Here is a 288358-nt window from a genome sequence, read left to right on the forward strand (position 1 = left end):
ATTTTAAAGCAAACCATCGTGCTGCAGTAAGTAATAGGTCATGCTACCAATAAATAAGCTACCTGTTTGGTGCAACCACATAAATGTCAATTAAGGAATCTTAATATTGTATTTGATGTAAGTCTGTTAGGAAAAGTAAGTTGTATGGGAGAGTGTACGAAGAAAAAAAATATACATACAAGTCTTATTTGGGAAAATAAAAGAACGGGAGTGTCGTGAAATACATTTATATGTAAAGAAATGGTACTGATCCTGTTATCTGGGGTCCCAAAAACAAAGAACAGTTTGCATAGACGTGTTGATGAGTTCCTGGAGGTAAAACAGCTGGTCAGTGTAGGAACTGTCAAGACACCCATAAAAAGAGCAAAGACATCTGGTCATGTGTTTCAAAATAAGACAAAGTTGTTTGTCTTTTTTTTTTAGATCTTAAGTAAAGAGGGTTTTCTCATAATGCAGTTTAAACTGAGGCCGAAAGTTAAATAAAAATGTTTTTTTTTCGCATCTGAAAGCAAATTTCTAACTCGCGGGCCTGGCAGTCTATCACGACTCTTTAGTGCTACTGGTATGCCATTATTGTGAAAAGCCACTTCCTTCCAAAGCTTGTCGCACCGTGTTAAACTTTACAAAACCGCTGCACTGGACAGGTTTGCTTTTTTGCCGTGGCTGCCAGTCTCAAGCCATCTGTTTCTGCCGTTGCCGGGCACCGACGAGCACCGGGAAACTCGGAAACGAAACGGGACCGGTAAGGCAAAGCGACTTCGTTTCTGAGTGTAGACATGTGAAGAAGACTGCCGAGTGCAAAAAGTTTTCACGGGACTGAACTGACTTAATGATGCGGGATTTTCAGGTGCGTGGATGCGCCGGTTTCAGACAGAGTGGAGTAAAGGGCTCATTTAGTGCATGTAAAGTTTTATTTTCTCAGTCGCTGGAGGATTAGGAGGGTTTGGCGAAAGACTGTGAATTTTTGAGGTTATGCGTAATTGCGCATCAGCAGCAGCCGCCGAATAATCCTCTTTCTTATCACTTGTTTCGTATGGAAAATGCATTTAACTGATTTGTTCTCTGAAAATAATATTAGCAAACTAATCTCCCGAATAGGCTTAATAAAATGAAAAAAGAGATTGAGACATAATTTAAAAACTAACGAAAGAGAAGGTATCTAAAAGATATATGTAAGATTCATTTGTTGGTATACATTCAACTGTGGGTCATGCACCCCTCACCCCTTTATATGACTTAACAAGATACCCTTTGTCAGTAAAAACATGAAGTTATTCTAGAGCACTTTTGCCTTCACGTTACATACAGAGGCTTCACGCACTGCAAGCTTTCTAATACTTAATACTTAAATACCTAATTAAATTACATTTGCAATCAAATAAGACTTATCGCCCTTGATAGTGTTGAGGAGACTCCTTTAGTTTTAGCTTTACGTGTTCATCTTGTCTTATTGCTATGTAACCTGTGCAAAAGGCACATATTACATCGTACTACACTCTCCAGAATTTTTTGCTTATGAAGTAGGTAAAACTGGCTTTGCATGCAATCTCTTGTGACACATGGGACCTATTTTTACTATTCGATTAACCGCAATTCTGTCACATATGGTCTAGTGGGAGCAGTAATAACAGACGTTTGCTCATGGAGGATTTCTGGACTTTTAAAGATTTATTTTTTATCAGTGCTTTTATGAACTATCAAAAACAGGGGTACTATGGGAGGAGGGCATGTTTGTTGGCATATTGTTGGAATCATCTCCAGCTTTCTTTAGCAAGTGGTTTCTGACTCTCCTTTGGCACTTTTGATGGATTTTCAGCGAAATGCCTCTTTTGTTGTATTCTTACTGCCCAGTAGTTGCTGCAATGAATAAATAAAGTGAAATATCACAAGGCCGATTTTGGAGTGCTTCACAAAGTGCAGCGGATCTATACGGAGGTTATTTATGGTGAGAACCTCTGAGAGAAGGCTTCTCCTGCTGAATTACTCTGATGATGAATGTTGTAATTTGTCTTGCCACCTCTTTTTCTTTTGGAGGAGAAAGTCTGACATTGTACAGCTTGTGCCAACAGGAGATAGTGTGTAACGATACATTTGCCATGAGGCCACAAGCCATTTATTACAGTACAGGCTTTCAGCATTACAGTACAGTAATGGCAGTGTTTGTGGACATGTGTGCAAAGTGCAAGTTCCATCTGGAAAAGGCATTGCCAGTAGTTGCCTGTTACCTAAACTATACTGTTAGGTCAAGCTACATTTTTATGATGAAGAGATGAATTCTAAAGAAAAAAGAAAAAACTCACTTTGTTTGATTTCTAATTAACAGGATAGCAATTCAAACAAATAGTTTCCCCCTTGCTTCAGAGTAAAGTTCTGGAGTCTTGCTCTTTTACCTCATATGTGCACACCATGAAGTTGAATAAATATGGACATGTAAAACACAATTTTTATATTATACATATACATCCCATGTTTCAAAAACAGTTAATTTCCGTGGCTTTTCTGAGTGCAGTGCAGTCATGAATTGCATTACTTGACAGGGATTTTTGTGTTTTTGAGCATGCAGTGATGTCTGCTACAGTGTTATGTATTATCTATAATACACTGGCTGAGGTCACAGCCATTTAGTATCAGTTTTTAATGTTTTTTCTACATTCTCTGTATATTTGTTTTAATCTTGTTATGAAGATGATGAAATTCCCAAATCCTTTGCCATTTTTACATTGAGAAAATAAATTCTTTAAATTGCTGAACAATTTGCTCACAAAGTTGTTAAACCATGTTTACTTCTGAAGACTCAGCCTTATTGCGGTGTTTTTTTTTTCTACACAGTCTGTTATTTATTAATCCAATTATCCTTGCAGCCCATCAGGTGTTTTGTTTTATCATTACACAACTTTCTAAGTTTTCCTGTTCCCTCAGTTTTGAAGTATGTTTATGAAACTTAATTCCAAACCACATTACATTTTACTTAATGTTGCCACCTGCAATTGTTTACTTGCTTTCTGAGCATATAAATGATCTGTAGAAAGAGAACTTTTAAGTAAAGTTTGCCTCGCACTACTTCAAACCTCCTTAAGAATTGTTGATCTAACCTAATTTTTCACTCCCTTTTGCTCACAGAACCCCTTCATTCTTTGTTCAATAGATCCAGCAAGGTGCTGGAATCATTCCTCAGAGATTTTGAATCACATTGATATGATAACATCATGCAGTTGCTGAAGATTTGTTGTCTGCACATCCGTGATGTGAATCTTCTATTTCACCACATTGCATCGATGCTCTGTTGGATTGAGATCTGGTGAATTTTGACTTCAGGAAACTCATTGTAGTGTTCAAGAAACCAGCCTGAAATAATCTGAGTTTTGGGACACAGTGTGTTTTCCTGCTGGATACAGTCACCAGGGGTTGGATACTCTGTGGTCATAAAGGGATGGACATTGTCTGCAGCTTGCACTTAGGCATTTTAAGGTGGCATTTAAATGATGCTCAGGCCCAAAGTGTCCCAACAAAATATCCCTCACGCCATTACACCACTACTGTACCCTGAGCCATTGATGCAAGAAAGGATGGATCTATGCTTTCATGTTGTTTACAGCAGTTGTTTCTGCCCTATCATCCAAATGCTGAGGCAGAAATCAAGACTTTTTAGATTAGGCTACGTTTTTCCAATCCTCTGTTTGATGAGCCTGTGCAATTTGCAGCCTCAGCTTCCTGTTCTTAGCTGATAGAAGAAAGATGAAACCTGGTGTTCTCCTCTGTTGGTGTAGCCCATCTACTTAAGGATTTGTTGTGTTGTTTGTTCAGAGTTGCTCCACTGTATATTTTGCTTGTAACGAGTGGTTTGCTTTACTGTTACCTTCCTATCAGCTCAAAGTATTCTGTTTTCTCTATAAACATTAGATATGGTTGTGTGGGAAAATCCCAATAGATCAACAGTTTCAGAAACACTCTGACCAGCCTGTTCTTCAACAAGAATGTCACATTCAAAGTTACTTAAATCACATTTCTTCCCATTTCTGATGCTTGGGTTGAACTTCAGCAGGTCATCTTGCATACATGGCTGAATACATTTAGTTTCTGCCATGTGATTATATTAATTAGATTAGACTGATTAGAAAATTGTATTAGTAAGTTGTTGAACAGGTGTACCTAACAAAGTGGCCAGTGAGTGTATTTAGCTTGAGAATAACAAGAAAAAGTTATTATTCAAACAAATGATTAGCAGATATTTAACAGCGCTTGCTCGTAGGAGGTGATCTGATGTTGGGTTCTTTACCCTGCAGTATAAAGAACCTACAGCCAACAGTTCTAATTTCACACCATATAAATAAACTTGAATTGAACTGAATTGAATAGATATCTGTATCTGAATTATAGCTGACAAAATAACTGGCAGCCACATTCAGCACAGCACTGATTCATGTTTTGATAATGTTTCATTATCTCACCTAAAGCTCTCGTTTAGCCCAATAGCAGTTGACCTACACCTACATCATCCTGCGTGGATGTGGGTAGAAGTGCATGCACAGCAGAGCAGGTTCAATGTAAGAAATTGTTTTTAAATGAGTCACTTGGACATTTCAGGTAAAACACGTAATATTGCTCTAACGCTTATGAAAGGATGCTAGAAGTTTTTAAATTGGATGAAAAATAATGTGGCTTTTTTTTTCTCTTAACTGAACAGTAGACCTACTACAAACTATGGCATATAGTTTAGGGTGGAGATGGGGTGTGCGTGAGTGACTGATGCATTGCTTAGGTTTTGTTGTTGCCATTGATGGTAAAGAGAAGACGTCAAAAAACAGCCTGTCTTGTTAGCTGTGGTTACTAGTTTTTTACCTCCACTTTGGCAGCCAGCGGTGAAACGTGTCTCAGCAAAATGCTTTAAAGTGCCTTTATACTCATTGTAGGGTTCAGGGCTGAAAAGCCTTGTTCATCTCACAGGGGTCATTTTGGAGGAAGCATTAGCGGTAGATTTGAGAGGGTTCCCTCTGTGTCTGCACTACATTTCATCTACTTGGGGGCTTGAAAAGATCTTTTCTTCTATGGGCATTGTTTGTGAGATTGTAGATGTTACTTTGTGGGGAAGATGGCACCTTACATGAAAGAAGAAATGTAATTATTTACTCCACAGGTCTGCAGAGACATCTGGTGAGACTATAAATAGAATACAACAAAAAAATGAGGAGAAAAGTGTTAAAAATGGTATGATATGAGCAAAGTAAAAGTGAGAGAGACAGCATTATATGGGAGCTCGAATTTTCTGATATCGGTAATTATAAATATTTTCTGACAGGCTGTGTGTGAGTATTTAAAGATGTAAAGCCACTTAGGCTTACAGTGACATTCTCATAACGGCCACAGCATCTCCCTCTTTTTGATTTGATGGTCCTCAGGTTATCTTCTCTTTTGCTTGGACAAGAGACCAGCTTGAAGCTTGAAGGCTTTTAAACAGAACGCTAAGCATACACACAGATGAATACGAATACTGCCATGGTACTCCTGCTACCACTATGTCAAGACTTTATGGATATATTTATACTTTTCAATGTGTGCATTTGAAAAAGATTTTCTGTGATCCACATGCATTTATATTGCTGAGTGTAATTTTCTGTTTGGTTTCACTCGTATGCTGTTCAGCTGCCCACTAGCTTATTTACTTTGACTTTTTTAATGATCATCTTCCTTGTTACTGTTACGTGGTATCGTCACCTGCTGAGCGAAGGTGACCAGTGTGCTCAAGCTGAGGAGCCGACACAGTTGGAGCCTGCAAGGTCCAAGACTGAATCTACACATGTGTGGGTAGATTGTTGACCTTTCTGGTTCAGTCTTTATCCCTCTCTCTGTGTGACTGATACCCTTGATTTCAACCTGTGCTGTAAAACCAATCAGAGCAGTACCGTGACCTTCAGTTGGACTGTCTGAAAAGTTTTGTGCTAAAATTGTGACGCACATGTTGTCACATTTCTGTCTGCCAGAACAAACACACAGCTAAATTCAACCTTGCTGGGGGTAGCCTGGCACTGGAGGACATCACTGTTCTGTCATGGAAAAGTAGATGTGCTATCATATTCAACACAATCTTGAAATTTGTACAAGGCATTTCATCACAAGTCACAGCTAAGGTGTCGTCAGAAGAATTTATTCAGTTAAAAAAAGCTCTTCAAGGAGAATGGATTAACACATAAGGTTCATAAATTATGAATTTCTTCCACACACTGAGGGGATTAGGTGCACAGCAGGTGGGCAAGTAACTAGCTGTGCATGGCTTTGGTTGATGGGTGCAATGAAAAGTTTATATTTATTTTAAAAGGCATGTAAACCTGACCTTCATGCCATGCTGTCTAGTTGGAGTAGTGGTATGTGTCTACCCCAGAGCCTTTAGCTGGCCTGGGTTGTTGCTCTGTGTGAGACTAGATGTGACAGAAAGGTGGCGGTGGACTTGGTAGGGGTCAGGGATTCTGACAGCTGCACACAGAGCTGCGTAGATCTCGAGACTTGCCTTCTGTCCATTTCCCATTGTTAGAGCCTTCCTCTCTCAACTCTCCTGACTGGCATGCCTGACCAAAGGTGCTTATCCCAAGATGTGACACAACTGAACCCATTACTGTCTCTTGGCATCCCTCTGTAGACCCCTTTTCTATCCCCTCATGACACCTGAATCCCCCTTCTGAGCCCTGTGCCCAAACAGAAATGGATCTGGCACAGTGAAGTTGGAAGACAAATGGGAATAATAGATGGGAGGGGAATCACAATTTTCAACACCTACAATAACATGAGAAGGCAGAACCTCTTCAGTAGCACTTTCAGCATCTGTGTTGAGCTTCATTTGATCTAATTTTGATTTGTTGTAAAATCATTATGTTCATTAACAGAAAGCAGCAGAAGTCTGCCTCGCTGCCATCAACCTTAGATGCCTACACGCACACATTCACAGATGTGTAATGACTCACACTCACAGTGGCTCCAGTGTTAGAATGGCACACTCACTTACACAAACAGATGCACATACACAGAGGTGCATTTATGCCGCTGAGCTGCTGCTGAATGGCGGTGCTCTGGGGCTGAACACTGGCTCAGTGTTCGGGGCCAGGTACACCACCTCAACCACTCCAAACAACAACAAACCTTAAAAAGGTTGCTTGTTTAGGTCCAACTGAACTTCTCAGGTAGGGTAGCAGCTAAATCACTTGATCAGAGCCTTCATAATGAGCAGCATTCATGAATATGCAAATATTTTCTTGACTTTTCTCTTTTTTTTGTAGGTGTGCTTTTTTTCAGTAACACCCTGCTTCACATACAGTCACTTACTCACGTTCACATCTGTTAGCTGCTAAACACAACTACAGCCTTTCAGAGGAGATCTGTGGGACCTGCGTATTACATAAAGGCAAAACAGTCATCATTATTGACAGAAGTAAGAGTATTACTCATTTGCTTTCACGGCATCAGGATTATTTATAACTGAGATGACTAGTTTCCCAATCTGGATAGCGTGTTGAGTCTTTGTCCCTTATCACTTTCCGGGCTTTTGAATGTCAGGATTATTGGAGCAATATTCATGTTCACTTTTTTTGTAGCAAGGTTTGGGAATTTACTGTTAAATCCAAGGCAAGGAAGCAGTGAAAAATAAAGCCCACCCCCTCACTGCAAGCTATTTTTATTTGGTTGCTTTTAATAAATGAAAGGCATTAGTTTAAGTAATAATATTTGGGTGCAATGGATTTATCTGAGGCAAAATCTTTAGAGTAACCACTCTCTATAAAAGCTTTTTAGTTGAATTGTAGGACAGTTTGCCCTCACCTTGCTTCAACCTTGGTTGACATATTATTTAGTATTTTTCTAGTGAAAAAAGGGAAGTTAATTATGATATAAGCCATTGCTGAGAGTGTGAATAAGAATGATTCTTTTCATAGCCAAACATGCGCCCACTGTTTGCTCTACCATATAAAATAGTAGGTGGATTTAGCTGTAATTCAAAAGATAAAGCTTGGAATAAAAATGAAAAGCCCTGCTGTCTGTAGCATAAATGTTTGAGCAGTGGGGATATCTTTGGAGAAAATATCAACATCCCAAAAGACAATTTCAGAACAGCAGGTGAAAGATGTTTTTTTTCTGTTGCATGTGTCACCCAAATGTCAGATAGTAACAAATAATGAATATGCAGCTCTAACAGCCATCAAGTTAGACGGGCACCTCACAGTGTTTTGGATCTGCTCTATATCATCTACTTTACATTCATCTGCTGGGGGCTTAGGTTGAACTGACTGTACCTGTAAGATTTGTTGTTCCATCACAGTAGCATTTTTCTTCCAGTGAGCTTTCCTTTTTTTTTTTTTTTTTTTTTTTTTTTTTGGCCTGTCCCGTTTGGCTCTTTTGCCATCAGAATTGTTGTCTAAAGGCAAAGAAAGATGCCCAACGGATTTACTTTACCAAACTGACCATCCCAGCCTTGCCGTAATGGTCCATTTGATTCACCTTTTATTGTTTATTTTATTTTCACTTACTGAATACGGGACAGACTTGACTGGGGGAAAGAAGGGGAGAAAGAAAGAGGGAAAGAGAAACAGCTGAGAAGAGGGACGGGGGAGAAGGGCAAAAGACAAAAACCAACAGAACGGGCAGAGAAAAAAAAAATGCATATATCAATCACCTGGATCACCTGCTGAGAAAGAAAAAAGAAAGAAAGCAGAAGAGAACAAGAGTAATAGAATAAACAACATCACAATGATATATGGGAATATGACAGTAAATACTAAATGTTAAACATTATTGTGCAGCACATAAGATCAACAGAACACAGTGTGCTTTGAGGTAGGAGCCAAAAAGGGTGTAGTTTGTGGGTGTGATCACCCGTGTGTACACCTGTGAGCATGGACGCGCTTGTTTTTTGTTTTTTAAAAGGTTCCTTCATGTAATAATCTGCTAGAGGGTGTGGGGGGGCCACAGCCCCGTCCTCCAGGGCGTGAAGCAGGTGTGGAGGTGATCAAAACTCCAGACATCCAGAGGCCCCCAGAACACAAGAGACCAAGGAAGACCAACAGAGGGGCAGCTGCGCCACTGTCCCGGAAAGAGCTGAGGAGAGTCCCAGATGAGGGCTCACTCAGCAGCCGCGGAGCAGAAGCCAGGGGGAGTTGCAGTGACGCGCCCGTGAGCTCCGCCGGCAGCCAGCCGCGCCTGAGTGACCGAGCCCCAGGCCGAGAGGCCGGGGGCACCCCACCTCCGAAGTGGCCCGAGCGAGCCCCAGGCTCCAGGCCCCGATAAGCGGCCGCCAAGGAGTGAGCCGGTGTGTACCTGGACGCCCATCCCCGGACACAAAGAACCACCAACGCACCGATGTCTGAGGGGGTCCGCCACTGGCAGGGGAAGTGGTGGTAGGGGGAGATAGGCCTCCAAACCTTGGAGGGCCTGAGATGTCCCCAGAGAGGTGGCGCCTGACACCCAACCTGACATATAGACACAGACATACAGGCACACACAGATACAAACATCCATTCCCACCCTCATGCTCTCATATGCACTTACTCCACACTCAACCAACGTGGAGACAGACATAAAGAGACGTTGTACACACGATCACACTCCCCAAGCGTACTCTACAAACCGGGTCTAGGTGCCCCCGCCCCTGGAGGGGGGAACTGCACCCAGACCCAGGTGGTGTTTCCCTTTTCCCTGCGGTGGGGGGAGGCAGACCGCCCCGACTCCGCAGCAGCAGGAAGGCTCCACACTCCAGACCGCAGTCGGACGGCCAACTCCTCCTCCTAGTCCTAGCCCCCCTGCTCCAGCAGGTCGCAGAGAATGGGGGTGAGAGAAGACTCCAAACCTCCCTCCACCCGCTCATTGTAATGTTGATGCATGTGTGTTCTAAGGTGCATTTAAAACCCAGGAGGGCTTGGAGCTACCTGCCAGAGAGCAGCAGGTAAGCGCATGGTCCCTCCTGCTAGCCCTCAATGTCTATGTGTATTTAAAATTGAGAGGTGGGCAACGATGCCAGGGGTGGGGTGTACACCCTGATGGTACTTTGGACTCCGTGTATCGTGCCCACCCCCAAGATCCTATATGTATGTGTAATGAGAGTGTGAGTAATGTGAATGTCTAAGTTGTGGGATAAAATTGAGGCAGAGGCAGCCAGAAGGGGACAGAGGGGGGGGGGGGGGTAGCCTCCTCTGCACCCTGGTGACATACCCCTACTCCAAGGCCCTGCATGTGTGGGTGGTTGTGGTGGAGCGGGAAGAGGGAGGCAGCTGGAGATGGGGAGGGAAGGAAGGGAGGGGCAAGTGACCCCTCCCTGGGGCCAGCTCCCCCGCTGACCCCAGTAGGCACCCCCATACTCCGCGACCCGCCAGGGAAAGGGGGCCCAGGCCCATCCAGACCGGGCCCAGTGCAGCAGCGCCGCCCGGCCCCACAGAGCCCGGGACAGTCCACCCAACCCCACCACAGAGAAAACTGCACCCACCCCACCATCCACTCATCTTCCAGACTACATAAGACAATAAACACCCAGGCTGAGATCTTCCTCCACCTCTCCTGTATCTCCCCCTCCTGCAGAGGGAGCTCCTGAGGAGAGGAAAGCTCCTGCAAGATGTGACAATCTCCCCCACCAGTTGAAGAGCCCCCCAGGTGGCTCGACGCACCGGCGGCACCCTGCTCCAGGGCTGGGCCCCCATGCACCCACCCACCCACAACCCCGGCAACACACCAACCAGGACCCAAGCCCCCGAGGCCCGGTCCGGGTCCCAGCCCAGAGACGGAGCGCCCCCAGAACCTCACGCCCATCCCGGACCCACCCAGGGGCAGCCAGGCTACCAGGTCAGTAACCCACGTCCGTCAGCACAGACCCTCCCCTAGCCCCGCTGCACGCAGCCGCGAGGAAACAGTCACCTGAGAGCCAACAGAGCCCCTAACCGGACATGACCGCTACCCCGGGTTGAGCCCCCCAAGGAAGATGCCTCCGGGGAACCCCCCGACGCCCTAAGCCTGTCCCTACCCCCACACCAATCACAACAGTGAAGGCGGGACCAAACTATGACCCCCCACCCCCACTAGGTGATGGAGCTGATCAAAGGAGCCCAGAGCAATTGATCTGATGTGGTGGCAGAGGCTGTATCAAGACTAATGTAATCTAATAGATAATTTCTATATTGGTTAGAATTAAGATTATTTTTATTTTTCCAGTTCATGAGGACTGTTTTCTTGGCTATGCATAGGGCAGTGAAAACCATATGGGCGATATTCTTTTCTGAAGTGACATTATCTAAGCTGCCCAACAAACACACTAAGGGGGAAGTTGGAATGTTACATTTCAGACACTTCGATAAGTCTTCACATATCTCGCGCCAAAACTTCTGAACTGGTGGACAGAACCAAAGAGCGTGGATATAATTGTCCGGTGAATTGGTTTGGCAGTGTGAGCAGTTGTTGGTAGACGAAAAGCCCATCTTGAACATCCGATGACCTGTATAGTGCACTCTATGTAATATTTTGTATTGAATTAATTGAAGACTGGGATTTCTAATTAGATGAAAGGTTTTTAAGCAAATCTGAGACCAGAAGTTTAGGTCTAAGTTAACTGATAAATCCGCTTCCCATTTTGCAATAGGAAGTGATATTGATTCATCTGTTTTAGAAAGCATTCTGTATATTTTGGATAGTAATTTGGGGGGTTTAAGAGTAAGAAATTGAGCTTTCCTTATGGAAAATTATTGACAATGAAAACTATCACGGTCCTGAGTTTTTGTGTAGTATTTACTGAGTTTGTCAATAATCTAAACAAACCAATCTTTCTTGTTTTTGTGGTTTCCAGAATTTTCCCGAGTTTGCCTCCCTCTGTTTGGTCTGTGTGCTAATCGCTTTATCTCATTTCAACTTCCTGTTATACATTGGGAATTACACTGGCTCTTGATCCATCGGATTCTTGTTTCCATGTATGTCTGGTTTTTCTCCTTGTCATTATCTTCCACACCCCCGCTGGTTTTACCTGTGTCTACCTTGATTTAGACTTCTGTGGTGAATCATTGTTTAGCCTACAATGCAGTCTATGTAACTGGCTGATATTGTTTCCGGGACTTATCCTTGTGCTGGTGCTTTATGTGTTAATTACCTTGTGGTTATGTCCTGTTATATATGTTTTATATGCGGTGCCAGCCAATAGAAACAAATAAAATGTTGAGACCTCTTTCCCTCCTAGGTCTCCAGTCTTTGTTGTGGTCAAATATTTGTCCCTCACTTCATTGTATATTCCTTCAATCCCATTCTAGTTGTTTTAGCAATCTTCCCTTAGGATTTTTTGAGCATTTGTGATTATATATATTGATTTTTGATGAGTAGTGACATTGTAAAGCGCTTTGGGTGCCTTGAAAAGCGCTTTATAAATCCAATCCATTATTATGTTTAGGTGATGGTCATTTTCCCACTGATAAATTCAAAGACTATGGTGAAAAAACAGCCAAAATGCACAGGAGGAACTGAATGTACTGAACAGGCCAATCATAATAACTGTGGGGTGCATCAACGTGATGCTGTTACATTTCTGGGGCAGTGAATGGAGCTGGATAGTGTAGTGGTAAGACTACACACCTTTGGAGCGGGAGTTGCAAGTTTGATTCCCACCCGGTGTCCAGTAAGGGTCCTGGCTAGACCCCCATGCTAAAACAAGCCCTGGAATGGCCTGGCTACGTCCGCAGCTTGGACACAAGCATTTCACTACATGTTGTACCCTGTATGACTGTGTATGTGACAAATAAATATTGTTTGAATGTCAGGTTTTGTTGTAGGGTTTCACAGGGCTTTGCAGTTTTGAGATTGTCAGCCTGAACCTACAGCAGCATAACTAATATGATGAAAGGTATTGTTATCCTTACAATAAAATGAACATTTTAAACCTGATCTTTAGTCCATAATTTCCCCCCAGGGCAAACTGGGAGCTGGCTCTAAAGGAAATGAACCGGATAGGTTAACGATCCACCTTACTGCACTTTTCAAAATGCTCGACATGTAGCAAGTGGGTAAACCTGCACAAATGATCTTTTGGGATAAAATAGTACCATGAAGTCTTTAAGATATGATGGGGCCTGATTATTCAGCACTGTGTATGTTGATGAGAAGGACTATAAATTATGAGTTTAACAAGGAGCCACTGAAACCAGTATGAGAGGAATATTGTCACTGTTTTTGTTCGCTGTTAGTACATTTTACTCATGCCTGTCAGCTATTTGTGTAATGTTTGTGCTTATTGTTAACAGTGTGCCTAAACGAGATAGTGTTTTTGTGGATTGTGTGTTTTCAGTTTGCTTTCATATGTAATTCCTATGAAAACAATCATCTGTTTTATATCCAGCACAGCAAACAGCTCTTCTCCTGCCCCCAACAGCTATCAGAGTCATTACAGCCTGCAGGAGGTGGTACCAAAGCTTCCTCCACCCCACCAAGCCACCAACCCCTGCCTCTATCTCTCATTGATCAGGGTGGAAAGACATGTAATCCATGCTGATCACAGTAACCTCCACCATCTGGAGGGCTGACTCTGAGGCACACACTCTTGTTTTACTGTGTCTCTTATTGAACCATGCAGGCTGTGATGAGGGTGGGGGGCTGGATATTGATGGGTGAGGCTCAGGTCACCACAGATAGCCTCATAGCACTTCTGGTACCGAAGATGAGCCTGTGATGCCACTATTGACGTAGCAGCTGACTCAGAATTGCTCATATCATTCAACTGCCCTCTTTGATCTACGTCTACCATATCCTCACAATGAACCAGGGCTTAGCAAACCTATCAGTGGGGGCCTGGTCTTGGATTAGAAGTCAGATTATCAGGCTCTTACCATATGAAGCCTTAGCCGCTCTAGAAAATCGAGATTGTTTATTCTTTCCACAGTCTCAGTATGCTTTCACACTGTTTACTTTGTGTCGTCAGTGTGTGCACTTTTTCCAGCGGTATCTGTCTCTATCCATTTTCTCATTTACAGCTGAGGTGATTTTCATTTCTGCGTTGCAGGAGTGTGTGGGTGATGTGCGTTTGCACTCTGCTGGAGGCCCCTTATCCTCCATGTCAAACTGGTGGGCCACGAGTGGATGAAGAAAGCAAGGCCAGCTCTCTGCTCTTTGAGATTCCTTATTAACTCCACTTCCTCCGGTTCAAAATCCCTCTTAGCCCTGCAGCAGCAGCCGAGACATCAACTCTTAACTCGCGCAGCTGACGCACATATCGACTCGCTGATCCACTAAATCACTTCTGTTAACAGAATTGATTCACTGTCTTTCTCTCCATTTCTTACCTGTTTGGCAAGTTCCTGCATCTATAGTACTTCTGACATATCCTGACTTGAGCCGTACATATTAAAAGACTCATTCTACTAATGATTCAGTGTGTATGTTAAGTCAGTGAGGAGGCAAAAGCTGAGGGTACAGGGAGCTCCACTTGTACTATATTACTCATCAGCTTGGCTTTGTCTCCCACCAGTTCAATTTAAGCCATCCCAAACTCACGCTAGCCTGATAGACCCTATAATTGAACTATATATTTCTTCCTTTCAGTAAAAAGAAGAATGGGAATCTTTCAGTGCTCTGCTCCTGGGAGCATTTTTGCTGACAAAACAGGGTCTACTGGGGTTGGGCTAACAATTGCAAAGACACTGCTGTCACAGAGTGTGCACAACACAAGATAAAGAGAGCGGAGGAATGCATGCACTTGCTCTCTGAAAAGCCACATACAGTCCTTTTCAAGCCAAAGCAAGGAAAAAGATACCTGAAAGTACAGATACGACTTAATAACTCCAAAAGATTGTAGATAGCTGATGTCAACAGACGCTAACATCTAAATAAAGCTTATATATAACCCTTTTATTTTAAACAGTTTAACTACAGGTTGTTTCACTACACAAACTCCAGCTGTACTTTCTCACTCTTTCCTTTGATTGTGTCCACACAAACTGCTGTGTTCACATAGTCCCCCCTCTTCTCATTCACTCCACTACCTCATCACCATTTTGCAGTCTGTTTACTGTTATAAATATTCAAAAATGTTATCCCGTCAATATGGCAATTTCTTGTTGTGACATCAGATTCGGCATCAAAAAATCGCCAATGTAGAAGTTAGAAATTCTGATATCAAAACAAAACCGTTCTCTTTTTGACCAACGGTCATTTGCAATACTGAAAAAAGCTCAGAGGTTCCTGAGGGTCTTCATTCTCTCAGTGAAGTGAGCAGGGTGCTACAAGATCTGCAACCCAGGGATGCCTCAGTGACTGTCTTTGAAGAATCAAAACAGTGCACTGTTCTTCTTCAGACAAATTGAACCCCCAAGTCCGCAGGAAATCAATAGCTAGGAAACTGAGGTGAAAGCGAAAACAGTGTAGATCTGCTGTTTTTCACGGCAAACTAGGAGAGGAAACATGAGTATATCTGAAGCTGTGAACCTGAGGACATCTGATCCCTTTCCGTGCACTTCTAAACAAGTATGTTGACAGTGAATGCACATAAACCCCAACTTCGACAAACATGGCTCGCACAAATCAACATCACAGTAGCAGCAGCTTAGTTTTCATCTCTGGACAGCAGCAAACCTTTTCCCCCACCTACACTGAGGTGGCAAAAATATCCATGTCAGTCTCATTATGGAAATTTCTGCAGTCCTTTATTAAAGGCTATGTGGCTGTTACTGAGTGAGCACAGATCTATTCTAGGACAGATCCCTGACAAGTAATCAAAGGTGATTAACCACAGGTGTGGCAAACCCATTACACCTCAATCAGTTTATTCAGTATCTTAAGTAGCTTCTGAAATGCAAATTGACAATCGGCTGTACCAGGACTGTCCAGGTGCCAAAACTGGTTCATCAGAAGCTTCACTTTGGTCCACTCAATGGTTTTGTCTAAGTGGGAAAATTGCAGTGAAGTCATTTATTTGTTTATTTTAGAAATATATTAGTATATATAGTGTGCCAACAAGATGCCAGCGTTACTAAAGAGGAGTCATGTATATCAAGGAATGAAGAAAGCCTGTGTGCAAGTAATCTCTAAAGGTGAAAAGGTTAGGGTTCAGACTCTTCTAAAGTCTGCATTTGAGACTTTTTTTCTAGTCCTGGCTCTGCATGATGTCATTGAAATGAAATTTATTGGTCATCTGAGGCACACAGCTCTGTGAACTCAGAAACCCCACGCCAAGTTCAAGTTCCAGTACAAGATAAATAAATACTTTTTGAACCATTAATTACACAAAACTACTCCAGTGGAGCCCTAGAATAAAATGAAACAGAGTAGAACAGGTTCACTTTAAATGAAGTACAAAGAATTGGAGGTGAAAAGCAGCAATAAAAATTCATATCGTTGTCGCTGAGTTAAGGGCACAGGCTTAATTATACAATATTATTATATCCTCCCCAACTCAAGCTATATTAAACCTATAGTGCTTTACAAAAAAGGGATCTAAAATATGTCTGAATCTGAAATATCTCTCAATTGAATCCAGGATAATTGACTATGAACTTGAACCTTCAAGCCTTTTCAGACTAAATGAAATATGCTAAAATACCTAAAATGACATCAACTTTTAGACAACCTTTTACTTTTACCTGAATGATTTTGCTCTGAAAGCAGGATAGAACTTGTTAAATGTTTACAACAGTGTGCTCAGTCATTGCCTGAGATGGATCTCGACAGCCTTCCCACATCACAGCTTGTACCAAGGCACTCCTCCTTCATGGTAAACTTTACTGTGGCACATGAACACACAGCTCGCATATTTAACCCCAAAAACCTACTCCAAAAACCTGCTTGTATGGGAAACTAACCCCTCACAAGGCAGCAAGAACATAGAGAACACCCTTGTTCCCATACTGGCTCAGGACAGAGAGGTTCTGGAGCCTTCAGAGAGTTTAAAGTTGAAGGACGGGATTGGTAGGAAAAACATACACTGGAGCTCTGTATTTCTGTAACTTCCTCCTCCACCTTCCTCTGGAACAACCCTCACTCCTGCTTCGTCTTGTTCCTGCTGTCCACTTACAGTAGAGACAAGTATCCCTGGTATCCCTGTTTTGTTTTTTCTTTTTCTTTTGCTTGTTTCTCAAGTCTATTCCAGACTCCTAAGCCACTGTGCATGAGCCAAGTTCATCACACTTTGCAACAGTGAGCTCAAGTCTTTCTAACAGTGTGGAAATAAATCTTTAAACCAGGAAAAACAGTGAGTGAAAAGTGAGATGAAGCCTGTCTTTAAAAGAGAGGAGCAATGGGCCCTGAGGGCACTTCTCAGCTTGCATGTAAACCTGCTAGCCCTTGCTTTTCAACATGCCAAAAGAGGTGTTACATAAATGACAGAACATTCTCAATGGCTACTTTTTGTATGCTAAAAGCCTTCTCCCAGGTTGGTGTTTATGTTAATGATTTTTGTCAGGGTTTTGAAGTGCCTGAATGACGAGCAGCTAGCCTAGAAACGAAGGAGCAGCTCTGACCTTGGCCCACTTCAGGGATTCGCTCTGGTTTCTGACTAATAGAGTACGCACTATTCTTTCTCCCACAACATGCACTCAAAATAGCTCTGGCATGCTCCATTAAGCAACATTTTAATTGTTAACATGGCATACTCTGTCCTTGGCACACATTAACTACTTCATTTAAATGTCAATCCCCATTAAAGAAGGAGTGAGGAGATAATTGTTTTAACTGGGAACAAGTATCTATTAGCATCTCAGGGAGTTAAAGTGCAACCACCCTCTAACGGCTGTCAGAACTCCTCCTACTGTAGTAAAAGACAAGTCCAACAAATGTATCCATTAAGATATATTCAGTTGTCAATTAAGAAATGGCAAGATTTTGGCACAAAGCCTATGTAACTAAGTTTGAAAGACTTGCATATTCACCATGGATGTATAGCTTAAAGCTGAGTTATTTAAAAAAAAAAAAAAAAAAGAAAGAAAGGAAAAAAGAGATTGTCCAGCTGAATGTGACATTTATCGTGTTGTACTTTGACTTTATTTAATGTTCAAGTTAAATGGTTTATAAATTCTTTGAGATGCACTGTTTCTCTCAGGGGCTCCCTTGATCTTATCCAACAGGCGATACCGTTAAATTGCTCAATCAGTTGTCACCATCCCAGCATCAAAGAGTTGGTCACAAATTATTTTGCAGAATAACAAGCACCTTACATAAACAGCCAGAGATAAGCCAACATTACACATGCACTGTAGCACAGGGGCCTCATTTATAAAACAGATTTACAAAGAGTTTTGATCTCAGGTTTAGTTTGAGCAGGAAGCAGTGTACAAGTACTCATGAAACCTTCCTTTCACTTGGAATTTATAATGCAAGGGGCTTTCTTGCCAGTTATGTGGTGAAGTTTTATATACATCCAAGCAAATGGTGCATTCACTGCAATGGTGATACACTACCCACCTGCATGTTTTACTCTGTTTGTTAACCCACGATTTTTGTCTACCGAACAGAACATGTTTTGCTTGAATTTACTCTCATCTATGATTTTTTGTCCGTGGTTATTCTTGACTAATCTTAAATGGACAAATGACAAATTTGCTACTTCCTCATTTGCAACATGGCAAACACAGCAAACAGCTAATAGAGCAGAGCTGGGCAGTGTGTGAATGAGTAAAGAAAAAACTAATTATAACAAATGTTAATGAAGTCTATTGAATTTGTTTATGTGCCTAAAAGAAGAATATTGGTCTATATATCAGAATTTGGGGCTGTAGTATTAAAAACCCTATATCTGTCAAGTTTATCTGTTCTGATAAACTTGAACTTGTCTTGACATTGCTCAGCACAGTTGTATGTGAAGTCACTTGTCCTAGTCTGTCAGATTAGGCTTTTAATGGACTTTACCTTGCCAGCACCCTAGCACAAATTCTCTGTGATGTCTGAGCTCATGTGAAAATAGAGCAAATAACTGCCTGGAGAATTCATAGTGGTTGAGTGGATGTCATGCATCTTGCCTTTTGCATGCTTTACCCAGCTACCACCGTTTGCCTAAACCAAACAGTTTACTTCCAGTAATGAGATTGTGTGTTTGTCATCTGACCATGTTCTGTTGTGTGCTAAAAGTGAGACAAATGCAACTACCGCACCAGAATTTTTCAATATAGTTCATGTATAAATATGATAAGGAATAAGGAACTCTCTTTCAAGAGAAAAAACAAATCCAGTTGACATGGCCCTGACCTCTATGTTATCAAGTCAGTTTCTTCTATCTCTTTTATGTAATCTCAGACTGAGCCTAAATCCTGTGAAAAATATTGTCAGGGTGTCCAGCATGCTTGTAACAACCAGTAAGTTGAAAATGTGTATGCAAGTATATTATTATTATTAAAGCATGTAGTGTTAGTGCCTAAAACCTTTGCATGCAGTTCTATAATATGTACTGGAAAATAAGTAGTTGAATGAAACATTTAAATCCTTCATATATATATATATTTTTTTACCTCTGCCCCATGCTAGCATAAAGTGTTTTTGTATACAGGATGTCAGATTTGTAAAGACAAGGAATTTGGGGCGTGTCCAAAGCTATTTGATCATCTGAGAAACACTTTGTTTGTAATGTACTGGCCGCTTTAGGAAGTAACGTATTGAGAACTGAAAAGAAACACGTCTCAAAATCCACTGGAGTAAATGTGGTTTCATTAATATCATTATTTAGTTTTTGTGCAGCTGGAAAGCTTGGCTATTGGAATGAAGGTGATCACATTCATTATAATGTAGTGACAAAACAGAAGCTTGTGGCGGATGTTTGTTTCCAAGTGTGTACAGTTCCTCCCTTCCTTCCCCTAACTGTCGCCCTAGGCATTACCCTGAGTAAAAACTTCCACGGTTGGCTACTCCCTCTTTCATCCCTCCTGGCATACCCTTCATATCCCCCCCCCCCCCCCCCGACTTCCCCCTCTCTCTTCAGCTTGTAGCCTGCTCAGCTGTGTGGGGACACAAACCTCATTCCCCCTGGAGAACAATAACGCTAGCATTAGGTTTTGCACAGAGTGGTGCCAGCCCAGGGGTCTGGCACGCAGTCGTCCACTGCTGCAAACAGAGGCACACATACATTGAATCCATTCCCAGCAGTGCAGTACCAGATGGATGGCAAACAGGGATGCTTCCAGGTCCAAATCACCTCCTGCAGCTGGATGATAGAGTCCCACAACAGGGAGTAGTGGCAGTCAGGGACTGGGACCTGTTTTTGTGTTTCCTTCATTCCCATTAGCTGGCATGTAGGTCTTTGAACAGACTAAATTATATTGTATTTCATGAGGCTTTTTTAATTGTTTTGTTTGTTGTGCATATTTTTCTGGAGATCTAGCTGTTTATTATGCACATCTGATAATGGGTAATGCATCGGTGGCTGGCTGCCTAATGACTTAGATAGGTAGAGGTGCTCATATTGGCAAGCGAGCATAGTGTTGTCATGGGGATGATGTGTGGGCCTCTCCTCCTGTACTGGAGTGAACCAGTGAGCAGTGCTTGACTGCCCACCACCAAAAGGCACACATACACCACACACATACATGCTTGCACACACACACATATAGGACCAACAACATTGCAGTACTAGCAGAGTGGATGAATCAGCGAGCTTTCGAGCATCTCAAAGAGGAGGTGGAGAGGAGGTTGTCTAGGTTGATCTTGTCACTGAGCGCAAGCAACAATGAATCAGTGTTACCTCTGTTTTAATCAACACACTTGGGCTACAAATGACTCACACATGAAAATGCGCATCATTTGCATTGCTGGTTGTTTGCCATTTTAATGCTAATATGTCTTTCAGTGTGCACCAACCTACTTGAGCACCCTTCATCATCCAGCGTTTCTTTTTATAGCATCTCTTTTTCTCCATCTGTCTATCTCTTGCTTTCTCAACCCCTCCACCCACCTATCTATTACTCTTCAGCCCCCATTTCTGCTTGCTGCCAGGCTCCCATGTCTCCCATTAGGAAAGGAAATGAGGCGAGGTACTGATGCAAATATCTTGGACCCCTTGCTGCTCCCTGACTCATCACCCAGAGACAGAAACAAGGAGAGAGGGAGCGGCAAGGAGAGGAGGAAACGGGTAAAGGGTGGAAGGGCACAGCAATTAGACAGAAAACAGACATATGTACACAAAACATGCTGTTAAATGGTACACAGTGGAAAAAGTGTAAAAAGACTGTTCCTCTCTGTGAAGTTTATTATAATGCTGAAAGCTTTCTACAGCAAAGCTGAACAGTAAAGACACAAACGAGAAGATTCAGTGCATTACTTCTCTATCTCACTCTCAATCTTTCTTTTTTTGTGGAGTAGCTGTGCAATCATTCAGCCTGCAGTGCTATTTCAGCAGTTCTGAGGGGTCATTCTTTTTCTCTGCCTCCCTGCCTTTTCTATCACTACCTCACTCGATTGTTTTGTAGATTATATTGCAAAGTGCTCAGCAATGCAGGCTGCTATTCATTATTATCCATTGCTATGTGCTTTCGTGGCTAGCGAGGATCTGAAGAGAGTAGATTTGGGTTTATAGCGGCGCTACTGCAGTGCACTGTACGTGTAATTGTGCACACGTTTTTCTTTTACTGTGTAGTCTGTGTGTTAGAGGCAAGCAAGATGAAAGATTTTAATGAATTAGTCAAAAGATTGCAAAACATAAAAATGTATTAGGCATCTGGCAGCCTCCACATACTTAGTAAAGCACTGTCAGGCAACCAGCTGTAGGTGAAACACCAGTCAGCACATTCACTGTGTGATTATCAGAAGCTGTTATTGCTATAATATTCAGTCCAAAAAAATTTTAATGTTCAGCTCAGGGATGTTACCTGTCGCTTTCCTTATCTGAAGGATTATGGAAATGAGGGGGAGCGTTGCCGTGTCACAGAAACATCCAAAATAGTGACAGTAGAGATAACTAAGTTTTTAGTTGCCCCAAATAAATACGTGTACTTTCACTACAATGAATTAAACATTTAAACTGGAAGCTGTCCCTGTTTTTAGTGTTTGATCTCAGGGCATTATCTGGATGCAGGCAGAAGATAAAGGATCTTATAAAAACCCTGAAATTAAAGCTGTTGGCAGGTAGCATGAGCATTTAGATAATCACACAGGTTATAAGCAAATCCATTCAAAATTATCTTGATTTTTTTTTCCAGCACTGAAATAAAAGTGAGGCACCTAAAGGTTTCGTTCTGTGGACTACTGAATGAAATCAGCTCAGCTACATTTTCTCTCTAGCTAGCTCTCGAGATAGGATGCGACATCTCATCATTGGAAACAAAGTAAAGCCTAAAATTAAACAAGACTAAAAAGGATGCTAGTAGCTCTGTTTTATTGTGTTTTAGTTGGGTTGAGGAATTGTGTATTAAATGTTACTGTACACTGACTGGTCTAATAGTTTTTATATTTTAGACCAAGGTCATAGACTTCAGGGTTGTGCCCAGATATTCAAATATTCATTCACTGGACTTACAGTGGGGCAAAAAAGTATTTAGTCAGCCACCGATTGTGCAAGTTCCCCCACCTAAAATGATGACAGAGGTCAGTAATTTGCACCAGAGGTACACTTCAACTGTGAGAGACAGAATGTGAAAAAAAAATCCATGAATTCACATGGTAGGATTTGTAAAGAATTTATTCATAAATTAGGGTGGAAAATAAGTATTTGGTCACCTCAAACAAGGAAAATCTCTGGCTCTCACAGACCTGTAACGTCTTCTGTAAGAAGCTTTTCTGTCCCCCACTTGTTACCTGTATGAATGGCACCTGTTTGAACTCATCATCTGTATAAAATACACCCGTCCACAGCCTCAAACAGTCAGACTCCAAACTCCGCCATGGCCAAGACCAAAGAGCTTTCGAAGGACACCAGGAAAAGTATTGTAGACCTGCACCAGACTGGGAAGAGTGAATCTACAATAGGCAAGCAGCTTGGTGTGAAAAAATCAACTGTGGGAGCAATCATCAGAAAATGGAAGACGTACAAGACCACTGATAATCTCCCTCGATCTGGGGCTCCACGCAAGATCTCATCCCGTGGGGTCAAAATGATCATGAGAACGGTGAGCAAAGATCCCAGAACCACACGGGGGGACCTGGTGAATGACCTGCAGAGAGCTGGGACCAAAGTAACAAAGGTCACCATCAGTAACACACTACAACGGCAGGGAATCAAATCCCGCAGTGCCAGACGTGTTCCGCTGCTGAAGCCAGTGCATGTCCAGGCCCGTCTGAAGTTTGCCAGAGAGCACATGGATGATACAGCAGAGGATTGGGAGAATGTCATGTGGTCAGATGAAACCAAAGTAGAACTTTTTGGTATAAACTCAACTCTTCGTGTTTGGAGGAAGAAGAATACTGAGTTGCATCCCAAGAACACCATACCTACTGTGAAGCATGGGGGTGGAAACATCATGCTATGGGGCTGTTTTTCTGCCAAGGGGACAGGACGACTGATCCGTGTTAAGGACAGAATGAATGGGGCCATGTATCGTGAGATTTTGAGCCAAAACCTCCTTCCATCAGTGAGAACTTTGAAGATGAAACGAGGCTGGGTCTTCCAACATGACAATGATCCAAAACACACCGCCCGGGCAACAAAGGAGTGGCTCCGTAAGAAGCATTTGAAAGTCCTGGAGTGGCCTAGCCAGTCTCCAGACCTCAACCCCATAGAAAATCTGTGGCGGGAGTTGAAAGTCCGTGTTGCTCGGCGACAGCCCCAAAACATCACTGCTCTCGAGAAGATCTGCATGGAGGAATGGGCCAAAATACCAGCTACTGTGTGTGCAAACCTGGTAAAGACCTATAGTAAACGTCTGTGAAGGTTCTCAGTCATCCAGGTCATCGTAGTCAAAGGAGCTTGGAAAGAAAAGCGTCTGGACTTCTTTAAGTTACTTGAAGACGTTTCACCTCTCATCCGAGAAGCTTCTTCAGTTCTAAGGTCAAATGGTGGAGAGTCCCAGATATAAACCTAGTGGGAGTAACCCCCCACAGAGGGACAAAAGGACCCCCCGATGATCCTCTAATCGCCTGAGCCAAGGTGTGAAACTGGGCGTGGGTCCCAATCAGCCAGAGTTTCGGGTGTGTTCATTGTGAAACCTGGCCCCACCTTATCATGCGAATTCCTGAGGTCAGATGGCCCAGGATGTGAGTGGGCGTTAAGGCCTCTGGGAAGGGATCTCAAAACTGGATTATAGATGGCAGACAGTTGGTGTCGTAAACCCCCGCCTCTGTTCAAAGATGGTCGCTCACAGTGGACATAGATGGCTTCTTTCACTCCTCTTTCGAACCATCTGTCCTCTCTGTCCAAAATGTGAACATTGGCATCCTCGAAAGAGTGTCCTTTATCCTTAAGATGCAGATGGACTGCTGAGTCTTGTCCTGTGGAGGTGGCTCTTCTGTGTTGTGCCATGCGCTTGTGAAGTGGCTGTTTGGTCTCTCCAATGTAGAGGTCTGAGCATTCCTCCCTGCACTGTACAGCATACACCACATTGTTAAGTTTGTGTTTTGGCGTTTTGTCTTTCGGGTGAACCAGTTTCTGTCTGAGCGTGTTGCTGGGTCTGAAATACACTGGGATGTCATGCTTGGAGAAAACTCTCCTGAGTTTCTCTGATACACTGGCTACATAGGGGATGACAATGTTGTTGCGTCTGTCCTTCTTATCCTCCCTCGGTGGTGTCTGGTCTTCTTTTCTGTGCCTCTTTGCTGACTTTAAGAACGCCCATTTAGGATAGCCGCACGTTTTGAGTGCTTCCTTTACATGTGTGTGTTCCTTCTTTTTACCTTCAGGCTTAGAGGGAACACGTTCTGCCCGGTGGTGTAGGGTCCTAATTACTCCAAGTTTGTGTTCCAAAGGGTGATGGGAGTCAAAGAGGAGGTACTGGTCCGTGTGTGTGGGCTTCCGGTAAATTTCGATGTTGAGTTTGCCGTTCTCTTCAATGTGCACGGCGCAGTCCAGGAAAGGCAAACAGTTGCCCTTTGTGTCTTCCCTGGTGAACTTGATGTTTTTATCCACAGCGTTAATGTGCGCAGTGAAGGATTCCACTTCTTGTGTCTTGATTTTGACCCAGGTGTCGTCCACATATCTGTACCAGTGGCTGGGTACTCTTCCTTTGAAAGAGCCAAGAGCCTTCCTTTCCACTTCCTCCATGTAAAGGTTGGCTACAATAGGTGACACGGGGGAGCCCATGGCACAGCCATGTTTTTGTCTGTAAAAGCCTTCGTTGTACTTGAAATATGTAGCGGTGAGGCAGCGGTCTAACAGTGTGCAGATCTGATCGGGTGTGAAGTTGGTCCTGTCCTCCAAGGAGCTGTCTTCTTGTAGTCGTTTTCTGACAGTCTCCACGGCCTCCGTGGTGGGTATGCAAGTGAAAAGAGAGACTACATCAAAGGACACCATGGTTTCATCTGGATCCAGGGTAAGTTTCTGGACCTTGTCGGTGAAGTCGGTGGAGTTCTTGATGTGGTGTGGGGTGTTCCCCACGAGAGGCGCAAGGATGGTAGCAAGGTGTTTAGCAATGTTGTAAGTGGCTGAGTTTATGCTACTGACTATGGGTCTGAGTGGGACAGCTTCCTTGTGGATCTTGGGAAGTCCATAGATGCAGGGTATGGCATCCCCTGGGTAAAGGCGGTGATATGTAAGGCGGTCAATAATTATGTCCTTTTCAAAGTCTTGAAGGCAAGACCATCTTTGAACAGAGGCGGGGGTTTACGACACCAACTGTCTGCCATTTATAATCCAGTTTTGAGATCCCTTCCCAGAGGCCTTAACGCCCACTCACATCCTGGGCCATCTGACCTCAGGAATTCGCATGATAAGGTGGGGCCAGGTTTCACAATGAACACACCCGAAACTCTGGCTGATTGGGACCTATAGTAAACGTTTGACCTCTGTTATTGCCAACAAAGGTTATGTTACAAAGTATTGAGTTGTATTTTTGTTATTGACCAAATACTTATTTTCCACCCTGATTTACGAATAAATTCTTTACAAATCCTACCATGTGGATTCATGGATTTTTTTTTTCACATTCTGTCTCTCACCGTTGAAGTGTACCTCTGGTGCAAATTACTGACCTCTGTCATCATTTTAGGTGGGGGAACTTGCACAATCGGTGGCTGACTAAATACTTTTTTGCCCCACTGTATATACCACGTCAGCTGACTGTTGTCTTTAAGGACAGTTACACTTGCAGAGATATGCAAACTGAAAACTACTTTTTTATTTTGAGTTGCAAACAATTAAGGTGGGCTCTACGAACATCTTTTATTGTGTTTTAGTCTATCGCCCTCCTGGCCCTGCTATTGAGTTCTTAAAGGATTTTATGGACTTCTTATCTTCTATTATCAAGCTGGAGAAAGTTTCAATTCTTGGGGATTTTAACATTCATATTGATGATGCCTCATCTAACTCTGCAGCTGAACTTTTATATCTGAGTCTTTTAACTTTGTCCAACATGTCTCTGGTCCAACCCATTTAAAAGGCCATACCTTGGACCTTGTCTTGTCCTTGGGCCTCAACATTGTCAATGTGTTTGCTGAGGATGTACACTTGAGTGATCATAATTGTATCTTTGTTTAATTTAATTTTAGCTCGAAACAAACACCTGTGTAGTTAACTCATAGACGCATAATAACTGGGACTACTGCTGAGAGGTTCTCCATTATGTTTGACAGTTCTCTATTTTTTATCGGAAACGATGTAAATACTCTTATTTGGTCCTTTAACAGGGAATGCACACCCATCTTGGATCAAGTGACACCTATTAAAACAAGCTCGGCCTTACAAAAGAAGACATGCCCCTGGATAAATGATTCGATCTTAAACTTAAGGAGAATATGCCGCAAAACGGAACGACTGTGGAAGAAAACCAAACTTGAAGTACACAGGCTCCATCTTCGAGATCTCATGCTCTCCTTAAATGATACAGTGAAAACTGTTAGATCAGAATATTTTTCCCGACTCATATCAAAAAATAAGAGAAATCCCAAGTTTCTTTTTGATAAAATCAGTGCTATTGTATCCCCAGATGTGAGACCTTTAGATGTACACTCTAAAGTAGATAGTAATAAACTACTCCTATTTTTTTTTTTGGATAAGATTAAAGAAGTCAGTGCTAAAATCTCCCCAATGCTTTCTTGTTCTCCAAGTGAGGCACTCGCTTTGTACTCCTGGTCAACTTTTACAACTGTAACATATGATGAAAAAGCAGCCCTGGTGGACAAAATGAAGCTGTCCTCAAGCCCCTCAGATATTATCCCCACTAAGCTTTTCATCAGTGCTTTTGACACCATTGGTCGGGTTGTGAACCTTTTTAATGTTTCTCTTCAGACTGGGGTGTTCCCCAGCTTTGTTAAACATACCATTGTGGAACCAAGGCTCAAAAAACCCAACCTGGACCCAACACTACTTCAGCATATAAGACCTATCTCCAAACTCCTATTTATGTCAAAACTCCTTGAGAAGGCAGTCGCTGTCCACCTTACAGCATACTTGGAGAAATATAACACCTATGACTGTTTTCAATCTGGGTTCCGTAAATTGCATTCCACTGAGACAGCACTACTGAAAGTCACTAATGATATTATGATGTCCGGAGATCACACAGTGCTAGTCTTGTTAGACCTCACCTCAGCCTTAGATACAGTCAATCATACCATCCTGATAAGCAGACTGAGCGACCTGGTTGGGATGTCTGGCTCTTTTCTAGACTGGTTTTCATCATATATATCTGAAAGGAGCTTTAGTGTGTCTGCAAACCACATCATGTTGGAATCTACAGAGTTGTTGTGTGGAGTTCCTCAGGGCTCTGTACTGGGACCTATTTTGTTTTTAATATACATTCTTCCTTTAAGCCAGATAATACAGCAGTTTCCTGAAGTATCTTATCATTTTTTTTGCTGACGATATTCAGCTATATTATTCATTTAAGCCTGCTCACGCTCATAATCTCTCCGATCTGATTGACTGTTTAGCCAACATTAAACAATGGTTGAACAATAATTGCTTACAGCTAAACCTAGCTAAAACAGAAACTTTGATTATTGCACCAGACAGTGCAATACCTGATATTAAACGGCGACTGGGTGACTTAGGTTCCTCACAGAAACACAACCTGAAGAAACCTGGGTGTTATTTTTGATGAAGCTTTTTCTTTGGAGGGACATTTAAATCAGATAGTAAGAACCTGCTTTTTTCACTTGAGGAACATTTCAAAACTTAGATCCATCGTGTCAACAAGTGAACTCGAGATGATAATACATACTTTTGTCTATACAAGACTTGACAACTGTAACAGCCTGTTTACTTGTCTAAACAAGAACGGGCTAGCTCGTCAACAGGTTGTTCAAAACTCTGCAGCGAGGCTAATGACCCACTTGAACAAGGGAGCTCATATGACCCCTGTATTAAAGTTGCTGCACTGGCTACCAATCAGATTTAGGTTCCATTTTAAAATTCTAGTTTTAACTTTTAGAGCATTACAGGGACACCAATCCCCAAAATGCTATCGGTAATGATCCTACAGACCAGCCTCTGAATCCTCAGCTTCTGCCTGAGCACTTGACCCTCATCAGCTTATGAACCAATTCCCTGGCCCTCCATTACTTTGTAGCTGATGTTTAGTCACTGGTGGAGACACCAGGTTCTGGTTGCTTTGGCAAACCTCTGATGTATTTCCTACTCCTTCGTATCTTAAGCTAGTTTCTACAGGTATCTGCCAACTTCACTTATAGGCTTCTGGTGTAGCGAGCAGACATCCCAGCTAAAATGCACTGTTCTGTGCTCTGGTCACAATAGCAGATAAAGATAATGAAAACCTAAATTGCCACAAAATGAAAGCTATTGATTTCAGTTTGCAGTCTGCATGTGACTGAAGCTTTGTCAGACTATTGACCAGTTATTTGTCAATAGTGTTGGGACTACAAGCTGACTAGCTACATATTTATGTAGCTAGTCTACATATTTGTATGCAGATACACTTACAGTTATGAGCAAAACATACACACTTGCCTCTTACAGAAAATTCTGTTGATCTGTCATTAAAAGGGCAATGCACCTCTATGTAAATACATTTGTGCCAGCGTGGTTACTGGACCACTGTGCTTAAACATGCCTCCTGCATGACAGTTTGGGTTTAATTGTGTGAGGTGGCCAAACAATTGAGGAGAGCACAGTGCATTCCTGTATAATGATTATCTCTGTGGCTGCCTGATCTATTTGCCTGCTGGACTCTGGCTTTGCTGGATCTCCTGTGTCATTCATGCTGTTTGAAAAGCATTTTTATAAACAGCACGGCACATTTTTTGTCATCAAAGGGAAAATACTGGATGTATCATTTACAGTAGAGTTTTTCTCTGCAGTGCCTCATGGGAGCCCAACCTATGTGTATTTGTGTGTTTATAGCACATGTTATGTACACTATGCTATATGTCATGAGCAGTGTTGGAGTCTGTACTGCCATGCATTATAATGTAATTACTGAGTTTGGTACAATAACACACTACATTACTGTGTTAGTGAAAAACAGTGTGATTACAATAACATGTAATTTTGGACCATACATCAGCAGAGTTGCTGTCTAGGAACACATTTGCTGTGAATATTAGTTGAGTCTAATTGCTGTCTTGAATGCTAACTAAAAAGCTAATTAGCCCTGTGATTTCTAGTTAAGCAGGAAGGATGGGAAGACAGAATTGTTACAGTAATAGGCTCCACACCTTCTGGACTCCCAGGGCCATGCCAATGCTCTGCTTGACTCATTAACTCCTCCTACTAAAATACTGAAATACTGGCTGCACTTAAGCAGTTAATAATAATTTACAAAGAAAATTAGTATTTGGTAGATTGCTCTAGAGAGATTTGTGGAGGATTGTTTCCTTAAACATGTGCCATATATGCAGTCAAGTTTCACATTCACTTTACAAACAGTATTTTATAGTTTCCAAACAAATTCTAGGAAAACGTGTATAGTGTCGTGAATATGATATACATTCCTTTCTTTCCTTCACCGAATATTCTCTGAGCTCCTCCCTGTGTTTTTGAGGACAGGCACTATGAACAAATTAAGACCTAGCTTATTAAACAACTGAGCCTTTAAATTACAACAGACTGGCCTTGCATGCATGGGTGACTGTAAGACTCTGTCCACCTCCAGCAAGAAAACAAACAACACAGGGAGGGGCTCCACTTTGCTCTCCTTTATGTTATGTCCGTTCTCAGAAAGTGGCCTGAACCAGTGCCAGTGTTTAAGTGTAAAGCTGATTCAATATGACTTTGTTGTGCTGAATAATTTGTGTTATCTTTTTGTCTTTTTCTCTATTAAGAAGAGGATAATGAAGCCAAATGGTAATGTTATTCCGAAAGCCTGCCTACGCGCAAGGAAAAGTTTACGCGTGACTTGATTAGGTTTGAATACTGACAAACATCGCCCTTGTTTTTGTCTTTTCCAAGTTGCTGATTGCTGTTGATGCTCTCAACATTTATTGTGTCTTGGCTTTTGTGTGCTGGAAGAAGATTGTGTTGCCTGATAGAAAATGTTTTATCTTGCAACAGCAGACTCAGAGGATGTTTTCATTGTTACAGGTTTTTACTTTGTTGGAAGTATTGAATTGGTTTAGTAATGCTGTGACTTCCAGCAGGATAGCGATATATCTCTTGGCCACAAGGTCACAAACCAGTGGATTGTACAGGATTTTCTAAAGTCTTGTCTCTCTCTAAGTTAATTGATTTGGATCTTTATGGTTCCAAAACCTTTTTTTAAACTGCAATATTTATGCTGACTGTTTGGATTTTTACAAAGCACATCAATAAAAATCTGTAAGATTTGTGAATTTCATCCTAATCCTATTGGGCATATGATGTGCATGGGTTTTGCAGCAATTTGCAGCTCTTTTTATAGTGGAGTCTTAGTTAATTTGGTTGATTGTTTCTGTCTAACTGTAAAATGATCAGGGGGCTTGCGAAGAAAATTAGTGTAGAATTGTCAATAGGTTTTGGGTTTGCTTCCCATGGCCTGAAACCAGAATTGTGAGAATGTGTGGGCATCTCCCAGCTTTGTAACGATGTTCTCCAACACACCATTCATTATGCTCTCTGTAAAATATTTACTGTGAACAAAATAAAGACATCAGACAAAAACTGGTTCACCCGAAAGACAAAACGCCAAAACACAAACTTAACAATGTGGTGTATGCTGTACAGTGCAGGGAGGAATGCTCAGACCTCTACATTGGAGAGACCAAACAGCCACTTCACAAGCACATGGCACAACATAGAAGAGCCACCTCCACAGGACAAGACTCAGCAGTCCATCTGCATCTTAAGGATAAAGGACACTCTTTCGAGGATGCCAATGTTCACATTTTGGACAGAGAAGACAGATGGTTTGAAAGAGGAGTGAAAGAAGCCATCTATGTCCACTGTGAGCGACCATCTTTGAACAGAGGCGGTGGTTTACGACACCAACTGTCTGCCATCTATAATCCAGTTTTGAGATCCCTTCCCAGACGCCTTAACGCCCACTCACATCCTGGGCCATCTGATCTCAGGAATTCGCATGATAAGGTGGGGCCAGGTTTCACAATGAACTCACCCAAAACTCTGGCTGATTGGGACCCACACCCAGTTTCACACCTTGGCTCAGGCGATTAGAGGATCATCGGGGGGTCCTTTTGTCCCTCTGTGGGGGGTTACTCCCACTAGGTTTATATCTGGGACTCTCCACCATTTGACCTTAGAACTGAAGAAGCTTCTCGGATGAGAGGTGAAACGTCTTCAAGTAACTTAAAGAAGTCCAGACGCTTTTCTTTGCAAGCTCCTTTGACTACGATGACCTGGATGACTGAGAACCTTCACAGACATATGAACAAAATAAAGGTTTCACTTAAATTAGGTTCCACATTGGATCATGCTTTTACAGGGGCTTAATTAGAGATGCACTGATCAACCAGCCAGGGATTGAAATCGTCTGATTATGTACCAGTCTGTTTCATGCCTGCAAAAAATGGAACGGTGGACAAATTCATAACCAATCTGAAACTCAAAGTTTCACATAGAATTCCAAGCTTGAATTAGTCTGTCCTTGATATAAGCCCTAAATACACAGAGAAAAACAAATCTCTCTGTGTTTTGCTCATAAAATATAGATGCACTCCAGTTTATGTGGTTCCAAATTGTTCCTTTTTACTTTTTTTGGTGTTTAGAGTGATTAATTTAGATCAAACCTCACTATTTTTTCTTTTACATAAGGACAAGAAATGTCAAAAATTCACATTTAATATCTTTTATTTTTCTGCCTTCTTGGAACAGGTCTTCAGCCTGTGGTGTGTGTGAGACGTAGCAAGCTTCTTTCATCACTTAAGGAGAAAAACAAACAAACAGGGAGAGTACACTGAATGTGCAAGCAGATTGTCCACAATGAGGCTGTGTATTTGACACATGTTTGACTCAGATCATTTCAGCAGTAGAGACCGTGTCAACGCACATTTAGAAATGCCTGTTTTGATTTTAGCCAGCCTTAATGTGAACATGGTTTGTTCCCTTGCATTTGTAAGGTCAGATGTTATTTCAATAGCTATAAAATGTTTCGTATTGGTTAGTCAGTTGGCTGTTCGCTCTTAGAACACAAGCAAAATGCAGGCATACAGTATACAGTATGTCTGAACATTTTGTGACAATATATAGAAATGCACAATAAAAAAATGTTATTGTTAAAAGCCTAATAACACAATAAAAGCCCTATAAAAGCCAGCAAAAGTCACAGGAATTAAATCACTATTTCATTACCAACAGCTTTTAACCTTATTTGAATTGCTTGTATAGTCTACTTTGTGCTGAATAGAAGCACCACTGAACAGCTTGGACTCAATAATGAATGTACTACTGAACAAAGGACAGTCTAAATCAGTGCTGAACAGCAGAAGCTGTATAAACTGATGTGTTCACTTGCTGTTCTACATACTGAAGTAGCTTCAGAGTATGCTAAATAGTGTTTTTGCTTAGGTGTGTACTCACATACAGTGCATACCTAAACAAAGTGTAGTGATTTCATGCATTTTGTTTTTATTTTACACATTGTTCCAACTTTATTCTAAATAAAGTTGGACAGTATCCAAGCATGTTAATCTAGACATTTGTATTTACTGAAATAAGTATATTAAAAAAGGCACACCGTGCCATTTTACTTACTATCCCATACATATCCAACACATTTATGTCAAGTGAAGTATGTAGCAGTGCCAATCCAGATGTGTACTGTAATATAACCAATTGCTTTTTGACCTTTTCTGTTGTGAAATGTTGTGAAAGTCTTGTGAGCTGGGGTCATGCAGCTCTAGCTGAAGCCCTAAGCCTTCACACTGAAGATGAAAAGAAAAATGAACCTGAATTAAATAGTTCTGGAGTAGTGTCAGTCTGGTAAGCTGTGACCAGTTCCCCAGAAAGTCTTTCCCATGTATGAAAGATAATCACTGACTCGACTCTGTAAGTATATATTTAGAGGCCATTCATTTAATAAAACAGGCAAAGCAGTATCCTAAAATACATACAGGCTCATCCAGGAATGTCATTAGAATGACATCAAATTAAGCTACCACATCATACTCTGTGAGCCTCCTAAGTATGAAAAAGATTGGAGTGACGCACTTCTTTTTAAATCCTTTGTTTGTTTGTGTGTGTGTGTGTGTGTGTGTGTGTGTGTGTGTGTGTGTGTGTGTGTGTGTGTGTGTGTGTGTGTGTGTGTGTGTGTGTGTGTGTGTTTGTGTGTATGTAATCGTTTACGCCATAAAATGTTTTGCTGCAGGGCTGTTTGCATTGACAGCGAATAGGAGTGGATCATCCATGAAACATAGATATTATTTTTGGGATCCACGTGTGAATAAATGCTGAGTACTTTGTCTTCAATAGATGCATGATTGTTAGTCAATTATTAGTCTGCATGTTCTGTGCATTAAAAGCTATTATGTGATGAAGAGTCTGAAACACCATTTGTAAGCAAAAATTTATCACACGACCAAAATGATGCCATAAGTCAATCTACTTTCATTTATACCTGTATATGTGTCACTGTTTGTCTCTGATCAGCACTAATACAGCAGGTGCTGTCCCCACTGACTGACATGTTAATCAGGTGGGATTTGGCCTCTAGTCAGTATAAATGTGATGGAAAATGGTTTGAATTACATGCTAAGCCTTTACTGGCCTGTAATCCGCTGCCCTTCACTTGGAAGAGTCATCCATGGGGTAAAGTGTGTGTGCATGTTTTCTGCAAACGTGTGCCTTAGTGTGAGTCCCACATGCTCTCCAAAATCATAAACTCACAGACACTTCAAACACCATAAGAGTTTCAGTGATTTCATCTGCTTATTTGGACTCTCCCGAGTAGGCACATTAGTTAAGTCATTGCATTTGGAGGGATGGAGGCAGCATGAAAAGAGGGAAGAGAAGGAAGCAGTGATGATGAGACACACTCAAAGCATCCCTTGCTGTTTTCTGAGCGACATCTAATCAACGTGTCTGCCCCCCTTGAGCCACAGATGGCCTAGATGAACATGGTCTCGCCAACAAACCAATAGATCAGTATCTCAAGGGCAGTGTACCCCTACACCCATCACTGAGTAAATAGAGCACTGCCTACGGGGCAGTCATTTTTACGCTTTTTCATTTCACTCAGTTCTTATATCACCTCTTAACCCTCTCTAACGCTGTGTGTATAAAAATCCCTCTGACCCTTCCCCCCTCATTGCTTATTGCCTTTATGCCAGGTGGTTGAGGTTACATTATCTTCATGATTAACAGATGGTGTATAATCTGCACAAAGATAAAGAGGACTAAAATTTCCTTCAGTGGGTAAGGGAAAGGTGAAATCCTTTAAATATAGCCCAAATGGAGAAGTGGGTTTTTGCCTGGAACAAATGAGCAGTGCTGAGTGAATGATAATTTAGCTTTTACTTAGCGTTTATTTATTTTATGTTTATTTATTCTATCCTGTTATTCTATTATTAATTTAGGCTTTACCTAATATTTATTGATTTTATTCTTATTCATTTTTTAATCTTCTTACTCTATTTATATTTATATTTATATTGTATCCTGTTCTTATTTATTTTATCATTTTACCCTGTATATATCCTATTGTGTCATATCTCCAGTGTTTCCTCAGAGGGCGCTCTCTGCACCGGGGCTGTGATCGACTGTGGCTGCTGGGTCTCTGGGGGTCCTCTCAGCCTGGCTGGGGGGCTCCTTGGCCTCCCTCCTGCTGTGTGCCCAGCCTGGAGGCTGCGGTCTGTGACCGGCTCCCGGTGCAGACGGCTCCCTGTTATAGTGTTTCCTCACTTGGCTCATGCGAGCCCAGCCCAATTTTTACTCTTTAAGTGTGCGCGTGTGTGTGTGTGTGTGTGTGTGTGTGTGTGTGTGGGGGGGGGTGTGTATGTGTGTATTCACATCATTTATGTTAATGAGAGTGTGGGGAGTGAGTTGGAGGGTGGGGTGGGCTGCTTTTAACTATGTAAAGCACTTTGTGCTACATTGTTTTTTGTATGAAAAGTGCTTTATAAATAAAGATTGATTGATTGATTGATAATAAAAATCCATAACTGCCCCAAAAAGGGGTAGCTGACAGCAAAACATTGTTTGTACTTTGTTGGATGATTGTAAGATCTGAAGCACAGCTGTGTGAAGCAATCAGAAATCAAAAATCAGTTGATGATTATAGCAGATTTGGCAGTGTTTGGCAGCTTACGTTGGGGACCTGAAATAATTTGAAAAGTACAAAAGTACAGCTGCCAAAGATGCATCATCATGCAGGATACTGTGACAGATTCACCAGGGAATTGTTTCATAAGAGGTTAGATGCTAAAAACCATCATAAAAAAGCAAAGCAAGGTAGACAAAGGAAGAGAAGGAATATGCAGTGCAGCAGGAGAATATGTATAGATTGTTTAAGCTGCCAAAAAAGCTCTGTTACTTCAGGGAATGAACTTGGGACATTGGAGGATGTCTTCTGATGTTAAGTAAGAGGACAGTGGTAGTGAATCCTCTGGGTTCTGTAGATCACAGTGTGGGTCCTCCATGGATTGGGCTTGTTTCAGCGCATCCTGCTGATGTTTGATCTGATAGGAGTTTGATGACAATCCCACACCATGGTCTTGATGCCATACTCTTTGTACCAGTCCTGATGTGTTTTTGTCATATGGCAGGGAACAATGCCCCCCGGAAGAGGCCACTGCCATCAAAGTGTGCTCTTCTCATGTTAAAGTACACATGTTAAAGTAACAGCCACATAAATGACTCAAGGTTTCGCAGCAGAATGCTGCATTTTATTGAGATAATCAGTGCCATAAATATTAGCTCTAAGCTATTTTTATGTTGTAACCGTTTAGATTACCCGGGGCTCACCCATCACTTCACTGGGTCCACATGATCATCTACTTGTTAACACATTCTAATCAGCCAATCACATGATAGCAACTCAGTATATTTAGTCAAATAGTAATAGACAAGATGACTTATTGGGAAAAACATACTGGGGAAAAATATGATTTAAGTGACCTTAGAGGATTGTTAGTACTGACTTCAATATTCCAGAATCCACTGCTCTACTGGGATTTTCTTGTACAACCATCTCTAAGGTTTAAAGAATGTTCTGAAAGAGAAAATATCCAGTGAGCAGCAGTTCTCCGGTCAGAGATCAGAAGTGAATAAGAAGTTAAGAGTGATAAGAGGGCAACAGTGTCTTGAATGACAACTCATTACAACCGAGGTATGAGAGAGCAGCAGAAGCAGAAGACCACATCAGGAGCACGCTAGTCAGCTAAGAGCAGGAAAATTAGGCTACAGTTTGCATGGGATCCAAACTGCACAATAGAAGACTTCCTGCTCTGATAAATTTAGATTTGAATGGTAGGGCCAGATATGTATCAGTCATTCACGCTGCTAGCTGTGGTGTAAGGGTGTAGGGGATAGTCTGTTGAATGAAGTAAATTGATTCCTTATTACCAGTTTAGCATCATTTACATGCCACAGCTTACCTGAGTATTGTTGCTGGTCTCTATGATTATCAGACCTCACTCCCAATAAAACATTTTAGACTGTGGTGCAGTGGGAGTTTGTCGTAATGGATGTGCAGCTGAAAAATCTATAGCAGCATGTCTGATGCTGACATGTGAATGTGGATCAAAATATCTAAGAAATGTTCCCAGCACCTTGTTGAATCTATGCCATGATGAATCAAGGCAGTTCTGATAGCCAAAGTACCTGCAACAAAGTGTCTGGTGAGTGTATATAAACATGAATAAATGCCAGTAGAAATGCTGTCTGTTAAATTATTAATAATTTTAACCCCACAAATCAAATGCCATTCACCTTTGTTTCAGTGGAGTGTGGGCAGCTGTCTCTGTGACAGAAAATTCTGTGCATGCCTGTAGGTATAAAAATGAAAGGCATGCTGGCTTGTGAAGAATACACATCGTTTCAATAGGAATTTGTAAGTATACAGAAATGGAGCAGTGAGTTGGTGGATGAGAGAATTTGTTCACAGTTGTCTTTTCTTAGCTAAATAAACACTGAAGAGATTTATTTTCACAAACCAAGATACAGATCTCTGCATTTTCTTTCAAAGTAAGAAAAGTGTGTGTCTGCATGTATGTGTATTTGTATATGTGGAGACTTCAATTTGCTGGTCACCCTGAAGCAGGGCAGACACGAGCCCACAGAGACTCACGCACACACACACATACATACACCTCATGAATAGATGGTAAGGTCATTTAGAATAAGTATTGTCCATGCAAAAAGCAGAGTGACTGTCCTCTGTAGAGGAGAGGGGTACTTCTCTTCTATGCATCATTAGCTCTCGTCATTTCCTTGTGTGTATATGTGCTCACCATCTGCTGCACCCAATCAGAGCTGCTCATCAGTCGTGGACCACTTCAGGTTCACATCTCTGTACAATGGCATCTCATTTCTGTCTCTCTCTAACTCTGAGTCGAGAGCAGCGCTCGTTCCTACATTTTTCTCTCCCTCTTTATGTTGTTCTCTTTTCGTCTTCCTCATTTCCTTTTTCTTGCGGTGATAGAGAGACACAATCAAGCTCACTGCTGCTTTTTTAACTGTCTGTCCATTTGGTGCTGGAAGAGTGATTTTCATCTCTCTCCTGTCATTCAGTAACCTCCACTGCCGTTATCATTTGTAGTCAAAAATAGGCCATAATGACTGCATATTGGCATTCTCTTACTTGGGAATAATGAATTCAGTGGATTCATGATTAATGTGGTGATAAAGGCATAATTAGTTGAAGAATTAACACGTGCTCCCTGTCTACACACTGATTGCTTGTGAGACAGTTGAGCATGTGGAAATCTTTTCACTTCCATGTGGCTCTAGGGGTGGTGCCAAGAGTAGCTGTTTTGTTGCATTCATATCTGTCAGTATTATTTTTCTTAGCCATTTATCCTCAAAATCAATAGTTTTTCAGTAATTTGAGCAAGGACACAAATAGTTTGTGGTCTCTGTGACCTATAAACTGTAATTCTATCGGTCACCATGACTAAATCTTACGGCTAATAAGTGATAATGGAATAAAGTTTGTGAGCCACCTCAGGGATACACCAGTCATGCATAATATTGTGACTGCTGACAGGTGAAGTGAGTAACGCTGATTATGTAATCATCATGCCACCTGTTAGTGGATGAGATAGATTAGGCAGCAAGTGAACATTTTGTTCTCAGTGTTGATGTGTTAGATGCAGGACAAATGGGAAAGTATAAGGAAATGAGTGAGTTTCAAGGGCCAAATTGTCAAACTTGGACATAGCATCTCTAAAACTGCAGCTCTCGTGTTCCCAGTCTGTAGTGGTTAGTGTCTAACAAAAGTGGTCCAAGAACAGTGGTGAACCAGTGACAGGGTCATGTTTAGCCAAGCTCACTGATGCACACGGAGAGCGAAAGCTGCCCCGTGTGGTCCGATCCAGTAAAGTTAATGCTTATAGAAAGAAAGATCTCTGAATAAACAGTGCAGTTTGTTGTGTATGTGGCTACACAGACCATTAAGGGTACCCACGCTGAATCTTGTCAACAATGGGAACGTGAGCATCAGAAGTGGATCCCGGAGCTATGGAAGAAAGTGGACTAGTCTGATTAATCACATTTTCATTAGCAGCACTTGGCATTAGGTTGCACTATGGGGGGAAGGCAAGCGGGCAGAAGCAGTGTGATGCTTTGGACAATGTCCTGCTGGGAAATCTTGGTTCCAGCTACCACTTACCTAAGTATTGTTGCAGAAAAGCATAAATGGTTCAAAAATGGTTTGAGAAGCATGACAAGTTTGAAATGTTGACTTGGCTTCCAAATTCCCCAGATCTCAACCCAATCGAGCCTTTATGAGATGTTCTGGGAAAGAACATCTGATCCATAGAGGCCACAGCTTGCAACTTGGAGAAATTAAAGGATCTGTAGCTAACCTGTTGGCGCCAGATACCACACCACATCTTCAGTGGTCTAGTGGAGTCAATGCCTTGATGGGTCAGGGCTGTTTTAGCAGCAAAAGGGGGGAGTATGAGACAGGTGGATAAAATATGTGTTGGACGCATACGAACTCCAGTAATCCACACCAGAGGAGTGGATTACTGTGGGAGCACTTAAAATAATTTCTGAGGATGTCAGACTTTATTCTTGAATTCTATTGTAAGTGTCACATACTGTCAGAGTAAGTTAATTAAAAAGGAAAGAACTCTCATCCGCTTTTCCATTTCTGTTTGAGCATATGTCACTGGTGCTTGCTGTGTGGAATGACCAGGTCGATGACAAGCATACATATTCTCATAGTCATATAATCTTTTATAATGAATTTCCTTAATGAACTGGATCTTAAAGACCAGTTTAAAGTTTTAAGAAAAGTCTCCAAATCACTATCAAATCACTGTAAATGTCCCATCTCTGTCTCTGCATTGCTTATAAAGTTTATTCGTGATTAAAACTCGAAGCCTGTTGTTTACAGCAAAAAATTGTCAAGCCTCTTGGAATCTTTGAGAGAGTCAGAGACAGTAATTGGTTCTTAGACGCATTTTTCACTACATCTTTATGTTGTCACTGCGCCTACAACTGCTGCCCTAGATATGGAAATGGGCCATGGCTAAAAAGAATCCACCCATGCCGCTGAATAGCCTTAGGTTGTTAGCTTGAATATCGTTGCTGATGAAGTCGATGTAGAAGCTCATTAAAAAGAAAGCTGTACAGCAGGTGGATAAATCATTGGATCCCTTTTAATCTGGACTAGCAGAGGGGTGGAGGATGCTGTCATATCCTACTGAATATCCTGTATAAACATCTGGAGGGCCAAAAGACTCATGCTAGACTTAATTATCTTAACTTTTTATTGGCTTTCAAAACTATCATCCCACACATACTCACTGATAAGATGCTGCCATATTTCACTCAACAGACATCTTGTGGGATGAAAGATAAGGACATTATGACTAATTAATCCCAACATGCAGGGATGGGCAGCTTCGCACCTCCACAGGTTTTCAAGTATTGGTCTTTGCGCTTTTCTTTTCTTGTCTTACACCAGCTTTAGCACACCAGTGTGATATTAAATAAAGTGCAATCATATATCAATGTAATATATATGTGATATTGTGCCTAAGCTATGAAGCCGGGAGGGTTTAAGTTTTAGGGTTTGCTCTTATTCCAGAAAGAGACTGAGCTCAGTGGCAGCAAAGCAAGCTTGAAACCTCCGTTTCTCACTTTCTTATCTCTTTCTGTGGTGTTTTTGTCTCTGTTTGCCCATCAAGTCTGTTAAAATTAGATAAGGCAACTGGATTTCTTACCGGGCAAAACCAAAAAGTTGATCAAAACAAACTGGACGGCTGTAATAACAGACACCCAGCAGAAGGCCAGAAGTCAGTCTGAGTTTAGCTGCGGCTGCTGTTGATTTCAAAGTGGCAGTCTTCAGTGATTTGAGTAAGAGCGGTAAGCCGAGGCCAACTTTCAGAGTGGCTGTGCAGTATAGCGACATATCACATAGTACCTAAGGATAGTACTGTTGTAGCACCCTCTGACATTCTCACTTGTCACCACTATATCCATTGATCCATCACACTATTCTAAGAGTGTATCCTGTATAACAGCAACTTATCATTGTGTCACACTAAGTGTTAAACTGCTGGTTGCTGGCCAGGCTGGAGAGATTGCTCTGAAGGTGTATTACATTACAACTGATTATTATTCTCATGGGCTATACTGCCAAATGTGTAACTTAAAGTAGTCAGTGGGATTACTTATATCACGTTATTATTCTGATCATAGGGCTGTGTTCAGTTACAGTACATTAGCAGCTCACTGTATGATTTTCTTTTTTACAGAAGTAAATCTCAATACAAAGAACTAAAACTTTCTTTATACTAATTTGTATTCCTTTTGAGTGTTTTGTCTTTTTTTTGTCTGTGAGAGAAGGATTTATATATAGCCATCTAGAGTACTACTATCCTCTAGATATATAGTTGCAGTCAACACTGTCTTATAGAAGCCCGTTTCCGCCCAAAAAACGTATCCATAACTTAAAATTTCGAGTTATTTTCTTGAAATTTCGAGAAAAGTAACTCAAAATTTTGACTTACTTTTCTCAGAATTTTGAGTTAATAACTTGAAATTATTGCTGTTAGTGCTGCCAATCAGTAATCTAGGTGGAATGTGCACTCAAAACCGGATCGCAACAAATTGGCGCTTTCGAGAGTACGTTTGCTGATAGTAACGCCATGTGATTCAGCTAATAACACAAGGATTTCATCATTTGTGAAGCCACGCTGAAAATAATCAGCAATTTGTGCATTGATGACTGGCTACAATACTGGTAGCTTCAGCATTTATAGCCGAGGGCTTCAATTTCCGGGTAACAAGGAAACGACGTCATTCACATACATTACTGATTAGCAACGCTAACTTGAAATTTCGAGTTGTTAACTCAAAATTTTGAGAAATGTAAGTCAAAATTTCTAGTTAATAAGTCGCAGTTTTCTATTTCTATTAACTATTTTTTTTAGTGGCGGAAGCGGGCTTCCATACTGTCTCGCAATTAGGCTAAAAAAGCAGATTTTTTAAACCTCTTCTCATCTTGTGGCCATTCTAAAGCCGTGTTGACATCATACAGTTAGATCAGTAAGTGTTGGAACAAAGATACACAGATACACTGTTTCTGTAATTTTGCCTCCATCACACCACAGTGAATTTTAATCAAACAGTCGGGGTGTGATTTAAGTGCAGAATTTCAGGTTGAAGGTTTAAGTAGGTTTAACAAAAGTATTGCTTTAAGTCGTTAGGAATTCAAATCATTTTTATACATTGTCCCCCATTTTCAGAGACTTGCATGTTCTGTTCCTTCAATATGTCGTGATAAATTAAGTGGATAAAAGATCTAGAGTAATTCCACGTGCTGAACTAGCTTTTCACTGGAGTTCTCAATTTGAGGTCAATATAGATGTTGATTTAAGTGAAGGAGGATATTATGGATATTATAGGCTGAAAACCTTAAATAAACCTGTTGCATGTCACAACTCATTTCATAAAAACTTTAGGAGTGGCCACATGTATAGTTTGGTTTCTTCTTAAAAAGGAGAATTAGACTTCATCAGATAGCCGGCACAGTTCTGGAAAGTAGTCTTTGGACAGGTGAAACCAAGATTACCTTGTACCATAATGAATGGAAGAAAAAAGTATAGCAAAGGACAAAAATACCTCATGATCTGAAACATACCACATCATCTGTCAAACATGATGGAGTGTTATGGCATGGACATCTACGACTGCCAGTGGAACACTTGTGTGTATTGATGATGTGAAAATGTACATGGCTATACTCTCTGTTCAGATTCAGCCAAATGCTGCAAAACTAATCAGATGGCAGTTGAATAATGACCCAAAACATGCTAAGAGTTTTTCAAGGCAAAGAAATAAGACATTCTTCAGTCACTCAGTCAGTCACCTGATCACAACCCAACAGAGCATTTCAGTTACTGAAGGCAAAACTGCAGCCACAGGGACACACAAGCAACGACTGAAGGTGGCTGCAGTAAAGGCCTGGCAGAGCAATTCAAGGGAGGAAATGCAGCATTTAGTCATTCTAGACTTCAGGCAGTCACTGACTGCAGAGTCAATTCCCGATTCTCTAAAAATTGCTTTATTTCTTAAATAGTTAATGCAATACTTTTGTTAATCTAATTGAATTAAAGCTGAAAGTTTGCACTTATATCACACCTTGATTGGTTGATTTAAAATCCACTGTCATGGTTTATGAAGCATATCATTTATCCTTCAGGAGAAAGTATTCTTCACTTTCATATAGGTGCTTTGAGTTGATTTGAATATGTAAGATTTAAGATTAGTGTTCAGTTAGTTACTGATAAGCCACGCTTATCACCCACCCACAGTGTCAAGCATCAAAGAAAACAAAGTCATTGTGGTATATTTTCCGATGTTATGGCCTATAGTTTAAGTTTGCATTTATTAAAATAGAAGCGTCCTATTAAGATATAAGTTAAAAAAATGTTTGTTTCTATTTCAAGTAAATAGCAGATGCAATTCTGGTTATCTAGTAAATTTACTGAGAAGACATCTGTCATTTGACACGCTATCTGTGGTTTTTGTCTGAGCTTTAGTTTATTTCTGATTAAAATAACTGTCACTTACTTTAACTCTTTAACTTAAAGTCTTCAATTACCTGTCGCCAAAAGCCTAATATCACCACTTTCCTTATCTGTAAACAATCTCATAAATAGTAGCCTCTGCGTGTGCCTTCTTATTCTTGCCAATCAAATCCTCCTGGGCTTTTCTAAGCAACTTGGTCCTCCTGCTTTTAAAAGGCTGTCAGTATGTTGATTTCTCTATAGAGGTTTAGCATGTGATTGATGAGCAGCAGTTGTCTTAGTCACTGACACTAAGACAGTGATGGAGAGGGCGCTTGATCCTCACCATTATCCCAAAATACATTAGGAAACAGATATATAACCAGCAGTGAAATGTCTGTGCAGCCATAAAGAGCATGCAAATTCTGTTTACTAACGAGGGCTGAATAATTGATATGGTGATAAGACTATTTTCCTAGTGGACTCATTCCAGCAGTTAAGGCTGTTGTGGAGGTAACAGCAGCATGTTTTGTTATTAATAGTCCCGTAATTATGAGTGGCAACCTGATTGATTCACTTCACTTCCTGTGAGAGCATTTGACGAGGCGCGCACATCATCGAACATCATACACAATTGTGCAGTTGCGCTTTCTCACGCGCACATTTCGTCATTTTATTTTAGGCAACCTCCCTCTTGCTCGGCGTTGAAAGTGTCAGCTACATAATTACCCTAGTTTAACAGTGTTAATAGGTTCCTGGGGGTCTTTTACATGCTGATAGAAAAGGGGAAGATGTGCCAGCAAGTGCAAGGAGGGAGGGGGGAAGGATGTGTGTGCTATTGCATGTAGGTGTGTGTTATGTAGAAATACAGGTGGTACTTTTAGCACTACATTGTTTCATTACAGTCATACATGCCAGAAAGTTTTTCCTCATGAGCCTTTTCCTCCCTTAACCTTCACACTTAAGACAGGAAACTGGCTACATGCCCAAAGGCACAACCAGGCCCCAAAAGCAGTCACGTGTGCTGTGCTAAGTGAAAGGCACAAGACGTGATGCTTGGCTTTTCGCAGACAGCTTCGGTCATAGAGCAGCGAGGAATTTTAAGGGGCAACTTAATTGGCTCGCGGAGTTCGAAGGTTGCAGTCGTTTATCTTTTTTGTCAGCAGTGCAGTTTAATTTTCTTTTGCTTTTTCCAAACGGGCTAAAACACAGTGTCAAGTACAAACTGTCTAAGTGTTTGCACAGAAGTGTGTGCATGCAATTGCAATGCATCAGCCACGGCATAACCACAGTAGCTACCCATGATCTTGGCTGTAAAAGACTGTCTGTGATCCAGGTACCACGCAGAGGTTACTAATAGCTGATTTACAGATTTACGATGGTGAATGTGTCTATTTATCTGTTTGGCTGTTCATCATCTCTGCCTGTACTTATGGACTTGTTTGGAAAGACTCCAAGCATAGATTACAGTATGTGTGTAGTCTTTCTGTAGGTGCCTGAAGGTTAACAAAGCCAATACACTTCCCTATAAAAGTTTTGGCATGGATAATACTTGCATTACAGGAGCGCGCGCAGTGTCATGCACCCTCCACCCGCACTCCTGCAGCGCTTCATCTCTGCTTTGGCTTTTGGAGTGCAGGGGCAGCAGAGTACGGCCTCTGTCTGATTGCTCACAGCAAGGATGCCACATTGTGAACACAGGCTCTACCACTTGCTCACATGCAATAGACGCATAGTCTTGATTAGAATTTCTGGCTTATTTATGCAGTATATGCACAGGGCAGCATATGAACACAGGAAACTGTGCAAATGTTAGCATATGTGGATGGATTTGTTCTTTTTTTTGTCACTGCAGTTCTCAGATAAAATGGACAATGGGTCTTGATGCATTCTCAATCATCCACATAAGTAAATCTCCAAAAGTTTATTCTGTTCATCTGGATGTAGCGTTTTGTGGGAGAAACGTTTCGTCACTCATAATAATAATGGATTGCATTTATATAGCGCTTTTCGGGGCCCTCAAAGCGCTTTACAATACCACTATTCATTCACTCTCACATTCACACACTGGTGAAGGCAGCTACAGTTGTAGCCACAGCTGCCCTGGGGCAGACTGACAGAGGTGAGGCTGCTATATCGCGCCATCGGCCCCTCTGGCCTCTGGCTATCACCAGTAGGCGGTAGGTGAAGTGTCTTGCCCAAGGACACAACGACCGAGACTGTCCGAGCCGGGGTTCGAACCGGCAACCTTCTGATTACAAGACAAACACCCAACTCCTGAGCCACGATCGCCCCTCATCCAAGGGACTTCTTCAGTCTCAGCTGACTGCAGGTTTCCCCAATCTTATAAACAGTACATTTGCATAATGACTGAAACCAGCCCACTGAAGAAACAATGGGCTGGGAGGTCAGTTCCTCTCTAATTATGCAAATTCTCATGACCATTGATCAACAACCACTGATCAAAGCCCACTGATCAATGGCCATGAGTACCATTCACAGAGACTTGGGGAATGGCTGCAATCACAGCATTGTAAGATGGTGACAGATGTACCCTTAGGCCCCTCCTTGATTCAGAGATGGTCTTTCCCAATGGACATAATGATGTTATAATAGATTACTGCTTGCAAATGTGTTAAAGTTACATGATCAAAGAGATGTAACAGAGGCAAGTGTAAGCTATAAGAGACAAACTGCTATGAGTGAGTATTGACAAGGATGTAAATATTGTATCAAAGCCATTCGTGATATTTTTTGACAGAGAGATGTGTTTCATTGGAGCTCTATAGCTGTGTTAATGTGTTTAAACATTCCTTTGAACCTAGAAGTATTCAGTATTTTTAATCAATTGCTCACCTCTTACTTATTATTCTCTGCCCTGGCTATATACTGCTGAAAGGAAAGTCAAGAAACTCAAGAAACTAATGTATAAAATGATTGAGCTGTATTTATTTTCATTAAATGTTAACCACTGCAAAGCTAACTTGTTAAATTATTAAGTCTCAAGGTAAAGCCAAAGATGTGAATGAGTGAGGCCTATTTTAAGAGGTCAGTCTTATGTTTTCAGATTTATTATTAAAATAAAGTCAAAAAGGAAACCACAATTCTAGGTTTATTTGCAGCATTGACCCTTATAGGATGAGTATGTGGAGAGAAGTGTGAATTCTAAAAGAAGGCCCCAGCCACGCAGGCCTAGAGATCATTCAGCCCCCCTGATGGTGACTGGGTGTTAAGGAAAAATGTGTATTCCCTGATCAGTTGCCAAGAGGCTGTTGACTGTTGCTAGGTGAAATTTGTCAAAAAGAGGTATACAGTGCTCTGCCAACAATTTCCTGCTTGCTTTGGTTGCTACCAGGTTACCACTGAAGAAGTTGACTTCAGAGACAATTTGCCTTTAAAATAAAACTTGTGGCTTACTGCTGGTACAGACACATTTCAAAAGACAGAACTTTATTTTGAAGGCTAATGTTCTGTTTCTCGCGTTTCACTATCGCTGAGCCAGTACTTGGCAAATGCTTTCACACAAGTGTTGGCAGACTCTGATAGTTTGGCACTTGCCCAGCACCACACAGTACGCAGATAGTGGTGGTTAGCGGGTGAACACAGCGAGGCTGCTAGATGTGACCTTGCATTTAAGAGGTGTCTACTATAAAGAAATATTTGCTCCAACAAATCTATAATAATATAACCTGGTTATTGGTTTGTCTGTTTCGCTAGTTTGTTTGCAGGATTACTCCAAAAATTATGGATGACAGTGAATGAAAATGAAAAAATTTAGACTTGGACCAAACTACAGGCAGATTATGCTCATTGTCATTGCACTTTGGTGTTGTTTTCACATCATCCAGCTCCCATCCATCTCTGTATTCTGGTACACTGCCAAGCTAGAGGCATGTGTATGAGAGGTTTGGTTTCTACATGCATGGGGCATAAAAATCTGTACGGAGGGATATTATTGAACCAGAAGAAAACTTTGTAGAAAACTGTAAACCAACCACAATTGCTTTGTTTCCTATTCTGACTTCTTTTATTCCTTGTATTCCAGGACATCTATTGTTTAGAAGTAGCGAATCAATTTTAAATATATAATTTACAGGACTATGTATATGTCATAGTTCATTTTTTAACATACATTCATCGATGTATATTAAATGTAAATAACAAATATTAAAAGATATAATCCTGGTCTTGTGAAAAAATAATTGACTTAATAATTTCAGCCTTAGCAAAGGTGAGTTTTCCAAAGTTTTCCATGCATTTTTCAGAATTTGTGACAATTCTGGCTACTAAAAGTTAAAGTTAGTGTTCTACGGGCATCAAACCATCTGCTACCAGACTCCTTGCCCTTCTGTACTGTATGTATCGCCTCTAATAATCTCTGTCTTTGTGTGTCCCCTTGAGTAACATGGCAACATAAATAACAAGTGCTCTTAGTTCTAGGTATGTAATCCTGGGAGTGCCACAGTGACGGATGGATGCAGGAGTAGCTCATTGGCAAGGACAACTTGCACGCCAGCATCAACACCATGGCTGATCCCTGGATAATACAGTTGGATAGTCTTGAATACCACACACACACACACACACACACACACACACACACACACACACACACACACACACACACACACACACACACACACACAGAGAGATAGACATGTGCAGCTGAATCAGTCTCACTTACCACATGCTGAAACAGCATGTCAAACTGAAGTAGCAGTGGCCTTTATCTCCCTTTATCAGGACACCTTTGCATTTCTTCTATCTTCAGAAACCCCTTCCTGTTGCACTGATGTGTCTGTATGTGTCCATTCAGACATATGTGGAAAAGTGGAAATGTTTAGTTTTATGTGGTCCACCTCATTTGAAATAACAGAACTTCTGTTATTTCTTAGGGTGGATTCTGCATCGGAACAAATACCTGTTTCCTGTATAACTTTTAAAAGCATAAAATAGTCAAAAGCATCACTAAATTAGATTTGTTTACATCAGAGAAGGCAGTTTTGTCAGTGTTTCTCCCTACATGTGAGGAAACCTAACTCAGCTCTCTTGCTTCTAATGAATGTCCTCCTACAGAACTAATGTCATTAACAACAGGTAGGGATGAGGCTAATGCAATCAAATCCTCTCAGTGATTACAACTACCATCAGCCAGCCCCGCATCACACCAATGAGAAGAAGCGGCTCATTAGGAATGCTTGTAAACAATACACCACGGGCTTCAAAGAAGCCTCCTCCCTAAAAGCTATCAGCAAAAAGAGGCAGCAATAAAAAATAGAGAGGAATATGAGATGGTTTTAATCCAGCAGTTTAAAGTCTAGTTCTTCTTGTTGTTTGCTTATTTTGTTTATTACTTTCTAATTTTGAAAGCATTTCTACAGTGGAAAAGTGGCTGCGGAGGGATGAGACTCAGGTTTCAACTGCGTCTGTACACTGCTCGCTGGGGAAACAGGTTGGCAGGTTTGATGCATGATGTTTGTATATGCTGTAGGTGTGGCCACTAAAGGTAACATATAGAGATTCTCATGACAATTGATAATGAAGAAAAATGAAATTTATAGAAAACATTGTGTCAAAATCACCTGTTTTTTCAGTTACATATTATATGGTTTGGATTATTAACCTTAATCTGTTATGAGTAAATTAAAGTAAATGTCTTAATTTTTAATAACTAATAACACACCTTCATGATTAACAGTCGCAAGGCTACATTCATATGAGAAATATTTGGATTTAAACATCCCTTTTGTTTTATCATAAGTTTGATTCATGAGCTTAAATCAAAGCATCACTTAGTTTTTAAACAGACACCACGCCTGTATTTAGCTGGATTGATTATCTTTTTCCCTATTAATATATACAAACATAAATTAGATAGGAACGTCTTGTTCAGGTAAAGGAAAAGAAGTTTACATTTGAACAACTCTCAGACGTTTGTGGTTACATAACATCAAAATAATCAAAACGTGTTCAACCAGCGTAATTCAAATAATATTTCAGGGTTCAGCACCTTTTTTACACCTTTATAAAAATGTGTTTAAACTTGATGACAGATGAAAGCTTGTGTGGAGCTGCAGCAAAAGATGAACATGATCCCTTTAATACGTTGCCAACAGGAGCCTGTAACAGCCTTCCTCTTTCTCTGCCAGCTAAGTCTGAATCTGTTCAGGTCATTCTTGTCTAAAAACTGTGTGGTCAAAATACCATGGATTCCTTAATTATACATAACACTGTGAGAGAACGTCTGCTCCACATAGTTTCTTTCGCTCTTAAAGAGAAACAGATCAGAGGCCATCCCTAGCCACAACTGCCTTCTGATTCACTTTTTTTTAAAGAGCTTACAATCATCTACCCACTTTAAAAATATATTAGTGGAATAACAAGTTTACACAGATGGAGGACTGTGTGTTTGCGTATTTGTTTTTGTGGGTGCAGGAATGTGCAGGCATAAAAAGGAAGTTAAAAAGGCTGTACTTAATTTCAGCTGCATGCAGTAGAGTGATGAACTGCACCTGTGCCCAACTTGCACCCTTCTTCCTTCTCTCCTATGTCCTAAAGGCAGTCTTTTTCCTCCCATTCATCAGTCATGCTATCTGGGCTAGAAATGCTTCCCTGCTTCCCCCTCTATGTGAAAAACTCTGTAAACTATCTGGGGAATTGCATGTTTTTCTTTGAAAATGTGAGAGTTTGGCATTTAAGTATCGGAACATATTAGCTGATAATTGCATTAGTGTCTTGAGAAAGTCATACAGGGCACATCATCCTTACTTGCAGGATTAGAGTTTCTTATCTGAAAGCAAAAATCCATACACTCTCTCTGCAAAATCTGTGGCCTGTCAGATCTGAATAAATCCATTTCCCCAGACATCTGTCAGAGCACACAGCATTATCTGAATCTTGCTGGTTGTGGATTGCTGGTAAAGCAGATGGTTGTACATTTTTGTAATTATTAGTTAGAATGAGTGAAAAAAGGACAGTCAAAATTTTCCCTTTTAGAGGGTGGACTGCTTTTTCTGGCATAATTTGCAGTGAAAGTGAGTGAAGGGGAAGCCAGCACCAGTCAGTACTAATAAATCTGAGTGATTCTCTCAGTCATGCATGTTCAAGCCAGCGGTGGCAAATGTCCTTGATGTTATTTTTAAATCTGGTCATCAGAATACCTCTGCAGATACGCCAAACACCACAGGCATGGCTCACAAACCGCCAGCGTTTTGTGTCGCACCTCAGCCAACAGATGCCCTGTGGGATGAAGATGACTAGCCATTAAGAAATTAATTAGATTTATTCCTGGCTGGAAATTACTTCAGCAGTGCCTCTCCCAAATATTGCTGTTGCTTTCACAACGGCTCATAACTGTCAGGGGATTGTGTTGTTTAGCTCTTACAGATTGTGTTAGATGTTTGCTGAAGCACACAGACACAAACTGACAAGAGGTTGGTGGCACGAGCCAAAGCAGATTGTAAAATAATCACCTCTTAGATAGGAGGTGAACAAAGTCACATCTTAAATCTGGACTCCAGGAGAGTTAAGTTTGTGTCTCCCCATCTGCATTTCTGTGGATTTGTGCATCTGGTTGATTGAGCAGTGTGTGTGTAAGTGTGTGCATATGTTGTAACTGTGGCTGAGTCTGGGTTTGTCCATGTCTAAGTATATCTAGTGTTGTATGGAAACTTTCCCAGTGTCTGTGTTTACTCCTGCTGGGCAGTTCCCCAGCTGAGTTTGTGGTCAAATGTGAATAAGGCGAATATGCGCCTGTTTTCCTGCATCGGCTAACTTTGGAACACTTGAGGTAGACGGATGTTTGAACAGTAGTGTAAAAACTGGACTGGTCTGTTTTTTTGCGGTCGAGAAATAAATGGGCCACACTAGATGGAGTCAGCGTATTCAGTGCGGTGGTTGTGTGCCTTTTGAAAACTGTAAAAGCTGGTGTTTGGCATCAGTTTCACCTGCTATGCTTGACCGAGTGCATGACAGTAACTCTGGAAGGGAACTGTGTCATTGAATAATAAGAGTTGAAAAGCACAAGGCACAGAACTTGTTCTTGCGAGGTAATAAATACAAGGCAAAACTCGGTGGAAAAGAAGCGAGTGAACAATCGTACAATGCAAAATCTTTATTTGTCAGGGTTGTAACAGATGAGTATCTGATGCTTTATAGCTGCACAAATCAAAAATACCAAGTTGCATCCTTTATTGAACTTTAACAGTTTTCAAAACAGCAGTGTGCATACAGCTGCAAACTGGTGAGCAGATGTTTCTTCTCATCCTTTGATCGACGTGGAACTAAATAACTCCTACATGCTCATCTTTACGGCTCCATTCATTCCACCTTTTCTACGTTCCTCTCTCAAGCACCATTTTGAAGTACTAACATTTCTGAGTGAAATCTCAATGAAAGGATTAAATTCCACTTGAGCTCTGTTAGGAAAAGCTGTAGATTACCCTCTCCATTGTGTAGTTTTCTTTTTTGTTTAATAGTGCACACAATTCACGTTTATTTCCACTGTGACTTAATGCATCTGGCTTATTCGGCGCGCATAATTTAACGAAAGGGGGGTAACAATCCATATAGGATGTCACGCTCATATAGTCTTTTTGACATGTTGCTATAAAATCCCCCCAAAGCACGAAAAGAGAAAACTGACTTTTTCTTACATCCTAAAACAATACGAAAGTCATCCATCACTGTACATCCAAAAACATAAATTTTAATTTTGCTCATGTCCCTGTAAGCTTGAACACAGTCTGATTCAACAAACAAGGATGAGAATGTGTATTTCACATAACTTGAAACCATCCGGCACATATTAATAGCTGCTTCCTGGGGGATGTGTCTTTGAGATGCAGAAAGAGAAAAGTTAAGACAAAGATTGACTGACTGTTTGAAAGATAAAACCATGTAAAGTAAAACAGAATAAGAGATAAAAAGAAAAAAAGGAAACTCCAGTTTTTGTTGGTTGCTATAAAGTTTGCATATTACTGTTTGAAACTTCTGTTTATGCTACAAAAAAGAGGTGCTTCTGTGGTTACCAAAGAGTACATGGAAATGTTGTGAAGTAGATGAGGTAACACAACGAAAAGGAAATCCTAATTTGGCAAGATGTGTATTTGTCATGGCCCTGGGTCGTGCGACCCAGTGTTTTGTGTTTAGTCTATTTTGATGTTTATTGATTGTTTAGGTTCATTAAGTTAGTCCAGCCATCTGTATATACCACCCTTGCATTACGTCTCCCTTGCCCTTCGTGTGTTCATGTCTGTGTGTCTTGTACTGTCAAGTTCATGCTGTCAGTTATGTCACCTCCCCCTGTACTACGTCTCCCCGGTTCATGTCTCATGTTTCCTGTTTTACTTTGAAGGCCTGCATTCACTGTCAGTGTATTCAGTTTCACTCCTCCTGTCCTGTCGTTAAGTTCATGTGTGTCAGCTGCGTTCCCATGTGTGGCCACTTCCCCTGATCATTCCTCATGTGTATTTAGTCTCTGTGTTTCATGTAGTCTGCGTCGCGTCGTCTGTGTTCCCACCCTCCATGTTTCCATGCCCGGTCTGTTGTATTCATAGCCTTACCTTAGTTCATTCCCAGTTTAGGTTTCTGTTTAGTTATTGCTTTTGAGCTGCCCTTATTCTTGTTTGTTTCTCTTGCGTTACCAGCCACAATAAAAGGCTCGCTTTTGTTTAAAGTTTACTCCCGTGTCACTCGTGTCTGCACCTGAGTCCTCCACGCACTCTCCACACGGTCTGCCCCGGCGGTCCGTGACAGTATTAGGATATTTGCTTAAGTCTCATAAAACAAGACTGAAATAACTAGTGTTATGCAGATCCTTATTTTTAATGAAACAACCAGCTCCTTAGACCAGACACAGACTTGTGTCATTTGTAACACATGAATGCAAATTTGAAACTTTGGGTTTTCTCACTTTGCTTATCTCTCTCCCACCAGCCGCTTACAGGAAATTGTTTGTTTTTTTCATACTGTTGACAAGCGCTTGAGCACAGAGGCTCACCGGATTGTTGCGGTAGGTTGTTTACACTGCAATAGAAATGGTCTGCTTTGAAAAACTTTTAAAAGCAAGCAAATGTACAAGCGGTTTAATTTACAAGACGGTTCAAATGACAAGAAGTAAACATGATAATTGGTCTTTATGAAGTTCTGCTCGGTGGAGATACATCACAAGAAAGCTTGTAAACTGTTACCACATCCCATATCTTTCACAAAGGCTATGACAGACATGATATGTCTTAGCTTGTCATTTTGGATATCTTATAATATAAATATCTTTAATGCTGTTAACCTCATGTAACCGCATGTAAACCTTGTAGGTTTTAATAAGAAATCAGATTTTGTCCTGTCCAAGTTCTCTTTTGAGGTGTAACTGATCCCCCACTGATGGGATCAGCGTGATGCTGTATAAATAATTATACATATAATATAATAAATTTCCCCTGTTTTTTTTCTTTTTTGCAAACAAACACACATTCATTGCCAAACAAACACACACACACAAACAGAGTGAACAAATGCCCTCCCTGTGCGCTCCCAAAGAACTGCTGCAAACAGAGATTAGAGAAAACACATCAATTCATGTGCCAGTGCTCTTTATTTACTCTCGGGCTTGGGTTTGGGGTGATAGGGACTGCAAACACTCTGTCCTAGCTTTCGACTACTGAACTAGCCATACAACAGTTGAGGTTTCTTTCTCAGTAAGCACTGCACTGATTCCTGTATAATTACACTCATTAGAGGACCGCAGCCTGGACTTTACATAATCAACATTGATGTGCTGGGCACAAAGACATGGACCTCAGGCCCGTTCTGTAGTTGCAGTAATGACAATACAGTCATCGTGACAGTAATGATACTTTGATGATGCCAATTACTGGAGAAAATAACCCCCCTCTTAATTCATCCTGACCAAACTGGTTTCATAAAAGGTAGGCACTCATCAACAAATACACGTAGATTACTTAATTTGATAGACTACTCATACAGTAAAAACCTAGAAACTACAATATTCTCTTTAGACGCAGAAAAAGCATTTGACAGAGTTAACTGGAAATTTCTATTTGCAACTTTACACAAATTTGGTTTTGGATCCTCTTTCATAAACTGGTTAAAAATATTATATAATTCCCCAACAGCTTGTGTTAGAACAAATGACCAGACATCCTCCAGCTTCTGTCTCTTGAGGGGCACCAGGCAGGGATGCCCACTCTCCCCTTCACTATTTGCAATTTTTATTGAACCACTAGCAGCAGCAATTAGACAGAATTCAGTAATTAAGGGCATAAAATGCAAGAACGTGGAACATAAAATCAGCCTTTATGCGGATGATGTGTTACTCTTTCTCCAAAATTCACAAACCAATATCTCTGGGGTGATTGAATTGATAAACTCTTTTGCAAGAATATCAGATTACTCAATTAACTGGTCAAAATCTACAGTCCTACCGATTAATTGCTCCTTCCATAATTCCTCTTCTACACCACTGCAATCGGGAAATATAAAATATTTAGGTATTAATGTTTCTCCCAAGCTTGCAGATCTAACTAAATTAAACCATATCCCACTTTTAAAGAAGGTAGAAGATGATCTGGCTAGATGGAAATGTCTACCCATATCACTCATGGGAAGGGTTGCCGCTATAAAAATGATGGTCTTACCAAAAATAAATTATTTATTCTCAATGATCCCAACTAAACCGCCACAAGATTGGTTCAGATCTCTAGATTCATGTATGTCCAAATTCCTTTGGAAAAATAAACCCCCACGTATAAGCTTAAAAACACTACAAAAGACCAAGGATAAAGGAGGACTAGAACTGCCTAACTTTCAGCACTACTTCTTAGCCAACAGGCTTCAGTTTATCTCAGGATGGCTAAAACACACCCTCTTAGATGAACCTTGGCTAGATGTAGAACAAGCACTCTGCAATAATCTAGAGATCTCAGACCTACCATTTATCAGCTCAAACATCCAACGACATGAATGCTTTAAAAGCATCAACATCAGCTCTTCTCTGACAGCATGGTGGGAGTTTCTAAAATTGACGGCGTCTTCATTAATCCCATGCAAACGTACACCTATCTGGAACAACCCTGACATATTACAAAACAATAATATGATAAACTTTTCAGATTGGAGTGATAAAGGAATCAAATATTTAGAACATATACTAGAAGGAACAGAATTTATTTCATTTGACGGACTAGTTACACAATATGGGATCAACAAGAAAAGATTTTTAGAATATCAACAAATTAAATCCATAGTAAAAAAGAAATTTAAACCGGGTCAAGTTGAACTACAAACACCACCAAGTGTGGTTCAATTTCTTACTCTTAAACCCCCCAAATTACTATCCAAAATATACAGAATGCTTTCTAAAACAGATGAATCAATATCACTTCCTATTGCAAAATGGGAAGCGGATTTATCAGTTAACTTAGACCAAAACTTCTGGTCTCAGATTTGCTTAAAAACCTTTCATCTAATTAGAAATCTCAGTCTTCAATTAATTCAATACAAAATATTACATAGAGTGCACTATACAGGTCATCGGATGTTCAAGATGGGCTTTTCGTCTACCAACAACTGCTCACACTGCCAAACCAATTCACCGGACAATTATATCCACGCTCTTTGGTTCTGTCCACCAGTTCAGAAGTTTTGGCGCGAGATATGTGAAGACTTATCGAAGTGTCTGAAATGTAACATTTCAACTTCCCCCTTAGTGTGTTTGTTGGGCAGCTTAGATAATGTCACTTCAGAAAAGAATATCGCCCATATGGTTTTCACTGCCCTATGCATAGCCAAGAAAACAGTCCTCATGAACTGGAAAAATAAAAATAATCTTAATTCTAACCAATATAGAAATTATCTATTAGATTACATTAGTCTTGATACAGCCTCTGCCACCACATCAGATCAATTGCTCTGGGCTCCTTTGATCAGCTCCATCACCTAGTGGGGGTGGGGGGTCATAGTTTGGTCCCGCCTTCACTGTTGTGATTGGTGTGGGGGTAGGGACAGGCTTAGGGCGTCGGGGGGTTCCCCGGAGGCATCTTCCTTGGGGGGCTCAACCCGGGGTAGCGGTCATGTCCGGTTAGGGGCTCTGTTGGCTCTCAGGTGACTGTTTCCTCGCGGCTGCGTGCAGCGGGGCTAGGGGAGGGTCTGTGCTGACGGACGTGGGTTACTGACCTGGTAGCCTGGCTGCCCCTGGGTGGGTCCGGGATGGGCGTGAGGTTCTGGGGGCGCTCCGTCTCTGGGCTGGGACCCGGACCGGGCCTCGGGGGCTTGGGTCCTGGTTGGTGTGTTGCCGGGGTTGTGGGCGGGTGGGTGCATGGGGGCCCAGCCCTGGAGCAGGGTGCCGCCGGTGCGTCGAGCCACCTGGGGGGCTCTTCAACTGGTGGGGGAGATTGTCACATCTTGCAGGAGCTTTCCTCTCCTCAGGAGCTCCCTCTGCAGGAGGGGGAGATACAGGAGAGGTGGAGGAAGATCTCAGCCTGGGTGTTTATTGTCTTATGTAGTCTGGAAGATGAGTGGATGGTGGGGTGGGTGCAGTTTTCTCTGTGGTGGGGTTGGGTGGACTGTCCCGGGCTCTGTGGGGCCGGGCGGCGCTGCTGCACTGGGCCCGGTCTGGATGGGCCTGGGCCCCCTTTCCCTGGCGGGTCGCGGAGTATGGGGGTGCCTACTGGGGGTCACTTGCCCCTCCCTTCCTCCCTCCCCATCTCCAGCTGCCTCCCTCTTCCTGCTCCACCACAACCACCCACACATGCAGGGCCTTGGAGTAGGGGTATGTCACCAGGGTGCAGAGGAGGCTACCCCCCCCCCCCCTCTGTCCCCCCTCTGTCCCCTTCTGGCTGCCTCTGCCTCAATTTTATCCCACAACTTAGACATTCACATTACTCACACTCTCATTACACATACATATAGGATCTTGGGGGTGGGCACGATACACGGAGTCCAAAGTACCATCAGGGTGTACACCCCACCCCTGGCATCGTTGCCCACCTCTCAATTTTAAATACACGTAGACATTGAGGGCTAGCAGGAGGGACCATGCGCTTACCTGCTGCTCTCTGGCAGGTAGCTCCAAGCCCTCCTGGGTTTTAAATGCACCTTAGAACACACATGCATCAACATTACAATGAGCGGGTGGAGGGAGGTTTGGAGTCTTCTCTCACCCCCGTTCTCTGCGACCTGCTGGAGCAGGGGGGCTAGGAGGAGGAGTTGGCCGTCCGACTGCGGTCTGGAGTGTGGAGCCTTCCTGCTGCTGCGGAGTCGGGGCGGTCTGCCTCCCCCCACCGCAGGGAAAAGGGAAACACCACCTGGGTCTGGGTGCAGTTCCCCCCTCCAGGGGCGGGGGCACCTAGACCCGGTTTGTAGAGTACGCTTGGGGAGTGTGATCGTGTGTACAACGTCTCTTTATGTCTGTCTCCACGTTGGTTGAGTGTGGAGTAAGTGCATATGAGAGCATGAGGGTGGGAATGGATGTTTGTATCTGTGTGTGCCTGTATGTCTGTGTCTATATGTCAGGTTGGGTGTCAGGCGCCACCTCTCTGGGGACATCTCAGGCCCTCCAAGGTTTGGAGGCCTATCTCCCCCTACCACCACTTCCCCTGCCAGTGGCGGACCCCCTCAGACATCGGTGCGTTGGTGGTTCTTTGTGTCCGGGGATGGGCGTCCAGGTACACACCGGCTCACTCCTTGGCGGCCGCTTATCGGGGCCTGGAGCCTGGGGCTTGCTCGGGCCACTTCGGAGGTGGGGTGCCCCCGGCCTCTCGGCCTGGGGCTCGGTCACTCAGGCGCAGCTGGCTGCCGGCGGAGCTCACGGGCGCGTCACTGCAACTCCCCCTGGCTTCTGCTCCGCGGCTGCTGAGTGAGCCCTCATCTGGGACTCTCCTCAGCTCTTTCCGGGACAGTGGCACGGCTGCCCCTCTGTTGGTCTTCCTTGGTCTCTTGTGTTCTGGGGGCCTCTGGATGTCTGGAGTTTTGATCTCCTCCACACCTGCTTCACGCCCTGGAGGACGGGGCTGTGGCCCCCCCACACCCTCTAGCAGATTATTACATGAAGGAACCTTTTAAAAAACAAAAAACAAGCGCGTCCATGCTCACAGGTGTACACACGGGTGATCACACCCACAAACTACACCCTTTTTGGCTCCTACCTCAAAGCACACTGTGTTCTGTTGATCTTATGTGCTGCACAATAATGTTTAACATTTAGTATTTACTGTCATATTCCCATATATCATTGTGATGTTGTTTATTCTATTACTCTTGTTCTCTTCTGCTTGCTTTCTTTTTTCTTTCTCAGCAGGTGATCCAGGTGATTGATATATACATTTTTTTTTCTCTGCCCGTTCTGTTGGTTTTTGTCTTTTGCCCTTCTCCCCCGTCCCTCTTCTCAGCTGTTTCTCTTTCCCTCTTTCTTTCTCCCCTTCTTTCCCCCAGTCAAGTCTGTCCCGTATTCAGTAAGTGAAAATAAAATAAACAATAAAAGGTGAATCAAATGGACCATTACGGCAAGGCTGGGATGGTCAGTTTGGTAAAGTAAATCCGTTGGGCATCTTTCTTTGCCTTTAGACAACAATTCTGATGGCAAAAGAGCCAAACGGGACAGGCCAAAAAAAAAAAAAAAGATGATGCCAATTATACAAGAGACTTTGTTCTGTCTTTACCAATCTCTCCTCACTCTTTCCATGTGTTTCTTTCTGCCTCCCTGGCACCACTGACCTCTATAATAAATGCTCTGTGCTTTAGTTGATTGTCAGGAGGATTTTGATCCTTCCCCATCTGAAATGCATCAGACAGGGAAATAGATTATCCCCTTCTGCAGTCATTTTGCTTACAGTCCTTGCTGTCAGGATTGCTTTATGCAAGAAATCTGGGCTATTGATATTTTGTATCCAATTATTTAGACAGGAGTCTTTTTCTTCTACTTCATTTCCTTTTATTTTTTTAATCTCCTCTTACCCAGTGAATGCACGACATCTCCGCATATGTGTGTGTGTGTTGTAGCTGCTTTAATGCTTGTTAGCTTGATTAGATTATTTTCATTTTTTTTTCAGTTGTGTTTGTTGCGTTGCTAAGATGAGTCCATGTGGTTTTGACAGCAGATTCAATATATATTTTATAAATTTTAAATGCTTGTGTTTAGTTTGCAATTTCTGCATGTTTGATGAATTGCTGCCCTTTACTAAAAAAAAAAAACTGAGGTCAGCATATGTTTGTGTTTGTGTGTGCAACTGTACACATGCATGGTTTGTGTATAGCCATGCCTGTACACATGCATGTCTGTCTCATGGCAGTTTGAACTGGATGTGGAACATGTAACTTGCATGCAAATCTCTGCTTCCAATTGGCTTCACTTGTTGTCAGTATTCCCCTCTCATCAGGGTGATTTAAGAGCTGCTAACTGCCATGCAGTATTTGCGCCGGTCCATCTGGAAGCCAGTTTCTGCCTGAACCAGAATGCCCCCATGCCAACTGTGGCCACAGAGGATGGGTGGGGGAGCTGTCTGAGGTGGGCCAGTGGTTAGGGCTGGTTTAAGCTGGGGAAAGTGCAACAGTATTTCAGGATCAGCGAGCAGCGGACGTAAGATCGTAAATAGAGTTTTTATTGCTGAGCTGCTATGCTGGGTGAGCCTCAGTCTTTCAGCAAGATCGTAGCAGTGATTGATGTTTCCAATGTGCCGAGGGAGGAGGCTGTGCAGCGTGGGGGTGCATCAGACAGCGGAAACGGCGGACATGGCAAGGCTGGCAGAGCCTCCTGCCCTCCCTCATTTCCCCTGGGTTACCCCCTGACAATCTCCTGTCCTGTGTCAGCCTACAGATCTCTGTGTGGACACGGCATGGACTCTTGTCTCACACAGCTTCTACCTTGAGCTGGAAGTGTCTTTAAAGTCACTGCAGGATATTCAGTACAAACAGACTCACATACTCACTGTTGAAAAAGCTGGAGAAACCTTTTGGTCCTGGTGCTGCTGTTCATGAAAGTAGCTGGTTCTGTCCATTGTCCTGTATCATAACATTGACAGAGAAGTAAGGGACACCGGTGAGTGTTGTTAGAAGTGAATTCCTTGAACAACCCTGTATGTACTTAAAAGCACGAGACAATCTGCAGCCCTGTTTTTCCAAATATAGATGCACTGAAAAGCTTAAGAGCATGCAGCCTAGAGATTCCGGGTTTCTTCTTCTATTTTAGTAACACAACAAAGCTGACTGAATTAGCTGTGAAAATCTGTGTAAGATCAAAATTACACAGTTAAATGAAAATCTCACTTTTATAACATACACAGAGAATTTCAAATATTTCTAAATAAAAAAAACTGTCTTACGTACATCAGTCTTACGTGTGTCAAATCCCTATATAAAGGTTTTCTTCATAGCTGTATAACCAGATGACTCATGTTCAAAATGTAGATAGTGTAGCAGGTAGAAATACGTTCCTTCTGTGAGCTTGGCCATTTTTATGTGTCATGCTACATACATTTCCACTGAAGCTCTAAAGTTAACTTTATTCACATAAAATTAAAAATAATTTTTAACATACAGATCTGTGCTACACTGGTCTCTATGGTAACAGTCATGCCTGCATGATCTGAAAGCATGGTCTGCATAAGGTCACAATCTACCTTTGCAGAATTGTCCGGCTGAAAAAAAATAAATGTATATATGAATGTTAGGATTCTTTAATGGTCTGTAAGGAAATATCTTTTGCAAGGGTGCAATATGCTCTCTATGTGTTCTGCATGTCTTCACTAAGGTTCTTGTTTTTACAACCTTGCTAATTTAGGGTGACTAGTTGAGTTGTCTGGCAGGAGTGAGAAGGTTGCGTGGTTAAGGACTACAGAGATTTTTTTTCATTCAGTGCCAGAGAGCAGCATTGCTCAAAGCTTTTGAGAAAACATCTGATGGAGCCTCTTGAGTGCTCCCAGATTGGCAATGTGAATAGCAGCTTTCATGGAGGCTGCTTGCTCTAATGTGTTTTTGAGTACTGTGTGTGTGTGTGTGTGTTTGCTCACATTTGTGTGTCCTTGTGTGAGCATTTTCTCTTAATGCTTGTATGTACGTATGTGTCATAGGTTCAACTTTACTCTTTGCGTATGTGTGTTTGGTGCATGTGTTTGAGCAGTTTGGTTGTTTACATAAATAACTTGAGGCGGAGGCAAAAAAGCCAGCAGCAGAAATGCACAGCTGGGTGTGTTTCAGGGACATTTTACAGTGGTGATGGCTCAATCCTTCACAGAGCTACAGTAGAGCTACCTTTTCATTTATTTATGTGGAGTGGATGCATATGAAACAAATAGCTCTTATTTTCAACTGCTTTCTTCGGAGAATCTTAATTGTCTCTTTCAATATTTTTGGCCTGCTTATCTTCAGCAGACACATTTACAGAAGTCTCTTTATCCATTTGTACATAGTTCTGGTAAATAAAGTGTTTAATATCCCATATACTTCTATATTTCCTAAAGCTGCTGATGTTGAAGAAATACTGTAGGTTGTATAGTTTATAGTTTTTTTCCCCCTATATGCACCTGTTTGTTCCATGCACAGTTACTTGAAGATCCTGCATAGAGGCAGCATGGTTTCCACTGCAGCATTTTGGCTTGCAGGGGGGGACAGATAGCACTCTGCCATGGAGTCATCCTAAGTGAAATAGCTTGACATAGGAGCCTTACTGTTCCTCTGAGAGTCACACTGCAGCACTCTGTCTCCCCCAAGTGGTACTTCCTTGCACCCCGGACCTCCACCATATGAACAACAGCTGACAGTGTGATCATGCTTGCACTTGTGCCCAGCATTTCTTTTCACACTTTCCTAATCTCTTCATAAATGTCCAAATAAACATCCAGATGAACAGCATCATCTTTTTGGGCTCTTCATAAATGTTTTTTGTTTTTATACACGTGTCACTGTTCAGAGGGTATTTGATTCCACACACTCCTTGACACTTTAGGAATCAAGGGTATTTTTGCAGTTGTCCTCTGCAGCTATCAGGTTTTAAGAGGGTTTTCCTTGCTGGATGGGCCAGGCCAGACCAGACTGTGATAAGTTATTCCATAATGTTTTACACATCTTCTCTAGCCTTCCTCAGAAAGAAAAGGAGGATCCAATGTTTCCTTGGGTTTTGTGTGTATGTAATTGCTAGCCTCTAAGGGTACTTTCTTCCAGTTTGTATTAAACATCTTCTCCATCTTGCTCTTTTCTTCTACCACAGGTATGAAACGTCCGTTCAGCCCGTCGTTGCTGCCAACAATCGAGCTGGACAAAAGGACGGGCAGCACTGAGCTGGTAGTGCAAATGGACAGCGAGCTTTCCTGCAGCATAGGGGATGAGGGCGTACGACCAGATGAGCAATCACCAGGGGGCGCCTTGCATTCTACGCTCTGCAGACCAAAAAGGGAGAGGAAGCAACGAAGCTACACATTGTGTGATGTGTGCAACATACAGCTGAATTCAGCTGCACAGGCCCAGATTCACTACAATGGCAAATCCCACCAAAAGAGACTCAAGCAAGTCAGCAATGGCAAGATACCAAACAACGCAGGTAGGTCTTAAGCGCTGCTTGACTGACCATTTGTTTAAAGTTGCAAAATAAGATATACATGCAGAAAAGTGGATAAAGTCTTTAACTGGATTTTTATAACAGTGTCCAGCACAAGGGTCATGCAGCTTAACAGAATCCCACACACTGTTCATAGCACACTGTCACAAGTTCCTCGTGCCATTCCTCTGTATTTGTGTTGAATAGAAGTTAAACAAATTGGATTCTATTTGGTGAAATGTGTTCAGACACAGCCTTGGGCTGAAGACACAAACACACGCACGGACACAGTAGCATACAAGTAGAGCAGAGCTGAGTGAAGTTAGAAAACAAGAAGCTAATTAAGTGCTGCTTGTGTTTGATGGTTGTGTTCCTGGAAGTGAGTCGGCTGGAGTGAAGTTGGACATTTTTTCATTCTAGTCACAGTCTTGTTTAGAGCTCTGCTGCAGGGAAATCAGTCTCTCAGTTAAATTTGACGTGTTCACACTTTCATTCGCTTCTTTGCTCTGTCTCCAGCCTCGGCAAAAGACGTACATGCGACCAAAACATGTATGCAGACTCATTTATCTCAATAAAAAGAAAATACACAGGGCATTGTGCAAAAGTCTGTCACCTTCGTTTCTTTATAATTTGCCAGGAAAATAGGAAATAGGTTTATTTATTTATTAAAAACATGGAAATAAGAATGGAAATGCAGTATTAATGTGGAAAAAAAAGAGTTGGTACAATGCTTAGAGACTTGAACATCAATATTTGGTATGAGTACATTTATTCTTCAATACAAGCCGAACTCTCTTAGGAAAGGTTTCTTTTAATTTCTTTAAGTAATCTCCAGGAATAGTTCTCCAGGATCCATGGGATGAAATTAGATTCATATTTACTTTTGACAAGATCCCCATCATCATTCGCTGAAACGAAGCCCCGCATTATGACAGAGCCTCTACTGTGCAGATGGCTGTAGATGCTCTTGTGTAATTTGGCATACCTCAGTCTTTTCTCCCAGTGTCCTTTCCTTAAGAATGACTTCTTGACAGACACACTTACACTGAGGCTGTTTCTGATCAGACTTCAGCAAACAGTAGATGAATCAACTAAAGGGCCAAGTGCATCTCTCCGATCCTCTTTCAGCTGATCTTTACTTAACTATGTTTAAGGAAAGGACTTTCAGATACTGTTTTATCAGCTATAGATAGTTTTTTTTTAACCCTTCACTTGTCCAGTTTACTCAAATTCCTTAAGGATACACTGTTCACCATGCCAAGATATGGAAGGTTTTTGACTCTCTTTGCAAATCACCTTGTTAGTGCAAAATTACAATTTTATCTTAGTCAAACTGTGTTATCTTTGGCATTTTTCATAGATTCAGTCTAAAAAAACAAGAACAAGTTATGTATTTTTGCAAAAGGTTCCTACGAACAAAGTGCCTATAGATCTAATTCAAAATTGTGAATTTGCTAAGTTGGCTATTATGTCCGATGAATCCCTTGAATTAGGTGCCCTTTTTATGCTAGAATAATAGGTCTAAGGGGCCAAATGAGTAGAGTTAAAAGTACTGAAAAATCCGCCAATGTCAAAAGAAAAACTTTATAAGATCACTTGGAAGAAAAATGTAAAGAACAGAGGGGTGACTCAAAACTTTTTCTTAGTACTATGAGTTTAACAAAGTTTTGAAACCCAGTTCAAACACAGACTGGCACATCCTTTAGGTGGTTTACATGTAGCAACATGTTAATCATATGAGACAGAAGTCACATTTGTATTCGTGTTGCAAACAGGGAGAACGTTGTGATTATACTTGAGCAAAGCTGGTTTCTGTGCTGGAAGTCTGTCACTGTCCTCAAACAGGTGCAATAGATGATGTGTTTAGATGTGTTTGCATTTGAGCAGGTGTGATTTTGTCACACAAATCAGCATTTGCAAAATTAAGATATGATTACGGTTAGATTTTTCTGAGGAGGAAGAGTAACCTTATCCGAAGAGAGCTCTTTAACAGGTTAAATGTCAAACCCTGAAATGACTCAAGGGGTGTTAAACAGTTTAATCTCCAAGACAGCTGAGGGGCTGTATGCAAATTGCAGATATTCTCAGATGAGACACTGCTCCACCAATAGACCAAAGTGTCATAGCGTCTATTTTTAAACATCTCCCTTCATTACAGCTAAATCATTCTTAAAAATGTTCTGCAAAAGAAAGAAAGAAAGAAAGAAAACGGGATGCCATTAAGCATTTTTTTCCTGCTTAAGCACCCCTTAGCTGATGTTTGAAAGAGCTATCTGTAAAACCCATTAGTGCTCAGCGATGGGAATAACGGCGTTACTAACGGCGTTACTTTTTTCAGTAACGAGTAATCTAACTAATTACTATTTCTATCATTACAACGCAGTTGCCATTACTAACAAGAAAAAGCGGTGCGGTCGCGCTACTATTTTTCAACAAACAGACGGTTGAAGCTGTCTTCACCTTACCGCACATAAGTAATCTGGGTGCTACAGCTTTAAGCAGCTTCGCGCGCTCCCGTGGACACTTTCTGGCAGATGATCACTTTTTGGCACAACACCTGGAGCTAAGAAGGCAAAACAATCACATGAGTGCTGCTGTTTAACTGAGGAAGGATAAAGTAGTCGTGGTAAGCCAATCACATGACCACTTAAAGACAAAGCAACAAGGTGATATATACCAGTGAAAATTGTGTTGATAGGCCACGTAAAACCAGAGTCATGATAAACAATATATACGTGTGTTTTTTCCTGAATAGTTTTGTCACGTTTACTGTCTAAGGACAGCGCTAGCAAGCGCTCTCTGCTTATGACTAAAAAATTTAAAAAACAAAACAAAAAAACAGCCATTTCGTGTTGGTGGAAAAATGCACCATGTCGACCAATCAAAAAAATGATATGGCGACATGACCTTTGGTTGTTTAAGAAGAGGGGGAAGCTTTAGAAGTGATGGCGAGAGAGAGAGAGAGAGAGAGAAAGAAAGACAGCAGAAAAAGAGAGAGAGTTTTGAGATATGAGAGATTTGTGACGTTTAGCATGTTTGGAGTGTGTGTTGTCTTGTGTAGTTAGTGTGCAGTGTTGTGGATAGTTTTGTGTTGTGTGTCAGAACAATGAGGCGACTGCTGTCTCCAGGTAGAAACAGGAGTGATACACCTGCTGTCAGACCTGCAGGTATTAGGCTGTGATGTTCTCCTTTATAGTGGACAGAAATTATTTTTTTTATTTTGGAGTGACACAAATAATTTGTGTGGCATCATATTGAATGCAGAACAGCTGATTGTTCTGTAAATAGTTTGAAATGGTTATTTAAAAAATCAAGGTAAAAGGTAAATGGATGCAAATAACTTTGTTGTTTGCAAAACTTGTGCATAGGATTTTAAAATTAACAATTTATATTTGCACTTAAAGTTATGAAATATGATTCAAAAAACATGTTTGTGGTTGTTACAGTAAAAAATATAACTTTTTCTAATCGGATTTTATGTTTTTGCCTGATTTTAGATCAATTGTGTTAATACAGTATGTCAAAATGAAAACATAACTGTAAATTCAGACACGTGAGGTTGTGCTGAAAAGGATGATACTAAACAAGGCAAAGTAAATAGTTTTTAAAGGTGAAATGTGGAGGGAAAATCAAAAGTAGTTAAAAATGGCCAATTATACCCTGGACCCCAGAGGGTTAAACTTTTGTTTTTTAAAGTAACGCAATAGTTACTTTTCAAGTAATTAATTACTTTTAGAATCTTGTAACTCAGTTACTAACTCAGTTATTTTTTTGAAGAAGTAACTAGTAACTATAATTAATTACTTTTTCAAAGTAACTTGCCCAACACTGTCAGTGCTACACTGGAACCCTTGCAAAATAAAATGTGCGTAAGTTGAAATAATAAGTAAAAGTAATCAACATTAAATCATAGCAATCATAGCAAAAAAATCCAATATGACAGTGGGTTTCCCCAAATTAATCAGCCTTTATCTTTTAGAAAACAATCTGTATATTTCGGTATTTAATGATAAAGTAGCTTCTTAAAATAACATTTAACGTAATTGTTTTCTTTTTTAAGGCAGTAGAGATGGACAGGAAATGAGTGCAGGGGAATAATATGCAGCAAAGGTCCAGCCAGCTGAGAGCTGAACCAAGCACTCAGCTGCTAAGGGCCCATGCGCCATCCTAAACTGTCTGATCAAAAAAGCGTACATAATTTTGGTATTACTTTTCTACAGAGAGGAAGAAACTTTAATTTGGGAATAGTCTGACATTATTTGAGGCTATTTTATTACCTCTGATTATTACTGCACTTTGTTTTTTAATCGGTTTAAGAAATTGGAAAGTACACAGTTAATATGCAAGGTGACTTGAATAATTACACATTTTCTCTTTTTTTTGTAACTAATGTGAAAAGTAAAATCTTTCAAACCCAGAAAATATTTCACTGTTCTTTTTTTTTTTTTTGTTAATAATCACACTCTATCTTAAAGCCTTATGCTGGCTAACCAGTAGCCCTGAGTCTTCAGAGCTTCATGTAGAAGTCCTTGTAAAAGATAAATGACTCATACACTTCCAGAGATATTGATTAGATTAGATTAGATTAGATTAGATTAGATTAGATTAGATTAGATTAGATAGAACTTTATTAATCCCTCGGGTGGGTTCCTCTGGGAAATTCGATTTTCAAAAAAGCACAGCACTGACAGAAGTTACAGAGCTACAGAATATTATATATATATATATATATATATATATATATATATATATATATATATATACATATACACACACACACACACACACACACACACACACACACACACACACATATATATATATAAATACAGAGACAATATAAATAAAATATACGAAGGGGATAAATAGAATAAATAGGAATAAAAAATAAAAATACAAGTGAATTGCACATGAATTGCACATTTCAAGTATGAATTTGCAGTATTGAACTGCAGTTCAAGTAACCACACCATAATTCAGCGATCACATAATATCCTTCAGGGATTTTTCCAAACATGTTTTAAAATTGTATCCAGTTTAATGTAAAATAGTTCTTCATAAATACTGCGTATGAATCAGATTTGGTTTAACCGAGTCAGTTCCACGTTGCTGCAAATACGTCTGGAGACTGAAGCTAATTTGTAGTCATGTGTTGTTTTTGAAGCTCTAAAATATATTTACACAAAGCAGCACTTAATTGCCCTAAATGGCTAAAAAGCTTGCAGGAAATATAAAAAAAAGTTGGTATAGGTGCAAAATCATACTTTAATTTTTGTTCATAAAAGTTTGCCATCTCAGAACTAATTGTTTTAATAGCAAGCCATAAAAAGCCATATTACAAACTGGTTTTTGTCCTCTGGGCTTTAGAAAAGTGTGATCTTCTGTCTTATTATCAGCACACATTTACCAAGGCAGAATCAGTGATTGTATGGAGGGGTGTCGGGGGGCAACATATGGTGCTATCCAGACTACGTCTTTTCCGCATGCATAAGAACAGCACGGCTCTGTCTAGGCTCTAAACCAGCATACCTGGAGCCTGGACTCACATATCAAAATAATTTAACAAATTTTGAAATAATCAACCAAGAGTCGGAGAACAGATGTACAAATGTGAGGAATAAAATAAACGAAAACTTTTTTGACAGTTACTTTACAGATAAATGTGTGTCTTTAGTTTGGATCTATTTTTATTAAAAGGGGATACATTCTCCCTTACATGAACAACAGACTGCAAGTCACATGTCAGCTGTCAGCTTAGGTCTTTGCTGTGCGCTGAAGTGCAACTTTTATCATAAGACATGCTGTAATGCAAAGTGTTTGATCATTTGGTCTTTGATGCCACCAGCTTTTTAAGGTTAGAGACAGCTGTCCAGCAAGCATCGAGCACACCTGATAAATTCTACAGTAGTATGCACCCAACACTTTATCGTACACACAAGAAGCTACATGTTGTTTACTTTAAATTCCCAGTTTTGGTACACTGGTGCATGTGATTCATACACACACACACACATATATAGTTTGTGACTCTGTGGCTGTGTGTTTATGTGTTGTTTTAGGTGTTGTGTGTATTAGTCAAACAGCACGCTGAATTGTTGTGGTGTGCAGATTCTCTCTGACATGCAGTCACAATCACGCAGCCTTATCTCTGCTCACCTTCTGCTGACTCCCCGAGGCAGCCAGCTCTGCTGCGTCCTCAGCTCCAGCACAGCTATGCTGCGTTTCTGTGTGTCTGTGTATGTATGTGCACATCCTCCTCATCTAGTTCAGATATTTTTAGATTTCTTAAATGTTACACAGTCTGTAACTCAGAGTGTGGAAATATAAAAAAGAGGCTTTGACGCTCCTGATTCTGTCAGTCTGCATATGTACAGTATCTGTGTTTGGTGTAGATGTTTATAGGTTTATTGCATAGATAAAGAATATAATATTTAAATAAGAGTGTATGTAAGTGTGTGTGTCTTTGTCTGTGTGTTACTTGCAGCGAATCTTCTCCATGTCGGCGTGTATTTCCCTCCCTCCATGCTTCACTGAGCTGACATGAGTCCAAGCTCTCTTTTTTCTCCTTCCTGTCTCCCCTCCTACCTCTTTTTTCTTCCTCTCCCTTTCTCTGGCATGGATGCTGGACATGTGGGGCAGCTAGTCATACTGAAAGATGAATGTGCCAGTGATTAAGAGAGTCCTCTCTGTTATCATGGGCAATAATATGTAGAGAAGCTTGCTGACAGGGCTGAATGAAGAGAAATAGTCCAGATGTTTGGGTGACAATGGGAGTTCAGGTGCAAATTTATGCGCTTTAGTGTTCATTTTTATGGAAATGTTCCATAATGATATTAAAAATTCATAGCGAATACTCATGTGTTTGTTTTGAGATTGAAGAATTACTTTACTGAAGATGAAATAAAGTAAACAGCTCAACAAGAAGTGAACTTTTTAAACTCAATATTTTTTAGATGTCATGGCTCTTTTATGACTCCTAATGCTGGCTATATTTCATTCTGTCTATAGAGAAAAACGGCTACAATGCTTGCAATATTTCAATGCCACAGAGAGTTTTTTAGTCAAAAGTACTCTTGGTGGATACATATTTTACACATATTGATGCATGTATGGAAAATATTACTACTACTACAACTAAGGCTGCATTTCTAAGTCAAGCAAGGTGAAGCTTGTTTCATCATTTCAAGAAAATTTAGCCAGATTGTCACGTAAGCCAAATCTTTTTTAAAAGTAAAAGTACAAGACAAAAGTCCAGCTAACAAATGTAACACATATTCTTTACATCAAATCACGTTAAATATTTAAGGTGCAGATGTGTAGGAGGTTTACCTCTGCTTGATCCATATCATATGCTTGCTATGAACCTGTATTGAGTGCATATATGTGTAGAAAGAAGCTTGTTGACAATAACCTGTTAAAAATATAATTATGACCTCTAACTTTTCCTACATCCCTTCCTTTACAAGTCTATACTATAACTGTATTTTTTGTTTGCTTATGAATTTGCTATTGCAACAATTCCCTGTTATACGCCTCAACGCTTTGACAATAAAGGCTCAGACAGCATATCATGTTGCAGAAATTAAAGTTGCAACAAAACATAATCTGGTCAACACAACATTAGTAGTCCAAACTAGCTTTACGCTTCTATTTAAATTGAATAGCAATAGTTTTGTGAAGTCAATAAAAACAAATGAAGTTGAATGTTTTGTAAAGGCCAAACAAAAGCTATTGCAAATCTTCATAATTCTCCCACAATCTGAAGTTACTGCAGAACCAGTTATAAGTCCATCGGGTCTTTGACTGCTGAGATGACTGGCATGAAAACAATATAGAATTATGACTTTTATCTTTTCAGGGTTTGGTTAATAGTATTTTAATATGGGGTTTAACGTTCAATGCAGTAGTCTAATAATTAAATATCGGTGAAATGTCTGGCTTGATTAGTGACTACCATCAATCCAGATGTCAGGTTTGCAGCTTTAATTACTGCTTAAACTGGAATAGTGTTTATGTTTGCTGCTGACAACCATGACTGTGTATGATCTATTTTATTACAGGCCTCAGTGATGCATGTAAATGTGTTTTTTTAACTTCAATGTTTTGTTGCATGTGTGTATGTTAGCATGCATAACCATGTGTGCATGCATGTATAAAGCAAATTTCTACTTTGTTTCTCCTCTACTGCTAAGTAGGGAGGCCTCAGATCAACCAGTCCTTAGAGGGAGAAAGGTCCTTAATCCTTTATGCTGTAATTAGTATTGGTATTAATTTCGGCCAAGGACATGCATCAATGTAAGGAGTCAGTCAATTAAAACTTACCCCGCCCCCAAACTTAACTCATTCACTGCCAGCCATTGGCAGTGAATGAGTTAAACCCATTGACTCATTCACTGCCATTGACGGCTATAGACGTCAATGGCAGTGAATGAGTTAAATGCTTCACGCGCATGCACACACACATACTTCCTTGTACTCCCTCGTTTACTTGCAGACCCCCCTCTTTTTCCAGAGCGAATGATGAAATCCTGTTAGAAGGGTCCAGAGGGGGGGATCAGGACTGTGGACAGCACCCTGTCCTGATGTGACCTAGCAAAGCCTGTGGATCCGAAAATCATTCTGACAACACGATGTTCGGCTGTGTGTGGTTGTTTGTGTTTTCTGTTAATCTTCCTTAGCATTGTGAGGCAGCATGAATGTGTCCTACGGATACATCCTCCATGAGACAGAAACCACGCATGATAGAATTAGCATTTGTGTGTGCGTGTGCCTGTGTGTGTATGTGAGGGTTTTTTTTTCTAGTTGTCCTTATCTTATTTGCTTTGATATGTGAACATTTTTGCAGTGTGTGTGTGCGTGTTAGTTTATGTTTGTGTTAGTGTGAGCCTCCTTTTCATGGTTAGACTCTTCATCGCGGTCTCTGTCTGACTCTATCTCTCCGGCTCTGTTTTTAAAAAGCGTGAGGAATTGGATTAAAGGCAAGGATTTTCTGCATGAATGCATTTGCACATCTGCATTTTATTTTTGCGCTGCCTTGCAATTTCGCTATTTTTTCCCCCCTCAACAGACTAAAATTACTTCACTCTCTTTATACATGCCTTTGGACATACATGTACAGACGTTGTTGGTGTGTGGTGTTTATGTAGGGACCGCAGTGTCTACTCTGATCCTTGTACATGGTTGATGTTGCTGCTGGGTTGTTTCTGTGTCTAATTCCAGGAAGCACTTGCTTCAGCTAATGTCATTTCACAGTTCAAGCAAACATTAAAACCTCTCCAGAGAGTATTGTCTGTAACAAAACAAAAAATTATTTGAATAAACAAGAATATCCATCCATCCATCCATGCACTGAAGCACCGCAGCAATTTCCTAATGTTGTAAACCTCAACATCTGGCAATAAACCCATTCTGATTCTGATTCTGATTCTGATCCATCCATCTTCATCCGCTTTGTCCGGGGCCGGGTCGCGGGGGCAGCAGCCTAAGCAAAGAGGCCCAGACCTCCCTCTCCCCAGCCACCTCCTCCAGCTTGTCCGGGGGAATACCAAGGCGTTCCCAGGCCAGCCGAGAGATATAATCTCTCCAGCGTGTCCTGGGTCTGCCCCGGGGCCTCCTCCCGGTGGGACATGCCTGGAACACCTCACCCAGGAGGCGCCCAGGGGGCATCCTTGTCAGATGCCCGAACCACCTCAGCTGGCTCCTTTCGATGTGGAGCAGCAGCTGCTCTACTCTGAGCCCCTCCCGGATGGCCGAACTTCTCACCCTATCTCTAAGGGAGAGGCCAGCTACCCTTCGGATGAAGCTCATTTCTGCCGCTTGTATCCGCGATCTCATTCTTTCGGTCACTACCCACAGCTCGTGGCCATAGGTGAGGGTAGGGACGTAGATCGACCGGTAAATTGAGAGCTTCGCTTTTACACTCAGCTCCCTCTTCACCACGACGGACCGGTGCAGCGTCCGCATTACTGCAGCTGCAGCCCCAATCCGTCTGTCGATCTCCGGCTCCCTTCTCCCATCACTCGCGAACAAGACCCCGAGATACTTGAACTCCTCCACTTGTGGCAGGAACTCATCCCCGACCCGGAGTGGGCACTCCACCCTTTTCCGGCTGAGAACCATGGCCTCAGATTTGGAGGTGCTGATCCTCATTCCCGCTGCTTCACACTCGGCTGCGAACCGTTCCAGTGCGAGCTGGAGGCCTTCACCCGATGAAGCCAACAGAACCACATCATCTGCAAAAATCAGAGATGAGATTCTGAGGCCACCAAAGCGAAAGCCCTCCACCACTTGGCTGCGCCTAGAAATCCTGTCCATAAAAATTATGAACAGAACCGGAGACAAAGGGCAGCCCTGGCGAAGCCCATCACCCACCGGGAACGAGTCCGACTTATTGCCGGCAATGCGAACCAAGCTCTTGCAACGGTTGTATAGGGATCGAATGGCCCGTAGCAATGGGCCAGACACCCCATATTCCCGCAACACCTCCCACAGGACACCCCGAGGGACACGGTCGAATGCCTTCTCCAAGTCCACAAAACACATGTAGACTGGTTGGGCAAACTCCCATGCACCCTCAAGTATCCTGGAGAGGATAAAGAGCTGGTCCAGTGTTCCGCGACCAGGACGAAAACCGCATTGTTCCTCCTGTATCCGAGGTTCGACTAACGGACGAAACAAGAATATGTAAAGTACAAATCACTGATAAGCTACAAGGATATATTTATATAGAAAGGGACTTATTTTATAAGCATATCCACAGTTTATCTAAAACACTGTCTTCCATGTCCTTTTTTTTCCTGGTGTGGGTGTTTAAATCTCCTGAAATGTGATGTGGCCGTCGAGTCCTGCACTTTGCCATTTTTTTCCACTCCACCCCCACATCCCCTGTCCTTCTTTCCCCCTGTTCTCCACTTTGCCCCAGGGTCCAGACCTCTGTGTGACGGCAGTTCAGATTCTGGGAAAAGGTCGACAGGCATACCAGGCTGACACACAGGACCCACTGGAGCAAAAGAAACGTGAGGTGTGGCTCTTACCGGGCCACAGAGAAAGGGTCACGTTTCTCAAATCATCCAATGTCTGTGTTTACTCAGGTTCTGACAGGTTGACTGGCTGTGTCTGCAGAGAAGGCCAAGCGATTCTCGCTATCAGCCCCTATCTGCCCTGTCTGCTACACAGACCCGTACAGCCACAGCTGCCGCAGACATATCTGCTAGATGAGTCGTACCGTTTGCCAGTTTGCTAAATGTCAGAAAATATCAGGCGGTTTTCAACAGTATTTTGTCATTTTGGTCACCTAGCATGACTCTTTTTTGTTTTTCTTATTTATCATTGCCCTCGTTTTGTCTGGCCGTGTGCTTGTTTTTTATTCTCCATTGTCAAACAGAGTTAAACCGCTGGTCTTTTCAGTGTAATATATGTAAGCATATTACAGAGAAATGCTTTTTCCTTCTCCCTGAACATACAGTGAGGAACATCAGACATGTTGTAGATTTTAAGTAAAATCAGGAAATGTACTATACAACCCAGTGAGCTGTCTTTTTTGGACAATTTTGCCCTCTTCCCCCACTGGCTCTTTGCTAAAAGACTCATGAAAGGCATTCTTTCTGAGCAGAAAGGAGTCCCTTTAACCCCCCCTCATCTCACCTCCACCTTAGCCATCATCTGTTCCCCATCATTACAGGCCTTTGGAAAGGCAAAATTACAGCAGAGTGGCATATTACCAGCTGTATCTAAGGGCAGGAATGGAGGTTAGAGAGGGAAAAGGTAGTCTGGAGTAAAGGGGAAATAGAGATGAGCAGGAGTAATAAGGAAGATGGGGGTTCTAAAAAGGGAAGAATCACATCAGCAAGACTGAGACAGAGAAAAGCTTAGGAAAGAGGCTGACTTGAACAGAGAGAGTGGGTGGTATGTGTGAGAGGCAGACGTAGACAAACACTGTCATTTACAGAGCGAGGCAGAGCTGTCTGCTAATGGACACATGATATATGGCCACAGAAAGTTTGCAGTTCCTCAGAGTTCCCAAAGTTCACATATACCTCCAATTCTTCACAACCAAGCCTTCAGACACCAGAAGCGTCTTTGCAGAAGGTCATTGCATTTTTGTCCAGAGCATTTTATAGTATAATTTGGGGGGAATTGGAGCTAATCTCATGAGAGGCCTCGTGTCACATCGAATGAGAGGAAGCAACTGCAAAGTAGTCTGACAATGTTGGAGCGTTTGCTAGTGCATGGAGCAGTGGAACTCTAGAGACCCTTAGTGTGTCATACATAAAACTGAAGTAGACAAGCTTTTGTAAACAGATGTAAACTAGGCGGAATGAGAGGAAAGTGAGGGTGAGGGGAGGGCATGTAGCACACACACGGTCATAAACGCATATCTTTTTGCCTGTTTCATATCGCATCTGCATACAGTAACATCTTAGCATTGTTATTTTACGAAAATTAATAACTGTCATCAGATACAACATATTAATGCATCAATATACTACCTGCAGAATAGCAGTCTTTTCTAATTTCTGTAAGTCTTTATGCTGATTGCAAAGTTGGACTTTTAAGGAAACAAAAATGTAGAACTCAGTTCTTATTTTTCATTCTCAGAATTGCATTTTGTTTGCAGTCTGTATAAGATGTGATGCATGATTTGTCATGTTTAAATTTACCACAAAAGTTCTCAAATTTAAAACGGGTACAGGGGGGGTAGACTAAATACTTTTTTTTGTTGAAAAAAGTAATATTTGGTTTAAAAAAATTCCCCTCAACTGTTTTGTTGCTCCACCATTACTGCCTGACTTCTCAATTTACCTGCAGGTCTGTATGTATGCCACTTTTATGCAAATAATCCTAGTTCCCTCATAGCATGGCCAAAGCGGACTACTACAGCTCCTTCTGACAAACACACACATACACGCACACACACCATGCCATTTAGAGAGCGAGGGAGGCAACTCATGGATGATTTTCATTGTTATTCATGTATTAATTTATTCGCTCATGGCAGACGTGAAACAGGGCTGTAATATGCAGATGTGGGTTTGTTTCTTGATGGGAATTTTCTGGTCCACTGCCTCTAGCTGCCACTAATAATAAAGACAGGCAAGAGAGGTGGAGGAGGAAAGGGGGAGGGAACTGGGGAGAGAAAAAGGGATGAGGGAGAAAATGCAGTTATAGGAGGGAAGGTTAGAGTTGTCAGCATGCCTCCAGTCATACACCGGTTCTCAAACAAATCTTCGACACCCTATACTACATATGCACGCACACACACATACGCACACACACGCATACACACGCGCAGGTGGTGACCAGGTGTGATCTAGCTGTGAATGGTCTTGTCCTTGACATGAAGGTGAGCATGTAGTGTTGTCTTCTCTGTACTGTTGACAAGACTTCTGACCAGCTGCAGGCTGTTGCTCTACTTTCTTTAGCTCGGTAGTAGAAACTGATTTAAAACTGGCTATTCTTCATGATAAGATTAAATCCACAGTTTAATATCATTTTTTTTAACCTCCCACCCAAGAGATAGATATACTGAAAAATATCAACAATGATCTTTAGCAGAAGCTTGCTGAAACATACTACAGTCAACTACTTCTTGACCCCTTCTCAAGAACGGCATTTGTTTTTCAGCTGACAAGAAAAATAAATATCTCCATAATGCAACTAATAAAAAGCTAATGCATTTTTATGTGATGTGTGTGCAATCTGCGTAAGAATATAAGCACTTGTACAAACTATCTTTGTCACTACCAAGACACAAATAGCCAAAGAAATACCCTGTGGGCTGTGAGTCTTGCTGTTTTCTGTGCATGCTGTTGTGGTGTTGCACTGGGGTTAGGCCCTGCAGGGGTGGGGGGGGTCATAGGCGTTGAACATTGGCATGCTCGAGGAGGAATAATGTCAAGAACAAGATGCTAACAGGCCACAAAGGATTTAGTCTATTTTCTTTTGTCGCTGCATGTATAAGAAATATTAACCCCCTCCTGTCTTTCTGATTGAGCAGTAGAATGACAAGCAGAGGGAAAGAAGGGGAGAGAAGTCCAAGCACATTTCATGCAGAATGAAAGTCAAATTCAGCCACACAGCAACATAGCTCCAGGTTGAGCTTTTTAGAGATAAAATGAAAGGAAAAAATGAAAGACCTGTGCCACCATAAAAAAGAGACTAAGATGTAAAGAAACCTGTGATATATACGTGCTGCCGTAATCCTACATCATGGCCAAATATAACATTTAACCTCACAAATTCCAATTAATCACTACATAAATCTGTTTATGCATTTTTTTTCTATCTGAAAATACATTCAGATTCTATTAAGAAACACTCGATATCCTACATGTGCTGCTATATATAATAAACACGCAGGCTTTCTTAAGATAATTTGGTTTTGTGTAGAAACACTGGGAAGCAAGGTGAGTCATATTGGGTTGAAAGCTAAATAACAACAGTGTCAGCCGTACAAGAGGTTTGGCAATCAGCACAGAACGAGCGAGACAGTGAGTGACAAGTGCCAACTAACAAACCTCTAAAGAGTCTGAAAACAGGCAAAAGGTAAACAAAATAAGATTTAAAATCTATCAAGGGTACCATTTGCTGACAAGATTTCTAGGTTTAATCTGCTCCATAAATGAGAAAATAAGCATGCGTCAAGTTTACCCGCACTGTAACTACATCCAGGTAAACATGCGGTGAAAACATTGTTCGGACCTGGCAGATACCCATGGACTAAATAGACGTGAAGAAGTTAAAGAATTGAAAAGGGTAGGGAGGGTGGGGCCCGTAAACGAGAATGACAGCTTGCAGAAGTGGGGGAACCTATATAGATGAGAACCAGAAGGAGTGTGTTTGGAGGCGTGGTCCCGCTCCTGAAATTCTGATACATAATCTCCAATTAATACTAAGGGACCCAAAGTGTGCTTAGAAACTAACCATTAACCAAACTTAACCACTGATACAAAGCAGTATGGATCCATACTTTAATGTTGTTTATGCCAAATTCTGACTTTACCATCTAAATGTTGCAGAAGATATTTTTCCTTTGACCTATTTCTTCACAGACTTCTTCATCGTTAAATCCAAATGAACATTTCTGCCAAATCTGAAGATATTCCCTCGAGTGATTTAGGATGACTTACAACTCCCTAAATATAAATACATATAAGCTTTAAAGCAAAAAATTACTCAAAGAAAAAAATGTGTTTGCATTCAAACAAACTTACTATTAGCTCATCACATGTGCATCCATGTGTGCGTGCATTGCACCATGCAATTACTAACCATTATAAATCATCCCAGTATTTATCGTCAGTGTGATGGACTGAGTACAAAGCTATTAAAAGAAAAGAATGCCACACATGTTAAAAATACATAGCAGAGTTTTAGCTAGCATTTCACTTATGCTAATATTTAGCTTAGATTTACCAGTCAAATAAAATTATAATATTTCTGCATGATGTTTAGAGGACTACAGCAGAGAATGGAAATAATTAAGCAGCATAGCTTAGAATTGTAAATTGCTTGTAAATGGTTATGTTCTGCCATTGTAAACACAGACCTCAAAACATCCATCCTGCATTCTGACGTCTTATTCCCCTCTGATTTGTAGACACATGTGCATGGCTATCTGGAGCTGAAGCCCACAGGCATGCTCCTAGGCCGGAGTCCAAGCCGTGTCAAATCAGCAGAGTCTTCACCAGAGGCCAAATCTGTAGCGTATAATTAGCTTTTAATCAGCACCCTCATTCAGGCGAGCAGTAAAGATTAGCCCAGCTTGGGCTCTGCTTAAAATAAGCATTCATAAATGCGTGCAAAAGCCTCTGACCCATCGCATCCAATCATACACACACAATGCAAAGCTCCCTCCCTGCGGTCTTTTCTCCATTTGCTTTCCCTGCCTTTAAAGCCACTTTTCTTTTCCCTTTCCTCCTTCTGTCTCTTCCCTGAGTTTGTTTTCCATTTTCCACGGATGTTGGTCGACCCATTCTAATTTTTAAAGGAAACGTTCAGCCACCTCCATAGTTGAATTCGAGTCAGTTCTTAGCCACTGTACAAGGGCACAAGGACTTGCGCGCAAGCCTACACATAACACAACAAGCCTGACCTTAATGGCACCTTGTGCGCTGGAGGGTCTATTTGGATAATCCAATATGGAGAATTTAAAGTGAGTGTCTTTATTAAAAAAGCTGCTGGGGTTTGAGAGCGTAACATTTTAGATGAGCTCGTCTCATCTAATCTTTGCCTCTCTCTGGGGTGAGCCGCAGCATTTATGCCAGTAATGAAGTGCAGTGAGATGAAAGCCTTTTTAATGGGATTTAGTTAAACTGGGACACAAACCAGAAAGTCGGGGAGAGGGGAGGAAAACGCTTCCTCATCATCACTGCCAACGTCATTGTTATTTCTGCTCATGGATAACTCGCTTGTAGGCTGTGATTAATTTATATATACGTGTGTCATCTGTCTTTCCCATTGGCTATGGCAAATGTCTGTCACATGCCTCTTATTTTGGCATTGCAATCATGTTGCTCCAGTGGATTTCTCCTTTTTTTTTTTTTGTACCCCGTTTGATTTTTCCAATCACTTCTGTAATTTTCCTGTTACCTCGCTCACTGCTTACATGCCTCGTCTTGTGTTGGTTTGCAGCAAACAAAGACGGACTGTGTTTTCTGCAGGTTGAGTCGGCACATGCCGATGGGTGATAGGCTGGGTGGGCTGCTTGTTCAAATTAAATGTCTAACAGCCAAATATGTACTTATTTATTTTAACCTTTATATGCTGAGCTGCCACAACAGCATTCTCTAAGGTCGCATGGTGCAAGACTGTGTGTGCTCGCGTATATGTGTGCAAAAGCCAGTTTGCCATACCGCACTGTATCTATCTAATGTTGACGCATTCCTCGTTGTGTGCAGTACTCAGTCGGTGTGCAGAAGAAAGGATCCTTTGCTGGAAGTTGAGACGTAAAGTCAGCGCCCCCAGGCATTCTCTTTCTTCTGTGATCTAGAAGAAACCACAGACACACATACATACACGGAGAGATCACAGCTTTTTTTTAAAGCAGCACAAGGCCATAACAAGCTGAAAAGGTAGATAGAAAATTCTGTATACAAATTTGTTTGTGGAAGGATGGGACTTAACAATTCATTAGAAACTCTGGTTAGGTTTAGACGTCAGTCAGATGTCTGCAGTTTTAGTTTGTGGTTTTAGGCAATGGCTGATGTTTTTGTACGGCAGACATAACCAGTTGCTCCTACTTAATTTTACATGGCAGGCTTTTATGGTTAATTGTCCCATCAAGGTCTTTTTTGTCACATCAAAGACACTGAAAATGGGAAACTGTTTAAAGTTTTAAGACATGATTTGAAAGATGATTCCAGCTTCAGAGCTTTCGGAAATGCCACACTCCAGAACCTCTGACACTGCAGACAAAGCAAAATGGGGTCTGCATACCACGAAACCGATCACTGTGTGTGTCTGTCGCTGTGATGCGTTCAGCCTGTGAGCTCTGGTGTATGTGGCCAGCGCTGAGTCCAGCTTGCTCCAGCCAGGCAGCGATCCTGCTTCTGCTGCTGTGGCGAGTTTGGCTCATGACCTCCTTGGGGCTGCGCTGCCATGTTGGCCCCCTGCTTATTGTTCTGTCAACAGCATCTGTTGGGCCCGATAACAGGATTAGACCAGCCCCCTATAGGCCTGCGGGAGCTAGCCTGGATTAGCCAGCAGCGTCTATCTTTCCATATATGTGAACGTGTGTGTATGTGTGTCAAGAGTCAGTCCCTCCTGTCCTGTCAAAGAACCTACGCTAGAGCTAAATAGAGTGGAGACAGGCTTTCATCCTTTCCGTCAGCCAGTAGATAACGTCTAATTTTATTTTACCTGTCATAGTTTTCTCACTATCAACACTATATTTCACGGATCACACACAGACCATTTACTATGAGTTCACAGGACACTTGCATTATGAACGGGCCCTGAAGTTCAAAGAAAATTGAGCATTGTTATCCTGACCAACTGAGTGAAGGTCATGTCAAGGTTTGGTAAGGTTCCTGCATTACTCATGAATATTAAGTGCCTCCTCAACTTCATTACACGCTGTTCTGGTTTTCTAGGTAATAAATGGCTTCCCAGAGCAGAGAAGCAGGCACAGAAATGAACACCTGAGGTGGAATGTCATAAAAAAAATAAGCCTGAGTGCCAAAAAATCTTAAAAATTTAAAATAGAGGCAACAATAGCTTTTAGATAGGCTGACAATAGCCTTGGCACCTGATCCAGACATGAGAGACGTGGAGGAAGGGCATGATCCCAGAAAAGGATATAGCAACAATGTCCCAAGCCTCATTCACTTCCCTGTGGAATACATGAATCCCTCTTCCCCTTTTCCACATTTTTCCCTACTGAGAATATACCTGCCAAAGTGGTCATGGTCCTGTGACATTCCTGCCAAGCCCTGTATTCACTCCTGTGTTAAGTTCAGTTTGACCCAGGAATTTGTCAGTATTTTGGATTAAACTGTGGAAAAAAGCTCTCTGTTGCGTGCGAAACCAAGTTTACTTTGTGTGTTTTTCCCATGTCTATGTGTTTCTGTGTCAAGCAGGCATGTGGGGTGAAAAATGTCTGCACTCTACCCTCAGTGCCCCAGACCAGAATAGTCTCCACGACAAACTAAAGAGGAGAGTTTTAAAAAAGCTGTTTTCAGTTATGTACCGATCCCCCAATCCCTTCTTCTCCATCCATTCTGCTTCCAGTGCCACAATCACAGAAATGACTTCCAGCTGCTTAAAAGATGAAGACATTGTGCAGCTCTATGTCAGGACACACTATCATAACAAGAGTTTCTCGCCTACCCTACCGCCATTCTTCTCAGCTCGAACTGACACGCGCACTGACATGAAAATGATTTGAGCCATTCTCCAGAAAGCAGCTTCTCCATTTCCTCTTTCATCCTGGCTTGTCAGGATTTTATATGGCTGGCAGATGCCTCACTGCAGTGTGGCGATTGTTGCTGTGTACAGTGTGTCACTACGGCTCACAGTGCCTGACTGCACCATTCATTTTCTGACCAGCCAGTTTAAACAGACGCTCTTCCGAACAGGCTGCTGATGACCGTGTCGTCGTCTCCTGCTTTCTAACAGCGTCAGAGGTGAGGAAGGGTCTGAAAAGCTGGTGGAGAAATACAGTTTTAATCTCTCCTGGCCTCTCAGTGTCCCAACTGGTCACTCCTTACATTGAGCACACAGTCTGAGTATTCACAGCTTGCACAATATAGAGCATAAAACATCAATCCTTAGTTTTATAAAAGATGCCCTGTGTGTACACTCTGAGTTCACAAACATTTTTAAATCAAGGTCTCTGAGTGAATACACTTCATTGGTCAGATTCTGTGTGATGAATTCCCATCTGAGAAAATAGTTGGTTTAACTTTTACACAGATCAACTGTAGCAAGACAGGGGGGATAAAGAGCCATGTCACCCACATTGACCCTGTCATGTTGCGTTATGGGCTAAATTTATTTGCAATCTCTGCAGCATGTTAAGTTGGAAATTTGGCATGATGGATAAAATGTTAGGGGTATCGAAGTAGAGAACAAAACAGAACGGGTGCATAGAAAACTCTGATTTCATTTACACCATAAGTGTGTTTAACAGTAAATATATGGTTTCATATTTGAGGCATATTTTATGCATTTTCAAGAGTTGAATTCAGGAGAGGCAGAGATGGGTGGGAATTTTGTAGCCAACTGCCAGCTTGAGCAACTCAACAGTTGAGTTGCTTAACCTTAATAGTTGGCTGAGTTTCCATAACAGAACTCTTTCCCTGGCTTTAACTGTATTATAAATGCCAGGTGCAGATTTTGTAGAGAATAAATTCTATACATATGAAATGCTATAAAACATTTTCATTGAATATAGTCAGCTGAATCATCCATTATGAGACATCTGTTAGATTTACTATATCTGTAAATGCCTTATTAAGGAGTCATTGAGCTCCTTTGGTGCTCAGTGATTTTGTTAAACCTCTCGGGGTTCTTGGCTCAGTAGCTTCTGTTAGTTATTGGAAAATGTACAGTCCTCTTTCAAAAACCATCAGAGGAACAATACGTGGAACTCCTTCAAAAACTGATGCTGACACTGATTCTAAACTCCATGTTTATTTTTTTTCATGCAGTCATGAATTTTCAGTTGACACAGGAATTCTTTTTGCATCATCTTTTTGTATTTTTATACATGCTTATCTGGGGTTTTGTGTTGCAGACTATGAAGACTGTTATATTGCCCCGGTCAATGTTCAGTTCATGTCCACATATAATTAGTCTTTAATATATAAAGTGGATTAGCAGTGTTTAAAATGGACAGACTTGCAGCTGTTCAAGGTTGTAAGCGATTTTTTTCATTTGGTGCACAGCCTGAGGGGTTATACAGGACATGAAAGGCTCTGAAGCAACAGAAAGAATGAAAATGAATCGATGCAAGCGCTTCAATGTAAGTTTGTTACTCTATTCTCTTCAAGCCAATTAATCAATAATCAATGGAAGAAAATTACTGAGCTTTATGTGAGAAGGGGATGATTTTCTAAAGTGAGCTTTAGAGTTTTTTTTGTCTCTCTCTCCATTGTAAAAACAAGAGTGTAGCAGGGGCTTGTAAGGCCAGTGTTTCTCGCTCTTCTCCCTCAGCCTCTCTCCCCGTGACAGAACACGTCTATCTGTTTATTGTCTCACCATCACATTGACTCCCTGTCACTGCCGCTATCTATTATTCGAACTTTTCTGTCTGTCAGGCTCTCCTGTGCTCCCTTCTTCTTTACACTGTTAGCCTGTTTCTGTCAAACCCTTTTTCATTCTGTTTCTCCTTGTTGGCCCCTGCTCTTTATCCTGACACGTTGTCTGTCTTCCTTTAATCTCTTTAACAGGCATTTTATCATATATACCACATCTGTCTCCGTGCATGCACACGGCCCAGGTGCGTGTCTGTTCTGAATCTCTGTGACTGCGAGTCCACGCAAGCTAGAGGTGCGCACGGGTCCACGTCAGCACACGCACTTGCTTTTACACATGCATGCACAGATGGTGTGCAGGTGTACGTGTGACATAGTGCACATAACAGGCCATCGCCTCCTCCAATCCACTTCACAATATGAAACAGGATTTTCCTGTGACACAGATTGTTCATTCATCGCCTAACACTGACCCTCTTTGTGGCTCTTGTCCTTGATTTATGTCTGTCTGTTAGTTGCCTTGGATGGCCTCGCCCTGTCTCGTAGACAAGTAGTCTTCACCAACCAAACAGTAAATGAAGTGCTGTGATTTGATTTATTTTATGCGTTTGTAGGCATATATTATCATATTAATGGTATATACATCATAATTCCTACCACAAAAATATAGTTAGCATTAGGCTTTCTGGTGTGATTCATGCTTGTACTGTAGTGACACAGTTACGCATGCATACACACTGAATTTGCACGGTGGTGCTAGCAGACTGTTGCTATGTAGTTTGCTCTCTTCAGTAAGTCTGTGTGTGTGTGTGTGTGTGTGTGTGTGTGTGTGTGTGTGTGTGTGTGTGTGTGTGTACATGGAGGAGGGGGTGGTGCTTGCAGATTGTGCTTGGTCCACTAGACCCCTCCCAGTCAGAATAGAGCTGTCTCAGCTTATCAGCATTAGACTCGCGTGGCACCCTGATGTGCCCCGACAGTCAGTCACAGGAAATGATGGGATGTGAAACCACCCAGAGCGCCCATGTGACCTGCCATACAGGCATAGGCGGGTCTGGGGGTGTTGGATGGGATGGAAAAACAGGAAGGCAACGAGGCGATGCGTCCTCACAATAGCAGCTGCAGAAGCCTCACTTGGCACAAGACTGACAAAACACACAACACCTTTGCACACACACATATATAGACAAATTTCATACAGACATACTTAAATAGATGTGTACACATACACGTAGACACACAGTGATACTGGGTGCAGGCCATGATTGCTGTGATATTTTATCTGGCTGAATGGCAGGGAAATGAATCTCAGCATGCCTGGCTCTAGACCTTTAGGTTTGTGCCATTGTCTTTCACGCCACATGCTTCAGCTGCTCTGAAACACAAATGCAGACAAACAGACACAAACATGGAGACAGACACAAAAATACACACATTGTGGGTCCAAGCAAGACTAGAATAGTCAGCGAGAGCAGCCTGCCTTCCAGTAAGGCTGTGGAAATACACATTGTAACAAGTCGTTTATCAAGTGAAAGCAGCTCATAGATGTTCAAGCCAACTTCCCCACATGTTCTTTCAGTCATGTGTTACCATTTTTTCTCAGTTGCATTTTTAGATTGTCTGACTGTATTAAAATTACTTATTAAAAATTGTATTTTATAAAGTCAGAAATATATGAAAATTATTTCAAGTGTTTCTTGTGTGATTCATATCACATCTCATAACTAAATAAAGGAAAATAAGAATAGAAGACCTTCTAAGCCTCTATGTCATGCAGTTTGTCTTCATTAAGTCTTTAAAGGCACTAGAGATTAGACTTTTGTAACGATTTTGCTTTTTCAAAAAATGTCCCTCAAAACTATGCAGTCAGTTTCAATTTCCTCTCTTATTTTCTGTCTTGTCTGATATGTGTGACTTGAAAGCTGCTTACCTTGTTGACATCAACACTGAGAACCCGTGAGGCATGTAAGGGCACGATTAGCTGGAAACTAACCCGGCCTGGATATGCATATGTATATGCATACAATGGACAAACAATGCGTTGCTAAGGAGATACAAGAGACAAATGAGTGACCAGGCACATATACAACAAGGTTTATGATTGGCATGTTTATGTTTTGTAATAGAACAACCAAAGAGGTTTAAAAAATAAAAATCAAATAACAATCTGAATTAGAGGCTGATACACTGGTCACATAACGTCTTATAATTTTCTTTAAATATGAAGCAAAAAAATTTGTGATGTATGAGAATAAATATTTCAGGTGGATAGAATTAGACAGACTGTGTCCCTGTAAAGGAGTCATTTCTACGAGCAGAAAGAAAAACAGAGCGAGCGTCTTGCAGCACTCATATACAGTTTTTGTCACGATACTGGGTCGTGTGACCCAGTGTTTGAGTTTTATGTATTTTTGTATTCATTTTTGAGCTGGTGAATTTCTAGGTTGCTGTCATGTTTAATCTCCATGTTTCCTGTTTTATTTTGAAAGAGTCCAGTGTTCTTTGTTCATTGTATTTAGTTTCACTTCCCCTGTCCTGTCATTAGGTTTATGTGTGTCAGCTGTGCTCCCATGTGTAGCCACTTCCCCTAATCATCCTTGTGGGTATTTAGTCTCTGTGTTTCATTCAGTCTGTGTCACGTCGTCTGTTCATGCACCCTGTTATTCTAGCTGCACGTCATGATTCTAGCCTGCAAGATTCGGTATTGGACATGTTCATAGTCACTTTCTCCAGTCATGTTTCCCTGCACCTTCATGTGCCAGTACTGAGATCTCGTTCACAGTTTTTCATGTCGTGTTCATAGTCTGTCCACAGTACTTCGTCATAGATCATTCCTGGTCTTCGTTCATAGCCTTTAGTTACTCCCAGTTTAGGTTCTTAGTTTTGTCATTCCCATAGTTTATGGTTTGTTATTTTGCCTTCTCCATCAGCCCTGATTAAAGGCTCACTTTGAGCTTAGCAAAAGTTTTGCCTCCTGCGTCTGTGTCCGCACCTGGATCCACCAAACACACTCTCGCAGACCGTGACAGTTTTTTTCCAAGGTCCAAACCCTTGCAGTCTTTCAATTTTATGGGTCCTATTTTACAGATTTTCCAGGACTACCATCAGGTGCGTCAGATGCTCTCATCTTTTGGGAGGAAAGCAAAATCCCAGTGTTTCCACTGCATTTTTTGTGGCTCTTCACATGCCTCACGATGGATTACTTTCCCCTCTCACCTTCAATATCCTTTCACATCTCTAAGATTCAACTGCATCTCGAGGCATAGCTGTTTTTCCTTTCTTTGCTGCTCTTTCCATCCTTTATATGATGGTCTGCTGCTGTACTGTCAAATTTTATAAATTGCACAAAATGGCAAGACTGGCTTCGTTTTTTTTTTCTTTGTAGTTCTCTGTTGTTGATGTGTAAACACAACAATGTAAATGTTGTCTCTATATCTATATATATATATATCGCATTTGTCTCTATAGTGGCTCCAAGTGTAAAAACATTTTCACACAAACATTTGTTCATCATACTGCATATATAAAATACTAGTTCAATTCCTATTATATGAATAAACAAGTGGTTTACCTGACGTTGTTTAATCACTTCCTTTTTTCCCACTTTACCTCAATAAAAGCCAAGTTGACCTTGTTTAGTGTGAGGATGGCCACTAGCCACATTTATTATGTGAAAGCCTGTGCTTTTAACTCTGAATAGCCTTATCTTCACTATACAAAGCAGCATTCTGCCATTGTAATGACTCTCCTACGTAAAGCATGTCCTTTATCTGACTCAACAAGCACACAGGCTTTCACTGACTGCTTCATTGTATTATTTATTGAACCCAAAGACAAGCCAACTTTCAAGGTGAATGCTAAAAAAGTGTACAAATATATTTTCTGAGTTTTGCCCCCCAAATACAGATACTTTTCAAACCTTTATTTTCTATGCCTCAATACTCAGACAACCAAGTGTTTTGTTAGCAGCTATAATTCAATGTTTAGTAGAGCTATATAAAGGGGACAAATTGTTTTTGTAGCCGTGACAAAACCAGAAAAACTAATCTAATAAAAAAAATCAAAATAACATGTTTATGTAGACTGGGTTTTTTCTCTCTCGCTTTCTCTTTCATGAACAATACTGCAAAAACAATACAGTAGGAGTCTAATATGTGGTAATATTCATCCTGGAGTCACTCTAATGGTAATGAATAAGAGACTGATTTTTGCCTTCATGTAGTCTTTGTGTGTAATTGTAGCCTGGAACATTAAAGCAGAAGATGCCCCTTTGTTCACTCTCAGTCTGCTTGACCAATGTCACTGTAATTCTTCTTCAAGTGATTTAAGTATGTATATGTCTATACAGTGTAAATTAAAGAATATATGGTTGAGAGTGGCTGAACTGTGCTAAATATCATCAAACATGCAACACTGTTCTCCTTCAAATTCTTTCTTAAGTGGTGGCAACACAGCTGAACTAACTCTGAAACGATTGTTCAAATGTATGACCCCCTCTAATTACAGTTTGGAGTACCTAGGCAGCAATTAGGGAATAAAAGTACAATCGAGCATTATCCATTCTTTGCATAGCATGAGTCACTCTAGTTGGCCTTGGGAGCAAAATGATATAAAACTTACCCTGTAAAAAAATGAGTCAGATATGAAGTATGAAAATATAATAAAGACGAAAGAAGCAAGTAAACAGTTACCTATTTTGGATTTAGCTCTAGTTGTAAATGTGCTGTAACTGACATGTGTCTGCTTAAAAAATGGCAAATAAAAATGCCAGGATAGTTTAATGTTAAAGGTAACAGACTGTTTGTTTGGAGATGAAAAATTTCAATTACCACCAACATAAAATTATCATTGTTAGTCTTGGGCAGAGTGTTTGCTTATTAAGAGGAAAATCAAATGAAAAACCAAAATGGGTTATGTATTTGAGGCCATTATTATATTAGACTTTATTGAGGTCTGCTTATTACATTTTGATTAGTGTAATAGAATTAAAATCCTAAATGTTTTTGCAAAGCTGATGTTTTTCCTAATGGAAAATCAGGACTCATCTATCACTTTATCATGTGCCAAAATGTTGGTAAACAGGGTCAAGTCACTGAAGACTTACTGTGTGAGATTAGAGTAGGTAAATATTCCAATACTGGCTGTGAACACCCTTTTGACTTCAGAACTGGCTTTATTCTTCGTGGCATAGACTCAGCAAGGTGCTGGAGACATTCATTCAGAGTTTTTAGTCAACATTGACATGATCATCACACATTTGCTATAGTTTTATCAATAGCATATCCATGATTTAAATCCTTTGTTCCACCGCATCCCAAAGGTGCACTACTGGACTGAGATTTAGTGAATGTGGAAGCTATTTGAACTCATTGTCACGTTCAAGAAACCATCTTGAGATGATATGAGCCACAACATTCAAATCTTCAGTGTACCCAGAGGATGGGGGCACTGTGGTCACAAAGGGATGGATATGGACAGCAACAATCCTGAGATAGGCTCAATGCTCAGTTGGTACTAAAGGGCCCAAAGTGTACCAAGAAAATACCAAGAAATTACATCATCACCACCAGCAGCTCCCAGAACGGTTCATACAAGGCGGGATGGATTCATGTTTTCATGTTGTTTATGCCAGATTCTGACACTAAATCTAGACTCATTACAACAGGAAACATTTTTCTAATCATTTGTTGTCCAATTTGAGTGAGCCCATACAGACTGAAGTTCAGTTTCCTGTTCTTAGCTGACAGGAGTGGCATTCGGTGGGGTCTTCTGCTGTAGTAGCCCATCTGCTTCAGTTTTTGATGACTTGATTTATATCTTTTTTCAAATAATTTTTTGCCTAGAGAACTGACACTTGGACCATCATCTGTAAACCCTAGAGATGGTTGTGAGGGAAAATCTCAGCAGATCAACATTTCCCGTCAAGCCTGCCTGACCCCAACATATTTTGCCACATTCAAAATCATTTAAATAGCTTTTCTTCGCCATTCATACCTAACGAGTGGCTAGCGAGTGCACATACACCAAAATCTTCATTCACAGATACTATAAAGACAGAGCAGTGCTGGATAGTATGAATAACACACTTTAAGAGAAGAAAACTGCCTTAAAGATTAAATTCATATGCCTGGGTTTAGATCTACATTTCCAATGAGACATTCAATAAGTATCTTCCTACCTGTGTTTTAGAGACAGCAGAGATGTTTAAATTCACATGGAGTAGTTTGGACTGTATTATATAGCTGTATGCATGAATTTACACATGGACCCCCGACGTGTCCTGTTATTCTTGGCAGCAATTACATCAGTTTGACAGTAGACATTTTCTGTTCCACCTGAGACATCAGGATTCCCACCTGCCTGCTGTTCCCCTCACCTAGCAGTTTCCCTCTTTATCGGTTTCCCTCTTTTTCAGCTCCTCCTCCCCCTCACTGTTACGCTCCTTCATCTTCCACTTGTGAACCCAGCCAAGGCGACGAAACACACTGATGATTTATTTATGTTAGGGAAGCCATCTTCCCCTCTTACCACGATCTCTCTTTCCCTCTCACACACTCACATACATACTCTTCCTCTCTCTTCTTGTGTTTGTCTGTCTGTGAAACTGTATGTGACAGTGATGCTAAATGGGACGTCTTCTCTCCTGTTGTGATGAGTTGGAATGTGCAGGTGGCAGAGCTTACAAGCACAACACACACACACACACACACACACACACACACACACACACACACACACACACACACACACTTTGCAGTGTCATACTGGGCTGTCAGCCTCTCTCTCCTCTGGGTTAACGCATATGATCTAGATATTTGACACTATGTGCTACTTTTTTTTTTTTTAAAGAAACACCCCAGCAGCCAATATGTTGAGTGACACCAGGTGATATACAGTAAGAATATGATTTAGTACCAGACAGATGTTACTGTTTCTAATGTTCTCATTACAGTGGAAACTTCAAACAAGAAATATTGTTAGATATAACAGATATGAGGAGCTATGTTTATTTTTAATAATAATAATAATAATAATAATAATAATAATGGATACTTTATTGATCCCCATGGGGAAATTACTTGTTTTTCTCTGCATTTGACCCATTCACTCAGTGAAGCAGGGGGCAGCCCACTAAGCAGGCGCCCGGGGATTTAGAGGAGTTTATGTAAATGTATCTTGCAAAGCAACTTGCCATCCTTTGCTAATGGAAAAAGGGAAGTCTGGTGAATCCAGATGTTATCATGTAAACAAGAAAAATCTTGGTCACAAACAAAACTCATGATCCTAGCTTATAACATTACAGTTGTGAGAATGATGTCATTTTCTGGGCAGCACATTTTACAAGCCGTTCAATAAGTTGCTATTCTATTAACCTCCTAAGACGCGAACTCTTCCACGGCATGCATTTTTAATTTCTCTTTGATATTTGGGCTGATTGGGACCCGATGAATGTAAAAATAAAGAATTACCAGATTTATTTATTTTTTACCTAATTTTTGCTTCTAAGAAAAATGAGATCCACATATGAGGACATTCGTTTAAAATTTCATTAGAACAGTAGCAGTATAATGTCCTCGTAAGTGGATATCAGGCCCTTGTAGAGCAAAATTGAGTATTTTGGTCTAAATAACCCAAAATGTGATGTCCACATATGTGGACGCCAGGTCCTAGGAGGTTAATGGTTTATAAATCATTCATTAATTCTTTATATAGCTGTTGTAAGCCATTCTGTTAAAGACATTCTGGGTTTGAAGGCTGTGGAAAATTAATAATTAATTTACTGTATGTCCTCTAGCTGCATTACTTCTGTAGACTTTACTGCTGCTGTTTAATTCATCAATATGACCACCTAGTTTGTGTAAAGGATCTTCAGCCTATTAATCCAAAATACATGTATTATTAACTTATTTCTGCAACATTCACCACTTCACATATGATAGATTATACATGTTGTAAATGATAAGATAAGATAGAACTTTATTAATCCCTCGGGTGGGTTCCTCTGGGAAATTCGACCTCAATGGTGCAGCAATAAGTTATTAATAAGTGTACTTTTGTCTGATGCGCTGGATCTCCCTTTTACAGAAAGTAAGGGATGGTGAATTAAATGATGAATTAATGAGCTGGATAAAAACTAGCCAAATAGATTTTTTTTTTTTACAACCTGGTCAAATGTTATTACCAATGGCTTGTTACTCTTTTATAAAACATAAAAGATGCATAAAATTTCCTTAAACAAATTTACCTTTTACTTTTTAGTAATGGCTAATTATTGACCCCCAAAATTAATCAACACATTTAAGAGTCAAAGAACAATTAGAATTGCTTTATTTAAAAAAATAGAAATATTAACATATTTCATTTCTGGGGCATCAATAATGCAGTTTTGTCAAAGTTAACATTGTGCCATCATTAATGTGCAAGGTGTGTCCATGTGCACAAACCTAACTAGTGAGTAAATATGAAGTGAAAAACAAAAGGAGTCAGCAGGTGAAATGAAAACTAAACATAGAGGTCCAAAACAGGCTGACAACCTTCCAGGCTGACAAATCTGCACAGCCACCTCTCCAGCACCTCATGCAGACACTGCAGGTCTTAAAACCAGAACTGTTATCTGATGGCAGCACAATATTCCCAGGTGCAATCCTTTGCAGCATCAAGAATGGCTGCAAAGGACAACACAGATGGGAGCTAACTAAGCATTTTTATATGACACTCCATGATGACAACACATTTCCTTATCAAGACAGATAAGGTGAACCACACAGCATGTTGTTGAAAAAAACTTGTGCTCTTATTAGTATCTGTTTTTCATTTTTGGGGTGATTTTAAATTGTATTTTAAATCCCGGGGTTTGCATGTAGTCGTATAATTTATGTAATTTGCTTGTTTTCTCTTTTTGCTAGTCATTCAAATCAGTATATGTTAATAAGGGACATAGAGACACAAGCTGGGAAGCTCATCAGTGAGCTGAACAACAAGCTAATAACTTGACACTTGGTCTCTTCTCCTTTAATGCCCGCTCTTAGACTTGCCTTCAGGTGCTTTTATGGGACTGGGCATCTTACACTGTCACCCATCAGCATCTGTCTTTCTTGTCCGCCCATTTTTAAATTACTTTAGCGCCTCACAGTCTACTTTCTCAGTGTTCCTTCAACCTGCTGTCAGTCTTTCTGTCACTTAGTTGGTTTCTCTTTCAGTCAGTCAGTCAGGTAGCCGGCATGGCCGTTACGCTCTGAGGATGTTCCTTTCCAGTGCTCTTCAATTCATTTGTTTGTTTGTTAGAGAAAGAGGGTGTGAAAGAGATTTGGGTCTAGTGAGAGATAGTGAAGAGGGAAAAAAAATGCTATTGAAGTAAGCAAATTGACAGAGGGATTGAGAAAGAGGGAGATCCATGGATGTCAATTTAAAAAGTGAGAGCTTCGTGTCAGGCTTTCAAAGAGGAGCGCGTGCGAGATGAGAGAACGAGTAAGAGATAAAGTTTATGATTAAGGAGAAAGGGGGAGAGTGAAAACTGTTTGTGGAGGAAGGGAATGAGAGAGGAGAGGACTATTGTTAGTTTAGAAAGAGAAAGCGATGGCTGTTAGCCTCCTCTGCTGCTGCCAGCCATTACCTATTCAAGCCTCAGCAGCAGGTTGGCAGAGAAAGCTCTAATTGAGGAGGCCGATGGCTTGGAACACTAGAGAAAGAGAGGCAGAGCTAACTTCTTTTCTTTTTCATTAATTAGCCTGTCACTCATTACGCTCTGGCATGTATTTGGGATCATAAAACAGCATGGCTGTGGTTAGATTTGATTGCACTTCTTGTTGTGCTGTCCAGTAAATTACAGAAAAAATGACTTCTGTACAGAATAAAGAAGATAATCTGCAGCTATGCATCATATCCATTAACCTCAAGGGCTGCGAAAAAGCATTTGTTTTTCTTAGTAAATCACACTCCCAAGCTCTCGTCCTCATGCTTTCATAGATTTATACAAACAACTCATCAAAAACAGCGGTGCCATTCTTATCGCACTCTCACATCCCCGCCGCATATTGGAAAACAAAAAGGTGGACATTACAAGGCTGTCAGGCGTTGACAGGTATTGATCAGGCTGCTGTTGAGAGACTAGATGAACTTCCCATCAGAGTCTTGCTGTTTGTTGCCATCTGTTAATAACTAATGGAAGTTGTGATATTTGTGGTGAATGTGAAGAAGGGAGGAAGAAGAGGATGTTGTAGTGATGCCCAGATGCCACGGCTAAATGGATGTCACATGATATTAGGCTTGCATGGCGTGATACACCGCCATCATTCTGTCAGGTGACAGCATTTATCTCCATATTTCACATCTAACCCCCTCCTCCACCAGGTCTTGATCACTCATCACGCACTCGCTCTTTGTCCCACACTTCTCCACCCACCCAACCCACTGCAGCGACACTGTCAGCACTCTACAGCGTTTACACGTACTGCATAATAATCACAAGCTGCTCACCTCTTCTGGAGTTTCCACCTCACCTCCGTGCAATGTAACCAGCCAACAATTCATATTCTGTGCATATGTCACATTTAGCAGAAATGTTTCTTTTGCAATCGTGTTCTTTGTTTTGTTTTTTTAACTTGTAAACAAACTTTTCAACATGTCTGATCTTCTTCTTTAAATCGCCAAGTCTCACAACTGACTCCAGTGAAAAATCTGTGGCTTTACACAGAGCCAGACGGTGTACAAAAGAACACAATTGTGGAAAGATAACACAATTTCATTAAACCTAAGTGTGACAGCTTGACCTTCTCTCCTCTCCAGGATCTGTCACTCATCACCATAGATACTTGGCTCTCAGCAGCAAGTCCACCAGTGTTAACTACAGATTTGCTGTCCCGCAACTCACAAAGGAACAGTAATGTCAGACTTTTTTTTCCTGCATTGTTTTTCAGTGTATAGCGTAGCAACTTGAAATGAACAAGTTGAACACTGATCCAATGACAAAGGAGGTCAAATGGCTCAAAAGTCTGAACAATATAATCATGAAAAAGAAAACTCCTTTATGTTGTATCATCCTGACAAGTCAATCTAGTATTTATTTTTAAGAGACCATCTGTTCTTACATCCATTTAGGCATAAATGAGTGAAAATGCTGGCAATGTGAAAAAAGTTCCACTCATGTGGAAATGTATCTGTGCTCCTCATCGTGTTTTTTAAGCATGTAGAAAAAGCTTCACCATGTGAGGCTATTTTGATTTTGTTCGTTTTAATTTAGATGGAAATTTCACTAGTTAAGTGAGCTAATTTTACAATTTTCACTTGGTCATAGTGTATTCTTGGTTCATGCCACAGCCTGTCAAGTCAAACACAGTAAAGATCACTCCGCCAGAACTAAATCAAAGGTGTGAATCCCTGCAACTCACCCTGACTTTTACATGTAGTCATAAATTCACTTAGGCTTATGCCCTTGGAATCCAGTTGACTTAGAATTGTTCTTATACCAATGTTGGAAATAAACATTAAAATTTATGTTATAAACCAGTGTACGGCAATTGAAGAAAACAGACACAGTGAATCAGGCTCTCTAATACAGTCCCAATCAAAAGTTTAACCCTCCTGCCATCCTTTAAAAAACTCACACCCATCACCCTAGGGACCATTCTCAGCCACGCCATAAAAAGACCATATATCCATATTTTATTCCACTTTAAATTAGCCAACCTTGTAAAACTACTTCTCCCTGAAATATTCATGTAAAGTTTTAATTATATTTTCGTTGTTTTAACCCTTCAAATCCCAGTGTTATTACATGAGCGCCCTGTGTTATAAGCCCCAAAAACCAAAAAACGAAACTAAATATTTCCACAAAAAACCAGTTGAAGTAATATGTGATTGTCATTATAAGTAGGCCTTTAGATGGACCAAAGATTGGCACCAACATACATTTTGACCTGCCATTATTTTTTTTGCATTTTTTTTGCAATTTAAAAATTAAAACTTCAAGGCCCTGAGTCTTCATTGACATCCAAGAAAAGAAGAAAAAATAAAATCATATGATGATAATTTGGGGTTGAAAAATAGCGTTTATAATGGAAGTCAATGGGCAGAAAATGGTCCCCAGGGTGATGGGTGTGGGGATTTCTGCTGCTCAGCCATTTTAGGCTGATTTAAGGAATTCACACTGGAATATTAACATTGACAGGTAAAAACTATCCTGTGGCAAGTTTGGTTATATTCCACTGAACACAGTGGAAATGGCAGCCATTTAACACATAGCAGTGGCACAAAAAGGTCCCAAGAAGGCAGGAAGGTTAAGACCACTTGAAAAGTGGCAAAAAATTATAATTTGCATGGTTGGATCTTAACTCATTCACTGCCATTGACGTCTATAGCCGTCAATGGCAGTGAATGAGTCAATGGGTTTAACTCATTCACTGCCAATGGCTGGCAGTGAATGAGTTAAGAAGGTTTCGAGTATAGCTTCAACATGCAACAAGAAGAAATGGGAGTGAGGCAAAACATTTTTTTGAGAATGCAATTAATTGAAAACAATGCTTAAACTGAAACAGGCTGTTTTACAGCCAGCATGTTGCTCACTCAGTAACTACTGAGTTCTCAGTGTGTGGACTCCTTCCTTGTCACCTATACCTGTTCTGGCATTAACATCAGCACAAGAACTGTGTGCTGGCAGGTTCATGGCATGGGTTTCCACTGTAGTGCTGTAATTGCTTTAGGACTCAAAAGCTGAATATAATTACCTACACCAACTTTAGGCCATATTAAAGGAGGGCATAGACATTGTGACATCACTCACTGATTTGTGAGGTCCTGTTTGGAAGACTCAGTTTTAGATGTAATGCTTTTTCTATCTTTGTTTTTGGGGGTCTTGAAATTCTAAATTATAAGCTTTAAGTTCTAATATAATCTTGGAGCTTGCCAGAATATTATTTTTCAGGTAGTTAAAAAGAGGTCTAATTAGTGACTCAAATTAGTCAAGACCTACTCGACAGCTACGAGTTACATTTCTCTGTATTCACCCCTCATCTAAGTGGCCATGCCTGTAATGATGCACAACTTTTTTTTAATTATAATTGTCCCTCCTCCCTACCCCCATTTGAGATGTAAACATATTGATTTCAGCTGTAAAGGTGAGAAGTCTATGTGATTAGTTTCACTTTTGGTGCCAGCCTCAAGTGGCCTCTTGAAGGACTGCAGTTTTTGGCACTTGTGCTCCGATTTCATTTTTCAGCCTCATAGATTTACTCTAGAACTTGACTTGTGATGCAGCTAAGAGCAACTATTATTAAGCCACTGCAAAAGGTCCTTAATGGACAGTATTATAAAAGAGCCTTTCCTCAATATATTATTAAAAATACACATAGGCTTTGCGGTGGAAAAATTGACTTTTATTTAGTCCCTCAGAGAGGTGTAAACATTGTTTTCTCTTAACATACAGTATGGAACAAATAGGCTAGAACAAATCTTCTTGGCTGAGGCTGACTGATGTAAAGCTTGGAGCGATTCCCGTGTTTCTAATTAGCCCAGGCTCTGGCATGGCAGCCTGTAGGCTGATGGTTGGCATGAGGCAACAGAACAGCCCAGCTGCCCCTGTGTCCCCTACTCTGCCCCAAAGGAGAGTCTCTGGGTCTACTGCTGCCTTTGTGAATGGCAAGAAACAGAAACCTGGATTGGAGAAGAAAGGTAGTTCACACCCCGCACAACACTCTGTCAGAGACAATATTTCATGTTTAAAAAGGAGCTCTTCATCAGCAATCTGATCACTACAACCTCTCCCTGCTGCCATGCTCCACTTTCTCACTTGCAGCTTTACTCTTTGGAACAGCACTCTTAATAGCATCATGACAAACTGACTGTTAAAGAGCATCATGTATATAGTATCAGTTTAATGTAAAGGTTGAATTAGACCCTTTGAATGGACAGCAGACACAGCTAATGAACACGTTATTTTTGACTTGGACAGCGGATGTCAGGAACAATTTAAAAAACATCTGAAAGCCCTCTTCACAATGACATGAACACAGCAAGGACCAGTGGGCATTTCAGCCAAAGCAGCAAATTGAATAAACTAGAAGCAGAGGAACAATATAGACAGAGAGAGACAGACAGATGGGGAGAAGAGACAAAGTATATGATTAGGTAGAAATACAGTTTAAGTAGAAAAGCGGAAAGGAGCGAAAATGGAAACGAAGAGGAAGTGAACTGCAAGCGCAGGAGAGGCGGAGAGGGAGCAATTTAATGCTGTAATTAAGTTCCCGATAGCACCCTGGGAGATGTGCTTTGGCGTAGCTCCAGGACAGCTTAGCATTACACCAAGGCCCTTCAAATCACAATCTACTTACACACACACACACACACACACACACACACACACACACACACACACACACACAACACGCCATTTGAACAAACAGAAATTTAATTCCGAGTAGGCTCTCTGCGCTCTCGCAGCCAATTTCAAATCCCCGAATATGTGTCAGCTTCACCAAATGATGCATCGACAAGAAGAGACACAAAGGAGGCGCAGACTGGCAGAAGAGACGGCTGTGAGAAACCATCACTTGCAGTCACTCTCACGTTGCTCTCACTCACACATTGTAGTGCACACACGACAGTTGCCTTGACAAGTGCGCACAAATCATACTTATGAGAGCACGAACGGAAACCTGTCTCAGAAAATATTCTTTTCTTTCCCTTCATGTTTACCGTGCACCTGTCATGCTTCTTCTATCCAGACCTGCTTACTGCTTCTGCCTTTATTTTATTGATTAATTTATCTTTGTTTTTCTGAGGCTGCATGGCAGAACATATCTGAAGCCAACGTCATTCCTAGTGCTGACCTACAAAGCAGTAAGTTTGACAAGATGGCTAATGTGTTGCCAAGTTGTACAGGTGTGCAGCTTGTCTCTGTGCAGCCCTGTCATGTTAAAGGGGCTCACCAAGGGGAGGAGAGAGAAAGATGTGGGACTTTGGAGAGGAAAGGATGACAGGAGGAGAGAACTCAGAGAGACATCAGAGAAGAGAGAGAGAGAGAGAGAGAAGAAACAGGCAATTACACCCAGCTTCGCTACCACACTCCTATCCCTCGCCTCCTTCAGGCCACGCGGAGCAGCAGCACGAGCAATAGGATTTTAACTGAGGAGAACGCGCATCAATAGGATCTAAGATTTCCTGGGAATTGGTCACCAAAGACGGGGGAGTAAAGGATACAGTGTTGACAAAAAGAGTTGTCTTTGGAAAGACAGGAGAGGAAACAAGTCCTCTAAAATCGGCTCCAGCACATTCCGAGGCTCTTCTTTAAGTGCCGTACGCCTACCGTTCGCACCTTCGTGCTGTCCTCGCTCTCTGGGGATAAAAGTGCGTAAATATTATTATTATTATTTTTATTTTTTTTACCGTTTTCACGGCAGGTGACACGCCGAGCTGTAGACTCACAGATACGGTCCTGGAGCCACGATGCTGATCGGTAAGTGTTAAACACCTACAGTTCTCCACTTTACCGGTGATAACGCGGCTGCGCTGAGTAAGCAATACACGAAAGATTCCTGAAAGGTTCCAAATACAACCGTTTCAGGATTTCGCGTTGCAACAGTGTCGATGGGTAAAAAAAGATCTTAAAGCATGTTAATGCAAACACACTATGTGGAGCAGGCGCGCTAAAAGTCCTTGTCGGGAAAAATGAAAAATCCAGGGATTCAGTCATTTATCGGGCTCGCAAGTTGACCATTTGAAGTGTCTTTTTTTATGATTTATTCATGAATGTCCTGTGCGCCGTCGATTACATGACTGTGCATCAACAATCACCGCATTGTAATATATCTATATCACTAAAGCACTTCTGGATGGATGCAAACTGCATTTCGTTGCCCTGTACCTGTGCATGTGCAATGACAATAAAGTTGAATTCTATTCTATTCTATTCTATCAGATTATATGAAGCTCAACCAAAAGTGTGCGTCCTGGGTGGTTCGGAGTTACCGACACCTCACACTCCTTAGTCCTCTCGGCCCATAGATGGAACTTGTATCTTTTATCACGAAAACTTCCACCGTAGATTATCATTAATATGGTGTTGTTCTTTTTTCATTTAAAACGTCACAACGTTCCGAGTCATCAGTAATAATAAAAAAAAAAACTCAAAACAAAACATCAGTCTGTTTGAGAAAAATGACCTTCTCAAACATCAGCTAAATAAATAAAATAAATACGTTTGCTTGTGTGTGTGTGCGTGCGTGTGTGTGTGTGGGAGGGGGGGGGGGGGACTATAATTAGTGGACATTTGTAAACCAGTTCCTGATAATAAGCATCATAAGCTCGTTGTGAAGAACGACGTCATTAACCTGACGTCTCAGTGTGCCTTCAAACAACTCGTTGTTCATTTTTTTATTAATAAATAAAATTGACCAGCTTACCCTGAACTATTCAAGTAGTGATGTTTGAAGATCTCAACCTTTTGGGGGCTTAAAAATAAAGCTTTGATGATTACTAGTATGTTTTGATTGAATCTGATAAAATTGGCATAGGCATTAGTGTAAAAGCTGTCCCACTAAATCCAGAAAAGAGAACTTCATTTGCATAATTAACTCAATCTCAATGGAGGTGTATTTTTTGTGTGTATGGGCTGAACAAAGAATGACTAATGGACCCAAGCTGCTGGGCCCCTGTCCTTCATCTAAAATCCTGATTTAAAGCATGTTCATGGCTCAGTGCAGTCTTACCTTTCTTCAACAAAATGCAACTGTTCCTGCATTGCATATCAGTGCTTCTATGAGTACTCCTTATTTCACTTTCAGAGACAAATAAACAGAAAATGTAGCTGAATTTGGGAAAAACATCCAGTTCACAAAGATCTAAAAGAAATGCACTCATAGTGTTGTGTCAGACCTCTGGATGTGATGGCTCCCGCCATAAGTGTGACTGTGTGGTGATTTGCGATCTCGGTGCTCTTAAAATGGCTTCGGAGCATGGGCAAATGACTCATGCAAATGGATGCCGCATTAGCATTTCTCTAGATATTTACTCCATGTCACAAATGCAACCTTCTAATCCCTACACTAGTAAAAACTATCGTCCATGGAGCACCAAAAGCTTCCAACACTGAACTGTTTTACTGAAATACCATCTTCTTCCCTCTCTCGTCAGCGTTCTTTCCCACTCGCCCTTTTAGTCAGCTCATAAAGAACTGCTCTTCTGTCAAATGGAGCCCTAACTACTTGGGGCTTTGTCCTGTGCTGATTTCTTCTCGGCCATTATGTCGTCGTAAAAGCCAGTTGGGGTGTCACTGGGGAGCTTTGGCGGCAGTGGCTTCTTCTCAGTTCCAGATAACAGCCTTTACTGGACAATGGCCATTATTAGTCACTGTGTTGCTGTCTTCTGACACAGACAGTTCTCTTCATATTGAATATTTCAGTATTGAGTTGAAGAGCAAAAGACCTGGTAGTGGGGGCTTGACTTTGTCTTACTTCACTCATCCATCCACAACACCCCCATCATCCGCACAAGCGGGGGACAGGTTGCAGGGCTGCGGGAGAGCTGATTATAGGCTTCTTCGGGAGTGGGCGACATTCTTCCACTTCCAACCTTTTTTTTGTCTGTGGGATCTGAGGTGGGGGATGCATAGGAAGCAGGGCTAATCTGAGCTAAAGGGGTCCCAGGGTTGATCAGGGGTAATTACACAGGGCTAGGATTACAGACTGCGACCACTTATTGTGGACTGGCCACACCCTAAAAGTAGAGTTGTATTTTTTTTAAGTAAAACGAATGATTTATTCATAAACATACTATTTGTGATTTCCAGATTTTAGCTGAATGTATAATTTCATTTGTATTGCTTGACCTTGAAGTGTCAGTGTCCACTTGGACTTGTTTCTAGTTTTGATCTGCAGAAGCTGCAGGGTCTTCTAAGCAGTAGGGAGCAATGGCTGTTTGAAGTGGTGGTGCAGGTGGAGGGGATGTAAATGAGGAGGTTAATGAAAAGGCATTGGTTCATTTCCCACAAACCACGCATCTGTGCCATCACCAAACCATCAGCCGATTAAACGAACAAGCTCTTCCCGAGTGTGTGTTACGCCGACTGTGTCTTTTTGGTTAGAGCAGCTGTGGGCCCCTGTCTGGACTGACGGAGTGAGTGCTCTTCTGTGTGTGTGTCTGTGTGTTCATCACTCATTATGATGGCTGAATCTCCCGAGCCTCCTGTCTTTTCATTCATCCCTCACGGACCAGAGGGACGAAGGTGGAAACTCTCCAGCTTCTGTTCAGCACACCTCTGCCTACTGTCTCTCTCTCACACGTGCACACACACACACACGCAGGCAGGCATGTGCCCAGAGAAGACAAATAACCCACTTTAGTAGCCCAACAAACACCTCACTTCAGATGACAAATCTGTAGTTAAAGTGACTTTTGTATTTTTCATTACCTCAGTCCCTATTAATCTGCATCATCTATGTAAAAAATCTTATGTGGAAATGAAAGAGTGCTGCCACAAATAGTATATTATTTCATATTTATTGTTTCTCATCTTACTGCATTTTATATGTTTTATCCACTGGAGTAAAGTTCTTTCCCACTTTTATGCAGTTGTCGATGTCTGTGTGAGGTAATCTTTCACTTTAATGTCCCGGGCTGCCATTGCTTCCAGGTAACGGGAACAATGGGATGTGTTATTACTCCAAAACTCTTGTTCTCCATACTGCTTTTTGCTGTAGTCACTAATCTTGATCTCATTTTATCTTTCCCAGCAGAAATCAGTTCATGAGGTGTAAATTTAAAGACTGATTCTTCTCGTAGAAACTCTCACGTCGTTGCACATTGTCAAGCTGTTGTGTTTACTGTTTTTTAGAGTAGTTTGTGATGATATGGTGTTTTCATATGTGAGTCAGAAATTCTAATCATAATGCAGTGTGTTTTGTCACGGCGCGTTTGGACTTTTGAGATTAGAGTGTAAAAAATCCCCCGAAATAAATAAATAAAAAATATTAATAATGATAATAATTCCAGTCTTTGATGGAATTCTTTATGTGTCATAAAAGGGCTGGGTCTTTGGACAGAACATCCAATGAAGCTGAAGATGAAAATTTAATAATGAGGAAAGTGCGGCTTTGGAGTAAGTTAGTAGTTTAAGGCTACATTAGTCACTTCTAACATAATACACCTGAGTCTCAGACTGAACATTTAGATGGTCAAGTGAAGTCATGATTAATGCAAGAAGTATAATCGCTGTTTATTATTATTATTTTTAACTGTCTATTTTTAGTCGCACTTAGTGGAGTACACTTTTAGTCTGGAACAAATTCCTTGAGGGAAGTGTCCTGCAAACGTTGCTGGGCATCTCTTGATTTATCTCCACTATTACTGAGAGAAAATGTAAATGTAACTGGATACATAAAAGGAATGCTGCATGTCATAAATCAAAGCGAAATTACACATTTGAGTGGGCGCATTTTGATGTTGAGACTGAATCTTTCTGACCAAATGATGTTTAGGTAGGTTGGAGAACAGGATGACTGAGCAGACTGCTGCAGGAGCATAATAAGCTTTGTCTACACGGATACACGGATGTGCACGCAAGCGTTAAGACAAGCTAGAGGTCAGCAAAGAGCAAAGATTGAAGGTCAAAGAATTTATTATTACAGTAGTGATTTGTTCTTGACTACTGAAAATAGTTTGAACTTCCAATTTAGCAAAATTAAAGACAATATTATGATTTTTTTTTCCGCTCAAATTACAGTGTAAGAGCAAGCAAAAGGTAAAGCGAAGAAGTCCACTTGTGGTTGTATGGTTGGGCAGTCAGTCAAGTTCCATGTCCCTTTTTATTGGCCTTGTGGAAACGGTCTTATCATCGTAGATGGAGAAAATGGCCTTGATGTGAGAGCTGGCAGAGCTCCTGGATAAGTTACTTCTCTGGCCGCCCTATGCGGAAGAACAAGGAGTTTCAGTTGTGCTATTTTCTTGTTCCAAAGCAGACCTGCAGAATGAGGCCAAATTTGGACCTGTCTCTATTCACCGAGTTCCCTAAGCCTAATCACTATCAAATCCAGTGATCTGGGAGACAGGTATATTCAAGTGCCAATCATTCCCAAGCACAGAAGAGTTCTGCGCTTCTCTTTCCAGGGAGTACAGTATTAGTACAACTGGTTACACTTCAGTTATTCTCTGCTTCTGCAGACCTTCTCCAAGTGTGAATGGCATTGTAGCCACTATTTGGAAAAGGTAGGGTGCTGTTTTATCGCCTCCTCCCAGGAGTCAGCTTCAGGTAGATTGGATGAACAGTTGTCGAGAAAAGCAAAGAATGCACAGCTGTACACAGATTCCTCGGTTGGTTCTTTCATTAGATTCATTAGATCTTTTTCTTGGAATATTTTTTTCATTGTAACAGAGGCTGTTGTGGAAAAGTCTGATTTCTGTTGCGGCACATTATAGGGCTACGTGTGTTTTCTTTTGCGTGTGTAGCATTTGAACGCATGGTTCGTATGTACTCCTTCTTGTCCCTGTGCTCCCCGTGGGGAAATTGCCTGTGTGTGAGTGCCAGTTCAAGTCATTTCACTGAAGTGACAGCATGGGTTTGATTGGCCCGCCTGCTGGAGTGATGGCTTCTGGATGCTGAGAGCTGTAGGCATATGTGAGCCTCAGCGGGAGCTCTGACAACATGAGAAATGTTCCCACGCTGCACTCTGCACCAAAACTTCACCATTTAGCCTCTCATTCCCTGGGTGCTGAGGCTAAAGATGGAGGCCTTGAAGAGAAACAGCAAAACATCACTTGCACTTTGTGCTTGTGTGTATTTGTGTATTTTTCTGAGCTTGTGAATTCTTCAACTGGTAATGCAGCTTTCAGCTGAAGTGGGTGACTGGTCTACTTGATGCTCTGACCTCTACTTGTGACTACCTCTACTTCTCACTCTAATGAGTGACAGAAGAGCTAAAGGCCTTTAAACCAACAGACTGGGGGATTAGAAGACAGGGAGAATAAATGAGCATAAAGGAAATAAAACCTAAAAAGGAGATGGAACATCTTTCCTAATCTGTGTTTCTCAATTCTCTCTTTGTTCCATGTGTATTTCTAGGTCTTCAAATCAGACTGTTACTTTCACAGCCACTGATCCTCATGCTAGTGCAGTTATATAGACAAAGGCCATCGATTTTACAGTCAAATCCAGCCATCAGAACCTCATGCCCTGACCACCAATCTGCAATTCTCAGGGGTCCAATGGGCTTAATAGAGTGCAGCGAGTGTGTAAATGGTTGGAAGTGTAAACAGAAGATGCAGTGATCCAGCTCTAATGGCTATCTTTGCTCCAGCTCTTTGTCAGCAGTCAGGATGGTGACCTTCACCTGTACTGTACGCCATCTCATGAGCGTTTAACAGTGCAGTGTTCTCAATAATAACTACAGTGGCAGGAAATTATTATCCAGTCATTGTCCTATATGCACACATGCACAAACACCAATTTACAGAAAAACTGGAATTATTACAGACTTTTTTCAGTCATAAAAAGACAACAAATCTATAAAACATAAAAAACGATGAACTGCCCTTCAACAGAAATAAAAATTTAAAAAAAAGATTATCAGCACTCGCTGTTAGAGGCTTATTTCCATCAATTATGTTTGCAAATAGTAAACACTGGAAATAAATTATACACTTGAGGAAATGTTCAAATATTTGTGGCTAAAAAGGATTGGGGGTATTCAGCAAATCACTGAAAAGGTAGAACTCAGCAAACTCAGCTGTGGTACAAACAACAAATGAATATACATAAATCAATTGACAAAATGCAATTACCCAATTGTGTGGTTTGTATTTTCTGTGCACACACCCAAGATGCAGTTACCAATATTTATAGTAAGCATTTTTTTTGTACTCACAAGCACCCACTTCTCCAAACCACATGCATACACTGTGACGCACATACAAACTAACAGACTCTGTGTACAGGGGACAACACTTTCGCAACCTGTGATGTACAAAAATACAAAAATAAAAAATGCTGTATGCAAATTTTTGTCACACACACAGAACTACACCTGCATTCCCTTCTACGAATCAAACTAAAGTGCAGGCATAATTATATATAAAACATGTAAAATAAAAGCTCTCTTCATCTAAAGCCTTCTGTTTAGTTCAGCTGCCTCAGTTCTCCATGTTGATATTTTTGCACAGTACAAAGGTGTCCGTGTGTGACTGTGTTGGCTTGCATTTCTTACAGAAATTGGCATTCTTGCTTTTTGTCATCAGTACCGAGCCATTATGGAGAGAGACTGACTGGGAATGATCAGCTCTAATGATTTTATGAGAGTCTACATGATTAATGTTGGCACAGCAGCGTGTTTGCGAACAAACCTCGCTCCCCCCCTTCCCCACCCACGCCACCCTTCTTCCCCCATCGCAGAGACTCGGAGGGAATATCCACTCTCAGTGTGTGCTGATTTCTGTGGTGCTAGCTGTCGTTTGCCACATTAGTGTGTGACAATGGGTGTCTTTGAAGTGGGTTATTCTAGCACAGCTCACAGCCCAGTGCAGCGGAGAAGATGTGCCAGCTCACTGTGCAGACAGGGCCAGCTCTGAGCACAGGGATAGACACAAGGTAGAGACAAGCACATGCACGCCTGCACAGACTAAATACTGGGGTCAACACAATAGCTTTTACACCCACATCCTCTAAATACTCTTTATGTAAGCACTTCTATCGCAGACAAAAGCCACACACTCCTCCTCTGTATGCACACATCTGCCTCACACAACTGCACTTAAAATCACCAAAAAGGAGCCTACACCATCCTCCCATCACTTCATCAACAATCCACCCATCTATCATCCATCCGTCTGTCCATCCATCCTTTACGTCTCTATTTTTTTCCCGTCCTCCTCTGTTCCCTCTATAGGCCCAGTCCAATCTGAAAGCTTAGTTGGGCTTCGTCTTTCTCGGCTTATCTCCAAAAGCTGCTCTTTCATTTGAGTAAATGCCTTCATTCCCAGCTCCTCTATGAGGAAGCTGATAAGGGATGTCTTTTATCCACAGTAGATAGGCTTTCCCCCCCCCCCACAGCCCAGTGTGGGTGCTTGTATTTATACGCCTGCGCAGCATATGCATAATTATGTGTGAGCCTTGTGTGAATGGTTTTTTTTTCACACATTTGTGAGACTTAAACAAGAAAAGCTTTTTTTTTTTTCTTTTTTTTCAAATGCATGAGAAAAGTTAATAATTCTATGGTGTAAAAATGCAGGGCATCATGTTTCATGTCGTCTTCTCATGCTGCTTATCATTCAAATGTGACATTTTCTGTGATTACACGTAATCACATAAGACTGTTTCAACCTTGCAGGTGTCTCTAATAGGAAATGATTAAATGGGACAAGCTAATCATCACAGTGCCTTACTCACGTGCGCGTCTGTGCATAGGTGCAAATGTGTATTCGAGAAGACGCCGTATAACGAATTGATTAGGGCTGCAGAGTGGATTTGTTGCCCGGAGATTAGTTTGACTCAGTCTAAGCTGTTTTCAAATGCTGCACTCTTGTCCCCTCTCTAACACAACAAATATATCGATTGGCCTTTGATGCCTCAAATGTCACAGCCTCACTGAAGACAGTGCTGAGAATGAGACTTGAGATCTGTGCTGCTTGGGCTCTGGACCACATTAGTTTTTTGAGAATTAGGTCTTCATCTGATCCATATTATCTACAAGTCATCCTTCTGTTTGTGTCTGTTGCTTAGTTCATTGTGTCTCTCTCTGATTGCAGTCCCAGTGATTGATCAAATACTGCTGTTGGACACTGTTATGGGAGCACAGAGTGGTGCAGCAGGTGGTAGTAATGGTGTTACAGTGTTGCTCTCTCATCTAGGTGAAAATCTCTCATGTAGAGTGGGGGAGATTATTTTATCCCCTGATGAACTTAGAAATTTGCTCATTTACTAAAGAAATGAACAGTTTCTCAATGAAAAATCCAGAAAAATATATGTTTTTGATCCCCTAGAACCCACATATAGTTCTGGCTCCAACAGATTAGAATCAGAATCAGAATCAGAATCAGAATGGGGTTTATTGCCAAATGTTGAGCAGGTTTACAACATTAGGAAATTGCTGCGGTGCTTCAGTGCAAACATAGTGTCATAAATAGCACTTAAATAGACATGGAAAAAAATAAAAGTAGGGATAAGAATTAAAAGTGCTACGTGGGAAGATATGTGCATGAGATATACATGAGATATATACATGAGAATAAGAATTAAGAGTGCTACGTTGAAAGATATATACATGAGTGCAGGTGGTGATCAGTGCCAAACATGGAATGATGCAGTGAACACAGCGTAGGGTCATGTGTTAGTGGTGGGAACAGTCATATGGTTATTGTTCATGTGTCCAACAGCAGAGGGGAAGAAACTGTTCTTATGGCGAGAGGTTCTGGTGCGAATGGACCGGAGCCTCCTGCCTGAGGGGAGCAGGTCAAACAGACTGTGTCCAGGGTGAGAAGGGTCAGCTGAGATCCGAGCTGCACGCCGCAATGTCCTGGAGGTGTACAGGTCCTGCAAAGATGGGAGTCTGCAGCCAATCACCTTCTCAGCAGAGCGCACAACACGCTGCAGTCTCTGTTTGTCCCTGATAGTGGCTCCAGCGTACCACACGGTGATGGAGGAGGTGAGGATGGACTCGATGATTGCAGTGTAGAACTGCATCATCGTCCGTGTTGGCAGGTTGAATTTCTTCAGCTGCCTCAGGAAGTACATCCTCTGCTGGGCTTTCTTGATGACGGAGGTGATGGTGGGCTCCCACTTCAGGTCCTGGGTGATGGTGGTACCCAGGAAGCGGAATGAGTCCACAGAGGTGATGGGGGTGTCAGTCAGGATGATGGGGGGGAGTGGGGCTGTGTGCTTCCTGAAGTCCACAATAATCTCCACTGTCTTCTGGGCATTCAGCACCAGGTTGTTGTGGCTGCACCAGGACACTTACAATTACAATTAATCAATTACAAATAATCTTGATCTCAACCCATTATGTGTATAGCTGTGCACAAGATCAATTCCTTCCACGCAGACCTCTCCACCAACATGCGCATGACCAAAATTCTGTCAAAGGATGTCAGGGACAAAACTGTAGATATGCACAGGGCTGGAATGACCATAAACAAGAAGATTGGTGAGCTGATGTGACCAAAATGACCATGAATTGCACTCCATGCAAGATGTTGTCTCATGACATGTAGCTAAAGAAGAAGCACATTAAGCTCATGGAGTAGCCTAAGCAGTCTCCAGACCTCAGTCCTCTTTGAAATCTGTTTAGGAAGCAGAAGTTTCAAGATCCCAAGGAGCAGTAAGGAAACCTAAAGGATTTAGAAAGTTTCTGTAAAGGGTAGTAGGCCAAAATCCCTCAGGAGATGTGTGTAAACCGGTGACCAACTACAATAAAGGTCTTACTGCTTTGCTTGCCAACAAAAGATTCACTGCCAACTACTAAGCCATGTGATCAAACACCAATTTAACTTTAAGTGACATTTTCTGGATTTGTGGTTAATATTCTCTGTCTCTCCATAAAAATTAGAGAGCATTCATTTCTTTGTAAAGGAGCAAACTTCAGCAGGGGATCAGATATTTTGTAGATTGTAGATGATTTGGGCTCAAGGAGCTGCCCTGGCACTCTTTTAGATTCCATGGAAGACCCAGCTTGTCTTGTTAGATTTACATTTTCTGACATAGCCGTGCCCGTTGGATACTTCCACCCTCCTGTTGAACACAAGCATACTGCAGCTATTCTCTCGAGGGACATATGAATAAAATTTGTGGAGCTACTGGAGCCAGTACAAAAAAAATACTTTTCACTCCCTGTGGAGCCCTAGCTTCATTGACTGGGGTTTGTTTGTCTGCACCTATTAAAGCTGCTTGCTGCAGCCAAAGCCAGACACCACTTTGCAGGGATTTATCAAGCCGCTTATCAAAGAGAGGTGATTGAATTCATTTGCTTACTAATGAGGTGGGATTGCGAATTGTACACTTCCCCGGCTATACTTCCACCTGTTAAAACCATTCGCTCATTACTGCAATCAAATCCTGTTTTTGTTCTCTTTGATAATCAAACCTATTTTTGTCACCTCATCAGGAGCCTTTGTGCCATTTAGGTTCTCAGACCCATTTCATACATGCAGGGTTCTGCTCGCTTGTGTCAGCAAGGGTGGAAGCTGCCGTTTGTAATCAAGTTACTTAATTACCTTAATTAAGTGGTGGAAATTTTGTCTTGCATTAAAAGTGGTGCTAATAAGTGCTGAGGTTAAAATTATATCATTTGATCTATATTGTTTGATGAATTTCATGGCGGAAACCTTAAAACCAAGTCTAAATGCAGCGATACAGGGTTAATTACATCATACCGTGGTTATATTATTAAACTTCGGTATTTGTTGAGCTGCTCTTAAAAAATACATTCAAGTGTAATCGTGTCCAATCAAAACCTGCGTCGGCTCGCTTTCTCGTAGTCAATCAACAAAACAGATTTTATTAGATGTAATTGTTCTCTGTTTGATCCTCATGATTTCTTTATTAGTCCTATTCTCTGAAGTGCTGTGTAGAGTAGGCTCTCCTGCTGTTATTAAGACCAGATTAACGGTAATCCTCTTTGTTTCAGCAGACAACAGCAGACAGATTGAAGTGGGTTAGCTGAGGCCCGCACAGTCAGTCGAGGTTAAAGTACCTTAGCCAAGGGTCAATAAAAATTGTCATCTGAAGCAGCTGTATAGTGTTCGATGCCTTTTTAAACATGAGGTTGATCCATGTGATGTCTGGAATGAGGTAACACGTAAGATGCTGTCCTAATGCGCACTGTACAACAACGCTTATATTCATGACATGAATCTTTAAAATGCAGAAAAGCCAAATAAACAGAACATTGTAGCTTATGCAACATTGTGGCTTTGATCTAAATTAGCATTGATTTAATAGAGAGATGCATTTTGTCATATATAAATTAGGAAAGGCAACTACTTTGGTTTACATTGCAAACACGATGAATACACTATGCTTTAATTGTTCATGGCAATAAGAATGAACAGAACAATAACTTTAAAAATGTATTGAACATTAAGACAAATATTTATATTCATTAAAAATATAATATGCAAGAAGTACAAAAAAAAGAAGCTGCTGTTTTTCTTAATTGACTATATTTCTCTTGTAGGCAGTGAGTTCACTAATGTTTATAGGGCATAATGTAGCCATAGATATAAAAAGATATCGACAATATTCATAGTATCGCAATCACAGCTAATTAAAAAAACAGTAGTTAATTGCAGTAAGATTTTGTTTAATTTCAATACAAATGAAATGGGCTAGCATGTGTAGCTCTTTTCTAGTTGTACTAATCACTTAAAGCGCTTTAAACTACAAGCCATTTTTAATCAGGCCTTTATACAGAGCTTCATTTTAAACACTTTAAGCACATCCTCCACCTTACATCCACAGCTAGTTTCACCTCTAAAGCCTGAACTATCAAATAATTGCTAGAAAATAAAATGTTTTTGAAAATGGAGTGTTTATTGAACCTTCTGACTACTGTTTTTTTTTTTTTTACATATTAATATTAATTTGCATATATTGGTTTTAATTTGTATCATATTTGCAACATCTGACATTTTTTTAAATTTTTGCTTAAAATATATTGTGCATTTTATTTTGCCTTTTGGGGGAGAAAAAAAATCACACTGATCACGCAGAAGTGTTAAAAAATGAAAATCACCAATATGTGAACCGATTACCTTCTTCTGGCGAGGCAACAAGACTATCCACTTTTCTCCCAAATTTATGTTTTCCCACATGACACATGATCATATAAAGTGTGAAGTGGGCCAATGCTGTCAAAATTAACATAAAAAAAACAATAGCAGTCAAACTATACTATTAATAGCTACAGCTAAAATGAACAGTTTGCTTCAATGGACTCTCTACACATGTCTAGAGTCTAGACAGTGTTGACATTGAACTAATAATGTTACAGTACCACATTAAAATCATGTTCCAGAGCATTTGAGGCAATGTAGGAGGAGGAAGTGCTTCGTTCGGCAGCCAGAACTGTGATATTCATGCCAGCATGAGTGTTAGAAGCATCGCATTCATGCCATTCCAACAGCAGTAGCCCAAGGCTTACCACAGGCAGACCTGGAAGAAGATTGTCAAGAAATATGATTGGGCTTAATGCAGTGTAGTGCACTTTACAGGATATCCCTGCATTGTGGGTGTTTGTCCATCCTAAATGACCCCAGAGCTTATTTTCTGACTTTTGAATCATCTTCACCACATTCTCTCCTCATAAGTAGTAACGCTTTGACGCTTGAGGACACTTCAGCAACTTTCAATCGGGATTAATCCATCTTTGAGATGTGCCAAGGTCTGTGTGGATGCACAGCTGAGAGAACAAGAGAGAGAAAAAGAGGGTGGTTATAGAGATGGGCCATTTGTAGCTGCTGTCTCAAAACTGTGGTTCCATTCCCATTTTGCAACCAGGGGGGACAGCTCACTATATCTGGTCCGCAGACACATCACAGCAGCCCTGCCCCGCAGCCTGGATCCACACCAGTTTGCCTACAGAGCAAACCGATCCACGGAAGACGCTGTAGCCACAGCACTCCATGCTGCATTAACTCACCTGGAAGAGCATGGTAGCTATGTGCGGATGCTCTTCGTGGATTACTGCTCAGCTTTTAACACCATCCTTCCACACAAACTGGTGGCCAAGCTACAAGACCTGGGGCTTCCATACAGCACCTGCATGTGGATCAATAGCTTCCTCTCGGGCCGTAGACAGAGAGTCAGAGTTGGCCATCACACATCCTCAGCCCTGAGTCTCAGCACTGGCTCACCCCAGGGCTGTGTGCTCAGTCCACTGCTCTACTCTCTCTACACACACGACTGCACTCCTCGCCACCACAGCAACATCTTTGTGAAATTTGCAGATGACACCACAGTGGTGGGGCTCATTTCCAAGGGAGACGAGTCTACGTACAGAGACGAGGTGGAGCAGCTGACGTCATGGTGTAAGGCCAATAACCTCCTCCTCAACACTTCAAAAACCAAAGAACTCATAATAGACTTCAGAAGGAAAAAGGCAGAGATCCAACCACTATTCATAAATGGGGACTGTGTAGAAAGGGTGGCAAGCTTCCGCTTCCTGGGAGTCAATATAGAGGAGAACCTTTCCTGGAGTGTGAACACCTCCGAGCTGCTGAAAAAGGCCCAACAGAGACTGTACTTCCTGAGAATTCTCAGGAGGAATAACATCACACAGAGACTGCTGGTGTCCTTCTACAGAGCCACCATTGAGAGTGTTCTAACTTACTGCATATGCATCTGGTACACTAGCTGCACAGGGGCTCAGAGGAAAGCACTCCAAGGGATCATTAACACCGCCCAAAAGATCACTGGCTGCCCTCTCCCCACACTGGAAGTTCTACACAACGCCCACTGTTTTAAAAAGGCCCAAAACATCATAAAAGACACCTCACATCCTGGCCACTCCCTGTTCGAACTGTTGCCCTCAGGCAGACGGTACAGGGCAATCAGAGCAAGGACTAATAGACTCAAACACAGCTGTTATCCAACTGCAATAACACATCTGAATACTACAAAAAAATGTCCATCACGCCACTCTTGTGTTAATCTATGCACGGTCTGAAGCATGTGTGTGGGAATGTATGTGAATGTTTTACTGTTATATCTTATTAGTATTTTAAGTATTCTATCTATTTTATTTTGAATTTTATTGTTTTATTTATATTTTGATATTGCTAGGGATGATGCAATGATCGGGGACCATTCTTAATTTCGTTGTTCTCATGACAATGACAATAAAGTTTCTGATTCTGATTCTGATCATTCAGCCATTTGTTATTTTGTCTGAAGCAGGAGTTGGCCGAGGGGTAGAAATGTCTGTCTCTTTCCCCAGTTGCCTGAAGGTGAAATCCATTCATCATTTTGTCTAGAGCTTGTTTGCTTTTGCATGCATTCTTGCAAGTGTGTGTGTGTGCGTGTTCATGCAGATGTACACATGAATATGTGTGCAGAAAATGGGAGGCTTATTCTTAATCTATCAGGTGTCACAGGCTATTGTTCAGGCTGAGTGAACCAGATTGAATTCCTGTGATTCAGTTTGGTTTTTCACTGGTGTTAAACTAAACAATCCCCATGGGTTGCCTGTGTTTTTGACATCATCTGCGACAACAGCCTCTAGCCTCTCTATTTGTCTACCTGTCCCGACCTATTCCATTGGCTCTCAGTAGTGATTTTCATCTATTCTAACACACATCTTTAGTACGGCAAGAGCTGAAGCCAACTTCGTGTTCGGATACACTTTTCACCTTTGTGCAGCCACAAGCATCAGGACATCTACTACCACTCTCAGTGCACCCTAGTGAATGGCAGTGATCCGTGGTTCTGCCGTTTCTGTGGCAGCTATTAAAAGGCGAGGGAAAGGTTACAGTAAATGGCGCTCCAGTGATGTGCATTTCAAGACAGACCTTCTTAACCCTTATGCTACTTTTGAGTTTCTGCCTAACATTTAGGGAATGTCATATTACTTTTTATAGTGTTTTTTAGTACTTCTTTTACACACATAAAACTGTCCATAACAGCTTCACTTTATACCCAGTGCCTGTTATGCTGCTTCATGTTAATTTCTAAGTTCAAAAAAGGTTCTTTCAAGTTAACTCAACCACTGTAATGAAAGTCTGAAACTGACATTTCAATATTTGATATAAAATAGATAAAGAAATTAACTGAATGTACCCTTATTTCAGTAATAATACAGTATTTTTCTACATGGTATTATAACAGTAGTAAATTAATTTTATGGTAAGCAAACCTTAGGAAATGGGTTATGTGCTGCCATGCCTTTTGTGACAGTAGTCTCCTGTAAAATAAAAATACAACTATGTGCTATAGTTCAGAGCATTCTCTCATAATGGAAACGCATTATAAAGTAAGAGAACTAGAAAATCAAAAGCAACTTTCTGGCAGTGTCATTGCTACTAGTGTTAGTTTACATCTTTCGCAGTCTTTCACTCTGCACAGTTGACGTGGTTGGAACAGGTCAGAAAAGCTAATTTTGTTCATGCAAAAATCTTTTTGTGCACATATATTCACAAATGATAAGCTGACATCCGTTTTAGCAGGTGTTCCATCAGCACTTTGAAAATTAGACTGTGCTTTTCAGCATGTAAACATCTATTTGAAAGCAAGTCTGGACTGCCTTATGTTGAACAACAACTCTCTGTTCTTTCTAAGTCAAGGTTTAAACAGTCAAACATGGTGCACTCGATGTCGTAGGTTGTGCAGTTACCGCTTTACTTTTTCACAGCATTCTTTTAATATTGACCCTTTGCACAGTTATGACAAGTCGTTTTAAAATTTAATGACTAGACTATGTGTTGTTGTTTTTGTTTTGTTTTTTGGTCTGGGAAGGTATTCATAACATCACTCTTTCAGATTTATGTAACAAAAAAATATGACTAGTTTTTACTTCAGCTTTTTTTCCTCAGATCTGAAGTATAATTCAGACGGCATGATTCCAGTCAATCTACAGTGAGCTTTCTAGATATCTGAAATGACGGTTAGCTAGCCAAGATTCAAGATCGTTCATTTCCTGAATCAGAGTTTTGACAATGCTAAATGAGATATCTGGGGATGTGTAAGAACATGAGAAGCTATAAATGAGAGCAGTGACTTAATATTTTGTTTAGGAGAGCTTGTACATAGTTTGTTTTTGTTTGAATAACAATCGAATTTTAAATCACATTTTACCAAGTAAAATAAAGGTGTCTGGGCTCTTTGAGAGAGAGAATGAGGAACTCAAAGTAGAGTAAATACTCCTCCACATTAGGCATCTGATTACGATGCCTCTTGGGCATCTCTTAAGTAAGGTGTTTTGGGCATGTCCTACGTCTGACAGAGCTTGTCTCTTTGCTGACATGGGAACACCTTGATGTACCACCAGAAGTGCTGGTGAGTGGGGAGTGGGAGGTCTGAGAATGATTATTTAGACTGGGATGAATGGATGGAGTTTCTAATATGATCACCTTTCCAGTGAACAAAATGGTCAATGTTTATGTGTTAACACTGCTCAATATAGAATAGAAAGTCTTGAATTAAAATTCATGCACAAATTCATGCACAAAATATTAACTATAATTTTGACAGCCAATCTGTATAGTCAAAGATGGCTGTGCGTAGTGTACCATTTGCTTGAATAACTTACCAATAAATGTGTAAAGAAGCCTTTATTCTCTGATCTTTATGCTCCTTAAATCAGGTCTTTGGCTGACTTCATGAGTTGTCGGAACAAGGTCTTGGTTGAAATAAATGCCTTCCAAGTTGAATAACTGTAAAAGTAAAAACAGATGCGTATAGAAATGATCTTTAAAATAGTCAGTGTTTCAAAATATATTCCGTAATATTTATAATGATGCAACCTGCACATCATTTCAGCCGGTTTCACATAAGGGGTTTTGCCGTAAATCCCACAGAACAGGAAATCACTGCAGTGTTTTCAGGGTAAAAATCTGCTAAAGGCTTTAATTCTTGCCAAGGAATTAAAAGTAAAAGCATGAAAAAATGTGATAGCTTGAAAAGCAAAACCAACTCCAAACTTCACCATGCACCTGTTCTTACAAATTGGCAGTTTACTCTGAATCCCCCCCCCCCCCCCCCCCCCCCCACACACACACACACACACACACACACCCTGTCCTCCTCATCTCCAGCTCTGTCCCTCCGAGGCTTCCTTTCCCCCCTCCTTTCCTTCCCTTGTCACTTCTTCTCTCAGACACCAGGGCACTCATCACAGAGGTCACGCACCTGTCGCCTGCTGTAAACAGGAAATGAATAATTCAGGACTCTGCACTGGTTGACTGGAACAGCTGATGGTCTCTCTGTGACGAGCAAAGATTCATCCAAAGGATTCACATTATAATCCTCAGCTGGAATCAGACTAATGAGAAACGCTCTCTCGGGAGAGTCTAAGGACTCACTCAGAGGCAGACTGCACGTCCTTGACCTCTGCAGGCGATAAAGTTAGTTTGAAATGACAGTCCGTAATGGCACAAAGATCTTCTGCCCCACACGGCGTTTTGCATTTTTAGACTTGTTGGATTTCACTCACATAAACAAAGGCCACCTCTACTCTTTAAGGATTTATGTATGAGACTTTGAACCTCAATTTAGTATCAAACAAACTAGAGACATAGTAAAGTAATGACATCCTCAGCACAGAATGAAGTCACAGTTCCTCTGTGGGTTATGCTTCTACTTTTATGTTTGGGTAGTTGGTCCTGCCTCACAGGGATATAAGGCCTGTGAGTTCCTCATATGGAAACTAAGGAAGTGACCCTCCATACTGAATTTGTGGTGAGATGGCAGAACAGAGTGTTCCACCAGTGCTCTGAGAACCAAAGGAAAACAATTACTCACTCATTTATGTGCACACCCTTCTCAGTGAAACACACAGAACACAGTGATGATGATGAGTTATCTTTAAGTTAATGTAGGTTAAGTCTTGCTACTCTCAGTCATAGGTTGTTTGCATGAAATAAACCCTGGTTCAGTTACTTTGGGAGAAAAAGCAACTAACCCCAAATAATTTGAGAGTAAGAGAGAGCTATAACTGTTCTTTCCACATTTAAACTGTTTATTTTTTTCAAAACCACTTAAATTTGGTGACTTTGTCTCAATTTAAAGTTTCATAAGCTCGTTACCTGAGGTTAGACCTCCACTCTGCATGCACAATGTTTCACAACAAGAGCACGCTTGGATCAGTGCAATAAAAACTGCTCTTCTGTCATCAGTACAATAGGTTGGATTTTTCCTGGTTTGTTATAAAGTGTTCAGTTTTCTCTTTAGGACTAAGGGAGGGATAATTGTCATACAGTTGCCACCAGCGATGGTGGGTGGACTTAGTGTAGCATATCACGACCATTTAATCTGTTTTACAATGGTAGAACTGGTTACATTTTTTTTTCTCATTTTCACAGTATTTCTGGTTGTAAACAAGAAGTGAGGACAAGACCTATCCATTTGTTTTGAGATTAAAAAAAACTCATCCTTGTTTAATAACAGGGCAGCATGGTGAAGCAGTGGTTAGTGCTGTTGCTTAACAGCAAGAAAATCCTGGAGCGACTGAGGAGTTTTTGTGTGCCGTTTACATGTTTCCCTCAAGCTTGTGTGGGTTCTCTTTGGGTTTCTGGCTTCCTCCCACAGTCTGAAGAGATCCATGAAGTTAAGTTAATTAGTGATTCTAATTTGGCCATAGGTGTCAGTGATTGTCTCTTTCTTTGTTAGAATGGCAACTCGTCTAGTGTGTACCCTGTCCCTGTCTTTGCCCTATTACAGCTGTATTAGGCTTCTCCTGTAGCAGTGAATTGGATAAGAGATAGATAGATAGATAGATAGATAGATAGAGGTGGTTCTGTGGTATATAACCCTTTACTTGGGCTTACTGTAAACTAATGAGCATCTCGCTTGTCCTTTAGTAGTCTCCCCTCCTATAACCTCACCTCTCGTCTCTGGTTTTCCGATCCTGAGGTGTCAGCCTACAGAGGGAGCTGACCTATAGCAGAAAGCCAGTTATATTTGAGAGAAATACCCGAGTAGCAAGCTGAGAGGCAGCAAGCTGCCAGTTGGGGCTTGCGGGTAGCTGGAGTGATTGGTTTTCACTTCTTATCACCACACCAGCAGGTGTCAAAGACATGCAGTACTGCGGCACTCTGGGGGGGATTCACAATTATAACACCCAGGCCACCAGCTCACTCCATTCTGTACCTCCACCTCACCATCCATCTGCACTTCTTTTCCTACTTCTGCCATCAAATGAAATCCTGCCAGCCAGTAGTAACTTAAGAATCCTGTTATAGCCTTGCTCCACTAAACACCTGCACATGTTCTGATAAGAATCCTTATCTGCTCAGTCCCATGTCTCCTCTCTGCACCCAGGCAAAGCAAGAGCACTCTATAACTAGAGTTGAAGGTATGTACCACCACCACTGGTGATCACATTGATTGTTTTCAATCGTATTCGTATTATCCTGTCTGCTACGTCATATTGAACAATCAAAAGGAAATAAGTGGCTGCAGCAGAGGAGTGCAGTGTTAAGTCTTTTGCTTTGAAAGTGAAGTAATTCTATTTAAAAACATGCCAGCTGCCGGGTGTGCGCCGCCTGCTGTACAATGCCATATCAGGAATGATCCTTTTATGCTCTTCTCCCATCTTTGTAATTACACGCGAGGAATGAGAGGAGACATCTGCATGCCAGCTCTTTGAGGAGAGGAGGAAGGAGACAACAAAGGGCAGAGCCCTTTCTCACAAAGGCTTTCCAATTTGCAACTTGCAGCTGTTTCTCTTCAGAGAGCCTGAACGGCCTGTCCTCTCTCAGGCTAAAAGTGGCTCACAATCCAATCACTGATCTTTTTTCAGGTTTAGTGCTGACCTTTGTCACACAGTGATGCTTTTCCTGCTTTGTACGAATCTGTTTACTGTGTCTGAGCCTAGCTGAGTTTTGTCCTTCATTAGCAGATGTTTAGGGAGGAACTTGATAAGGGACGGCTCATTTTGGGGAGGAGTACAGCTGTACTGTCTGATGTCCAATTCAAAAACCACTCTCGTTCGCATAAGCTAATGTTCACGGATGCTGGTACTGTCGTCATTACGCGTATCTATGCATTACGCGTATCGACAACCAGGGCTGTGCACTGCGTGAATCTGACTATGTACAAATATTTAGCAGTGTGGGTCTTGTGTTTGCTTGTTCCCTGGCAATTTCCCACCATTGTTTCACCTTTGTTTAGCTGCATATGCTGTACAGGATTGAAAACCAAATGAGTCTAATGGATCCACTGCGACCCGTAAATTAAGTCCCACAGATGTGCTTCTGTAGATTAATCTTCCCGCTCATGAGCAATTAGCCTGGCAGTGATGCTGAGGCATGAGGCTGATTTGAAACAATTACAGCCCAGGTTGGGCAAAATTAGCTAGTTCAATTCCCAAGGTCGCTACTGATTGCGAGTGATGGTACTTTCCAAAGCAGCCAGGGGTAATTGGCTTTTAACACCAGCACATTCTTCAGCTAACCTTTTTACCTGGATGTGGACACTAGGTCACTGAAAAAACTCCATCTGTTCAATCATCAAAGATATCAGTTCTTTCTGCATATCTGGTTTAAATTATATTTGAGCTGCTACTGAGTTTGTTTTTTCTCAAACCTCCATTAAAGTAAGTGAGCTGTGAATGAATTATCACTGTGCTAACAGTTGGAGGACTTTTTTTCTTTCTTTTTTTTAGCCACGTTTACTCCCCTGATGTAACTGCACTTTTCCTTCTCAAATAATATAAGACTTTCCTGTTATGTGCATGTGGTAAAAGAAGATAAAAATGATTTGGCCTTACAGCTAAGACTTAAAACGAACAGGAAACCTTTTGTATTTTTATAGCCAGTACACATTTCCATTAAGTTTTAATTTGGCCGTAGACACTTGCCTGATAGCAGAATTTAAATTAGGTGTGTTATGCGAAATGTCTAAAACAAAGACCCTAGTAAAAGGCGAATGAGTGAGGAAAGAGACATTTTGTGAAAAACAAATTCAGGTGGAATGGATTTAGATAATCACGGGTCCATTTGATGGCAAGAAAAAAAATCTGCTCTGCAAAGCAATTTACTGACTGCAAATTCAACCTGCTTTGCAGAAGCTCTTTTGCATAACAATGAATGTAATATACAAGAAACGTACAGTACAATTCTCTCTGCAAGCACTTTGCTGTTGTCATTTATATAAATAAAGGGAATGTTCTTGCCTGCGATTCTTACAAATCTCACACGAATTGCGGCTGTAAATGAATCATTAATTGTGAAGGGCTTTTCTCCTCTGTGTGTGTGTGTGTGCGATGCAACTTGATGCTCGTCTAGTGGGGAATTCAGCAGAGGATAGTTCCACTGTGTTTAACATAGCTACAACTTCATTTTCTTTTCCCTTTCGTCATAGCCTCATAACCACCTTTAGTCCCGCATCTTAGTGTCTGAGTGAATGTTTCATCTCTTGCATCTCTCATCAGCTGGGGAGTTAAAATTAGAAAGCTGCCTCTGTCTTGTCCTTTTTTACTCTTTTACAAGGCATCTTCCTTACTTGAAGATCCAAACAGTCCGGCTCACATATCTACCGTAATCAATTTATAATGAGTTGTCACACTTGGCATGATAGCTTTGTGACGCTTGGTTGACCAGCTTGATATTTATTCCTGTAAAAAACTATGTACTTAATCCCGCTTCCACAAATGATTCAATTTGCTGTGGAAATGAACCTTATCGGAGTTCCTGTCAATCCTGCACTGCTTCTAGCCAAAGGTTTTTGCATATTTAGGAGCATGGCACAACTTCAAGTTATTTTATTCAGTATTGTTTGTTTTTTAACGTGACTCTTTAAACTGGAGTAATGTCATTCACGGTAATGATGGTGGATGGTGAGGGGGTTAATGTTGACTCTCAGACATATGTTTAAATTTTACCTTTGATTGTTTTCACCTTTCCAGCTCTATCTGTTTATTAAAGTTAGTTTTGTTTTCATCTAAATGGAAAGGTCCAACAGCTGTCATTATTTTTGAAAACCAAAGTGATGGGATTAAGAGAAGTGTGGGGGACTTATTAAAGCAGCTCACCCTCCGGCTTAAAAGCAAAGAAACAAAAATAATGTTTCTTTCCTGCTTTTTTTCTGGTTTTTAGTCACACTGAAGTTCTGTGTACAGCTGCTGTTGCTGCACCAGAGCAATGACTGGCCAACGGCACCATCTGCATAAATGAATGTGTTTGATATTTTCCTTCTCCGCCTCCTTTTTCCCGTGTAGCATCAGGAATCAGAAGCATCTCTGCTGCTTGCCTTTAGAAGACTGCCTCGTAGGGTCTCACAGTGGGGAAGCCGAGCAATTTGTCTCTTGATGGCTCCGGGCTTATCGTCTCTGCTTGACAGATGGGCCTTGCCTCTGCTCAGGTTGGGTTTGGTAGCAGAGCACAGCTCACTGCTTGACAGAACTCATTACAGACACACCCCAGGAGAAGAAGCATCTCCACAAGGTCCTGCTACTGGGCCCCCACGACTCACAATGGAGCCAAATACTGTAAACCTAAACACACTCCTGAAAGCCTTTCTGATGTTTTAGATTGAATGTGAAATTTAAGAATAATTGCTTGCAACCTGCCACTAGCTAGAACATTTGAGATATTATAATTTCACACATGACTAGCTATTATTATTATAACACCGTAATATTAAAAAAGACACAAATTACAGACAATTAAGCGAATTTTGTTCTTTTGTACTTTTAGAATGGAATATGAATAAACAAATTACAGCAAAGCCAGGCTTTGGTTAGTATGTTTGTCTGATGAAGCACTGTTGATGCTGAAGCCAAAGGCTGTACCCCAGAAAAGTCTCAGATCATATTTTATTTATTGACAAAAAATAGCTCTCTCTATACCTTTGTTTAAACTGTAAAAGAACTGCCTGAGGCCTATAAAACATTAAAAATGTTTTGCATACTTAACTTACTTCATACATTGTTTCATTTTGTGTTGGTAATTACAGAAATGACCCCAGTGAAGTAGGACAGTAAGGCTAGCTGAGTACAGGTGAGGCTCTGGGGTTGACAGAGAGGTAAACGCAAAACTTTCACGGTCTGACTTTGAATATTTCCTCTAAAATTGCATGTGAAAAAAAGTTATAAAGTCATCTCTCTTCCTAAGCATGCTCTATTTTCAGTCGGGGGTCAAACTGTGCTTAGCCTTGCATATAATCAGGCCACATGGAGCAGGCTGCCACCTTCTGCAATCCAGAGTAAAGAAGGGGAAAGGAGGCCAAAACTAAATATGAAAGATTTTTTTTTAATGAGTAGATTAGCTTAAAATATAAAAGAAGCAACTGTGCTGAGATTGAATTTAATACTCATAAAAATTCTTAGTGGACAAGCACACCTCACCATTCAGACATCAGAAATCAAAGAGTTGGGACTCTGCACTGTTCAAATATTCCTTGTACATATTTACCTTCTAAACTATATATGGCTCTGACACACACTGAAATACAAACTGCCGTGTGTAGCACAAACAGTTATCAACTTACACACTTCAGTGCATAATATCTAGCCACAGTGCAGCCAGCACGGCAAGCCGAGCGACCCCGAAAAAAAGAGCAAAAACATAATTCGAATAAATAAATTTAAAAAGCTTTAAGCTAAGGTGGAAAAATGAGAGATGGGAAGCAGGGGAGCTAAAATGAGAGGGTTCTTTGGAGAGGGAAAAAAATTAATTGCATGCCACTGAGAATATATTCTACTTTCTCGCTGAAACACAGAAATTGCTTACACACATAACAATCTCCAAAAGGTCTGGTTGAAAGCAAAAACAGTTGCAGCTCATAGTTGTAATACTAGTGTTCGTATCATGATGGACAGAAGCATACAGGTCATCGTATTTCACGCTGAGGAAATGGTCAAATTGGCTTAATGGATTGCTAAGTGAAGTTCCTTCATGATCTGTTTAGTGGTTCATGTAATCAGTCCAGCCACATCTCTCAGCTTATCTTGCAGATTATCAGCATAACTAAAGGAGCGGGTGGTGGGGGAGTGGGGATCTTTAATTAAAGCTGATTGTATTTAATGTTCTTGTCCAGACTATAATAGTTCCCTCAGTGGCCCCCACACCACCACCTGACCGAGTAGAAGCTAATTGGCTGTTAGGAGTTACTTATCTCTTTCACTCCTGGATTCTCTCTCCAATCTTTGTCTCTTTCTGTCTGTCAGTGACATCCAGGGGCAGCGCAATGTCAGTTTGTGCCCTCAAATAGCTGTGAACCTCTAATACACTATGAGCCTGATTTACAGTTTCCAAGCATAGAGCAGTTGAAGCAGTCGTTTGTATGCATAGCATGTCTTGGGTTACTTCATACCACAGTGAAAAAGATGTTCTATTAGTTACATTACTGTAACTAAAAAGCTCCACTTCTCTATTTTTACACAGAGTTGTAGTTGTTGCCTCTTCCTATGCTGTCAGATCTAGTCCCATCAGCACCTCTGAGGCAGGGCAGCAGCCGCTGGGAAGTTCGCAGGGCGACTGGGGGATGGTGAAACAGTGTGGCAACAGTGTGGCAGATGCACAATGAGCCACATCGTGTTATGACTCTGAGTGTGCGTGTCAGAACTCGACTGTGTGCGTATTAGGAACATGAAGGCTACAGTCACTGACTGAATTATGAAGACCGTGCTAAACATCATCAAAAGAGAGGTTATAATGTGTACTTGGCAAGTGACAAAAGAAGCATCCGCATGGTTCAGTGTAATTATGTTCACGTTGTGCCTGCACTTAGTGCTCATCAATTCACCAGTCAGCAATTTCCCTTGCAAATCCATGTTCATTTAAGTTCAGATATGTAGATATTCATCATCACAGCTGGATAATCAGATCAGAGGCCTAATGATGAAGGTCTTACTGATAATCTGACTGTTATTCAGCAGGCAGCCACAGCTGAGCATCAGGGATGTGGTACACAATGTCCTCTAAATATGTGGAAATCATATGTGGAATTGTAAAGTAAAGGTTTTTACTCCAGTGATCCCACAATCACGTCTCTACAAAGAAAAAATAAAAATGATGCAAAACTGGAGACTTGGACAAATACATCTCTGATATGTTCTTTTAAAATGTTCTTTTAAAATGTTCTTAAGCAAAGGATTTCATCATGTTTCCTTCTCCACCAAGCTCCATAGGAAACTTCATAATAAGACTTTTTGTTTCTCTTAGTCTAACCTTTGAGTTGTGAACTGGAGAGCTTGTCAGCAAGAATGGTCATGTACTGTTTTGTCTCTTTATACCAACTGTACATCCACTGTCATGAGGGTCCTTAGAGGTCTACAGCAGTACAGTTTCCTATTCAGCTTCTGAGGGCTGAGGACAAAGTTTAATGAAACCCTAAAATTTAGATACTAATATTAGTTAACCTTGCAGATTTGGAATAACTGTTGCCAGCCCAGTTTTGTGATATCTGAGATTGAATTAAAGGCTTGGGTCAATTAGGGTGAATCAATCATCGTATGTCCAACCTTAAAGGGCACCTGCTTGGAGCAAGTTGATCTCAGGTGAAATTGTATGTCATCTTGGACAACAACAGTATGGAGAAAAAGAAGGTGGAGATCCACTCACCGAACTTCAAGACCCTGCTGTGCCAGCAGCTATCCACATAATTACACTGGGCCACAAATAGAAAGGTTTTCTCTCCTCCCAGACCCTCTCCTTTTTTTCCCCCTGTGCTGCTCAGCAGTGAGAATATATGCAGAGCACTGAGGAGAGATGGGGTATTTAGATGTGAGAAAAGGCAATTTGTCAGAAACCTAAGAGAGCACTGGAGTACTGACAAGAGGATTACAGTAGAAGGACTTGGGGGTTGAAGGGCTAATTCTGCAATCGTGAAAGAGGGACGGCTCAGTGTGCCTGCATGTATACATTAGAATCCATTATTTTTCTCAGGTGTGCATGTAGAAAATAATTGAAAAATCGCTGCTTGAATTCCACGACTCAAATGCGCCTCACAAACACACATATCCGAGTAGATACAATGTGACGGTGGCTGTTGTGTAACCAAGCCCAGTGAGTCATGAGAGGGAGGAATGCGCTGTTGTGATGGGAGGAGGAGGAGGGAGCCTGCCTGGGGAAGGACTGGCAGAGACAGTCAGATCCGTTAGCAAAGTCATCTGGGAGAGAGAACGAGGCTGGACATTTGGTTTCAGGCCTTGCCTCAACTGCCAGTGGTTGTCTGGGCCACAAGTGAGGCATAAATAAATCTAAGCCTTGATGCAGACATAACTTTGGACAGAAAGAGCATATGTGCACCTAACCACATATGCATGCAAACTCATATGTAGAGGAACACGCACATGAGTGGAACATTTGTAGAGTGATGGGAGGTTAACGGAAGTAGAAGGCTAAAAGAAAAATAAATCCACTGTCCTTACTAACATACACACACACAAACACAAGAAATGGGGATGTACTTGCTTTAAAAAGTAGTTCTAGTAAAATCCCGTACAATATGCGTCAAGTGCAAAATTATACCTTGTTTGATTTTATGTGTGTGTGTGTATTTGTGTGTGTGTTGACTTCCCGCTTGCCCTCGGAGCTATTTGTTTTCAGATGTGCGTAGGCAGTTTTGTTTATATGTCTTACTGTGTATGTTTGATTCTCATCTAGTACATGCAAGCCGAGCGCACACACTCCCTCGCTTGCTGTCGTACATGCCAGGATTCAGGCTATGCGTCCATTGCAGTGTTATCATCCAAAGAGGCAAACAGCCAGCCCCTGATTTAATAAGCTGCCTAGGGAGTCACATAGAGGTGGGGAAGCACTATCAGCTGATAACTGTCCTCCCTGCGAGCCCAGCTTTTTTTTCTCCTCTGATAGTCCTGCCAAGAGAAGACTCAGCTTTTCCTTGTTTTTCTGTGTGATTGTGAATGTTGCGAGTAGGAGCGATCCCCTGCCGGCTGCTGCCCACGTGTCTGTAGGCTGCGTCCGTCCTGTGCTGACTCTTTCAGTGTCAGACAGACTGCAGAGGAGATCCCACACATGGCAAAGGCAGGCCTGAGCCCAGTGCTGAGGAGCATATGCTCAAGGCTTTAGTGTTTCAGCCCCCCACCCACCAAATACACACATAACTGCCAATCCTGCCAAGCCGCAAAAAGCCATGGGCCAGACTACTGACAGATTCCCCATCTATCACTGTGTTCCGCGCTTTACACAAGCCATACAGCTATATCAACATCGTACCGCAACCTTGACAGCAATTTTGAGAGAAAAAAGGTCCTACAAAGATGCCACAACAAGCAAGAAAAAAACCAACACAAAATTTTGCAGAGCACCAACTGCGCTTTATTTTGACAGCTTCTGTTATTTTGTTGGGTGTGATGGCTTTGTAGCAGTGTTTGAGCAGTCTTCTGGTGATCTGTGAGTGGAATAGCTCTGTATTTTATCCAGTCTAGTCTTTCTAGCAATGATGTTCAAAGCTGATGCTAAAAGAATCATGTACTGGATGTGTAGGATATTGGACAATGTATATAGTTATGTAATTACATAGTTAGATATGGACCAAAGATCTTAATAATTTCCATTACTTTTAATGTTTTATTGTCAAAGGTTAGTGAGGGTGGTGTATGCCTATGCAGCTATCCTGGGAAAATCCTAGAAACCCTTTTAATGGTTGTCAAACCACATCTTCACTGATACATACTGAGGTGTGAAAACACGCCATTAATAGTACACGGGATGTCTTCAAATGTCGTCTTTATTGGGGAAAGAGTTAAAGGATTCTTTTTTATTGTCAAGCTTTTGTATTTCTGTGGTGCTGATGTTTTTCTACAGTTGGTGATTGGTTTTTTTTTTTCTGTGTGCGACTACCTCAGTATAAATGTGTATGGCACAACAGCTCACATGATAGGCATACTTTCAGGTGGCCGCCGTGACCCGCAGCTGACATCGAATGATTGATCCTGTTGCTGGGATAAGTGCCTGCACACTGCTGAGCACACCGGTCTACTGAAATGCAGCCAGGCGGAAAATTAGAAATCTCTTCATCCCTGATCCATTTGAAATCTGATAACTCCTATCTTCCCCTCTTGCAGGCACCTTTTCTTAGCCAATAAATCAGTAATTAAATAATGTGTTTATGTGTATGTGTGTGCATGTACATAAGGGGCAGGTGAGTGTCCTTGGGGGGGATGAGTATGGATAGTTGAGGTGATTGGGGTATTTAACACTGCCCATCCACCCTCAAACACACAGGTACGTCTTTAAACACATTGTGTTGTCCCAAGTACAAGCGCCTGCCTAGTCACAAATGGAAGTGTACACATACAAACAAGTTTCACAGTGAGTGCTTGGTGACAGCTGGAGGTGTAATGGTGCCTCTGGTATCAAATAAATCAAAGTCAGGCCTCCCCTGAGCACTGCGTTTGTCCCCTTCGTAGCCAGCAGTGTAGTTGCTCTCCTACAGTTGCACTGAGACAGAAATATCTCTCATGTGAACATTTCATAATGCTTCTTAACTTCTAACATCAGTCTTGTTGTGTTGTCCAGGTACATCGGCCCAGGGCAGCCCGCTTCTGGCTTCCCTCCCCGTCCCAGGACGACCTCTGCAGCCTCAGCTCGACCTCAAACACCTCCTGCCCTTCAGACTCAATGGATCCTCCCCACTTAGCCTGTTCCCTAACTTTAATACGGTGAGTCTAGTGGGTCTAGTGGGTACTAGTCATAATAAACCTTACTTTTAGAAAAAAAAATGGACTGAAAAATAAGATGTTGAAGTCATTTGAGAACAATGTTCAATGTCAGCAATACTCTGTAAAAAAAACAGTTTAACATTTTGTCTCATCTTTCAAAGCATACTTTGAAAGTTACACAGAATTTGAGGCAAGGCCAATTTTTTTTAAAAAATCTAATCAGCTACAAAAAAAAAATCACACGCTGAAGGGTATTGATTAGAAGACAACACACAGAAGACATATTAGCCTGATTTCGTTCTCTGTGGCAGCATGAGGCATATTTTTATGGTATAAGGGTCGGGGTACTTGTACACATACTTCATCATTTTTGTGTCAATATGCCCCTCATGCCAACTCTGTTTATATCAGGGGGTGTTACAAAGAAATACAGGCCTATAAAGCTGTGTCATTATTGCTACCTATTCTGTTTGTCACTATATCAATACTTTTCCTGCTACACCACAGCCTCCAGTGCTGTGCCCAGGCTTTATCCTAGCTTTAGGTTACAGTTTTTAATGAAGCAAGGTTTGACCTCTGAATATTGCTTTGGTGAATTGTGTCACTATATTTGATTTATTTTGGTTTAAAATGTAAAATTGAGTAGACATGCAGGCATTGTTTAAAATAATGCAAGTGTGTATTTGTAAATACATTTGATTGACATTTTATTTACATTTGAGACACAGAAACACAGTTTTTTCCCCATTTCTTTATTGAAAAGGTCAAATATAACATAGTTTGAAAGGCTTAAAATAGTATTTTTCCACCAAAAAGATGATTCACAAAGAAAAGCATTGCAAGCTTAAACAATCTGTGGAAACTGGACAAGTGGGAGATAAAAACAAGATGTGGAAGACCTGAAAAATTATCTGCTGCAAATGAAAATGATGGCCTTAAGAAATAGGTAACATTAGGTAATGTCTAGGGAAGTTCAGGATTGCAGTTTATGTGTAAAAATAGCCTCTGTTTCAAACATCACCCACAAACCATTCAGTTTTCAAGCACATTGACTCTGATGGCTCAGTCTCTGGAATTAAAAGCTTATATCTTTGATCCTTTACTTTCCAGCACTGTGGTCATTGTCATTTCAAGTGTGTATGTGTGCAAGCATTTTTTGATTTCTTTGATCCTGTGTGCCACAGTGTGCAAGTGTTTTCAGTCCTTTCATTGCAATATGAAACTATTTCCAGTTCTGTGGTCTGTAAATGGAGTATAAGCTAGAGATTTAGCTCCTGCATACACTTTTACACCTTTTGAAACTGTACATATAAAAAGTAGGATGAGAAAGAGGGAGATTCAGTCATCTGTCTGTCTGGCTGGTTCTTTACAATGGAGGACATGTGTGAGGGGGTGGATGAGACATAAATGTTTGCTCTATGATGTGTATTTGTGTATGTAGGGGGCTGCCAGCCTGTGTGAAAAGTGCAGCTTTTTTTTTTTCATTTGTTCAACCGCCTACTGCTTTGGGTCATGAAGTCGGCTATACTGCCCTGTGGAGGATTGAGCAAAAGCAGCGTGGTAAACATTCACTCCTCTAAAACCTCATGTATTTATATTAGTGGTGGAGGCAGTGGGGTAGGTGTCTGTCAGTGTTTTGTCTGTGTTTCTCTTGTGTTTCAATGGGAAAATTGCTGTTTTTATTCTCCAACCAATGTCTGTGCCTCACCATTCTAATTTAGGGTTTTAGTTTTGCACATTATGCTTCCCTATTAGAGAAATAAAAGCATCCATATAAGTAAAAGCTATTGGAGACGGAAAAGGCAGTAGATTACCAATGAATGCGGCAAGGTAGTACAAAGGAAATCGTTTTTACCGAGTCGCAATGCTGTTCAGTCTGCCATTGTTAAATAGAATACAACTCGCAGTAGGACTTGGAATCTACCACAACCACAATGCAGAAATTATGATAACCACGGAAATAACATCAAATCAGTGTCGCTTCAGTCACGGGAGGAGATGATTAGCCCCCATAATACACAGTCTGACAGTGCAGCTGTGGCATTAATCACAAAGTCCATTCAACAAGAAGCCCCAGGTTCTCTTAGCCTTGATAAGGCACACGTTGTCCCAGACGTGTGCAGGAGGGAAGATGAATGCACCTGTCTCCAAAACCAAATATCCTCCGGTTCCCCTGGTGTCCCTTCTTACATCCTCCCACTGCTCCACCCTCACTCCTCATCCCTTTGTGTGTCTCGTTCTCTCTCTCTCTCTCTCTCTATCTATCTACCTTGAAAGCCCATCACGGACTCAGCCACCCGGTGCAGGATAAGTTCTGTCTGCACTAGGATGGCAGGGAGAACCGAGGGCTTGGACAAAAGACGCATTTATAGCAGTCGGTTCAGGATGGCTGCAGACAGACAATGGACACATTCTTCAGTTCCTAAAACAAACGGCTGTGCGCAGCCTGCTTTTCTAAGGTGGACAGAGGGCAGCAGGAAGAGCTAGGTTTACCTTGGTCAGGCTACAGTTGGTAAAAGGAAACAGCCATTTGCTTCCAAAGATATCTCTGTGTCATGTAGAGGAAACCAAAATAAAGCAACAATGGTAAAGAGCCCTGAGGGAGAGATGTACCTGCAGCACGAAGGTTTCATTGTCAGATGTGTTTATATTCCTTTTCACACCTGGCCATGAGGAAGCCGTAGTAAATAGACTCTATCCTTGCAGAAGAGGCAGCTACCTTGGACATGGCACAGTTTTTTGGTTTTTTTGCAGTGTGGAAGAGTCTGATGTTTTTTAACCTTATGTGCCAGAAACAAAGCAAAGCAGTATGCCATGAGCACGCCAACACTCTTTGATCTCTGGGCAGGTGAGGCTGTCAGCACAGCCACCAGTGTAGTTTCAGTAAGCGTAGCGGTATCATTCAGTGTGTGAAGAGTGATCTCCCCGTCCCTCCGGAGACCCTTCTCTCAAACGAGCTGAGGAATAGAGTGGGTCAGACCCTGTACAAGCCTGGGGCAAGATCCAAGGTGATTGTTATATGTGATACCACGCTGAAAGGTTCCCCAGTGAAATCAGCTGTCACTGTGGAATGCAGATCTTATAATGAAGCCTCAGGTTTCACCCTGCTGTTTATAGTATGGTGTTCTGGGACTCTCTGCTGTCTCTTCATAGGCAGTTAAAACAGTTTTAGTCTGTCTAAAACCTTCTGCAGTAAACACTTCATTGTGGGCTGCAATGACTCATAAAGTTTAAGCAGTGAAGTTTTGGAGATTACAATGAAAATACATTCATAAAGAAGAAACTCTTTTCCCTGTAGATTCTTATGGTGTAGGTGTTGATTTATCTAACAGTTTAAGCACCACACTTCCCCCATTAATATCACCGCTGCAATACAACACACAAAAGTGTAACTCACTAAAGGATAAGGATCATCTCGGTTCTGCATCATCTTTTCATTCAAATTGAAAAGGTGATTGTTTGTGTGAGGTGGTGTTTCATACCTGAAACCCATCAAGATCGTCATCCAAACACAGAAGCAGTTACTTAATTTAGTCAAAGTCGATGTGACAGCAGCAAAACATCTCTTGTCTTTTGTGCTTAAGTAAAGAAAAAAATTACATCCAGCAAGTTTGAAAAATAATAGATCTGAGCTTTCTATGAGGGGAAAACTGTGTTTTCATCTTTACTTTAGAATTCTCAAAAACTCAGGTGTACAAAAATTGGGAGATTAAAAAAAACAATACCAATAGCAAATTGCAATCAGTGAATACAATCAGTTGATTTACAACAAGCAGAAATGCAGCATGTGGTACTAGAAAGTGGTGTTTACCCTGGAAGTTGCATTTCTTAGGTAGAAAAATAACGAAATCTTGGAGGAGTAACATATTATCTATCGAGAAATAACTTGAGTTCATTCAAGGCCATCTAAACTCTTTTAGGGATTGTGCCATTTTTTGTTCTTTAGTATTACTATTTTATTAACTCCTTCGCTGAATATTGCACAGTATGTCACTACTGTTGTAGTAATTCCACCAAACCACAGTTGCACTTTAACAAAGTGAGATGGAAAACCCTTTGATCTTAGTTATCTTTGATTTATTTAATTTTTCTTCCTTTTTTATTGAACAGCAGCTAAGCATATTTTTGGGAAGCATAAGAAAAAGCGTATTTACTTTTATACTTACAATAGTCTAATTTCTCTCCTTCAGTTTGGCAGTTCACCAGCAGCTTGACTACAGTAATTAGCTTGCATGCATAATAAGGTGGCGCCCTGTCACCTTATCTCTTCAAAATGAAGTTTGCCCTCGTCTAGTGCATCAGAAGGAGTTTAGCAGTACGACTCTTAATGAGCATCTTTAATCAAAATAAAGCCTCTGGTAATGTTCTGTGTATGTAGGCCAAAGAGCTACTGATGATCAGAAAATCTGTATCACGTGCTGACAGGAACCGAGTTATTCTCTTTACATTAAAGGGTAAGGCAGCCTCATGCTGACATTACAGAGTAACCTTTTAATTTGTTTCAGTTTCATTTCATAAGCTCAGCTGTCACTGAAATATACTCTCTGTTTCTTTTTACATTTAATATATTTTTATTAATAGTGGTATGCTTTGACTTTCATGTGAGGAGTATTCTCCATGCCCTCTGGTTGCACACAGCAAGAGCTCAGACTGTGGTGATCCCACAGCAGAAATGGGTTGCCTTTTGATTCTAACATTACCTTATCATCAGTAACATTTAATGCTTTCCAGTTTTTTTATTATTATTATTTCCATCTTGTGTATTCAAAAATAGCTTTTCCTTGTTTTCCTTATTTTCTGCCATCCGTATATCCTGTTAGTCTGTTCTTATAATAAAGCTCATAAGAACCATGGCCAAAGCTCCAAATAATGAGGTCAGAGTATGTAAACATAATTCTTGAGTCAAACGCCCGGACTTCAGACTGTCTATTGATATTTTTTTCTATTCCTATTCCCATACAGAGCTGGGAATATTTTTTTCTATCCCTTGCTCTGTATGATCTATCGCAGGCATACAGCTGTGGCTGTGAGGACTTCCCATTTACCTGCTGTTTATTTGTTTACCAGGGGGAAGCCAATCAAAGCTGGCATAAAAGGCAGAGTGACTAGTGGATGAATTTAGGGGTTGGACCAAGGCCTAATAAGGATTACATTGATCTATGAATCATGCAGGGCTGCTCTAGAGGAGCCTGAGAGTAAAGATAGTTTGGAGTTGGAAAAGAGAATATCCACACTGATGCACAACTCGCCACCTTTAAAGGAAAGTGAATTTGTTGTATTGCACTATACACTAAAGATTTCTGCATCTATGAATTCATAAAAAACATGCAACTTGGGAGAATTCAAGTTTGATCAGAACATAATGTCAGGATCTCGGGTTCAAACTCAAAACCGCAACAGATCATGGGACGATTTTACTAGTACACTTAAGTCATAAAGCAAAAAATCTAACTTGGTCATATCAAAAAAAAAAACGGAAACAAAAATGAAGACTTATCATTTGGATCATATATCTCAACAATTTCCCAAAAGGCTAACTGGTAAGATGCTCTTGTGTCTTGCACTCTGTGACCAGAACATGCGCCCTCGTGTATAATCTGCGGTAGCTGCTGAAACTGCTTAGACATCAAGTCATGTCATGCTGTTTTCTGATTTACCAGACTGAAACAAATGCTTACACTGAAGATTGAATGTTGGCTTTATGGGAACTAACCTCACCTCACCTCTGAAACAAAGTAGCTTCTATCATTTGGGAAAATAAAATTATATAGAACTAATATAGCTTATACTTGTCATGTGTTTCTGTTTCTCAGATGGACCCTGTCCAGAAGGCTGTGATCAACCACACTTTCGGTGTTCCACAGCCACTCAAGAAGAAACAGATTATCTCCTGCAACATTTGCCACCTGCGCTTTAACTCGACGGTAAGACACGCTGCATTGGCTTTATGTTTCGGTGTTTATGAGGAAGAAAGAGATAATGTTGGACTACAAGGCAGGGAAACAGACAGTACGCCAGACTGTGTAATTTAAAACATAAAAGCACACTATGCTAGAAAGTGAGTCTGGCCTCAGAGAAGATTGTTTTGGGCTTCTGCTATCTTCTTGAATTTATGTCACGATCAGCGTTTTGGTTTTAGTTTGTTATGTTTAAGTCCTTTAGGTTTTCTAAGTTCATTCTATCATGCCTAGGTTGTCATTATAGTTCTTTGTTTGTTAGTTTCCCTTTGTGTTTTCTACCCCTGTATTAAGTCTCCCCTGTCCTATGTGTTTCATGTCTGCATATCATTTGTTGTTCATGTTGTCATGTCTGTCTCATTGTATTTGCTGTTTTAATTTGAAGAGGTCATGTGTTCCTGTGTTCATTGAAGAGTAGAAGTTTTACTCTTCTACTGCATGTCATTATGTTCATTTGTGTCAGCTGTTTTTCCCCATGTGTTTCCACTTCCCCTGATCACCTCCTGTGTGCTTTTAGTCTGTGTGTGTTCATTCCTGCCTTGTCCGAGCGTCTGCTATCCTACCTTGTCTCCATGTCCATGTCCATGTCCATGTCCATGTTCCAGGGTTTTGTTTTGTTTTGTTATGTTTAGCTCAGCCAGTTTAGGTTATAATTCAGTTTTGTCTTTGCTTTAGTTTTTCTTTGCTAAAATCAGCCTTCAATAAACGGCTCGTTTCCAGTTAATATTAAGTCTTGTTATTTTGCGTGTACGCACTTGGGTCCAACCTCTCCACTCCCTATAGTCTGCCTCTGCCAGACTGTGACAATTTAGTTCTTATTATCTTTCTGCAATTACCTCAGATCACTGCATTTTTGCATGCTGTGTGTGTTTGTGTGTCATCTGTGTGTGTATAAGGAAATGCGAAAAAGGTCTGAGTGTTTCCCTTTCTCCAAATGATTGTATATTTAAATGAAAAATTGGTCATTTGATTTTTATTTCTATGTAAAAGTTTGTTCGGTTTTTCTTTCTTGTGAGTTGTTTTGGTATGAGGGATTAGACAGCAGGGAAAGCTGCCGTTTATCAGCAAAGAGCAGAAACAATCAGCCGCCACAGCAGGAAGCAGCATTCTCGGTTCCCTACTCCATTTTTGCCACCCTCGCTAAAGCACATGGATATACACATACATGCACACACAAACGTGCAGACTAGATTGCATGCACACAAACACAGAAAAACATCCCATGACATTTTATGCATATTTACATAAGCAAGAAAATGTCCAGAAAGCCAGAAGACTTCTTCGGTCTAGGCACAGCTAAGCGCACACACTCGCTGTCACACACTTTTATTTGGACTCCATCTTCAAAGAAGGTCTGAGGCACAGGAGACAGGGAGCTGAGGGGGGAGCAGAGATGCAGTCGTGCTCTTCACACACTAGAGCAAATCCCATTCCCTGCCTCCGCACACCGACTTAAAGAGGAGTGTCAGGTCTGACTGTAGCTTTATCAGTCTCTCAGAGAGCATGAATACTTTTCTAACACTTCCATGCACCCTCCTTAGAGTTTGCTCAGATATTATACCAACTTATCCTTATGCATAATGCTCAAAGGGGAAATAAGTAAGCTCACTTTGCTGCTCAGTAGAGCACAAATAGACCTTAAAGAGCAACTTAACACCAGCTGACAATCTTGTTTTTAGCAATTCCTCAGTGGTTCGACCTTTCACCCACCTGAAGTGATGCAGAGGTGTACTCTGGGGTGTATCTTTGACGGATGTTTCCAGGTTTCTAGTATTTGTGCTAAGCTTATAGGCTAACCAGCTACTTGTCCTAGCCATACAGACAGATATAAATTATGGGAAAAAATCTGATGATGAGGCGATGTTGTGCAACCGGATGGGGGAATGTCACTGGCATGGTTATCCCTGTTGGGCCAGTGTAACAGCCCTTGGTAACATTTTATGTGGCCCAAAACTACAAGCACGATTGTATGTTTCATTCCACAACAGTAGTAGTAGTGCAGAACAAGAAAGCATTTCTCTTCAATTTAAACTCTTCTGTTATGTATTTTATAACACTGAAACGTAGAGCTGGTGTCAAAGAATGTAAAAACCACCACAGAAATTTTTGATGATCTATAAACCACCTGAAAAAGGACCGTACCAACATGAACCAAAATAATTTCAAGAGATTAATAACCAGTGGGGGACTGGCTGTTGGGAGCGCTGACAGTCAGTCTGTTGGCCTGAGAGTTGGTTTGGCCTTGAACTTGAGCAGCAATTTTACAAAAACAATCATTTGGTACAAGATGCACATTAGATGCAGTTCTGTCACTCTCACCTATACACTGTATGATCTTGCCACAGGATCCATGGCACGCAGGTGTGCACCTTTGTTTCGACAGGCAAGCCTGTCTATGTTAGACAAGTCACCTAGTGTATTGTTAAAGGAAAGGCTGGATAGACATGGCGAGACTACAAAAACAGATAAATACATGTACAGGGACCAGATTATTCAGAAATTCTAGCATAAACAAAACTTTCAGAATTCAGCCAAAGATAGGCTACTTAGTCACAATTTTTAAAATTTGTAATAATTATAATTTTCATATACAAATATAGTGGAGAAATGTCAGACTTCTGAAATATGTGTTAGTAGAACATATAATAGACTAAAATATCTATATATGTTCTTTTTCTGTACAGTTTGTACAGAACAGTACAGAATACAAACACAGAATACAAACACTCGCACCATATTTCTTTTTAAAGACATGCCTCAAAGGGTAAATCATCACTTTTCCTGGTGACCCCATTTTGCATAAAAATATTTCTATTTTCATGGCTCTGGTCACCTTGAGGATAAGAAGAGGTTCCATCCGTAAGGCATGAGGGGTCACTAAGTGTTATGTGAGCTTATAAGTTGTTGTCACCAGATATAAATCCAATTGACACACAGAAAACCAGCAACTTCTTATGACATGTTTTTGTCACCAGTCTCTATTGAAATGAGAGTAGAATAAGTCTCAGTTGGCAAGAAGTCAAAAAAGTTCATTTCCCAAAACTGATTTAGCTATTATAGTTTTTTTCAGTGTATTTGGACCATTAATTGCTTCTACTGAATTTTTAACATTATTTGTTTTAAGTACTACACTAAGTATATTGGTGAACTAATATACTTGATCACACAGCGAAAAGCTTTTTTTAAAAACACAGGGGTGGTAGATGTTGTTCATTTACTAAAAATGTGTCGTTTTAGCCCATTGCTAGGTGGTTGCTAGGCAACGTGATAATGTCACAATATATAATGTATAGTTCAACTTTTATGGACATAGAGAAGGTCTTATTATTGTGAAATAAAAATGATAGAATGGATTTCTAAGGTATTATAGGTGCATAAATGCACAAACAGGTCACTTTAGCCTGTTGCTAGGAGGCTGCCAAGCCAAGTCATAACATCTGTTATAGCTAAGAACCTCCAGGGGTGTAAGATGTTTGTGTGGTTACTTTCGATGCTTAATTCCTAATGGTTTAGGGGGAGTTCATGGACAAAGAAACAAACAATTCTGGTCTAGATTGAGGAGGAGAAGGTCATAGAGAATAAAGAGTTTACAGTAAAGTTTGGTTTATATTACTTGTGTAATGTTATTGGAAGGTGAGGGTACTGAAAGTGTGGAGAATAATTGCTAAAGATGTTTTATATTCTTCCTTGTGTTTGCCATATAACATGTTGTCATTTTACAATAAGATTTGGCTGCCTCCAATGTTCCCTCTAATTTTTCATGTGTCTGAGCGAACACACAAACTCCCTGAGCGGTCCCTTGGACCACTGTGAGCAACAGCAGACGTGTGCACTGTGGTCATGCCAGCATTGAATCCATCCAAGTTACATGGTTTATTAAAATAATCAAATTACAGCATTTACATTTATGTTAGACTACTTTTAATTAACTGCTTTAGCCCACTTACAATGAAAATGTAAAAAAAGATCTTGTTCATGACCTGTGTAGTATGTCAACACTATTGGAAGTAAAAAATAACTTGAACTCCAATTTTGAAAACACAACTTTTTTTTCATTTTTTGCTCTGACTTGTATTATGAGTCTGTGGTCTGGGAGAGAGTCCTGTGACTCTCTGTCTGCAAAATACAGTTTATAATGACCAATGTTGGGCAATTAATTATATAGTTACTTCTTCAAAAAAGTAACTGAGTTATGCAAACAAAGTTTTTTGCAGCTGTTTACCTAAAAATGCAGCCAAGGCGGTTTTTTAAATAAACATTTCAAAATATTTACAGAACAATCAGGTGTTCTGCATCAAATTTGATGCCACACAAATTGTTTATGACACTCCAACACATAATTTCTGTCCACTATGAGATAAAGGAGAACATCCCAAGCCTGATACCTGCAGGCCTGACAACAGGAGATGTATCACTCCTGTAACACCTGTAACATTCAGCAGTCGCCTCATTGTTCTGACACACACAACAAAACTATTGACTACACTACACACTAACTACACAAGATTTGCGCTAAACGTCGCAAACCTCTCACATCTCAAAACACCGCAGTCACTCCTAAAACTTCCCTCTTCCTAAACATCTAAATGCCATATCACTTTTTGATTGGTCCACATAGTCCACCAATAGGAAAGGGTGGGAGGGGTTCGCTTACAGGCGGAGAGTGCTTTCAAGCGTTTTCCTTATAAAACACCGTTTTTACAGTTTCTTCCCGCAGTAAATATAAACAACAATAGTATTCAGGAAGAAAACCAAACATTGCATCTATTTTTTATCATAACTATGGTTTTACGTGTCCTATCAACACAATTTAAAAACTATAACAGTTTTTAAATCGTGGTATAGTCCACACTCTTTCCGTCAATTGTTCCGTCTGTCCTGCTCACATCTCCAATGGTTGTACACGTTGTCATTAACGTGGCTTCACTCCACATCAGCCACGCCGCTTTGCTAGCTAAAACACCGGTGTCGGCACATAAGGACGCTGTCATAGCCTGTCGACGTTGATTAGCTGCATATATATGAATGTGAAGAGCATCATTGGCTGGACTATGGGATAAGGTGGCATCGTTCTAATCCCATACTGGAGCAGCCAGTCACTCACTGACTAACACTGCAAAAGAGAATTGTTAACGTATTTATTTTAATTTCAATTCAGGTTAGATTTTTTTTTGTGTGCAACACAGATTTTCTGTGCGCAGAGACCGTGCCAGCAGTGCACAATTGTGCACGTGCCGAAGCTTAGAGGGAACATTGGCTGCCTGTATTTATAAATTGACCCTATACTTGTAATTTAAGGAAATAATGAAAAGTTAATTCATCAATTTAATGAAATGGGGGAGCTATGCATTTGCTGAATTAAACAAACCAACTGGCAAAACAACTTCACTTGTTTGTCAGTTTCCTTTCCTACAAGAAAGTCATTATTGGATGAGACAATTTCGCAGTATTTCAGAGCTATGGGATGGGGCACTTTTCACACCCCCACAACATATGTCTGGCAGAATATAGCCTTGTGTTTCCTTTTATCGCAGCGATTTCTTAATCACGGGACAAGAAGCTGTATCTCCCTGTAGTCTCGCTGCTGGGGTGGTGAAAACCAAAGCTCATTTCACACCTTGTCCTTCAAGCCTCCACTGAGTCTCAGTTGGATGGAGAAGCAAATGGTGGAGGGCTCACCAGCAGAATTCGTCAAATCAAGCTGTGAAGCCAAGCACTGAAGCCTTTTCACTGCAAATCAGTCAGACAACGTGCTGAGGTATTTGAGTTCCTTTTACAGATCTTTTGACGGACACGTTATGGTGGCTACGCATACATGGTTAACGCTCTATAGTCCAACTTCTGTTGTTTACTGTAGGCTGGTAGTGGTTGTGTATGTGTGTGCCACTGACCTTATATCTCTGCCACGATACTGCATAAGCAGTAAACTTAATTATTGCTTATGGCAGTGACTCGCAATCAGTGGTAGAAATATCCCAGGGGGAGTTTTGTTGCCACAGGGTATATGCAAAGATTTGTTCAACTAATCCAACAAAATAAATAAATAAAATAAAAGTATAAAACTGAAATTATAATTTTAATTAAAGAACTGAGTGGACCTGAACAGGCTGGAGAACAAAAGTTACTGTTCATTAAAATTAATGAATAAGCAGTTGAAACAGACAGCCAAAAGGAATGCATAAATGAATAAACAAAAAAAGCATTGGTCAAAAAAAATTAATAAATGATTGAAAGTAGGACTAAAACCAAAGCAGTTCAAATTAAGAGGATGCATAAACAGTTCAAATATCTTGTTAAACAAAGATGTTAAATAGAGTAGCAGGGAAAAATAGAGGTCAATGATGGAAACGGTCCACTGGAATTTATTGATTAACAGTTGATGGTATCCATGTAATTGCTAATCCAGGTAAAGATTTGTTTGGAAGAAATACGTAGCTAAGAATAACTGTAAAGACTTGAAATCTTTAAAAGTGATACATTGTTGAAAAAGCCAAACGTAATGGATAACTTGGAAAAACAAACACTCACCAGATGCTTTATTAGGTACAGCTTCCGAATACTGGGTTAGACCACATTTTGTCTCATAACTGCCTTTAATTCATCGTAGCACAGATTCAACAAGATGCTGTAAACATTCCTCAGAGATTTGGGCGCATACTGACAGTTGCTGCAAATTTGTCAGCTACACATCTGTGTTGGGAATCTCCTGTTCCCTCTCATCCCAAAGGTGCTCTGTTGGATTAAGATCTGGAAACTGAGGAGGCCGTTTGACATGGCGTGTTATCCTGCTCAAAGCAGCCATCAATAGATGGGAACGCTGTGGTAATTAAAAGGTCAGTATGATCAGCAAGAGGATTCATAGACATTTGCGTGTAAATAATGCACGACACCACCAGCAGAAGCCTAAGCCACTGATACAAGGCAGGACGCATCCATGTTTTCATATAGTTTATGCCAGTTCTGCCCCTGCCTTCCAAATGTAGCAGCAGATATAGAGAGTCGTCAGACCAGGCGATATTTTTGTAATCTTCTATTATCCCATTTTGGTGAGCCCATGCAAAATGAAACCTCAGAAGTGACACCCAGTATGGTCTTCTGCTGTTATAGCTCATCTTCAAGGTTGAACATGCTATGCATTCGCTCATGCTGTTATGCTTTCTTTAGTTATCAGGAGTGTTATTTGAGTTACTGTTGCTTTCAAAGCAGTCTGTCCTTTCTAGTCTGACCTCTGGTATCCACGAGACATTTTTGCACCGAGAACTGCAGTTCTGACCATTCTTTGTAAACCCCACAGCTGGTTGTGTGGGAAAATGCCGGTAGATTAGCATTTTCGGAAATACAGCATGTCTGGGAACAACAACCTGGCCATGCCACTTTTGAAGTCACTTAAATCATTTTTTAACTGTCCTGATGCTCAATTTAAATTTTCTCCAGGTCATCTTAATCATGTCTACTTGTCTAAATGCACGGAGTTGCTGCCATGTTATTGGCTGATTAGATATTTGTGTTAACAAGCAAATGAAATTAAATGACCGGGAGTGTATATATCTTAGTTGGGTTAATAATTAGCTTAAATCCAACTGAAATAACATTGCTTGTTCTGCTGGATGGAAAAACACTTTAACAATATCCACTTATATATGTTAATAACAGTTGGTGGCAAAGGGGTACTTGATTCCATCTGAGAGGCCTGTGGGATACATCAGATGAAAAAGGTTAGGAACTGCTGGCTTAGGACTAATCTATTGTTCATTCTCAGGTACTCGGTTAAATCAGCATTTTGATCCTATTGAAAAGGCCTTAATGAGATTACAAGTCTCATATCTTCTTGTTGCATGTATTTATTTCTCACTAGGGAGTCCTTCAGATAAATGTCAGCTCTCTTTTCATGCAAGTTGTTTAGTACCTGAGGATTTGCATGAGTTGTTTCTTCAGGAAGTGTTAAATTAGAAGCTTAAGAATAAACTTTGATGTGTTTGAGAAACAGCTGCATCATACCGTGCTACAAAAAAGTGTGTTTGGAAATGTTTGCATTTTTAAAAAAAATAGGTGTTTTTGTGATTTGTATTTAATTTGTGTAAATTCCAATTCATGTATGTTATTTGTGATTTTCTCTCATTATGGGTCTGAAATCTTCCCTTCTGTACCTACGTTCTATCCAGACTACGCTCTGAAGAGAATTTATCTTCTCTTTTAATGAGTGATCTCTTTATCGATTTCTTTTCTTTTCGTATGTATCCATGCTTACTCTGACAACAGGGGCTTTGTTCTGGGATTGAACCGAGGTCGTGAGAGTGATGCAAATGGGAAGGTAAATCCGCCCGGAGAGAAACTTGCGTGTTTATTGCTGCAGCGCAGTCAGTCAGAATGTGTTTTGAGTCTGATCCGTATTTGTGGGTTTGTGCGTGCTCACGAGCGCTCAGATGTGTGTGACATTAGCATGTACTGCCAGATGCGTCCAGGTTTTGCAGAGGCTGATTCTCACAGTTAGCATTTTTAGGCTAGTTGTAGAGATGGAATCCTCTCTCGTTGCATATTGCACATGCAATTATACCTCTGGCCTCCCAACGTGCCAGCACTGTTATCAGGTAGAAACAGACTCTACTCTTTGCCGCCCGCGTATGCCTGTGAGAGAGTGAATATTCCAGGCGTGCATTTTAACAGTTATTGCACGCGAACTCCAGTCTTTCTAGCAGATTATTCATGAAGTAATTTCTGATTTTCCTTTTTTCCCTGTTTTTGTCTCATATTCCCACAGAACCAAGCAGAGGCCCACTATAAAGGTCACAAGCACGCGCGTAAACTCAAAGCCATGGAGGCCCAGAAAAACAGGCAGCGACGAGCTGGGGAGTCCTCATCCACAGGGCGAGAGCGAGACCGAGACAGAGACCGGGAACGAGAGCGGGACATAAGCAAGACATCTACATCTGAGGCAGCCCTTCCCACACTTATGGATACTTGCTTAGAGGAGGGAACAAGTAGGTATAGTGGCAGAAAGATGGGACAAAGGCATCTGCAAGAGTGTGCTATTTGTAACCGATCCTTCTCCAATCCTCTCCACCTTCTTGATATCACTCTATCACTCTTTGATTCCTCTAACTCCTCTTCTGCTCCATTGCATCTTTCTAAACCCCATCAACCAATCTGCTTCTCACATTATTGACAGTTTCCATCCCCCTCCATATCTTGGCCACCTTTATCCCTTTCTCTCAGCTCCAGTGTGTTACACTTTGAGATTATATCTTCTGTACACCTTATCCCTCATCCTCTTGGCCTCCTATCCCCACTATAAATTCAGACCTCTGAAATTGTAACTCACATTTTTTCCCCTAGAACTTTTCTGAACTGGTCCTCTGTCTTTGTGCCTTGTGATGGATGGAAGGCTCAGATGCTATGGGAATGGGGAAAAATCTGGGATAAAGAAATGCTGTGAAAATTCAGGGGCAGACTGGGATCGATCAAAGCCTTACTGGGGCCATTTTTACCCCCTTTGCCTCGACTGCTTGACTTCACCTCAGTTACTCTATGCTCTCTTCTCTCAATCTCAGTTAGATGCAGAGGGTAGTTACAGAACCAGAATTGGTGTATCTGTGCAGCATGAAAAGAAAACCATATATTGCTTGTCCAGAATTGAGAGGGTTCCAGATTGTGGTGAGAGCATTCATTTAATGGGCTGTCAAATAGAAAATAAAGTTAGAAGACATCAAAGGCACTTATCTTCTTTTAGAAAAAGTTCAAATGTTTTCACACTGGCAGTGTAAATATAGACATTTTAACTTGTGATAAAGGAATAGAAGTGCATTGGTTTTCTTTCAACAGAAAATGAATGTTGACTTTTTCTCACCGCACAGCTGCAACTTTACCTCAGAGAGCATGAATTGCTCCGGTGGCATTTTGACTGCAGAGTGAGCCCATTACCATCTCATGTTGCTCTTGTCTAGGTCCACACTTTTCATTTATCCATCACAGCTGATGGGAATGGAGAAGAGCCAGAACACTTTTCCCCCCTCTGTCTTTTAGATTTTTACTTTCCTCCCCTAGAGAAGATCACTGTCTAGGCAGAAATTCAAAATACTCTTGGATGCTAGATGGAAAATCAGAGACGAGATATGAAGGTGCTGGGGTTGGAAAGAGACTTTTTCCACTTCATCCCATCTGACAGACATGTCCACATGCACATGAACACACATACACACACACTTTTTTTTTTGCCTGCAGCACTTTTTGAGTCTCCTTCAGAAAGGAGAAAGTGGACAAAAGAGTAGAAGCCTGATAACGCTCTCATCAAATATCATTTTAATATTCCGCTGTTGCAAAGGAGAGCTCTGAAAGAGGAATGCAACAGCAGAGACAAAATGAGATGATGAGTGGGAAATGAAAGATAAGATGAAATGAATGAAGAACACTGAGGGAAAAGGGAAAGAATACGAGAAAGAGAAAGAACATGGAGGAGGGGGTCAGTGAAGAGAGAAAGTACATAAGTCAATGCTAGTTTTTATGCTGTGAATAATTTTGCAGTTCTAAAGCAATTTTGTGAGGAGGAACACTCTTTAATAAGCCCAATTGTGTGATTGGCCTAATGTGAAATTGAAATGCAGCAGTGCGAGCCAGTGCTGGCATGCACCACAATGCCAAACTGTAATGGAATAGTGCTACAAATTAACACTCTATGAAATGAGTTATATCTGCCATGAAAGTAAAGGCTGGTGAGGAGCTGTCTGAGGCTAATGCCCACATTGTGTGCCATCAGGAGCCAATAACACACCTGTCTGCTATTCTTAGCACTCTGGCTCCCTGGCTCAGAGTAAACAGATTTCTTCTCAACCCACAAGGTCAGCCTCCTCAGCCTCATTAGAAAATGCCTATATGCACATTTAGACACCGTAGACATTTACTACTCGTGCGCCACCTCTCGACATCAGCACTGGATGGGGTTCAAAGTGTATATTAAACACAAGATGTTTTCCAAGAAAATTTGGAGAATTGCCACCATGGAGTGGTGTGGGTAATTAAAGTTTAAGCCTTTTCACAGCACAAATAAGAGAACCAATAATAGCAGGACACATGCATTCATAACAGTATAGCAGGGTGAGACATAAATGCATGTTTCGGTAACCATCCCACAACATGTTGGTTTCTTTAAAGTCTGACCACCTCATCTAGTTGGTAATTATTGTAACCATGATGACAAAGGTCTTCTGAGGATAATGAAGTACTGCTTTTAACCCGAGCCACAGTGTTGTGATTTCATTGTGTAAATCTAGCCATAATTGTGTGAGTTCAGAAAACAGTGCAGTTAGGAAGGCAGTGGCAAACAATGTTATTCTGTAGAATGAACTTATATTTGTTGTTTAGAGGTGCAGTGACAAATGTTGTACAACTTTGCTTTCAAAAAGTGCTTTGAAATGTTGATTAAAAACAGAATGTCCCAGTCTTTTAAAAGCAAAAATATTAGATTTCATAAAAACAGCTGAAGTTTAGTCAGGAGCAATGAAAATTGAAAAAAAAAAAATGTGTGATGCTAACAAAAGACGCCTTGTAGAACTTCACACAGCCATTTGTGTTAAGTAATGTGATTGCCTATTCAAAAGAGCGCATCACAGAGAGGCTGAATCTTTCAAATGTAAAGATGGACAGGGATTCACCTCTGTGCGAAAGAGAGAGCTTGAATTTCAGTGAGGATTTCATTATCACATAACATTAAAAGATTCATAGAATCCATAGAAATCTCTTTATGCACGGATAAGGCCAAAAACATATCCAACTGGATCATGGCTTGAGGGCATTTCGAGCCAGTTTATCATTTACAAAACAAGTATTAAAAAGAAACATGTATGAAAAACATATCTATAAACTCTTAGGAAAATGTATTTTGTCAAAATGTGGATTTCTTTTCATGACTTCAAATGATCAAAAGTGCTCTTCTTGCTTACAAAAATTTAAATTTCTTTCACTTTAAAACAAACTATCCTTTCTTGGAGGGAACCTCAACAGTCCATACATTCAGAAAGGACAGGGAGTTGTACAAAGGGCACTAATCGATGCTTATAAACCATGTCCTATCCTAACAAAGGGCAGCGACTGAGCAAGTGAAGAGAGCACCAGCCTGGTGCTAAGAGACAGAGAGCTGGCATCAATCATGACAAGCATCAATCACCTTTGGCTTTGATTGACTCCACTGTTGAACCTGTCTTTGCTGGGACTATGTCTGTCACCAGTAATGATGATTTAAAGGCAAGAGTTTTCCCCAGAGAAGTTGTTTATGCTCTGAAGCTGCCTTGAATCAGCACTTGCCTGCTAAATCAAGTGCTCGGCGCTTGTATGTGTAAGAGAATTTGTGTTTAATGACGCCAGTGTCCATATTTTTTTGTTATTTTGGCAGTGGTTAAAGTTCTCAGCGGATCAGTCTGCTGAATTGAGAGATCTAAAAGCTATTAAAACCTGTTTTATTAAACTAGACTGTCAAAAGATTAACTATTTAATAGATTAAGTCCTATTCAGATTAAAGAAATATGATGATTACCTGCATATCAGTGATCCATAATTTGCTGCTCTGTAGTTCTGCTCCACAGAAGGCCTGCTAAGAGCCCGCCTTTGATCTGATATTTTGCTAGTTTTGGTCTCTGCTTATAATGTAAACAGTCAGAGGACAAATGGGACAAATGACAATGAGACACAAAAGGCATTTTTGGATGCGTGGCAAAGTCATGGCATTAATATAAGGAAATACTGCTCATCAAAATTGTTACAGGTACCATTTGGCACATCCACCTATTATTAGATGCACATTGGACAGATTCACAGATTCACTCATGGGGCTAACACAAAGATGCTAATTATAGTATGCTCTATTCCACACCTACAAACAGTCACTAATTAATCAATCATAAATTTCACTATGCTGTAGAAGGAACCTGGCACAAACCCACACAGGGAACATGCAAACTTCAGATAGAGACAAGATTCTTCAAACCTACATTAGTCTTGCTGTGAGAGGGTAATACTAACTACTGTCCCACCATGCCACCCCCTAGTCAAATCTGGATCTAAATATTTAATTTGTTAAATTCGACTTCTTCAGCATTTTATTCTTTAGGTGCCAGAAATCTAGTTAGTTTGTCTTAATAAATTACCAAAATGGGCACCAGTTTCATGTTGAATAATTGCATGAATTCTAGACTTATTTCAGCGCTAATGGTGGAAGAGTAAAGGTTTTCTTAGCTGTTGAAATGTAGTGTTTCTAAAAATGGAGATCTTACCCCTGCCGAAACTCAGCAGGGGTATTTGATATTCATCCAGCAGCACAGAGTGAGGTACCTCATGATCTAAATCCTTGGATTTTTGAGGGCTTTGATTCCCACCAACCTCCATGTCTTCCTCTGCTTAATCCACTGATCAGTATCACTCCCCTCTAGAGACTTCTCAGGTGGCCCAGTCTTTCACCAACACTCAGGATCATACCTGCCCCCACCCCCCTCAAGAGGAGCTCAGATCCCTCAAGGGTCACTCTCATTACACCAAGGGGACTGTTTAATCTTGCTTCTATATAGTTTCTTTTTCTTTAGTAGTAATGAGAAAGGAAGACCCTTATCTCCAATGATGAATTTACTCTGGGACGTAAAAAGGAAAAATCAATGGAGTGCAGTTGCACGGAGGGTGGTGTGTGTGTGTGTGAGAGAGAGAGAGAAAGAAAGAATGAACACTCTCCAAATGAAAATGGAGATATTCATTGAGCGTAGCACACAGTGCTCTGGGGTGAAGTGCGTGACTCCCTCGGGAGGGCCATGGGGTGAAGGGGAGACGTGTAATGGAACTCCAGTTACTTATGGGGCCAGCAGTCGATGGGTTTGTTTATTTTGACTAAGACTCCAGGTCCACTTGATATTTGAATGGAGAGGGAGAACGAAAAAGGGGAAAGAGAGAAAGAAGAATGGGAGGAGGCTGATGGCATTTACTCACCTAAGCCAAGTGTAATCCAGTCTGTTCCACATGATTTAAAACAAAAGCTGATACTATATCAGAGAATTCCTCAAGGCTACCACATGATAGGTTCTATTAACCTGGCTTTCATCACTTTATCATGAAAAAAATGTTTCTTTGAAGATTTTCATCTGGTGACTGTATATTCCTGTTCGTTGTATGTTAGGTTTTGTGCGCGTCTGATTGTTTTTCAGGCAGTATCATGCTCTGTAGAGATTATATTAATTCTGATCAAACAGCTTGTAGTCAGCCCAGGAAATGATACTTTGCAAATGCAACTATTCATTACAAGTTTAACAAGTAATTACATTTCCACTTTTTAGGCTTCATAGGAGTGTATGGGTAGGTTCTAACCAATTAGACCTCTAAATGTCACATACACTGTACTTTAGACATAGAGGAAGAAATAAACAAGGCATTGAAATAAACTTCTATTTATTTGTTAAAGGGTGTCCACACAGTAATAGGCTACCAATGTCAATGAATTTCAGTGAATTATGTAGTAGTGATGTCAAGCAAAATAATAACTAGTGATGCAACATGTTCATGACGAACCATCAGTGATATTTGTTCTTTTTGGCCAATTGCTTCAAGCTAATGTGAACAAAAAACAATCTCTCCACTGAGCTCAGAGGGATTAAACTGTATTTGTTGAATACTGTTAAATAATAATAGTCAGCTATTGTTCTCTTTCCGTTCTTAATGTTTTTACAGGTCTTCAGTCTGATCTAGAATCAGCCAACCTGGAGGTGAAGCCCGAGGAGAATCCCAAGAGCTCGGTTATGCTGACACCTGTATCTGAGGTTTCTTCTATGGAGCTGGTCACTCTTTCCCCCCCTCAGATTTCGCCTTCTTCACAGCTCTCTGAGACAGCTTCAGACACCAGTGCCCCTGAAGTCCCAGATGCTGTGGGATCAACCAATGAGTCAGGCATTCGTGCCGACACATCGAGCACAAATGGGGTGCCTGGTACAGATGATGACAAAGACCCCAAGAAGAGCAAAGCTCACCTCCATTGTCCTGTTTGTAAAGTCACAGTAAACTCAATCTCCCAACTGGAAGCACATAACAGCGGTAAGAGCGTGATGTGTGACCTTGAGGCTTGCACTTTTTTTCTTGAAAACAGAAATGTTCTGAAATCTTTTTTCACATTTTCAACATTTGGTTCAGTGTTACCAAATTATATACTCACACTACAACCTACCTGCCAACTCTCTGCTGTCTATACTAGGTACAAAGCACAAACTGATGCTGGAGGGTCACAGTGTTCTGCCACGACGCAGGGGCAAAGTGGTGGCAGCTCGTGCAGGCTGCAAGAGTAAGCGGCTGGGCAGCAAAGGCAGCGTTGGAGTTCCCAGCAAGAACTTCCAGTGTGAAGTGTGTGAGATCTTTGTGAATTCTGAAACCCAACTGAGTCAGGTAAAATAATTACTAATGTATCATTTACACCTTTTGCCCTGTAAAGGAGGTACTGTTCACATCGCATAAGAGTTGGCATAAATAAAAAGAAACGTATTTAACACGAGCACCACAAAGGGCATCACAGGTTTCTGCTGTTATGTAGGAGGGCAGGGGGACAAAATTCAAGATCTAACACTCTCAGACTTATTTATCCTTCTTGTGTGGTATAAAATGAAATATGAGGAGGGAAACATGGGCTTGGGAAAGTCCTGCAGGTTTCTCAATGCATACTAAGTGAGAATCTTGCTAACCTGGTAGGATTTTGTTCAAAAGGACATAAGAGTGCTATTGACTCTGCAGGGAAAAGCACTCTAGCCCAATCATGCCACTCGGATAAAATGTTGCATACTGTATAATTACTTCACATTCACAGACAGATGATGTGGCCACAGAATTAATTAGAAAACAAAAGTGTCTGCACACACAATTACCCCAGACACCGAGGGTTTAATATTGCATATTGAACTTAAATCACATTGCCCTGTAATGTCACAGTTATAAAAGCTAAAAAAAAATGATGTGCATTAAAGTGATAAATATGAATAATGAGATTTTAAAGACATTACTCGATCCGGGAGACAATTTTAACGTCACCTTGATGGGGGAAATCTGCAAACTTAAATCAAAGCTGCTTCATTTACGGATGCATGAATCAAGCAATTGAAAGGAGGTTGTAAGTGCAGAATAGATTCAAGCTGTTATTTTTACACAGATACCATCTGATGCTTTAACTAACTCCTCATTGAGCAATTATTTACCTCTCATTATTGCAAAAGCTTTCTCTATTTGCTCTGGTTATACCAACATCAAACCGGGCTGAGATTGAATTTCTCTGCGTTTGATGTTCATTTACTGCTACATCTGTGTCGTGGGACTGTATATGCTGGAGTGGAAAAGATGCAGGATATGTTGTCATGTGTCAGCACCCAGACTGCTTTAGCCTTAAATGCATTTCACCAGTCTTATATAAACCTCTATCCCATGAGGACGTACCCTTTAAGTACTGGAGACAGAGAAGGAGCGCGGCAGAGGTAGAAAGTAATGTGATGTAATTTCTCTTCACTTCAGTCGTACTCAATGCCTATCCATTATTAATTCAGCAGATAACACTTGAAGTTGTTCCACTGTGGTACAACAGATTCTTGTTAGCTTGCTAATGGTATTTCCACTGGTCTCAGCAGCACATGAATAGCAGAAGGCACAAGGATAGGCTGGCCGGAAAACCGCCCAAACCCAAATTTACCCCCCACAGCAAGAGCCAGCCAAGCTCCAGCTTAGCGGTAAGTCTCAGCATAAAGACACAGGCAAACAAAACACTGTCATGCAAATATGCACACATACACACACTCAAGGAAAACAAACAAAGCATAATTGCCTTTTCTTACAGCAGATATGCTTGGATGTTCTTCCCAAAACTGGAATAATTTCAGTCTAGCTTGTAAACTAATGCATTTTTAAACAACAGTTTTAATTTTTCTCTGTAACAGTTAACTGATTTGACCCAGGCCCAGACAAACATTCAATGAAAACTGCAAACACGCAGATCACTTTACACAGGGTTCACTCAGGGACTTCAGTGTTTTGGTGAGGCAGCATGCTTGTGTGCCTGCAACTGTCATAGAGGTTAAGCACACTTTTGTACTCAGTAAGTCCCCTACCCCTGAGACAGGTCTAAAATAGTCCCCACTGACCAGCTCTGACAACAGCAGCCTGAATCAGCACTCCAGATTAATCATTTCTCTGCTCCTGTCATGTATACACCTCCCCATCTCTCCTTCTCCTCATCCCCCTCCTCCATCCTACAGAACGTGAGATGGAGTGGCTATGCAGGCGTGGCTGTGTCTGCCATGAAGAAAGCATTCAGCCAGTACAACCTCACCTCCCTCTCCTCGCAGGTCAGTGGCAGGAGAGCCTGAGACTGGGGTTGGATTGGAAGGCGAGACTTGCAGCTGGCTGAACTTTAGGCCTGGCCATGGGCAGGGGACTTAGCAGATCTCACAAAGAAGTCATGTTTGCATTAAAGGGATTGTTCTGATTTTTTTTTTTTTTTTTTTAGATTTGTTTCCATGGTTTACATGAGGTGCTACTTTTTTAACTAGCTAATGGTGATACCAATATAGCAGATGCCACTAAATAATATGGCTCCCCATGTGGCCAGTGCTATATAGCTATATTGGGCTTATCCAGGTATCTTCAAAGTTAACCCTGTGTTTTCGCTATTGCTCCTTATTCACAGGATAATATCACTATGGCAACGTATGCTTTTTGGTTATTTCATTTCATCGATTACAGTGTTCCTTATCGCCAAGACTCATTAATATTGCAGTAATTGTAGCCATCATACCAAAATGATGGATGAAGCATGTTCTGAAATTAAAGTGATTAAAGTTGGTATCATGACAGAGACTTAAATGTTTCTTATCTTGAGACTGTTTCAGGTTTTTCTTTTTTAATTGCCTACAATTTATGCAACATCTTGTGTAAATTTCTAAATTTATTTATGATCAGTTTTATTTGCATTTTCTAAATATTACATTCTTACTTCTTTAAAAATGGTTTTAAACTATTTTTTTGTATTTAAATGTGTAAATGATTTCTCATTCAAGCTATATCATGGCCAGTGATTAAAGCAATTGACCATTGATTAAGAAAAAAAATAAATCAGAACTATCCCTTTAATATTGGAGAGCTTTAGCGTTACAGCCTCCAGCTTAACCCTTGTCCTGATGAAAAAGGCTGAAGTGCATCCATGCTGTGGTCCTAGATTTCAGCTGTTGTGTACAGATCTATTGAAGTTAGGCACCTCTGAATAATTTAATATTTTGTTGATTTTCAAAATGAAAATAAGTAAAAAAGCAACAACAAAAAACCCCCTCTGCAAAAACACATTAAAAATGAGCATTTTTCAATCATTAACGCACTGTTATTATTATTTTATTTTGAACATACTTGTGCAGATGTCTCTGAACTTCAACTGACTCTGAAGCAGGTCAAAAATGTCCTTTCAGACTTTAATAAACTCTGTGATTCATCAAAATTCACAACCTGGGGACTGCTATGAAGTAAAAAAAAAAAAAAAAAAAAAAAGTGAAGCTAAAATGAAGCAAATACAGGGACTGTAAAGCGATGTCAGAGCACTTCCAGCTTGCAAGTTTTCTTGTCTGAAATGTAAATTTTAAAAATGACAGTTGAGGAGAACTTTGGATCTGACGGGAAGAAGAAAACATTCAGATAAATCTTAGGCATAGCAAAACCCTGCAAATGGCTGTAAAGGAGCTGCAGGAAGATTTAGCTGACACATAAATGGCAGTGCACACTGCAGTGTGCAGCAGTCATGAATAAAAGGACCTACATATAGGAGTCAAAAAAACAAAACCTCACCTACACCCATATCACAAAGTTCATTATTTAAAGTATGAAAAGTAACATCTGGATAAGCCAGAGGTTGTTTTTTGGATGTGCTGTAGACAGATAAGGGAAAAGAGGGGCCCTTATGCCGCAATTACCCAAGGATGTCTTTGGAAGGGTAAATAAAGGAGCAGCATTTGATGAAATACTAAAAGCAATGCCAAGGCTTAAGAACAAGGATGGAAATATTCTGCTTTGAGGTTTTGTGACAGCCAGTGGCACAAGCCATGGATAAACAGAAGAAAATATTCCATAAAATGTCAGAAGATTCTGGCTACAAATCTAATACAGTCTGCCAAGAGAGCAAAACTGAAAGACGCTGGCCTTTTCATTAGGACAATAATCCAAAATGTACTTCAAAATCTACTGTGACTACCTAAAGAAATTCAACTTAAAGCTTCTGAAATGGGAATTACCATTCCCTGACTTGAATATCATAGAAAATCAGTGGGTTCCTAAACATGCGTTGCATATTGCAAGGACCGAGGAAGTTATGATAAGTGCCAAAGGTTGTTACTAAGTAATGACGTATAAAGGTTACTGCACCGCTGCACATGCAGATTGCACTGTCTATTAATTTTTAGCTTAATAACATGAACAGTGCTTAAACTTTGAAAACATTTTTAATGTTGGCTGTTTTTGCAGTGTTATTACAAAATATGGATTTTAACTAGAGGTGCCTAATGATTCAAGCCATCAGGAATCCAGGTCTGTTAGTAAGAACATGTACTACTCTGCTGCAGCTCTGTGTGGAAAAAGGGCCATGGCTTTGGGAGACATGTTTGTCCAGTAAACGTGTTCTGTCCTCACTGTGTTCTTCTCTCACTTCTTGCCATTCCCCTTCCTGTTTTCTCCAGACCAAACTGGCCTTGCAGAAGCAGCTGACCAAGAGTTTGACAACTGGCTTCCTGCCCAGCCCCCTCACTCCGCCAACTCTGTGCACAGTGGCAACTAACCCACTGGCGTTGCGCCACCCAGTGGGTACAACCACCTTCATCCAGACCCCATTCCTGGGCCCTGCACTGTTCAGGCCTGCTCCGGGGCCCCTGCGGGCCACACACACACCTATCATTTTCTCCCCCTACTAAAGACTTGACCCACTTCCCATTTGAGCTCCACCCCTGTCCCTTTACCAAATCCAAGGCCCTCCTTAAGTGTGACCCATACAACAAAGGCCACACGCAAACTATGCAGCCTGCCTGACTTAAAATGGAAAGCGTGCACAACTTCAAACTCTCGAAAGGCCATTATGCCTAAGAGCTGTTCTTAAAAAAGGCCAAGATCCCCCATCATGCCTTCTTTCTGCTCCTCTTAAAATTACCCAAGGAGCAGGACAGGCCTCCAGACAGTGACTGGTGAACTGAGGCCGCTTTTATAGCCATTTCATGGGTCAACGTGGTTTGAATTATGAATATTATTGTGTAATTTATTAGAGAACAAATATAGACAAGTCTAGATGTATGTTTAGTGTGGTTGCCACAAAATAAGGTCCCTTTACTTGATGCTCTTATAAAAGATTTTTAACGTATTGGTTTGGAGGTTTGATGAAAGGTCATCATAGGTCATTAAAGCAGCTGATCCCAATCCAGATGGTTGCACGTGCCACTCTCAATGATCAGCGTCTTCAGCGAAGTCGCTTAAAGGATCAACTGAGGTCAAATGCTGAGGTTACGTTGCAGTTGGGATACGGCAATTGTTAAAGCAACTGTCTGGAGAATTACCTCCACTTAACTTTGAGCTTTTATGAAGGATAAAAGTGACTGCTATTTGTGGATAGAGTGTGAATCAATAACTACATACAGTATACTCATGTGTTAAAACCTCATTAACAACATTTTGCACCTCCAGCCCTCAACCAAATACTGTTTTCCCAGCCCTTGACTCTTACGAATAAAACACGTCTCTCTTTTTCTTTCTGAGTCACAGCCACAGTCATAGCCCTCCAGATTTCTTTCCGTTCCCGTATCCCCAGGATTAAGCAGTCATTACAGTCCAGAAAAGGTCAACCTGTCAACTTGACTTTCTTTCAATTTGCAAATCTGTCTTCAGAATGATTTTTGCCCCAGTGCATCATTCACGCAATGCAACTTGTACATTATGTTCTTGCCAAGCTGGCGGCATGACAACATTTCTGCTGCTATGGATGTCTTATATTGCAAAACGCCATAGTTTCTTTCCCCTCATGACTGCTGTTCTTCTTTTCCTCCACCCCGCTTTCGTCACCTCGCTGTTGCCCTTGATTTTCTCTGGCATTATCTCAGCTTGAGATGATGAGCAGCAGGGAAAGCAACCCCCCTCCCCCTCCTCCCTCCCCCGGTCACAAGCACAACATCGCACACATAATGAAAACACAATGGATAACTTGAAGACTTGATGGGATTTCAGAGCTTGATAAAAAGTTTGGATGACAGTAGGTGGGGAGGCTGCTCAACCAGTATTTGATTGACATCTTCTTGCAGTGTCTGCACACACACGTGGGCGGGAACAAAGCACAGTGCCATGGCAACCACATTAAAAGCACCTTAAAACTAATTTACCTAAAAAGCAATGGAAATTGTGTTTATATTAAGCTTTTTTTGTGTATGTTCTATGATCCCATGTCAATTTCAGTGATAATTTTTTTGGGAAAAAAAAACAATCAGGTGAGAGCGATCACATTATGGTTTATTAAGGACTATGATAAGTCTCACATTTAAAGCAATACATTCAATATGTTTATGTTTATGATGTGTTTCCAGTGTATCAATGGCTTTATCTATTCTCTACTGTAAACACCTGTAACGATGTATTATGTATTCCAACACAGCCAAGGGCCAACTCTGATATGTCAGCGAAGAGTCATTTGAAATATTGGGTTGTCCCGGTGCTGCCCTTGATGCTTGATGCTCATGGTCAGTCTCCACATGTTGTGACTGTGGGCTGAGCCGTTCCATTTATAGCTGCTCTTGCGCTGCAGAGAGGGTGCTTCAGCGCCATATGACATTGCTGTTTCACTCTTTAGTGGAGCAGAAGACCCTTTGTATGACTTCCACTGAGCAAAACATTGCCGTCATAGTGAAGTGTTTTGGATAAGTGTCACAAGTGCAACATCAAATGTCATATTGCTGTTTATGCTAGTGTGCCGTCTCCCCCTCCCACCCTGAATATCTGTTGACATTCACCCTTCCTTACGCCAAAATGGACTCTTGACAAGATCTCACGAGGACTCGGAGCGCACACACAAGTCATCCTTCCCTCGGTGCTCATACCAAATCATGTTCTCTTAAATTACAGTAATGGAGCAAATCCTATGCATTTCCCATTGTGCTACACGTGTAGTTGTGTGTGACACAGCAGTGCCATCTGTCGTGAAAACCCTATAACTGCCATGTACTACTAGAGCTTGTGATCCAATGTACGTTTGTGTTGAAGGATCCCCCAAGCCTTTTTTTTGGACAGGCAAAGCCACCGGGTCTCCCTCGCCATACTAATATGATTCTCCCCAGTCGCACTACTCAGTGAACCAGCCAGCCTTTAATCTTCACTGTATGTTTGTTTGTTTCTCTCGCTCAGTGGGAACTCTGACCTAAAGAAGTGAAACATTTTCTTAATATAAAGAATCTAGAGAAGGCAAATTATATGTAGAAATCCTAGAGTAACTATAGAGATTTTACCAGAGTTGCTATCGTTATCTGTATCATAAAGAATTGCTATCATATAAGAGAGTAGATTATGTTACCGTAGGCTCATACAGGGAAAGAACAAATGCTTTGCTTTATATTTTGTTTTTTGTTTACATGGTTTTTGCCGAAATTTTTTTTTTTAAAGTACAAGAGAATATTTAAACAAATTTTTTCAGTGTGTTTTTTTTCTCCTTGTTGACAATGACTTAATTAATAATGTAATTTTAAGGCCTTTTCAGATCCTAATGTCACATTAGCCAGGCCTTCTCAGGGGTGACAGGTTGAGCAACTGCTAACATGACCATCCATTCAGGGTATCCCTCCAAAGCTCTAGAGAGCAGGAAACACTGTACAAATGGATGGATTGACAAAAAACAAAATAAAAAAATCTTACAGTGCTGTACATTAGAGAGAAAGGGGTGGATTTTGGAAAATAAAGATTTTAGAACTTTGTGTGTATGTTTTTTAGTGTTTATGGAATAATATCTGTGTGTGTGTGTGTGTGTGTGTGTGTGTGTGTGTGTGTGTGTGTGTGTGTGTGTGTGTGTGTGTGTGTGTGTGTGTGTGTGTGTGTGTCTTGGATAAAAATGAAAAACAGACGCATCCCAGAAGGCAGAACTTTAAATCAGACTGATATTTGAGCAAAAACAATATGTGTGTGGGTGGGCGAAGAAAAAAATGGCAGAAAACTCAGGAAGATGGTTGCTAATGATTAAACGGTGACAACACAAATGCTTAGAATTCTGAAGATCAATATTTCACTTACAGTTACATTCCATACAGTTGAAAGACGCTTCAGATGTTAACAAAACACCACTCCTTTTAAACACTCTGCCAACTGAAATAAAAGGTGCAGGTTTTCTGGCTTTTCAGAAAGTGTGCAACACCCTCACAGCATCTGCTCATGTGGTATCCCACAGCTACCAGCTTCTATCCATTTCAGGAACAACTTCTTACAGCTAGACCGGTGACACGAAGTATAGGTGGGAAAGCAAATGGAAACAGTTTACAGCTACTGTGTCTGGGCACTGCTGCATTTGTGGCACACAGAGGAGCGATAGAGTAATATACCTGAGTGGCTGATATGGTTTAGAGACAAACTAATCTTCTTTATCTTCAGATGAGTCTCCACAGATGGCCAAAATAATACATTGTATTACCTCCAGCAGTTGCGAAAGATTTAATGCCAAACAATGAGTCCTCCTGGATTGTGGAACAGCAGATCACTGCTCTTCCACATTTAATATGTATTTGCCAAAATGAGACACTGTTGCCTGTCTGTGCTGTTCTTATTGAAGCCAGCTTTGAAATACCGAAACCAAGCAAAGGAGCATCTGGTCTGGACTCCTCGCGTGAGAGTCGATAATCGTGCATTTAGCTCAGTTTGGTCTGTATTAATTTCCCAGTTTCTTTAATGTTTTATTTGATGAGAAGCCCTTGAATTGTATATTGATGTTTCCCTTTACGCCTCAAGCCAACATGTCAGCCCTTCCTTTGTGGAAACAGCAGATAAGCACAACATTAAGCTGGCCACCTCCTGCCGTGCCAATCAAAGAAAAACCATTGGAGCCTGGCACTTACTAGAGCTCAGTGATATGGCAGAAGGATGCGATGACCTTGCTAAGCTGTGACACTGGTGTGTCTGCCATATTGATCCATTATCTTATCTGACTGCTCTCCAAGGAGAGAGTGACACTCTTGTCTCCTGCTGCGGTCAAACACTGCTCCTTCAGTCAAGAGTCAAGCTACACTGCTTCTGTGTGTGTGCGTGCATGTGTGTGTTTATGTAGTTTTGTTTGATTTTTAATAATTTATAAGATGAACATTTTCTGTAAGATTGGCCTTAATATTCTTTCCATGAACAATTATACACGTATCTATATTATTTTAAATAAAAATGAAGATAAATATAAAATTTCACATAGTTTAACCTGGTTTTCTTGTTTTATTTTGGATTTTTTTTTTTTTTTTAAATTTACATCCTTTACAGCAAATAACTTTTTTAGATTGTATTACTGCTACAACAATATAATATAGTTTTAAAGACAGGAAATGTGACTTCACACACATTTAAGATGAGAAATTTCACAATCGTCACTAGTCAGAATGTAACACAGAAAAACAGCATATTAATAAATAATAATAAATAATATTAATAAACAACAGATAATCCTGATTATATTCAAAACACTGGGATGCTGTTGTGCTGTAAAATAGAAGCATCAATAGTGCCGTATTGATGCCACTGTTTGTGGTACAAAAAAAAAACAAATTGAGACTAGAGTTTGTTAAGCAGTGGAGTAAATCAATTTGTTCTTCAGCTTCCACTTTACTTTATTGATGATAAATGGTCTTTCTATTGACTGGCGAGACGTTTTGTCCGCTTGTTCCCAAGTGTTCGCCAGATGTGTCAAACACTTCCAACAGACTCACTGAATGCACATAAACACATCGTGGTTTAGGACAAAATACGAAAAACAACCTAGATCTTGTCTTTGCGAGGTTCAAAACGCCTTCAGCCTGACTTATTAAGATGAACTTACCCTGTGCTTTCAGGACAAATGCTCTGTCTCACAAGCTCGTGGGCAGTCAGCACAACAACTAGCATGCGACACGACTGATGGCTTAAAAGCAGCTGATATTTACAGCTAGAAGAAGGTCAGTAGCTCAGAGAATAAAGGTGGCACTGATACATAAACTGCTCGTGTTTACTGCTGTGTGGAATTGTTTTGTTACCCTGGTGTTTCGTGATGGTGAAAATGAAAAGAGCATCAGTGCGGCAGCTTCCATAGTGGAAGTTTTTTTTTTTGTTTTTCCTTTGAAAAGACGACGGAATTTAAAATGTTATCTATTTTATGGGTCCCCGTGAGAGCTGGATGCTCAACCGCAATCATGAATCACACTGTCATGCATCAGTAAAAGAGTCGATGGTATTGCATTGCCTTGTTGCCCTGTGACTGTGACTAGCAAGTAAAAATCTTCCCTTTTGAGGTTAGTGTTGTCAAAAGGAGGAAGAACATTCATAAATCATCCAAGCAAGTGACAAATCAATCCTTCCACAGTGAATGTTTTAGAATTTGTGTTGTTAAAGTCTTTTTTTCTCTCCCTTTTTCTGTCTTTTATGCGGGTCAATACAGCCACTGAGCTATTACACAGAGAGCCTTTGACAAGAAAACATATTGGCATTTTACAGAAATCTCTTCCTCGCTTTTTGAGCTCAGGGGCATGAAAATTAACACCATTGTGTACTGTCCTCGCCCAAATGTATCACTGAACCACTGGATCAATTCTAGGCCATTAAAAAGAACATGATTGAAATGAGATGGTACATGATAACACCCTCAGGGGGAAACTAAGGTGAGTGTAATATAATTTCTTAAATGTTCCACTTGAGGTTTTCTCATTATCTTGCATTAACCTTTCCAGTCAACATGCCTGTTTGGAGCCGGCAGATCATTTCCTTTGCTGAAATTTCCAGACCCTGTCTAACTGACATTGTTTCTGCTAAAACTTCTAAACAACAGATGAATGGAACAAAATTAATTCATGTTCCAGTAACACTTTTTATCTTTAACTTGTTTTAGCTGTAAAATTGCAGATCAAAATCCACTGTATGTTGGTTTTGGTGAAATGTTAGGGCAATGAACCAGTAGTCATTATTGTCCATGCTGCCCAGCATGGACACTAGTAAATTAAAATATTATTCCTGGATGGGGGTCAGACTTAATTGGACAATTGACCTACAAGCAGTTTCCTGACCTTCATGACAAATGAAAGAGACATAATGTTTTCAGTTGAGTCACAGTGTTGAATTTTTATTTTATCATTTTCATTGTAATTTTAAAAATGATGCCCAAAGAGAAATCAGTGCAATTAGGCTGGAGAAAAAAAAGCTATCAGAGAGGTGAATGCACTGCCCGGGTCAGATACACAAACAGACCAGAGAGACCACAGGAGGACACTAAAGTGCATTGTGACAGAATTATTTCCACAGGCAAGAGGACCAAATTTGACTTTTCCGGAAAGCATCTAAAAGACTTTGTAGAGTTCTGGGAAAAAAAATCTTTGGACAATAAGAAAACAATAAGAATTTGTATTACAATGGAAAGAGAAAAATATGAAGAGGGAGAGAAACAGCTGATGATCCAAGGCATACGCCATTATCATTCAACTTGAGGCAATGTATGCTGGCAACGTTATATATGGCTGCCAATAGAACCACTTCACTAATGATGTTATCGCTAATAAATGGCACAGGATGAATCCTGAAGTCTACACACCTATACTCTTTATCCAGATTTGGCCAAATGCTTAAAACTGATCAGTGTTTCATGAAGCAAATGGATAGTGACCCAAAGTGAAATGCAAATGCAGCCCAAGAGTTTCTCAAGGTGAAGAAATGGAATACTTTTTAGTAGCTCAGTCAGTCAGTCCCAACAGAGCTTGATTTTTGGTTAATAGATGGAAAACTGAATACAAAAAGACCCATAAACAAGCACAACTAAAGGTGGCTGCAGTAAAGGCCTGGCAGAGCCTCTCAAAGGAGAAAACACAGCGTTTATCTACATGGGTTTAAGACTTTAGGTAGTCACTGACTGCCAAAGATTTTCGTCCAAGTATTAAAAACAATTCTTATATCTAAAATTATGTTAGTGTGGCCAATTAAAAATGTCTCCAACTTCTAAAAATCTGTACATCAATCACATTGGTTGTTTGATTTAACACCCGCTTATGTTGTGTACTGAGGCAAAATTACAAGTTCAAAACTCATGGACTTAACCGGAAACCCTCCCATGAAACACAGAGTGGAATTTATTGATTTACATCGGCAGAAAACTTTGTGCCTCACATAGACAAAAACTGCCTTTAAAAAACAATGTCTGTCTTCAGTAAACAAAAGTGTTTGCTACGTAGTTTTTGGTTATAGGCTAAAGTGCAAATCCTGTCTCAATCTATTCACATAGTTCAGAACATAACTGCAGAAAATCAATTGCTGCTTTTTGTTTTTATTGTGCTGGACAAACTTGACTCTATGATGTGGATTCCAGTATGTCCAGATGTATATACACTCAAAAAAGTGAAATTTGGTGGTTATTGCATTTACAAGACTCTAACATGTAATTTGAACACAATGAATTTATGTTTCTAAGGTGAACGTAATAAAATCATATAAGATCTACAAGAAATTTACCAACTTAGCGCCTCTTAAATTTATTCTTGTTGATATGACATGATAAAATCTAACAAGAGTGGTTAGCTGCCTTAAAGACTCGCGATATCACAAGATCACGTGAGATTCTAAACAACAAGAGGCAGGAAAGCACATGGTTTGCTTCACGGTCATCTTGGAAAGGTAAGAGTGAATCTATCTTCATCCATCTTGATGAAAATACTTTTTGCACAAAGGTATCATTAGTTTGTCGATTCTTTTCAGTTCTATTTATTCACATTTGTTTTTTTGTTTTTAAAAAAAAAATCTGTTTGTTTATGCCATTCTAGCTAGCTAACACGTTAGTGCAAGAATATAGCACAATGTCATGCTAGCATGATAGCCTAATATGAAAGACTTAGCTACTCCAAATATAGATATTGTTTATAACTTAACCTCTGCACATAAGCTAGTTTGGCTCTACCACAGAGACTGTTGTGATAAATTTACATTTTACGTGTGGGTTGTTGAAATTTGTAAGTTTGTAAGTTGCAACTGATGGACAGTGGTTTGTTTAACAATTTATGTGTTTTTAGTACACTGAGGAGGAAAGACAAAACATGAACAGATATGTTTTCCTGTTTTTTAATTTTTTTGAAATTAAATATTTTTCTACTTAATAAAGTTGGAGACTTGCAGTTCCCTCCTGTAAAGATAATAAATGTTTAATCTTATCAGGTGGTGAAAGGTCTGGAGAGCTGGCAGGCCAGTTCATCAAATTCATGGTGAGCTAATATTTTTCTTAAAAATTATCACATTCCCATGTTAAAAATGTAATATATTCATTTGTAAGTGACATATAGTTTTGAGACCAAGAAACCATTGCATTCTGATTTTATGTACACATCATCTAAACTTTCTTGAATTGGGGGTATGGCATGATTAAATTAATACACAAATTACAAAACAATATTAAAATGACAGACTTGTCTAAAATGCATAAATACTATTTGAAAAGATTAAGACCGTAAAACAATAGCCTCTGTATTTCTCATAAATTCCTGGTAATTCAACTAAAAGTTCTTTAATCCCACTGCTAGGTCGTTGAGATGGATTTCCGTATATATTTGTTTTTTTTCCCCCTCTGTGTATGAAGACTGATGCTGTTGAAATCAGAAGAGAATACATCGCCAAAGGTCTTTGCGTGTACCTGAATGAAGATCCTGAGAAGCTGGTGAAGAATTACCTGGTATTTTAACTTGCCTGTATCCTTAACTAAGGAGATGATCAAAGATAAGCTTGAACTACATACAAAAAGTTTCAGGGGATGGGGTTTTCCTATAAATTACCGGTGGCTGTAAAAAATACCTTTTAAAATAGGAAAAGTAAGAGCTTTAAGTTTCTCACTGGATACTACACACACCATTTTTGAGTGTTTTATACTATCATTATTATAATATCATTATAATAACCTCATTCATACACACATTCATAAAAGATTTTTATGTAACATTTACACTTCAATGGATGTATCAGGAGCAACTTGGGGTTCAGTATGTTACCCATTGATAGTTTTAGTATCAGATTAGAGAAGCCAGGGATTAAACCAGTAGACAACTTGCTCTACCTCCTGTGCCACAGTCACCCCTATTAGGGCTGCTCGATTATGGCAAAAATGATAATCACAATTATTTTCACTGAAATTGAGATCACGATTATTTGACGATATTTATTTAACCCTTTAAGACCTACTATAGAACCAAGTCCACCAGAGCTTATATTATTTTTTTTTACATGCTGTAGTGCCATTTGTGGGAGCATTTCAAGTTGCTATACATCAATACAACTGTTATAGCCCATATTTTAATAATATGTATGCATTAAGTCCATAGTAATTACATAAATTGCAAAAAAGTGCAATAAACTAAAAAAAATTGAAAATCGCTTTTGTTTTGTTTACATATATTTCTACTTGGAGAAATTTAAGAGGTTTATCCCTCAAAACTTTAAATACAATAAAGTTGCAAAAAATAGTTTCCCACCACAGGAAATTTATTTTAAGTGTCTTCATAGTTTTATTTTGGAGATACAGCAATTTTTATATACTGCAGGAAAAACAAAAAACAATCCTATGATGCAAATTTGCAAAGAAAACAGCATGTGCATCATTTCACTGTGGGAAGTGTTACGAACAGCTGATAGGAACGGCAAAGCCTGTTTCTGGAATATTATGTTTTTGTTCCTGCAAGCGCTTTTTATGCAATTTTTGCAAAGCTATATGTGGAACGAAACCGTGACCGAGGACAAGCTGATGGCATAAGATGTAAGTACAACTCCTCCGGTTTCATATGCAAAACAAATTATTGCGCTAGCTTACACGGTTCGGGTTCTACAGGGATTTAAAAATAGTTACGCAAAACGGAGCGTGCTGCTCTGACCGGCTTTAAAGGGTTAACAATGACTTTAAAAAAATAATATAAAATGGTGTGCAACACCACTGAAGTTTTTTTTTTTTTTAAACTCTCTTTTCAACCAACGGCAGTCACTCTCCAAATAACTTCTGCTTAGCTTTCCGAGCTTCCCTCGGGTCCTCTTAATCAGCGGTCTCCAACCTTTTTTGCGCCACGGACCGGTTTATGCCCGACAATATTTTCACGGACCGGCCTTTAAGGTGTCGCGGATAAATGAGGGAGGGGCTAATAATCGGCTCAGTCATTTTTAATGATCGTTGAAAGCCCAGATCGTAATCGTGATTAAAATTCGATTAATTGAGCAGCCCTAACCCCTATCACAAGATTTTGAAAGACAGGACATTGTTGAGGTATTGAATGAACTTCTCATGAGTCAGGAAAAATATCGGGCAGTCAATTTTGATTACATTTACATTATTATAAGGCTTGAATGAATAAAGCTTTTAGGTATTTTACATTAATGTAAAACAGATATTTACTTTTAAAACTGTTTGCAATGGACATTAGTGAGAAATCATTATCTCTTTTTTGTTTGTTTTATTGTCACAGGAAGTTGATAAAAAGCATCGCCACTGCCATAGCAGAGACAGTCTTTGGAATCTGTGTCATTCGGTCAGAGGGTGCGGAGCCTGGCGATGACCCTCAGGATGTTGTGATTGTTCTAGAGGGGGTGGAAGTGATGGGTGAGTTGGGCAATGTAGTTTTTGCAGTGACAATGTTGCTTGGTCTGGTCTATTCACTGAACCTGAGCTACCCTCTGGAACTCAGGTACACCTTTGAGGTCCTGCAGAAGATTCTTATGGAATTAGATGCACACGAACTATCCAACAGCACACAAAGTACAGGTTCTCAAAACACTATTTTCTCGTTGAGAAATGTTCCCATTACAACAGCTACACCATGTATCTGGACCATGAACCTAAAATAATTGCAGATATTTTCTTTTTTGAAAGTGCATCTGTTGACCTTCAAAGTAGTTGTATTGGTCATCGGAAAATCACCTGCTTCAGCCATTCATTGTTGTTAAAAAATTGTTTTAACAGGTTAACTTTCCACTTTGTCCACTACTTTTTTTCTGTTATGTAACTTGTACTTGCATTTCATGTATTCTTTATACATTATGTGAAATTTGCTATAAATTCAATAAATTGGAGAAAACAAAAAGATGTGTATGACAAATTTTTATTTACCTTTTAGATGTAATAGTGAAATGTATGTTAACCAGACTCTAGACTTTGTTAAATGCTCCAAAAAATTACTCTTTAAATTAACTTAAAATAATCATGGAAAGAATTTCCACGTGATTAAATTGCTTTCTATTAGCATTAAAGACTTGTGTTGGAATAACTTAATTTGTATGAGTTGGTTCAACTCAATTAACTTAAGCTGGGACCAAATTTAGTAAATTAGTTGGAGAAAACCTACTGAATTGAGTTGGAACAAAACTCTTTAAGTTGGATCAACACTATTAAAATATATTGGATCAAAATGCAGTAAATACGTTGATTCATCAATCTTTAATTAAGTTGGTCCAACTTGAGTGCATTAAGTTGGAGTAACAGAATTGCATAATGCTAAAATAAAGCAATTTAATCACGTGGAAATTCTTTCCATGATTTTTTTATGTTCATTTAAAGAGTTATTTTTTTGAGTGTAGATCCTAGTGTGATGTTAAAAAAAGTGTATGTTTCTGTTCTGTGTACTGTTTGTTTGTATATGTGTTTTTCTGGCTGCTGTTACAACCAAATTTCAATTAAAGGATTATTCTATCTTATTCTACAGTTCCTTACAGTGACCACTGGAGGGCACCAAATTCTCCTATTTCAGTGTGTATGTTTCAACACTAGCATCCCCAGGCTTCTACCTTTCTACCTATAAAACCCGGAGAGCAGCCAAATGGCTTTTAGCTAAGCTTTAGCTTCAGCCAAGTGGGAGCTAAATTGGCTAGTCATTCATATGTATATTGGGTCGTTATCTGGGAATTCTGGAGGGAGGGGAGTGGGGGTGTGTGATTGAGGGCGTGGGGGAGCTGCTAAAAGCTGTGCACTTCCTTTTGTGTTTCATCTTGATGCATTCTCAATCATCCAGGGAAATAAATCTCCAAAAGTCACCAACTTGGAGTGTTTCAGTTTGCCATCTTAGGGAGAAATCAACACACATGGGTGTATGTCCTTTGTTGCTCAGATTTATTGATAAAAACAGTACAAAAAACCAACCATTTGTACACATATTTACAAATAATAATAAAAAGTGAGTGAGTACAAACAATTCAACATTTTCAGCAATCACTCACAATCCTGGCACTGCCATGGTATCTGTAGTCTGCATTTACCACATGTGTATCTTTTGCAGTGAACACATCGCACAGTGGCATGATTGTTCTTGCAGTTGTGTTTGACCTGACACGTGGCTCTTTTTCCAGGGCTAGGTGTGGAGGGTTGTGTCCGAAGCAACTGTTCTTTTCTTGCCTTCTTCGCAGCTACATGAGAGCGAGCCAACTCTGTTGCAAGCGCCACCAGGAAGTCCACCCGTCTTTCCTTCGTCCCGGTGCATGCTTGATACAGCACATGTGCATTCAGTGCTGCCATGTCAATCATGTTATAAAACACGGCGACTGGCCAGCACCGTGTTCCTTTGCGGACAGTGTACTCCCGAACCATCTGGTCCATCACATCCACTGTGCGATGTGTTCACTGCAAAAGATACACATGTGGTAAATGCAGACTACAGATACCATGGCAGTGCCAGGATTGTGAGTGATTGCTGAAAATGTTGAATTGTTTGTACTCACTCACTTTTTATTATTATTTGTAAATATGTGTACAAATGGTTGGTTTTTTGTACTGTTTTTATCAATAAATCTGAGCAACAAAGGACATACACCCATGTGTGTTGATTTCTCCCTAAGATGGCAAACTGAAACACTCCAAGTTGGTGACTTTTGGAGATTTATTTCCCTGGATGATTGAGAATGCATCAAGATGAAACACAAAAGGAAGTGCACAGCTTTTAGCAGCTCCCCCACGCCCTCAATCACACACCCCCACTCCCCTCCCTCCAGAATTCCCAGATAACGACCCAATATACATATGAATGACTAGCCAATTTAGCTTCCACTTGGCTGAAGCTAAAGCCTAGCTAAAAGCCATTTGGCTGCTCTCCGGGTTTTAAAGGTAGAAAACGCCAAATGGCGATCCGTGGGGGTTTAAGTGTCAATCAAGGACTGCACAGTCCCTGATTTCAATGGTACGTTGGTCTATGTAGGTTCTCATTCATGCAAGTCGTGGCGGTCTTAAGCAGTGTTGGTCAAGTTACTTGAAAAAAGTAATCAGTAACTAATTACTGATTACTTCCCCAAAAAAGTAATCCCGTTACTTTACTGATTACTTATTTTCAAAAGTAATTAATTACTTAGTTACTTTTTAAAAACACGATTTACAACCTGAAGAGGTGATAAAGCATAGATCTTTCAGCCCAATTCTACTTTTTCTGCATAATCCATCATACAAAATGTAATCAAATGGAGAGGTACCTTTTGATAAAAACTTGTTTTATCAGTTTTAATCTTTTAACTTTATGCATCAAGCAAAATTTTAATTATATGCAACATTCTCTGACTTGAATAAATTAGTTTAACATTTAAACCTATTTTCTGCACATTCCAGCACATAAAATAAAATATTTTTTGTGTTTACACTCACTCTTTCAAATAGATGCAAGTAAAACACAGCAGAAAATAAATAAAGTCAAAGACTCAGCGGTCCCGTTGCTCTATTTTCACCTGTAAAGCAGAACTGCGGTAGGCGGAGGTTTACCCTGGTGCAGGTGTGCCACGGTCAGTTGAAGAATCCGCGAGTTTCTCTGTGAGTTTCCCATTACGTCATTGCGCACTCGGTGCTTGCTTGGAAGGGGTTTTTTCGCTGTAAAAAGAAGTTTTCTTCCCACGCACGATGGACACTAATGTTTTTGTCACTTTTTATGGAATCAAACTCAAAGTAAGGTCAATACTTCCACGCTTTAAACGCTGCACGCTCATACTCTCTCCCACAATCGATATATGATCCATTGTTGATCTGCACACAGCTGTTGTCACTAACGACGCACTCGCTTACATCACTGTCGTGAGACATTCTCGCAAAAATCACGGTTTTAGTAACGCAGCGTTTCTACGGGAAAGTAACGGTAATCTAATTACCGTTTTTGCAATAGTAATCCCTTACTTTACTCATTATTTGAAAAAGTAATCAGATTACAGTAACGCGTTACTGCCCATCTCTGGTCTTAAGTGCTTGAGTTGAAGGGAGCTGCATTTTTTAAGCTTCTCCAAGCAGGCTCACCTCTCATCTAAAAAGTCTCTCCAGTTCTAAAAGCCCACAGTCACATTGATAATCATTGACCCACCCTGTCACTCACATTTAAGTCCACCAGCTCTAAGGCACTCTCGAGAGGCGTTTCAACCCACACTCATGTAACCTAAAGGACTCCAATTAGAGGTGAAACATCTTAAAGGCGTGGGCAATTAATTTTCCTAAGGGGCCACATGAGAAACTGGGACTGTTGTGGAGTGCCACCCACATCACTCGTGGTCCTTCAAATGCCATGAGTCTATTTTCAAGTGTGTGAAGACAACAAACATGTTTTAACTGATATTAGATGTGACTTGTGATAATCAATTAGCTACAGTTGAAAGTCAAATGAAAGTAGGGTCTTTTTACAAAACCATGTGAAAAATCCTGTTTAACCACAAGATCAGAAACTTCTGCAATAAAATAAGTGACAGCAGAGGTTGCTTTTACTCAAAATTTCTAAATCAGATTAAATCTTCAGTCTTCAATTCCAGCTTCTGTTTTTTGAGTTTTACATCTTACTGACACAATTTTGTAAATAGAAAAGTAGAAATAAGAAGAACGGTGCAGAAAATAGCAAACAGAAAAATAGAATGACACCTGTTCTATGTTGAATTACCTAACCCACAACCACAAATTCTAATTAGGCACAGTCAAAGGCTTTAATCTGTTTACAAAACATGCAAACATCTCAAAAAAAGCACATTTTCAGGATATTTATACATAAAGGTTAATCTTCACAAGAAAAAAAAGCTGCATGATATAGTGTTGACAGACCCTGGAACTGACAAATTTTCACATTTCCCCATTTTAGTGAAACTAACATTAAAAGCTGCTCATACATGACTTCATGCTACACCAGTCCAGTGATAGGTTCTACTTTACACCTCAGAAGAAAAAAAAACCCAATACACCGATTTCATCAGTGACGAATGAATCGTGTTGACATTGAAATGGAATTTAACTAAATCGAGTGTTCTCTTTTACATGCAACAAGAAAAAGTAGCACTTCAGCCTGCAGAAACACTGAAATATCATCTGACCATCTTGTAGTCAGACTCATCACACCCGTACAGAAAGCTAAATGTGATAAAGAATCTGAGTGATTCACGTGACAATATTAAACAGTAAATCTCAGCAACAAACGTGTAAGGTGTAACAAATCTCCACATCAACAGACAGGACAGTTTATGTACAATATAAATAATGCATCTATGAAACCCTTTCAGTCATCATTCCTTTTCCAATATGATATTCAGCATTTGTGTGATGCAGTTATTGGGTAACATTTGAAACTGCTGCCATTTTTGGTTCAGTCCGTGTATACATTTAGTGCACAGGTTTACCGAAAGAAAGAAAAAAGTAGCCAGTGTACAAACTATGTGTAAGGTCCTTCGTCATCATTACAGTGAGCCTCAAGTGACTATGATAGCTTAAATCTCTGGAATCTCAAATATAAACTGAGATCAAAATGATGATTGTCAGTAGATCAAGAGCTACAGTATGTAGCTCTAAATCACACAGTCTATCGCACATGTTTATCAATGCAGGTGAAACAGTTTGAACATTTTTCTACCTGGAAAAAATGGGAATTATTTGAGAACGGGAAATGTGATACATATACAGATGACAGAGACATAAAGAATTTACAAAAATCATAATAGTTAAGAATGTTGTTTTTAACAAATATGAAATGCAGGTGTTTTATTAATATTAACAGTGCTCTCTGTTTACAAAGATCCATACAATCATCCTGCCTTCCTTCTCAACATAATTTCTCTGCCTTCTCAAATTTTTACTAAGTCAATCCTTCATGTTGATAAAATATATATGTTTTAATAAAACAGGGTTTCCTTTAACATGCCTCCCCTTTCAAAAGCTGTTTCGGATATTTTAGCTATCTGTTGAACCACTGCCCTTATTCTTATTGCGGCTGAGAGGGAAAGTGGACTTGCTCTGTGGCTGGGTCATTTTGCTGGCGAGGTAGACAAAGGGTTCAATGAGTGTACGTCGGTCCACTACAGACACCTCCCACAGACGCACCTTCTCATTCTTCGCCCAATTCTGGGCCACGTTCAAGTCAACTCTCCTCTCTTCCTGCTTGTCCAGTTTATTACCCAGCACAACAATGGTTACCTATAGATCAGATTATCAAGTTAGTTCCACATTAGTCACTGTACAACTCTTCACATTGTGCTTCATGACAGCTGCTGTGGCTTCAGATACAGCAGATTGTCTGGTGAAAATTAAATATGACTGGGAGGAAACAATATTCAAATTAATAATTTAGAAATATCATCCCAGGACATAGGGCAGATGAATCAATATCTGGCATCTCTGGCTTGCTTGCTTCTTTAATATCCCAGAGACCTGTATCAGACCCAAAAAGCTCTCGAACTGCTGTGTCATGAATTTATAAAGGCTTGTCATCCCTCTTTAAGTGCACATTAATGAAACATGACCCCCAAAGCAAGGCTACAACAATGACTAAAGCCTGACAACTAATGTTACAATATTAAATAACAATGCATTCTGCATACTGGTGCAGAATATTCTGCAGCTTTATGTATTCTATATTGTACTGTTTTTATCCATCCATTTTCTTTCCCTTATCCAATTTAGGGGACAGCCTGGACAGGCCCTCAGTTTAACGCAAGGCAAATAGAGAGATAAACAACCAGTCACACTCACATTTACACATAATGGCAATTTAGAATCACCAATTAACCTAACTCATGCATGTCTTTGGACTGTGGGAAACTAGACAACCCAGAAAGAACCCAAGCAAAGATGGGCAGACAGTCACACAGAAAGGCTGGTGGATTAAAACCTAAGACCTCCTTACTGTGAAGCAACCGTGCTAATCACTACACCACCTATACTAAACCTTTTTATGTATATCTATTTATTAAAAAATAGTGATATATTAGATATCACATATATTAGATGAGCCACACTTTGAGCAGAATATTTATGAGGTTTTTAACAAACATAACTTCTTCTATTCTGAAATTACTAGAACAGAACAAGTAACTGTGAAGTGTACCAATCAAAACCCATGCCCTCACTATACACATTAATTGTATTTACTGCTTACCTCTTTCTTGTCTCTGTGGCGATCAATGTCTTTCTTAAGGGCCTCCATTCGTTTAAAGGACTCTTTACTATCAATGCTGTAGACTAGTACGAAGCCATCAGCAAAAGTGTAGTAATGTCGGGGAAACTCCATCCCATCCCGGAGTCCACGGGTGTCATAGAAGCGCACCTGCTCTCGTGTGCCACGGTCAGTTTCTATGGAGCCAATATAGATATCCTCAAGGGTCTCCATTGGCTCTGAACCTACCAAGAAATAAACAAAGGTGGACACAAATGATGTGATATGCTGCACAAATATTAAGATGACAACATGCGAGTCTTAGATGTTATAAACTTTTAATACAACTGTTATATACTGTTAACTCACCAAGCGTTGAGTTAATTCATTTAAACTTTATATAGCACCAAATCAATTTTGCTACGTTTTAATCACGATTTCAGTTACGATTACATACTGTCACATTAGTTATAAATAACTAATGGACGACAGAGAGAATACTCACTCAATAACATCAACACTACTGCAAGTCGACAACAAATTATATTATGCTTTGCTGCGATCACTCGGGGATAAACCACATTGACCATACATCATTTGACTCATTGAGGTAATATATGATAATGTAGGGAAGCGACATACCTGCAACATGATTGGCATACAGTAGTTGTTCTAACACAGCCGTTTTTCCTACTGCGGCTTGACCACAAACCACCACTTTACAGCTTTTACCCATGACGGTTTCTCACTCTCCAGTCCGAAAATCTGTTTAGGACAGAAGAAACAAAAAACAAAAACTACCCAATTGATCAAAGCCATTACTTAGAAACAATGCAAAACACAACAACACAGTACGCCTTATTTGGTTTCCTTTGTAGATAAACTGTGCTACTATGCACACTAGCTAACTTACAAGTTAGAAGAGCCCACTGGCAAAAAAAAAAAACCCTTTTATCTGACATAGTTATTTTAAGTTTTTGCGTCGCAAACGATAGCTAATTTGGAGACGTTTGTACAGAAAATAGCTTAGCATTAGCTTCGGGAAGACACAAAACCACTATATCACAAAACCAGCCATTAATGTTGCCTGTATATGACAAATGCTAGTAAAAACGTGTCTTCAAAAATACACACGCTGATACTTCTGGTTATTTTGCCGACATTTATTTGCTAATTGTCATAATTTCGCTTGAGAAAACGCTTACCTTCCCAAATGTGCTACTTCCTGTTTATGTTGTACGTAACGACTGCAGTATGTAGCCCCGCCTTTCTCATTGACGGCAAAATGGCGACGGAGAGCTGTGATGCTGTGAACATGGACCCTGACATGGAACTGCTCAGCGATGAAGAATTAGAAAGGTGGTGGAAATTACAGCTATGTTGTCAGCGAATGAAAAACGCGTATATCAAAGTCTTTTATTGATATGTGTGCTCAAAAGCCCCCGTCGTGTTAATTTTCTTGTCGCAACATGAGAGCTTACCAGCGCGCTACCGCTAACAGTTTAGCTAAATTTGGCCCTGGAAAGCATCTAGCTCGGTTGCCTTCCACTTTAGCTAGCCCTTGTGTTGGATTTCTGGGTTTCGTTCACAGTAACGTATGTAAGTTGGTGGTTAATCGTTAAGTGTGAAAGTTGATCGGAGTTAAGAGTTTTGCTTTCACATCCCAGAGATGACCAAAGCTGGCTAATTACTTAATGGCACCATTCAGTTAATGAGTGTTCGTGATGTGAAGTATGACAGGCCTCCAAAAAAAGTAACGGCAGTAGCCCTTCAGGATGGTGTCATATGTTCCTGGCTCAGTCTCATTGCTGCGTGTTGGCTGGGAATACGTGCACTCTGTCCTGCTAGTTTGACTTGTTCTATGTTTAGCTAACTCAGTCCAGCAAACTGTCAAATGCACATTGTGTCATTCTTTCTTTACTCGAAAACATGAATATGAAAAAAAGTAATTACCTACCTCTAGTCAAGAAACAATTCAGCAAGTCTACCTCTACTTATCTTACCACCTGTCATGTGTTTTTCTCTTCTCACTTGTTTTAGATTTGCCTGCAAGCTTTATTTGATTTCTTTCTTTTTGCCCATTTCTACACAGGGAAGCAGAGAGCTTCAAAGAACAAGGCAATGCTTTTTATGTCAAGAAGGATTATGCAGAAGCATTCAATTATTACACCAAGGCCATTGGTAATTCTTTCTAAACAATTTCAGTATATATTTCTGTGGATAGAAGCTATGCTAATTTCTCATGTGGATGAGAATTTTAACATTTGCATCCAACATGTCCCTGGTAGAATATTAATAAAATTTTCTTAATTTAACATAACAGATATGTGCCCAAAGAATGCAAGTTACTATGGAAATCGGGCAGCGACACTAATGATGTTGTGCCGGTATAGAGACGCTCTAGAGGATTGCCAGCAAGCAGTACGACTAGACAACACCTTCATCAAGGTGGGTTGAAGAATTAAAGAAATTCCATTCATATATAGATATATAGATATAGATATATAGATATATATAGATATAGATATATAGATAGTAGTGAGGATTTTCCTTTGTAAATATTTCTAACAAGCAATGGCTTTAGAGCAATACAGATTTTCACATAGACTGTAAAAGCTTTTGTTTATTGCAGATCTTGTATAAGTCACCAGTGGTCTATATCTGTAGTATTACAAGGCCAATAAACACATAAGCTCCAGCACTGTTGTTGGTTGTAGTCTAGTAATATATTACATAACAGATAAATATTTTAGAGGCAGTCATATATTTTTAATGATGTTGGTCATTACAGGGTATTATCACTTTAGGCTGTGAACTGTAAATCTTTTACTTACAGGGCCATCTGCGAGAGGGCAAGTGCCACCTGTTGCTTGGGAATGCTATGGCTGCCAGCCGCTGTTTCCAGAGAGTTCTAGAGCTGGAGTCAGACAACAGCCAGGCCCAGCAGGAGGTGAGTTGGCCTCAGTTGCAGAGAGCATGACCTAACAACTTGGACATGATTATCCACTATTAAATTGGCTTTGGCCAAGCCAGTGAAAATAAAGAGCAAAAAAAGGTTTGAATGGAAATCCAGTAGTAGTAGTTCACAATCACTTGTACTTATTCTGACCTGGATTTAATAAGCATGGCACTCAAGAGACTAGCAGTTTCTGAGAAGCACTGAAGTTCTTCCTCATGGTTACTGAATATCATAAATTCCTTTGGCAGGTGAAGAATGCAGAATCTATCCTTGAATATGAGAGAATGGCAGAGATTGGATTTGAGAAGAGAGATTTCAGGATGGTAAGCTACTCATTAGATACAGTTTTAGTTGTTTTTTTGTTTTGTGTGTGTGTGTTTTATTTGTGAGGTGTGTTATTTGTGAGGTGTATTATGTCATAAATACCTGCCAAGTCAAGCATCACGTACTGCAGGTATCTGCTTGTGTTTAGGTTGTCTTTTGCATGGACCGTGCCTTGGATTCTGCCTCCGCTTGTCACAAGTTCAAGATACTAAAAGCAGAGTGTTTAGCCCTGCTGGGGCGATACCCCGAGGCTCAGTCTGTAGCCAGGTAAGAATGCACACTTGAAAAGATTTATTTATTTTTTGACATTATTGTCAAAGGGATATAATGGGGGAAAAGTCACTGAGGTATGTAGTTGCCCTAACATGAAGTACAACAAAACAGTATGCCTTTCTCAGACAGGGCCACTGAAATGTGCAAGCAGTGATTTCCATGCAGGTTGAAGAACTGTCAGGATGAAAAATCACAGCTGGTCAGGGCACGGATCCTTAAATTTAATCACTCCAGTTTGCCTTGAACATGAAGATTCCTTGTTGTGTTTATATGTAGTGCTTACTATATGTTCTGAATAGTGGGAACAGCGATTGTCATGATTTGACTCTTCTGATCTTTACTAGGTTGTCTGCAATACATTAAACAGTTGAGTTTTCAGAAATGAACTTCTCCTTTGAAGATGGTGTAACAGTACATTTTTTAATGTGATTTACTCTTTTTAATTGCACTTTGCCTGTAATTATCTGTTTGTATCCAGTGATATTCTTCGAATGGACTCCACTAACGCGGACGCTCTGTACGTGCGTGGTCTTTGTCTGTACTATGAGGACTGCATTGATAAGGCTGTGCAGTTCTTTGTCCAGGCCCTGCGTATGGCTCCTGACCACGACAAGGCTCGGCTTGCGTGCAGAGTGAGTAACTCAGTAGCTAACAGCTAACACAAATTTAGCAGGGGGAAAAAAAATCTCCTTCACCAGTCTGCTTGAGGTTTCAGTTAGCTCAGAGGAGCTTTTAAAGCTGCTGTATGAATTTTCTACCCAGAATGCCAAAGCGCTAAAAGCCAAGAAGGAGGAAGGAAACAAGGCATTCAAGGAGGGAAACTATGAGGCAGCATGTGAGCTGTACTCTGAGGCGCTAACAATAGACCCTAATAACATCAAGACAAATGCCAAGCTGTACTGTAATAGAGCTACAGTCGGATCAAAGGTAAGACATAACATTAGTTTCATTAAAATATGTCAATTGTAGGCATACAGACACCACAGGTCACTACCTTTTCCTGTCTCTTTGCCTCACATGTTCACATTTTCTTTTTCTTTGAAAGCTCAAGAAACTAGAACAGGCCATTGAAGACTGCACGAAGGCCATCAAACTGGATGAGACCTACATCAAGGCCTATTTAAGGAGAGCACAGTGGTATGCCGAAGATTTTACTTTGTTGTTAGTAGACAGACCAACTTGTATGTCATTTGGTTTCTTTAAGCAGAAGCTTCACTTTTTTACCGACACTTTTGTATTTTATAGTTCAAATTGAGTAATGAATTGACTGAAAGACTTGTGCTTGGTGTCCTGCAGCTACATGGACACGGAGCAGTACGAAGAGGCAGTGCGGGACTATGAAAAGGTTTACCAGACAGAGAAGACAAAAGGTGGGGGCAGAGCAGATATTACCACCTCACAGTGCTCCTTTTCCACATATTGGCACCTTTGGACTAGTATTAAGTTGCCACTTTAGAGACATTACATAACTGTTTTTAATGCAATGCTTACTAATCTACATGCTGTGTGTTTTTGACTTTATTACCTAGAACACAAGCAACTCCTGAAGAATTCCCAGCTGGAACTGAAGAAAAGCAAACGGAAAGATTACTACAAAATCCTCGGGGTGGATAAGAACGCAACAGAAGAGGAGATCAAGAAAGCTTACCGCAAACGGGCACTTTTACATCACCCAGGTGCTTGATTTCTACGTAAAAAGAGAACTAAACATCACATCAATGAAGAGTCCTGAATTGTAGGGGGAAGTTTTTCTGCAGCAAATATGGCCATATAATTTCCAGTGAAAAGATATTTTAAAACATTATTTTAGGGAACTGTTTTTTTTTTTTTTTAATCTTATCTTTATTCAGACATTTGAAATGAAAATCAGTTTAGATAATCCTTCAAAATAACTGCCTAAATAAGTGACATGGGTGATTTTTGGTATGGCAGCTGAGCTGTGAGATTTGCTTCTAGAAGGACTTTGATTTAAATTACCAAATATAATACTGCTTTCATTTTTCCCCCTCCCTTTAGACCGTCACAGTGGAGCTAGTGCTGAGGTACAGAAGGAAGAGGAAAAGAAGTTTAAGGAAGTGGGCGAAGCTTTCAGCGTGCTTTCTGACGCAAAGAAAAAGTCTCGCTACGACACCGGACAGGATCTAGAGGATGACGGCATGAACATGGGAGGTGAGCATATGGGCCGACTTCAGTGTGTGAGGTCTCAAGGATGATCAGATTGAAATGATACGAGAAAATTCAGCCAGATAGTTCTGTGTTCATGTCGCTTCTTGTGTTTTCTTTCTTTCCAGATTTTGATGCCAACAACATTTTCAAGGCATTCTTTGGAGGTCCAGGGGGTTTTAGTTTCGAAGGTAACATATGTTCTGTTTGAAAGTAAAAATCTGTCCCTCTGCCAGCCATTTGGAAGGAGTCCCACAATCTGAGAATATCCTAAATGCGCTAATGGTTTTGTTTTTTTTATTATTTTCAGCATCTGGACCTGGAAATTTCTTCTTCCAGTTTGGTTAATTGGAAGAGTCGACTACCTAAACAGTTACTACATCAGGACTTTCCAACAATGTCAACCCCACAACCCATCATCTGTATTTAATAACTGACTGATTTGCAAGTCAGTTTCCTGTATATGCCATTGACTGAATGAATGCAACCCAATGCAGCAAATGCCCGTCTAGCAAAGGACACCAAGTTGGCTCAAACTGAGTTGGTAGTTTTACTGGTTTTGGATTTAGTTTTCTTCCTTCCAGAATTAAACAAACTTGAAAGTCGGTAATGGCTAACAACACTGGTCCAAATAGTCTGGATTTTTCAAATAGGAAAGATTGCACAGCTATTATATTAGAGCTTTTAGGGATCCATGCAGGAAGTGCCATCCTGGGGAAAACTCTCGAGCAAGCTATTATCCTGCTCATCTCAACTTACTGCTGAGGGGGGGTATTCTCTGCATGACAGTTAATAACTTGCTCAGTGATTTGTGATGGAAATCACTGAGCAAGCTGCACCATCCCCGTTTTTTTTTTTTTTTTTTTGACGAATCTGTCACACAGACAGTTGGCTGCTACGAATTCGCACTGAAAACTGCCTCCTTGTCATAAGCCTTTGGGAGCACTCAATCTTCTTTTTTTAAGTTGACAACAGCTGGAGTCTAGACCTACGCATGTAATTCAGCCGAAGCACACTAGAAAGGCGGCAGAGGAGACGGCCGTGCTGGTTTTGTTGTCAGCAAAGTCTCCGTCCCTTTTGTTGTTTCACATTTGATGTTGCCATTCACAGATTGCTGCATTGTACATTTTACTGGAATGTAAAGTGTTGATTTGTGATAATAGTTGAGTTTCTTTTTTTCCATTTTTTTATCGTCATAATGTATATTTATTGTAAATTTGCTGTCTGATATAAACGTCAGCGTAAGATGAAGATGCTCTTCTCCTAAGATTGAAAGAGGCACCCACCATGAACACTACGTTGGGAAAAAAAATAACCAAAAAACCTCAGGAAGATGATTGGTTTGCTAGATCTGCATGGCATTTTAAGCTCAAATCGATTACAGTATACAGTAGAGGTTATTTGACATTGAAGCTGTCTAATTTTATTCAATGCAAGGTGGAGGCATCGAGCAAAAGTGACAACTTTATTGCTCCACATAAAGTGAAATCTGTTTGCTATTGTCCAAAATGTTCAGGTGCTGTGTGATGATTGAAACGTAGGAATGTTTAATCATTTCCCCATTAGTCCATTGGTGCACTTGAGTATGAAGAGTGTCCTCATTTTGCTCTGATTGTTTTTGCTCTTTATGGTGAGAGTGAGACCATCCACTCTTTTCCCTGGAAAAGTACCAGCCATGACAATAAAGTTGGCCTCCTCTGGGTTTCCCCTAGATTGATATCTTTCTTTTGTTTGGAATCATTAGTTTAGAAGTATTGCATAAAGATACCGTGTGGTTTTACAGATTGCTGTGGGAGTGAGTCCTGCAATCTGGTATCATGCCAAAAAAGTGATGTCCTGTATTTGCCAGAAAAGAATGATGTATCTCGTGAATAGAGCTGCAAACAGTTATTGGGGAAAGTGACTTTTATATGTCTTATTTGTTCTAGTAAAATTTCACGGACATTAAAAATGTCTTTTTCAAAAGAGATCTGACCAAGAGGGCAGCAGAAATTAAAACTTTAAAAATATTTTAAGTTGCCAAAAAAGAACTGGAGTGAGTAAAATGTGAACCATAGAGTGGGGAAAATATCACAGTCATAAAGAGGCTTCTAAAATAGGTTTATATCTTTGTTTTGTTTCGGAATTTTAAGAAAAAAGTAGCGTGGAGGTTGGTGTACTGCAGGAGATGAGCAGCAGAGGGCGCTGCTTCCTCGCGATTCGTTTGTTGGTGTTGCTAGGATACCAGCTAAACGTGGATCGATGCGTTGGGCTAAAGTTTATACGAGTTAAACTGGCTTCAAGTTGACGGAAAGAAAGTTTAAAAGTGGCCAAAAATGGCAAACATCGACGCAGACCTCGAAGACCAGCAATCTAAGGGCGTATTCGCAACTTTAATGGCCGATGGGAAATGGATGTACCAGGCAGGAGAGTATAAAAAAGCTATAGACAGCTTCACAGAGGTAAGTGTTAAGTGTCGTCGTTACTTTTTCTCTGATTTTTTTTAAGCACTCTAGAAATGGCTCACTTCTTTTCTTTGTTTAGGCACTGGCTTTAAAGCCTAGTGACAAGCAGTGCTTTGTTGCTCGGTCCAGATGTTACCTGAAGATGGGAGGGTTTGACAACGCTTTGAGAGATGCAGAAGCTTCACTTAAAAGAGACAACTCGTTTTTTGAGGTAAATGTTTTTCTGCTGTCATGATAGAAAATGAGTAAAATGTATCTTTATATCCCCGCTAAAGGTTCAGTGCCTATTGTATACATTTGTTTTGAATCACCATTTTAGGGTTTGTACCTGAAGGCAGAAGCTTTATACTACATGGGAGAATTTGAATTTGCCCTGGTGTTTTACCACAGAGGCCATAAACTACGTCCACAAATGCAGGAGTTCAGACTGGGTATCCAGAAAGCACAGGAGGCCATAGAAAACTCTGTTGGCAGTAAGTGTCTTGTTAATAGTGTTGCAATCATCTCACATCTCCTTACCTAAAATATGAGCCGCTTGTTCTTTGCCATCTTTTAGGTCCTTCCAATGTGAAATTGGAGATTAAAGGAGACCTGTCATTTCTCAACATAGGTGGTGAGGTGAGTCTTTGGTGCATATATCTTCAGTAAATAATAATAATAAAAACAACCCCACTGAGGTAAGTCACAATTATCACAGTACAGCACAAACTCAGTTAAACTTAAGGGACATCATCTTACCAGCTGGGATGCTTAAACCAATGTGAATCGTGCTTTGGTGCATTGGAGAGGTAAGACCAAGGAAACCTCCAAAAGTCTTTGCAGCTGGTAACTAGGATGAAACTAGATGTGTATCTAGGATGGCACATCTATTCAATGTGCCATTGCAATGACGTTTTCTTTGTCTCCCAACACAGTTACCAGAGTGTGGAGCAGTTTGGTCAGAGCAGCATGAATGATTAGCCTGCTGGAGGTCTTTTTGTAGGGCTGTGGCAGTGCTCCTCCTGTTCCTCCTTGCACCAAGGAAAAAAATACTGGTGCAGCTCTCTTTAACAGCCTTTCTCCTGATACAAGTTCCCTTAATTTTTATTTGAGCAATGTATTTAACATGCAGGCTTAGAGGCAGAGCTGTTCTAATGGTACAAGGGAAATAACAATAAAAATGACAGTATTTGTCATTTAGCCAGGATTCGTTGCAGGAAGGCACTACAGCTCGCTGTATATCAAAACTGCTAGACAATAGAAAGATTTCTTCCCTCTTGCTATGAATCCAATGAACAGTTGTCTTGATGCATGCTTAATCATCCAGGTAGGTAAATCCATGTCTGAAGAAGTCACTTGGATGAACAATGAAACATTTCTCCCACTGAAAGAGACTGAAAATGTTACATAAACAGTTAAATCCATGCACACTTAAATCCTATCACCACCTGTATGTATTCTGTAGAACAAGGCTGAGTCATTGCTTCAATTATGTGTCTTGTCTCAATCCCCCCAAAACCCCTGCAGTTTTCTGTATGCAATGTTTAGCCTGACCTGTCTTCTGATGCACAGTGTTATGTTATGTTTCTGAACTGTTAAGAGGGCCAAACCAATTGCAGCTATCCAGAATCTCACAAAGGAGAAAAATCAGAAGACTGAGAAAACCCCAAAGAGTGAAAAGACAACCAAACAACTTCTGGGCGAGTTTTATAGTGACAAGAAATATCTAGAAAATCTGATGAAAGATGAAGGTAATTTGCTATTTGTTCAAATTTACACACACTGTATGTTTCTATGTATCTAACTGTCACCTAGCATATACTGTTCAAAATGTTTACTTAAAAAAAACAACTATATCTGTTTCATTCTTGTTGAATAATATTAATAGCTGTTATGTAATGATTTGCAGACTTGATAGAAGGTACAACAAAGAGTGGGGAGAAGGTGAAGGACATCATTCAGAGATGTCTGTCTTACCTTGACACTTGCACTGAATTTTGGCACCAGGAGAAGCCTACTTCTGCACAAGAAATGAGGCAGAAGTTCATGCAAGAGAAATGTACAAAGCGCCGTAATAGCGCACTCTCTTCTGGATTTCTGCTGAAAAGCCTGGATGAAATTGACAGAGGCAAGATAGCATTCTGGATAAACATAGACCTTGATTCTCTCTTTTACTTTCAGTTTAAAAATTCTCACTGTCCTCTTTGTCATCCCAGAGTTTATGTCCGGAAATGCAGAAGGCACTCTGAAGAAGGCAGAAGAAGTCATGAAAATGGTGCAGAGGTGGTCTGAGAAAGAGGTTCCTAATAAAAAAGAGGTTTTGGGCACCTTGCACAGTTGCATTGGCAATGCTTTGGTTGACCTGGGAAACATGGACAAAGCATTGGAGCATCATCAGAAAGACCTGGAGTTGGCCAAACAGTGGTGAGAAGAAAGGCAGAATAGGAGTAAAACTACATATTTGGACGAGAGATTAAATCCACCACACAAACTTCTTCATAGACCAGAACCAGTTCTATAGAACATATTACTATTGACCGTCAGCAGCTTCACTGGCTTCTTGTAAAGTATTGCATTCATTTTAAGATTTAGCTTCTTACTTTCAAGTCTCTCCATAATCTCGCACAACCTTATCTCTCTGGTCTTCTGCACATTGCTACTCCTTGCTATACCTTGAGATCCTCCTCCTCTTTTTCTTTCATTATACCACCTACTCGTCTGACTACCATGGATTTTAGAGCTTTCAGCCGAGTGGACCTCTCATCTTTAGAAATCTCTCCTGTAGCACACTCACAATATTGATTTTCTTCCTATTATTAAAACCAGCATTAAAATACATCCTTTTAAGCTCGCTTATTCTCTTTGATTCTGTAGTATTGAATTTTAATTCTACAATTTTTCCATTTTTTATACATACAGTTATGTGTCCCTGAGTGTCTTGAAAGGTTCCTATAAATATTTTTTAATCACTATTATTATTATTATTATTATTATTAAACATTAAGAAATCTTTTTTTTTTTTTTTTACCTACAGCAAGCTCCCAGGAGCACTGTCCAGAGCTCTGGACAACATTGGCCGAGTCTATGTTCGAAATGAAGAGTTTGCAGAGGCCATTCAAGTGTAAGTAAATAATCAAATAATACCTGCACTTGAATTCATCCAAAAACTATGTTTATTTCTGACACATTTATTTAATCCTTTTTATTCCATTTTGTTTATAAGCTGGGAAAAGAAGCTTCCGCTGGTTTGCAGTGATTTGGAGAAGACATGGTTGTTACATGAGATCGGTTTGTGTTACCTGAAGCTCGATCACCACGAAGAAGCTCGAGATTATGGCGTCCGTTCAGTAGCTGCTGCTGATGGAATCGCCGATAAGAAGTGGCAGTTGAATGCCAATGTTTTGGTTGCACAGTCAGAATGTAATTGGTTATTTATTTATGATGCATCACTTTATATTAACAAAACAGAGACACGCAACTTTAATACTTTACTTCTTAAACCACAGTGTGTTTGAATCAGTCATACTGTTGCACAGTTCTTTAACCTGATCCCAGTTTACTCTTTTATATCAGTGAAGCTTGGAAACTATGAATCTTGTGTCACCCACTTTGAAAGAGCTTTGTCCTATGCCAAACTTCTAGAAGATGATTCTGCCATGGATGCTATTGAGAAGGTTCGTGCTTCTTTGTTGTATACATTCTTTTGTTTTCCTTTTTACGTACGTTTTTTCAGTCCTGACATTTCTCATTTGTTTTCAGGCCCTTCATGAAGCAAAGCAACACCTAACACAATGAGGAACCCCTTCAGTCAGAATGGTTGAGGAAAAGAAGAAGAAAGACTCATTTTGTGTGTGTGTGTGTGTGCGCGTGCGTTCATTTACACACCTATATGGAACACAGCAATAAAGCAGTAACTTAATCAAATGAGAAGATCATATTCAGAGTTGTAAAATATATCCGTTTTATGAACAGTGATTCGTTGTGGAATAAAAGTGTTTATGGGAGATGCTTAAAACTTGAATTTCGGATGTTCAGAAGAACAATGCATACCGACATTTTCTGTAGCATTTTTACTAAAGCTATAATTCTTAAAGCTTATGCAGAATTATAGTAGTTCTGAAAAACTCTTCTTTTTTTTTTTTTTTAAATGAATATATTCAGGTACAGTCATGATGTAATTGCTGAGCCCATATTTTTGTTCTGTGCAAGTTCCATGACAAACTGAAATGTTATCTGGAAAATGTGTCACTTGATATACAAAGTTCTGTTTACTGATATAAATACTGAAACCTGGCAACCATTAAGTCCCATTAATCAGTATTACCTTAGAGCTTCCATATATAGAGATTAACTTATTATAGAGAACTTCCTTATTTCACCTTCCTAGTACCCCTATTACAAGGCGTGCACTGTGTGATTTGCAAACAGATGACTGCTTCTTGCAAATTTCCCATTGATAGAAACACAGCCTGCTTACAGTTCATAGTTTCTTCACAGAACCTTTATTTTACTGAAGTTTTAATAAGATGTTTTTCCATTAAAGAGAAGTTGTGTTACTGTCACGTACCCAAGTGTTTATGCAAACTTTTTTTTTACTGAAACACAATTGTTGTGATATGAGTGACAGTGTGTGTAGTGCCCTTTGAATTTTAACCACATAAAATGTTTGCATAATATTACCTGTATATGCAAACTAAGATATACTAGAAACCTGTTTGCCTTTTTAAAATTTGGATATCTGTTTTTTTTCCTCTCTTGACTCTGTGACTCTTGTGTGACTTTTGTTTGGTAGTGGTTGTGACAACGGAAAATTACTTCCCTTTCTTTTACTTATACTGTTGTTGATATCTGTATAATTTAATTTAGTCTGAGGGTAGGTTAAAAGGAGGATATGTTTTATAAACACCTTTATTCGTGATTAGGACAAAAGTATTTGTGCCTGAAAACATAATACTTTGCAAAGTGAGATTCAGCCTTACTGTCAACTTTGCATTGTGTACAGGTTTAAACAATGGCTTTTCCACTGACCCAATGTGAACAAAATATACGTAAAATGGAACAGAGAGCTGTAACAATATGGATAAGAAACTACAAATGAGGTATCAAATATAAATAGGAATTACAAGAGATATATTAAAGCCTATATAACTGCTATAGATTAAAATATGTCTACAAGGTTCTAATTGTCATTAATATTTTAACTGCCATTCATTTTATAAAATGGGGAGTATAACTAATTAAACAGCAGATGCTCTATTATGTTAATATCAGCATCTATTAATACTATTTTGTCTGTAGTTTTAGTTCCATTCACGAGCTTCTCCTGAAATCAATGCAAATACACTGGAAAAAAGAAAAATAACCGATAAAATAAAGATTAGATTAAAGGTACAGCTTCCACAAAAGACTTCCGGTCTATAGAGGCGTGTCCTTGACCACGCCCAGATGCGCGTTCCCGGGATTTACTTTTTTTTTTTTTTTTCCGCCTTCCACCCCTTGAAGAGTGGGGCGGGTACCCGTCTGTGCTCAGGATTGCGTTGTCATTGTATTCAGAGAGAAACGCGTGGTCAGCGGCAGCCACGACCAGCTCCACAGCAGCGACATAACTGGTAAGCGGACGTTTTAGCGAACAAAACTCTTTTGAACTGCTTGCTTCAACGCTTTTGTTTTCCCGAACTACCTTAAAAATAAATTGGCCCAGTAACGCGCGTCGACTTGTTTACACCCTGCGTGTTAAAGTTGTCGAGTCGTGGCGTTGCGCCTGCTGATGGTCCAGCTAATTTCTACTGACTGCCAGATTAAATTGGTTTTGTCTGGGCTGCTAACAGTAGGTGCACGCCACTCCCCGCCTAGCCACAATGTGCTGATAGTAAAATGCAGGCTAATCGCCAAACTCCCATCGATTTCCTTTGTTTAAAACGGTATTTAAGGTCCTCTGGAGGCTATCTCATAGATTTGGTTAAAAGAAATAGTTAGCGTGGTGTCTTTAATGTAATTCAAACTTTATTTAATCAACAAAATGAGAATTATCGTCATTTACTGATTATTGTGTATGAGATAAAGACGAACCCATTTTTTTTTTTTTTTTTTCTGTTCTTGTTGCCCCTCTTTGTGTCTCTGGTTTCGATTGCTGTGCATTTAGGGTTTTTTTTTTTTTTTTCTAAACTGGAAAACACCGGGATTAACGACGGCCAGCTTGGCTTTGTTGCCACATTGTTTCGTGAGAGCTTCCCCCTTCTCCCCAATGACACGTCGTAGTTTCACCCTATCTGTTAAATCCAGCGTTTAGCAACGCTTTAATATTTGGTCAGAGCTTGCCATACGGTTACACTATGAAGTAACTACACTTCCGCGATGCCCCATTTTCTTTATTGCCCTTTGTCTTGTTTTTTGCTGGCAAGCTGTGGCGCATATGCAAGGTTTTAATACAGTGCTTTCCCTCAATTTACCAGTGAACTGGAGATTTTTGTGGTTTTACCAGATGAATAGGAATTCACGTAAAAGGGGGAGGAGAAGAAGACGGCATTCTTCTTTCACTTCTTCTATGTGCACAAAGCTGCAAAACCCCCTCCGTCTCCAAAAATGAACATTAAAGCTCAAGTTATTTGCATGCCAGAATTTTCTTTTTTTTTCTCCCCACCTTCTGCAGATGTAAAATAGTGTGTGTGTTACTGATTTAGGGGAGAGGAGTATAATACAGCCTCTGCAAATTTTCAATATTGTGTAACTTCCCCTTAAGACATTCTGATTGCAATTCTTGCAGCACTGTTTAAATTGATGACCATCAAAAGACTTCAGAAGTGACAGTTATGGGGGGAAAAAAAAGACTAGGAGTTCCTTTTTCAAATATGTTTGCTGCACATTTGCATCGTCAGTTGTAGTTAAAGTGGGGTGTTTTTGTTTTTTGTTTGTTTTAACTGGAATTGATTATTTTTCTGTCTGATACACTTCTGGAAATCCCAAAATGTAACCTGGTCTTAAATTTTTAAGTTAGGCTAATGTGCTAGATCCGTTTTAAAAGTGATAAATGAATTTAATATCCTTAGTGAGCCTTTCCTTTCCTGAATTCAGTAAATTGATAAAACGATTTGTCTTCTGATTGTATGTTTAAGGTACATGGTGGTGTTTAAAGTTGGACTTTGAACCAGAAATGGATACTGAGAAGAGTGGTGAGGTTTTAGGTGCGTCAGAGACTCCACAGCAAGCGGAGACTGCAGTGGAAAAAGCAGCTGTGGAGACGCCAGTGGAATCCACAGAGCTTGAGAAGTCACCAGCTGCTGAGGAAGCAACTGGGAAGATGGCAGTACATGGTCAGGAAAGCGAGGTCGTGAAAGAAATGGAGGCGCTGAGTGTGACAGACAAGGTGGCGATGCCCACAGAAAAAGCTGATGCAGACTCGGTGCCTGGCGCAGCAGCGTCACAGCAACCAGAAGAGTCATCTGAAAAGAAAATCTCTGAACAGCAGCCAGAGAACAACCCAGAATCTTTGGCTTTGCAAACGCCCCTGGCAGAGAGCGCCCCTGAACCAGCGCCAGAGAAAGCGGCCGAATCTGTTCCAGAAATAAAAGTGCAAACATTACCTGACTCGGCCATGACACAGCAGCCAGTAGATACACAGCCACCGGGCCCAAAAGAGAAGGAACAAGCTGAGTCTGTGGGAGAACTGCAAAAAGCAATGGATACTGAGGCTGAAGGTGACTCCGGAGCTAAGCCTAAGGAGAAGGAAGAAGCCAAACCAGAAGAGACTGTTGTGGTGTCTGACACTTCTTCAGAAAAGCCAGCAGAAGCTGAAATGCTAAAGACTGAGGCTTCAGCAGAAGTTGGAAATGTGAGCCCTGAGTCGGAGCCTCAAAAAGAAGAGGATATCGTCCCAGCTTCTGGCTCTCTGTCTTTTGCCTTTTTAGAACAGGAGCAGACCAAAGATGCCCTCCGAATCTCTCGTACCCTTGTTGTCCTTAGAGGCCTTCCAGGGAGCGGTAAAACCTTTTTGGCACGTGCCATAGCCGACACCTACAAAGACCTCTGCATCGTCATTAGTGCTGATGACCATGGTGTTAAACCTGAAAAACCAGAATCTAATGCAGAGGGCTACAAAGCACTGGATGAAGCTGTAGTTGCTCGTTGCACAGACGGAAACTCTTCCTCTGTGCTGATAGTGGTAGACGACACCAACCACACCCAGGATCGCCTGGCCCGTCTAGGAGAGATTGCCGAGGAGAACAATCTTGTTGCTATCTTCTTGGAGCCAAAAACTGAATGGAACAGAGATCTTGGACAGCTGACCAAGAAGACCAAGCGTGGCCTAGAGGAAGCCCATCTGGCAGCCATGAAAGGACCACTTGAAGAAGTGTCCCTTCCTCTTTACTTTGGCTGGTTCCTTCTGTCCTCTATCCAGGACAAGATTAAATGCACGTCAATGGACTTCCTGAAAACACTGGACACCTTGGAGGCCTTCAAGAAACATTTGATTGACTGTGAGTGTCTAATTTTTATTACCAAGTAACTGAACTCTCTTAATTAGGGGTGAAAACTTATTTCTTTCTTTTCCTTTTTTGTCATAAACAGTTTCAGGAAAAGCTGAGGAGGTGGACCTTGAGCAGTACTTTCAACCAACAGGAATTCTCCATTGCACTACGAAATTCTGTAACTATGGAAAAGCTGAGGGTGCCAAAGAATATGCAGAGAAACAGGCAAGAAACAATTCAATTTTCCCAGAAATGAAAGCATTATTCATTTACTTGTAATTGCTGAACTAACATTGAATACTAACCATAATTTCATTTAATTTGATCTCTTTTTGTATTTCCTCTTCTCTAGGCTGTAAAAGATTCCTATGGTTCCATCTTCGATCTGTCACTTGGTGCCCTCTTTGTAACCCCTCGCACATTTGGTGCCAGAGTGTCTCTCACTGAGGAACAGCTTCAGTTGTGGCCAGCTGATGCTGATGCTGAAAAGCAGGTGGAGTCGGTCCCCGCAGCTGCCTCACTGCCTCTGGGAAGCCGCGCCCATGTCACGCTGGGCTGCGCAGAGGGTGTCGAGCCCGTTCAGACGGGCATCGATCTGCTGGAAATCTTGACCCTGCAGCAGGAAGGCCAGCAGGGGGAGCAAGTTGAAGAGATGGAGCTCGGCACGCTGACCTATTACGGTACGGGAAAGTGGCTGCTCAACCTCAGAGAGCCAATTAGTGCACCAGCCTGCTTCTCCAGCTTCTACGGATGCAAGGAACCTGAGCCGACCAAAAAAGACCACGAGAAGAAAAAGAAGCCAAAGTGTATGATCTTGTAAATGGCAAACATGGGATGTGTGAGCTAGGATGACTGGAATTAAACTTGGGCTTCTTCTGTGCAAAGTTTGTGTGTTAGTTTGGGGTTTCACTTATAGCCATCCTAAATCCACAAGTTGTGTGCCTTTTTTACCATTGATTTGCACCACAACCCAAGATGCCTTCAATCCCATTAGGCTTGTTAACACGGTTCAGTATTTTCTTTTACAGATCAGTGCCAGAGGTTGCAGTACCTGGCTGTTTGAGGTCTTGTTAGCTGCAGTTTTACATAGTCTGCCCTCCTTCAGCTCCACTTATCACTTCTTTCTAGATCTCCTGTCTACATCAGTGTTTCTCACTATACTCAGCTGTGATAAATTAGGTACTTTCATTGCATGCTATGACGTATTTACACATTACTGACCTGCTAAGAGTAGCTCTGCCACTTTAACAGAATTTGTCTTTCCTTTGACGTAGTAGTGTCATTTCTGTGTGTTTGCGCAGCCTAGGAAGTAATAGTGACAATAACATATGGGCCAAAGTTGCGTATTTGAATAAGTGTATTAGATTGAATGTCATTTTTAGAGAACCTTCCTAGTAAGAATCTTTGCACTGTGCATAGTTTGAGAGGGAGAATGCTGATGGCATTTTGTTTCTGCAGCTTGCACTTAGTACTTATCAAATGCTGTGAATCAAAGTCCATGTGTTGCAATTTTCTTTTTTTGTACTGCGCAATACTCATTCTCTACAAAAAGCACTTCATGCATTGAATTACAATTTGTATCCTGTGATGGAACCTTCTGAAGGGCAAGTCCTACTTTGTGTCGCTCTTATGAATCACTATTTTTGCACTTGTTTTGTACACTTAATAAAAAGAACATGCTTTGCTCCAGTAATCTGTCTGGTTACTCTGGTTCCATGCATGCAAACTGAAAAAGTCATTATCTCCAGATGGTCGTTTTCTCACAGTGCTTGTAGTTGAGCACTCCAGCAGAGGGTGCTGTTGGTTGCCCCATGCTGCCATTACACTTTGTTTTTGTTTGTGGTAAAGTGTTGCCTGCAAACCATTAATAGCTTGTCATTTAACGTTCAAGAACTAGCTTTAATACTTTGCAAATACTGCAAGAAGATATGAAACATTGCAATCACAGATTGGCTTGCAATACTTGTCTGAACATCGGTGTACCTTGCACAAGAATCTGGCACAGTATACATGTTTCAAACTTCTTCATAGACATGATGGCTGCCAAAAGTATTTCACGTGATGAAGCAAGTGCTCAGATGTAATCTGCATTTATAAGCTGACATGGTTAACATGTTCTAATATAGTGTGATATTTCATCTATCCTTCTATTACCCCATTAGTTAAAAAAAAAAAAAAATCCATTAGTTGTGCATACTGTTACAATACAAATACTACTTCTGGTTCCACCTCTACCCCCCCCCTCCAGGCTGTATTGATTTTTTTTTTTTTTTTCTTTTTTCCCATGCCGCTATCTAAAGTGCGCTTACCCTTCACTGCACCTTTTGAGCTAAAAATAACTGACCATGGATGGGTAAACTCGGCCATAACCCGGTGCTCTATATGTCATAAAGTTGACCTCTTAGTTCATTTTCTGTGCAAGACTGGATGTGCTGGTTGTGTGTTGGATCAAGTGATTTCCTCATTGGCTCAGGGTAGATAAAGAACAATGACAACCAATCAACGTCAGGGGTGCACAATCGCACTGTTTTCGTTCTCTGCCAGGTTTGTGAGAAAACCATTGATAGCTTCAAGTGCTCCCAGAAATCTTTCCTCTTATTGTTTCTAGTATGCCTGCTTTTCCTGTGTAAGGTTAATCTCTGTCGATGCTTCATATTTTAAAATGTTATTATAAATGTATTATTTAATTGTCTGATTATCTTCAAGCGCAGTATGAATAAAACTGCCCACTCACACATCCATCAATAAAGACAATAATGTAGGAAAGATGCGCACGTGGGCTAAAAACGTTTAATATCAAAGCTATAGCTACAGAAGCAAAAAGATAAGCATTAAAAATTATGTATTAAAATTAAATTACATATATACAGTGTTACCAGTTTATTTGCCTCGAGTGTGTCTTCCGTAACTTAGTTGTAATATTTCTTACTGTTCATGAAGGCAGCAAAAGTGTACGTTATGGAAAGAGCCAATCAGAGCCCAGGAAACATCAGCTAAGCCTGTCAGCAGATAGGCGATGGAGACAAAACTGACTGGGAACCTCGTTCTCCCGCACCAGTGGTCACCGCAGGCGGCAAGAGTGGAGCAACACTGCCGAGGAAATTCACCCATCAGACCATAACAAACTTATACAGCTGCTGACGACATAAAAACAAAAAACAAGGTAAAATACGCCACTTTGTTACTTAAAAACGCGTCTGTGGTTTTTCTTTCTAACTTCCTTTAACTATTTGTCTATTGTTTTCTCTCTCTGTCTGATAAGAGAAGTTAAACTAGTCAGTCCGCAAACCACGTTTAACTTGTACTTTTCCTACATCCTGGTTTTTAGTAAGTTTGAGTAAGACTTTAGTGAGTAGTGATGTGGATGTTTGCCAGATAACTGCGAGGCTGTCTGACCGGTTTGTAAATGAATGAACCAGACTGACCAAATCCTTCCACTGAGGGATGTGTGACTCAATCAGTAACTCGGTCCTTTAACTGTGTCAGGAAGATTTTGTTGTAATAGTTAGTGGGGTTATAATGAAAGCTAAAAATTATACAATGACCTCCAATTTTGATATTGGATTGCATTCTTTTAAAACGGCTTTTTATTTTGCTTCAGTTCTCCCTTCCCCAGGCATCCATCACCCTTTGTTATTAATTTAGGTTATAGTGTGTAATCTGAACCAGTGTTTCTGTGGATCAGTGATATTTAACACCTTTGACAGGTCAGGTGCAACAGAGAAATGAGATGATGTATGTGACCCCCGATGAGCTTTGCTTGAACCACATTTGCTGGTCTGGACTCGGTGCTGTTGTGACTCAGAGACAGCAGTGATCAATAATGAGAAAGCTCCATGACAGTCCCATTAATCCGTTAAAGAAATAGCTGCCAGGTCCGCAGTGTAGCACGCAGAGAACTGCGAGCAGACGTCAGAGCTTTCAGCTTATTAAATCTCTTATAGCAACAGACTGAGCAGGTACTCCATCCCTGAAAGGTTACATGGAGAATCCAGAGCGTCATCAGTTTACCAACACACTGTTGGAGGGTCAACTACATCAGTCAGTGTATCAGAAGTGTATGACATAAACACAAGTGAAGGCATGCAGTTAAAATAACAATGCTTAAATAAAAAATTAAATTTAAAAAACTAAAAACTTCAATGATCTTAAAACAGATCAGATCTAATGGACACCAAGAAATGATGGTAAGAAGGCACATACGTAGATTTTCTCAGTAAAACTGAAATGTCTAACAAGTTCGAAATGGAAATGGTCAGAATTTCAGTAAGTTGAAGTTGAACCTAAAAAGAAAAAAAAGCTAAGATCTAATGCCGTGCTTCTGCAAGATGTTCTGCACAGTATGCAAAGAAAAATGCAAGTCTTCAGTGTGAGATTTTCTCCTGTTTAAAAATGAACAGCTGTCATCGGAGATGGGTTCGGTGATGCTGCAGAAGTACTAGTTTCCTTATATTTTTGCTGCTTCTACATTATTTCTCTCATTTTTAAGTCCTGAAGCTGTTCATGACTGTTCATATCAGCATATTTACTTTGCTGTGGTCTTGGTATTATGAAATCAGATGTGTCTGTGCATAATAGGCTGCTTATAAAACTCAAACACTGATGTCCTGTTTTGACCTCTGTTGACTCCAGTGGAGATGACCTCACTGAGTGAAACATGCGGCAAAAGTGTAAAGTTCACGCCCCACCCTTTAGCAGTAAAATTTTACAGATGTTATTACAGATGCCTGAATTTCTTACTTTACTTCCGTCACATTTTGTCAGTAAAGGAAAGCAGGTCCTGCATCCAAAGATTATTTCTTATCTTTGCTGCATATTTATTGTTTATAATCATCATATAATTCATCTTGCAACTGTAAATTTGTGAGGTGAGTTTATTTAGTCATTTCTCCTCCTGCTCTGCTGGAGCTTTTGTGTGGATCCGGTTGTTGAGCAAATAACTTAACTGCCCATGACTTCATTAGTGTGCAGATGAAACAAACCCATACTAATCACATTAGGGTTGGCTTTACTGTTCGTGTCCTGTCAGGTTGAAACAAACCTCATATGTGATTGTCCAGAAGGATAGAAGGCCTGATAGTGCCTCTAACCATGTTTCTTATTGCTTTACCGTTAAGTATGTCTGTTATTACTCACACTGAATATAAACCGCTGAGCTGTCTTTCAGTCATCTTGTTAGCAGACCATTTCTTGACAGTTCTGGGAGCACAGCAGTGCATTAGGGAACTCTTGCATAATTTTTTAGTTAAAAAAAAACAACCCCCCCCCCCCCCCAAAAAAAAAGCATGCTTCAATGTAACATCTTGTGCTTAGTTTTGTTTCTATCCACCACATGTTTGCTTTTCTGTATCAACCCTTACTTCTCATCTGCATATCTCCTCATACATCTCTCTCTGTTTGTCTCACCCGAGCAGTCATGTCAGCCAAAGCCATCTCTGAGCAGACGGGAAAGGAGTTCCTCTACAAGTACATCTGCACATCAGCGGCCATCCAGAACAGGTTCCGCTATGCAAACGTGACACCTGAGACCAACTTTGACCGACTGGCTCAGGAGCACCCATGGCTGCTCACAGAGGTGAGGCAGGAGAAACATTTAGGGCGGTAATATATGTGGATGGTGAAGTAATATTTTATTTAGCTGACTGAACAGTCATCTTGTTATGTCTCTAATTTATAGACCATTGATCTCCAAAGCACAGTCTCTTTTGCTTGTGGAAAAGGATATCCTCTTTATAGGCACGATTACTTAGGCTGGCAGCTGAGCGCTCTCTTGGTGCTTGTTAGCTGAAATCACAGACAGAGGAGGAAACCATCAGTTCTGTTCCATACTTGGTGGAAATTGGGCAAAGTAAAAGCACAAGAAAAAAAGAAGACGTAGAAAAAATTCATATTTGCACCACCAGAAGCCAAATGTTGAGCTGGGTTTTGCATTTTTGCACAGGTTCTCCAGGCTTCCAGTTTGCTCTTCTGTTACGTACATAGACAGCTATCATATCAGTTGATTTAATTACTCTGTTGCTCATCTTGCTCGATGAAATGTCATTCTCTGTTTGCCTCCCTCTCTGCTGATGGATTTTATCTGGAAGGTATTAGGAGGATGCTTAGGGCAGATCCACAGTGATGTGTCCTGCTGCAGAATTGATTCAGAAATTGCATTAACGTTCACCCTCAGCCCTCTCCTCATTTGCTCACTGGCAAGCACCCAGATAGTAATGGCTCCATTGTCATAAGTCATTCTTTTCATCTGAAGTAAGAGGAACTGGGTGATGCCAGTAGGGGTTTTATGTAATTTTTCAATTGCATCGTATGGGATGGTTGGTAGATGAGAGATAATTTCTCAAATACATGGCACCTCATCGTTCAGGTACTAAATACTTGGGATTTCCAGAGCAGTAAGGAATTGTTTAGCAATCCTATAAAAAACATACCTGCAGTCTTGTGGTCTGAAATAAAATGAACTGAGGAAAACAGTGTGTGTTTTATCACTGCAACATGAATATGTCGGCCCCTATCCATGCCTTTTCCATTCATTAATTCACTTTGAAACATTTGGCTTACACTGAAAGCAGAATTCATTCAGGACTGCAAATAACAGCCCCAGATTTGACCATTACTCTGCCAATTAATGCAGTGATTATGCATTCTACTGTTTAATAGATGTAGAAAGCATCATAAAATTCATGATTCATAAATTATAATTCCCAGAAGGCAAAGATTACATCTTTCTTTTTCTTTTTCTTTTTTTCTTTTTCTTTTTTTTTTTGGAAGATTGATAAAAGTTAAAATTGCACTGAATAAACTTGAGATGGCATAAAGATAGGCGACATCAGACTCAGTCAGATTCAGACATCAGACTCCATCCTGTTTTTGCACACCTGCCACCACACAAGGTGCTTAGCTCGATAAGTGCAGACTTCCAAACCTCCTGTTATTAAAATCAACACAAAACCTGCGCCGGCAGGTTCGTGGCATGGGTGTTGAGCAGCTCCCCTAGGTAATGGGTATGTGGCTCAGTACTTTTACTATATACTTTATAATGAAATAGTTGCACTGAAGCTGGAAATTTCAAAAGGATTGATTAAGAATCACACACACACACAATGCACCCGACCCCTATGGCGCCTCCTGCGGGTGGTGGGCCTGCGGGAGGATGGGCCCATGTCTCCTCTTCGGGCTGTGCCCGGCCAGGCCCCATGGACTAAGGCCCGGCCACCAGACGCTCGCCCTCGGGCACCCTCCCCGGGCCTGGCTCCAGGGCGGGGCCCCGGTGACCCTATCCCGGGCAGGGTAAACTGTTCCCTCGGTGTCCTTTTCATAAGGGTCTTATTATTCGCTCTTTGTCTGGTCCCTCACCCAGGGCCAATTTGCCATGGGAGACCCTACCAGGGGGCAAAAGCCCCCAGACAACATAGCCCCTGGGATCCCTGGGACACACAAACCCCTCCACCACGATAAGGTGGCGATTCAAGGTGCCCCCGCGACCCGACCCCGGACAAAGCGGATGACGATGGATGGATGATTAAGAATCAGATTTTGGTTTTTTTTTTTGGGGTCATTTTTACCATTGCACTGGTGTCAAATCTCATATTTATGCTGTTAAAATGCATTAAGTGTTACCTCTAGAAACCTCTCCAGCTTTAATATTTTAAATTTGCTCCTTTAAAGTAATATTTACATACTAGTGTAAAAGCAGAATGACTACAGATTAAATTAGAACATTTACTTTAGACTTAGCTTTTCAAACTGAAAAGGTCAATTTGATGAATTCATTCAAAGTTTGCTGATAATATTTTTTCCCTTCCTCCTTCAGAGACTGGTGGTGAAGCCGGACCAGCTCATCAAGAGACGAGGCAAGCTGGGTCTGGTTGGCGTCAACCTGGACCTAAATGGCGTCAAAGAGTGGCTCAAACCCCGCCTTATGAAAGAAACCACAGTACGTCATCCACCCTCTGCCTCTCTGCTGTCTCTCAGGCAACTCCCTCCACCCACCCTTCTGCTTGAGAGCGTGCATTTTGCTGAACCGTCCTCCAGTCAATATTATCCCAGTGTTTTTCTTTTCCCCTTTTTTTCCCTTCTTCTTTCCCCTTTCTCTTACCCTCCTTCCCAGTTTTCCTTGCATGTGCCTGGTTTATGTTTATTCCTCCCCTGATGCACGTTTGCCTAAACAGCTGCCCAGTTTGTTATTGACTTCATTGCTAGCCTGCTGGTATTAAATCAATCCAGTCAGCTGAGGCAAGTGCTGCCACTGAAGAAACACTCACTCCATCAACATAGCACTGAGACGCCGCTTTGCCTCATAAACCCAGAAGTGAGTTACGGAGAGACTGGGTTGGTTCATAAAGCACTGAAGAAGAGTGTGTGTAGCACTGAAACTGCATATCTTCTTGCAAATTAGGTGACAGTGTCAGCAGTGCTACTGGCTGTAAATACGAATAAATGCAGCAGTAGTAATATACCTGCACTGGTTTTTTGCCAGCCCCCCCAACAATAAAGGTTGTTTCCTTAACAAGAGCATCCGAGGACACGCACCCTAACGTTCACATAGAAAGGCGCACACCCCTAACTGTACCTCTATAGTTTCCACCTTTTTCTTTACAACCTGCTCTTTATCTCTGCATGTCAGAGGTCAACTGAAACCAAATCCACCTATATAAAATCACCCCATCAGACACACGGTATTTTCCTCAGCACTTCACAACTGCCGCAAGGTATATCATTTTAATTTTTTTTTTTTCGGACCCCAGACACAGCGGTGTGAGGTAGTTAGCACACAATTTGGCTATGTAGAAAACATCGTTTGTTTGGAATCAGCCGAGAGGTAGAATTACTATATATTACTACTTGCAGCCACTGCTGCTCTGTTGATGGTCTGTGCAGTGTTTCAGTTTGCTGGGCCATGTCATCTTTATTGTCCTCTCCCGAGGAGAAGTGTAATTCAGTAGAGTAATCATTTTAACTGGATGAAGTAATTTTGCAGATAAATTACCTTCACTAGTACAAACATGTATATTTTATTCATATGTCATTTACTTCTTTTGCCCTCAAAATGCACACAGTGAATGCATATTATTAAAATACTGGCACTGACCAGTGCTACCCCTCAGCATCCTACTGTAGAAACAGCTATAGCATCGATTTCAGAATCCTACGTCTCCTTGTTATTACATTAACGCATTCACAACGTTTTAGCAAACCTGACCTTTGACCTCTGCTCTTTAGTTCAAGGTCACTTAGATTCCAACTTGTCTGAGATTTTTAGTGGATAAATCTATGGTATCAATTTGAAGCTCCCATGTCATTTCGTTGTTTGTTATCACATCCACAGACTTAGACATCTACGCTGTCCGCCCTCCCGCGGACATTTTAACATTAACTCTTCTGATCTCATATTTTCTGATGCTTGTCTTCCTCTCTGACTCTATTTCAATGAAAAAGTAAGTGGTGCTGTTTACAGGAACAACACCCATACTAGATTAACTTCCTCAACATCACTTCTAAATAAATATATCCTGTCACTTCCTTTATGATGCTCACACTTTGCTTGCCCACACGTCTTCAGTTTTTTCAGTTAGTATTTAATGTTTTGTGGGGTAATAGTGACATAAGTGGTTAGGTTGAAAAATTCAGGTACAATATGACATTCTATAAAGGCATTGCTTTCTATTTTTCTTTATCAGCCTGTTTCATATTTGCCACTTTATTTATCTGAGTATAAGCTACTGTGAGTTTTTCAATCATTTTCACTACTGTCATCAATCTTTTCTTTTTATTTCTCCCCTTGAAAATGGCAGCTTTCACCCTTATTATATGTATTTTTTTTTCTTTCCTCCACGGCTGGTTGCTCTCAGCCGGTCCCTGGTTGCGTTGCGCCTGTTGGCCTTTAACAGAAGAACAGTGACAGCTTTTACTGAATGAGCTGTGGCTGTGTTAGCACTCTATGCCTGCAGTTCTACATGAGAGCATTTCCTTTTTTGTCATTTAAAATGTCAGTTCCTTCATTCACAGTGCTATTTCTGCACTTTATCATTTTTAATTTCATGTACATATATGTCTGCTTCTCCCACAGTAAATTTATCTTTAAATTGGAATTAGGCAGTAATGAAACATCTGTTGTTTTCCATAATAGATAGATATAGACCATGCTATAATGTGTTTTAACCCATGTGAGCTGCTCCCACACAATAATTATATATATATATATATATATATATATATATATATATATATATAAAAAGATAAGATAAGATAACCTTTATTAGTCCCACACGTGGGAAATTTGTTTTGTCACAGCAGGAAGTGGACAGTGCAAAAGTTATGACGCAAAAATTAGAATACAATAAGAATAAATACAGTACACAGCTGTACAGAATAGAATAAAATAATATACTATATACAGTAGAATAAAATAGAATAAAAATATACAATAAGATAAAAATAGAATACGAATGCTATATACAACTGAGTAAAAATACAACGATGCCAGAAAAGATTATTGCACTTAGTGTTATTGCACATGTGTGGATGTGTGTGTTTGTTCAGTTAAAGTCTTTGTTGTGGAGTCTGACAGCAGTGGGGAGGAAAGACCTGCGAAATCTCTCCGTCCCACACCGTGGGTGCCGCAGTCTCCCACTGAAGGAGCTGCTCAGTGCTGTCACAGTCTGCTGCATGGGGTGGGAGACGTTGTCCAACAGGGATGACAGCTTAGCCGCCGTTCTCCTGTCACTCACCACCTCCACTGGGTCCAGAGGGCATCCTAGAACAGAGCTGGCCCTTCGGATCACCCTGTTCAGTCTCTTCCTGTCCCCAGCAGAGATGCTGCCGCCCCAGCAGACCACACCATAAAAGATAGCAGAAGCCACCACAGAGTCATAGAAGGTCTTCAGGAGTGGGCCCTCCACCCCAAACGACCTGAGTCTCCGCAGCAGGTACAGCCTGCTCTGCCCTTTCCTGTAGAGGGTGTCTGAGTTATGAGTCCAGTCCAGTCTGTTGTTCAGATGAACACCAAGGTACCTGTAGCTGTCCACAGCCTCAATGTCCATACCCTGGATGTTCAGTGGTTGCAGTGGAGAATGCTTGTGCCTGCGGAAGTCTACCACCAGCTCCTTGGTTTTACTGGCGTTGATCTGGAGGTAGTTCAGCTGGCACCAGTCCACAAAGTCTTGAGTCAGTCCTCTGTACTCCTTGTCGTCCCCATCAGTGATGAGGCCGACTATTGCAGAGTCATCAGAGAACTTCTGCAGGAAGCACTGGGTGGAATTGTGGGAGAAGTCTGCAGTGTAGATGGTGAAGAGGAACGGAGCCAGAACCGTTCCCTGTGGGGCCCCCGTACTGCAGACGACCCTGTCCGACACACAGCCCTGAGTCCTCACATACTGTGGTCGGTCGGTGAGGTAGTCCAAAATCCAGGTAGTGAGGTGATGGTCCACTCCAGAGTTCTCCAGCTTGTCCTTCAGAACCGAGGGAAGAATAGTGTTGAAGGCACTGGAGAAATCAAAGAACATGATTCTCACAGTGCTTCCAGCGGTCTCCAGGTGAGCGAGGGAACGATGTAGGAGGTGAATGACGGCATCATCCGGGCCAATGCCAGGCTGGTAGGCAAACTGAAGTGGGTCCAGTGATGAGCTTGTTAGGCGCCGAAGCTGAGCCAGGACCAACCGCTCCAGGGTCTTCATCAGGTGGGATGTCAGAGCCACCGGCCTGTAGCTGTTGAGGTCCTTGGGGCGTGAAGTCTTTGGCACTGGTACAACACAGGAGGTTTTCCAGAGCTGTGGGACTCTTCCCAACCTCAGGCTCAGGTTGAAGAGGTGCTCCATCACCCCACACAGTTGGTCCGCGCAGGACCTGACGACCCTCGAGCTGATGCCATCTGGGCCCGCTGCCTTCTTGCCATTAATCCTCCTCAGTTCCCTCCTAACCTGGGTGGTTGAGAGAGACAGGCTGGAGCCTTGTGTTGAGTGTGTATTGGATGCTGTTGTTGGGGGTGGGGGGGAGTGAGCAGGGTGAATAGAGGAGGTGTGAAGTGTCTGAGGTGGAACAGCAGCAGTGGGGGTGGGTGAGTCTGCAGCCGATGTTGTAGACTGTCTCATGGTTGAATCAAATCTGTTGAAGAAATGATTCAGTTCATTTGCCCATCTCACATCCCTCCCAGGCAGAGAGTTCTGCTGTTTGTGGCCTGAGATGGTTCTGAGGCCTCTCCAGACTTCACCAACGTTGTTTTGCTGAAGCTGGTTCTCCATCTTCTGCCTGTAGCTGTCCTTCCCATTCCTTATCAGTCCCCTCAACTCTCTCTGCACCCTTTTCAACTCCTCTTTGTCTTTGGATTTGAAGGCCCTCCTCTTCTGCTTGAGGACAGCTTTAATTTCTGGGGTAATCCAAGGTTTGTTGTTGGAGAAACACCGTACAGTCCTGGTAGGTACGGTGTTATTCACACAGAAATTAATATAGTCAGTAATGCATGTAGTAAGGCTGTCGATGTCCTCTCCATGGTCGTCACAGATCACCTCCCACACAGTCGACTCAAAACAGTCCTTAAGAGCCTCCTCGCTCTCCTCTGACCATCTCTGCACTGTGCGGGTGGCTGGTGGCACCCTGCGCACTAAGGGCTCATACACAGGGACAAGGTGCACCAGGTTGTGGTCAGATTTGCCCAGTGGAGGGAGAGGTGATGAACTGTATGCCTCTTCAGCATTGGCATACAGTAAGTCCAGTGTTTTATTGTCTCTGGTTGAGCAGGTCACATACTGGGTGAAGGTGGGCAGTGTGGAGTCCAAAGAGGCATGATTGAAGTCCCCTGATATTATGAGAAGGGCTCTCGGAGATTGTGTTTGCAGTCTGCTGACCACTGAGTGGAGAGTGTCACAGGCTGCATCCGCGTTGGCCGAGGGGGGGGGGGACATACGCTGTTATTGCGATAACATGCGAGAATTCCCGGGGCAGATAGTACGGACGCATGCTAACGGCTAACAGCTCAATGTCTCTGCTGCAGAGTTGTTCTTTCACAGTGATGTGCCCAGGGTTACACCATCTGTCGTTCACAAAAACTGCCAGTCCCCCTCCTTTCCTCTTACCGCTCTCTCTCGTCCTGTCCGCTCGCAGCATCTGAAATCCCGGTAGTGTCACGCTTGTGTCCGGAGTTAGCGGTGTTAGCCACGACTCCGTTAGCATCATGATGCTACATTGCCGGTACTCCCTCTGTGACCAGGTTAGCGACGTGAGCTCATCCATCTTATTGGGCAAAGATCTTACGTTTCCAATGATTACAGAAGGAAGAGATGGTCGATAACGTCTCCTTCTCGGGCGACGGCGCTCCTTCCCAGCACGACACCCCCGTCTTTTCCTCATCAGCTCGCTGGGAATGTCGGGTCTGTCCGCCGGCAGTACCGCTGCGGGACGCAGCGCTAACAGCTGATCCTTACTGTAAACAAAGGATCCCTGCTCTGGGTCCCCAGACACGCGTGAAAAAAGTAGAAATAAACTAAGAAAAACGACCAGAACTAGCACAAAACGGTAGAACATGGTTGCAGAGTCTAATTACTGATACGATAGTTATAAAAAATTACGAGAAGAAAAGATAAGAAAGAAAGAAACTCAGATTGAGCAGAGCTGCTGTAACAGGCTGCCGCACACGGGGGGCGCCGGAAGATGTATGTGTGTGTGTATATATATATATATATATATATATATATATATATATATATATATATATATATATATATATATATATATATGTGTATATATATATATATATATACACATATATATATATATATGTGTATATATATATATGTGTATATATATATATGTGTATATATATATATACATACATACATACATACATACATACATACATACAGTGGGGCAAAAAAGTATTTAGTCAGCCACCGATTGTGCAAGTTCCCCCACTTAAAATGATGACAGAGGTCAGTAATTTGCACCAGAGGTACACTTCAACTGTGAGAGACAGAATGTGAAAAAAAAATCCATGAATCCACATGGTAGGATTTGTAAAGAATTTATTCATAAATCAGGGTGGAAAATAAGTATTTGGTCAATAACAAAAATACAACTCAATACTTTGTAACATAACCTTTGTTGGCAATAACAGAGGTCAAACGTTTACTATAGGTCTTTACCAGGTTTGCACACACAGTAGCTGGTATTTTGGCCCATTCCTCCATGCAGATCTTCTCGAGAGCAGTGATGTTTTGGGGCTGTCGCCGAGCAACACGGACTTTCAACTCCCGCCACAGATTTTCTATGGGGTTGAGGTCTGGAGACTGGCTAGGCCACTCCAGGACTTTCAAATGCTTCTTACGGAGCCACTCCTTTGTTGCCCGGGCGGTGTGTTTTGGATCATTGTCATGTTGGAAGACCCAGCCTCGTTTCATCTTCAAAGTTCTCACTGATGGAAGGAGGTTTTGGCTCAAAATCTCACGATACATGGCCCCATTCATTCTGTCCTTAACACGGATCAGTCGTCCTGTCCCCTTGGCAGAAAAACAGCCCCATAGCATGATGTTTCCACCTCCATGCTTCACAGTAGGTATGGTGTTCTTGGGATGCAACTCAGTATTCTTCTTCCTCCAAACACGACGAGTTGAGTTTATACCAAAAAGTTCTACTTTGGTTTCATCTGACCACATGACATTCTCCCAGTCCTCTGCTGTATCATCCATGTGCTCTCTGGCAAACTTCAGACGGGCCTGGACATACACTGGCTTCAGCAGCGGAACACGTCTGGCACTGCGGGATTTGATTCCCTGCCGTTGTAGTGTGTTACTGATGGTGACCTTTGTTACTTTGGTCCCAGCTCTCTGCAGGTCATTCACCAGGTCCCCCCGTGTGGTTCTGGGATCTTTGCTCACCGTTCTCATGATCATTTTGACCCCACGGAATGAGATCTTGCGTGGAGCCCCAGATCGAGGGAGACTATCAGTGGTCTTGTATGTCTTCCATTTTCTGATGATTGCTCCCACAGTTGATTTTTTCACACCAAGCTGCTTGCCTATTGTAGATTCACTCTTCCCAGTCTGGTGCAGGTCTACAATACTTTTCCTGGTGTCCTTCGAAAGCTCTTTGGTCTTGGCCATGGCGGAGTTTGGAGTCTGACTGTTTGAGGCTGTGGACGGGTGTCTTTTATACAGATGATGAGTTCAAACAGGTGCCATTCATACAGGTAACGAGTGGGGGACAGAAACGCTTCTTACAGAAGACGTTACAGGTCTGTGAGAGCCAGAGATTTTCCTTGTTTGAGGTGACCAAATACTTATTTTCCACCCTAATTTACGAATAAATTCTTTACAAATCCTACCATGTGTATTCATGGATTTTTTTTTCACATTCTGTCTCTCACAGTTGAAGTGTACCTCTGGTGCAAATTACTGACCTCTGTCATCATTTTAAGTGGGGGAACTTGCACAATCGGTGGCTGACTAAATACTTTTTTGCCCCACTGTATATATATATAATTATTTTTTATTTATTTATTTTTTTAATTGGTGCTCCCTAAGAAGATTATTATTGTGTTAATGACTTGCAGGTGGGAAAAGCCAAGGGTGTTCTCAAAAACTTCCTCATTGAGCCATTTGTCCCACATAAGCAGGTAAAATAAATTCCTACCTTCTTTATATCTTAGCCTATTCATATCGTATTACTACAGATGCTAAATCAAATATTTAAAGTATTCAAGAAATATAATGGACAGATTTGTAAACTTTATCCATTGGTCAGGAGGAAGAATTCTATGTGTGCATATACGCCACTCGAGAAGGGGACTATGTGCTGTTTCACCACGAGGGCGGGGTGGATGTAGGAGACGTCGACGCCAAGGCACAGAAGCTACTAATTAAGGTGGATGAAAAGATCAGTGAAGACCTGGTGAAGAAAGGCCTGCTGACTCATGTCCCCAATGACAAGAAAGTGTAAGTGGGATAGAAATGGTAAAGGGAGTGCATGTGCAGAATCTTGATGTGTGCAGGGTAGACAAAGACTGGGAGTGGACACAGTATGTACAGTTTATGAAAATGAGCATGAAACTCAGCATTAGTTAGAATTTGCATTTTTTTTTGCATATTACAGACTAGACTGGGGTTTCTGTTATTGTGTACTCTGTCAGTTTCTGCATATTTAGCCTTTAAGGAAGACTAAATATGTTCTCTTGCAGGAGTAATATTGTATATTGCCTTTACACAGTCTCATCCTCACAGAATAAGCAGCATCTTTGTGAAACCTGTTTAAAAACTAATACACCTTTTACATGATTAAATTGTTTTTTACAGGAAGCCTTTACCTTATTTCGTAGTAAGTCCCCACAAAACAGTATGTGCACTTAAACAAGAGAACAATTAAACATTTATAGACCTTCTCATATTAAAAAAGACAACATTACTGAATAAAAACATTGCAAAATAATATTTTATTAACAATTTTATGTTCATTAATACACCCTGTCACCCAAACATTGATGTATTCATCACTAAACTGCTAAAAATAGAAGGAACTACTGACCAACAGGGAGGAGCAGCAAATAAATTAAGCTGGAGAGAGCACTTTAATATTGGCAGTAAATGTGGGGGGAGCAGTACACGGGCAGAGGGTTTCCATTTGCCCATTAGACAAATGACAAACTCCCTCCTTGGCTTTGCCTTTCTTCGATCAGCCTCCACCTCCCAGCCTTTTTTTTTTCTTTTTTTAAACGCTACAGCCACATTCAGAACACGTCCACTTATTTTGATGGGAAGGATACAGTGGCTGACCCTCCGCCAAACCCTCTTATCCATCTCTTCAGCATTGCTCTTGTGATGGCAGATTCTGGCCGTCTCACTGTCTTGGCTGACATTGAAGAAGCCATCCCAGAAATCACTCTGCCAGCCCCAGCTCACCTCCTCACCCCCACAAACACTTTTTTTCCTCACACTCTGGACTCAAAACAAAACCTGCATTTAGCTAGCAGACATGAGAAGCTGAGTCACTTGGGGTTTCGGTCATTCTTTTCCCCCCACGGGCCACTCGACGACCTGACAAAAGGCTGATACGGGTACAGAGGCTCAGAGCTGCCTGCAGAACTGACAGACAGGAGAGGAGAGCAAAGCACTGCCTCCCCTACAGCAACCTCTCACTTCTCTGTTTTGACATGTGATGGAGAAGGCAAATTAGATTGTTTGCATGCAGCTCCTGTTGTGTATATTTATAGCATTATTGTTAATATGCAGAGGATAATTTGTTTTGCAGATTAAAGATAAAAATAGTTAGATTCAATTCAAGAAATTGAATACAGACCATAGAAACTGTGCTTTGCATGTGAATGTTTTGCAATTTTTACATTTTTTTGTCATGGAGATTTTGATATTCAAAAAGAGATGGATTCACAAAGATGAGTCCTTTTGCAAAGTTTTCATTGCTGTGTGTCATAAGCATACTAAAGGGACTCATGGGAATCAGAGTCTACCTAGGCAAAGATCATAGACTGTACTGTGTATAACAGATGGGCCCAGTCTCATTTTCTCCCTCACATCTGCCATCTTTTATGATTTGCCACAGGTGGATCTGACTGAAATAACATGAATGACCCATGCATCTGTATCACAAGCATGGAGACAGAGCACAGGAGGGAAAAACAGCTGGCTTCACAATATGCAACCCAGCTCTAGAACTCTGTTTCACTATTGATTCACAAGCTTGTGACCACAAATAAATTTCACTATCAAAGGATAATTTTAGCACCCTATTCCTAATTATATTTTGCTATCAAGATGATCTAATTAGTTAAGAATTTTTTTAAACATAATAAAATCACCACATAAATAGATCATACAGTCATCCATGATGCAAATTCTATACCTTTAAAATGCAATGTGTAAAAACTAAGTATAATTAATGTCAGTATAAAGGAGTTTTCCTTTTCTGTTTTATCCTGTTTGTGATTTTGCAAAAAGCACAGCTGTTTGCTTCCTCAGCTTACTTCTGTTGGTTGTGACTTCCACCACACTGCACCTTCATGCAATACAAAGTCCATGGGAAGGGCAGTGCAGTGTTTTCTCCTCTCTTTTTGAATCGCTAATAATTAATTGCCCTCTTTTTCTCTATCCTGCTTGACTGTCTCGTTTATTATAAGTAGGACTATGATTTACAAGATGAACATCTTGCAGATTAGATTAAATGAGGTTTCGAGCACTTCCCCATTTGTTTCAGATTTTACACCTGGCAGCCTGTGTCTGTCATTTAATTATACTGTCTGTGGCAAAGGGTAAAGTCATGCACTCATATTTATACTTTGTAGTCCTTCCTTATCTAAACATTCTGTGGCTTGTATCAGTCATGCTTCATAGAATAGATTTATAAGACATGAGTCACCACTAACATAATAATAATAATAATAAAACCTTATTATACTGGGGGAAACAAGGCGTCAGTGACAACTCTAGGGAATTTTTCTTCATAATAAATTGGCTGTAGTGTATTTAGTTGGCAACTTTTTTTCTTCAAAGCTAGTCTTTCAAGCTATTACACTCAAGTAAGTGACTAAGAGCTTGAGCTAGCCCAAGATTTGTAGCCAGCAATTTGTTTTATATCAGTGGATTTTTCATGTATTTAATTTTCCCCCCCTATTTCTAATGTGATTGTCTTGTATTATGCATCACGGCATCCAGACATCTCCATTTAATTCAGGCACTGCTGCAACCAATCCAAAAATCAGGCTTTTATACACTGAACTTATTGTTTCTCTCTCTCTCTTTTTCTGCAGCATCTTGGCCAGTTTCATTGTTGGACTTTTCAACCTGTATGAAGACCTGTTCTTCACATATCTGGAGATCAACCCTCTGGGTAGGGTTTTTTTTTTCTTTGATTTTCTCAAGTCCACAATAACATCTCAAACTATATCTGAACAGGCTACTGTTATAGCATCTACACTTTATTCTTGCACCAGCTTATTAATATGTTATCAGGTTGTAAAATTGGAAAGGGGACATCAAAAGGAAATTAGAGAGGAAAGCATCACAAAAAAATCATCATGAAACACACATTTTTGACACAGAGGGGGGAAAAACATTAAATAATACATGCACTTTCTGTTTGATGAAGGCAACATGTGTTTGCAAAGATGTAATTAGTAACCAGTACATGCCCTCTGGTAGTTTTTCCTGTTGATGTGGTGTAAGTTAAAGGATGTATAATCACTGTTTTTTTTAAAATGTGGGTTTTATTATATCCAGAAAAGACAAATTATATGGAAAAATGCTCTATCATGAAAACAGGCTATTTTTAGACATAGGTGAGCCCACAAAAGATGTCAGATGAACAAATCTTGAAAATAATACTTAACGAAAGAAGACCTTAATCAAACAGACCTAACCAAATTCAGTTCAACTCAGTTTTATTTAAGTAACCCCAAATCACAACAACAGCGTCTTATGGCACTTTACATGGTAAGGTAAAGACCCTACAATAATGCAGGGAAAACCCCAACAATCAGATACCCCCTATGAGCAAACACTTGGCAACAGTGGGAAGGAAAAAAAACCCCTTTTAAAAGACAGAACCAAGCTCAGGGAGGGGGAACTAGCCACCATGACTAGCAGTGGAAACCACAGGGACTAAAAAGTAAATTTAATGTAAAGAAACCACATTCCCTTAATGCGGTCTCAGCAGATGGTTACGTTCAATTGGTTGGCATTTAAAACACCTTCACCCTTAGCCTCCTCCTTTGTTCAAAATAAGGCGGAGTGCATCAACAGACAAGTAACACAAGAAAACCGAGGAAATAAATAATTAATGTATCTTATATAAATCAATGACAAAACAATATAAACCAAATGTGGGTGCCATCATTTAGAATACAGTGTAGTGTCTTAATGTGTATTAAAGCACATTAATCATACTTAATTAAATCAAACTAATCATTTGCTATACAGCTTCAATGACTGCATGTCACAATAATGTGGGAATGTAAGAACTTAAATCTGTATCTGATTTATATGATTGTGGTGTGTGTTTAATTACAAGATTATTTCTAGTTTATACTAGCATGCTGGAGTATACGTTTTAACATTACATCTTGACATCTCCCCTTTTAGTGGTCACAAAAGATGGAGTTTATGTGCTGGACATGGCCGCTAAGATCGACGCAACAGCTGATTACATCTGCAAGGCCAAGTGGGGAGATGTGGAGTTTCCTCCACCGTTCGGCAGGGAGGCTTATCCCGAGGTGAGGGGAGGTCTAGAGGGACAGAGGTAGAGATGCATCAGACTTATAATTGTGACCTCTTGAGACTGTTTCTTATTATTGCTCATTAGCTTTTTATCAGAGGTACAGTAGAACATCCATCACCTTCATCATTTCATAAATTGTGCCTTCCCAAACTAAAATAATGGCACTGTTTCAGTTAATTAAAATGTCCTAGACCTCTTGTGATGGCCTTCCTCAGTACTTTAAAGGTAAGAAGAAGGGGATAGTGTTAACTGCGATGGATCCTGTAAACCTGTTTTTAACCTGAAGAATAAATTGTATTTTTTTTTAAATGGGTTTAAACAGGTTAGCTCCTGTATAATTATTTAGAAACAGTGGTATCGTCAAACATATTCACACGTAAAAATACTGTAGGTCTCACTTTGGAGAGGAAACGTGTCTCCAGAAAAGATTGCCTGGGCTGCAACATGTGCATAACGATTTGGAGAAAATAAATAAATTTACCCCATAGATGCATGAAATGTTCTGCTTTATTTGTTGTGGGAGCTATATTTATAATAAATGAAAGACCTATAACATGAAAGATTGTTTCAATAATTAGAAGATGAATAAGACTGATTATTGTACTTTTGAATGACACTGACAGAACTTAATATTTAATGTAGTTAAATATTAACTCGTAAGCTTGTAAATGGAAAAGGGCTGGGTTTTTTCTTTTTCATTTGTTTACAGGATGGTTGTTTTTTTGTCTGTTTTTGGGTGAAACATGTGGGAGCTGGTTTGAGACAGACTGTCTGTCTGTGTAGCAGACGGCCCGATCTAATTGGGCTGCTGCGAGTCGAAGTGGAGATGAGGGACAGCAGGTGCCTTTGATTGGGAGCTTTTTTTACTCTCAGCCACCAGCTGTGGACCTGACTGTCACAAACAACCACTGATGTGCATCACATCCTCTGTCGCTGTCAATATCTATACAGTATTTCTAATTAATGGCCCCTTTAATGTTACAGGGCAGGCAAAGGACAAATTACAACTATGTAGTGAGATGCTTGTAAAAGGTCCGTCTCTGATTAAGGCAATATTTAACAGTGCCCGTACTTCTTTTCTTCCTTTTCCTTTTGTAGGAGGCCTATATTGCAGACCTTGATGCCAAGAGTGGAGCCAGCCTCAAACTCACTCTCCTTAATCCTCGAGGCAGAATCTGGACCATGGTGGCAGGCGGCGGTGCCTCAGTGGTGTACAGGTACTCAGTCATAGTGCTAACATACACACTAGAATCCATGGCTCTCAAGACTAAACAATCTCTAGTATTGATCACCATTAAATTCATTCCTCTGTGCATAATTGGGTTTAGTATTAGGGGAGAATGCCAGAGATGCAGTAGGGATACTGATAGTGCAGCAGTTTAGACTCTGCCCATTCAGCTGCCAGCTAAATTGGATTCCTAGATGTTGCTGTTTTACTGAGAGTCTGGAAGAAAGAGCGGTGCCTCACTTGCTCTGCCGTCTGTCGGGGGTGTAGAGTGGGACTTGCAGACCCATCAGGCGTGACTAATTATTTCCCCTGTGCACTGTTAAGTTGTATCTGTTTACAGTGCAGTATTAAATGAATAAAGGGGATGTGTTCTGGAGGTCTGTTTTTCCTGAAGTTGTGTTTATTGTTGCAGCTGAAAATGCCCCATATAAGAAAAACAGAGCTGTGGTTGCTTTTGTTGATCTGTTTCTTCTCTCTATTCTATCTCTTTACTAATATGAAACACCCTCAGTGACACAATCTGTGATCTTGGTGGGGTTAACGAGCTGGCCAATTATGGAGAGTATTCTGGAGCACCGAGTGAACAGCAGACCTATGATTATGCCAAGACCATCCTATCTTTGATGACGAGAGAAAAGCACTCTGATGGTGGGAATTGTGTAAACTTTCTTACTTACTTTCTTTCTTTTTTATTATTAACAATATTATTTCTATATGAAATTATTTCCATATTAATGTGTTCCAGGGAAGGTTTTGATCATCGGAGGAAGCATTGCAAACTTCACAAATGTTGCAGCAACATTTAAGGTACAGTGTGCATTTTGTTTGCATGGTGTTAATATATCAATATTTCTTATTTAATGTCATGTGTTAATTGAGCATCTCTGTCATTTTGGACAAAGGGAATTGTTCGGGCTATCAGAGATTATCAGGAGCCACTGAAGGAGCATGAGGTCACTATTTTTGTGCGGCGTGGAGGCCCCAACTACCAGGAAGGTCTAAGAGTGATGGGAGAAGTTGGTATGTTTTTCCTGATATGTTATAAATTTAGGCTTCATATTGTAATCTATCAATGTAGTCTTGAGACTAAGCACCTGCCAGCTGTTACACACCACAGTTAATTCGACTCTGGACCTTTCTCCACAGGAAAGACCACTGGCATCCCAATTCATGTCTTTGGCACAGAAACCCACATGACTGCCATTGTTGGCATGGCCCTGGGCCACAGGCCAATTGCCAACTTGCCTCCTATTGCTGCCCACACTGCCAACTTCCTCCTCAACTCCAACAGCAGCACATCGGTATGACGCGCACTGGCCTGATAAACCATCGAGATATTCTTGCAATTCACTGTGAAGTGTATTTACATCAGTCAGTTCCCTCAAATGTAGGTTGCATGCCACAGCCTCTGTTTCAGTCACTATTATCTTGTCCTCATAGTGAACCAGATTACACAGTTCCCTGCAATGCTCTTATATAAAGAGCATTGCAGGGATCTGTGGGCTGCTTTAGTCGTGAGTCTGCAGTTGGAAGTGCAAGGTTGTAGCGCGCCGCTCGAGGCATCCATTAAAAATGTGCAGTGCAAGATTTCAGCAAAGGAAGTGCGTGTGTGTGCATGCCTGTTTGTCTTTGCTTCAGATGTGCGCTACAACAGAAGAACAAAGTGAAATGAAATATGAATTGTCCTACTGGGAATTGGTGTGAATAAATGTGGAGTACTAGGAAACTGGGGTCATCAACAAAAACTATTTTTAATAGATTTCCAGGACACATGCACATCAAGTGCACGTGATCTCAACTTATCCAGCGGCTCTACCATTTATCACAGCTATCACAGCTAAAGCTGTCCCAACTAGGCTGTCCTTACTGAGAAACGGTTTTTTTTTTTTAGATATGCGAGGGGAAAAAAAGTTACTTTTTTCTTCTTCTTTTTTTAATACTTTCTAGACGCCAGCGTCCAGCAGGACTGCTTCCTTCTCTGAAAACAAAGGCAAAGTTGAGAGTTCACCAGCAAAGAAGCCTAAAACTGGAGCCCCCGTTGGTGAGAAACACCCCGACCATGAGACTACACAATAAATGCCAAAACCTTTCTGTTTGTCATACTTGCATCCATAGCTGGACTGGCCATCGGGCATACCGGGCATTTGCCCGGTGGGCCGCTGGCGATTTTTTGTTTTTATGGGCCGATCGATTTTTTTTTTTTTTTTTTTTGGAAGGGTATAAATAATGAAAGGTGTTGGATTGGCCAGTTGGTCATGATCGACTCTGGGCTGGACCAATTACAGCCGAGGAGGTCGGATGCACCCTCCCCCTTGTTTAGCAATCTTATAGACGAACTAAAGAAAATGGAGAACAAAAAAAGGAAAGAAGGTGCAGAAAAAATTAGGGCCAAAAAGAAACGAGCCCTTCAGGCAGACGCTGCCAAATGTGTAAAAATAACTGAATTGTTTGGCGGTAGCTATGGCATAGCTTCCACAGATTTAGCAACATCAGCAAGTGGTGGAGGCCAGCAGGTGGATAAGGGAAAGGGGAGGCAAGAGGAGGAGAGACCGAGGCGGCCGCCGGTCATAGTGGCAGAGGAACTGAACTTCAGGCAAGAAGTTATGACCTGCTGTCTGTGTCAGATATAAACCAAGTTTAGTTGTAGTTTGTTTTCGTTGTGCTGACTTTTTACAGGCGCTTAGAATAACTGGTACTGCGTACTAGCTAGCATGATGGAGTTTATATACTGCTGGGCGGGTGCTATGAAGTTACTGATAGTAAATTTTATTTTATGCTTCAGGTTAGTTTCTCAAACTCCTCAAAATCTTAACAAATTGTGCCAATCCTTACATGTTGCACCAGGCTGATTTATCATCTAAAGTGGAGAAGTCTGTGACAGAGGAGACAGAAGAGCAGCAGAGAGAGATGGAGAGATGACTTCATGTCATCCATGAGGGATGCATTTGACATATGTTTCACATATTATAGCCCAACAAGTTACTCATAGCAATTTAAATACCAGCAATCAGTTTTTGGCAGACAATCACTTTTTGGCACAACACCGGCTATTGCAGTTAATAATACAACAGCTTCTTGCCATTTTTTGTGTTTCTTTTTATTGCTGTGTAACTGAGCTCAATTGAAAGCCTGCATGCGCTAGTACCTCTTGCCACAAGTTCCCAGAATCCTTTGCGGTTTTACCCCTGAATGACGTCACATTTTTGGTGGGCCGGTCTCTAGTCAAAATGCCCGGGCCGATTTTTTGTCCCAGTCCAGCCCTGCTTGCATCCATCACTGGATAGTAGGTAGAGGCGTTGTATGTCTGCACAGTTCACTATCCGGTTGTTCAGTGATGACGCGACGAATCCTACTTCCGGGTCTAAAGTAGTCTGCGTTTAATATGGCTTTTGTGTTGTTAACATGCTTAATGTTATGTATTTTCTTCTATTTGATCTCAAAAAGCTCCTAAAACAGTCAGTGATCACTGTTGACCTCCCTCGGCTTTTATTACCGCTAATCATTTATTTAAGCTCAGTTTTTAAAACCTTAGGATGTAACTACAGCCCAGCCCATGCAGCAGTATATGAATGACTGACCTCGTATTGTGGATGGATTATCGCAGTTGTTCTCCTGGCTGAAGTTTGGTCCTTTTACAGCATCCTGCCATGCGATTACATTTGTTCCTGACCACCGAGAACACTCACGTTAACTTTTATCGAGTGGAAAAAAGTTAGCTTGTTTATATTATGCTAACATAGCTGTGTCGCTAGCGGTCACGTAGCACATCATTATATAGCAGCTAGCCCAACTTCAGTAACCCTACAAACGTCACTGCTGTTTAGTTTTCTGTCTTCATTTATGCTGGAAGTGATAACAGAGCTGTACGTTTTAATTTGTTTCCAAAACCCCGCAGTCAGGACATGCTATATTGTATTTAGATAGAAGCTAGCGAGCTAACTCCCTGCTAACTTCTAACTCCGTTAAATGTCATAAATTCCGTTTTCATGGATGCCTGGATGTTAAACTCAATTGTTACACCTGGTAGAGCAGAACGCTGATCATTTTATTAAGGATGAAAGACTTTAGACAGTTTTTCAACTCTCAGTAATGCCATAGTGATCGTTTGATATATGGACCTGCAGCGGAGTTTAGACCCAGACACTGCTAGTGACGTCAGACTGAACAACCGGATAGGTATTATAGCGCCCTCTGTGGTCAGCAATAGGTTTCTGCAAAAACTATTTCCATGCTTCCACTTTCAAATTTCATTTTCATATTTTCCAAACTCTGGGAGAAAATGGAGGTTACAGTGTTTTAATACAAGGACTCACATATCGATTTTCTTTTTTTTTTTATGTCCAATTTTATTTAAACACTGCTAACAGTGCCACCAGTATCTAAGAGTTTTCCTTTCTCTGTAGGAAAGGCAACTACCCTCTTCACTAAACACACAAAGTCGATAGTGTGGGGCATGCAGACTCGTGCAGTACAGGGCATGCTGGACTTTGACTATATCTGCTCCAGAGCTGAGCCATCTGTCACAGCTATGGTCTACCCATTCACGTATGTATGCTGCGCCTGTCCTCTTTAGCTTGTGTCTGCTCTCAGTGTAATGCCCGTTTGCTGTAATATAACTGTAAGAACCTCTGAGAGTACTGTACTGTTTTTACTGTTTCTTATATGCGTTTCTTGTTGGCTGCCTTCCAGTGGAGACCACAAACAGAAGTTCTACTGGGGACATAAAGAGATCCTCCTCCCTGTGTATAAGAACATGAGCGATGCCATGAAGAAGCATCCAGATGTAGATGTGCTCATCAACTTTGCCTCTTTGCGCTCAGCCTTTGATAGCACCATAGAGACCATGCAGTACCCACAGGTACCCAGCTGCAGCATCTGTGGCCTATAAAAACTTTAATAAGGGCTTCACAGTTAAGCATTTCTCTTTGTTTGTCTTCAGATTCGCACCATTGCCATCATTGCTGAGGGAATCCCTGAAGCCCACACTAGGAAGCTTATCAAGACAGCAGATGAGAAGGGTGTCACAATCATTGGACCAGCAACTGTTAGTTTTTCTTCACCTCTAATGAGAATTTACCAGATCTTTCTGTTTTGTTGTTGTTTAATTTAAGTAAACCACCTTTTGTTTTGTTTTGTCTAGGTTGGAGGAATCAAGCCAGGCTGTTTCAAGATCGGGAACACGGGAGGCATGCTGGATAACATCCTCGCCTCCAAGCTGTATCGCCCAGGAAGCGTGGCCTATGTGTCCCGATCAGGCGGCATGTCCAATGAACTTAACAATATAATCTCCCGCACCACTGATGGTGTATTTGAAGGTGTGGCCATCGGTGGGGATAGGTACGTATGTGCTTTTTGGCTCTGGATTTAAATGTGGTGTGAGCTGGGACATAATTCATAATTCTTCTTCAGATACCCAGCCTCTGTGTTTACGGACCATGTGCTGCGCTACCAAGACACTCCTGGAGTAAAGATGATTGTCGTACTGGGAGAGGTGAGGAGTAAATGATCACACACTGGTGCTCGGAGCTTTAAACTGTTGTTGGCTGCTAATTTTTGACTGTCTGTGCCCTTGTAACAGATTGGTGGCACAGAAGAATACAAGATCTGCCAAGCTATCAAACAGGGCAGAATCACAAAGCCAGTTGTGTGCTGGTGTATTGGCACCTGTGCCACTATGTTCTCCTCAGAGGTAAGAGGGCAGATTTAGTGTTTGATGCATATTAAACAGATGAGTAATGAGACATTCCAGAAATTAATTGTCGCTTTAATTGTGTTCTTCAATGTGTTACACAATGTGTTCAGGTTCAGTTTGGCCACGCAGGAGCTTGTGCCAACCAGGCCTCTGAGACAGCAGTAGCTAAGAACAAAGCTCTGAAGGAAGCTGGTGCATTTGTCCCTAAAAGCTTTGATGAGCTTGGGGATATCATCAAGTCAGTGCATGTTCATGAGGGGGAGGGTTAATATTCTTATGCAGCGATTCTTGATCTAAATGTAATTAATTTTTGTGTTATTTTTAATTTTGCAGCTCTGTATATGATGACCTTGTTGCGAAGGGAGTTATTCAGCCAGCTGAAGAGTTGCCTCCTCCCACTGTACCAATGGATTACTCGTGGGCAAGAGTGAGTATGCCAGAAAGAATAACTTTTTAAGAGCAGAGCTTTTAAAGGGTGTGATGGCAGTTGTTTTTCATTTTTCTCATTGTTTTTGCCTTTCAGGAGCTCGGTCTGATCCGTAAGCCAGCTTCTTTCATGACCAGTATCTGTGACGAGAGAGGTCAGGAGCTCATTTATGCTGGCATGCCCATCACTGAGGTCTTCAAGTCAGAAATAGGTCTCGGAGGCACTCTGGGGCTGCTTTGGTTCCAGAGGAGGTCAGGCTTGTAACTCAGCCATAAATAGCTCCGGAAAAATCTTTGAACTATGCAACCTTTTTATGATATTTCATCATCTTTGTATGCAGGTTGCCCAGGTATGCCTGCCAGTTCATCGAAATGTGTCTAATGGTGACTGCGGATCACGGCCCTGCTGTTTCTGGTGCACATAACACTATTGTATGTGCCCGAGCTGGCAAAGACCTCATCTCCAGCCTCACCTCAGGCCTTCTCACCATTGTAAGACACCCACACCTGTCTTTGATCTATTTACTTGATTTATATAGCTATAAAACTCAACCACCTAAATGTAATCTATGTCTTTCTTCCTGTAATGTTTTTTTTTTAATTTTTTTTAGGGTGACCGTTTTGGAGGCGCTTTGGATGCTGCAGCAAAGCAGTTCAGCAAAGCATTTGATAGCGGCATGCTGCCCATGGAATTTGTGAACAAGATGAAGAAGGATGGCAAGCTGATCATGGGCATTGGACACAGAGTCAAGTCGGTGAGTACCATGGCTACTTAGCGTGTGAGCATCTGATACAGCATCGTGTTATTCTGGCTAAACTAAGTATTTAAAAATACAATATAGATGTGCACCATATCTAATAATTCTTAGATCATGAGCTAATACTGATAGAGGAAGACAGCAATTTTGACTGGGGAGAAGAGATGTTGAAATTGAATTGTCTGTGCTTTTCAGATTAACAATCCAGACATGAGAGTCCAGATCTTAAAGGACTTTGTGAAGCAGCACTTTCCTTCCACACAGCTGCTGGACTATGCTCTGGAAGTAGAGAAAATCACCACCTCTAAGGTAAGCTTGGAATAGCTTTTGGAAAAAACTAATTTCTTACATTATAGGGGACTTATTCTAATTATTTCCAGCTCCAAATTGTTGGACTCTACCAAAGTAGCTTTGCATAATTCAGTTCAAAATAATCTTTATCATCCAGGGCCTTGGTGCTGCCAGTTCATCGTCTGTCTGAAACAAGTGATTTTAGCTTCTCTTCACTTTTAACGTCACAATCACTTTAAGCGGAGCTTCGTCTCATTGGCTGCCTCCATAATCAATGAAATTTGGGATATCACCTGTTTTTCACATCTGTATCCAGCAAAGAGCAGAAAAAACTGAAGCTGAATGTTTAGAGCCGTCTAAGCGTTTGGCTAACACAGATTATATTCTAACGTCATTATTTGAAACTCTTATCATGTTTAATATGAGTATTTCTTATTGTAATAATGTCTATATATAGAGGGAGAGAGGGAAATTAATGAAGGGTATGAAAAGTCCACTTGTAATGATTTTATGCTGTACTTGTGTTACCAAGAAACCCAACTTGATCCTGAATGTGGATGGCTTCATTGGTGTGGCTTTTGTGGATTTGCTCAGGACTTGTGGTGGATTTACACGGTGAGCCAGTTTCTCTTTAAAGTTTAAACCAGGTTTCTCTTAAGAATGGCACTTTAACTAGAATTAAGGGATAGCATAGTTTTTCTTCCAGGCTTTTTAATAAAAATGATTACTTAGGAAGATGTGCTGAAACTTGTTGGGATTATGTGACAGAAGCATGTCTATATTATTAAAAAGCCCCTTTCCCTGTCTACCACACATTCACAGGGATGAAGCAGATGAGTTTGTGGAAATTGGTGCTCTGAATGGCATCTTTGTCTTGGGTCGCAGTATGGGATTCATTGGTGAGTTATCTGCGTGCATGGCAATGTCTGCAAGACAGCAAACACTTCTACTTTGTATGATAACCAGTCTTTCTTTTATATATCTCCTTAAGGACACTACCTGGATCAGAAGAGGCTGAAACAGGGTCTGTATCGCCACCCTTGGGATGACATCTCCTATGTACTCCCAGAGCACATGTCTATGTAATCAGAGGGACTAAACCATATAGCAGCAGCAGCTGTTTGGTCCCTCACCCTGCCATTAGTACCCCTGCACATACTGTGACATCATCTCAAATCAGTGCCATAACATAGGGAAGATGTTACGATTAATATAGCTGTAAATGCCAAGTGGTGGAAAGAATTTAGTTCTGGAAACCTGTCAGCGCTGCTCACATGATTAATATATAACCTGCTAAACTGTGAACCTTCCATCTTAAAATTTGTTTTGGAGAGCAATCGGATGAGGTATACAGTGGAGGAAGTAAACAGAAAGTTACTGATGACTAGAGAAGTACTGTTGTTTACCCCCAAATAATACATCAATATATTAAAGTAGCATGTGTGTCTGTGCGACAGTGTTTCATGTTTCTGTGCTGCTCTCTTCACTGTGCCATTTACTACAAGAAGTGAACATGTAGTGCAATAATTCCTATATAATATCAGAACATACTGTACATCAGATCTGTATTTGTGTACATATGAATTAATACTTAACTAACCAAATGGTACAAGAATGTTATAATTTGCATTTTCTGTATTGCCTTTGACACAGTAGTAATGAGTGATGCTTGTAGTCTGCTTACTGTGGGTGATGGGACCATTTTTATGAGTCATACCTAGCAGGTACTGCCATTTGCAGTGTGCAGGAAATGTTCTCTCCCAGCTGGTACAATATGAGGGAGTATTTTTTGAAAGCATTAAAATGGTCAGATAATGTTATTAGTCATAAGAACAACAAATATGTAATTAGTGGGGGGTTATTTTTGTTTTTTTTTGTTTTTCCTCTTACCTTAAGAGGCTGCCATTGCATATGATAAATGAGACACAGTTAGTAACAAAAAGCTAAATTATTAATAAAAATATCTTTGAGCCAGCACAATTGGGGTTAAATAAAATGTATTATTTTTGTATAATTAATGAGGTATGGTTTTTATTCATTCTGATTTTTAATTCTTCTGAGTGCAGTTTTGAAGGTTGTTTCATGCCTGGTGTGAAAATCTTTTCAGAATGACTGAACTTCTTTAGAAAAAAAAAAAAACAAGGTCCAAAAGGGTATCTATATGTGGCAGGCATCGCCAGTGTTATCCATTATGCAGTTGTGGTTAAAAAGTGTATCAAATCTGTGAGAAACCAGAAACGTGTTTTCAGTGTCTTCATGTTTTATGTTTTTTATCTTTGAGTGTGAGCTAAGTGTTCCTGTGTACTGATTTGTTGTATGTTGATAACGGTATAATTAAGTACATTAAAATGTAATCATTAAAATGTATCAATGCATGTGTTTGTCTTTATTCACAAGGGGGCGCCAGAACCCCACGGGATTAGTATCTCCTCCAGGAATGGGGATCGTTTTCTTCTTTAGACTTAAGAGCTAAAAAAGAAAGGAACCCGACTTCTTTACCTTTTGTGAAAACCTTAACATCTAAACTTAAAGAAGCCTAGTATCCTTCTGTTTTTAAGCTGTTGAGACTAATGTGTTCTGGGTGACATTACATGGACTTTTCCCTCAAAGGTAAACGTGTAATTTAGGACATTCGGAAGCCACTGACTGGACAACGGCTGAATTCTCCCAATTATTTAGTAAAATATTACACAAAAGCGAAAAAAAGAAAAAAAAAAGTTTTTTAAATCACTCCAGCTGTTTTGAGGTACACACGTGTAGACAGGGTTATGAACGTCTCGACGTATCGTGAGACCAACGCAGTTACATCATGACTTAATAACAAGGTGCATTTGAGTGAATTAGGTATCTTACTGTCCTGTATAATCACTGCGAGTTTACTTGCTTTGCCCTGCTGAGAGTTAATTGTTTCGCCTTTAGATGTAATTCTCAAATCACAGAGACATTATTAGACGGGGACGTTTTTGTTTCAGATAAATGCATTGAACGGCTTTCATATCCACTGCGAACGAACGATGTTAAAGTGATTACATACATATTTGGTGTATTTACAGCGTGCTTGCTCTGAGCCTGCAGACTGAAAACAATTATGTTTTCCTGTCCATGTGTAGACAGGTAGGAACGCCTTTTACTCAGTGCGCATGTCAGTGACTCTGTTTATTTACAAAAAGAGCCGCGCAAAAACAACACTTTAAACTTAATGTATGACAGTACATGTTTAAAAAAAGGCCAAAATTTATCCATTGTGTCCTGTGTGTTAAATGCTATCATGTGCTGCACAGACCAGAACGCTAAAACTAACAATAAAAATAACCTCTTTTTTATTTTAAACTAAGGTCTTTTCTTCTAAAATTAAACTAAAACCTGAAAAAAGGGGTGATTTGAAGCGGCTTTTTAAAAGTAAACCCTCCCCTTTTCGCCCCGGAAGTGACGCAACGAATACGAAACGCACTTCATTGTTCTCCGCTTATATGTCTCCCCCGTTCCTTAGCTAGTTTACTTCATTTCCCACCACTGCTCATCTCCAGTGCTGGCAGTAGAATGGCAGCGGCGGCACCCAACCCGGAGGACTCCACCAGGAGCAGCGGTAGCAGCGGCACCAGCACGCCCAGTGCGCTTGCTGGAGACGGAGACGCGGAAGAGGCCGAGGAATTCACCTCGTCTTCCCACTGCTCGGAGCTTTCGCGGCGGCAGAACGAACAGAGGAAGCAGGGCTTATTCTGCGACGTGACGCTGGCCTTCAGCAGCGGGGCGGCAATGGGCAGCCTCCAGAGCTGTGAGTTTTCAGCCCACAGGTCTGTCCTGGCTGCGGCCACCGACTACTTCACCCCACTGCTGGGGGGACAGTTTTCCGAGTCCTTGTCCGGACGGGTGGAGATGAAGGAGTGGAGCTCAGAGCTGGGGCCGGACCCCGAGACGGTGGAGAGTGTTATCCAATATATGTATACGGGAGAAATACGCGTCAGTACCTGCAATGTGCATGAAGTTCTGGAGCTGGCTGATAGGTATGATCAGTTTAATTTCGCATCTTTTCTTCTTTCTTTCAGAAAGATGAATTAACTATGCATGCTATGCATTGGGCCTTCCGTAGAAGTATTGTTTTTGCGCACTGCTTGCAGAAAGAAGAGTAAACAGAATGCTGTTATGTAGTTGGCAGGAAATTTTATTGTCTAATCTTTACTGTATTTCCTTTGTTTACTTTGTCAGGTTCCTGCTGCTGCAGCTGAAAGATTTCTGTGGAGAGTTCCTTAAGAAGAAGCTGAGTCTGACCAACTGTGTGGCCGTCCACAGCTTGGCTCACATGTACACCCTGGACCAGCTGGCTCTGCGGGCTGCAGACATGATCCGCCGCAACTTCCACAAGGTTATCCAGGATGAGGAGTTCTACACGCTCCCCTTTCACCTGGTGCGTGACTGGCTATCAGATGCAGAGATAACCGTGGATTCTGAGGAAGTGCTTTTTGAGGCTGTGGTGAAGTGGGTGCAGAAGAACCCAGAGGAGAGAAGCCGCTATTTTGAAGAGCTGTTTCGTCTCCTGAGGCTACCCCAGATCAAGCCCACCTACCTGACCAGAGTGGTGAAAAATGAACGACTGGTGGCATCCAACGAGGCCTGCCTGCGGCTGGTGTCGGAGGCAGTAGAGGGCCATGCTATTAGATTTGAAAACCTCAAGTCGGCTGATATGGAGTTCTGGTCTTCGCACATGGCCTCCTTTCAGCCTCGCTTTGGTCAAAATATGGACGTTATCATGGTAGTAGGTGGAGTTTCGGAGGGAGGCGACTACCTTAGCGAATGTGTGGGCTACTTTATTTATGAGGACCGTTGGGTCAATCTGCCTCACATCCATAACCATCTGGATGGCCACGCCATCGCTGCCACAGAGTCCCACGTCTATGTAGCTGGTTCTATGGAGCCAGGCTTCGCTAAGACTGTGGAACGTTACAACCCTAATCGTAACACCTGGGAGCAGGTGAGCAACTTGACCACACGCAAGCACTCCTTTGGCCTGACTTGCATTAAGGATATCTTATACAGCATTGGTGGCCATGGCAACTTCAGCCCGGGTTTCAAGGATGTCAGTGTGTATGAGCCAGAGCAGGACAAATGGCACAATCTGGAATCTGCTCCCAAAATCCTGCGAGACGTGAAGGCAGTGAGTGTGGAGGACCGCTATGTTTATGTCACAGCACGCACACCCGTCGATACAGATAATGATGACGGATTGAAGACGGTGACCACTCGTTATGACACAGAGAGTCGCCAGTGGCAGGATGTTGACTCCCTGCCTCTTATTGACAACTACTGTATCTTCCAGATGGCTGTGGCATCCACTAACTTCTACCACACAGCCTCCTGCTGTCCTAAAAGCTACACAGTTCGGGATGAGGTTGCCAGGCAGAAGATTAGTGTGCGCATCTCTGATGAGATCCTAGAAAGCCTTCCACCAGAGGTAACCAGCATTGAGGGTGCTGCAATCTGCCACTTTGATGAGGATGTTTTCATCATCGGGGGCTGGAAGAACAGCGACGATGTAGACAAGCAGTATCGCAAGGAGGCCTACCGTTACTGCGCCGAGAGGAAGCGATGGATGCTGCTGCCACCCATGCCTCAGCCTCGTTGTCGAGCTACTGCCTGCCACGTCCGCATCCCGTACCGCTTCCTGTACGGCTGCCAGCGGTACCCCATGCCCCAGAACCTTGCCCGCCAGCGAGATCGCATGCAGCAGATGCAACAGCTTCACCGGCGCACTCTCACCCTGCGCCGGCAGCTCCAGTCGCAGATAGAGTGTTGAACTGTCCACTGTGAGTTTGTCCGAAGATTTCCTGCAAACCCCAATTTCAATGCAGCTACCATTGTCCTCTACCTTGAGTCATTCACTAAAGCAGGTCCTGTTGCTCTCGTCCTGGATTTCATTAATCTGAACTGTGTGTCATCAGCTTTCATGCTGTGTTTGTGTTATTGGCTCATTTGTGGAAAGCCATGAAATATGTGGGCAGGTGTGTGCTGTCCTGCTGGTGGTCTGTGAGGAGGGATGTGATTATAAATATGTGAATAAGAGTGTTATAGTGCAGCCAACAACTAAATATCTGTTAGCCATTTATGTTGATAAAGAGGCTGTTTATCTCTTTATACGTAAATAGTATAAAAGCTGTATATGTATACATTTCTATGGATATTTTACATTCCTTTATTGTACTGGAAGACAACGTGGCATTAGTAATAATTGCATTCCTGCATTCTTAATGAACTCTCATTCCATTGTAACACTGTGACAATCGGTCCAAACCCCTTGTATCTTAACTGCTCTGTTACTACGGCTTTGCTTGTTACTGTACAGGCACAAAAACTAAATATGAATTAACACGAGGAGGTTGTTAATCATAAAATCCTGTAGACTAGTTGTAGACAGTTATATATTTGTGTGACTTTTCTTGCTCATGTAACAATAGTAATGTTTCTCCAAGTTTCCGACGAGGTGAAAAGATGAGAGGACCGTAATATCCCAAAATATGTGATAAGATGCAATGAAATCATTCCTTTGAGTAAGCTAACATTGAAACAATCTGCTCTGCAACTGCATTAAGGACCAATCAGCAGCAGCAGCTTAATCATTCCTTTTTTTGCACTTTGGTTATCTATTGCCCAGTGCATTCCCATTCATTCAACAAAGACATATTTAATCTTTGTGTATGAGTGTGGGAGGATGTGTAGGGCTTGGTTATCACTCTGCAAAGAATGGGAAAAGCTTCTGTGGAACGCCACTCTTTAACTTCTAAAGTCTTTAAAAAGTTGCCATTGCACTTTGACTTGTTTTGTTAATTTCATATCAGACGAGCTGATTGTATATTGCAAAGGCTTTGTTTTAGCTGTCTTGGAGTCAGTGAGATTTAATCTTCTTGGAAACAACAATGTTATCATTGCTGGTGGATTAGTTTCCAACATTAAATGTCTTGTAAAAGTTTGGTGTATATTGGAGTTCTGTCTATCGGAAGACTCCTTTTACCCGCCAAAGAGACGTAGAAATGAGAAAAACAAGGAATAAAACTTTAAAACAAAAGGGATTGTTTTATGAATGTGTTGTGACTGACATTCAGAAATTCCCATTCAAGCAGCGCTAATTATAGCAGTATAGGGTTACGGAGCGGAGAAATGATATTCATTTCCACTTTATGACCTAACATAAATGGCACTGCAAATATTAACTGAAATAAGCTATGTAATTTGCTTTGCATGTGATAGTCAACACTTTGTGTCCTTGGATGTATGAAATGCTAATGTCATCTCTTGAAATTAAAGTTGTTTTGTAAGACATTTGCTTGCATTGCATTACTGGATTGTGTACAGTCCAAAAGTCAGTTATTTTAGTTGACAGAGAGCTAAATGTGGGAAACATTACAGTATTGGTTTTTCTTTTGGCATTTTAAGAGGGGAAATCACATATCATTTATGAAAGGAAAACTGTTCAATCATGTAGCATGAATATTCTAACACTGTTAAATTACTGGTAATTTTTTTTGCTTGGTTTCAAAAAGAAGTTACACCCTTGAAACTCTGTCACTGTGCTATTTAATTCGCAATATTATAACCATTTTAATAACACGTAGTGAAGTTCATATTTCAGTCTTGTTTAACATTAACATTAACTATTTACCACGTAAAATAGTCACCAAAAATCTCATAGTCACCAAAAATCTCGACAGTAACGACAATACTGGTGTTTCAGATTAAGTGGTGTCTCAGATTCGCTGGTGACAGTCAAACAGATGTGTCGTACACTTCTTTAGGAGCTACTAACGACCAACCGGGAAAATCTATAAATATTTCGTCTTTACAAATGCATTTATTTGCCTTTTGATTTTTTAACACGACGCAACAGTCTGTTTTAATTTATTTTGGATAATAAAAAAAGCGTGCTAGCTTAGCTGGTGCCCGCGCCGATGCCTGTTCATATACTGTTTGGAAAACGTTATTGTCATCATTATTCTCCCCACAAACTATCATTTGATTTGAGAATGGTCGGCACTACAACTAAAGCATATACTTTATATTATCTGCACTAGATGGAGGGGATGTGATTGGGCTGTGTGACAGTCCAACCAGATTAACCTGTGACACCAGCATCTGGACTAAATCACCTCGTAAGTCACCTGTTTCATGTTCAATACATCAGACAAGACCTCTGCAACTGTCGGTGTTTTGTGTAGTGTGTATTCCCATTTTATTCTATTTAGGATGCCTTAAATAATTTATTCACAAAACAGAAACCAATTGATTTTAGCAGAATGTGATGCTGTTAACAGTAAAGCAGTATTAAAATTCTGCTGGACATGGAATACATTTAGACTTTTATTTTCTTCTAATTCCTTTGTACTTTCTACTCCTTATATTTACTGACTATTTCACGTCACCACAGGCTTTACCCACAACAAACTGATTTCAGTTTAATAGTGTATTCATCAACAGCGCTTACTTCATATGACTGATGTAGAGATGAAAAATGCAAAACAACAACAAGCAAACAGGCATGTTATTTATGAATTATTTAGAGCATGATGCTCTAGTTGAGAATGGGAGGATGATTAATATAACTGAGATATAATCATATTTCATATTTCAGTTCATATTTCCTTGAATTCATGTTATCCCTTTATTACTTGGCATGAGGTTCAGTTACATTTGTACAAAAATAGCTGGCAGAAATCTTCTTTAAGGCACTCTTTGTTTTTCTGCCCTCTTTTCAGAGGTTGTACTTTTTCTCCAGTTCACACTTATCTATTAACATCAACTCTCTGATAATTTATTAGAATATGAATATAGTTTTAACTCAGACTCTGATGTTATCCTTGGAGCAGCTAAAGTATATGCCACAACTTACTCTATTACTATACCAGTAAAATTATTCTGAAGATAGTAAACTGAGAATAAACGCGTGATTATTTTTAAAATGTATTGTGTAGTTTATCTGTAAAGAAGCAGTGCGTAAAACACTGACCAGTTGCAGAAGTCATGTCTCATCTATTGAATATGAAACAGAAATCCTTCATTTGCCGAACAGTTTAACGTTGATGAAATTATGAGCAGGCATCATTAGAATCTTCTGCATTGCTCTTTCACGTTGCAGCGTGGGAACGTAGCCTCTTAGAACGCGCATGCTCTTTCTGTCAAAGGCAATGCGATATCGCGGACAGCTGTGATGTTGTGTTAGAAAAACAAAAAATAGCAAAGGAATTCAAGACGAAACAGATCTGCTGTTGCCGTGTAGAATAAATAATAAGCGTATACTGACAGCTCACGATAGGAGGCTTTAAAAAAAATCAGACTTAACGGATTTTTCGTGAGGATGTACCTGTGAACGCAACTCTCGTGAGACTTTGTGAGATTGAACATGGCGGCATACACTAGCTAGAACCTAAACAAAACTTCTGATCTACTTATAAGACTAGTCTCTCTTCAAAATCCTGGAATCTCCACCATTTACTGACCTGGGTGAATAGGAAGACTTCATTGGCGTCTTTTTACACCGAATTTTCACCATGAGGAAAAACAAGAACAAACGTCAACCTACCAAACGTAAAACTGCCAGTCAAACACAAAAGTCCAAAAGACCTCGTAATGATTCACCAAAAATGACAGAAAAGGACAGTTCTGAATTGACACCATTCGAGATTTTCTTCCAAAAGGTGAGCGATACCCACTTATCAATAGAAAATAACGTTTCAGCATTTGATACCAGACTCTCGCTAATTGAAATATTACACAAAGACATTCAACGCTGTGACCGTCGGTCGAGAGTCTCACAGTCCAGCTAAGCTTAGGATAGAGAATAAAATCAGACTGAAATCCAAACAGGATGATCATGAGAGTTAAAGTATATGACTGCAAACTGTGAAAAACCAATCCCAAACACTACCAATATGAGTACCCATTCTAACCCCCCACTGGTGATGTGGCATGTGGCGAGGAGTGTAAGACTTTCGTTTCGTTATGTTTGTTTGTTTTGTTTTTGTAATGATCTTTTTTTATGTCATTTGTTTTTCATTCATTTATTGTTAATTCTCATTCTACCCTTGGCTCCTCCTCCTAATAATACAGTATGGGGCTTAAGCAGGTGCACAGGAAGTTATGAACACACAAGTTTAATTTCAAATACAAGGACTCTTGTCTGCCTCGTGTATTTCCGACTTATCTATTTATTTAGTATTTGACATATTTCAATTATATATACTTCGTTTTGTTTAAAATAAAACACATTTTAAAAAGAGTTAATTCATTGAAAATACAGCTTAAAAATGTATGTTTTTTCACAAATCCTTCAAGCATACTTCTATACTGGTTAGTTTTTTTTCCCAGCTAGCTAAAGCCAGAGAAAGTCTATGGCTAAGGAATTTAGTGTTAACATGCTACTGCTTTCTCCTCTGAATGCTTTTGTTCATGTGAGAACTGCAGAGTCAGCATTAATCCCGCAGCGTTGTCCGTGTTTGATACTCACCAGTCAGGAGATTAAAAACCTGATTTTAGCACCTATCCTGCTGGACTGGTGTTTATCGCACTACTGTCAATTAAATTTAGCCAAACTCTGAGCTTTACACATGCTATAATCAGCACCTGGACTTCACCTCACCATCTGTCTCATCAACATATATTCTGCCTGCACAGATTGAAAAGTTCTCCAAGCTGCACATGAAGGACCGTGACAGGGTACAAGAGATCCTGCAGTCCATGCAGAAGGCTGGCTCCAAAACCCTGCAGGTATCCACATCACTCACTCCTCTTATAAACATATTCACCCCTGTAAGAAAATAGAATATTATTTCTTTCATGATTTTTATCTCGTTTTTGATCCAGGTGATCTCAGATTTTGACATGACCCTTACAAGATTTGAATACAATGGGAAAAGATGCCCCACTTGTCATAGTGAGTACACTCAAAGTACAACAAACTATATATAATAACTCGAATGTTCTGTTACCCTGCATTTGCAGGGGTAGTGTGTTTATGAACTACACTGACATACAGTGGGTTTACAAACACAAAACCTTCTAAAAGAATGCTCTTTATACACACGGTTTCCAAGCAAGGGTGGTGCAATAAAAACCACTGGAGGGCAACATTTACATATCAAGAACAAAAGATGAGACAAAAGGTGTTGAAGATTGTCAGGCAGCTCCATGGGATATCTAAAGACTCAGACAACAATTACAAAGGGTGAAAGGCTCTAGACAAGTAACAAGCTCAAGGTTCACACATTCCAAAGTAAAATGGTGATCAGGACCGAATGAGGAACTTCCTCTAAGCAAACTAATGCAAACTAAGTTAGCATTTAATTGGGACTCAGATTGATGAATCCAAATGAACATACTATCGGCATTACTCTATCTTTTCCATTCTATTCCCCACGTGATCTCAGACACACAGTTTGCAGTGCTTACCAAATGTATTAGATGACCTTTCATAAAAACAAGAAAACACAAATGCTTGAGAATTCTATTAAAAACATATATCAACTAAATAAATTAAATGACAAACTGAAATAATGTCTTTATATATATATATATATATATATATATATGCTGTATACTGGACCTCTCTGGCTTAACTGTGGGCAACTGCGGATTTCAGTCAAATGGTTACAAAGAGAAAGTAAAATATTGAGACACAAGATTTCTTGTATTTTTTAAAGAGGATCTAGCAACGGTATAAATCTGAATTATCAAGCCTTAAACAACAAATGGACATTATTCATTGCATGCTAAACTTTTCCAATGGAAAACTTTTCCAATGGAAAAGTTTACTTTGTAAACTAAGCAGCACTTGGAAATGGGAAAGTTTACAAAGTAATGGAAAAGTTTAGCTTTAGTCTGAGATTCAGAAGAGAAATCTTTATTTGAAAAGGGGGGAGACTGTTTTGTTTTTCTTAAAGACTTTTCTGCAGGAAACTCCAGGGAAAGGGAACAGAACAGAGGGGGTAACAGAAACAAGTGGAGGTTTCTCTATTTACATAAGGAGAAGAATAGACACAAAAGCCTGGTGAATGACCATGGGGGTACCAGTATTTAGAGATACAATAGTGATAAAAGACCAGATGTGAAAGAGTCTAGACAGGTGACAAAATCAAGGTTAACACCTTCCAAGCCAAAGTGGTGATAAGGAATGGAGAGAATAAAAAGCCTCTACAGGGGACATTTAACGACATGGTATTAACATTAAAATGGTGAGAAACTGTTTGCCTCAGTTTTCAGCAGGTCTCCAGCTGGGTAGAGATCTTGTGACTGTGAAAGCCATAGCTCTGCCTGTAATTCCTCTTCCAATATGGATGACTTCTTCTTGGGAGACAATAGAGAGAAAGGGTGTGGAACTTTTGTCATTATAAGAGGATAAGAGGACAAAAGCCATGCCAGCAAAAAGCCCCCCATAGCTTTTTATTCAGATATGTACAATTCTCTTGGTGTGTACGCCACACATGCATTTGAACACATGTTGAGAATGAAAGATAATACCACCATATCTACACTTATTACACCACTGAATTCATCTTTGTGCATTCATCTTTGTGCATTCATCTTTGTAGTGAGGGGTTTGAAAACCTCAGGCCACTTAACCTAGTTAGTGGATGATGAGATTTTTAATGGAACGGAATCAAGCCTATATTGGATAAATTGAAGGTGAAGTTTAGGGTAAGTCTGGATCAGGATGTAGGGTAGGTTGGTCTTGTGATCCCTACCACATATGTCCTTGGTCAGTAATAGTAGACTCGATCAGGCACTGACTCATGGTTAATAATAGAAAAAATGCTTATGCTAAAGTCATATATATACTGGTGCATTTCCCGTAGATCTAAATGTAGAACTCAATTAGCTTTTTTTCCCTCTTTCTATCTTCATATAAAATTAGAATTATTTGAGCCTACTCAGTATTTTTATACGTTTCACAGACCACAATTCAGGGTCTTTAAAATGTTTTTATTTGTCAGCTGTTTGTAGTTTGAGGTCGCCATGCATATAAAAGGTTTTGGCTGAAAGACACATGACTGTCATTTTGTGTATTTGCAGATATTCTTGAGAGGAGTGATGTCATCTCCAGTGATTGCAAAAAAAAGGTAGGCAAAACTTCTAGTTTACGATTGAATATTTTTTTTATAGTGCTTTTATATTAACACTGCATGTTTTAGTACAGTGTCCACTTCAAAGCAGCATTATATATTAAAGTATGATGAGGAGTTTTCTCCCAAATTGTTGTGTGGTGGGAGAAATGGAAGCATGCAGTCCACAACCTAGACTATGCCTGTTAATCAGTTTTGTGTAAATATTATCAGGAAAACATGCTGCACATTAAAAATGTGTTTTTCAACAATAAAAGTCACAAAGTGGTTTACAGTACAGAATAAGAAGAAACGGTAACACTTTAAAATCATGACAGACTGTTAAGCTTTAGAAAGGTATTAGTAAGTACTTAAAAATACTACTGAAATTAATCCGCCTTAGTATGTCATTTATCAATGCAGATATCGATTTTTATTCTTGATTTATAAGCTCATCTATAACATGTTCATGGTATCTTTTACAAAGTTTAAGTGATTAACAACATCATTTTATACCTAACTATATATATTTAATAATTATGATGCAAGCTCATCGTTTGTGAGTGTGATGAGAGCATTCAGAAATATTGGTTTTAAAACTGACAGCTAGTTAAGGGATGTGGCGTGAAAGGAAAAAGGGTTATTTTTGACCAATACATGATGGATATTATTAGATACAGGCATTCTGGTATTTCTTGTGTCAAATAAAAGTTACTGTATCCAAAAGGTGAGTAAGTACAACATTTGTTTAGTGTTTCATGAGTAAGCTGGTCAACACTCCGGACTGAGCCAGGGACAAAAAAGAACTTTGCACATGAATAATAAAAGTGAGGTATGTAGTGATAATTGAATTGAACCTGAAGGCTTGCTCCCTGTTCATTCATGCAGGGGGTTTAAAATAACACCCCAAATAACTATCCAGAAGCATTGCCCAGATGGCTGCTGAGTGGTGGTGAGACTTGCCAACTCTAGAAGAATTGTGATATTTGCTGATCAGTTTTTATAACACTGTCATGTCCTCTACAGCTGCAGGGGCTGCTCGACAAATACTACCCCATAGAGATCGACACTACGCTGTCAGTAGAGGAGAAGCTGCCTCTTATGGTGGAGTGGTGAGTGTGTACACAGAGCTATGACTTGTGTTTAACAGTGTTGGAAGGGTATTTAATAACTCGACTGTATCTCAGGTGGACAAAGGCTCACGAGCTGCTGGTGAATCAGAAAATTAAGAAAGATGGGTTAGCCAAGGCGGTGAGGGACTCTGACGCCAAGCTGAGGTATGAGCATCCCCGAAGATCTGTTTAGTTCTTGAATGTTGAAAACATTTTTGTAATGCAGCTAATGTGGATTCTTTTTCATGTCTTTTAACAGGGACGGCTACAAGGATTTCTTTGACCACCTGCATGAGCACAGCATCCCCCTGCTCATCTTCTCTGCTGGAATAGGAGACATCCTGGAAGAGGTGATACGCCAGACTGAGGTCTTCCACCCTAATGTCAAGGTCATCTCCAACTACATGGACTTTGATGAGTCTGTGAGTAGCCACACCACATACTATAACCTGACCTCCACTCAGGCATTTAAATAATAATTTGACTTGATCTGTTTGCACAGGGGGTGCTGAAGGCTTTCAAAGGAGAACTGATTCACATCTACAATAAAAGGGAAGGTGCGCTGCTCAACACCGGACATTTCCAGGAGCTGCGCACACAGACAAATGTGCTACTACTAGGAGACTCTCTAGGGGATCTGAACATGGCTGATGGAGTGCAGGACATGGAGAACATCCTCAAGATCGGCTTCCTTAATGACAAGGTAAGCAAAAAGCATGCACGCAGTTATGTTCACTAAAGCGAATTGATACTTATCTATTTTTTAATTTCCACAGGTGGAGGAGAGGAAACAATCATACCTGGACTCATATGACATTGTGTTGATAAAGGATGAAAGCTTGGATGTTCCAAATGCAGTTATTCGCTTTCTCACTGAGTAATTGGACCTACCTCAGCTGATAGCTGTAGCCTAAAAGCTGCATGTGTGTGTCTACTGTTCAAACTTTGACATAAATGGCGGTACTTGACCTAGTATTTGCTCTGAAAACGACTTCCATTCTCTTACAAAAAAAGCACCTTTTCGGTGAATTGTAATCTGAAAACAGACACTGTTTTTTAGCACTGCAGTGCCATCTTGTGGTGGCCTGTCGGTAAATACATTTAGGAACAGGGAAAGAAAAGATAGAAAACATATTTCTATATTTAGAGTCAGTAATTTGTAATAACTATTACATTGAAATTATGAGAATATTAGCAAGAAATACAATAAAAAGTTAATAAAGTAGTTATGTTTTGCTACAAATTTTAAACTTTAGGTTCAGTGTTTTTAAATCACTGAACGGTCTGATGCTTTCTGTCTATCTGAGTCTGGAATAAAAGAAAAAAAAAATTACGTTGCTGCTTCTTTCTTCGACTTCTGCCTTGAGTCATTACAGTGGTCGTCATCTCAACTTTGCCTCTCTAACTTCATCTCCAAACTTCTCTTACCAAACATAACATCATAGCAGGTCTCAATACTATGTTTAATCCATTCACTCCGATGATGACCAGCCACAAATCACGCCTGACACTTTTCTCCACCAACTCCATCCTGCCTACACTCTCTTGTTCACCTCTCTCATCCCTTAACTCAAAGTAAGTATTAAGAAGAGCTGGTTGCCATAATAATGGTTTACAGTGGGTTGACTCATATGACATTGTGTTGATAAAGGATGAAAGCTTGGACGTCCCAAATGCAGTTGTACGTTTTCTGACTGACGGTAATTAAACTGACTTGATATTGGAGATTCTGGGACCATCAGCTGAGAAGGCCCAAGCTGGCCCAGAAACTTTCAGCTGGATTGTTACTGAAAATCACTGAAGAATTTTCAACACTGTCTATCACCCCTGCTTTTAATCTAAAAACAGACTTTTAAAAAAATCAACTGCAATTTTTATTTGATGTTTGACACTTTGCTTTTAGAAAAATATTTTTGTATATTTTTTTTTTTAGCAATTTGTAATTTTAACTTTTTTCACATAACAGAAATGTGGTGTTACTGTTCTTTCTAAAACCTTAAATTAAGCTGCTTTTGGGCACTCCCTTCAGGAGTCACCACAGTGGATCAGCTGCCTCTATCTTACCCTATTCCCTGGCATCTTCCTCTGTCACGCCAACCCTCTGCACGTCCTCCTTCACTGCATTTTTGAACCTCCTCTGTGGCATTTCCATTTTCCTTGTACCTGGCAGCCTCGTGTTCAACATCATTTGTCAAATGTATTCACTATCCTCCTCCTCCATATGTCCAGAGGATCTCAACGTTGCCTCTCTAACATGTCTCTGCTTTATAACTTGGCATCTGGGTCTCCAAGCCGTACATGATGGCAGGCATCACTACACTCTCGCTGCTGCCCTCCTGTCACAAATCACCGTCAACCTCAATCTCCAGCCACTCCACCCTGCACTCTTCTTCAATTCTCTTGTGCATGTTCAAAAAGTATTTTCTTTGTTGGTCTAATCGTCTGCTGACGGTGTGGCATAACAGTTTATGATTTGTCCTGTTGTCCAAAATAATTACCTATTTATTTTCAGCTATGCCAGAAATAAAACTACACAAACACAGAGGTGGGCAGTGCATTTGCCTGAGACACCGGGGCTGTTGTGCAAGGCCAGACCAATTGAGTTTAGCTCATTGACAACACACAAAGGTTTTTTGTTATAAAATATTTTATTGTACATTGGTACACAGCCACAAACAATACTGTACAACTAGTGTTTTTTGTAATCATTTTTATATTAAGATGAAGGACCAAAGGTAAATCTAAATGGCTAAATCAACAGCAAATCACATGACTTTTGTAACAGCTGGACTATTGTGGAAGTTGGGCCCTGCCCAGATTCTTGGTAAATGACATGTGCCTTCCTTACAGATCTTTTTTCTTCCATCAGCATTTTAAAAAGCGCTTCTGGCCACAACATACTGACCATGTTTTTGACATATCACAGTTATAAAAACACTGGTGTAAAAGTTATTAATGATGGCTGAATCTCATATAGCTGCTTTGGGTTCAGAGTTTTGGTAAACAGATGTTTTGTATGGAAAATACAATTTTTCCAACTACAGGGCGAGTTGTCTGAAGTGAAAAGGCCCAGTAGATGAGAAATGAGTCCTGAAAAATTCAGAGCTGTTCCACAACACACTAAAACAACAGCGTTACCTCAGCCATTGCACGCCTGTACTTAATCACCAGTGAAACACGTAGATGTCCTCTTTATAGCTCATCTCTTGCTTGTTTGGACACGTCATCCTCTGTAACCGTCAGTTCATCTTCTACGATCTTGCCATCTTTATTACGGTCTTGATTATCAAACATGTCCTTAATAATGCTGTCGGCATCAATCCCCGGCCGAAGACGACCTTTGCCTCCTTGAACCTGGAGCCTGATGAAGACTGAAAACTGGAGAATATTGGAGGAGTGTCTAAGTTATAAAACATTTTTACTGTGTGCAGCAATGTTCCTTTATTTAAAAAAAAAAAAAAATTAGAAGGAAAAAAAGTCATTTTAGCTTCTCTTTTTACCTCCTCAAGGGGGACCTGTTTGTCTCCATCAAGGTCCATAGCAGGAAAGAGGGGATCAGGGCCATCCCCGACCCACACAAACATGTAGCCTTCAGGTACACCCTTCTGAAGCTCCACCAACTCCAACTCAAAGAAGAGCACTGCACTCCTTGGAACTCCTCCGGCTGGAGATGCCATTAAAGAAGAGGAAAATTACATGAAAAAGAACAAAAAATAAATAAATACTGTATCTGAGTTTCTTGATGACTGACCTTCATTTTCACCATGGCCAAAGTGGGGAGGGATGACCACTTCTCTCCTCTCGCCTACACACATGCCTCTTAAACCTTCCTCCAGACCCAGGATCACATTATTTGCTCCCAGAGTAGTGATAGAAAGTGAATCATACTGGTCCCTGCAAAGTGATTCATAACTATTTTTAACAGAGAACATTTAGGAAAGAAAAAAAAAAAACCTGGAGCCATGCAAGCATACATGCTTTTGTCATAAAGACAAAGATGGTATGAATTCGAGGCCCACGGAAATCTGTCAGACAAGGAGCCAGCAATGATTACATGCATGAGGTGGAGGGTGCAGTGTAGCAGAGTGAACAGCAGAGGGCGCTCACGAGGTGTACAGCAGGGTGCCGTCCATCAAGGAGCAATTGTAGCGGTACTGAATCAAATCGTCAGCTTCACTTCTCATGTTACACTCCTGAGGCTTATGGGTAACTTTGATATTGACTGGATCTTTTGGGTTGTGGAAATCAATGACGTGAATGTCAAAGACGAGCACAGCAGATCCAGGAATGAAGTCTCCTACAAGATAAAATGAAAAAACAAAACAAGAAACATGACATTTATACACATAGAAGTACAGACGCATGCGTTAAAAATACTTTGATAAAAGTTGAAGTACTGATTCAACTTCTTTACTCAAGTAAATTGAAATAGTACAGGACCTGAAATGTATTCAAACTAAACAAGTAAAAAGTAACTCTTTTGAGGATGTTTCTATGAGCTATTGTTGTGCAAAACTAACTGAACCTCGTGCTATAGTAATATAATAAAACAATTAATAAATGAGAATACAAACTTTATTTCAGTCTGAACTGTAATTCTAAAAATTGTACTCAGCTTGAATCAGTTATGCAGAACACGAGCATTTAAGAAGAAAAGCACTATTTTTTTGTTGCATACATTGTAGACGATGACTTTGCCTCCACAGCTTAACAGGGAAATGAGCACAGTCAGGATTAACATGGGATTCAGCAGATGTGGGAATGCTAAGATTGATTGTAGTGGTTCAACGTGGGGAAAAGAATTACAATAATTTCTATTTTGGGCTCCAGCAGATTTTCTTTGTGTACAGACTGTGATCAGCTGACTTCTACTGCTGCTGCTCTTTGTTTGATTTACACAACTGAATTCAACAAGCTGTAACCCAACATTTCACAAGCTAACTTCGCTGATTTCCATCCCTTACACTGACAGTATACTTTTTACACTGTCTTTATACTAGATGGTATTCAGTTGCCCTTTTTCTGTAGAGCTAGCTAGATGCTGAAGTACCATGACTACAGAACATCTACACTCGTTCCGGTGATGTGCCAAAAACACTGGCCTACTTTAACCTGACTGTGATGCTATAGATTATTAATAAATTACATGGTTTTACCTCATCTTGTTGTATGCGATACCCCCTGGTGACTGATATACCATTAGATACACTATTGCCTTACATATGTAACTTTTTAGGCTCAAATCACTTTGATGTTTGAATGCACACAGGGACATGGAATAACTCCACTCAAATTCCTTAAACCTAAAGTAACGAGTCTACTTTGAAAATGTAAGGAGCAAAAAGTACACATATTTGTGTGAAAATGTTGGGAGTAAAAGTAAAAAGTTTTCTGAAAAATAATTAAAGTACAGATACCTAAAAATTCTAGTTAAGTACACTAAGTATTTGTATATCACTACTTCCCACCTCTGATGCGCTCACTCAGACAACACTTTAAAACCTCCTATTTGCAGACATCAAACTCACCGACTCCTTTTTCACCATACGCTAAGTGAGGAGGAATTACGACCCTCCTTTTCTCTCCTATGCACAGCCCCTGCAGGGCTTTGTCCATCCCTTGGATCACGTATCCCATACCGATGTAAGTGTTGTAGGTGCTATTTCGCTGATAGCTGTCAAAGGAGAGTGAGAGAGAGCTTGAAAGAAGCTTATTTGGATGATAGCTTATTTACTTTCTAAAAATGAAAAAACAAACAAACAAACAAAAAAACTCTCAAGTGTACCTCGAGTCAAAGAGTGTGCCATCCTGAAATGTGCCATTGTAGTGGTAGCGGATGTAATCTCCAGTCACTGTTGTGCGCGTGCAGCCTTTAGGCACTTCCTTTGCCTCCACGATTACATCATCCTTGGGGTTAAAGACATCAACTATCAGCACCTCGAATACCAGCGTGGCCTGAGGAGGGATCATGGTTCCTGTTGGGAGGAAAGAAGCATGTTCATGAAAGAAAGTTATTAAAAAAAAAATTAAAACTCATTGAACAAGTGACCACCTAAATCCTTTTTTATCTACTCCGATTCAACTGAGGTTTGTTAAATGATTATTAAGACAACTCTAAAACATCCTCACTCACAATTTTTGAAAATAAATATAAAATAAGACAGTGCAATTTAGACAGTACAAGACAGTAAAAGAGATTGAATAACCATCCTGCAGCTAGCTTAGCCTCTGTTACTGCACTCAGCGCTTAGGAAATCCAAACCCACAAGCATTTACACTCCACATCGAAAATGAGAGGACGCATATCTGTGGCCAACACTGGTTACCAGCAAGACAGCCAATTGAATTTGAAAGTATCCATATTGAAGCTTTGCCCAGCGCAAACACCAAATAAGACAGCAAGGAAGGCCATCCAGTAAAAGTCAAAGTAATGGATTTTACTGTAACAAAATTTTGTCCCTACACACATCCTGGTCTCCATTTTTTAAAGTACGCCCAAAGTTTTAGGATCAACTTTCAATCTTTCTGATGCTTTATTTTCCTTGTACTAGAGCAGGAATGTCAAACTGATTTCACATCGTGGGTCACATATAGAAAATATTGATCTTAAGTGGGCCAGACTACTGATACTCGCCTTTCAGTCACTGAAAATAAGTTTAACTAAACATTTATTTCCCGTGACATCTTAATATAAGAAGTGCAATCTCAACAGCACATCTCAGTTTTTCTGTCAGCACTACTCGTTGGGCTTTAAATTGTAAGAAATAAATGTGCAAAATGAGTTGCTTAGTTGCATTGTTCACATTTTCTAACAAAAGCATGTTTTTTTTTTTTTAGAAAATGTGAACAATGAACCCATTGTAAAAAAACAAAACAAAACAAAACAAACAACCCAGAAATTTAGTAGATGGTGAAAAAACAGTTACTTTTCCTGTAAGTTCATTGTTTATCTATTACATAATTACTGGTGTAGTATGAATAGCCATAGGGGAAGTCTCTAACAGGAGGAAAAGCTGTACAGCTTGTGAATATACTAGTAAACAATCATCAATCAATCAGTCATCATAAAGACACTCATAAATGTCCTCTGACAATTTCTCTGAACGTTAGCACACCAAATCCTACACGCAAAATCAGAAATATATATAAAAATACTGATATTTGAATGTGATATGCAGATAAACATGCAGAAAACATATGAAGTTTTAAACTTAACCCTTTAAAAGAAACAAAACAGGTCACTATGATTATTAATAAGAGGTTACATTTTGAGGTTGTCAACAGGTGAATTAAAAGAAATGCCACACTAGCCAAAGACATCTTAATAGTAGTTATTACCGTAGCCATTCTCTCCGTATGCCAGGAAGGGTGGGACGATAATGAGGCGTCTTTCCCCAATACACATGCCCAGAAGACCCTCGTCCATGCCTTTAATGAGGTCACCCTGGCCCAGGTAGGTGTCATAGGTGGCATTCCTCGAGTAACTAAATAAAGAGTTGACAGTTCAAAGTTCCTGATAATCAAAGAAACAAACAAAGAGATGCTTTTCAGCTTCTAATGAAACTTTTGCCCTCTCACCTGGAGTCAAAGAGTTCACCAGAGAGCAGAGTGCCGTTGTAGTGGTAACGGACAAAATCTGATGCTGCAGTTGTTCGCCTGCAGCTCGCAGGTTTGTCGAGAGTGCGGATCTCAACCTTGTCCTTTTCGTTCCAGATATCCAGCAGAAGGACATCGTAAACCAGCACAGCATCAGGAGGGATTATACCACCTGAACAGAGATAGAGATCAGAGTGTCACAAGTCAGCCCACATAATGCCACCAGTAAAGTGCCGTCACTGCTGTGCTCCTCTGCACCTGTTCCTATGCTTCCATAGGCCAGATGTGGAGGGACTGTGACCCTCCTGCGCTCGTTGACACACATGCCCAGCAGACCCCGGTCCATCCCTGCGATGAGTCTGCCCAGGCCGACCTGGCTGATGAAAGCTTTGCCTCGATCATAGCTGCAGAGGCGGTGATGGAGATGAGAGTGAAAAACAGCGTGAACAAAATAAAAATGGGTTGTGATTTTTTAAATTAATTTATTTTATTTTATTTTTCAAGGGAATGGAATGCAAGGGAGGTATGCCATCTACTAACTGCCCGAAACTAACCCGTGTAGATACTAAATCACAGCAAGTAATTGCTGTGATTTTCTCAGCTTCACCTCTGCTGAAGCTGAGATGCTACTGACACGTTTGCAGTCATCACTGCTGCAGTAAACATATGTGAAGAAAAATCCATTAAAAGAACAAATAAAATGCGTGTTAGCTTTCTTTACTTCTGTGCTTACTGTAATAACTTTTTTACTGTGTAAGCATTGCCCTTACTGCACAGTGAACCATTTTTAATCACACAGTAACCATAATTTCATTGAAAGCTAACGTTACAAGCAGTTCGTGGGAACTGTAGTCCTTTTCTATACTAACAATTAGCGCTAGTTAGCTCATTCTGAAGCTAAACTAACTGACATTTCGCTGTAACTTCACCTGGAGTCAAACTTTTTCCCGTCTTCAAAGAAGGTACCGTTGAAATGATAACGAACAAAATCTTCTATTTCCACTTCTCGAGGACAAACTTTCGGAATGTCATAACGATCCACGACAACGTCGAGTAACGGACCGGGGCTACAGTTCACAGTCAATAAGTGCGACAGAAGTAAAAGCTGAAAACATGCCAATAAATCCATTTGAAAAGCTGCTCAGTAGAGTGAGAGCCCGTCTGCCCGCCGGTGATGTGGTTCAAGATGTGGAACCGATACAGCAGCAAAAAGTTGACGCTGGTCTGGCCGTGAAGCTCGTTTAAATGACATAGATGACTTCCGGTAAGGGATTTCAAAATAATAGTCCTCCAAACAGAGAAAAAAAAAGACACTTTAATATTCAATATAAAAGTTGATAATGCTTATTTCAACTTTTTTCCCCCTGTAAGTCTAACTTACTTTGTGTGACATAAATAATAATAATTATGATAATAATAATATTATTGTACATAAACTATACAGATTTGAAATATTTAGCATGTAAAGTACAAATATACTTGATTTTATCTGAATGCAGCCTTCCTATATACTTCTTACACTCATGTCTGGTTATCATCTTCGGGTATCAATAGGGAAGTATGGATAAATAACCACATCTGCTTTGAGAGATAAGTGTTAGCCAGGAAAAGGGACACTTCCGCTTAAAGTGGGACCCTAGGTCACCCTATTTGTCATTAACATTACAGATGTATAATGTGAACATTATGAAAGTGTGTGAAAACTGAAAAAATAAGATTGTTTGCCAAGTGTAGAAACTTCCAGATATGCGGTCTGGCTGTTAAGTGGCACCGTGTGTTCCAACCCTGAATGCAGCACAGCGCACGATCTGAGACACATACATAATTTATTTCTCATTAATAATACTTTATATTTTTTAATGTGGATGGAAAACTAAACACACTTCCGGCCTTATCCCATCTCCTTCAGGCTTGCTTGTCGTATCTTTCTGGTCCTGTACTCCAGAGAGGAGCAGGAGGGGGAGTGGCCCCGGGGCCCCCACCCTCTTTCTAATGGAATCTTGCAAACGTGTAATGCCTGTCCCAAAAGGCCCGGCTCTATGATTTCAGCTCACAAATGAAACGAGCCTGAATTTGTAATCCCGTATCATCTGGTGGCACATTTCAGGGAGGCAGGCTCATGCAAGGAGTCTTCTACGGTTTAAATAGTTATTGCATCCTAATAACCATCTCATCCAGACACCCCGAAGGGCTTCTAATGGTAACTGCAAAGATTTTGAAATATTGCAGACACGGAGTTCAAATATGCCCACAAGTCATGTGTCAACTATGCGCATGGATTTTTAACCTCACTAGTCTCAGCTTGTCCATTTGCTCGAAATGTCAGCAGAAATCAAGAATCTTCAACTCATAAGACACTTCGTATGAACATTGATAAATATTCATGTAAATTAAAAAAAAACGATTAAAGTAATATTACATCTGGTTTGTTTGCATCTTCTGCGTTTTATGTGGAAAACATTGACCCTTTTCTTCCCAACTCATTCTGTGACGTCTGTGTCAAGCCCCCCAGAATTAACAAGAAATATACCGGAAGTACTGAGCTCTATTTTCAAGGTAATTGCCAAGATTGCATTTTACCGACTGCCAAGCTGCATTTAAAACCTTATATTTTTTAAAACCGTTATATTTTGGAATTTTAAATAAACGAAAAATACTCCAACTTGTAGCGAACCGGATGTTTCTTAATGATATTTATAACAATTAATATTAATTTCACAACCACACTTTTAAACTAAGAAAAGCAGGTTAATCCAGACATTCTAAAAATGCAGCCTTCCAGTAGCTTTTACGCACAAAAACATTAATTGTCATGTTGTTTAAATTGTTTACTTTTTTTAAAAAATGAGACTAACTATAAAAATAATATGCACACACGTACTGTGTTCTATATTATTTATCTTAAACGAATATGTATGACCGATGCCATCTTTTAGAAGTAAATACTGTACAGAATGAGCAGAAGACAAGAGATCAATATTTATTTATTTATTTTGATGAACGCTCATTAAAGCTTTTATTCTGAAAATCTTGACTAGATGTTCGCGTTTTCGTCCCGTGTTTTTTACAGGTATCACAGACATGAACGATCCCTGTTAAAGTAAAGAAGGAGGTCTCCTGAGCCATTCAAAGCACTGACAGACGGCTGAGGGAGCCTGTGAAGGTAAAGATGCTCACGAGAAGCTTGTTCCTGGCCTTCTTCTTCGTTATTTTTGCGCCGGTGGACGCTCAGTATGAGAAGTACAGCTTTAAAAGTTTCCCTCAGAAGGACATCATGCCGCTGGAATCCGCGTACAACTACGCGATGGAGCAATACGGAGCGCAAAACTGGGCAGAAACTATCAAGTTCCTGGAGCTGAGCCTGCGGCTCCACCGGCTCCTCCGGGACAGCGAGGCTTTCTGCTGCAGCAACTGCAGCTCCGTCAGCCGGGACAACGACACCCTGTTCGAGGATACCAGCCTCCGCGTCATGCGCCACATCCTGCTGAGAGCTGCTTGCCTTAAAAAGTGCAAGGCAGATTTTCCAGTGTTTAAGCTCACATATCCACGGAGAGATTTATTGGAAACTTTCGAGAAAAGGATACCTTATCGTTACATACAGTATGCATACTTCCAGGTGAGACTAAGTGTGGAAGTGAGTTCACTGGGACTCTGGGAGTGTAATGCAAAGTTGGTGCAGTACTTAAGCACGGCATATCACAAGAATATCTTACGCGTAACGGGAGCATTCATTCAACAAAAGCGTCTGCAGTTGGCTTCTCTAGACAGGCTGGCTCGTTTTACTTACCGAGAGGAAATTTCTAGTGGGTTAGCTGTGGAGTGTAATTTCGCCACTACTTTGCTGTGCGCCCTCCTGCTGGCCAAGCAGCAGTTGAGCATGTGCCACGTCTCTTCCAGTGTTCCCCTAAAAACAATCCCCCTATTCTTCTGTCAGAGTGATGGGGGGGGGGGGGGGGGGGGGGGGGGGGTTACTTAGTCGGCAAGATCTTTCGCGTAAAAAGTGTGCGTAAAAGTATGCTTGGTCATTAAATTGCCTCCACACTAACAACATCCATGCTGTGGGGGAAATTAATTGAACGTACATCATCAGAAACCCTTTAACTCTGAATCCTAAAAGCAGAATATCTGCTGTGCCCCCCTCTTTCACTCAGAGATTATTCTGCATATTTATTTATTGTTGATTAACCCTCCCCCAAAATGATACCTTTTATTATACTTCAAACTAACAGGGTATACCGACCCACTTCCACGAACATCTGTCCAGATCTTTTACCTGACTCTGGTGTGTGATATCTGATATTATCACTTAGTTTCCAACCACTGCATCTATCAGCTGTTTACTGACTTATCAAGAAATGATGTGCTCTGACATGTCCTCTTTTAAAAACGTTTACCTTAAAAGTAAAAAAAAAAAGTATCTTCCTGTAACTCCAGTGCCATGTGTTACATTCTCCCTCAGCTTAACAACTTGGAGAAGGCAGTGGCTGCAACTCACACTTTCCTGAAGAAGAACCCAGATGATGTCCTCTTAACAAAGAACATGAACTACTACAAGACACTGTTTGACGTGGAGGAATATCTCATTGATCACGAGGAGCAGCCATATGAAGTTTGTACCCTAAGCACTGTCGTATTGCACCAATGAGAGGTCTGATGTTTGAGTTCTATGGGGTTTTTTTTGTTTTTTTTTTTTAAATGAATCTCTTTACTACACAGAGTGTTTTCTTGAAAAGTGTGACGCTCTACAACAACGGAGACTTCAGCAACAGTGCTAGAAACATGGAGCAGGCCATCACACAGTACTTTGAAGTATACAACCTCTGTTTAGCTGGCTGTGACAGCTCATATGAGATTGTGGAGTTCAAAGATTTCTATCCCAGCATGGCGGGTAAGAGGAGAGTCATTCAGGAGCAGTCTAAATTCAGATTATTTGAGGCAAAATAACATTTTCTCCTTCTTGCTTCCATCAGATCTCTATATAAATGCTCTGAAATGTAAATTTAAATGCGAGGAGAACCTGACACCCAGCGTTGGAGGCTTCTTTGTGGAGAAGTTTGTAGCTACTATGTATCACTACCTCCAGTTTTCTTATTATAAATGTAAGAACTATTACCAAGACTTTGGCTTTGTTTTGCAGAGATCTGTGTAATATAATGGGTTTTTTAAAACATGTATTACTTTGTTTCCAGTAAATGATGTAAAGAACGCTGCTCCGTGTGCAGCAAGTTACATGCTGTTCGACCCCAAAGACCAGGTGATGCAACAAAATGTGGCGTATTATCGCTTCTACCGGGAGCAGTGGGGCCTCAACGATAATGATTTTGAACCTCGGCCTGTGAGTAAAACAAAAACTGTACCAGTCTTCATTCATCGGCTCTTCCAGGACTTGAGCGGTTTAGCTGCAGCTCATGCAGACTGGATTGTTTGGAAGCAGCAGGCGGTGCATATTGCAAAGCAGGAAAATGGTAGCATGAAGCGGTCACGGCGTGAACATTAACACAATTTCAGGGTGGTAATTAGAAACTTGTATAGTTGTGTACGGCAGGTATGTTTTCCTGTCTTTTCTGCAGGGTGTAAAATTGGCAGCAGCTGCAGTGCAGTTTATGGGCTAGACCCATCTGAAGCTGGTCTAGCCTGTAAAGTTCTTTGCATCCTGGTTTTAAATACATGTAGTGCTGCTGTAAACACATGAAGGCTTCTAAACTTAGAGGAGAAAAGCCAGTAAACAAAAAAACCAGCTAGCCAAATTTGTCATTCAGCTCTGTGTTGTAAAACTGTTTGTTTGTTCCCACTGGTTGCTTGAGCTTACACAAAAGCTGATGTCCCTTTAACTTTTCCAGGAGGCACTGAGGTACTTTAACCAGACGACCAAACAGAAAGAAATGCTGGAGTTTGCTCTGAGCTACCTGCAAACAGACGATGAGGTATGTTTCTACACTTGGCTCAAAGGCTGATGTTGACTAATGGCGCACTGTTTTTAGACAGCATGAGGGCTTGAGCTTAAGCGTCAACGGAAATTACATTAATTCCTTTAAAGAAAGAAAAAAAAATTATCTGAAGGACTAATCTTTATACAATATGGCATTTAATTAGCAGCATTAAACAAACCGAACTGTGGCACCAATTTAGCAGAGGACAAGCTATAACAAAATCTTTTGCCAATGAGTTTATGTTACTTATTGCTGGTTTCAAACCTTATCTAATACAAAATGATGATCATTTTGATAGATAGACTGCAGTCTGAAATATTATAAGAGAGAGACATGGTGCAAAAATAATTCTCACTGAAAATGCCGAACAAGGACCAAGTCAATCAACAGCTCCAACAGGAAATGTCTCAATCAAGCACACACACAGTGGAGGTTCACAATAGTTTCAGCACATTCCTCTACATTAGAATTGTAAAGACTTGGATGAATGTACGCTACCAAATGTTGTTCATACATAGTAATATAGCTTATAGAGGGGGAAAGCCTTTAAAACCTATTTTAGGCAAAGACTGGGAAAAGATTTATTTATTTCCTCAGTAACTTCAGTTTGCCGGTCAGATCCAACACTCTCTCATGACTTTTGGTTTCAAGAAGCCAAGATGGCTAGAAGCCCAAACATCAGTGCGACGCTTCAAAACCACACTTTACAAACCAATGGGTGACGTCACAGTGGCTATGCCAATCTTTTTATATGCTGCTACAGTGGCAATGCACTTAATTTACAAGTTAGGGATAGTCCAGTTTGAGACTCTAAATATGTATTGTTTTAAATGTCCACTAGGAAAACACTGAACGCTTACAGTCTGACTTCTATACCAATTTGACATTTTCTTACAAAAACAGTAACTATAAATGTTCATCTAAACTACAAAGAAATCCTTTGTTATAATCCAGCTACTGGTATACAGCTACGATGATCATATCTGACTAAGCTTGCAGAGATAATTATCTCTGAGATGTTTTTTTTTTTCTTTTAACAACAAAAACAAAATTCCACCGGTCCCCTTTGTGCTGGAACAGTGGCTGAGGTATCAGACGCAGATGCCTGAAAACCTCAGCAGATAAAATCCAAACTCTCTGCAGGACTACAGAGGATAAAAATAAGTCTTTGACTTGGAGGATCCAGCTGGGGTTTACTGTTATTGTTTTTCAAAATGCAAACTTCATATCTTCTTTAGGAGTGTAGACCTTTACTTTGGGGGAATTAACCAACAAACTAAATGTAGAGAACACAAAGGAAAATAAATCGGAGGATGAAAGGGAGAAACAGGGGTGAAGGCTGCGGAAGAAGGGGTGGAGGGGGTTGTCTTCCGGCAGCAGTGTGTGGTATGTGGCTTGGAGGTGTTGGCCACTGAGACTGTGCCACATCCATTTAACTCAGGCCGGCTCCTCCCAGCTTCACACTGCCTGGACCTGAGAAGGGGAAAGGAGGACTGTGAAAGTTCAGGCTGAATTACAGGGTGCAAAAGTTGACAGATTTACAGACATAAGAAGAAGAATGTGTCAGTGAATCTCTGAATAGTACTGTAAGTAAGGCTATGTCCACACTAGCCCAGATAGATTTGAAAATGGCCTTTTCATCTGAAAACACTCCGCGTCCACACTAGTGTTTTCAGTCGTTTTCACAGAGTTGTGCATCCACATTGAAAGGGCCGAAAACGCTTAAGTTCCATTACTGCACATGCGTGAAACACAAGAAGATTCAGCCTGCCTCATTTCTGTCTGCCGTTTATTTACTTTCCAGCTCATTGAAACGTTGCAGCAAAATGTCGAGGAAAAGCACCAAGTTTTTTGCAAAAGCGAGTGAGAATTAAAGAATTTGAAGAAAAGCTATCTGAAGCATGTACAAACTGATATTAATCTTTAATAGGGCTGTCAAAATTGAGAGCAAACAAAACCACTCCGCTACCTTAGTTTAATTGGTCACATGACTGTATCACATGACTAAAATGCGTCATCGTTTTCGAAAGTCTCCGTTTTCGCTGTCCGCACTGTGACGCTAAAGCACCGTCTTCAAATGTATTCGTTTTCGAGAGCGTTTTCCTTCGGGGAAAGTGTGGACGGGAGGCCAAAACGGAGAGAAAACAATGCGTTTTCAAACGCAACAGTGTGAATGTAGCCTCATTAAAGAGTTTTCTGTTAATTTGTTTTGTTTTTCTCTTTTACATTTTAGGAAGTTGTAAGTCCAGAAGAAATGACCACCTCTCGCTCAAACCATCCTGACACTGAGTTTGAGGGTATGGGGGATTATGAGGAGTCCCTCCTGGCTGATTGGTGGCAGGAACCCAAAACTAAGTGGGACACTGGAGAAGTCATAGACTGACATCTGTCTTTATCTTCGAGCAGAACACTTTCACATCCAACTCTGTCCCACCTCCCATGAAAACATGCCCAAAAAATGATGAACCATCTACAGACAAACATCTAGATTCCTATCAGTATTATGCAAAAAAACCAAAAACACAGAGCCCCCCTGGTGATTGATTGTGGGGATTTCTTTTTTTCTGTTTTTTTGACAAGATTAAAATTCACAGCCTTGTTAGTGCATGCACAGCCATGAGTAAATGACGTTTGTGAGGTGAGAACAAATCTTAAATATGCACGGTAACAAAATAGAAAGCTACTTTTGTTATCAGGGAAAAATCATGAATATATTTGGATTTTTTCACTTTGTTATGTGAGCTTTTTCTCTCCCCCTAATCTCCCAGAGTGAGAAGCACCCTGTGTGTTTAGGGCCCTCTTACTGCAGGATATCAAATTTCATCCAAGTTACATTAACTCAACCCATGCTTCTTGTCATGGTTTATCTTACCGGGGGGCTCTGTTTTAATTTTAACTTAGTTGGTTATTAAATGGACACAATTACCCATCATGATGATCAGTATGAAAGACTAATCAATCATTGGTCTCAATGCTGATATTTGCCAATGACTTTTCTACAGTTTTTATTTACTGTTATTTAATGAAAGCTGTGAGGTGTGATATAACAATGCTGACATGGGGCTTTTATGTTGTTATTTGTCATCCACCAATAAGATATTGGTAATAAGATGCTTTTAATTAAAATAATTTAATGTGTTCTTTTTGATTGGAATCATACATTTTTTAAAAATAACTACTTTAATAAGCTCAAATATACTTGCATTGTAAAAACTATTTTGATTACATTACTACTCTAATCAATTTATTGTGGAACCAAGTTTGATTAATATGGTGAAGATGTTTGATAAATTAAATTTAAGGTTTAAAAATAATGTTTTTATATTGCAAATGTATTTGACGCTTGATTTAAAAAAAAAAAAAAAAGACAATGTAGAGGTCGACCTGGTCTCTTGAAAAAATGTAAGCATCCAGTTTATATTATAACATGGGATTTACCCTATAAAAAGGCAGTTAATCTTATTTAGCAAGGACCCAAACCACAAAAGCAAATGAAAAAAAATCTCATTGAAGATCTGTGGCGACTCTGGGGACAACAGCGGAGCATGAAAGCAAGATGTGTGGGGCATTTTTAGATGTACAACAGGAAGGCAAGTGTTTGGGATGTAGTTGCGCTCATGAACCTGAGATAAATAATCACCATTTAGCACAAAGCTCTTGCTGCATGGTTCACCCACTTTGCCCTCCATGTAGAGTAACGTGCAAAAGTCTCGAGCCACCCCTCATTTATTCAGTTTGTGTTAGTAAAATGGGAAAGAGGAGCAATTTATTTAAACATGCAAAGGCAAAGAAATGGAGTGTAAAAACATTTTCTATACGATCATGGTTTTCTTCAGCACATCCTGAACTTTCTTATAATTTATTTAAGTAGTGTTCAGAAATAGTTCTCAAAGGACATTCAAAGCTCTTCTTTGGAGCTTTGAAACCGTTAAGCACCAGGCATGAGGAGCCTGGTGCATATCTGGTAGTTTCCTACTCTGTGTTTTTTCTATTTAGGTAGGCTTTTACTACATTGGCAGTGTGTTTGGGATCTCTGTTAAACAATTAAGCTCTTTCCAGATGGTATTAAATGATGGATCAAAGTCTGATGGCATTTTTCTTCCATTGTAATTCCATCAGTTTTGACAAGATCCCCAACACCACTGGCTGAAATGCAGCAATAAACCTTGACAAAGCCTCCACCGTGTTTTACAGATGACTCTATCTCTCTTGACCTCCTCTGTGCACATTGGTAATAATTTGAGGGAAAAACTTCAAATTTGAATTCATCACTCAGACCTGTTGTTACTGATTTTCAGTCCAGTTCTTGTGTAATCTGGCATACCTCAGTCTTTTCTGCCAGTTTCCCTTCCTTTATTTTGGCTTCTTGACAGTCACTGTTCCACTGAGATCATTTCTGATGAGGTGTCAGTTTTTTAAGCATATGACTTTTTTTTTTTTGCCCAAAGCCAAAGTTTGAAATCCATCAGAAATCCTGGAAAACTGTTGCTCAAGAAAACTTCAACAAAAATTAGGAGAAAGTCTGCCTCGTGCACAAAATATAAAGAAATGAGCGATTTCAGACTTCTGCACAGTAGTGTAAATAGCTCTGATAAAAGCTTTAATGCCATATAATTTACGCAATGTTTTGCATGATTCTTTTCTACCTTCTTACGATAGTTTCATATAATCATTATATTTAAAAAAAATTAAGAACCAGAAAAAAGCAGAAAGTCTAACCATCGATTAAAGCTGTGAAATACCAACAGACACAGGCAGTGACATGCGAGAGTAAGAGTTGTGGCTTCGTGTTTTAATATTTTATTTTCCCTTCATTTTAATCCATTTGCAGTCTTGATTTCATTCCTTTTCATTGATTAATTTCAAAAAAGATAGTCTCTAAAAATATGGGGTAAGACGCATCTCATTTTCTTCCTTCTTCTTCCCGATTGCATTTGATATCCACTCTGTACATATTGTATTAATAACAATAGTGCATTAGCCATAGTGCAAAGCTCAAAACAAACCAAACTGACCGCATACGCCATCAGACAAGCTGCATTCTGGACCCCGAACCAGATCTCTTTAATCTCATTTACAAAGTTTCTGGGCTGAGGCGTTCACCCAGGGATCAGGGCTATCAACAAATGTACAAAAGACTCATGGCATTTCATTTCAGTGGTAGTTAGAACTACAAGAGAAATGATGAGATGGCAAGCGTAGCTTTTTTTTTTTTTTTTGGCCACATTTAAAGATGCATGGACAGCTTTGTCTACAGGAGAGATTTGCAGAGGCAGGGCGTGTCAGGAGATGGATAGCTATAAATTTTCTCAATCAGATAAATTATTTTTTAAGCATAGTTTTAAATAAATCTTCATACATTGCATTTAACATTCAGTATATCTTGCACATATTTACAAATAGGTGTGCATACAGTTGGCTAGTGCTCATTTTTTTTTGTAGATACATGGCATGTTGAATTCTTTCTGTGCTGCCTTTAGGGTGCGTGGCTGCAGCGCACAACAGGTTGTAGAAAGAGATGATCTGCTAGAGGTAAAAACCAGTGATGGGAGGAATGTTCAGGTGTACACAGACACAACTGCCCCATAACATTAATGTAAACACACACATTCTTACTTTCTTTAAAAACCTCTTACACCCATACATTCACTCCTGAGCAGACAGACATAGTAAACTTCCTAAGCGTACAAACTTTGGGCCCAAAAGTGGTGAACACGCACAGACAGATATTGTGGAATGTATGTTGGTCGGTCTGTCATCGAAAACACTAAGTTACGGTCTCTGCTGCTTCATATATATGATATATTTTTTAATGATCCCAAAACCACAACACCTAGCTTCCTTTTTTTGTACCTGAAAACTTGAGGGTGTGGGAGATTGGTGGGCAGGTAGGATGCCTCAAGTTAAGACTCAAACTGCAATCCAGAACAAACAGCTTCTACGATCAGTCAGTCCTTACTCACCTTTTCTTTGGAAAACATGCTAACAACAGTGTTCTTTTTGTTAAAGTTATCTCAACGTTGCCAAATGTTGTAGATTAAAAACTAATTTCTGTCCATTTTAAGATGCACCTTGTCAACGTCTGGACCTCGGAGGAACTGTATCTTAGGTCCGTTTCCTTAAAGAAAAAAAGGAAACAATACAGCCCCTGTTATGTTATTTCAGTCTGTGTGTGCTAGTCCAGCATTTACTCAAGTGACGGCCGGGTTAGTTTATGTGCAGGCAGGCACTGGAAAGACGTGTCTCATTTGGTCCACCTTTGATATGTTCTTGATCAGACTGTCCGAGACGTGAGAAGAGGTACACAGACACCAAAGCACATTCGTATAGCCACTGGACTGGAGGAAGACCCCGGTGTCTCCCACAGGGAGAGCCACCTGCTTGCTCTAGGCGTGGCCTGGACGTAATCCTCAGTGGCCTGCTGGCAGCAGCCACATGAGTATGATTTGGCTGGTATGGTGAGAGGAGCTCCACAGGTCCCAGGAGGACAGACGAAAGGAGCAGACGCGATCGTGGAGGAAACGATGCTCGGAAGAGGTTTTGGAGATATTGTGGGACAGTAGTGGAAGACCTATTTTTTTTTTTGTTCCCCTCTTCTTCAACGTGAAATGACACAGTGCGAGGAGGAAGACAGAAGTGGACAGGACACAGAGACAGAAAGACAGACAGATCTTATCCTCCACCAGATCTGAAAGACAAGTGAAAATTAAGCACTTATTAATATAGATATGCTGATATAGGTGATAGGAGATGACGATGAGAGAAGCTATTTTGCTTTACTGTTTTGTAGCTGGTGTAATAGGAATGATCTAAAGTATTTTTAAAAATTTTTTTAAAAAGGAGAGAACTGAAATGGAAAGGATTGAATAAGTTCTGTGGAGATGATTTTCAGATGGTGGATTACTGTGTCAGCAGCCATGCGGAGTGAGTTTGGGATGAGATAGTGGGATATTTTTAGGATGCAGCTCTGTGTACAGATTACATGGTGATATATTATACCTTCCTCTTCGAATGTTCCTGCATCCCATGAGAACGCCAGGAGAGAAGACAAAATGTGGAGATACTTAAGTCAGTATTGATAAAAGAAATGAAGAACTCATGACACACAAATAAGAATTAATGTGCTTTGCAAGTTATAATTCTATGTAAAAAGCAAAGTAAGTAGCAAAGCAAGTAAACACAACTTAGAGTGGACTTAAGGATTTAAAAAAAAAAAGAGTTTCCTTCTTGTCAAACTGCCTCAAGTCAAGTCAGAATTAGCTCCATCATGACTCAAACAATGACTCAATCCATCTACCAGTCCTTCCCTAAATCTTCATCACATTGTAGTGATCACATCACATGCAGCAGGTCTACAGAAGTCTGCCACAGCTATGCCTGATAATATTACCCAGTAAGCCAGCAGTATGATTAGGAAGAGAAAACTTTGCTTATGGCTCATGCACACATGCACACATGCACAGACACTTCTGGCCCCAAAAGGACTGACTGCATTCTATAAACTAAGAATCACTTATTGCTTCTTAATTTACTGTTGTCTATATATCAAAGAATTATCATATACATCATATATCATATATACTGACTGTCTATTAGAGCAGCAGTAGTCCTTTTAGGTCAGACCATAAGTAGTGCATAATAGCAAGCATGCATAGGTAGAATAGTGCGGAAGGAGCACTTCAGCAAGGGCATTTGAGGTTAGGATGCTGCCTACAGAGAAAAGGGATAATGCAGGTGTTTAAAAGCACCAACGTAAGAGTATATGACAAAATGAATGCTTAGGTAAACCCAGTGTCAAAAAAACAAAACAAAAACGTTTTTAGTCTTTACATGGAGAGTAAACAGGTGGGGGAAAATGTGGCACCAGTAGGGTAAGTCAGGTCTGTTCTAGTAGACTTGAGAAAAGGGCTGTAGTGGTTCCTGGCAAAAAACATGTCTTGCCCTGTCATTACTAAAAAAATGGGTCTGGAAAGAGGATGGAGAGGGAGGAAAGGTGCAGGATGGAGCTCAGAGTTGATTACAGCGTAGTTGTGTTTTGTATGGATCTTAAAAGCCAAAAGCGGTTCAAGCATTAGCACGTCTCAGACTTGACTCCCCATTTCCCCTCCCCTGGGCTGGGCAGTGAGTTGCAAATGGGCATCTAGTTCATAAACGTGAGAGTGGGAGGGGCGGGGACGTCCTTTAGGTAGAAGCAGACAGGTACAGAAAGGCATGCCAGAACTCTTACTTAAATCCCCATCCTGTTCCCCCTAGGACTATAGCTGCCAGGAGAATAGCACCTGCGATGGACCCTATAATGATATTGGTGCCACTTGGACCTGCGCAGAGGAAGGAGGAGGGAAGGAAGGGTGCGGAGGAGGAGGAGGAGGAGGAGGAGGAAGAGGAGGGGCAGAAACAAAACAACACCACTAAAAAACACACGTCAGAAGACAGCATCAACACTGTACATCAACAACATCAACTAGAGAGAGGGAGAAAGAGAGAGAGAAAGATGGCAAGATACCTGCAGACAGAAAGAGAGATGCAGGGAAAGAGGAAGTAACCAGCCCATGGGGTGGAGATGGGAGAACAGGCGGGTGAGCGAGGGAAGTCAGGAAGACAACAGTAACAAAAATACAAAGGAGAGAGTGTTTTATTACTTTGTTCTCATTCCACCTCTCCTGCTCTTTCAGCTGGACACCCTCCTGCTCAGGGTGGCTTTGGCTTTTTTGGCTCTATAAGAGCAGCAGCTGCTCAATTGCTCTGTGTCATTGGCAGACTGCAAGAAAGTAAGGAAGACACTTGAAAATCGCAGTGCCTGCAAAGCACACAGTACCACCACACACACACATTCACTACATACACATGCTCTAATGGATAAATGTGTCTCAACACACCCACACAATCTTCCAACATTGAAACCAAGACTCAGCAGGAAGGATAACACTGTGTGGTCTAAAAATTAACTTCCTCACAATATTCAGGTAAACTATCCTTTTTGTCCAATGTGAGGTAGTCGACTTCAGTACATGAAGAAGCTAAAGGGATGATGGGTAGAGACTATGAGGGGGATGTGAGAAGCAGACAGAAAGAGAGACATGGACAGGGTGAGAGTTGCTATGGACCTTTCTTCTCTGGGCCTGTTGCGACCGTGGGCTCAGGGATGGGATCGAAGACACTGCAGTCCTTCCCGGTGTAGTCCCTATCACAGATACACTTCACTTCATTACTGCAGGTCTGCAAGAGATTTGATGGGAGAGAGGCCCAATTAGCTATCTGCTAAGAGAAAGACGGGGCAGTTGAATATAAGAACATTAAAATGATTTGGTATTGATCAACATAATCAACGTAAGCCTGTTCTTCAAGCAGGTCCTATGTGTGATGCTTAAAAGGGTGTTGAAACAGTTAAAGTTCACATAAAAAACATTAATTTTTCATTCAAATTTAGACTGAAAAAATCGACAGTGTCACTCTAAAATGAGAAGATATTAGCTTTGTCTTTTTTTCTTTTACCCCATGGTCAGAACAAATGCGTCCGAAGTTGGATCCTGGGCATGTGCTGAGGTTGAATGCAGCCACAGGGAGGCAGCGTCTCTCCAAACACATCATGTTGGGACCACATGGAGTGCCATCCTCCACATAGCCCAGGTCTGTGCCGTCCTCTAGCAGAGCATGGCCACCCCTAATTGAAGCATCCAAACATGAGAGATAGATAGGACAGAGTTAGAATTACAACACCAAGGGATACTAATGGACAACAGCCTTTGTGACTGATTGGATGAATTTAATGTGACTACCTGCAGTCCAAGTACTTGTTCTGGTGATAGAGGGTGAAGCTGGTCACTTCACCTTGGAGGTCTCCAAACTTTGGCTTCATTGTCACATTAGCACAGAACAGGAACCCGCATAAAACATCTCTAAAAGAAGCCGATGCAATAAGAAAAAAGGAACATGACATTTCACCAACAGTGCAATTCATAAATGTATTATAGATTTCTATACATTTATAGAAGTTTTATTTTTCCTTACTGACAGGCCAACTGAGGATTATGTTCAGGTCACGCCTAGAATGAGCAGGTGACTCTTTCACATTCATACACATATAGACAGAGTTTTTATTCCATCCTTACAGAACTTTATGAATGACTTCCTGATTGATGCATCAGTAAATTGGTTGAGATTGCACACAAGGACTCTTTGAGGACTGAATGATTCAGAGATTGAATCACAGACCTTTTAATTAGTGGAAGACTATCTCCTGAGCCACAGCCAGGGTGGATTTTTTGGGGGTGTGTGAATCCCTCTAATTTTCAAACTTTTGCTATTTTCAGGATGTCTGGAAGGGTCAGGCTCTGTGGAGCCTTTTTTGTTGTCTCTCTGGACACTGTCCAGCTGCTTGTTGTCTTGGGATGACCATACCGGCAGTATTGCATGTGCCCATTTTTCCTCACTTTTCTTTATGTTTGAATCTTTTGAATCTTTTCAGTGAAATTGGTGGAAAATCTTAAAATAAGGCCACCATTCAAGAGACACTTGAAATTCAGACCGTGCAATAATAAGGAAAATGCTAACATACAGTGCAAGAAAACCAAAAAAGAGAATCGGGAATTTGCCACTTACGGCTTGTTGCACTGGAGCCAGCCTTGGCCATCAGGACCGGGGCCACAATTTCCTTTTTCTGTCCCCTCAGCGTTCAGCTTCTCATAACAAAACCTGTCTGCTGAATCTGAGATGGGAAAAACAAACAAATATACATATTCATATTTTAACTATCAGAATCAGACTAAACTAGTAAAATAAAAATGTCATATGCTGGAAGAGATGCTGTGGATGTGTTTAACACATACTATAGCCCCAGAGCCCCTTGCATTGTCCATCACGTGTCCTACATCGTCCACTGTAACATCGTCCCTAAAGGGGTGAAACAGTGCTAATTAGTGTACCACAAACTCAACTGCATATTAGAAAACAGCCAAAACCATCTCTTACCTGACTATTATCACACATGTATCCATCTAGCTTGTGGACATTATGAGGGCACTGCAAAAGTAGGAAAGTACATCATGAACTGGAAGCCGTTTTATGTGATCTTACAGTTTTCAGTGTTGTGTACAGAGAGTGCTACCTCGCTAGAGTCTCCAGTGCAAGTTTCCGGGATGTCACAGTCATTCACAGCCTGTCGACACACCACGCCTCTCTGCTCATACTAACACGCATCAGAGAAAAAAAAAAGGCATCAGACAAACATGTCAATCAGTTGTCATATGGGTGATTTTTAATGCATGCCGCGCAACCATACAGGCTGAGAAGTCTGAAAATGTTGTGAGTCATAAGAAACATGACACACTTCTTGTTCTTGTCACCGCACCAGCATAAATTAAGACTTTCTGAATCTTTTAAATTTCAGAAGTTTTGATAACATATAAAGGAGAAAAATACTATAAATGCTCTGACAAAGTAAACCTGATGTTCAAATTTCACTCAGTCAGTTTAATTTACTTTTCAGGCTCTTTGTAATACAGGGCTGCTCACCTTGCAGCCACTGCAGCAGAGTCCGTTACTGCACATGGCATCATGGGTAAGGGTGCACTTTTTACAGCAGGCTCCTCCCCTACGGGCACATTCCTGCCACCACAGACATGAAAACAGCTGAGTTCCAGAAAACAAGACACCATTTGGGGCCCATACATAGACATGATGTGGAGACGCTACCTGTTTCCAGTAGGTTAACCAGTCTAGCCAGCTACTTACCAGCTGGGATCCACAATCACACTCTTCTCCTGGCTCCACAAACCCGTTCCCACACTCAGGAGGGTCCAAGAGCTAAAAGAGACAAAGGTAAAAGATTAAGTAAAGGTTATTCAAAGGATTAAAGCAAAAAAAATAATGTGCGACTCCGAATTAAATATGTATTTTGATTTAAAAAAAGATTTCACAGGCCACATATCCACATGGCCCTCACCTTGTTGGGCTTGTTGAACAGGCAGCTGCCACCTCCCTGGAGCAAGAACTGGATGTACTCGTCAACGCTGCAGCGAGAAAACTTTCTGGGCAGATGGAATCTGTGATGACAAAAAAACACAAAGGAAGATCAAGACACTACATGACAAGGAAATAAAATAAAAACAGCATGATACTTTTCTGTCAGTAAGGAATGCCAGATCCATTGTGGGTGTCTGTGCCATCACGTCGCAATCTGACAGAAATGTTACCATCTGTAGTAAGATATTACTCAAATGAATAATTGAAATCTTTATTGTTCCATCTGGCAAGGGGAGCTAAATCCAAATCACTCATGTAGTAAATACTTTCAATTCACCATTTGTAATTCTTACACGGTGACCGGCACACTGATGTCTTATGTTTCAGCAAATTTGCACAAAGCATCAAATGCATCGGTGATTATCACTGGCTTGACTAATCGAAAGACAGTAAAATTTAAAGTTTCTCTCTGTTACAGGTGTTTCATTTTTTAAGTCAGGGAAATTAGTAAGACAAAACTGTAGCTTAAAGGGATTTTACCCTGTGTCTTCCATGATGCATCCCACCCAGGCATCTGGGCATTTGCAGTCTCCTGTGAAGAACGGCAAAGATGACAGACATAAACTAAAGGAATAAAATAATGCACTGATCTTCATTTATAACTTAAGCTGTGACGCTTTAAATGCTGCTGCAAGACATTATGAACTTGTACTCATAACAAATAAAGATAAGAGATACAGTATAGATCTATGTGTTTGGCATTGAAAAATACAACTGATGGTTATAGAGCCTATTCTTTAGTGGCAAGGATGCTTTAACCACCTCCTCCTTCTTGGAAGCAGGTGACTAATCACCTAATGAAGGAGTATAATTACAGAAGAGAACTGCTGGACAGGGACACTAACACCTCCACCCCCACTGCCTTAATCCTACCAGCACCAATGTTGCTCTCTTACTTTGTTAATCTATTCACTCCAGTGCTGGGTTTACAGTTCCCTGTAAATAAAGCTTTCCTTCTATCTTACCTGCAGAGTTACGTGCATTGTTCCACCTCATCCCAATGTTCTGGCCAAGACTCTGGCACAAAGTGATGGCCATCGCACCTACATTTCCATACTGAAACAAATTCACATGGAATGCATGTAAAAGTTTGCTGTGAAGTGGGGACACATATTTTGCGACACATATTTATTGTGAGTCACATAAGTTGAGTTTATCCATCCATCCATCCATCCATCCATCCATCCTCCCCCTGTCATTTACATCTGTGTTGTGGAGGCAGGAATCTCAGCAGTGGCAGATGCCAACAGACTCAAAACAACTGATTGGTAAGGCCACTAATGTTGTGGGAATGGAGCTGGACTCCCTTAAGGTGTTGCCGGAGAGGTGGATGTTGTCCAAGACAAGGACAATGCTGGACAATACCTCCCACCCACTCTATGACGTGCTGGCTAATCACAGGAGCACGTTTGTGAGAGACTGAGCTTATCCACCACAAAATGACAAAGGAAATCATTGTTGCCTGTGGCCCCGTGTACAACTCCTGCATTTAATGCACAGTACAAACTGCAATAGTTACACGCTTTTGCACAAAACACGTCACTTAGGAAGCACTGAACAAGCATCCTATCCAGATGCCCAAACCACCTCAACTGGCTCTTTGAATTTGGAGGAATAGTGCCTCTGCTCTGAGTCCCTCCCAAATGGCTGAGGTCCTCGTGCTATCTCTAAAAGAGAACACAGATACTTGCAGTTCTGCTGCTTATGTCTGTGATCTATTTCTTTTGGTCACAACCCAAAGCTTGTTAGCTATATATGAGGGTAGGAACTTATAGTGACCAGTAAACTGACAGCTTCACTTTCCCTCTGTCCTCTCTCTACTGCAACAGTCTCCTGTTCCACTAGTCCTTCACTTTTCAACAGACCCTAGAATACTTACACTCATCTAACTTATGCAGTAGCTCGTCTCTGCCTCAGTGCTGATTCTACGACTTACAAACAGGATAAAACTGCTGTGCTGGGACACCTGGTCCCTCTGCCTGGACAGGCTGCCAGTCCAACACAGAGACACAGCCAACTTTCACCTCCACACAATCAATTTAGAATCGCCTGATAATCAAACACAGATATCTTTAGACTGAGGGAGGAAACCTGGGCACCCACAGGAATCCCACATAAGCATGAGTAGAGCATGAAAACTGCACAAAGAATAGCCCCAGTCACTGAGCAGGTTCAGTCTCGCAACTTTTTTTGCTGTACCTACTTGAAAATATATGCTTCATATAAATTATTTTCAGCTATGTTTTAAATCAGAGAACTTAGTCCTACTTATTGATGATTTGATTTTAATATTATAACAAAAATACATAAAAACTTAAAATTTGGCTTTACAACTAAATTTCAATTTATATTATAAGTCCAATTAGAGATTCACAGTAATACAGTAGTTAGCACCACACCTCTCACGCTATGATAGCTGAGATAACCTTTAGTGGCCATCAAATGGATAAGCTATTAAGAAAACTGATGGATGGATGGATTACTCATTTTAGGTTAAAATTTATAATAAACCCTATCTGTGTAATAGAAAATTATAATCATGTTATATTTTCCTTACCTCGTTAATTCCTCCTCCTCTTGTTGGAGAGCACACCCCTCCTGTGTAGGCTGTCCCACTACGGCTACTATGAAAGTTACGCCCTCTGTGAGCACAGGAAAGCCAAAGTTGCAAGTCCAGACATCACATAAGCTTTAGTTCTCATTAAAATTTTATTTATTTATTTTGACGGTCTTACGAGAAAAGATGGACTACATCACTCTGCTCTCTGATGTTGTCCTTCCTGTACTTCATGAAGTTTTGCAGCGTTGTCAATGGGTCTTCCACTACTGGCATCATATTTTTAGAGGTCCAGGTCTCCATGGCGACCAGTACAATCCTTGTGTTGAGCTGTTCCTGATAGATCTGAGGACCACAAAATGCCCATCAGTGCACTGCTTCATTTGGTGTTTTGGTCTGATTTTTTGTAAGTGTCATCTGGGACAGATCATTCCCACACACACACGTGTTTATTGACAGGTGGCGAAGTGAGAAGGCAGAGTTTAGCAGTAGGAGGATTAATTTCCTGCAAACCGATCACTTACCGTATCCGCTGTGTTGACCACAGCTTTGGCAAAGTTCTTGGTTTGGCTGCTTGAGCGACGCAGCTGTACAAACTGTAGAGGAAAAGACGCACAGATGGCTTAAGAGATGGATCACATCAGCTCTGCTACACACAAATACACAATCAGACATGTAATTTGATTTACTTGTACTGACCAAGTGATATAAGGAATGAGTTACATGGAATGTTTCAATGTACTTCTTGCATGACCAATGTCAACTGAAGTGGCAAAGTTTCGGTTAATTAAATGAAATGCAAATATTGCTTTTTGCTTAACAATGAAATCTGTTGTATTTGACTTGTAGTTTCATCAGTGTGTTACTTGTGTGTTCCCCCAATGTTCTTTCTGCATTCTGTTCAGTGTAAGTTTGCATCAGCTCTGTACCTAGTAGTTTGTCTGTGCCTTTCAGTTTGTTCCCTGTTTTACTTCAGCAGTGGGTTATCTGTTGTGTCTTCCTGTGAGTCTTTTGTTCCCCTTTTGATTGTCTTGATTGTCTACACCTGTGTCTCATTATGCACCTATTTCCACTTCCTTGATTACACTCTATATCATCTATTCTGCCAGATATTTCTCTTTAATTTAGTTTTCTAGGTTTGTAGTCTCTCTGCCTCTTCATGTTTATAGTTTTACCATGACTCTTATCCATCCTTACCTGTCAAAGGAGGTCAGTCTGTCACAGTTTTTTTCTTATTGCATATCCATTGCTTTGTCTGTATTCCTTTAAGAAACGTTCAACTAGCATATGAACACCTGTACACTGTCCAGTCCTAACATATTCTGATGTCAGTGTAAGCTTGGAGCTAATGAAACTGGACTGCCTGGCCTCTGGCAGCTTTGTTGCTATATAAAAATAAAAGCTCATATGTTTGTGTACAACTAGCAATATGTGACAGCCCCAGGCCCTCTTGAGGGGTTGCTCTATGTGGGTTCTGTTTGCGTAGCAAGGTTTCCTGAGTGGAGCTGAGTGGGATTAGCCATACTGCAGAACACCTGGTCACTGCTCTGCAAGTGGCAGTGTGTCATCCTTCTTTGTTGAGCTGGCCACTAAAAAAAGGTATTAATTTAATAAATGCTGATATTATGATGATAAAATGTATATTTCTACTTGTTACTGGGCTCTGTATTTGATTTATCTTTTAACTTGCTATTTTTTACTCACAAACTGCTATCAGACAAGCATTTGCAGCTATTCTTGTTTACTGTTAGCCATGCAAATCCTGGTGATATTTAGGTACTGCTCCTCTCTGTACAAGTACATTTGTAATTTTGGGGAGATTTTATGTCCTTATTGATTGTGGCACTGAAATTTTAGACAATAAATAAGGAGAAGTACTGGACAAACCATGGGGTATGTGGTTAAGCAGTACACACTACAGTCATCAGGCTACCAAGAACCTTTAGCACTCACCATATCATTGTCATTGACCACCATCAGCTCAATATATTTGGTCTCAGTCTGCACAGAGGGCTTGCGAACACTTCGCTTGGACCGTCGCAGACCCCCAGACGCCTGCTGCTCCCTCACTTGGTCCGGTCTGTCATCATCATCACCATCACCTCCTCTGCCATCCCACTCACTGTCCTCTGTACAGTCTGGACACATAAAAAAGCAGAGCTGCAGGCAGTTAGAGGGAAATATTACTTTTTAAGGAAGATAGAGGACAGAAAATTATTAGCTCAAGTTGGCTTTAAACAATGAAAAATCGAATCTTTAAGGTGACCTGTTATAATTTTACTCATTTTCTGAAACATATGTACTGTTACAAGAGCAAATAATAATGTTAAACATTGCAAATTTTTCAAATAATACGCAGAGAGTTCCTATGAACCAAAAGCTCTGTGTCTGACTACTCTAAATGCTCAGTTTAGATGTTTTCTCTACACTTGGCTCTGTGTGATGTCACTGAGAGCAAATATGCCAAATGTGGTCATCCAAACCAGGACGTTCGGGCTATGACCCAACTACTGTTCAGGAATGGCAGCCAATCAGAAGAAGGTTGACTTCAAGGCTGGAGGAAGGGAGCTAAAAATGCTTATTTCACAAACTTTGAATGATACAAAGCTACTCTCTGCAATTTAACATAACAACAAGGTTGGAAAGGAACAAAACAGGTTCCCTTTTGAACACTGTGAATGTAATATATTTAAAATTATTCTTATTATTTAATTATACCCAGCTTATTTATCCATTTCTTATGAATTTGATTTGATCTATTTTTTTATGAAATGATTTTGTATTTTTGAAAATGGCTGCTTTTGAGCAGCTTCTGTGAATCAAAAAGTGACATTTATTTTCAGACTTTTGAAAAATTGCGCTTGGCATAGGTTCTTTCCTAAATGAAGTCAAATGTGTCATGAATGTAAGATAAGTGTGGCTTTATACCTGGACAATGGGCCGGAAGTCTGATATCAGGCATCCTGCGTATTAGGTGAGCACCATCATACTAAAGTGAAAATATTAAGATTAGGACCTAAAACAAAAATGTTTAACTATAAAAATCTGTATTATAGTCACAGGTCATTTACCTGATTGCTGTCATTGTGAAAGGGCTCAATACCGTAAGAGAAGAAGCCATCAGAGAACATGCCACTGAGAACCACCAACAAGATGAAGAATAAAGGGTGAGTTTGGGAGGCTAATTTGTAACACACAGGGAGTTAGTATTTGAAGTTACAGACAAGGTCTACTGTCAAACTCACCACAAGCCATGGCATGTGGAGACAGCTGCCCAGGACTCTGGTAAACCTCTTAACCTTCCCTGATAGTAGCAGTGTTCCCCTCCCTGTGAGGACAAAGAACCACTGCTTAGTACAATAACCTCTGCTGACACACTCTCAGCTTCATAGGGACAATTTCATAGATCATTTGATATCACAATAGGTGAGAAGTGAGGAAAAACCTCTCCGTGCTTTCCTGTTTTAAGATGTTAGTGGCACAGTTTATGACCTACTTGTATCGTGTTCTCCACTCCTTTACTCTACTGACAATAGAGCTGGAAGTACACCATGCCCAAGGATCTCTTCAATAAATCAACACTAACATTGCCCACACAGTTATTTCTTAAAATTTAATGTGGAGTAACTGTACAGCAAACAGGCTGCGACTAAACGCAAAAAACCCCAAAGAGGAATCTGCTCTTGTCATGTAGCACTGACGCTGCTTTGCAAGGTTAAAGCGGTGAAGAGAACCAGCGGGAAATGTGAGAACCATTGATTCACCTGGATTAAATTGATTTCAGCAGGGCGCTTTGACCTCACAACAGCAGCTCAGGGAAACAATGCCTTTGAACTTGAAAGTATTTTAATCACAGGGATCACTCTGGTTAAGTGCTGCCCTGAATGCATCACGCCTGCTATGTCCAGAAGAAGCGGCATCATCACATGAAGCCTCCATCCAGCTGAGGGACAATCTGGTCTAACCACAGGTCTCCAGCCTCAACCCTGCACGCCCCTTCTCTCTTTTCACCACTCCAGGCACAATCTGACTGCCTGTGAACACACATACACCCCCAGAATTACTCCTCCCCAATCCCAAAGCTCATCTTGCTTTTGTATTAACTGGCATTTTACTCCATATATCCCCCTCCTCCTCCTCTCATTCCAGATCTGCTCTTCCCTCCCTTTCGGTCTTCTTTCATTCTCTTCGCTGCCAAGAACTTAATGACACTGCTGAGCTAACTGGTTGCTATGGAAACAGGCTTGTGATTGGTCAGGAGGACCGAAGGAGAGTTCGAAATGATTGTGGGTGGGGATGTGAGAGCTGGCTGAGTGGGTGGGTGGGTGCTGGGGGCAGTGAGTGGCACATTTGTCCACGAAAAAGCGAAGAAAAAAAACAAACATTAGCCATCCCTCCTGGCTTGCACAATGCAGTCACATTCCACTGGTCCCTCCTGACAAGCACACAGCTCATCGTTAGATGTCAAGGTTTTATCCCGTTTCCACGTTCGCTCGACGATTCTCTCCGTGGGCTTGTGATTTTACACCACGGGCGATCACTTCCTTTCTTTCTCAGCAGTCTGAGAAAAGCAGAGAGGCATGCATACGTACTGATAGGCAAACCCACATATGTGCAGACCGGTAATGTTCACGAGCTTACTTCTAAAGCAGGGAGGACGAAATGCACTTTCCATAAATAGATAAAAGCACGAGGTTGTGATCAAATAGTAGAAAACATCAGCACAATAATTTTAAAAAAGATGGCTTAAAAAGTGTGTTTTACTTCTAAAATAAGAATAATAAAAATAAATACAGTTTGAGCCGAAGGATTTTGTTATATAATCTGATCTATATCAGTTCAGGATTGTCAGGAGGAAGCAAAACTTTAAGTGAGTGTTGCACTGCTGCTCTGGTCACTCTCTTTAATATGCTGATAATGCTGCTTTGAATCACGTTCATGCACTGAAATCATGTGAGCATCCCACCTTATGCAGAAAACCTTACCACAGACTGAAAGGGACTGCCATCCTGGTTAAAGTGCCGTTCGACATAATCTGAAGACAGAAGATGGCTGCAAAGAGAGATAAGATATTATAAATACTTGCAACAGCATCCTTTCTAGTCAGAAATAATAATAATAATAATAAACTGGGATTTTTTTCTGCTGTCTGTTCTCCCCACAAATTTATTTGGTGTTCCCCATCTTGACATGAAACATAATAGAGGCGCTAAGTGCATTTGCTTAAGTGTGGGGAAATGCTAATTAGAACAGCTGCAGTAAATTAAGAGCACCCACTGATACAAAATGTGCAAAAAAAAAAGCAGATCTGATAAATTTACAGGGTAATACTAACTGATTTAATTCCAGGTCTAAAGTGAAGGTGCGTCCAAAGGCTTCTACTTGGAAACAGCTCTGGGCCAAGTGGACAGGCTGAAAGAAGAAAAAAGAAAAAAACGCTAGAGAGATGGATTTGACAGCTGATAAATTAAAGTGTAACAAAACAATTGTGGTTAGATGTGTCACTCTGTGAAAGCCACAGAAGGGTTGTGAAAAAGTCTCATGAATAATTCAGCAGAATCAATACAGTGTAAGGTCTAAAAGCATCTCAGCAGCTGAGATATTATGATTTATAAAGTCTGCATTGATCAGCACTGGCTGCCAGCTTTCAGGCAAGCTTGACTCCACAGAGCTATGGCTGTTTAGGAGCTAAGCTGGAGTCTCGTGATAAGGATAAATAGAGGAGGTCTTCACAGGAGGATAGGAAGAGGAGAAAGCGTTACTCCTATCTATTCAGCCATGCTGTGTCCCCGGATGGTCAGCTGCCAGGTTTGAGGACGTAAGGACACCGCAGGGGCAGGAGAGAGTGAAATTTACTGCGGACCAAACAGTATGTCTCTTCAGCAGCTTCGACTGTGCCAGCGTGGCTTTGAACTCAGTCTGGAGGAACCGGCTGCAGTGAATCACTGGGCTTTTACAATAAAACGCATCACTATGCAGAAATTATTCCCTCCATTGAGTACAGACAACAGATTTCTTACTATTGTCTTGGAGAGGCTGCAGCTTGGTACCTCTGTCCCTGTACAGTAACACTGCTCTACTGCTTTAGATTGTTTCTATTTAACTGTTCTTGACGTGGCTGAAAGACATTATTTTTAAGACAAAGTAGCTGCTCTGATGCTGCTGATGGTATCACAAAGACTTAATATCAAAAAAGTTCATATTTGTCTGAATCTGTCACTCAGTCGCTTTCTCATTGTTGCTGGTTTCAAAGCCGAAACAATCACACTAAAAGGTCCTTTTTAGAAACTCCTCTTCAATTGTGTCACATCATTATTTTCGTCTCCAGCAGCCCCCACCTGCTACAGATCTTTTAAAGCCATTGTGGATACTGAAATGTAAATTGCTTAAAGTTCAATATACATTCTTGCATAAAATAACACTTCAAACAACACATTGTAAGATTTATGCTAGCATTGCTCTCACACAAACTGCCTTGCTCCATAACTTTATACCTTTATGATACCTTTATCTTTTTCCTTGAGAACATCTGATTCTAGATGCTAATCTATATTCATCTAATAATCTGTAGAGTTTAAGCTATGCCGAAATGAACGCAATGTGCAAAACCAAATAAATCAAATCAGCCAAAATGTTGCTTCATCTATTTTTGAACACAGTGTGATGTGACAGAAAAAAAAGAACAAGTTCAGCTCATCCCTCCCTGCTGCTTCTAAATTTATCTGGTCTCTTATTCCGAGCATCTTAAATATTTAAAAAACAAAACACAGCAAGTGAGGCAGCTGAGACTTTTGAAATCTTGTCTACGGAAAACCATTTTATGAACATATTATAGTTATGCTTATTTAAGACACCATCTCTTCCCAAGATTATAGCATATGTATTCAGTCAAATCTTGAAGCATGTGACTCTGGTGTGTGTACTGAGCCTAATATACTGTCAGAGAGAGAGAGAGAAAGAATGGGAGAGACAGTGGATGGGGGAGAGTGCTCAAACCTCTTGGACCATCCAGCACTTCTTACACAGGCCTGTTCTATAATTAATGGGACATACTTCAACACACTACTGAATAATAAAGAAGTCAGAGACTCAGCGTGGCATCCGAGTTATCAGATGATGCGACTATTTCAAGAGAGTCTACCTTTGTCCTGTGGAGATGGTGGTCGCTTCATATATCGCGCGGCATTTAAACAGCTCTTTGATTAACCAGCATTTGAGCAGTGCGTATTAAGAAAGCCGAGTGTTGTTTCATAACTTGTTGCTAGAGGTTACAGCTTAAATTTAGGGAAGGGAAAAATAGCTTCAAGCAACAACTCTTCTTGGTAACACCCACCGGACGCTGCTTCACTTCACATTCAAAGGGATTTTCACTGACTAAATGGGTCAAAATCGCAAGGAGTAGAGGCTGCTGCAATACACCGCCCTGCGCTGTTATCTCTGTGTAGCAGGAGCCGCATGAGCAGTGGGGAGCTGAGCACTGCACTGTTTTACTGACAGGGAGGAAAAGGAGGTTGACACCAACAAAATAAAAGTCTGTCCTGGTGCTGTCACACCCTTGTACACGCATGCAGTTATCTGCAGTCGAAATGGTCAAGGATTTCCTGCATTTATGCCTCGATAAATGCAGGAAATGATTGATTTTAGTGCAGGGCAAATGTTTTTAAGTTCTCATTGAAACATGTATTTATGCATTACTCACGTGGAATAGTTTCTTTTTGTTCAATTTAGAGTGAAATGTATCAGTTTCTTTTATTTAGGAAGGGTCCTAAAACCTTGTCTGGGATCCTTTACAGCATGGGAATAAACAGAATTAAGGATGTAAGCTCACCAAGGTGTCCCCGGTGCTATTCTTCACCCTGGTACCCAAGTAGTCATGAGCCATTTCTTCTTCTGACTTGATTTGCTGTACGAGGCGCTTTGGATAAATGATCTCGGTTGCAGTGTCCCCACTCTCCGCCCGGCCCACTGGGGCAAACCAGTCCCACATGCTTCCATCCCGCTCCAGGTTCCTGTCAACACCTGTATGTAATACAAGAGGAAAACTCTCACAGTGTGTTTCCACTAGGCACTGCAAGTTAGCAACACAAGTGAACCTGCCCAAACAGAGCAGCGGGGATTTCTTTAAGGATAAAAAACAAGCACAAAGTAATGCACATTTAAAACAAATCAGCCTGTGAGCGTCTTCATCTGTAAGCTCACGGTTTGGTGACCTAATTTAACAGTGAACATTATTTATCCGTAATAGTATTTTATAAAAATAGTGGAGATGTGCACGCTCTGATGGAAAATAATTAGAATACTTGTCATTACTTAAATTATCTACAATAGGGATGCTCATATAAGCCTGCATATTGTGAGTATACAAATGAAAGGCTCACAAATCGTCATCCCAGGGCAATAAAATGTAGTTATATTCTAGTGCTGTAGATGTTTCTTCCTAAATGCTCGTCTGAAATGGTTATGGATACGTTATAGGTAATGAGGCTGCAGTGGGAATGTGTTGATGCAGCAAATTGTGCTTTCAGGCCAGTGGGCTGTTTGGCACCGAGATCCCGCTACAGTAAAATTACGAGCCTACACCGGGGTTCGAAAAGTGCTGTTCACGGTGAAAAAAAGAGTGGATGCAAAGGAAACGAAAGGGGTTCTCCCTCTCTCGATCCAAACCCCCTCGCTCGCTTCTCTCTCTCTTACCTGAGACCGCAAGCCTCTCGCCCACTGCAGCAAAGACCGTGAAGCACCACACCGCCAGCATGATCTTCACATATTCCCCCGGATTACAGCATGGAGAGCCGCAGGATGTCACGAACCCGGCAGACGGAGTGAAGAAAAGACTAAAAAAATCACACAAATGATGGCGAGGATCCAAAATCAATCTACTAAACATCTGACGATGTGCCTCCTCTCATCTCTCCCCCTCTCTATCACTCGCCCTCTCAGCTCCGGTCAACACTGCTACAGAGAATTTGGATTTGCATATCAGAATGATGAAAAAAAGAAGTGACAGGCCTTTGTCGGAGATGATGGATACAGGCCTAGAGAGTGATCAGTTTAGAAATAGTGTGGAACGGGAGAGTGCGCACCGCGGAATCATAGCTCCGCAAGCCTGCGCGGGTGCGTATGGGTGTATGGATGAGGTTGTATGTGTGTGTATATGCGAATCTGCAGTATGCGGAAACGAAGGGATGGGAAACCGAAGAGCAATGCGTTGGGTCTGCGGTGAGGAGGACACGTGGGACGCTGGTACCCTCCTTCATCCCGAGCTGCCTCCTCCTCCCGTTGCCATGCAGCTCTGCGCAAGAAGAGGATGCGACAGCCCGCCAGCCGGAGAAAAGCTCGAAAGGGGATCAGGGATGGGCAGTTCATTCATTTTCTGAACATGAAGGAGTTAATCAGGAGTATCCGGGAAAGCGTTGACATGAAGATCACAGCTCTATAGGGGATGAAAGTGGTCCCGACCGAGGAGAGACATTATGAACCCAAGACACCCTCTGACAAACCGGCTACAGCAGAGGCCATACTGTTCACACCTTGTTTCTGCCTTAAACAGCTCAAACTGTTCAAGATATTCTTACGATTCATTTTTATTCATTTCAGCACTGCAAGTTATACCAAATGCCATAAAAATAAACTTAATCACAGGGATCTCCAAATGTTTAACCTGTTTGAATGCATCCTGCTGTTTTAACATTTAGAAAAATCACTGTTTTTGTAATGAGAAGCTGGTTTTCACTTTAAGAGCCAGTGTTACATTCAGCTTATAGGTCTGGAAATATGTAGCAAAAGAAGAAAACGTAATATTAATGCTGGAAAAAAATGAATGTTACATGTGGTCCACTGAGTACTTACTTAACCACAGCAGAGCGGCTAAGTGAATATGCACGACTGCTACTAAAGTGTAATATCAGGGACTGATTAAGTCTTTTTATTTGAATCAAGCATCACACAGAGCATACTGCCCAAACACACTGCTGTCAGTGAAATGAAAAACTCCAACTGACCACTGTGAATGTCCCTACAAGAACATTACATGATCATGTTGACTAAAGTAACTCTAAAGCTTTTGTTGGCCCCAGTGATCAGTAAAACATGCTGTGTTCAAAGGGATGTATGAGTTTAACTGCTTATGACTCCTAATCAGAAGCCACTAATGGAGATGGACGCTGAAACCTGCAGTCTCTCTGCTGTCTCTCACCTGCTGGGTTTAGCTTCCCTGGTGCAGCCCAATCTCAGCAGCCATCCTATAATACATCAAACTAATGGAGAAAAACTGCACCGGCACCCCCTCTGAATATTTCATTTACCTCCCTTTGAGACAAGCAGAGAAGGAGGAATAGCAGGAAGAGATGGAGGTGGGAGTATCAGGAGGAATGCAGCATAAGCTAAAGATGCTCCTGCCCTGCCAAAATAAAATAAAATATCATAAAATAAAATAAAATAAAAAATGATGGCTGCCAGAATATTGCAGTTCTAAAACTTTAAACAGACACTGACTTTAGTCTGCACTTTGCTGCTGGCTTTCTGATTCAAACACTAAAGTCTTCACTGTGATCTGGTAAGTGGTCACATAGTGCTGATGCAGTATTCTGCAGTAAGACAGCTGAGTTGCAAGTAGTGCAAAGGTGGCTCTGTGAGCAGGGATGCAGTGGTCACACTGGTTTTAGGGTGAATATAAAGGATATGAGGAATTCCATTTTTTTTAAGATTTCAGGTTACACTTAAATGTAAGTAATGTATAATAATCACAATCTTGAACCCTCTTATATCAGAGCTTGACAGAGACAACTCTTCTCAAGCAGCCAGTCCTGAATCAAAACTTGTACTATAGACAGTCGATGTTGATATGTCACAGTAATAAAAGCACAGGTGGAATCACAGTAAATCAGCATCCATCACTATACACCTCCCATACGTGTTATATAAAGGGGGATTCCTTCTGTAGCATATAAATGTTTGAAGTCTTGTTAAGCTGTCTAACACCTTCTGCTAAAACAGGGGAAAAGTCTCAACCAGCTTCTACAATGATTCTCATTAAAAATCCAACGGACGTGTTGAGAAACAGAAGGCATTTGTTTCAGAATGCAGGACATACACAAGTAAATAAATGGGAATACCCAAATACTTTTACAGTTTGTGCATGAATCTGAATGGCAGAGCCAACTGTGATAGAGACACACTACCCTCTGGTGTGGACTGTGCTGTATCACAGTCAGAGCTTTAATTGCTGAATTCTCTGTAACTGAGTCCATTCAGCTGGAATAAGAAGAAATGGGAAAGCTATTCCCATTTCAGGTGTACTGAAGCGTAGTAGAAATACACTCACTGGCCACTTTTTAAGCACACATCTACTTATTAATGCAAATTATCCAACCATATGGCAGCAACTCAATGCATTTTGGCAACTTGGCATGATTGTTGGTGCTACATGGGCTGGTGCAAACTTCTGATCTGCTGAGATTTGCCCACACAGGCATTTCTGGGTTTATAAAGAATGGAAAAAAAAAAAAAGAAAATATCCAATGAGAAGCAGTTCTTTGTGTGAAAATGCCTCATTGATGCCAGATGTCAGAAGACAATGGTCAGACTGTGTCAAGCTGATATGAAGGCAACAGTAACTTAAATATCCAACTGTTAAAATTCAAAATGTGTAAACAACTCAAAATCCTCTGTTCATTCTCTGTTCTTTCCTCAGGCTAGTGGTGTAATGACGTGGGGGATATTTTCTTGGCTCTTTAATACTAACTGAATATCATTTAAATGCCACAGCCTACCTGAATATTATTGCTGAGCATGTCCATCTTTTTACTCATGTACATTTCTGATAGTTGATTCCAGCAGAATAATGTGCCGTGCCACAAAGCTTAAATCACCTTCACCTGGTTTCTTGAACATACCAACGAGTTCACTGTGCTCCAGTGGCCTTCACAGTGACTGTATCTCAGTCTAATAGAGAATCTTTGGGATGTGGTGGAACTGGAGGTCTGTGTCATGGGTGTGCAGCCGACAAGTTTCCAGCCACTGTGTTAAGCTATCATATAAATTTGGACCAAAATCTCTGGGTAGTTTTTTTCTGCACCATGTTGAATTTGTCTCATGGTGAATTAAGAATGCTCTAAAGGCAAAAAAAACAAACAAAAAACAAAAACAAACAAGATCCAACTTGCTGGTAGCAAGATGTGCTTAATAAAGTGGGCAGTGAGTGTATATTTCCCATGGTACCTCTTGCCACAGGTATAACTCTGATTACCTATGTAATCAAGAAGAGCTTCAGCGTGGAGTGTTAGTAAGGGGTGTTGTTGAAAGAGTCCTTATTGTTAAGTATGAGCCAATTTCATGAAGGCATGTTTACAATATAGCCTCCTTATTAGAATTTAACATCACAGTTTGCTGTTTTTAATCTCTGATGTGTCTTCTTTAGCCGTCATTGTATCACTTCAGGAAAAAAAAAAGTATAGCAACACTCATGGACAGCAACGTGACGAGCTGATTGATGTGCTGGTTTGCCCAGGTTTGTGTGACTACAGCTGGGCCAAATGGCGGAAAATGAGGTAATTAGCAGTTAATTGGTTTCAGGTTCTCTCTTAGAGTATAGTAAAGCGTGACTCATCGCCTGGTGTCAGGACGCTGCCAGTTAACTAATTAAAAGCTTTCCAGAGAGTATAAGACTGGCAGGGAACAGCCGCTCGGTTTTCATAACGTTCTGTAGTTAGAGTAACTTTCAGATATCAGAAAAAAATGAATGACATGCGAGCTGGGAAACCTGTCGGCGGTCAACCGCTGGAGTTGTTCAGCTGTTCTCATGGCGAGTGTGGCGCAACTTTCACCAGGCAGTGGAAACTCAAAGAGCATGAGACTGTGCACACCGGGGCGGTAAGGAAAATATTCAATTACGCAGTGCCAAAGCCTTTCTTTCTAAACCCTTTAAACTGAAAAATAAAGTAAGAAACAGTAACTTTACAACTATGACAAATGCGTGCAGCGCCCGTGCCAGTGCGCAGTTGCCGGCTGCGGTCGTCGCTTCTCCAGAAGCTCTCACCTGCGGCGCCACATGCTTGAGCACACCGGGGAGAAGCGATTCAAGTAAGTAACTCAAACACGGTTTTCCTTCTCTCAGCTGTCGTCTCACTTTGGTTTCTGATTCATGCAGATGCAAGTTTGTGACCTGTACAAAGACATTCTTTAACGCAAGCAAATTGAAGAGACACGTGCGCTTCGCCCATGGAGACAAAAATAAGTACTTCAAGGTTTGTGTGAATATACACTTATACACCAGATGGCACCAAAACTACATAATTTGCACCAGCTTCGTTTACTTTTGAGAGAAACCGGTTTTCAAGCCTTGTCATTTTAATCACTTGTGCATTCCCGTCCTGTAGTGCAAACACCCAAGCTGCTCTCTGACCTTCAAAAAGCGCAGATTGTTTAAGATGCACCTGAAGGAACATGAAATGGTTGCCAAGTTCAAGTAAGTCCATGTAATAGCTTGGATTCATATAAAATAGTTCAGATTTTGCTCTGCTTTAACATATACTGACACTACTGTGTGACTTAAAGAAATTGCTGAAGCTGTCAAATGAGTTTCTGTATTAAAGATGATACTTTTACTGCTTTAATCAGCGTTTATACCTGCAGAATGAGCTGCCAATGCCTATGTGGGGTTGGTGTCTGTGATTAATTTTTACTTCTGTCTTTACTCCTGGGATACTTAGATGTTCGAAGGATGGATGCGCTGCCACATTTGACTCCCATATTGCCCGCAAAGCTCACGAGAAGAAGCATGCAGGTTGGTTTAATCTTGGTGGGGACTTGTCGTCTTTAATCTCGGTACAGTTTTTTCATTAAAATGGGGTTGAATGCTTTTGTGTGTAACCTTTTCATGCATTGAAGACAAAATAAACATGGCCCAGAAGGGAGATGGTGGATGATCTCATTTGTCTGGTCTCTGCAGGTTACCGCTGCCCTCATACTAATTGCCAGGTATTTGAACATACCTGGGGGAAACTTCAGAAACACATGATTAAACACCCAGGTGAATTTGACCATAGTACATAGTTTTTGTTTCCCTGCTCAGTGCTTTGTTGGTTAAAGGATGGCCCAGTTAATTGTTTTTTTGTGTTGCAGCCACATTTACATGCCAAGTGTGCAAGAAGGAGTTTAAGAAAGTGGATTCTTTGCGGAGGCACAAGCGGACGCATGCTTCCCACAAGCCTGTGCTGGTCTGTCCCAGAGATGACTGCCAGGCTTACTTTTCTACAACCTTTAACCTGCAGCACCATATTCGCAAGGTGCACCTTGAGCTGCTCAAATACAGATGTTCCTTCCCTGACTGTACTCGCATGTTTGCTATGCGGGTAGGTCTCTAGCAAGAAACTGGAAATGTGTACCTACTTTAAATCAAAAGAGATGCCAGTGAAACATAACATCCAGTTTTAAAGTAGCTTTAATAATAAACTTGATTTGCAATTTATTTTTTTTGGAACTTGTGTAGTGACTGTTTTTATTCTGCAGGAGAGTATGACCAGACACCTACTTCGCCATGACCCAAATGCTACCACTCTGAAAGTAAGACCTAATGGTGTAGAAGTAGACTAAAGCACCTACATATTTCTCTGCAAACCTGTTACAATTTAAATTCTTCAGGTCTAAATCTGGGGGTTCACTAATTCATTCATGTTTAATATGTGGAGTTAAACCAAGTTCATTTCAATTTTCTGACTCAACAGAAACGGCAGCGACCCAGGAAAACCTGGCAGAAACGCCTGAATGGACAAAATCTGCCACTCGTGGAGGAAAACCTGCGTCACCTATTTGCTCTGCGCATGCGAATCTCCAGACGTGCCAAGGTGGAAACGAACCTCTCAGGCCTCTTCAATGAGCGCAAGATCCATCACTATGTTGACCCAGAAGTCAATCTGCGTAACCTGTTTGGGATCAAACAGCATCAGGCTCTGGAGAAGAACGAGATTGCGCCAGTAAAAGGTTAAACAAGGATGCTTCCAGGCTTTTTGGTTAAGTTAGTACTTTGTTTCAAAGTTAAACCAAAGTTGGTTTTTTTTCTTGTTTAGACAATGGGTCTTTTTCCTTTTGAATGTAGATTGTATACATTAAAATACTTAAATTTCAAAGCAGTGTAACTTGACACATTGATTAGGATGTCAAGCTTTTGAGTCTTATTCTGGAGACGGCAGGTCTCAGCTGAAACACTTATTTTGTAACATGGCTTTTGACCCAATAAAAATAGTTGTGAGTTTCCTCAAAGTGGTGCTTGAATTCTAAGTGCTTGAGTGTTTAGGTGAACTGCTGAAGGTCAGCCCATCAGTGGCAGGTGCTGAAGGACCAAGATTTGTTTAGTCATATTAATTGCATCTCATTGTGAACACACTCAAACAGCTGTTCTTCTCCTGCATCTATCTTTTGTGCTTGCTTCGGGTGCACACATCAGTTGACATTTGCTGAACATGTTGGCGCTCATTAAATATGAACGAAGCACTGCACATGAGTAAGAACTGATGCACACAGCATGTCGTTTTGGAGGCGGATGAGACTTTGAACACAAAGATGAGTGTCTGCTGTCAGATCTGTACAATGGAGGTTAAGCTGTTGCAGTTAGAGCCTGGCCTTTTTGTTTACACAAAAGGGGAATGGCAGTTATATGTACAGAGTAAATTTGTCCACCTGTCCAAAGTTGAGCTGCAACTAATTTTCTCCAGTGTACAACCTCGGTTCTTTGCGGTTTATGGTGTTACACAATAAAGACTTCAATAGTTCATAACATGGATGCGTCTCCCTACATGAAGGGAGATATTTGAGCTTCTGTAACTTCTACCAGCCACGTTTTTAAAAACATGTGACAGCTTTGGCCAATCATACACATACAGGCGGGAACAGAAATGCAGAACAGAAAGAAATTGCTATTAAAATCAAACCAAACTCTCCTAAAGGTTCTCAAAATTCAGTGTTGAAATTGCATCAATGCATTACACTAAATCTGTGGAAGTGGCCACTTCCACAGATTAAGTTTAATGCAATTTGATGCAAAGGCTTAGCTATGATCTCTGGTTTCAGAATTAACAATGGCTTTAGCATTAGTCGTCATTGTGGTGTATACTGGGCTGTTACATTCATGCCCTAGCTTATGTTAATGACAAATTCCTAGTTTGTAGACCGGCAGCTCTTTTGGGATTGCATTAAGTTCTCTAGGTGTTTGTAATGAAACCTTAAAATGTTTCACTCCTGTAAATGTCGTCTTAATGGTTCAAAATCAAGTGATATTTATTACACAGACAATTTATGAAGGCATCAGTACTTTTAGGCTGGCTTTAAAATGTTTGAACTATTAATCCACAATAGTTGGCATTTGCTCATGGGTTAATTGTTCTTGCTTTAGTTTATACCCTTCAAGCTTTTAAGAGTAATGAGGGTGGTGTGTGTTATTTGGCTGGCATTTAGGTGAGGAAAAAAATCAATAGAAGCCACTGGTTGATCTCTAACTTGTTTATTTGCAAGTAAGAAATGACCCTGCAGAAAATAAAATCTGCATTTTAAAATCAAATGGTGTCCTGTTTAATACATTTTCCCACTTCATTTTTGTCTGGGAGTTCAGTAAAACCATTTCCTTGTTATCTGTTGAGTAAGTCCTCTTTCTCTTGGTCTAGTGGAGCAAGACGAAGTCCATTTCAAAGCTTCAGTGCAGCTCTGCAACAGCCTGTCACTTTGAGTTTGAATGGTGTCTTTACTTCTGTTTCTCGTTGCTTAGCCGGAGGTCATTGTGCTGCCTCTGGCCTCTTTCCCTTTTTTGATGTCATACATTATTCTATATCGCACCACAGCTGACCTACATGCTCTGCCGAGCTGTAAGATCAGTTTTCAGGTTCACACAATCATCCTCCAGCAGTTAACCGTGTCTGCGTCATCCGCAATTCTTTCCCATGGTCACTGTATAGCTCATTCCTTTATAAAATGTCATTCTCAAAGCACAGATAAAAGCATCAAACACTGAGAGCCTCTCGAGATCCTGATATTGCTTTGGAAGTGTGATGTGACTTTCAGGGTAAGACGGAAGCAGAAATTTAAAAGGCGTGTGTTTCTATGGTGATGCACACAGTAAACAAGATTTTTTTTTTGTCAATAGATTAAAAAATATTTATCTTCAGAAGAACTAGGACAGTGTTTGCTGTGGAAAATACTGGAGTGATTGGATGTTCCTTGTTGACAGAGTTGATAATTGTTTTCAGCAGGTGCCACAAGAGTCAGCGGGCTGTCTGATGTCAGGGGCCAAGTGCTGGATGGATACCAGCAACGCTATCAAACTGATTCACTCAAATTTAACTGCACCCTCATCACCCTCCTCTGGCTCTCTGTAAAGGCCATGCCAATTATCCACAGAGTGAGCATGACCTTTGGTCTAACTTTCTGAGGTTGATTTTTGCAGCTTGTGCGTCAGAGTAGCACAAAAGCAATTTTACAATACCATCACTGCAAGGGTGACTAGGACATGGTTTCATATTTACGACTATCTGATGAAGTATTGGTTTCATTATTTATTGTAGCTGTTCTTGTTTCCAAGTCCTTAGAAAGGCTCTTTTAGTTCCAGGATATAAATCATCCAGTCTCAACCATCCATCCATCCATTCGCTTCCACTTATCCTTTTCAGGGTCGGGGGGTGGGTGGGTGCTGGAGCCTATCCCAATTTTCCCTAATTTATAAATTTTTATTCACACCTTTCAACTTTTATCCAAACTAATCTCAACTTGCAGTTTAACATTCATGGCTCTTCTTTAACCTTATATATTGTTTGGGAAATACTTTTTAACAGCACTGTAGGTCACCTGGTGAACCAAGTGAGCTACACCAACAACTCAGTCTGACGTTGACTTTGCAGACAAGTTTGAGGCTGACCATCAGTCAGCTTCAAAATAAGCCAATCAGCAACCAGCAAGAGGAGACTAAGGGATGTGCAGGATGGTGAAGCTGAATGATCGTCTGGCCCAACATATGAGCCAATGTGTTCCAGCGAGGGCCATCACAAGTGGTGGTTGCTCTTGTGCATGTCCCCTGATTTAAACACAGTTCGTAGATGCAGTAGCAACAAAAAAGAACAGATGCAATGCATGTCCCAAGTTGTCCAGGACGATGCAGTACATCTATTAAGTGTAAGGAGTACACATGCAACACACAAAGCAAAACTGCCCCCCCCCCCCCGTGTTTTATAGGCTGAATAGGCATTTGTTCAGTGGGCTGATGCAGTCTATACTTTCAAGAGTACAGTAAATTTTGTAATTCATTTCAAAGAAGCATCAATACTTAGAAACCTTGATTCAAGATAAACGTTTTTTTGTTTGTTTGTCTGTTTGTTTTTACCATGTAATGGTTATGATTGTTTTACTTTAAATTACATTTTATCAGATGGGAATTCCTGATATTAACCATATATATAGAATATATAATGCATCAAACTGGGATAAAGCAAACATCTGTTAAGTATTCGTAAATAAATTAGTATGACTTTATTGATTTAATAAGCCAATAATGCAGTGGATCTTACAGATCCGCTAATGTTGGCTGAGTAACAAAAAGACGAACTCCATATTAAACATGTAAAACTAATATACAGCAAATGTATCAGCAACAAAAAGGAAATTATTATGTATCTAGTGATGATGTAGAGGTTTGACCATTGTTAAGGTTCAAAATTGAGGAAGGAGAGTACAAACCACCATTGGTCCAGAGGATCTTGGTCAAACAATGATTTTAATGAACACACACGTGTGGGAAGACAACTCTGTACGCAGACAGCAATTGATCTTCGACTTCCTCAAAGCATACACAGATTTTATACCGTCAGGGCTTGATTTACTGACGCCCCTTCATGCGTCACAGACAGGATATATACACATACGTCAAATCAAAACCACAACGACTTTTAACACAGTTTAAAAAGAACATCGTCTTCTATCTTCATGGCTGGCACTTCCTGTCTACCTTTCAGTTCTTGTCTTGTTCCTCTTTCTTGCCGAGACAACAAGGAACGGTTCCTCTTTTACCGAGACAATTTTGCAGTTACAGCCAGACATGACTAAACTCTTTCCTATAAATAAATCTAACTAATGTGTGTGTGTTGACCTCACTCAGCCTCTATGTCACCTCTCGCACTTCTGACCTTTTACCAGACCAGAGGCTCACTGAGACTATGTGTATGTCCTCTACTAAATAAATGTTTTAACCAAGAACCTCTACTAAAACCTTAATATAAAATGACCTGATATAAGTGTTTTGTAAGCATGTATTGCAATTCCTTCTATGTTCTAGTTTTCCCTCAGCATGTATCACCTGAACAGTCACGTCAGTGAAGCTTAAGACCTTTAAAGAACCTGAACATCAACTCAAATAAGCACAGATATGCAATATGTATAAAATAGTTATAACTGCACCTGGAATACAAAGTTAATTTAATACCTGTATGCATAAAACCTTAAAGCCTTCTTAAAGCTATCTGTTACATTGTTAAAGCAATGATCATACTGCAGATTATATTATTAATGCAATGGTAATAATGATGATTATTTAACAATAGCAGTAAAATAATTTCCCTGCTCCACACCATCTTCTTTGCGATATGCTCCCTCTGTGCTTCAGTGTAAAAACATCTATGTTGTATTTTTATACAACCATCACTCTCTTGATTTTTAATTAACGGTGGCATTGCTAGTGTTCTTTTCCACTCTAGGGAAAAATGCATCAATAATACCTCTGACTTACCTCAATTCTGCTATGAGTCATTTTTTATTCTGATGACGTAAGCTTCTCGATAAAATTGCCTTGACCTACAGGAGCTAAAACTAACTGAGAGGCTTGAAAAGCAACAAAATGATTCAGCTAATGTCTCAGCTACAGTGAAAACCTGCATTTTTGTTTTCATCTCTAACACAACAAACAGGAACTCTATTTCAATTGTAATTTTACAGGTAAGAAAAGCACAGTGTGTACGCTTAGTGTTGGTGCCTCGTGCTGGTACAACTACGCTGCTCAAAAAATTAAAGGGACACTTTGAAAACACATCAGATCTCAATAGGGAAAAAATCATGCTGGATATCTACAGTGACATGGACAGGATAACTTGTTATGGAATGAAAGGAAGCCGCATTGTTTGATGGAAATTAAAATGATCAACCTACAAAGGGCGTAATTCAAAGATCACCTGAAAATCAAGGTGAAGAAACGAGCCCATTTTGCCAAAATTTCATTGTAGGAACACAAAATGATATTCAGTAGGTTGTATGGTCCCCACTTACTGTTACTTCAAACCTGACAATGTTGGGGCATGCTCCTAATGACATGACGGATGGTGTCCTGAGGTACACACTGGCAGTGTTAAGTAGTGTTGAATATCCCAGAGGTGTTTGCTAGATTTAGGTAAGCCAAGCTCAGGGGCCAATCAATAGTATTAATTTCTGCATCCTCCAGGAACCGTTTGCATATTCTCATCACATGAGGGGAGGACCCAACTGAGGAACAGGAGGAACCCGATACCCACTGCACCAGCACAGGGTTTAACAATGGGTCCAAGAATTTCATCTCAATACCCAATGCCAGTCAGGGTGCCGTTGCCAAGCCTGCAGATGTGTGTGCGTCCCTCCATAGATATGCCTCCCCAGACCACCACCAAACCAGTCGTGCTGAACAATGTTAGGAGCAGCATGACACTTCTTCAGAGCCGATCATGTCTGTCACATGTGCTCAGTGTGAAGCTTCTCACATGTGTGAAAAGCACAGGGTGCCAGTGGTGGAGATGCCACTTCTGGTATATGGCAAAAGCTAATCCAGCTCCTCGGTGCTGGGCAGTGAGCACAAGGCCCTCTAGAGGAATGTGTGACCCCCAAGCCTCATGAATTCTACTTCTAATTGTTTGGTCAGAAATCTTCACACCTGTGACCTGCTGGAGGTCATTTTGTAGGGCTCTGAGCTCATCCTGTTCCTCCTTCCACAAAGGAGCAAATACTTGTCCTGCTAATGGTTTAAGGCTCTTCTACAGCTCTGTTCAGCTCTCCTCCAGTATCTGCCTGTCTCCTGGAGTACTCCATGCTCTTGAGGGTGTGCTGGGAGACACAGCAAAAATGAGAAGGGAAAAATGTCAGTAGCCTCCACCTATAAAACCATTCCTGTTTTTCTGGTGGGGTTGTCTCATTGGCACCTGTTGTTAATATCATTAATAAACCCTCTCTGCTGCTTAACTGAGATCAATATCCCAGAAATTAAATTAACTTGATGCTATACTCTGTTTAAAAGCGTTCCTTTAATTATTTTGAGAAATGTATGAGAAGACTTGGATTTACTTATTCGTCCCTTTTGTGTAAAGTGAGTTAAGAGATAATAGATAGTAATTGATGAACCATTCTAAAATCAAGAACTAAGAACATTCAAAGTACACGTTTGGATATTCTAATAAGGAAAGTCGGTGCATAACATAACTAATAGTAGTAGCTCCACACTATATTCTATTCACGAATTTATTTTCCATAAAATATAGGAATTTACACCTAAAGTGATTTTCTGCCAATGTACATTAACACATGCCCCTATACATACCTTGGGGTAAAGCAAGTGGTTATTCGAATTAATGTTGCCTTTATATCAACTCAAAGTGCTCTGGCTATTCTCCTCTAACATCAACAAGACATTTTCATTTTTAAATATTTATATTTTGGCATTTTGCCTTTTTTTTGGGTAGATTATCAATGGAGAATAGACAGAAAACAGGGGGAGACACAGCAAAGGGCCACAGGTTGCATTACAGCCATATGGCATATGGGCACCTGCACAGCCAGAGAGCTAAGCCAGCACCCAACAAGGCATTTTCACCCAAGCAACTGTTGCTCACTAAATATTTTCTCTTTTTGGACCAAAATCCAGATAGATCATCAGTTTCTGAAATACTAAGAGCAGCCTGTCTGGCACAATGCCACCTTTAAAATCTCTTAAAGACCCTTTCTTCGACATTTTAATGCATAATGCGTATAAATGCAATAAATTGCTGCCATTTGACTGCCGGCTTTTTTTGATATAGGATTTCATTTGTTTAACATTACATTAATGAGCAGCTGAAACAGGTGTAAACAGTTCTCATTGTTTGGGTTAAAGCAGAGTGGGGCACTCTTGTTATCAGCTTGTCATCAGCATGCATTGTTCAAAATCCAGCACGAGTAATTTGCAATGAGTAACTTGCAGACATAGGACATAATCAAGATATAACCAATGCGAAAAGATATACACAAATTTTAGAGCAACATATGATGGCATTAAGAAATTAAATATTTTTGTCAGAAAGGCCTTGTGCATTTCAGTGAGACATTATAAAATATGACACAGCAGGCCCTAGATTACTGAAAAAGTGAAATCCTATTAAAAAAAATTACAGCACTTGACTCTTCAGTTCCCAAATGATTGATAGAAGAAGAGGTGACAAAATATAGTGAGAACACAGTGCTTTTGGTATCCAAAATCAAAATTAGCAGTTTATTTTTAAAAAAAAAAATATATTTTTTTCTTACACAGTGGTCTACCTTTTAAAAAAAATAATGTGGTTAAAGCATTTGAATGTTCTCCCTAATTATGGAAATGTTTCTGATGTAGTCTGAAGTGTCAGTGTTCCTGTTTTTTCGCAGTCAATAAAGCCTTGTTTAATTTGAGTAGTAACCCATATTTCTATTTTCCAATCTCATTTACAACACAGAGAAAGCCCAGAATCCCACAGAAAGAGAAACACGCTGGTTCAGAAAATCACAAAACAAGGCGAAAAACTGAAGTAGGTTAACCATACAGTCGTCATGCCCTGATTTAGCTGACGTCCTCCAGAATAGATGACCCAAAACCTTTTCCCCCTCCCTTTTCTCCATTTTCCCATGGCCCTGTTTTAAGAGAGCTTTTCACATAGCGGTAACCCAACCACATGCTTACTATACTGACAGGAGAAACACAATAACTATAAAATGGGGACCATTCTGCAAAGCTGTTAATGTACTCAGCTTCCTTCAGGGCACACTCTGCTGCAGCCCTACAGCTCTTTATACCATGTAAGGAAATCTAAAATACTACATAGCAACAAGCAAACAAAAGATACTTGTCACAAAATGTTCCATAACACAAAGGTCAAGAGGAAAACACCATCTGAATTTAATAGACAGATACATTTTAGATATATATTTTAAAACATGTCTCCAGTGCTTAGTTTAAAGGTAGCCTTTTGAGCTTGAAGTCTGGCAGAAGCACTACCATAGCAAGAAACACAATAGGAGCTCCATTCATCTGAACCAAGATGAATCATTAGGAGACACTGAAACCCGAGATTGAAGGGGCAGTATAGTTATACAGGATTCAGAACTGGAATTAGTAGACTTTTATTGTAGTTTTACCATGTACCTCAAAGAGAAATGAAGAACAAACACAATCGTTCGCGCAGAAAATATAAAAAGTACATATATAAAGTATATATAAGGTATGGTGATAAGGTACTGATGCAATAAAATTGATTCTAGGGATTAGTAATATGCTGCAAGTTATTTCCGAATTTCACAATGACTTTACCAATAACAGACAACATTGCACTGAGTTTCAAGTAATTTAAGAAAATGCTCATTGAACAAGAAATACACTTGGCTGTGGTACTATACATGATGACTGCAGGAAGAGGAAGAGAAGGAGTGGAAGAGGTGGTAGTAGTAGTGGTGGTGGGAATCAGTATATGTTGAGGTTCAGTGTTGTTGTAAATAAGCTGAGTCTGTTGTCCTGGATATTAGCGACCTGTAGTGCCTGCCAGAGGGCAACAGGTCAAACAGATGAGATATCATGGATTAAATTTTTCACCTAATGAATTTAAATTATTATCATTATTGTTATTATTATTGTTGTTGCTATATTTGGCTGAGCGCTGATGTTAAATCACATAATCAAAATTGTATGTTATTGATCATACAGGGGCATTGACTGGCGTGATGTTACCTCAGTTATGTCCAGTACACCTTGTTACCTGTGCATTTTAAAAAACAAAACAAAACATCCATCCATCTGTTTTCCTCTGCTTGTCCAGTTCAGGGTTGTGGGTGGGCTGGATGTATGTATGTGAGTGTAAATGGTGATGAAATAACATAATTTAATATTTGAAAAATTGATAGCATTTCATTAGTTATTTATTTTATTTTTGTAGAGTTTAAGACATTGATTTAAATTACATAATGCTTCAAAATAGATCATACACCTTTTCAAAATGAGTAGTGTCTTTAACTCTTAAAAAATGTAAATAGGATTTTTATATGTAGTTGAAAAAAATCATTTTTCAGATGACATTAAATGATAAATTCATAGAAAAATTTGCATTTTTTGACCCAGTGTTACCATTTTAAAATGGCACTGAGTGTGTGAATGACTCAGTTACAGTTTATGGATCTATGTATGGCCACTTTAGCCCCCAAAACGTTAAAAATTAAAATCCAAACACTAATGGGTAATGTTACAGTGGCTATGTCTATAGACTACAGCAGTCACTAAGGAAGATTTAGGTAAACGTGCAATCACTTTATGAAATTTGTGGCTTTATGGCATGTCAAGGTGCTGATTAGGCAGCATGAATAGTGTACAGGTGTGCCTTAGACTGCCCACACTAAAAGACCACTCTGAAATATGCAGTTTGATCACACAGCACAATGCTGACCAGTCAGTATCTGGTGTGGCCACCATTTGCCTCACACAGTGCAACACATCAAATGGAGATGTGTTGCACCTTGTGAGGCAAATGGTGTGCAATGGAGTTGATCAGGTTGTTGATTGTGGGCTGTGGAATGTTAGTCCACTCCTCTTCAATACGTGTGCAAAGTTGCTGAATATTGGCAGGAACTGGAACACGCTGTCATATACGCCGAGCTGAGCGTCCCAAACTTGCTCAATGGGTTACATGTCTGGTGAGTATGCTGGCCATGCAAGAACTGGGATGTTTTCAGCTTCCAAGGAATTGTGTACAGATCCTTGCAATATGGGGCCGTGCATTATCATGCAGTAACATGAGGTTATGGTCATGGATAAATGGCACAACAATGGTCCTCAGGATCTCAACACAGTATCTCTGTGCATTCAAAATGCCAACAATAAAATGCACTCGTGTTCATTGTCCATATCCCCACCGCCACCATGGACCACTCAATCCACAACGTTGACGTCAGCAAACTGCTCATCCACACAAAGCAACACAAGCCGTCTGCCATCTGCCCTGAACATTAAAAACTGTCAACAGAACACCTCTCCAACGTGCCAGACGCCATCAAATGTGAGCATTTGCCCACTCAAGTTGGTTACAGTGATGAACTGCAGTCATGTCCAGACCCCGATGAGGACGACGAGCATGCAGATGAGCTTCCCTGAGACGGTTTCTGACAGTTTTTGCAGAAATTCTGTGGTTATGCAAAACGATTGTTGCTGCAGCTGTCTGGATGGCTGCAGCAACAGCATTGCGCTGTGTGATCAAACTGCATATTTCAGAGTAGCCTTTTATTGTGGGCAGTCTAAGGCACACCTGTGGAATATTCATGCTGTCTAATAAGCACCTTAACATGCCACACCTGTGTGGTGGGATGGATTATCTCGGCATATGAGAAGTTCTCACTAACACAGATTCAGACAGATTTGTTAACAACATTTGATAGTAATGGGTCCTTTGTGTATGTAGAAAATGTTTCAGATCTTTAAGTTCAGCTCATGAAAAATGGGAGCAAAAACAAAAGTGTTGCGTTTATATTTTTGTTCAGTGTATTATGTGTACTAGCGAAACTCAAATTAAAAGTCAATGTAATGTCTACGTGATGTGTACAATGTTTGTAAAAACATTTTGCTAAATACTTTTATGTGCAGTGGGGTCTCTGGAATATGTTGTCATGTATATGTATAAATAAGTGTTCATGAAACAGTCATGCTAATAGTGTATGTAATAATGACTTTTTCTAATAAAATGGTTATGTAGCTTTCAAAAAAGAAGAAATATGTGTAATTATTATTATTTTTTTGCCATTTGCCCAATCACACTGTAGACAGTGACAAAAATGAAGATCAAAAGAATGATGTGATAACTTAAAAACATGCTACTTAAGCATAAATCTTACCCTAATACACGCCTGTTTTTGTGTCTTCCTTTCCTTTTCTTTGCATGTACTGTATTCTGCCAGTGAAGCTACGTGAATCAGAGAGTTCCTAAAATCATTAGTATTCATCTTGTATGGAGCATACATTCTTCTAGTAGACGTTCTTTCATTCATTTGAAGTTTGTCTGCTCGTGACAATGAAAGGAAATTCAGTCTGAAGGTACTATAAATATCTCCACAAAATTCCATGCCAACGCAACAGTTGCTTCAGTATTTTTACCCCAATGCAAGGAGTGGACTGACTTTGTCACGTGTAGAGTCTCACTGCTGACATGGTTAAAAAAATTGATTGATTTTGTGTTTGAATTTCAGCATTTAATCTCTGAGGCTTTACTTATGCACAAATGAGACACCTGAGGTCCATTTTTATTTGAACAGTGAAATGAGTTCATACTACTCTGCCAAGATCAACATAACCTGATAGCCCTTCACATTAACCCTATAATCTTCCATCAAAGACATTTGGGCAAACAAAGTGGGTTTTTTTTATCATCTTTCTTCACTTAGCTTTCACATTGTGTGCCTTTGTGAATATTTAACAGACCTGAAATTTTGTAAATCACTCACATACACAGAAACAAAAATATAAATTTATGTCACAAAGTCACCATCTAACTGAGGTTTCTGTTCTTAGGAAAGTGGAGCAGGCACAGCACTGGAAGTCATCCAAATAGTGTTTATTGTCAGACTGTAGGAATGCTTTGTCGGAAGGTTTTTCTCTCAGCTAGATGACTGCTTGCAGTTATTTTGTCCCACAGATTAGGTCCAGTGGAATGACAGAGAAAATTTGTTTTTCCTCATACCCTCTTAGTGCAAACGCCCTTTAGTGACTTACCGTCAGCAGGCAGTTTATCATTTTTTCTCGACCATTAGATCACGTCACATCATACATCAAAGCTCTTCTTTGCCTCCCTGCTGTTACTCTTCATCGTTGGTCTTTGGGTTTGGGAAAGGTAATTTTCACATGAAAATGTGCCAATATCCCAGTACTTCTTTTGTCTGTTTAAATTTGTAATCTTTGTAGTTTCATTTCCTGCCATCATAAAAAATATGCATAAAAACAAATCCATGAAGAGGGTATAATAAGCAGAGCATCATTCTCTGTTGCCAGTGCCTCAAGTAGAGGCACTGGCAACGGTTATTTATCCTTTTTGCATAAGACAGTTGGTCTGTATCTTGCTATAGGTATGTGCCATGTAGCTTTGTAGCTTTAGATTCAAGTGACACAGAATGTCAATTTCTATTTTCACTCCCTGGCTAATGGTATACGTCGAGAAAAGCCATACTGTTCCTTCACTGCTACAAGAATATGCATCATACATGGAAAAAAAAAGACGATGTGAAAATGACACACTGACATGATTTATTTTATCAGACTATCAGCGTCATTTTGATCAGATTAGCTGTGATTTTCTTGGCCAATGATCTGTGTTGCCTGAGATGAGAGTTGATTACCAGAGACATTAATTTAGGTTTGATTACACTTCCTTTGGTTGACATTCACATCACAGCATCCAGTGTTCTCCTTATGTCCTTACATTCACTTCATTTGCTCCTTCATCAGTCAAAGCTGGGCTTCCAATAAGTACCTTCTTCTTCTTAATTAAAAGTGCTGCAAGTCACTTGCCCCTCCCTTCCTTCCCTCCCCATCTCCAGCTGCCTCCCTCTTCCCGCTCCACCACAACCACCCACACATGCAGGGCCTTGGAGTAGGGGTATGTCACCAGGGTGCAGAGGAGGCTACCCCCCCCCCCCCCCCCCCCCCCCCCCCCCCCCTGTCCCCTTCTGGCTGCCTCTGCCTCAATTTTATCCCACAACTTAGACATTCACATTACTCACACTCTCATTACACATACATATAGGATCTTGGGGGTGGGCACGATACACGGAGTCCAAAGTACCATCAGGGTGTACACCCCACCCCTGGCATCGTTGCCCACCTCTCAATTTTAAATACATGTAGACATTGAGGGCTAGCAGGAGGGACCATGCGCTTACCTGCTGCTCTCTGGCAGGTAGCTCCATGCCCTCCTGGGTTTTAAATGCACCTTAGAACACACATGCATCAACATTACAATGAGCGGGTGGAGGGAGGTTTGGAGTCTTCTCTCACCCCCGTTCTCTGCGACCTGCTGGAGCAGGGGGACTAGGAGGAGGAGTTGGCCGTCCGACTGCGGTCTGGAGTGTGGAGCCTTCCTGCTGCTGCGGAGTCGGGGCGGTCTGCCTCCCCCCACCGCAGGGAAAAGGGAAACACCACCTGGGTCTGGGTGCAGTTCCCCCCTCCAGGGGCGGGGGCACCTAGACCCGGTTTGTAGAGTACGCTTGGGGAGTGTGATCGTGTGTACAACGTCTCTTTATGTCTGTCTCCACGTTGGTTGAGTGTGGAGTAAGTGCATATGAGAGCATGAGGGTGGGAATGGATGTTTGTATCTGTGTGTGCCTGTATGTCTGTGTCTATATGTCAGGTTGGGTGTCAGGCGCCACCTCTCTGGGGACATCTCAGGCCCTCCAAGGTTTGGAGGCCTATCTCCCCCTACCACCACTTCCCCTGCCAGTGGCGGACCCCCTCAGACATCGGTGCGTTGGTGGTTCTTTGTGTCCGGGGATGGGCGTCCAGGTACACACCGGCTCACTCCTTGGCGGCCGCTTATCGGGGCCTGGAGCCTGGGGCTCGCTCGGGCCACTTCGGAGGTGGGGTGCCCCCGGCCTCTCGGCCTGGGGCTCGGTCACTCAGGCGCAGCTGGCTGCCGGCGGAGCTCACGGGCGCGTCACTGCAACTCCCCCTGGCTTCTGCTCCGCGGCTGCTGAGTGAGCCCTCATCTGGGACTCTCCTCAGCTCTTTCTGGGACAGTGGCGCAGCTGCCCCTCTGTTGGTCTTCCTTGGTCTCTTGTGTTCTGGGGGCCTCTGGATGTCTGGAGTTTTGATCTCCTCCACACCTGCTTCAAGCCCTGGAGGACGGGGCTGTGGCCCCCCCACACCCTCTAGCAGATTATTACATGAAGGAACCTTTTAAAAAAACAAAAAACAAGCGCGTCCATGCTCACAGGTGTACACACGGGTGATCACACCCACAAACTACACCCTTTTTGGCT

General features: G+C 40.7%; 12 protein-coding genes, 1 long non-coding RNA gene and 1 pseudogene across 18 annotated transcripts; 11 read left to right on the plus strand and 3 right to left on the minus strand.

The window, feature by feature from the left end:
* Positions 1–671: 671 nt before the first annotated feature.
* On the plus strand, positions 672–157192 carry znf385c (zinc finger protein 385C). Of its 2 annotated transcripts, XM_085404450.1 has the most exons (10): positions 672–742; positions 62783–63112; positions 127912–128054; positions 133868–133978; positions 142770–142989; positions 148706–149065; positions 149223–149410; positions 150634–150732; positions 151258–151347; positions 153718–157192. In XM_085404450.1, the coding sequence occupies exons 2-10, from the start codon at positions 62785–62787 to the stop codon at positions 153946–153948; spliced, it is 1770 nt and encodes a 589-aa protein (XP_085260576.1). In that variant the 5' UTR covers positions 672–742; positions 62783–62784; the 3' UTR covers positions 153949–157192. The 2 variants fall into 2 exon arrangements, with proteins under 2 accessions (XP_085260576.1, XP_085260577.1); XM_085404451.1 differs by lacking the exons at positions 672–742; positions 62783–63112 and adding an exon at positions 98838–99250 and having other exon boundaries at positions 150631–150732; positions 153718–157189.
* A 4341-nt stretch (positions 157193–161533) lies between these two features.
* Positions 161534–166091, plus strand: LOC146672002 (uncharacterized). Its single transcript, XR_014911617.1, has 4 exons — positions 161534–161875; positions 162410–162456; positions 162828–162920; positions 164692–166091. It is a non-coding gene; the product is annotated as an uncharacterized LOC146672002 (long non-coding RNA).
* A 3034-nt stretch (positions 166092–169125) lies between these two features.
* Positions 169126–172877, minus strand: nkiras2 (NFKB inhibitor interacting Ras-like 2). Of its 2 annotated transcripts, none has more exons than XM_085404455.1 (4): positions 172788–172877; positions 172225–172347; positions 171586–171827; positions 169126–170624 (listed from the first exon to the last, which is right to left on the minus strand). In XM_085404455.1, exons 2-4 carry the CDS (start codon positions 172316–172318, stop codon positions 170382–170384), a joined length of 579 nt encoding a protein of 192 aa, XP_085260581.1. In that variant the 5' UTR covers positions 172319–172347; positions 172788–172877; the 3' UTR covers positions 169126–170381. The 2 variants fall into 2 exon arrangements, with proteins under 2 accessions (XP_085260581.1, XP_085260582.1); XM_085404456.1 differs by having other exon boundaries at positions 172225–172379; positions 172788–172822.
* Positions 172814–179014, plus strand: dnajc7 (DnaJ (Hsp40) homolog, subfamily C, member 7). The gene is made up of 14 exons (XM_085404452.1): positions 172814–172941; positions 173675–173763; positions 173906–174030; positions 174419–174532; positions 174790–174864; positions 175014–175132; positions 175617–175770; positions 175901–176065; positions 176184–176275; positions 176435–176508; positions 176668–176814; positions 177155–177307; positions 177430–177492; positions 177612–179014. Exons 1-14 carry the CDS (start codon positions 172814–172816, stop codon positions 177647–177649), a joined length of 1536 nt encoding a protein of 511 aa, XP_085260578.1. The 3' UTR covers positions 177650–179014.
* Positions 179015–179497: 483 nt separating this feature from the next.
* On the plus strand, positions 179498–184483 carry odad4 (outer dynein arm docking complex subunit 4). Of its 2 annotated transcripts, none has more exons than XM_085404453.1 (11): positions 179498–179742; positions 179825–179956; positions 180065–180218; positions 180302–180363; positions 181325–181475; positions 181634–181852; positions 181941–182148; positions 182759–182845; positions 182948–183144; positions 183298–183398; positions 183484–184464. In XM_085404453.1, exons 1-11 carry the CDS (start codon positions 179617–179619, stop codon positions 183517–183519), a joined length of 1473 nt encoding a protein of 490 aa, XP_085260579.1. In that variant the 5' UTR covers positions 179498–179616; the 3' UTR covers positions 183520–184464. The 2 variants fall into 2 exon arrangements, with proteins under 2 accessions (XP_085260579.1, XP_085260580.1); XM_085404454.1 differs by having other exon boundaries at positions 179609–179742; positions 180136–180218; positions 183484–184483.
* Positions 184484–185213: 730 nt separating this feature from the next.
* On the plus strand, positions 185214–189878 carry cnp (2'',3''-cyclic nucleotide 3'' phosphodiesterase). The gene is made up of 4 exons (XM_085404457.1): positions 185214–185333; positions 186837–188198; positions 188290–188414; positions 188542–189878. Exons 2-4 carry the CDS (start codon positions 186875–186877, stop codon positions 189007–189009), a joined length of 1917 nt encoding a protein of 638 aa, XP_085260583.1. The 5' UTR covers positions 185214–185333; positions 186837–186874; the 3' UTR covers positions 189010–189878.
* Positions 189879–191196: 1318 nt separating this feature from the next.
* aclya (ATP citrate lyase a) lies at positions 191197–219167 on the plus strand. The gene is made up of 28 exons (XM_085404458.1): positions 191197–191352; positions 193604–193764; positions 196000–196122; positions 203728–203790; positions 203919–204109; positions 206932–207011; positions 208262–208392; positions 209496–209614; positions 210137–210273; positions 210371–210432; positions 210528–210645; positions 210772–210926; positions 211573–211666; positions 214029–214170; positions 214315–214483; positions 214565–214669; positions 214766–214962; positions 215035–215116; positions 215204–215314; positions 215428–215555; positions 215651–215744; positions 215841–215995; positions 216085–216235; positions 216355–216498; positions 216697–216810; positions 217325–217407; positions 217615–217691; positions 217784–219167. The coding sequence occupies exons 2-28, from the start codon at positions 193606–193608 to the stop codon at positions 217876–217878; spliced, it is 3279 nt and encodes a 1092-aa protein (XP_085260584.1). The 5' UTR covers positions 191197–191352; positions 193604–193605; the 3' UTR covers positions 217879–219167.
* A 1063-nt stretch (positions 219168–220230) lies between these two features.
* LOC146672008 (kelch-like protein 11) lies at positions 220231–224097 on the plus strand. Its single transcript, XM_085404459.1, has 2 exons — positions 220231–220796; positions 220999–224097. Exons 1-2 carry the CDS (start codon positions 220333–220335, stop codon positions 222581–222583), a joined length of 2049 nt encoding a protein of 682 aa, XP_085260585.1. The 5' UTR covers positions 220231–220332; the 3' UTR covers positions 222584–224097.
* Positions 224098–225949: 1852 nt separating this feature from the next.
* On the plus strand, positions 225950–232316 carry LOC146672009 (cytosolic 5'-nucleotidase 3-like). The gene is made up of 9 exons (XM_085404460.1): positions 225950–226472; positions 227449–227541; positions 227638–227707; positions 229843–229889; positions 230898–230983; positions 231059–231148; positions 231243–231405; positions 231486–231686; positions 231760–232316. The coding sequence occupies exons 1-9, from the start codon at positions 226326–226328 to the stop codon at positions 231862–231864; spliced, it is 1002 nt and encodes a 333-aa protein (XP_085260586.1). The 5' UTR covers positions 225950–226325; the 3' UTR covers positions 231865–232316.
* A 1296-nt stretch (positions 232317–233612) lies between these two features.
* On the minus strand, positions 233613–242473 carry LOC146672010 (peptidyl-prolyl cis-trans isomerase FKBP10-like). Of its 3 annotated transcripts, XM_085404461.1 has the most exons (11): positions 242367–242473; positions 239697–239867; positions 238838–238983; positions 238562–238751; positions 238322–238467; positions 236769–236958; positions 236512–236657; positions 235091–235280; positions 234735–234877; positions 234484–234647; positions 233613–234361 (listed from the first exon to the last, which is right to left on the minus strand). In XM_085404461.1, the coding sequence occupies exons 1-11, from the start codon at positions 242456–242458 to the stop codon at positions 234176–234178; spliced, it is 1764 nt and encodes a 587-aa protein (XP_085260587.1). In that variant the 5' UTR covers positions 242459–242473; the 3' UTR covers positions 233613–234175. The 3 variants fall into 3 exon arrangements, with proteins under 3 accessions (XP_085260587.1, XP_085260589.1, XP_085260588.1); XM_085404463.1 differs by lacking the exon at positions 239697–239867; XM_085404462.1 differs by lacking the exon at positions 242367–242473 and having other exon boundaries at positions 239509–239836.
* Positions 241625–247649, plus strand: p3h4 (prolyl 3-hydroxylase family member 4 (inactive)). The gene is made up of 7 exons (XM_085404464.1): positions 241625–242195; positions 243039–243188; positions 243296–243467; positions 243550–243678; positions 243769–243914; positions 244420–244503; positions 246743–247649. The coding sequence occupies exons 1-7, from the start codon at positions 241749–241751 to the stop codon at positions 246890–246892; spliced, it is 1278 nt and encodes a 425-aa protein (XP_085260590.1). The 5' UTR covers positions 241625–241748; the 3' UTR covers positions 246893–247649.
* Positions 247650–250745: 3096 nt separating this feature from the next.
* Positions 250746–268250, minus strand: LOC146672012 (disintegrin and metalloproteinase domain-containing protein 11-like). The gene is made up of 26 exons (XM_085405269.1): positions 267779–268250; positions 266916–267106; positions 264423–264499; positions 264073–264139; positions 262333–262415; positions 262159–262222; positions 262016–262076; positions 261041–261225; positions 259612–259683; positions 259266–259432; positions 259088–259172; positions 257496–257586; positions 257011–257062; positions 256451–256550; positions 256240–256311; positions 256021–256113; positions 255614–255694; positions 255478–255528; positions 255336–255399; positions 255109–255214; positions 254286–254405; positions 254002–254170; positions 253614–253725; positions 252737–252827; positions 251509–251526; positions 250746–251197 (listed from the first exon to the last, which is right to left on the minus strand). The coding sequence occupies exons 1-26, from the start codon at positions 267969–267971 to the stop codon at positions 251182–251184; spliced, it is 2481 nt and encodes an 826-aa protein (XP_085261395.1). The 5' UTR covers positions 267972–268250; the 3' UTR covers positions 250746–251181.
* A 3569-nt stretch (positions 268251–271819) lies between these two features.
* On the plus strand, positions 271820–274218 carry 42sp43 (P43 5S RNA-binding protein). The gene is made up of 9 exons (XM_085405270.1): positions 271820–271954; positions 272064–272164; positions 272232–272328; positions 272461–272549; positions 272794–272867; positions 273033–273113; positions 273206–273435; positions 273593–273646; positions 273808–274218. Exons 1-9 carry the CDS (start codon positions 271820–271822, stop codon positions 274066–274068), a joined length of 1122 nt encoding a protein of 373 aa, XP_085261396.1. The 3' UTR covers positions 274069–274218.
* A 9697-nt stretch (positions 274219–283915) lies between these two features.
* LOC146672014 (uncharacterized) lies at positions 283916–284667 on the plus strand (annotated as a pseudogene).
* Positions 284668–288358: the final 3691 nt, after the last annotated feature.

This window comes from Rhamphochromis longiceps, linkage group LG4, assembly GCF_057381845.1.
Source record: "Rhamphochromis longiceps isolate RC_006_pf linkage group LG4, R_longiceps_female_GT1.1, whole genome shotgun sequence".
In the NCBI taxonomy this organism is placed as follows: Eukaryota; Metazoa; Chordata; class Actinopteri; order Cichliformes; family Cichlidae; genus Rhamphochromis; species Rhamphochromis longiceps.

Coding starts and splice junctions, on each gene's coding strand:
- dnajc7 (XM_085404452.1), top strand. CDS start 172,814: ATGTTGTACGTAACGACTGCAGTATGTAGCCCCGCCTTTCTCATTGAC. Junction 172,942..173,674: donor AGCGATGAAGAATTAGAAAG/GTGGTGGAAATT, acceptor ATTTCTACACAG/GGAAGCAGAGAGCTTCAAAG. Junction 175,771..175,900: donor AGGCTCGGCTTGCGTGCAGA/GTGAGTAACTCA, acceptor TTTTCTACCCAG/AATGCCAAAGCGCTAAAAGC.
- p3h4 (XM_085404464.1), top strand. CDS start 241,749: ATGCTCACGAGAAGCTTGTTCCTGGCCTTCTTCTTCGTTATTTTTGCG. Junction 243,468..243,549: donor TTTCTATCCCAGCATGGCGG/GTAAGAGGAGAG, acceptor TGCTTCCATCAG/ATCTCTATATAAATGCTCTG. Junction 243,679..243,768: donor CCAGTTTTCTTATTATAAAT/GTAAGAACTATT, acceptor CTTTGTTTCCAG/TAAATGATGTAAAGAACGCT.
- LOC146672009 (XM_085404460.1), top strand. CDS start 226,326: ATGAGGAAAAACAAGAACAAACGTCAACCTACCAAACGTAAAACTGCC. Junction 227,542..227,637: donor CTGGCTCCAAAACCCTGCAG/GTATCCACATCA, acceptor TTTTTGATCCAG/GTGATCTCAGATTTTGACAT. Junction 227,708..229,842: donor AAGATGCCCCACTTGTCATA/GTGAGTACACTC, acceptor GTGTATTTGCAG/ATATTCTTGAGAGGAGTGAT.
- aclya (XM_085404458.1), top strand. CDS start 193,606: ATGTCAGCCAAAGCCATCTCTGAGCAGACGGGAAAGGAGTTCCTCTAC. Junction 210,274..210,370: donor GAGAGAAAAGCACTCTGATG/GTGGGAATTGTG, acceptor AATGTGTTCCAG/GGAAGGTTTTGATCATCGGA. Junction 217,408..217,614: donor ACTTGTGGTGGATTTACACG/GTGAGCCAGTTT, acceptor ACACATTCACAG/GGATGAAGCAGATGAGTTTG.
- odad4 (XM_085404453.1), top strand. CDS start 179,617: ATGGCAAACATCGACGCAGACCTCGAAGACCAGCAATCTAAGGGCGTA. Junction 179,957..180,064: donor GAGACAACTCGTTTTTTGAG/GTAAATGTTTTT, acceptor TCACCATTTTAG/GGTTTGTACCTGAAGGCAGA. Junction 182,846..182,947: donor TTTGCAGAGGCCATTCAAGT/GTAAGTAAATAA, acceptor TTTGTTTATAAG/CTGGGAAAAGAAGCTTCCGC.
- LOC146672010 (XM_085404461.1), bottom strand. CDS start 242,458: ATGCTCAACTGCTGCTTGGCCAGCAGGAGGGCGCACAGCAAAGTAGTG. Junction 238,752..238,837: donor CTATGGAAGCATAGGAACAG/GTGCAGAGGAGC, acceptor ATCTCTGTTCAG/GTGGTATAATCCCTCCTGAT. Junction 234,878..235,090: donor GGCACCCTGCTGTACACCTC/GTGAGCGCCCTC, acceptor ATCACTTTGCAG/GGACCAGTATGATTCACTTT.
- cnp (XM_085404457.1), top strand. CDS start 186,875: ATGGATACTGAGAAGAGTGGTGAGGTTTTAGGTGCGTCAGAGACTCCA. Junction 188,199..188,289: donor CAAGAAACATTTGATTGACT/GTGAGTGTCTAA, acceptor TGTCATAAACAG/TTTCAGGAAAAGCTGAGGAG. Junction 188,415..188,541: donor AAGAATATGCAGAGAAACAG/GCAAGAAACAAT, acceptor CCTCTTCTCTAG/GCTGTAAAAGATTCCTATGG.
- 42sp43 (XM_085405270.1), top strand. CDS start 271,820: ATGAATGACATGCGAGCTGGGAAACCTGTCGGCGGTCAACCGCTGGAG. Junction 272,329..272,460: donor ACAAAAATAAGTACTTCAAG/GTTTGTGTGAAT, acceptor CCCGTCCTGTAG/TGCAAACACCCAAGCTGCTC. Junction 273,647..273,807: donor CAAATGCTACCACTCTGAAA/GTAAGACCTAAT, acceptor CTGACTCAACAG/AAACGGCAGCGACCCAGGAA.
- LOC146672012 (XM_085405269.1), bottom strand. CDS start 267,971: ATGTTTAGTAGATTGATTTTGGATCCTCGCCATCATTTGTGTGATTTT. Junction 255,695..256,020: donor TCTGCTGCAGTGGCTGCAAG/GTGAGCAGCCCT, acceptor GATGCGTGTTAG/TATGAGCAGAGAGGCGTGGT. Junction 255,400..255,477: donor ACATGTGTGATAATAGTCAG/GTAAGAGATGGT, acceptor TCACCCCTTTAG/GGACGATGTTACAGTGGACG.
- LOC146672008 (XM_085404459.1), top strand. CDS start 220,333: ATGGCAGCGGCGGCACCCAACCCGGAGGACTCCACCAGGAGCAGCGGT. Junction 220,797..220,998: donor GTTCTGGAGCTGGCTGATAG/GTATGATCAGTT, acceptor TTACTTTGTCAG/GTTCCTGCTGCTGCAGCTGA.
- nkiras2 (XM_085404455.1), bottom strand. CDS start 172,318: ATGGGTAAAAGCTGTAAAGTGGTGGTTTGTGGTCAAGCCGCAGTAGGA. Junction 171,828..172,224: donor GTATGCCAATCATGTTGCAG/GTATGTCGCTTC, acceptor ATTTCTTGGTAG/GTTCAGAGCCAATGGAGACC. Junction 170,625..171,585: donor GCCACAGAGACAAGAAAGAG/GTAAGCAGTAAA, acceptor TCTGATCTATAG/GTAACCATTGTTGTGCTGGG.
- znf385c (XM_085404450.1), top strand. CDS start 62,785: ATGAAACGTCCGTTCAGCCCGTCGTTGCTGCCAACAATCGAGCTGGAC. Junction 142,990..148,705: donor TTGCTTAGAGGAGGGAACAA/GTAGGTATAGTG, acceptor ATGTTTTTACAG/GTCTTCAGTCTGATCTAGAA. Junction 149,066..149,222: donor ACTGGAAGCACATAACAGCG/GTAAGAGCGTGA, acceptor TGTCTATACTAG/GTACAAAGCACAAACTGATG.